The 288,358-nt window shown below is 44.3% G+C and overlaps 1 protein-coding gene across 1 annotated transcript; it reads left to right on the top strand.

Annotated features, from left to right (window-relative positions):
• Positions 1 to 70,436: 70,436 nt before the first annotated feature.
• On the top strand, positions 70,437 to 276,501 carry AGXT2 (alanine--glyoxylate aminotransferase 2). The gene is made up of 14 exons (XM_069220773.1): positions 70,437 to 70,698; positions 88,550 to 88,635; positions 102,688 to 102,872; positions 112,949 to 113,072; positions 166,515 to 166,609; positions 178,216 to 178,309; positions 179,689 to 179,782; positions 184,931 to 185,031; positions 194,444 to 194,536; positions 198,206 to 198,338; positions 206,431 to 206,519; positions 212,238 to 212,387; positions 222,699 to 222,797; positions 275,819 to 276,501. Exons 1-14 carry the CDS (start codon positions 70,455 to 70,457, stop codon positions 275,933 to 275,935), a joined length of 1,704 nt encoding a protein of 567 aa, XP_069076874.1. The 5' UTR covers positions 70,437 to 70,454; the 3' UTR covers positions 275,936 to 276,501.
• Positions 276,502 to 288,358: the final 11,857 nt, after the last annotated feature.

Below are 288,358 nucleotides of genomic sequence, written 5' to 3'. Positions count from 1 at the left end.
CAATAGCAGCAAGAATGTCTACCCATCTAGAATTTTTAAACTTTAGCTACCTACGATGATTAACATGAGTTTCTTGTAGAAAGGCAATGAAAACAATTTAAACTGGCTCAGTGAGAAGTTTCCTTTCAAACCCAAACACCCTATGATTTGCCACTGGATCTTATTGAGACAGTGCCCCTTCTGTAGACTTCTTGTGTGTCCTAAATAGTTAACAGATATGTTAGGCAGCCTTCTCATTGTTTCCTATACCTACAATACCCCATTAGAGGGCTGTAAGGAAATTCAAGAGGGCATCACAAGACAAAATGCAGCCAAGTTAATTCTCCGGTCTACAGGGAGGCTAGATGTTTCTGTACTCCATATGCGGTAGGGAGAGTGAAAAACCCAGTCTGACACTAGAGTCTTGTGGCATCTGTCTACCTTCTAGAATTTGGCTCCCAGGCAGCCTGAGGTAGCTTGGTTCTGAATGTTTAGTGTCAGTGGCAATCATTGTATTTCCCCTGGGACCAGCCAAACCAATGAGGCCCAAATCCCAGACCAACCAGTTAAGAGACATTCCGGGATCCCCGGCCCGAGAGCAGCTTTGTGCATAAGTCGCCTCTCTCCCACACCCTCAGGAAGGAAGCAGAAGTGCACCCTCCCAAGCAGAAATCATCTATGCTGCGGGACCCCCATTGACCTCCAGCCCAAGTACCCATTCCTCAGGCTCCTTTGCAGCGCCTCCAACAGGCCTCTGTCAAGCCCAGACCTTGTTGCATTCAGACATTTTACGGAGCCCGAAAGGTCTGAGGGCCAAATACAGCTGGGAGAGGCCACTGCTTCAAATATCCCCCAGGCTCCCCGGCTCACGTTCAACATACTGCAAAATCTGCCTCCAAAGCGCAGTCAAGGGGGGAGAGACAGGACTGCTTCCAGCTCGGCCTCAAGTTCCTAAGAGGCCACGAGTCATCTGGAATTCTGGAATCCCGGGCTCCCTCACCCTCCACTGGTATGAGTGCTTCTATATGTACCCGTCGGTCTGCAGCAAACAAGTCCTGGGTCGCAAGGTTTCACAGGGGGGGGTGTCTCACTCACGGCCTCCCACGCCTCCAGGGAGACATGGCTGCCTTCACTCCTTGGGAGCAGTGGCGGTGGCACCATCTTGATAGCCCGGGTCATGGCAGTGATACCCCTTCTTACTCCTCTTTCGCGTTGATTGGGGGGGGGGGGTTCTCTCTTCTGTGTCTCAGGCCAGAGGTCCCTCTCTCATGTGGAGACCCTCAGATCCAGCTCGGGGGAGGTGGTCATTTACCGGGATAGCATCCACTTGCAGCGATGCGGCATGCCGGAGCTCTACAACTATGCAACCACCACCATGCTCCACAGGCAATGCCCCCAACTCCCAGGTTTCTTGCATGTCATTGCAAGTGATCCAGTTTATGAAGCCAAGATAGTCGTAGGGTGATAATTATTCAATTTCCTATGGTTTCCGATGAGTTAAAATTCAGGTGGTAGATCAGTGTTCTTTCTCCACGGCACATACACAGTGGTCTAGGACAGATGTGAATAGGTCAGATTCTTTCAGATTCAGGATGCCATGGGCATGTCTGTACTGGTCTCATTGAAGGATCAGAAGAGTTCCAGTAGTTGGCTGAGGTGTGGAGAGATGATGAAATATTGTGGGCCTTCCTAGTCAGTACTGAAGGAGTTGAAGAGTACACAAGATGATGCTTCATCTGTTGGAGAGATAAGGAGAGATCCAATCTAGAATGGTTCCCTAAATACCAAGATCTTCTAGCCTTAGAACCCATGTGGGGCAATGACCTGAATTGAAGACAATGGATGGGTTAAGTAATTAAAAGACAGCCCATCCATTTCTGTTGACACTGTTCTTCTGGTCAATCCAGAAATATCTTTGTGATTGAAGGCAGGTTATTGTCCTAGTGTTCTGGCTTGGACAATACCCTACCCTCTATCACAAAGCAATAACAATGGCATCTTGGTTGCAGATTAGTTGCTAGGTAGCAGCATCTGGTAGGTTGAGGTTTTGATTGTTTGTGATCAGCTTCATGTAGGTGGCCATGAACCACTGTTGATGATGCCTGCTTTACAATATGATACAATGTTCTGCAGACTCTAATAAAATGTGCTTTTCTAGACAGTGAATGTATGTAGTACAGGCTCCAATATGTCTGTTTGAAGGACATGTTACCTCTGTTTAGGGAAGAACATTTTTGTGCTATTATTTCTAATACTTTTTTCCTACAATTATATAAGTATGTAATGTGCATATATCAGTCACGATTGGGTCTTGTGGGCAGTATGCCAGCATATTATTGTATGGAAGATATATATATCTTGCCAAAAACTGTACACACTTACATCATGCATACTGTTCATGCACTAGAGACTTTACTGCACACCGTGTATATCTGACTGTGTAGCCTGTACATATTGCATAGAATGATTTATTGGATCAGGTGTAGAAGTTGTTAGCTGGTATAGTATCTGATTCTTTTGATTTCAGGAGGCTGACCTTGTTACTACACCTTCCTTTGCGCCTCCTCTTGTGTTTATTCCTCCCTCTTCTGGTTTTCATGTGTTCAAACCCTGATTTTTTTTTTTTAATTCAGAGTGGTATCCTTCTGATACCTCTCCAGTTCTACTACAAAAAGAGGACCGGTTGTTCATGCCAACCGTAATTTCCCTTTCTATGTGTTGTAGTGAAGGTACTCTGACTCATGTCACTCCTATCACTAGCAACGCTTGAAATATCAAAATCCCTTGTGGGTGTTGCAGGTTTTGCTGAGCTGGTTGGTTCTTTAGCAATACTCTGGGTTTCCCATGATTACATTTCTGTACATAACTAAAAAGACTTCTTTAAGAATGTTATAGTTTTTGTCTTCAGCTTCCAGTATGTTAAGATCTTTTATTTCTTCTTCCAATTGTGCTATTTCTTGTAAATGTAGGTTCCTTCTCCCCTCTGCATGTTTTATAAGAATCATCATCATACCATAAAAGGAAGATGGTAAAAGGTGCTTCCACCCTTTAAATAGGTCTTCATCAAGGTCTTCAAACGAGAGAAGTATTACAACTTGAAGCCCTCTGGGGACTTGTTTCTTATTACTGTACAATTTTAAATTAGTGGAGTCCCACCACTGTGATACTACTTACTTTTTTAGATATTCCAATCTTATGAAACCCTCTTCACGTTTATCCTGTCTCTCACATTAGGTATTATGTAATGTTTGTCCTGTGAAAGTTTCTGTAACAATTTATCTCTTTCACCATCAAATGCAGCCATATCTATTCTGTCCCCACGATTAGTATGGACAACCCTAAGAATATGAAGTGCTGTTTACCTTAAATAAAGTCAATACAATAGTGGGTAGCTTTGGTTTAGCAACCACACATCCTAAACATGGTCAGGGTCTGGAAGCAAAAATTACTTACAGTAGATAATGGTGTGTTTGACCTGTCAGCTTTATGGTGGAATTCCCCAAACTTTTTGCCTTACTCCTGCATTTTTGTGACCTCATTTTTGTTGGTCTTAGGATGCTGAGCACTTTATCCCTGCAGTGGCTAGGGCTTTGATGGGGAATTTTCGTGTGGGGTTCCCCAAAGAGGTAGTGTTTGACAGAGGCACTGGCTTTATATCAGCATACGTGAAGTCCATGTGTGATGAGTGTGGAGTAGCTTATAGGTTTTCCACACCCTATCACCCCCAAACCAATTGTCTTGTAGAAAGTTTCAACAAGACCCTGAAGGGCATGATAATGGGCCTACCTTAGCCCATGAGGCGTAAGTGGGACACCCTCCTGCCATACCTTCTCTTTGCCTACAGAGAGGAGCCCCAGAAGGCGGTTTGGTTCAGCACTGTTAAACTCCTTTATGGCTAGCATGTGTTAGTGGACCTCCTAGCCTTGTAAAAGAGGGGTGGGAGCAAGCTCCCAGGAAATCCCCTCAGGAGGTGGTCAGCTACATGCTGGCCCTCCGCAACCACATGCACCACTTCTAGAAAAAGAGAAGTAGCAACCATAAGGCCAATCAAGAAGTTACGAAACTCTGATATGATTAGAAAGCCATTCTGGTAGAATTTCAACCTGGCCAGAAGATGTGTCTTATGTAGCCTGTGGAGCTCAGAGCCCTTCAGTATTTGCTGGATAGGCCCATAGGAGGTGAAGGAGCAGAAGGGGGAGGTCACTTACTTGGTGACCGTCAGACCCCTAGACACCTCAAAAGGGTGCTCCTTGTGAACCGCCTCAAACTACACTTTGAAAGGTCCGAAGTGAACATGCTCCTGATGACAGATGAAGTAGTAGAAAAAGAGAGCAAGACTCTCCCTGATCTCCTGTCTTCCCAGGAGCACAATAGGTCTGCAGAGCACATTCATCTCTTCCCTATACTGACCCCAGAGCAACAGAGTGACTGTAGCCAATTACTGGGGCAGTTTGTCTCTCTGTTCTCTATCGCACCTGGACAAACACACGTGTGCATCCATGACATAGACACTGAAGAAAGTTTGTCTGTTAAAAATAAGATTTACAGGCTGTCAGACAAGATGAGGGCCAGTATCAAGTGGGAGGGGTCTCCAAGATGCTGGTGTTAGGGGTTATTGCGCCCTCCAACAGTCCTTGGTCCAGCCCCATGCTGTTGCTACCCAAGGCTGCCCCACCAGGCACCACTCCAGAAATTGGGTTCTGTATGGACTATAGGAGTCTGGCAGATCACTCTGACTGAGGGGGCAAAGGAGAGGTCAGCACTATTAACCCCAGAGGGCCACTTTCAGTTTAGAGTGAGGCCCTTTGGTTTGAAGAATGCCCCTGCCCCCTTTCAGAGGTTGGTTAACAGGGTCCTAGCTGGGAAGGAGTTATTCTGTACCGCCTACCTGGACAACATAACTCTCTACAGCTTCTGCTTGGAGGAACACCTGTACCACCTCTAAGTGTTGCTTCAGGCCCTGCATCAGGCGGACCTAACTATCAAGGCCAGTAAGTGCCAGATAAGGCAGGGTATCTGGGCCACAATGTGGGTGAGGGTGCAACCCCTCCAGTCCATGATTAAAACTATCCTGGCCTGGCAATACTCTAAAACACAGACTGAGGTGATGGCCTTTCTCTGCCTCACAATATACTATAGGAGGTTTGTTAAGGGATATGACACCATTGTTACTCCCTTAACAGAGCTGACTTCAAAGAAGTAGCCCACACAGGTGATCTGGACATCGGCATGCGAAAAAGCCTTTGATATCCTCAAGGAGGCCATGTGTACAGCACCCGTACTCAAGGCTCCTGACTTCTCTAAGGAGTTCATAGTGCAGGCAGGTGCTTCAGAGCAAGGCCTAGTGGTCTTAGCACAGCCAAATGAGGAGGGTCATTAGCAGGAGGTTAATTCCATTCCCTGGGAGAAGTGGAGAGCAATTGAAAGGACACCTTTGCTGTGCTCTGGGCACTGGAGAAACTGAGACCATGCCTGTTTGGAACTCACTTTCGGGTTCAGACAGACCACAGACCCCTCAGATGGCTCATACAAGTGAGGCCTGACAATCCCAAAATGTTGAGGTGGTTCATCTCCCTACAGGGAATGGACTTTACGGTGGAATACTGTTCCGGGTCAGATCAGCCAATGCTGATAGTCAATCCAGGTTCTTCCACCTTATTGATGAGAAATCCCAAGGGGTTGGGTAGCTCTCCCCGTTTTCAGCTAGGAAGGGGATACATGTTAGACCCATTAGCCTTAGGGTGGTCTTCCCCCCAATTTGTTGCCTTTCTCCTCTATTTTTCTGACCTCGTTTTTGCTGTCCTTAGGACCCTGAGCACTTTTTTACTGCTAACCAGTGACAAAGTGCTCTGCTCTCTCCTCTAAACATGGTAACTTTCGTTTATACCCCATTGGCATATTTAACTTACTTGTGAGTCCCAAGTAAAGTGGCACTACATTTGCCCCCAACCTCTAAATTAAATGCTTCTCGTGGGCCTACAGCACTGATTATGCCACCCACTTAAGTAGTCCCATAAACATATCTCAGGCCTGCTATTGCAGAGCCTGTGTGTGCAGTGTGCAGTTTTAAACTACAATTTCGTACTGGCAAAATAAACCTCAGGCACCAACTCTTCAGTGCACTTCTGACCCTTTGGATACTCTGCCAAGAAGAAGGACTGCTGTGCTACTACAAGGGCTGCTATTCTGCTGGACTGCTGCTCTAAAGGAACTGCTGCCCTACTGTGCTGACCTGCTGCCTACTGCCCTCCAGAAAAACTGGACCTGCAAATTAATTTTGAACCCAGGGTGACTCAAAGAGCTAGTCTGCTGGTCTCCTGATCTGAGCCTCGAGGACATAAAATGCTCCTCAACCAGCTCCTGGGCCCAGATGCAGCGAGTTCAGGAATCAAGCTTTTGGGGCTCTTCATGATCGCAAACAGGCCCATTCGCACCAAGACCAGGCCTCTCATGCCAAAATCCAGTGCAAGCCACCACCGGCTTTTCCCATAGTAACTGTTAGAAATGGGGTCTCTGGTTGGTAGTCAGTTTGCACTCAGTCAGGCTTATCTCAAAGGCAATGTGTAAAGTATTTGTACCAACTCACACAGTAGTACAGTCAAAACACTACAAAATGAACACATATGTAAAATGTATCTAAATCCAACAAGACCAAAGTGACAAAAATCTAACATACACAAGTCAAAATATGAATTTTCAAAAGAATAAGTCTTACTCCATAGAAAACAATGGAAATGTTGATTTTACACAAAGTACCTGGTTTGCATCAACAGCGATGTGTCAGTTCCTTGCTCGCAAGTGAGGACGTGAGTTGTTCCTTTCCTGGCCAGGTCGGCGAAGCATAATTTTTCTCTCCCACAAGAGAGTGGTGCGTAGATTTCTGGACAGGTGCCTCAGATCTACGCAGGTTCACAATGACTTCAACGGGGCAGTGACAATGCGTGAGAAATTAGGTTGTGCGGTGTTGGAAAACTGCATTGTGTTGGGATTGCATCATTATCAACAATCGCAAACGGGTGTTGCCTTGTTTCTCCAGCTGTGATACATTGATCTTTCCGCCGCTATGCAGGTGGAGCATCGATTTTAGCCACGAAGCGGGTGGCGCGTGGTTTTACAGTAACGTTGCAGGTGGTACAAGTGGTGCAGGTGGTGCGTTTAAATTTTCCCCGTGTTCTGTGCATGCATTTCAGTCCTTGTTCTACCAACCTCACCTCTCATGGGCCCAAGGACTGGATAGGCCACCACTTGGCAGGGCAGGAGTCTCAGCAGAGAGTCCAGGTGCTGGTAGAGGAGGTCTTTGATGGCCCTGAGACTTCAAAACAGGGGGTAGGCTCAGTCCAAGTCCTTGGGGACTTGTCACAAGCAGGAATATACCACAAAGTCTAGTCTTAGTCCTCTCTCAGGCAGGAGCAGCAACTGCAGCTCAACCCAGCAAAGCACAGTCACAGGAAAAGGGGCAGTACTCCTCCTTCTTGGCAGAGGTACCTCTTGAACCCAGAAGCAATCTGAAAATCTGGGGTTTGGGTCTACTACTTATACCCCTTTTTGCTTTTGAAGTTGGCAAACTTCAAAGGAAAGTCTCTGTTGTTCACAAGATCTGGCCTTGCCCAGGCATGGCTTCCAACTCACACCAGGGGGTTGGAGACTGCATTGTGTGAGGGCAGGCACAGCCCATTCAGGTTGTAAGTGACTACTCCTCCCTCCACTCTAGCTCAGATGGCCCATCAGGATATGCAGGCTACACCCCAGCTCTCTTTGTATCACTGTCTAGAGGGGATTCACAAACAGCCCAACTGTCAGTCTGACCCAGACAGGGAATGTACAAGCAGGCAGAGTCATAGAATGGTTTAAGCAAGAAAATGCCCGCTTTCTAAAAGTGTCAGTTTCAAACTGGCAATTTAAAAAACAACTTTACCAAAAGATGTATTTTTAAATTGTGAGTTCAGAGACACCAAACTACAAATTTCTATCTGCTCTTAAAGGGAAACTGCCCTTATAAAGGCAGCCCCCATGTTAACCTATGAGAGAGATAGGCCTTGCAACAGTGAAAATTTAATTTGGCAGTATTTCACTGTTAGTGTACGTAAAACACATCAGTACATGTCTCACCTTTAACATACACTGCACTCTCCCCATGGGCTACCTAGGGCATACCTTAGGGGTGACTTACATGTATAAAAAGGAAAGGTTTGGGCCTGGCAAGTGAGTACAGTGCCAGGTCTTATTTGGCACTTTACAACTTCACACACATTGCACTGGCAGGTCTGAGCCATGTTTACAGGGCTACTCATGTGGATGGCACAACCAGTGCTGCAGGCCCACAGGTAGCATTTGATTTACAGGCCCTGGGCACCTCTAGTGCACTTTACTAGGGACTTATTAGTAAATCAAATGTGCCAATCATGGGAAAGCCAATTTCACCTACATTTTACACAGGGAACACTTGCACTTTAGCAGTGGTCAGCAGTGGTAAAGTGCCCAGAATACCAAAAACAGCAAAACCAGAGTCAAATAATGTGACAAATAATGTTCAATGACATGAATCTTTATGCAACACAACTTGATGGTACGCTGATGATAAATCCAATGTTGCAAATACATTTGCACCTTTAATCATTGTCAACATTTCTGTAATGTTCAGCAAAGGATGCCTATCAACCCATATTCTTTCATTCAAGTCTCTCAGGTCATTGCACATCCTCAACGCTTCATTGGATTTCCTTGCTAAAACTATAGGAGAAAGCTATTCGGAACACTCTACAGGTTCTATTACATCATGATCACATAACCTTTGCAATTCCCTTGCCAATTCTTCTCTCATGGCTAATAGCACATGTCTGGGTTTATGAACTACAGGTGCCACACCGTCCTTCAATTGTATCCGATGGCTAAACCCTTTTATTCTCCCCAAAGTGTTGTTCTGGGAATTTTTCAGTCCAACTACAACTTTTTGTCGACACTGAACTTACTACCTCTCTACGTAGCATTACTTGTTCAGAACTATTTGGACCTAGCACAATTTCTAGTTTCTTTTGGTCCAACCATCCTAACAAATTTCGACCCGTACTTGCCATGCACACTGTGTTTTGAGTTTGATTGCCTTTAAAACACAACTTTGCATCAAATTCACCTACCACCACAATAGGCTTCCCCCATAATCTACTTGCTTCACCTTAGATTTCTCTAAATTAACATTCTGTATCTTGTTACATTCATCAACATTAATTAAAGTAAACAACGAGCCAGAATCTGCCATCATCTTGTAACCGACCCAATTGATTTAAATTAAACACAAAGGTTTTTTCTCATAAACTTCAGTCACAACAGCTACATCTTCCTCCACTGAAAGCACTACATCTGAGTCACTTGGACTACTCTTTGCTGTATATGTTTCCAGTACATTGACTGATTTAACATTATTTGCTTATTTTACCCACTCTCCTTTACACACCTTCTTAAAATGACCTCTTTTCTTGCATTTGTTGCGCCATTTAACAACCGCTAGACACAACTGAGAATGTCCTAAATGCCTTCTACTACCGCAACAATAACATTCTAATGGCTTTCTCTTTCTCATCATTGAACGCTATAACATTCTTTTCCCTTTGTTTAGTACTCCGTTGCGATTGCACACTTTTGCACCTCAACCTTCATATTCATTTTCTCCATAAACTTTGTTGTAGATTCAATACTACTGGCAATTTCTATAGCTTTATCCAACATTAGATTCTCTACTTTCAATAGCTTATCTTGAATTTTCATATTATTAAATTTTTCTACCACTTAGTCACGAATCACCTCATCTTCAAATGCCTTAAAATCACACGTTGAAGCTAATATTCTAAGTTCTCATGTTGATGTAAGCCTCAGCAAGGCCTACTAGTGCAAGGGGTTCGCCCTTCTCTGCACAAAGTCCTCAGACCCTATAGGAAGAAGTTGGCACAGAAACTGAAATAAAAGACAAAGTTTATTAAACCTCATGAGGTGGTAGTACAGTTCAAACAGCACCCTTTGGTAATGTTTGAAGTAGCACACTGAACTAAGAGAGCATGGTCCTTTTATACCCACGCAGGGGCTAAAAGAAGTTGGTACAATTATAGAAGCAAGACCTACATACATATAAGGTCATATAGAAATGCACAGTCGACAGGTAGGAGGGGCTAACAGTTTTCAAGGACTAGTTGACACATTACTGTCTGTTACTGATTACTAACAGCTGCAGATCTTACTGGGCATGTGCGAAAGTGGGGGATGCTAAATATAACTTTTCACTAGACAGATTTTCAAGAGTAGTTAACAGAAAGGTAGGACAGAGCACATGGCGAGCACATGACAGCATGTGGCAGAGAAAATGGCTGCCATGAATACAAAATGGATTCCGCAAAATGTTCACAATAGTTGCTAAATACAAGATGTCTTCTGCTAATGCTTAATCTAATCGCTATTAAATTACAACACCCATACAAAATTTTCAATAGATTAATTTGGCATCTGCTGTCTCCTTTATAATTTATGGCGTTCAATTCTGACATTTCTTTTCCTTTTAAAATGAGCATCTAACGCCTTTATAGCCACCTCATATTCATCTATTACATCACCCTTTCCTACATCAGGTACACCCAGTAAATGTTTTAATATTTTCACACCCACCATACCTAAAGAATATTTCAATAAAGCAAATTTATTTTTTTGTGTGAACATTTCTCCTTCTACGGCATCCAAATATGTTTAAAATCCCTCTTTCCATTGTTCCCACTCAACAAGAGGTAACCCTGGAGATGATAAAAATGCAATTGGAGGTATGACTGCTTGCTGGATTTTTTTTCCTGAAGATTGAAGAAATTGAATATGTCCAGAACTCTTGCGAGTGTGCAAATCACTGTAGGAGATTCCTCAATTCTGAACACAAATGTATTTGAAATTTATGTCTGCAACGATGTGCACATGTAACTTGCGGCTTGAGATATACATACACGCGCTATCAAAAATTTAGGCTCTGAGCCTGCCGCTGCCGCACAAACGCGCGTCTTACATTGTTATGGAGATGACTTAAACAATGTAGACTGCCACTGCAGCACACACGCGTGTCTTATGTTGTTATGGAAATGACACACGTGCGAGTTGCACGTTGTCCTTAAAACTGCACTGGATGTGCGGTGCGTCACACTGCTGATGGACACCTGCGCGTCCCACGTTGTCCTGGAAACTGCCGATCCCGCACGTGTGATCCTGCCGCAGCTGAAAAGGCACACTCAATGCCTACAACACGCGCACAATGTGCGCACTGTCCGCTCCTCCCGAAAACAGCTTTTCCTCACCTCCCCTGTGGTTCCAGATGGCTCCCGCCACAGCAGTCCTCCTCTCAGTGCCGCTCCTCACTCCTTACCACCACAGGAAAAGAAATGACGCTGAATAACCGGACACTGGAAATCGTTGGATAGGGAACAAAGGTGCCCAAAAGGTCGCTACCCTGCTGGAAACAATGTGGTGTGTAGCTCGTCACCACCTGGTAACCCACTTACACCTTAATAGGCTGAGTACTGTCCCCACACAAAGGCTCATATGCATCACCACATTTAATGTGGCCTCTAATCTGGTACATAAGATTATCAATAAAATTTGGCACATTCTGAACAGCGGCCGCCTCGACCTTCAGAAACCCATGTTTTCCCATAGACGCAGCAAAAGCATAAGAGACACACTGGTGCACACCCGACCACGTCAACCCAAGAGAGGGCTAAACAATACCAACCTCCTACCACCACCCACAGGACATTATCCATGCAGTACCTGCAGTGTATGCCATTTGATACGTGCAACCAAGAAGATCACTTTCTACAACAACTCCACATGGGAAATCAGGGGTTTTACCAACTGTAACACCCAAGGAGAAGTATTCATATGATTACATGCCATGCAACGTATGCCACATTGGAATGACTACCCACAAAGCAAAGATCCACATAGGGGAACATAGCAGCAACTTAAGGTGTGGCCGTGCTATGACACAAATGTCCTCCTATTATATCGAGAACGCTCACACAGTAGATGACTACCAATGGGTCATCCTCGAACATCACAAGGAGGTTAAATCTGAGTCCTTTGTCCTTGAAAGGGAACAATGGTCTTCAAATTACGCACTCATCAAAATGGGCTCAACAAAAACATCCCATGGGGACAACTAATGCAACATTAATTATTGGTCACCCTCCTTGAGCAAGACACCTAGACGTCCACATGTGGACTTAACTTTTGTGGATTCCTCGTCTAGCCCCCACTTTTTTTCCAGCCATAATGAATGATGATTTTTTTTCTGTTACTTGAGTAAACCTCTATCTCTCTCCCTCTTTTCCTCCCTTTCCCCTCCCTGTCTTCCTCCTTTTTCCTTTACTCTCTCTCTCATTTGGATTGTTTAATGTTATGTATTTTTTATTTTCTCTCCTCAATCTCTATTTCCCCCCTCCCTCTGTCCTCCATCCTCTTTTTCTTCTTTTCTTCGTTTCTTCCTTTTTTACCCTTTTTAGTAATAATTTTTGTATTCCTTTATTCATTCATTATTATTTTTAAAAAAAAAATTCTACATTCAGTATTTAATTTCTACTTCATTTTTTTCTTTTCTTTCCTTTTAACACTAGAAACTTTCTTGTCTGTTTTCTTTTCCTTTTTCTATATCCCCCCTTTTCCCCTTTTCTTTCCTCTCGTTTTTTACCCTCCACTTCCCCCCAACCACTTTGTGCCCCCCCAACCCCCTCCTTGTCACATTTCCTTATTTTTTTTAGTTTTTAAAGATATAGACATCCTAAGGAGCATCCCCCATTCAGGACCCTTTTAGCCCTTCTCTGGGCCACCGACGACCCCCCTTTTGGAAGGGTGTCGCTCTAGTGCTCTCACGCGCCAACAAACCTGGACGCGTGAGTACTTCCCCATTACATAAACTGGATCCCTACGGGGATCGCGGTCTTATTTCAGGCCACGGCAAGGTGAGGAGTAGGTTTTATGGTGGGAGTGTCGCTTCGAAGACGTAAGTACTCTGCATGCCCTAGACCACCGGCACACCGGCATTGATTAGGACGTGCTTGTTGAGCTTGCCTTTCACTGTATTTTCATTTTTACATCATGTGACTACAAGCACCCCTTCCCTTGGAGGACCTATGATGCAATTAGCATAAACACTGAAAGTAGGTCATGCATGCACCATGTGTTTTTTCCTAGAGGTGAGGTGCCTCACGTGTATTAAGTGTTTTGTAGTGTTTCCTATATGTAGTTTGTCTTGTATTCGTTTTTAAGTATGAACTATTGATGCCATTTGGCTGAGTGATGGTGACAACTCCACCACACCCCTGAGAGATGCATTTACGTCTATTATTTTCTCTTTTCTTCCACAAATGTACCCAGCAGACACTGATGGGTATTATTTATTTAATTTAATTTAATTTGCATATATCACCTTACCACAGTAAATAGTTAAAGTACTTCTACTAGTGTGAGGCGCACGAGGAGTGACAATAGGGAGATCACTTTGGTGCTGAAGAGGAGTTTAGGGGTAAACTCCGAAACATGTAGACCACTAAGGAGGACAGGTACATAATATAACCACCCTCCTGACACCCCTTTTAATCATACCACCCCTGTGAGACATATTAAACTAGTAATATCATCCAGAGGGGGGTATTTTTAATTTACCATGACCCCACCACTCCTATCCTTTTCTAGCATCCGCATCACGGATACCAACAGTGCTCCCACATATTCCGTTGGTCTCAGCGCGCCTCGTTCTGCAGCAGAACGGGCAGAAACCCAATGATGAAGCATGCCACCAAAGGGTAACCCTGGTGGGTGAGGGTTTTTCTAACAAAAAAACTTTTTTTCTGTGGAAGTTTTCCCTTCTGGTTTGGGTCTCTAAATATGTTTATTAAATCTTTGAGGAGGATAAACCCCCCCGCACCCCTCCCTCCCCCCCCCCCCCTTTGTTTAGCAATTCAAAAATTAGACAAATTAAAAAATGAGTGCATATGTGAAAATGCTTTCACTGGAATGACTGATTATGAAAGATGTACTTAAAGGCAGTTGATGCTGGACTGCATAAGCCATCTGCATTAGTTTGATTTTTAGTTCCCCTAGCCCCAACTATGATTTGCACAAAGAAGTTGAAGGAGAGATAAATATTCATTTTTGCAGGTGGCGGTTTTGATACTATAAAGGGCCTTACTCTTTCTAAGATCGTGAATGAGATATTTTTGCAAAACAAATCCCTTTGGACATTTAGAGCAACAAGTTTAGGGAATGAGAACTGACTATTGACACTTTTAGCAAGATTTTGGGGAAGCTCAGTTTAACGTTATAGGTGATAGGTAAAGAAATGGGTTCTACCGTCAGAGGAATTTTGTGTAAGTAGTATTAAAGGGGATGGTGTAGTTGTTGTGATGTAATCTCTGCTGGATATGTCCACCATGAAACATTCATACTTGTTATCTTTGTTATCTTTGTATATTTTATGAACATTTGTAAACCATGTATAATTTTTATTTCTGAGAACATTTACACATTTCCCATCTATGACTCGGATTGGTACTTTCATAGAGATTTTGGAAGACAGATCTAAGCACCTATCCTGGCTCACCACTGGGCACTCAAGGTGGGTTCATAACATCTTACACTGCCAAATGTATAACATGCCTTGTATTTACCAAAGGTCCTTATGGACAATGGGATTATATTGTTTTTTTCCTAAGGAATGCAAGGCGAAAAGCGGTTACTCCATTGTAGGTAAGCCAAGGACTCATGCTGCTGCAACGAGAAGCGCGTTTTATGGATGGCGTACATTAGTAAATTGCCTTCCTGTATGCCTGTTCCTGGACCATCCTACAGTGAAACCTAATGCCAATAAGTGGGAAGTAATTGGGAAACGACTCTGTTGTACGCCCAAAAATGGGAAATAATGAAATTATACCTGCAGACAATTCACAATGGCGTGGAAAGCTTTGAAATCAACCCAGCAAAGTATTTAATCCATTTAAAAAGCTTTTCCAAATGTTGCTGATGTAGTACAGACTACCCTGATGCAAAAGAGTGAACAGTGAAATAGTTTCAGAGGAAGATTACAGTCACACACGTTGAGTATGACGATAAAAACATGAACTACTTATAAATATTGAGAAGATTAAATACGGAATTAAATTTAAAAACAACATTTCTACCTGCACCAGACCTAAACATGATTGCTGGGCACTTAGAAACAACATATGGCCTCACGGTAGAAAGGGGCTTCTGAAACACAGCTACGTTTCTGTTTCATTTAAAATGATTACCAAAGAATGCCTTGCACATCATTATGATATTGATATAATCTACGTTTTTAGAACCGGAGTTTATTCTATAGACTCAGTATCCATCCTTGAAAAAGATATTACACTCCTTCGATGGTTATGAATAACAGGAATAGCAGGAATAGCATTACTAGTAAATTGCTGCAGTTATTGAAGGGTACAACAGGGCCAGACCAGGAACTGAAAGCAGCCCTGGAAAATTTTGGACCTGGCTTGGCGTTCGGCAGACCGGTTACTCCGTCACAAACATGCCAGATTTTCCGTCCACACTATTAGGCTATGATGCACTTGTAATATGGCGGACGGGATATCTGTCCTGTTTGTGATATACTCTAAACTCTTAATCAGGCCATTTGTCTGGGCAGCCGCGTACGCCTTGGGAGTGAAGCAAGAGAGTTTGCAAGGAAGATTTCAGAGAAAACAGTTCTCCGAAGAACTTTTTTTTTAAAGAAAAAGGGAGAAAATGGTGGTTCATTTTACAACACATTTTATATTACATAATAGTTTCTATATCACTTTTATTCAAAGTGTTTGACTTCAAGGATTTCACATGCTACTGGGAGAGGCTTGTGGGGCTTTGTTGGGGCGGGCGGCGCAAGGGGTGCGGGGGCGAATGAATAAAAAACAAAAATTCTAAATCACTTACCTGCTTCTCTGCCGCTGCCCAAAGCAGTGTAAGGATTGGCTCGGAGCACCCAGCCAGGGCTCTCCCAGGCAGACTGGGAGCCTGTGCCTGCTCTCTTCAGCCATGCAACACAGTGTTGCTGGGCTAGAGAGAGCCTACTGCACATGGATGTTTGGCCGGCCCGAGACAGCTGGCCAAACATACATGCACACTGAGGGGAGTGCACAGTGAACTCCCCTCATCGTCGTCATCCCCTACGCCCCGCCCCATTACCAAATGAAATAATAATAATAAACACGGTTCATTATTGTTTCGTTTGTTAAAGGTGATTTTCAGTGGCTGCTGTTGGCAGGGTGAGATGCTCCTCCGCCCTAACAGAGGAGCTGCGTCTGCATGCTACAGCAGTTAACACTTAAAAGTTCAGCAGCACTTTGGACCTCATTTTACCTGTCCCTCCGTAATCCCAGGCAATTTATGTATGCTTAGAAATAACTATGGTATAACATAACTTTTCAACATTCAACAGAATGCCCTTTCTCCAGTTTTGTTTACACGCTACTACACTACCGAAATTGTCGCTCATTTTTTCACTATCGAAGAATGGTGAAATCAAGTGTTTTGGAGTATAAGCCCAATTAAATTAATGGAGAGTAAATATTGTTTGGAGATTAAATAATCTTTTCCGAGTGGGCAACGCCACAGAATTATATCAGAGGCATTTCACTTTTTAGGTCTGGCATTAAGAGAGACCTTATGATTTTAATAAAAATTATTGAAGTGATGCCCTTCACGCCGATATGGTTTAAAAAAGAAGTTTATTAAATAAGCAGTCAGATAACACAAGTCATACCAACAGAGGGACAGATATAACTGCCACCTGATTCATCAAATATCACTCCACCTCATTCCATTCTACTGATGCCATTATGTTCTAGACCTTCTATACATAATGACAATAGTAAGGCATCAACACAGTTCCTCCCTCTTTTGTCAAAGAAAGTGAAACATTTTAATAACATCAATACATTATTTTATAACATAAAACTCTTAACAGCTCTCCTCTATTCCCTTTCTCAAAATATAATGATAATAATAATAGTAATCATTAAAGAGGTCTACAATACATTAAAAAAACTATTTTTTATGATAAAATATAATCTTCATATTTTCTTGGTTTACAAATGATACATGTACATCTTTTATTTGTGTTGATATCGTGAAAGAGTTTACTTTCTTCACATTTATGTTTCATAATAGATCCATGTTCTCTATTTCTGGTGATCAAGTTATATGCCATGCTAGGATCCAGAACCACTCGAAATGTATTCCATCAACATCCATCTCTCAGCTTTATAGCATTTATTCAAACTTCACACACTTGCTCAGGTTGTCTGAAATTTGACAAACTTCTCTTGACCAAATTTAGAATATTTACTCATTCACAATCACCCACCTTCCACCTGCACACTTCTTTATTATTTCTAGCATCCATCCTCTTTTCTACTAGCCTCAATGGAACTAGTTTCAGCCATTTTGCACATCTCATTCATGTTACTTTCTTTATAATTTAATTTTACCATCCAATAGTAAATGGGCACAACTCCGTTAAAGCTTTTCCTCCTCTCATGTACTGCCATTTGATAAAGTTTGTTTTGACCAATGACTTTGTGTTTCACCACTGCGCATATTAGTTGCTCAATGTTCACCAGTAGCACATGGTATGTTTTGTTCAGTTGAGCCGCCTATGGGCTTTGACATTGCATTAGCCATTCATTGCATTTTGTATTCAGCTCAGCTGCCTATTGGCTTTGACATGATATTATACATTGTATTTTATATTCAGCTTAGCTGCCTATGGGCTTTGACATCATATAAGACATTGCATTTTGTATTCAGCTCAGCTGCCTATTGGCTTTGACATGACACTAGACATTGCATTTGATATTTAGGTTAGCTGCCTATTGCCTTTAACATGACATTGCATTTGATATTTAGGTTAGCTGCCTATTGCCTTTAACGTGGAGTTAGACATTGCAGTTGAGAATCCAAGCTGTATTTTTCCAAGCTGTGTTTTTGCACAAGAGAACCAAGATGTTTTTCTCACAGTAGACTAGACCTGATAAGAGAGAGTACATGGGTGTTGTTTTTCTTCGCTTGAGCTTGGGAACAGGAGTAGTCTTTGAGACCTGGCCAGTCTCCAAAAGGCTTGCTCAGTTTCCCAGGTCTGAGAGGAGGGGGGCACACCTTTGTAACGAATGACACAGGCTGCAGAGAGTCAGATTCGAATCTGCCGGACCTCGTGCTGGAGCTTGGCGCCAGCTGCCAGCAATCCAGTGTGGGTAGATGAATCTCTTTCTCGCGGCTGACAGGGGTCATCAGCTTGCAGACCTTAGAAAGATGAAGCTGTAGATAGTTTCCCACACGGTGAAGTATTTGTTTTGCTTTGCATTCAATATCTTATAAATATAACCTGCTGTGTATATTGCAAACTGATATATTTTGTTTGATTAACGCGGACTTGAAAGCTACTAATTCGTCATACATAAAAATTGGGGTTGGGGAAGAATTAACAACAATAAAAGTCTTCTTTGACCTCAGAAGTGCATTTCTGTTGTGTTATGTTAGTGCTTAGAAACTAGATAAGAGGAAAGCACTACATCTCATTAATTCAATTGGGGTTTTATATCGGTGGCAACCTTTGGTGTAGTGCAATATGACCATACTAAATGCTTAAGAGCTTGAATCACGCACACATTTATGCATGCAGCATGAATGCACCCCACCAACACTTTGTTAAAATGGTCTACTTTTCTATTGCTTTGTGGATGATACAAGGGAGCTCTGATAATGGTTAATTCCATGTCTATCTGAGAATTGAACCATTTCAGTAAAAATAAACTCCACCCATCATTTGTCTATGATTTCGCCTAGAAAATCCTCACAAATTAAGATCTTCTGCATGCAGTTAATCACATTTTTAGTAGTTGGAGCACTGAGAGGCTCAACTTCAACTCGCATAGAGAAATGGTCAATTACAACATAAAATATTTCATTGACTACAGTAAAATAGGATAGGGTACAAGAAATTAATCTCTACTGTTTGCCATGCTCTGCTTGGACAAGGCGCAAACAACTCCACAGTCCCTTCAGTGGAAAGCACTTTGTTACTCTTTATGCATTTTATACAGATCTTGAAGAACTCATCAATTTCTCCATCCATTCAAGACCATCAAAAATCATTCTGTACTCTTCTTTACTGTTTACCCTAAATTACATTAATAAGCTGTTGAAAATGATAATATGATGGAGACATTCTGGACGCACCAATTCATCACCTTTCACCAATTTGTTGCCTCCAATGGACAATTCAACCCACACTTTCCATAACATTTCCAAATCAGCTGACAGTTTTTTCTTATTGCCAACCTAACCTAACCAATCTCATTACTTCATTCACAACTACATCCTTGCTAACCTCCTTCACCCATTTATCCTCATCTGCACAAACACTTATATTCTTAATATAGGCCATAAACATTCCTCATTTTCAGTTTCCCAATCTTGTTCATCACCTTCATTTATAGGAAATAGTCCACTCTACAATTCTTCCCATCAGGAATATAATCGGTAGGAAATAAGAATTCTAAATGTTCAGCAAAAAGTACTGCAATCCTAGCTGTAGAATGCTTCAATTTCTTCACAATATATCCACTAAACGACTATGATTAGTCTTCAAAGTAAAAGTTCTTCCCCATAAGTACTGCTTACATTTTTCAACACTCCTTACGTATGCAAGAAGTTCCTTTTCTTTAGCAAGACGGTGCCCCAAGAAGCACCCCACGGTATGGCAGGTGTGGCGGATTACAGATAAATTGATTTGAAACCTGTTCGACCAATGTGTTCATTGATACATCATGAAATCAAGGTATTTACAGACTGAGGGTTGCAGAAGTCATAGGGGGATATTGATTATTATACGTAGCTCTACATCCTGCTTAATTGCTGGCTGGAGAGTTGGGAGTCATTTTCATGCAGACAGTTGTCATTTTCTTTGCATTTTTCTTTATCATTATTGTGAGAAAGTCATCCTACTAGCATGTTCACCCTAATGTTTCTGACTGATACTGGTGGTAACTGACCCTGCCCCTCACTGTGCCCTGAGCACTACTAAACAGGCCCAGGGCCAGTGCCCTGAATAAAAGGTATATGGTAAAGTGTTAGAATTAAAATTGGCAATGACAGACTCCTTTAAGTCCCTAGTAGATAATAGGGCAAAGGTGATTCAAACTACTTATGAGTCCCTAGTATATAATAGGGAAGTTTAAAGGCCCAGTAGATTTCTGGAGTGTTACATTTTTAAATGCAGCCCTGCCTTGCAGACTGTTCTTAAAAAGTAAAATGTGTGCAAGTTCGATTTTGAAATTAAATGTTTTTCTATAGTGATAATCTACCTTATTTTTTTTACAAATATCACCCCTGAGGTCTCCCCTAGGTACTACAGGGGGTAGGGTGCCATGTAACTATAAGCAGGACCATTATAAAAGATGTTTGTTTTATATGCCTGGGTGAGGGAAAAACTGCACCTTTCATTTTTCCTCATTGTGGATACTTAACACCATAGGATAACATGGGGATATTTCACATAAGTGTAAGTATTGCTAGGAAGGAGCTAAATGGGTCATGAAATGTACTCAAAGGAAGGATTGGTAATGATAAATCCAACAACTTGTCACTGTTGATTTGATCATAACTAATACAGAAAATAAATCATAGGACTTTTCTGTAAGGCAAAATCCAGCCTGCTAGTGGTCTCTCCTGGCTGGTCAGCCTTAACAAGATTTGCCAGGTTGCTTTGATGCAGTGATAAGTGGCCTGCACTAAGCAGAGCTTATCTAATAGGGTATCTGCAGCTGAAGAGCCAGGCCAGGAAGGGAGCTGGTTAAATGGTGCTGGACTTCAAATGAAGCAAGACAGAAAAGAATTCCCTCTCACCATATACCCCACAGATAGATATCAGGCCCAGGAAAGGAATTTGCAGATGTCTAGAGGGGGAGTGTTTAATGGAAATGAGCCACACCATTGGGTTGGTTTAACCAGGTCTTGCCCCTCTGGAGGAAAATCACCCATGTTGGATTTTAAAGTCCAGTGTTTTATGGAACAAGAAAATGCCACACTTTGGAGAAATCTGTCATGCTTTTGGGTGGCAGTCTGCAGCTCATTGAACAGAGGTGGACCCCTGCTTGTCCACCAAGATGATTGAATAAATGTGGCTGAGCTGCCCTGCAACTCTGTTCTGGTGCATGAAACCAAAAGAAGGACGACTGCCTTGCTGGAACCCTGGTATGCAACCCAAGAGACTGCACTCTGAAGCACTGCTCCCGTTGCACACTGGAACAACAGCACTAAGTAATTTGCCTTGATTCAAAGAAGACTCAGGAGTGGACTCCCTGAAAGCAGAAGGTTAACAGAGCTTGGCTGCACCAACTATCACAAACGTCCCTAGCCCGAAGTGTATCCAGTGTCCTTTTAAGGACTTGGCCAGGTGCATTGTGGGGATTGTGGTCCTAAACCTCCAAGGACTATCTCAGGCCTTCTTGACCCTTGGATCTGTGTTTTGGACACTGTGAACCCTCCAGGGCAACGTCAGGAAGTAGTTCCAGAAGTTTGAAGAAGTTTGGAACAACTTATAATAAAAGCTCCATAAGTGGTTCAACGGAGGGCTCTTTGGTTTGCCATTTCTCTCCCTGTTGGGCCATAAGACACGGAGGCCAACACCGCCCACCTCGCTCTGGACCTTGGACTCTGGACTTTTGTCTTCTGACTCCTGATTTTGGCCCTCTGACCATTGATTGCTGACACCCCAGTGGATGCTTTTTGGACTTCACCAGGCCCTGCACACTGCACCTCGAGTGACGACTCACCCCCCTCTTCCTTCTTTCTTCCTATTCTACATTGCCTGCTGATCCTTCTTCACCTGCCACACCGTGGATTGATACTCTCCCGAACCCTACTTCTACTAGGGAGCTTGAGATGCCTGGTGGTAGGATGGTGAACAGGCAACCGGGCAAGCCGTCCTGGCAAATACTCTTCTCGGGAGCATTGCGCCACCAGAGAGATCTGCCTGCAGAGGAGCATCCCCTCACTCCGCCAAGCAGTATGGTGGACACCACGAAGGGCGCGACCATGGATCGCATCTTGCAGGAGATATCGGCAGTGGGTCGCAAGCTCGAAGAATGGACAGTGCCATGGCTCCGTTGACGGCTGAGACGAAATCCATGCGCTTGGAAATCACAGGCTTTCAGACGCAAGTTACGGGTCTGGATTAGCGAGTAACATCGGTGGAAACACATATTTGCCTCCTGGGCAGACAGAGACCAAGAACTTTTGTACCTCCATAGCAAACTGATTGACTTGGAGGATAGGAGCCGCAGGAATAACGTTCGTTTCCACGGGTTCCAGGAAAACATCGAAGGCACGGACATACACTCTTATCTACGGGAGACCCTACCTAAGCTGACCGGCATTACTTTTGACCCTCTCCTGGAATTTCAAAGGGTGCACAGACTGGGCCCCAAGTTGCGGGATGTCGCCAACCATCCCCGCCCAATCATAGCCTGTCTGCTGCGTCATGTGCAGACCCTTTAACTACTACAAGCAGCCCAAGTGCACGGCCCGTTTCGGTCAGATGACCTGAAGGTTAGATTAACGGCCGAATTTTCCAGAGAGACCAACAACTGCAGGAGAGCATTCTTGGCCCTCGGACCCCGTCTCCGTCAGCTGGATGTGAAATATGGCTTGTTTGAGCCGGCAATAATGTGGATCACCAAAAATGGGGAATCACAAGACTTCTATGACCCAGCAAACATGCAAGTGTTTTTGGAGGGACTTCAGGATCACACCCAGCCCATAGACATGGAGACTTCGATCCGGATTCAGGACACACAGAGTCTGCTCCCGAGTGTCGCCCCTTTGGCCCCCGTTCTTGAAGCCGGAGGACGGGCCACTGTGGACTCCCACACGAGGGGGAGAGACTTGGAGAGACTCATGAAGAGCCACAACAACAGGGGTCAGGTATTGCAGGCGGTGGCAATGCATACGCAGATCACTGGCAGGGACAAGTCTCGCTCTCCTCTGAAAATAACCTTGACCACTACATGAGTACCAGAGAACAAGGTTACGTAGTATCCTGAAGACACCTCACCATAGGCGGGCACGGAGTTCTCTGAGAAGCTGCGGAGGCCTTACGGCGGGGACGCTGGCAAGTAGAGATGAGTACCTGCCTTTATCGCATCATTGACACTTTGTTTTTAGAGGGTCAGTTTTTTTCCAGGTCCTGAGGCAACCTTCCTTGGCTGCATAGCCCTAATTTAGCTTGTCCCAGGGTACATGGAAACTCTTAAGAGTCGTTCTTGATCCTGTTTATTACACATATGTCTTACGGTTGACTGTTTTTCAATGATAAATGTTTATTACTGTATACTCTCCCCACTGCTTGGCACAGCATGACAGAGGTCTTTCCCTCTCTCTCTCCCCTAGGCCCAGTCTCTCCTCTCCCTGTATCCCTCCCCCTTACCCCTACCCCTTTCCCTTATTTGTGATTAGACATTTCTCCCTTCCAGGTTGGAGTTCTTCCTACCCCCCTTGCCCATTCCTTGTGTTGCCATCCCTCCCTTCCCCCCTCTTGGTCTCAGTCTCTCTCTCCTTCACCTCCCCCTTCACCCTCTGTCCTTCCCACTAGGACACTATGATGGCAGGCTCCCACACACCCTCTTCGGAACCGTTACGGATTGTATCTTGGAATGTAAATGGTCTTACTCATTTTATAAAATGGAAAAAGGTTCTGTCCTATCTTAACTCCAAGCGTGCTGATATTGCTCTACTGCAGGAGATGCATTTAAACAGAGAGGATTCTAGCAAACTGCATAGAGACTGGGTGGGTACTGCGCTGTTCAGTTGCAGCCCTCCTCCGCCCGATAGGGATAGCGTCCCACGGAAATGCGGTGTTGCATTGTTGTTGCAAAAAATTCTCCCCCTTGTAGTAATTAAATCATGGACTGACCCAGAGGGACGCTATATGTTCGCCAAACTAAAGATCGGCGACTCCTCACTATGTGTGGGCTCTGTGTACGCGCCAATTGGCTCAAAGCGCCTGTTCTTCTTGAAAATCAACCGCCTTTTGACAGAGATGTCACGCTATGTGATGGGTAGTGATTGGAATCTAGCCAGAAACACAGTATTGTACAGGACGGGACCTTTGGATGTTAGTAATAATGCAGACAGAGCCCTACAGTCTGATATACTGTCGGACAATGGCCTGGTGGATCGTTGGAGGCTGACACATCCGGCTGACAGAGAGTACACCTTTCTGTCACCGGTGCACGGCACCCAATCCCGCCTCGATTACTTCCTTATGTCACATGACCTAGTGGCCCATGCCTACGACGCCTGCATACTTGAATGTGGCCTTTCGGACCACTCTCCAATCACTGTCGTGGTCCAGGTAGGCCAGGTCTCCCCGGGCCGTAAACCATGGAGATTTGCTACCTACCGGTACTGTTCCCCTCAGGGAAAGACCCGGCTGAGAGCTCATGCCTCCGCCTTTGCTCAAGGAAACCTGGGTACTGTTGAATACAGGCGTATTTTGTGGGCTGCATCCAAGGCAACGATCCAGGGGCAGCTTATGTGGGATGCGGCATTAGCAAATAAAGAAAGAAAAGAGCAGCAAGTGGCACTGGAACTTGACATCCGCCGTCTAACACACCAGTATACTGACCGTCCTTCTCTTGCAGGACGTCGGTGTCTGGAACGTGCCTGTATGGCTCTTAATGAGCTATACACCTCTCAGGCCGAGTACACACTACAGCGCTTACTGGGGAGGCACTACAAGAAAGACGAGAAGGCTGGCCGGCTACTTGTAGCCCAGCTTCGTCAGAGGATGGCAGCCCTCGCCATCCCGGCCATTTGTACCCACTCAGGAGAGGTGCTCACGCACCCACAGGCGATAGCCAACGAGTTTGCGGCCTTCTACCGGCAGCTTTATACACCGGAGACGACATTAAGTTCTACCCAGATTGTGGCCTTCCTTGCTGATCTTGATTTACCCTCTCTATCAGACGACGGGCACAGCCTCCTGGAAGGAGAGATTAGTAGGCTGGAAGTAGAGAGGGTTATCTCTGACCTCCCCTACCACAAATCACCTGGAGAGGATGGATTCCCCGCGGAACTTTACAAATGGATGGGGGAAGAGGCGATTGACATGTTGCATGAAGCTTTGAGCGAAGTATGCAGGACGAAGGCTTTGGGGGCCATCTCCAACACTGCCACGATAGCGATTATACCAAAACCTGGGAGAGACCCCCTGCTCTGTAGCATTTATTGGCCCGTCTCCCTTCTTAATGGCAACATCAAAATCTTAGCCAGTATCTTAGCAAACCAGCTTCGCAAAGTAATACCGTCCCTGATCCATCCTACCCAGGTGGGATTCATACCGGGCCGAACCTCCCGTAATCACCTGCGTACTCTATGCCACACCCTATGGGCCACCAGGGATCTGCTGGAGGCTGCGCTGACCTTGTCTTTGGATGCCGAGCAGGCGTTGGATCGCATAGAGTGGTCTTATTTGTTCGAGACGCTGACACAGTTTGGTTTGGGAGACCGATTTATATCCATGATTTGACTGCTGTACGATCAACCCATGGTACGAGTTAACTGGTGGTTTCTTCTCGGACCCCTTTCCCATTCGAAGAGGGACTCGGCAGGGATGCCCTCTCTCACCCCTTTTATTCCTATTGGTAATGGAACCCCTTGCCGCAGCTGTCCGTTCTTCCCCCTTAATAAAGGGCCTCACTTTGCCGGAAGGCATCTCTAAACTCTGTCTATACGCAGACGATGTTCTCCTGACTGTAACAGACCTCGAGCGCCCTTTGCCGGCCTTACTGGAGATCATCAATGGGTTTGTACCCCTTTCAGGCTATCGTATAAACTGGGACAAGAGTGAGGCACTCCCTCTTTCGTGGGTGACCACAAAAGATGCACTTGGCTTCCCATTCCAATGGAATCCGAGACGTCTCAAATATCTGGGGGTGTTGGTCAATCAAGGTCTGGTGCACATGGTGCCGGACAACTTAGACCCCCTTGTCGCGCAAATGAAACTCGACTGTGAAAAGTGGAATCATTTGGGCCTCTCTATGTGGTGCAAGGTACAGGCAGTCAGGATGGTCACAGTGCCTCGTTTCACATATGTCTTAGGGCTCTTACCCTTGCAAGTACCCCTCTCTACCCTGCAGAGCATTGACACTCTCATCAGAGCCTTTGTGTGGGGCGCCATACGGCGATGCTTGGCACCAGCTAAGCTGCTAGCACGTCGCTCCTTTGGGGGAATGGGACTCCCCTCAGTGGAACATTACGCACTCGCATTACACCTCTCACAACTGGCCCACACATTGCCTGGAGTGCCAGACCCGCCACAGTGGGTAGCCCTGGAAAGGGTGCTGCTTTCCACGGCGGGGGGTCTTGGAGGGCTCGATCGTGATGACCTCTCGGCCTCTGTCACAGCAAATCCAATTCTGAGGGCGACCCAGGCGGCCTGGTGTAGTGCCCACCGCTTGCTCAGGGTCCATCCTCTCTTTCACGTCCAGGCCCCCTTATGGAACAACAATGGCCTGCGGGTAGGCAGGGAGGTGCTAAACTGGACGCGATGGAGTAGGGTAGGTAGCCTAGACCTTCCTCAGGTTCTGGAGGGCGGCGCACTCAAACCCTTTGCCAAGCTACGAGAAAAATTCAATCTTCACCCGCGGCAGGAATGGAGATACCTACAACTCAAACACTGCCTGCACCAGAGTGTTGACACCATTCAATGGGGGCTCCAGACCTCACCTGTGGTGACCTACCTGGAGACGTGGGGACAGCATAGGGGTGTCATGGCAGGCCTTTACAAGGTCATCACCCGGCAGTTATACTCTCAGCCTCTTCTGGACAAGCTGCATTTGCAATGGCAGGACCACCTGCAGTGGACATTCGATATGGAGGACTGGGTAGTCATCTGGAGGCGTTGGACAGGGGCATCGGGGAGGCCAGATTAAAGTTCTGCCTCTTCAAGGTGCTGCATGATTGGTACTGGTCTCCAGCAAAGCTACACAGGACGGGACTACTTCCGCATGCAAAATGATGGCGCTGTGTGGAGGTGCACTGTGATCTGATACATATTTTGATTGACAGCAGACTGTCCGGCCCTTGTGGACATCTGTGGGTTCCACTCTGGCTGAGTCAGTACTACTGCCATCGCCACTCCCCCCTTCTCTTTTCATATTGCATGATATGACTTCTCTCCCCGTTCTGTCTCGACCGCAAAGACGACTGTTATACAGCATTAGCAACCACAAAAATGTGCATCCTTCGACACTGGCGATCGATGTCCGCCCCAACCCCGGAAGAGTGGATAGCAGCTATGACCCGTATAGCCGCACACGAGAGAGTCATCTACAACCTGCAGGATCAGGCTCAGATATTTAATCAGGTGTGGACCCCCTTTCTCACTGCAGGACTGACGTAGGCTAACCGATCCCGCCCTTACTTGCTGAGGACCGCCCCTCTTCTGCCATGTTTCTCACACACGTCCCTGACAGCTTCTCAGTTTCTTACTGAGGTTACACTTATACGTAGATCCAGACCTACGATTCCAGCTGCAGTCTTGGCTATTACACTTCTTTTTCTCTTGAGCCTTTTGATTGTGGCCCACACCTCTCCCTCCTGTACGACAGCTTTACCTTGACATGCTCATCTTCCACCCCCCCTCCTATCTGCCCCCTCCTCCTCCCCTTCCCCCTCTTGTATGTAGGCCTTCCACCCTCCCCTTCCTCCTTACCCTTACCCATCCCTTCCCTCCCCCTCCTTCTGCATTGAAGGTATCTATATGGGTCCACTTTTCTTCTATGGAACTTGCTGGTACCTGTGGCACATCCTCATCCAGTTCAACATCTTCTCCCACCTCCCTACTCTCCGCTGTCTTTCTGTCATCACTATCCTTTCCCCCCCTTCTCTCCCTCTCTTTCTCTTTTTCCTTTTCTTTTTCCCCTTTCGACAACTGATCTTAGTCCTCTACTCCCTCCTTTGCAAGACCCCCTCATAGTTGTGGTCTACCTATCGAGTCACAGTTGTTGCACACATCACCCATCACTGTCCACGTCGGGGGTATGTCTAGCCGCAAATGGTCCCAGCTGTTTTGTTACTTTGGAATTGTAATATCTTACCACTCTGATACCCTGATATCCTGCTCTCTGGCACGGAGGAACACAACCTGTACTGGAGTTCTATTGAAATTTGACGTTCCTATGTGATTCAGACATATGCCGCATTCCAGAGAGTAATGACGTCCCTGCCATTGTGCAATTAGGCTGCTCTGTGTCACTATTGTCCCATTACCCTGCCGCTCCACCCCCACCCTTTTCTTCTCTCCTCTTCCCCCTCCCGAGCTCCTTTTTTTTTCTTTCTCTCTCTTTCTCTATCTCTCCCTTTCTCTCTCTCTTAATTTTCTTAATTCTGGAATTTTGATTACTCTCTCTCTCTTATCGTTTTATTGTACTTGTTCATCTCTCATGAACCAGAAGTATGGTTGATTGTGCTTTATTGTTTTCTTTGTTTTCTTTTTCCCTCCATAATTCATTCCGTGCCATTTCTTGCTCATGCTGTTTCCCCTTTGGTTCTGTATCATTCTACAGTGTTAATAATGAATTTCAACACAAAAAAAGGAAATAACCACAAAGTTGTCTCAATTTTTTCTATGAGTCCCTATGTAAATAAATCTTCTAACCAAAATGACAATTCTTTCCAAACACTCAAATAAGCATTGCGTAATTTATGTTTGATAGGCACAGCACCTTGCTTAACTTTATAGTATGAGTAAAATCTGTAATTCTTCCTAACCTGTCATGAAAAACTATTTCAAATTCCACCTCCCAGCAACCCTGAACCAATTGGAATTCTTAAGTGAACTTGTTACTCTTGTCAATAAAAATAGTTTTGTTTAATCCAGGTTTAATAGTCAAATGGGGCTCTGCTTGGTGAAACAGTCCTAATGCATTAATACTCTTCTTTGCTGCATGCACCTTGCCTTGAATAACTTCACTCAAAACTTCAATGGAAGCCCAAAAAATATCCAAAAAGATCTATTTTACTGCTGTCAAAAGAGCTACCGTCAGCTCATCAGAGAGAAGTGATCTCTTGTTACTGTAAAAATGGTTGAATTTCCTTGTGAGACAATGGTGATGCAGGCACCTGTGTCCACTAACAGTTTGACTTCCACACCATGAATAAGTACTCCGATGTAAGGATCAGCAATACTTTTGTTCTTTTGTACATCAATGTCGTTTACCAACAATATAAGCAGTCTGTCACCTCCATGCTTTTCTTCATCACTCTGACAATCTTTATTCAGTACACACGAACACTGCTCCTTCTCCCTCCTCTGAAAAATGTCCCATTTCACCACAAACTCTGCATTGTTGCCCCCAAAGCAGGACAATTTCTAAATGAAGGTACATGCATAGAAGGTCCACATCTTTAACAAACAACCTTTTGGGTATGTTTAAATTGAACATTAGACTTGTGAAAACTTGCATACATTACTAGTAGAAGATTTATTAGTTACTAGTCCTGAAATTGTAAGGTTAGACAACAATACCTCAAGCTTTTTGGCATCCTCATAAGAACCCTATACTGTTTGCAATATTAATAACCTTACCATGCGAAGGATCTTTAAAAATCAAAAGTCTTTCTTGAATCTTTTTACAACAGCATCTAGCAACTAAATGGTCTTATCAACTGTGATGTAAAAAATGTAAATTCACACTAGGCAGCTAACACCTTCAAATATGTAATACATGTATCAAGGATTTCACTAGGTTTTTATGATCTAGCAAAAAATTATACCTATATACCATTATATGTTTTGTCTTCAAAAATACTTGTCCAGTTGTGCGAAGCTCTTCTCTAGTTGTGCGAAGTTGTCCTAAATTCATCTGGGTCTTCCCCATCTGGAAGTTAATTTGTCAATAAACGATCAAACATGTTTTTTCCTTCCACACCTATTTAGAAAGCTTTTTTCCTTTTAGGTCTATACCTTGAAGCATCAATGGCACTTGTAGGAAGCTGGCTCTGTATGTACGATTTCAAAGTAAGAAATAGCATGCACAGAGTCCAAGGGTTCCCCTTAGAGGTAAGATAGTGGCAAAAAGAGATCATTCTAATGCTCTATTTTGTGGTAGTGTGGTCGAGCAGTAGGCTTATCAGAGGGTAGTGTTAAGCATTTGTTGTACACACACAGGCAATAAATGAGGAACACACACTCAAAGACAATTCCAGGCCGATAGGTTTTTATATAGAAAAATATATTTTCTTAGTTTATTTTAAGAACCACAGGTTCAAGATTTACAAACAATACTTTAAATGAGAGGTATTTCACTCAGGTATGGTAGGAACTTTGAATCAACAAAATAGCATGTATAGTTTTGGCAAAAATGGTAATAAGCTATTTTAAAACTAGACAGTGCAAATTTCAACTGTTCCTGGGGGAGGTAAATATTGGTTAGTTTTGCAGGTAAGTAAACCACCTACAGGGTTCAAAGTTGGGTCCAAGGTAGCCCATCGTTGGGGGTTCAGAGCAACCCCAAAGTTACCACACCATCAGCTCAGGGCCGGTCAGGTGCAGAGGTCAAAGTGGTGCCCAAAACGCATAGGCTTCAATGGAGAAGGGGGTGCCCCGGTTCTAGTCTGCTAGCAGGTAGGTACCCGCAACTTCGGAGGGCAGACCAGGGGGGTTTTTTAGGTGTAGAGCAATACACGCTCTATTGGCCACAAAAATGCAAAAACCCAGCACTCTCAAAACAAAGTAATTAATGCATTGTGCTGATATGTTGTGGTTTAACCTTTTGCATTGCAGAGTTCAATCCTGAAAACTTATTTTTAATATGCTTACAAATACTGTTCCTTTGCATTGTATTGCTGCAGGTTTTCAGAGTGTGTTAGGGTGTGGCCCCTTTCCAGGGCCTTCCAGAGACTTTCCCTGCAACATGCCTGGCTGTGGTTCTGGGCTGGGCCAAGACTCTATAAAAGAGAGACAGCCCAACTCCCAGTGCTCACTATTCAGAGCAGCAGCTTCTTCCTGAGCTCCTCTACCGGCGGCCTACTTGGATCTTCCAGTCTTCTGCCCTAATCCTTCATTTGTGATCATTGTTCCAGGTGGTAAGACAGTGGTTGGACTGTCCCGACACTGTTATTTAGAATTTTCATATTCTTGGTTTAAATTCTTAAATGAGCTTAAATTGCGCGCTACCATTTCTTGACATTTATATGGTAGTTTACAAATAGGCAAGACGCGCGATTTATTTCATAAAGGTTTGACTTTGTTATTCATTGTGCGCTACCATTTCTTGACATTTACATGGTGGCTTAAGAATCGGCAAGACGCGCGATTCGTTTTATGGTGTTTAAACATTGTTGTCCATTGCGCGCTACTATTTCTTGACATTTACATGATGTTTTACGAATTGGCAAGATGCACAACTCATTTCATGAGCATTTAACTTTGTTGTTCATTGCGCGCTACCATTTCTTGTCATTTTACATGGTGGCTTAAGAATCGTCAAAAGAAGCGCGATTCATTTCATTGTACTTTGCTCTTGTTATTTATTGTGAGCTGTTATTCCTTGACACTTACATCGTGTTTTACGAATCGGCAAGACGTGCGATTCGATTAATGATGATTTGACTTTGATATTCACTGCGTGCTACCATTTCTTGGTATTTTACATGGTAACACTCGAATTGGCAAGACGTACGATTCTCTCCTCGAGTTTAATTCATGTTGTTTATTGTATGCTACTATTCTAAGATATTTATTATGTAATATTCGAGTTGGCAAGTTATGTGATTTGTTTCCTGTATCCATATTGTGTTATTCATGGTGCACAATCCTTTTATGGTGTTTACTATATATATATATATATATATATATATATATATATATATATATATATATATATATATATATATATTTATATATCTGCAATATGCGCAATTTGTGTTGAAACATTTTAAGAGTACACAGAAGGCCAGAGTTTCTAGATGCAATATTGTATGGTCCTAGTATACATTCTCAAAACAGGATTTATATGACTGGTTTAAAATTTAGTCAGAATGTTTTTTTCTGATTCTGATGTAAAGGAAAGTACTTGAATAAGAATGTTTTCATTTAATTCATCTTGATTCCCCTACAGGTATCCGGCCATCTTGAAACTTAGTCATTTTAAACATAACTCTTAGATTGTTTTCAGAGTGGTTAGGCTTAGAATCATAGTCTAGCATTGATTTCAGGAGATATAATTTTCATATTGTGTGTTCTAACCTTTTTCTTACTACAGGTCTCCTTCCCAGCTGTTCCCTTCTTAATACCCTCTTCCCCTCTTGGACTCTCTCAGTCTCTGTGATTTATCTATCAGAGTCTTGGAGCTGTTCAGTGGTGGGCGTGTTGGGAACGTGCACAGACCCCAAGGATCTGGTGACTCTGACAGTAGGGCACCGGGGGGGGGGGACACTAGTCAGCACAAAAAGTACACCCTCAGCGGGACAGGGGTGGCCGGGTACAGAGTGCAAACAGGCGTCGGGTTTGCAATTGGTTTCAATGGGAGACCCAGGGGTCTCTTCAGCGATGCAGGCAGGCAAGGGGGGGGCTCCTCGGGTTAGCCACCACCTGGGAAAGGGAGAGGGCCACCTGGGGGGTCGCTTCTCCACTGGAGGTCAGATCCTTAAGGTCCTGGGTGCAGTGTCTTTACCAGGCGTCGGGTTCTTTGTAGCAGGCAGTAGCGGGCAGGGGGAGCCTCTGGATTCCCTCTGCAGGTATCGCTGTGGGAGCTCAGGGGGGTCAACTCTGGCTACTCACGGGCTCGCAGTCACCGGGGAGTCCTCCCTGTAGTGTTGTTTCTCCACAGGTCGAGCCGGGGGCGTCGGGGGCAGAGTGGAAAGTCTCACGCTTCCGGCGGGAGACGTGGAGTCCTTTAAAAGTTGTTTCTTTGTTGCAACTTTTGGTTTCTTTGGAACAGGGCCGCTGTCCTCGGGAGCTCTTGGTCCTTTTAGATGCAGGGTAGTCCTCTGAGGTTTCATAGGTCACTGGACCCTGGGGAACGTGTCGCTGTTGCAGTTTTTCTTGAAGTGGGGAGACAGGCGGTAGGGCTGGGGCCAAAGCAGTTGGTGTCCCCGTCTTCTCTGCGGGGCTTCAGGTCAGCAGTCCTTCTTCATCCTAGGTTGCAGGAATCTATCTTCCTAGGTTCTGGGGGCCCCTAAATACTCAATTTAGGGGTGTGTTTAGGTCTGGGAGGTTAGTAGCCAATGGCTACTAGCCCTGAGGGTGGCCACACCCTCTTTGTGCCTCTTCCCTGAGGGGAGGGGGGCACATCCCTAATCCTATTGGGGGAATCCTCCATCTGTAAGATGGAGGATTTTTAAAAGTCAGAGTTACCTCAGCTCAGGACACCTTAGGGGTTGTCCTGACTGGCCAGTGACTCCTTGTTTTTCTCATTATCTCCTCCGGCCTTGCCGCCAAAAGTTGGGCCGTGTCCAGAGGGGGCGGGCATCTCCACTAGCTGGGAAGCCCTGTGGCACTGTAACAAAGGGGGTGAGCCTTTGTTACAGGTTACAGGTGTTACATTTCCTGCAGGGGGAGGTGAGAAGCACCTCCACCCAGTACAGGCTTTGTTCCTGGCCACAGAGTGACAAAGGCACTCTCCCCATGTGGCCAGCAACATGTCTGGTGTGTGGCAGGCTGGCAAAACTAGTCAGCCCACACTGGAAGTCGTGTATGTTTTCAGGGGGCATCTCTAAGATGCCCCTTGGGGTGCATTTCACAATAAAATGTACACTGGCATCAGTGTGCATTTATTGTGCTGAGAAGTTTGATACCAAACTTCCCAGTTTTCAGTGTAGCCATTATGGTGCTGTGGAGTTCGTGTATGACAGACTCCCAGACCATATACTCTTATGGCTACCCTGCACTTACAATGTCTAAGGTTTTGCTTAGACACTGTAGGGGCATAGTGCTCATGCACCTATGCCCTCACCTATGGTATAGTGCACCCTGCCTTTGGGCTGTAAGGCCTGCTAGAGGGGTCACTGATCTATGCCATGGGCAGTGTGAGGTTGGCATGGCACCCTGAGGGGAGTACCATGTCGACTTAGTCATTTTCTCCCCACCAGCACACACAAGTTGGCAAGCAGTGTGTCTGTGCTGAGTGAGGGGTCCCCAGGGTGGCATAAGACATGCTGCAGCCTTTAGAGACCTTCCCTGGCATCAGGGCCATTGGTACCAGGGGTACCAGTTACAAGGGACTTACCTGGATGCCAGGGAGTGCCAATTGTGGAGATAAAGGTACAGTTTTATGGAAAGAACACTGGTGCTGGGGCCTGGTTAGCAGGCCTCAGCACACTTTCAAATCAGAACTTGGCATCAGCCAAGGCAAAAAGTCAGTGGGTAACCATGCTAAGGAGGCATTTACTTACACAATCCCCCCCCCCAAACGAAAGAGGATGAGACTAACCTTTCCCAAGAGAGTCTTCATTTTCTAAGTGGAAGAACCTGGAAAGGCCATCTGCATTGGCATGGGCAGTCCCAGGTCTGTGTTCCACTATAAAGTCCATTCCCTGTAGGGAGATGGACCACCTCAACAATTTTGGATTTTCACCTTTCATTTGCATTAGCCATCTGAGAGGTCTGTGGTCAGTTTGAACTACAAAGTGAGTACCAAAGAGGTATGGTCTCAGCTTCTTCAGGGACCAAACCACAGCAAAGGCCTCCCTCTCAATGGCACTCCAACGGTGCTCCCTGGGGAGTAACCTCCTGCTAATGAAAGCAACAGGCTGGTCAAGGCCATCATCATTTGTTTGGGACAAAACTGTCCCTATCCCATGTTCAGAGGCATCAGTCTGCACAATGAACTGCTTGGAGTAATCTGGATCTTTTAGAACTGGTGCTGTGCACATAGCTTGTTTCAGGGTGTCAAAGGCCTGTTGGCATTCATTCTACAGTCCAGTTTACCTTCTTAGGCATTTTCTTGGAGGTAAGTTCTGTGAGGGGTGTCACTATTGATCCATATCCCTTCACACAACTCTTATAGTAGCCAGTCAAGCCAAGGAATGCCCTGACTTGAGTCTGGGTTTTTGGAGCTGCCCAGTCCAGAATAATCTGGATCTTGGGCTGGAGTGGCTGAACTTGGCCTCCACCTACAAGGTGTCCCAAGTAAACCACAGTTCCCTGCCCTATCTGACATTTGGATGCCTTGATAGAGAGGCCTGCTGCTTGCAGGGCCTTCAAAACCTTCTTCAGGTGGACCAGGTGACCCTCCCAGCTGGAGCTAAAGACAGCAATATCGTCAAGATAAGCTGCACTAAAGGACTCCAAGCCAGCAAGGACTTGATTCACCAACCTTTGGAAGGTGGCAGAGGCATTCTTTAAACCAAAGGGCATAACAGTAAACTGATAGTGCCCATCAGGTGTGGAGAATGCTGTCTTTTCTTTTGCCCCTGGTGCCATTTTGATTTGCCAGTACCCTGCTGTCAAAGGTAGTTAAGTATCTGGCAGCACTTAGTTTGTCAATCAATTCATCTGCCCTTGGAATGGGATGGGCATCTGTCTTGGTGACATAATTAAGTCCTCTGTAGTCCACACAAAACCTTATCTGTCTCTTTCCATCCTTGGTGTGAGGTTTGGGGACTAAGACCACTGGGCTAGCCCAGGGGCTGTCAGAGTGGTCAATGACCCACAATTCCAGCATCTTGTGGACTTCCACCTTGATGCTTTCCTTAATTTTGTCAGACTGTCTGAAAATTTTGTTTTGACAGGCATGCTGTCTCCTGTGTCCACATCATGGGTACACAGGTGTGTCTGACCAGGGGGCAGGGAAAAGAGCTCAGCAAACTGTTGTAAGACTTTCCTACAGTCAGATTGCTGTTGGCCAGAGAGGGTGTCTGAATAGATCACTCCATCTACTGAGCCATCTTTAGGGTCTGTGGAGAGGAGATCAGGGAGAGGTTCACTCTCAGCTTCCTGGTCCTCATCTGTTACCATCAACAGATTCACATTTGCCCTGTAATGAAAGAGCTTGAGGCGGTTCACATTGATCACCCTTTTGGGGGTCCTGCTAGTGCCTAGGTCTACCAAGTAGGTGACCTGACTCTCTCTCTATCACTGGGTAAGGGCCACTCCATTTGTCCTGAAGTGCCCTGGGAGCCACAGGCTCCAGAACCAGACTTTCTGCCCTGGCTGAAACTCAACCATAACAGCCTTTTGGTCATACCACATCTTCTGGAGTTGTTGGCTGGCCTCAAGGTTTTTGTTTGCCTTTTCCATGTACTCTGCCATCCTGGAACGTAGGCCTAGTACATAGTCCACTATATCTTGTTTAGGCTCATGAAGAGGTCTCTCCCAGCCTTCTTTTACAAGAGTTAGTGGTCCCCTGACAGGATGGCCAAACAGAAGTTCAAAGGAGGAAAACCCAACTCCCTTCTGAGGCACCTCTCTGTAGGCGAAAAGCAGACATGGCAAGAGGACATCCCATCTCCTTTTGAGCTTTTCAGGGAGCCCCATGATCATGCCTTTCAATGTCTTGTTAAATCTTTCTACAAGACCATTGGTTTGTGGATGGTATGGTGTGGTGAATTTGTAAGTCAACTCACACTCATTCCACATGTGTTTCAGGTATGCTGACATGAAATTGGTACCCGTGTCAGACACTACCTCCTTAGGAAATCACACTCAGGTAAAGATACCAATGAGTGCTTTAGCTACTGCAGGGGCAGTAGTGGACCTCATGGGAATTGCTTCAGGGTACCTAGTGGCATGATCCACTACCACTAGGATGTACTGGTTCCCTGAGGCTGTGGGAGGTTCAAGTGGACCCACTATGTCCACACCCACTCTTTTAAAGGGGACCCCCACCACTGAAGTGGAATGAGGGGGGCCTTTGGGTGTCCACCTGTCTTACCACTGGCTTGACAGGTGGCACAGGAGACACAAAACTCCTTTACTTTCTGGGACATGTTGGGCCAATAGAAATGGTTAACTAACTTTTCCCAAGTCTTGGTTTGTCCCAAATGCCCAGCAAGTGGAATATCATGAGCTAAGGTCAGAATGAACTTCCTAAACTCCTGAGGCACTACTACTCTCCTAGTGTCACCATGTTTGGGTTCTCTTGCCTCAGTGTAGAGGAGGCCATCTTCCCAATAGACTCTATGTGTTCCAGTGATTTTTCCTTTGGTCTCTTCAGCAGCTTGCTGCCTAAGGCCTTCAAGAGAGGGACATGTGTCTTGCCCCTTACACAACTGTTCCCTTGTGGGTCCCCCTGGGCCTAGGAGTTCAACCTGATAAGGTTCCAACTCCATGGGCTCAGTTCCCTCAGAGAGCAGAACTTCTTCCTGGGAAGAGAGGTTCTCTTTCTTTTCTTGTGTTGAAGCTGGTTCCCCAGTCTTCTTTCCTTTCCTCTTGGAAGGTTGGGCCATTTTTCCAGGCTCCAACACCACTTTTTCACCCTGAGCCTTGCACTGTACCCTTGTCTTGACACACACCAGTTCAGGGATACCCAGCATGGCTGCGTGGGTTTTGAGTTCTACCTCAGCTCATGCTGAGGACTCCAGGTCATTTCCAAGCAAACAGTCTACAGGGATATTTGAGGAGACCACTACCTGTTTCAGGCCATTGACCCCTCCCCACTCTAAAGTTACCATAGCCATGGGATGTACTTTAGTCTGATTGTCAGCGTTGGTGACTGGATAAGTTTGTCCAGCCAGGTATTGACCTTGGGAAACCAGTTTCTCTGTCACCATGGTGACACTGGCACCTGTATCCCTCAGGCCTTCTACACTAGTCCCATTAATTAAGAGTTGCTGCCTGTATTTTTGCATATTAGGTGGCCAGTCCGCCAGTGTGGCTATGTCCACCCCACCCTCAGAGACTAATGTAGCTTCAGTGTGAATCCTGATTTGCTCTGGGCACACTGTTGATCCCACCTGGAGACTGGCTATTCCAGTGCTAACTGGAGTAGAGATTGAAGTGGAACCTTTCTTGGGACAGGCCTTGTCTCCAGTTTGGTGTCCCTGCTGATTACAGCTACGACACCAGGCCTTTTTGGGATCAATGTTTTTACCCTTGTACCCAAAACTGGATTGTGAAGAGGCTTTGGACCCTCCCTCCTGAGCAGGTTTTTGGGGCCCTCTAGAAGACTCTTTTCATTTTTTCTTTGGATGTCCCAACACTCTTCCCCTGGGGAGTCTTTGTGACCCCTTTCTTTTGGTCACCCCCTGTGGAAGTCTTGGTCACCCTAGTCTTGACCCAATGGTCCGCCCAATGGTCCGCCTTCTTTCCCAATTCTTGGGGAGAAATTGGTCCTAGGTCTACCAGATGCTGATGCAGTTTATCATTGAAACAATTACTTGACAGGTGTTCTTTCATAAACATATTGTACAGCCCATCATAATCATTTACACCACTGCCATTAATCCAACCATCCAGTGTTTTGAGTGAGAAGTCAACAAAATCAACCCAGGTCTGGTTTGAGGATTTTTGAGCCCCCCTGAACGGAATCCTGTACTCCTCAGTTGAGAATCCAAAGCCCTCAATCAGGGTAGCCTTCGTGAGGTCATAGGATTCTGCATCTTTTCCAGAGAGTGTGAGTAGTCTATCCCTACACTTTCCAGTGAACATTTCCCAAAGGAGAGCACCCCAGTGAGATTTGTTTACTTTTCTGGTTGCACAAGCCTTCTCAAAAGCTGTGAACCATTTGGTGATGTCATCACCATCTTCATATTTAGTTACAATCCCTTTGGGGATTTTTTGCATGTCAGGAGAATCTCTGACCCTATTCCTAATGCTGCCACCATTGATGGGACCTAAGCCCATCTCTTGTCTTTTCCCTTTCTATGGCTAGGATCTGTCTTTCCAAAGCCAATCTTTTGGCCAACCTGGCTAGCAGGAGGTCATCTTCATTGAGGCTGTCCTCAATGCTTCCAGAGTTGCTGGACTCTCCTGTGAGAGAAGCAGCATCTCTGACTATCATATTTGGAGTCAGGGTTGGAGAAACCCTGGTCTCCCTATCTAGGGCTGGAGGTGGGAGTTCCTCCAACTCACTAGTGTCCCCCTCTCATCAGAGGGGTTGTGTTTAGCAAACTCTGCCAAAAGCTTCTGGAGCTGTACTTTGGTAGGGTTTGAACCAGTTTTTATCTTTTTGATTTTACAGAGATACCTTAACTCTGACATCCTGAGATGCAGGTAAGGGGTGAGGTTGAGTTCCATCACTAACTCTTCTGTAGTAGACATTTTGTTTCTAAAAGTTGGAATACTTTTTAAGAATCTAAAACTATCTCTAGAACTTAATTCAAACTTTTACAAAACTTTTAAACTCTAAAGGAAATGCTAACAGGGACTAACACAAGGCCCTAGCAGGACTTTTACAAATTTAGAGAAATAGCTCAAATTAAAAAAATCAGTTTCTAATGACAATTTTTGGAATTTAGTCATGTGATCAGGTGTTGGCTGAGTAGTCCAGCAAATGCAAAGTCTTGTACCCCACCGCTGATCCACCAGTGTAGGAAGTTGGCTCTGTAAGTACTATTTCAAAGTAAGAAATAGCATGCACAGAGTCCAAGGGTTCCCCTTAGAGGTAAGATAGTGGCAAAAAGAGATAATTCTAATGCTCTATTTTGCGGTAGTGTGGTTGAGCAGTAGGCTTATCAGAGGGTAGTGTTAAGCATTTGTTGTACACACACAGGCAATAAATGAGGAACACACACTCAAAAGACAATTCCAGGCCAATAGGTTTTTATATAGAAAAATATATTTTCTTAGTTTATTTTAAGAACCACAGGTTCAATATTTACAAACAATACTTTAAATGGAAGGTATTTCACTCAGGTATGCTAGAAACTTTGAATCAACAAAATAGCATGTACAGCTTTGGCTAAAATGGCAATAATCTATTTTAAAACTAGACACTGCATATTTCAACAGTTCCTGGGGGAGGTAAGTTTTGGTTACTTTTGCGAGTAAGTAAACCACCTACAGGGTTCAAAGTTGGGTCCAAGGTAGCCCACCGTTGGGGGTTCAGAGCAACCCCAAAGTTACCACACCAGCAGTTCAGGGCCTGTCAGGTGCAGAGGTCAAAGTGGTGCCCAAAACGCATAGGCTTCAATGGAGAAGGGGGTGCCCCATGTTCTAGTCTGCCAGCAGGTAGGTACCCGTGACTTCGGAGGGCAGACCCGGGGGGTTTTGTAGGGCACCGGGTGGGACACAAGTCAGCACAAAAAGTACACCCTCAGCGGCACAGGGGCGGCCGGGTGCAGAGTGCAAACAGGCGTCGGGTTTGCAATTGGTTTCAATGGGAGACCCAGGGGTCTCTTCAGCGAAGCAGGCAGGCAAGGGGGGGCTCCTCAGGGTAGCCATCACCTGGGCAAGGGAGAGGGCCACCTGGGGGTCACTTCTGCACTGGAGGTCAGATCCTTCAGGTCCTGGGGGCTGCGGGTGCAGTGTCTTTACCAGGCGTCGGGTTCTTTAAATCAGGCATTCGCGGTCACGGGGAGCCTCTGGATTCCCTCTGCAGGCGTTGCTGTGGGAGCTCAGGGGGGTCAACTCTGGCTACTCAAGGGCTCGCAGTCGCCGGGGAGTCCTCCCTGTAGTGTTGTTCCTCCACATGTCGAGCCAGGGGCGTCGGGTGCAGAGTGGAAAGTCTCACGCTTCTGGCGGGAGACGTGGAGTCCTTTAAAAGTTGTTTCTTTGTTGCAAGTTTTGGTTTCTTTGGAACAGAGCCACTGTCCTCAGGAGTTCTTGGTCCTTTTAGATGCAGGGTAGTCCTCTGAGGCTTCAGAGGTTACTGGACCGTGGGGAATGCGTCGCTGTTGCAGTTTTTCTTGAAGTGGGGAGACAGGCCGGTAGGGCTGGGGCCAAAGCAGTTGGTGTCTCCGTCTTCTCTGCAGGGCTTCAGGACAGCAGTCCTTCTTCATCTTAGGTTGCAGGAATCTATCTTCCAAGGTTCTGGAGGCCCCTAAATACTCAATTTAGGGGTGTGTTTAGGTCTGGGAGGTTAGTAGCCAATGGCTACTAGCCCTGAGGGTGGCTACACCCTCTTTGTGCCTCCTCCCTGAGGAGAGGGGGGCACATCCCTAATCCTATTGGGGGAATCCTCCATCTGCAAGATGGAGGATTTCTAAAAGTCAGAGTCACCTCAGCTCAGGACACCTTAGGGGTTGTCCTGACTGGCCAGTGACTCCTCCTTGTTTTTCTCATTATCTCCTCTGGCCTTGCCGCCAAAAGTGGGGCAGTGGCCGGAGGGTGCGGGCATCTCCACTAGCTGGGATTCCCTGTGGCGCTGTAATAAAGGGGGTGAGCCTTTGAGGCTCACCGCCAGGTGTTTCAGTTCCTGCAGGGGGAGGTGAGAAGCACCTCCACCCAGTACAGGCTTTGTTCCTGGCCACAGAGTGACAAAGGCACTCCCCCCATGTGGCCAGCAACATGTCTGGTGTGTGGCAGGCTGGCAAAACTAGTCAGCCCACACTGGAAGTCGGGTATGTTTTCAGGGGGCATCTCTAAGATGCCCTCTGGGGTGTATTTCACAATAAAATGTACACTGGCATCAGTGTGCATTTATTGTGCTGAGAAGTTTGATACCAAACTTCCCAGTTTTCAGTGTAGCCATTATGGTGCTGTGGATGACAGACTCCCAGACCATATACTCTTATGGCTACCCTGCACTTACAATGTATAAGGTTTGCTTAGACACTGTAGGGGCATAGTGCTCATGCACCTATGCCCTCACCTATGGTATAGTGCACCCTGCCTTAGGGCTGTAAGGCCTGCTAGAGGGGTGACTGATCTATCCCATGGGCAGTGTGAGGTTGGCATGGCACCCTGAGAGGAGTGCCATGTCGACTTAGTCATTTTCTCCCCACGAGCACACACAAGCCGGCAAGCAGTGTGTCTGTGCTGAGTGAGGGGTCCCTAGGGTGGGATAAGACATGCTGCAGCCTTTAGAGACCTTCCCTGGCATCAGGGCCCTTGGTACCAGTTACAAGGGACTTACCTGGATGCCAGGGTGTGCCAATTGTGGAGACAAAGGTACAGTTTTAGGGAAAGAAAACTGGTGCTGGGGCCTGGTTAGCAGGCCTCAACACACTTCCAAATCATAACTTGGCATCAGCAAAGGCAAAAAGTCAGGGGGTAACCATGCCAAGGAGGCATTTCCTTACAGCACCTAACTATGCCTTGAAAGATTTCAACCATAACTTCCATTCAAATGCTGGTTCAGCTGGTTCCTGAAGAAATGCTGCTGGTGGTGGTGATACACTTTGCATGGTGACAAAGTCGACACAGTAACCCCCAATACACCAAAACGTACTGACCACTTTGACAACAAAAATCACTTCAAGTGTAATCTGCACTTATTTTCAATAAACCATGGAAATCATTGTGAATAACTGTCTGCACTTGTTTTTAAAGCGTACAAATCACTGTGACTGTATTTATAATACAATAATTTGCAGCTATTTCTAAAGTGAGCTTCAGATGATTGATACATTGTGAAATTCTTTCTTTAGAAGCATACAAATCACTGAAAAATTATTTCCACAGCAACAGCAAAGTAAGTATTTTCAACTGAAAGGACTGGCTTTAGAACACTTTCTGTGGTAGACACGGTCTCCTATTTTGGTGTGAATGACTCTCATCAATACTCAGGTAAAGACAAGTGCAATTATAATTGGTGAAAAAGTAGGATCTTTCAAGAAGTGAATAAACCAAAATTATATCTCACATTAGGGACAATTGATGAGTCAGATGCATAATTAAAATTAAAGAGTCCACTCAGCTTCCAATTAATCAACAAACAATATAATAAAGAGGAGGGAACTTTTATCTGGGGTGCCTCTCTGCACATTCTTATTAATCTGTCGGGGTAGCGGGGAACCTAATTGGTTTATAAAATTAACCTCACCCACCAGTACAACTGGTGGCATGTGTCAGCCTTGGGTCCACACCCAATATCCCTAAAGAGTGTTTGGGTGGGCTCAACAATGTTGATTAGCATAGCTATTTTTTTATGAAGGGTGCAACAGAATCTGAGATTAAAATTAACTTAAGGTATACCCTATAAATATTGTGTGCTTCTTTATTTATGGGTACCTATGACAAGATTAAAACAAAAAGAGAATGTCCTAAGGGTATACAATGTACTCAGATGTTAACAGACATCTGAGTACATTGTATACCCTCAGGACATCCCCATTCCAAGTTCTACTCCCGAAAAGCTGAGCCAGGTGCAGATTTCCAGGTGTAGTACTGGGAATGTCATGTTACATGCCAAATACTTTTCCATTCCCAGTGTGAGTGTGTATCATTCTGCATAGCGGAGAGGACCACACAAGGGGAGTGGGGCCTCCTGTACAAATTCACATTTTTTCAACAATGAAACCAATTTCCCCCCATAAAGACAGTTTCTCCGTTACCCCCTTCAAATCTAGACCATTTCCAGGATTGGAAGAGGTAAGAGTGGAGTTTGGGAATACCCATATATGTACATACTTGTTGCCATTCTCAAACCTCAAAGGCAACAGGTGTTGGCAAGTTGCGATTCAGAGTGCCCTACTTTCACCCTTTAAGTAGGGATTACAACTGCAGATATCTCTTGCAGAAAAATCCACAGCTGTAAATGCATTTATGCCAGCCAGGGGCCCCTTGTGAATTCCTTGCATGTGTAAATGAGTTATTTTTGGTTGTAAAACTATTTTGATGACAAAAAAATACCTTTGTGAAAAAAAAACAATGTACTTTGTATCACTAAGGAAAGAAATGCACCACACTTAAAAAACTGAATGAACTGGAGGTGCTTACTATGTTGGTACCACATCGCTCAAGATTTGATTTCACTTAGATCTGTTCAGTGCAAGTACACAACTTAACACAGCTCATAGATCTTGATTTGCCTTGTTCGGTACTTATAACTATACACACTTCAGCCATATAATAATTCTTCAATACTGGTATTATTTACCAGGAGAAAAATGTCAGATTTTATCAACTTAAGAGTGTTTGAAAAATGAAATCACAACTTGAATGTTACAGGGCAATAGAAGCCCAGCTATCATCATTACATAAGGAGCAGTGGAAGAGTGGTAGCAGTACTATTGGTGCTCTGTGATCTACTTAACAGCTCCTTCAGGGTGTGCCAGGTTCCATAGCACTGGAAACATGCTAAGTGGTTCTACTCCTAAAAAAACCCTCTTAGATCCAATTAAGCCTGAAACTTATAAGCCGATATCACTGTTCCCTTTTTTCTCAAAGGGTGCAAAGAAATTTCTTAACCAGCAGCTTTCAACCTTCATTCAGGAGAAGGAGCTTCTTCACAGCACCCATTTTGGCTTTCTCCCCCTTTACAGCACTGAATCTGCACTATTACTTGCCTTTGAATCCATTCGCCAAATTGTTGACAGGAGTGACACTGCAGCATTGCTGATGTTAGAGCGTAGTGCTGCCTTCAACACTGTATCCCACAACCTCTTACTTGAACAGTTGTTGTTACAAGGCCTTGCAATGGTTTGCTTCTGTTTGCAGAACTGCACCTTGAAGGTATCACAAAAACCTTTTCAATCTCAGGTTTTTGCACTGAGCAGGGGGTGCCGCAGGGCTTCTCCTTGAGCCCTACTTTATTCAGTCTAGACATGTGCCCCCTTACTGATATCATCAAGTGCTACGGGTTTAACATCATGGGATGTAATCAGTGGTGCTGCTTTACTGAGGACCTGTCTGCCTTCCAATGGAACTTCTGCTCAACTTGTAATGCTGCACATATGCATTTTAATAATCTCACTGTTAAAGTGAGTACCTCGATCTGACTCTAGAGAGACAGGCATACCGTACCTGGTTATTAGCTCCCTTAAAAGTAACTTTGCTATTGTGAGACTATCATTTATCCTTCTTGGGTAAGTCTCCACCCATCTGGAAAAGATGCAGACACTCATCAAAATGTACCTTAATCCATTGCAAGGAGGCATCTCAATTAAATCTATCTGTATCCTGTTAGAAGGTCCTCCTGATCTTCCTACATGACTCAATTATGACATGCTCAGTGAATGGATCCCAGTTGTTTTAAATTAAATGCTGGCCAAACTTAGGTCCTCATTCTAGGTAAGCAGCCTGCGATCTGGTCCTCTGCTTGGTGGCTGGATTCTCTTGGACCTTTAGCCTTACTCAAAGACTAAGGTTAAGAACCTAGACATTTGGTTCAATGCAAAGCTTGCCTTTGATAGCCAGATTACGGCTTTGGCAGGCAAGAGTTTGGGGATTTTAAAAACCCTAAAAAAAGTCCTCAGCCTTCTCCCCGAATCTGCCAGGAAGACAGTAGTCCAGGCCCTGGTTATGTCGAGGTTAGACTATTGTAATGTCCTGTACTTGGGAGTCTCAAAGTCCTGGCTGATGAGACCTCAGCTTGTGCAGAACGCATTAGCCCGCTTGCTGCAGTATCTTCCTAGGCGAGCACTCTCAAAATTGCATTGGCTACTCCTGAAGAAGAGGCTCTCTTTTAGGGCCTATTGCTGCAGGATCCGTAAGAATAAGTGCCCTTACTATTTGCACCCCTTCTGTAAGCCCTATTCTCCTACAAGGAACCTCAGGTCTACAGGGGCCTTGCTGGCTTATATCCCTACTGAGCTCGTATTGGGGGTTGCTCCTTTACCTTCTTAGTAACTAAGTTGTGGAACTCCCTTCCTTTTTATTTAAGGCAGGCAAAAATGGAATTACTTTTCAGCAAACATTTAAAAACTTGGCTATTCAGGTTGCTCTAATTTGATTTGTTCATTAGCTCGCTGTATTGACCGATTTTGGGGAGCTGGATCTTAGCGCTGGGACACTTTGGTGAAGTAGCTATGCGCTGTAAAAATAACTTAATTATTATTATTAGCAGCAGTGTCACTGATGAATCTGCAGAGACATTTTCCCCTTCTGCTGACCTGAAAACAGCACTGGAAGCCCTTCTGGGGCAGCACCTCTAACATATGTGAGGTAATATTATCATTTCTCTCTCTGGTGCAAAGCACTATCCACTGTCGTGGTCAAATATTCTTTTCTCTGCTAGCACTTACCCTTTCTTCTCCTTGGCCCTATGTACATATATGGATCTTTAGTCCAGTGGCTGTTAGGTATATTATCAAGCTGCAATATAAATCTTATCAATCAGTATCAAGCTACATTAGAGTCAATAATGAGAGTTACGATAGCTTGAAATATTTATTTTATAGTTGAATAGTATTTTAATAATCAATAAAGCATACAGAACAATTCCATGAAGCATGTCCCGAACCTGCCCTTGCTCTATTCGTCTTGGTCTATTCAGCAGAAGCTCCTTCACAGAAATAGTGCTGTAACAATTTAGTCTCATTTTCTAAAGCAGTATGAGGACATTTAGATAAAAGTTAAAAATTATTCAATCTTCCAACACTAGAACTGTTTCCTATGGCTCTCAGTACAATGTACTCTCAGCTATCAGACTCCCCTCAACAGTCTATCCAGCTTCCTTCTCTCTGATAATCAGCAAGTCTACTCTGCAGCAGAGTAAATAGCAAATATATCTTGCCCCTAATGCCTGGGACTCATGCAGCTCTCCCTCACGACTACGCTATACTGCATCGAGGTTGGTCCATCTCATGACAGCGGGTTCTGCCTTCTCTTTTCCTCAGACACCTTTATGCATTATTCAATTGCAACAATATACACTGAGTGGAAGCGTTTTCTTCACATGTTGCAGATTCAAACAATAGATTAATTTACGAGCAGACGGGATCAGATACATTGGTCTGGTTTCTCATGCATAGTTCTGCTTCTGTAAGAAAAAAGTATGTACATGAATGTAATTTCCACTTCCTTTCCCACCATATTCATCCTGTTAAACCATTAATAAAAGAAGCAATTTTGTTATATATTTTATGTACATCAGTGCATTCCAAAGCACGTTAGCAAGCAAAAACGATATAGTTAATACTAGTTCCATTGTTCAAGACTATACGTTTGTAACATGCAGAGGCCACAGGGGTTACAAGTGAAACATTTATTTGAAAGAATTTGTTGACTTCAGCGAGTTTGCGAGTCAAGCTGCATAGGTTAAGCAAAGTTCAGGACATGTTTAAAACAGTGGAAGCAACTGCGGTTAAGCCTAGCTTCATTCTCTCATTTTAGTAATTATTATTTCTTTTTTAATTTCTATTTGACGCCTTAGCACATATGTTGCATCTCTTGAAATCAGGGTGCTTCACAGATGTGTTATCAGTAGAACTCGGGGAGCAGCAGTGCAAGCTTGCAGAACAGCTACAGCATGGAAGCAGTGAAACATGTTTTCTTCTGTCAGCACACAGCAAGCATCCCTCTGTAGAAGACTCAGACTCAGTACTGCAGCAGTAGTGAAAACTTCTATCTCAGAGAACGTGTATGGTAAAGGCATTAGTGGCATCTAGTTAGAACAGATCACTGGAGCAGGTGTCTAATCCATTGAGATGACCATGTAAGTGAATGTGTGAGTGCATATGTTAGTGTTTCCACTACTGTCATTCAGATAACATTCCATGTCAGCACAGTTGCTGTCAGTTTGATTCATACCTGATGTGTTCATTCGCTCATATTAACATTGACGTTTCTGTCACAAAAATAAAGTACTTTTGTTGTCACTCTATGTTCTGCCTCCATTGCTGCAATTCCTGTTGTCTTATCCCGCATTCTTGCTGCTGTCCCTTCCTGTAGATCCTAATATTGTTGTTCACATTCACAAATATCAATAAACTTTAGACCGGGGGACTTGCTACATCTAAACAGAGATCTTCTCATGTTATGTGTATTTGTCAAGTGCACTATCACCCTTTAGGGTAACCAGGCGCTGAGCAGGTATGTGTCACTAGTCCTGCCTATAGTAGTTTGGTTAATTGAAAAGCCAGGTTTCGAGGCTTTTGCAGAATTCATGAAGACAGGAGAAGACTCGGAGATGGAGTGGGAGACCGTTCCATGCTTTAGGAGCACTATAAGAGAAGGCTCGTCATCCTGATCTGATCCTCTGCATGTGTGGGATGTGTGAGTAGGAGTCCTGAGGAGGTGGTTGGTGGAAGGAGATGCACTGTTAACCTAGGTGAGGCTGAAGTTGTGTAGTGCTTTGACTTTGTGTGTGAGGAGTTTGAAATGAGCACATTTGTGTATTGGAGCCAGTGGAGCTCTCTGAGGTGTGGTCTGGTGTGTGTTCTATGTGAGAGGTTGATGATGGGACTAGCTGCAGAGTTCTGGATTGTTTGTAGTCTTTTAGTGAGCTGCTTGGTGATCGCGGCATAGATGATGTTGCAACAGTCCAACTTGCTGATGACTAGGGTGTACATTTTTCTAGTGCTGCTTGCCAGACATTTGAATATCTTCCTCAGCATCTTCCGGGTGTGGAAGCAGAATGCAGTGACAGCGTTAACATGTGCGGTAATGTCCTTTCTGCTGTTCTTGGTCTGAAAGGGGCAGGAGGAACAGGGTGGTGCCCAGTGGGACCATTCATTTTAAGACAACATGGTAAAAATGAACCTCTATTGCTCATATGTTCTCCTTGCTCCAGTAGCTTGTCTAATCTTATATTTACTCTCTTTTTCTCAGATACTCTTCCCCTCTCTAAATGTTATTTTATATTCCTTACCAGGCACAGCCTGCCTTATTTTGTCTCTCTTTCATTATCTCTTGCTCTTGTTAATCCTGTTTATTTTTAGCCCATTTTCCTCTTGTTTATCCTTTGCTTGTCTTTTTATGTCACATCCCTCACACACTTTCTTCACAACTGCCTAACTCTCTTATCTCCCACTATGCTTTCACACACTATCATCACCATTTTCTCATTTTGCTCTCTCTCATCTCCTGCGTTTCGCACCTACCTTTACTCTTATAGAAGCGGAAAAGGAAAGTAATTTTATACACTGCTATCAAGTCACCAAAGGAAGTTTCCCCAATATTCTTCTTCCTCACCGGAGACCAGAGACCCATGGAAAGCAGTGGTATGGCGGTAAACAGTGAGCCGAAAGAGGTGGGGGAATACCAACCAGTGCTTCCCATTTAAATTTATCTCTGTTTCACTCTTGTGTATTTGGGGCCACTTAGGACCCCTGACCCAGTTAAAAAACATTATTAACCACTGTTTTTCCATAATTCTACATACCTGACGTGGGATTCACTGTCTAGCCAGCTTGTTCCTCCCATTGTTGGAAAAATACAGCAAGTGTGACTTGGTGGATGTTTAGTGGACTAGTACTTAGTTTTAAAAGAACACCTGCGCATCCTGTGCTTGAAATTGTAGATGTAATTAGAGGACATCTGTAATTCCAAATAAATCCCGATCCCAAGCGGCATTGTTGCTGGAAAAATGAAGATCAAAGAACAGCTTTAGAGATGTTCACCAGTTTATCTGGTGAAAACTGAAATATTTCTCCTTAATTCACCTTCCTTCCCTGGTACTTCCCATCCACTTTCTATTGTCAGCTGAATAAGAGAAATTGATGGAAGACAGGTGATTGAGAAGAAAAGAGAATGATAAAGAGATAGAAATAAAGTACAAGAAAAAAGGATGTAGGCAGAGATGAGGGGGGAAATAGTTGAGCTAGAGGAATGTAAGGTAAAAAGAGAACAGCGAGGGACCCTAAAAGGAAAATACAGAGCTAGAAAGAGAGTTTGTAAAAGATGTTGGAAAATAGGTAAGGTGTTTAGAGTAAGATGGAAACTTAAAGGGACCTCATAATTAGAAGAATGAAGTACATCGTTGGTGAGGTATAGAGGTAATCTAGAAAGAGAGGTGAGGTAAAGAGCGGTAGAGAGAAGTAAAGGTAGACAGGTTAGGAAATGTGAGAAATATAGAGAGATGCAAGGTTGGAACAGGGCTGTTTGGTAGAGAGAGGGGTTCAATGAGAAGAGGTACAGAAAAACTGGTGAATAGAGTAGAGGGTGGAGTGAAAGGATGAGAGAGAGGAGTGGACAGTACAAATAGAGAAGACCGATTAAGTGGAGCGTAAGGTTGGAGAAAGAGCGATGAGGTAGAAAGAGTCATGTGAACTATAGAGAACTGAGGTAGTGAGAGGGGTGAAATAGAGGGCAGTGAGGTTAGGAGAGAAAAGAGGGGTGTAGTAAAAGAGAGAGATGAGGTTGCGAGAGGTGGACTGCTCATGCAGGGAGGTTGGATGGAAACAACCGTGAGGTGCAGGGAAAGACTGTGGTAGAGCAAGAGTTGCAGTAGAGAGGTAGTACAGGTTAAGTCTGGTAAAGAGACAAAGAGGTGAAGCTGTGAGAGAGTTGGGTGACAGAGAGTCCTATTTAGGGTAAGGTGACAGACATAGGCTAGTTAGTGAGAGATGAAACAGAAAGAGAGTGGGAGTGGATAGTTACATAGAGAGAGAATGAGGTTAAGGGAGAAGGGTGAGGTAGAAGAGGTGAGGTGAAGTAAGAAGAGAGAAATGAGACAGAAAGATTTGTTTTCCATTTAATTGCCTCCAACTGTGCAAGAGAGTGTAAAAGTTAAGGCTGGATATGCAGGTCTGTGAAGCACACGGCCAGCTGTTAAATTTTCAAACAAAATGTTTTTATGGACACGATTATTACTTTGGTACTTGTGATTGTCCCAAGCAATATATGTGTGGGGTCCTTGAAAGGCGGGGGCCCTAGGGAATTGCCCACTGTGCCCATGCCATAAAGTGGCTCTGACTCTCTCTGTCTACTCTCCAGGTGAACAAGGTCTAGTAAGAGCCAGTGGCTGGTTTCAGTAAATGCTTTTAACTGTGAACTTAGAAACTATTCTGGAGGTTGAAAATCTTCAACAGGGTAAGCGTGGAAGCAATAGCCAGAAAGTGTGGCTCCAACCGCTCACTAAAAATCTCTGAACTGCAAAAACAGCAAGGTTGTAGTAGTAGAGGTCATTGCGTTTTCAGATAGGGAAATAAAATGAACTTCTAAATAAACTGGTGTGATTATTGAAGTGTTATTAAGGTTATTTTGATTCTTAGTTGATGATTATGACGTATTACAATTGACATCCCCTCCATACAATGTTGGTCCGGTCCATCAGCATGATGCATGAAACCCACTATTTGTTCTGAGGTAATAGCTAGGGTTTCTCCGCGTTCACAATCTCCAACTTGGACTTTTTGTGACAACTGTTTTCTTTGCAGTGGAACAAAAACTTTGGGCCCCATTCACAAAGGGACTTATGTGTAGTAAAGTTACGAATGTGGACTTGTGGCGGAAACGCCACACTTGGGACTCAGGTGCTCATTATGACTTTGGTGGTCTTTTGCCAAGACCGCCGAGCAGAATGCCTCCACCATACGGCCAGTGCTGGCGGTACAGTGACCACCATATTTTGACACACCCACGGATTTCCGCCCATTCACAGGCTGAAATCCGACACCTTCAGGCTGACCGACGGCGGGTGAGAGGCTGTTCCACTGCTAGCATTACCACGCTGCAATGATACGTATTACGGCACGGCAAACCCTGAGGAATCTCCTGTCACCAGATGCATTACTGCCAAGGTTTTCATTGCGGGGCAACTGCTGTGAGAAGCCTGGCGGTTTGCTGGTTCATAATACGGACGGCAGTATTAGGCATGCCGCCGGTCCGGAGGAGCTCCCCGCCGGCCGTGCGACTCTGAACGCACCGGCCGAACAGGCGGCATTGTGGCGGTTTGGCTTTGGCCAAACCACCAAACTTGTAATGCAGCGGTCTTTACCATTGTGACCACAGCTGTAAGACCGCCACTGCGAGTGTGGCAGTCTTAATACCACGACACTCGTAATGAGGGCCGGAATCACCACACACCACACTGAGCCCTAAGGAGATTCCGCCACGAGTGCGGAGATTCTGCCACAAGTGCGGAGACTCAACCCTCCTAATTTCACTAGACAGTAAAGCATTTTGGAAATGCAAACATCTATTGTTTTAAACAAAGCAGATGTGGCTGTTGCTGTTTATCAGGCTTCAGCCACTGCAAAGGTCAAAGCAGATTTTCCAGATCATTAAAAAACGGCTGGAATATCAATGGGTGTAGTTGCACAAATTATTCTCAGACGAAAAGACAGTACAAACCGTGCAGATTAATGGGGATGTTTTCATTACGGCTGAGAACAAGTGCAGTTAATAGGGGTGCCCCGCTGGGTGTTACTCAGTTTATGAATCCAATGTTTGTATTAAATTACCAAGTTATTTGCTTTCAATTCATTAGTCGTACAATGGAAGCAGTGGCAGTGTGTTCAAAGCATATTTTCATAGCAGTAGTGGGAACTGGAAACATGCCTGTGCTTTAAAAAAAAAAAAAGGTGTTCAGCAGCGAAGCCTGTCTTCATTTCAATATTCATTCTTGGATCAACAAGAATGAATGTTTACATAAGGAATTGATACAGCTATGTTTTGGTCTTTTTTCCTTTCCTACTCCCCTGCAATTTTGTTAAGATATAGGGGGTCATTACAACATTGGTGGTAAACGCGCTTACCGCCGTGCAGAAGACCGCCAATACACCGCCGCGGCCGCGGAATTCCGCCACAGCTTTTATGACACACATCTCGGAATCCGCCGAAATTCAGACACCCACACAAGTCCTCCACACCAAAGGTCAGTGTTAAACTGGCGAAAACAAAACCTCCACCTCCACGCCAACAGAAACACGCCCATGCTATTACGACACAGGAATCCACGCGGCGGTCTTTCAACCGCGGTATTCCATTGGCGGTACACACCGCCGCGCTCAAAATACACACACATCTCCAAAACACCGCCACATTGGACAATTCAAAATACACATACCTGAGACACATACAAACAACACTCCCTCACACACAACACAATATAAAACACACACCCACATCACCCACAAACCCCTACGACCAAAAATTAGAGACGAAGGCCAGATAGACAGCACAGCATAGACAACCCCACCACACAGAGGCACACAACACCATCACCCACACAACATCCACGCACCAAACACCACACACCACTACACATCACCACCCTCATCACCACATACACCACCCCACACATCACCTACACCCCCCCATGTCACGCCAAAGACACCCCCGGTTTTCCGAGGAGGAGCTCAGGGTCATGGTGGAGGAAATCCTACGGGTAGAGCCACAGCTATTTGGCTCACAGGTGCAGTACACATCCATAGCCAGGAAGATGGAGCTATGGCGCAGAATAGTGGACAGGGTCAACGCTCTGGGACAGCATCCAAGAAATCGGGAGGACATCAGGAAGAGGTGGAACGACCTACGGGGAAAGGTGCGTTCAGCGGTCTCCAGGCACAACATCGCAGTTCAGCGGACTGGCGGCGGACCTTCACCTCCTCCCCCACAACTAACAACATGGGAGGAGCAAGTCTTGACCATCATGCATCCAGAGGGCCTCGGAGGAGTCGGTGGAGGAATTGACACTGGTAAGTCAAATCTTAACTATCATATCCCCCACCCTACCTGCATGCTATCACACACCCCCACCCTCACACCCTCCCCTATCACTCCAACTCCTCACTAATGTACCAATAACACAAACCACCCATCTCAACACCAAGCCCTCCATGACACAACTAAGCATGGTCACCCCTCACCAAAGCATGCTCACTGCACATACTCAGCACACCCCCAACCATCATCACACAAGCCCCCCCACAGGAATGCTTGCACTGGGGTACACGGTGAGCCACCCATTGCACACCATGACACACACACATGCAATAATCATGCACTTATGCTCCTGCAGGATCACGAAGGACCGTCACCACACCGGAGGGTCCAGACAACTCCACTCCACCTACAGAAGAGGCCCACAGTGACGATAGCAGCTCTGCCCTACTGGATCCTGATAACCAGCCCGAACCATCGTGGGCCTCGGGACAGTCGGTTCCACTTGCACAGGCAGAGCCCAACACTGACCTTCCACCCTCTGGTAACACCAGCACAGCACCCACCCAGCGGGCCCATACCGCTGTACCCAGGACGTGTCAATCAGCGGTGTGTCCACCACTACAGGGAACCCAGGATAACCCATCACCCCAACAACAACAGGGACCTGGGGGCAGTGGTAGTGGGCACACGGTCCAGGGGACGGAGGCACAGGAACACAGGGGATCTGGGAGGGCTGCTGTGCGACAGGGGGCGGACAGGCCAAGGGAACCCACTCTCCACGAGGCCATATCCTCCATCATGGGAGCATACCACCACTCCCAGGAGACGATGGCGACAGTCCTGGCCAAGTTTCAGGACACCCAGCGCCTGCAGGAGGAGCAGTATTTGGGGTTCAGGGAAGAGCTCAGGACCATCAGCTTTGCCCTGGGCACCATTGTAGGGGTGCTGAAGGACATACAGCAGACCTTGAGGGACACCGTGGCACTCCATGGGGCCCCTGACACTAACATGGACGATGAAATGCCCACCACCTCCGCCGGCGCTAGTGGACAGGTCGCCCCGCCACAAGACCACCACACCAGCACCCCACCCCCTGCAGACGGACAACCACCACGCAAGCGGTCCCTGAGATCCAGGAACAGGACAGAGCAAGATGGCAAGACCCCCGCCAGGAAATGAGACCACCCTGATTGTCCTCCCACTGTCCCACTTTGTTAGCCTGTCCATACATTAACTGCCCCAGCTCCACTTCCTTTGCCCATATGGCCAGTGCACCTGTGTGACCAATGTACTGGACTCTGCCATGGACATTCCTCCACCCTCCCCCGTCACCATATTACAACCCCCCTCCATTTTTGAGCACTTAAATAAACAACCTTGAACCACAAAACAATCTGGAGTCAGTCTGTGATTTGTTAAAATGTATTATCAATGACAGTGTCAAAATGCGTTTCTAGTTGTAAAGCCAACATACCTATGTCACACATCACAAGTCCTTGAAGGATGCAAGCAGATAACACACGTTGGTAACCACACCTGTGAAACCGTAATGGAAAGGTACAACTCAGTTACCAAATAATGCTATGAAATTACACACAGGATAGAGGAAGACGTGTGACAGTGAATGTAATGGTAAAAATGAAAATGTTCTCACCTGTGTGTCGCTGGAAATATTGCCGTATGACTGACTCCCTGTTGTCGATGTCTTCTTCCTCAGCTTCCTCCTCATCACTGTCCACAGGCTCCACAGCTGCAACAACATCGTCATCTGGACCATCCTCCTGCAGAAAAGGCACCTGGCGTCGCAAAGCAAGATTGTGAAGCATCGAGCAGGCGATGATGATCTGGCACACCTTCTTTGGTGAGTAGAATAGGGATCCACCTGTCATATGGAGGCACCTGAACCTGGCCTTCAGGAGGCCGAAGGTGCGTTCGATCACCCTCCTAGTCCATCCATGGGCCTCATTGTAGCGTTCCTCTGCCCTGGTCCTTGGATTCCTCACTGGGGTCAATAGACAGGTTGGGGTAACCAGAGTCCCCTAATAGCCACACACGGTGCCTCTGGAGTTGACCCATCATATAAGGGACACTGCTATTTCTCAGGATGTAGGCGTCATGCACTGAGCCAGGGAACATAGCATTTACCTGGGAGATGTACTGGTCGGCCAAACATACCATCTGTACATTCATGGAATGATAACTCTTCCGGTTCCTGTACACCTGTTCACTCCTGTGGGGGGGGGCCAGAGCTACATGGGTCCCATCAATTGCACCTATAATGTTGGGGATATGTCCAAGGGCATAGAAGTCACCTATGACTGTAGCCAAATCTTCCACCTCAGGGAAAATGATGTATCTCCTTACGTGTTTCAGCAGGGCAGCCAACACTCAGGAAATGGAGCACTGACAGCACCTGCACGTCAGGGGGGATTCCAGTGGGATGGCGGATTGGTGACATCAGGTCTGGCTCCAACTGGGTACATAGTTCCTGGATAGTGGCACGGTCAAACCTGTAGGTGACGAGTAAATGTCGCTCCTCCATTGTCAACAGGTCCACCAGCTGTCGGTACACCGGAGGATTCCGTCATCTTCTCAATTGGCCCAGCTGACGGTGCCTAGGAAGGACAACAGCGACCACAGAGTCAACAAATTTGCAGGTATGTACCCACAGATACACAGAACACGACACCAAACACAAAACCCTTCCTGTATGTGTGTTGAGTGTAGGCCTAGCTATGTGGGACGCAGAAGTATATGAAGCCATGTGGGCCCCTGAAATGGCGGCTGCCTGACCTCTAAACTGGGACAATGGTATTGTGAGGTAACTGCGCTGGCGTTGCACACCGTCGCGGTAGGCGGTCGTAGACCGCGGCGCAATGCTGCATTGGTTAACATTGGACCCTATGGGTCCCAGGAGCCAATGAACAAGTGCGCCGGCGTTGATGATACACACCGCCGTGGACGTCACCGCCGCGGACGTCACCGCCATTTTCTATCTGTTCAATCACTCTATACCTGATCTTCGACAGGAGAGGACCTACACTGCAAGTGCTGCTGTGACCTCGGTCTGGAAGAGACAATGGCTGCTGCGTCTGGGGAAAGGGCCCCTGCCTTCACTGCTCAGGAGTTGGAGAAACTAGTAGACGGGATCCTCCCCCAGTACACGCTACTCTACGGTCCTCCAGACCAACAGGTAAGTACACAGGGAGCACGTTGTATGGGCTAGGCCTGGGTAGAGAGGGCTGGTTGTAAGAGGGAAGGGGGCAGAGTTCAGGGAACATGAATGCATGTGAATGCATTTGCCACATGGCAAGGGTAGGGAGGGGGGACACTTACATCGACGGTGCAGTTGGTAATGACTTCTCTTCTTCCCTTGTGCATGTCATGTAGGTCAGCGCCCACCAGGAGAAGGACATTTGGCGTGCCATCGCCAAGGAATTCCGGACCCTGGGGCCCACCAGAGACGGGGCACCCACTGCCGGAAAAGATGGGAGGACATTCGCCGCTGTAGCAAGAAGATGGCGGAGGCTCAGCTGGGGATGGCCTCCCAACATGGGAGGGGTGCCCGTCGCACCATGACCCCCCTGATGTTCCGGATCCTGGCGGTGGCCTACCCTGAGTTGGATGGGCGCTTGAGGGCATCACAACAGACACAAGGGGGTGAGTACAACCTCATTCTGGGTACTTGGCGCGCAGTTGAGGGGCTGGCTGAGGGAGGAGGGCTGTGGGTGTACCTAGGCCAGGCAGAAATACATAGGCTAGGCCCCTCCGTAATGCAGGGCATGTGGCACTCCACCCCACCTCAGTAGTGGCCCAAGTACAGGTATAGATGCCCCTGTGGCATCCATGTGTGCAGATGTCCACCATAGGCATGTAGGCCAGATCGCAGGATTTGCTTCTGTAGAGGCCAAGAGCACGGCGTAGTGCAGGGGGCTGCTGTGTCTATATTGTCCGCCAACGGTAGCGGTAAGTGATGCACTCAACCTGTCTTTCTTCTGTCGTCCCCTCCACCTTTTTCTGCTCTCTCTGTTCTTTTGTGCATCAGCATCATCAGGCGGAGGTACAGTGGCACCGGGGCATGAGGGAGCTGCATCCCACATGGCCATGGAGGGCCACACCACGGACTCAGAATGCACCAGTGGGACGGAGGGCGAGGGGAGCTACACGTCGGTCAACAGATCACCAACCAGCGACACGGACTTGTCCGCCGATGGGAGCTCCCTTGTGGTGGCGGCACCATCTGTGCCCCCCACTTCTACAGGTACAGCCGCCACCTCCCCTACCAGCACCGCCCTCCCAGCAGCCCCTCAGCGTTCGCCCCGTGCCCGCTCACCCAGGAGGGTGGGCATCACCTTCACCCCAGGCACCTCAGGCCCTGCCCCTGTCACCCCTGCTGCCCTCAGTGAGGAGGCCATTGACCTCCTCAGGTCACTCACTGTTGGGCAGTCTACCATTGTGAATGCAATCCAGGGTGTAGAAAGGCAGTTGCAACACACTAATGCATTCCTGGAGGGCATTCATTCTGGTCAGGCTGCCTATCATCGAACCCTGCAATCTCTGGCCTCAGCACTGATGGCAGCCATTGTCCCTGTCTCCAGCCTCCCCCTTCCAACTTCCTCCACCCAGACCCAATCTCCTGTACCCCAGCCTGTCCCAAGCACACCATCAGACAAGCATGCATACACCTCAACACACAAAAGTAGCTCAGGCAAACATAGGCACCACACAACCCACAGGCACACACACAAGCATCACACACATGCACACACAGCAACATCCACTGCCTCCACTGTGTCCCCCTCCTCGTCGTCTGCCTCCTCCCTCCCAGTCTCGTCTACACTCTCACCTGCATGCACTACATCTACAGGCACCAGGACTTGCACCAGAACACCCAGCACCACACCCCGCTCACCTGCACTCACCCCCTCCACTCCCATTTACACGTCCCCTGTGTCCTCTCCCAGTGTGTATGTGACGCCCCCTCCCAAAGTACACAAACGCGGGCACCCACACACCCAACATCCATCCACCTCACGACAGCCTCCAGTACCTGCACCTGCACCCAAAACACCTAAAGTTACACCTCCTACAACCACCTCCTCTTCCTCCACTCCCAGACCCCCTCCAGCTACCCATCCCAGTGTTCGTCAGAAACTTTCCCTCTGCAAAGTTGACCTTTTTGCCCCCACCCCACCCCTCCAATTCATCAGTCCTGTCGTAGCGCCTCAGCCAAAAAGCCTCCAGTACCAGTGGTGCGTGTTCAAGGTGTGTGGAGTGCACCGGCCACCAGGGCAGGCAGTGTGACACGGAGCCAAGGCACTGCCAGTCCACCCCCTGTAAAGGCTATGACGTTGGAAAGTGGCCGACGGGACCGGGTGAAGACTCCTGGAGGCAAAACAACTCACAGGGGTCCCAGGGGGATTGCAGAGTCAGCTGTGACTCCTCCAGAGGTCGGGAAGGGGCAGAAGAAGTCTGCACAGCCTGGTGTGAGCATCACGGAGGAGAAGGGCGGCATCCTTCCCGGCGGCCGTGACGCCACCGCCAGCACCGTCCTCACTGGTCAGGAGACCACCGCCAGAGTCATTGCCCAGGAGGGCACAAGTATCGTCACTGGTCAGGAGACCACCGCCAGAGTCATTGCCCAGGAGGGCACAAGTATCGTCACTGGTCAGGAGACCACCGCCAGAGTCATTGCCCAGGAGGGCCCCGGCAGCCACAGCCCCGCTGGGCAATGAGGGACCGTCATGCCACACACCAATGCACAGTCCAGAGACCGCCATGGCAAAGCACCGCTGAACAGGGCAAGCACCGCTGAACAGTCCAGAGACCGCCATGGCAAAGCACCGCTGAACAGGGCAAGCACTGCTGAACAGTCCAGAGACCGCCATGGCAAAGCACCGCTGAACAGGGCATGCACCGCTGAACAAGGCAAGCACCGCTGAACAGTCCAGAGACCGCCATGGCAAAGCACCGCTGAACAGGGCATGCACCGCTGAACAGGGCATGCACCGCTGAACAGGGCAAGCACCGCTGAACAGTCCAGAGACCGCCATGGCAAAGCACTGCTGAACAGGGCAAGCACCGCTGAACAGTCCAGAGACCGCCATGGCAAAGCACTGCTGAACAGGGCATGCACCGCTGAAGAAGGAAAAGACCGCCACATCAAGCATCGTTATCCCATGTGCAGCTGCGACAGTGACGGGACTGGAACTGTCACGGGAGACTAATCCAGTCTGGGCACCATTCCCCCTCCAGAACCAGTGGAGAGATCCATCCACTACCTCTGTCCTTCACATGATGAAGCACTCTGGGCACCAGTCCCCCTCCAGAACCAGTGGAGAGATCCATCCACTACCTCTGTCCTTCACAGGATGAAGCACTCTGGGCACCAGTCCCCCTCCAGAACCAGTGGAGGCTGTTATCTACTTGAGAGACTGTGGCTTTGCACTCCCCAGGATTGAACAGTGGGCAACCCACCCACTGTAGAGACTTGTGAGACTGTGGCTTTGCATTCCCGAGGATACATCAATGGGCATGGAGCCCTGTCGTGGATGTGGCGTGGTGCTGTAATCCGGCTGAGGTGCCCCCCCTTCCCTTCCCTTCCCTTCCCCCTGAGGTGCCTGTTGTTTTTCTCTCTGATGCCCCGGCAGTGTTCTCTCCGTTTGTGGACAGGTATCTTGTGTGGGCCTCGCCCATGCATTTTTGGCCTAGTGGTGCACGGACATTGAGATGTGTATATATGCACTACTTCTCGTAATGTATATACCTTTTGTATGAGTTTATATATATCTGTATATTTTTGACACATGTATTTTGATACATTACAATGTTTGAACTGATTTCCTTTTGTCTTTGCATTCTTCCGGGGGGGTTGTGGGTTGTTACTGTGATGTTTGTAAATGCATTGGTGTGTGTGTTGTAATATGTGAGGGTGGGGGTGGGGGTGTTGCGTGTGTGTGTCCCTGACTTTTGCCTCCCCTATGTCGTAGGTGCAGTACTCACCGTTGTCTTCGCCGCCGCCGCTGGTCTTCGTAGATGAGTAGGAACAGAAGGGCAGGTAGGATTTGTAATGGTGTCCTCCTTCCTCGTGGGATGTGTTAAGGTGAGCGTTTTCCCATTGCAGAAACTGTTTCCGCCGTGTTTTTATCCACGGTGAATCCACCCCGGAAAAGGTGGCGGATTGGCGGGTTGTGATACTATGGGCGGTACATTGTCTCCCGCCTGTCTGTTGGAGGTGACCGCCTCACTGCTTGTATGTACCGCCGGGGCGGGCGGTGTGTTAAAGTGGCTGTCTTTGTTGGCGGTTTCTGCCACGGTCATGATTCCCTTTTTTTCGTCCGCCGGCCTGTTTGCGGTATTACCGCACCTTTAACACCGTCCGCCAGGGTTGTAATGACCCCCATAATGTTTGATGAACATAATGAACATTAACATTAATATTCATGTATATGGTACCCCAAAAGTGTCAGCGATGTTACTGTTCTTATAACTAACGTATTGGAGAACAATTGGTTAATGTAAGCACACACATCTAAAGGTTGGGGGAGTTCTAGTTATTACAATATTGAATTTCCATTTTCTTAGTTTTACTTAGCCATTTCAAATGCAGTTTTAGTCCATTGTTGTGTTCCTGACAATGTTTTAAATGGGTACTGAGTACCAGCACTTCTTATTTTTTCCCATTAAGTACTTGCACTTTTTCTTGGCCTAGGAGAGCACTGGTACTCAAACAGGCTCGGCATTATTGGCAGGTACAGGTATCACTAACAGTGAGGCAGTCAGAGTGCAGCATATATGTATGCCTCCCAGGCCTTCGGCGTGGAGCAGCTTATTTACATTCTTGTCCTGGTTTCTAGGGGCTGGTGTGGTCAGCTTCACACTGCACTGTAAACACAGGATACAATCAGAATGTATGCCTCCACCACCTCCCGCATTTAACAAAAACAAGCAATTGCAATGCAATAGGTCATGCATTTGTTTGAGTTAGAGTTGTTGGCATTGTAAATTCATAACTGGACTTTTCTTGCCAGATTAATTGGTCAACCCTGCCTCATAATTTCATCTTTTCCTGCCCTATAATTCCAGTGGCCCAGCATATAACTAAAGCACTTCCATTTACCTTCTTCCTCTAAAAGTTAAAATGTTGCTATTTAGCATCCTAATTTAAATCACCCATGCTAATTCCAAAAGAATACCACTTTCACCACCCCACCATCAGAGTTGCTGGCAGGCTAACGTGATTCCCCCCCAAAAAGACACAAGACAGCCACAGAGGAGAAATAAACGAAGTGGGTAACCTAAACATATCAAGAGTGTTCAAACAGTCATTCATAGTGTAATAAGGATGTTAAGTTGGCCTGCATTATGGCCATAATTGTAATAAGGAGACATTATTAAAACATATGCAATTATCATTTAAACCTTTATCAGAAATAACCTCTTGGCATTAGACGGTAATGCTCAAAACAGCCCCTAGAGAGCACCTTAACAAAAATATTATTTGTAAGAAACATGGTCATGTAACCATATTGTTAGCCCCTAGAAGGCATATTCCCATGAAAACAACAAGAGAAAACAATGCAGTGTAACTATATAGCTCTTAGAAGACGTTTTTAGGGCTAGCAGGCCTACTACAATGATATGACAAACAAAGCATTTAAAACACAACTTCTAGCTATCAAGCAAATGTTCTAGCCATGAGAAAGCTTAAAAGATGTTGAATGGTGGGAGGAGTTATTATTTTGGAGTCCGCACTAACAGTGTGGGGATCCAGAGATGATATAGACAGAAAGAGCACACTGTTGTCAATGTTTCAAAGGTGGTCCCATTGTCCTAGGATCACTAAAGTCTGAGTTATGAGCAACAATGTTTTGTAAAAGTAATGCCCTCCAAAGCATTATGGGGCATGTTTCCATGCCACAAATATTTTAATATGTTGATATGACTGTAATGCTTAGAACAGCCCCTAGAGGATACCACAATGAAAATAGCATTTGTAAGAAACACGGTTATATAACTATAAAGTTAGCCCTTAGAGAGCATAACCACTTAAAAAGAAAATGGAAATAAATAATACAATAAATAATACAAAATAACCATAAATGTAGCCCTTAGAGAGCATACTGCATTACATATTTTCAGGGGTAGCAAGGCTATAACAATAATATTACAAACAAGGCCCTTAAAAAAAGCTGTAAAACAACAGTTTCAACCATGTGAATGTTTAAAATGACACTGAATGGTGGGGAGTTATAATTTTGGGGTCCCCAATAACCCAGTGTGGTGACCCAAAGATTACAGAAGAAGCGTGGTGTGCTGAATGTTTTGGTGGTGCTCCCATTGTCCTAAGACCATCACAAGCAGAGTTATGGGCAAAAATGTTGTGGAAAAGAATGATTGCAAACCATTATGGGTCGAGTTTTCCAGAGTGCAGGGAATATTGTAGTATCGGCTCTGTCGCTGTGCCGAGAAAGTCACTTTCCCTTGGAGGATTTCTGCTTTCTCTAAAGAATTTAACAATTTCAAGTGTTTAAGGGGAGAGCCACAAGAAATTACTCTGATTAGGTAACTATGAACAACGTGAACAGCACTCCAATACCGCCGATCAAGTTCATGCTGCTGTGAGCATCATGGCTGCTATGCAGCATGAAGGGGAAAGACAAAAAAAAGTTTGCCCACACTGAGGTATATCAGCAATCGTGCAATAATCCATGTAATGAGGGCAGTCTACAAGGCGGAACAATACCGCCCCAAGGCAGGACAAACGTAAAGCAATTACCAATGACTTCAGAGGATTTTTGAAAGGCAAACCCACAAACAAGTGAAAGTGATGGCCCTGAGGTGGGCATGGTTAAAAGCCCACAATATTTACAACAGGTCAAAGCCCTTGCACGCTTGACCTAAAAAGAGATATGCCACCGGAGAGGTGGCTGCTTCATATTTTTTCCCTCACACTCTTCATTGTCCTGGTTCCCGCCCACACGCCCTCCCTCCTGCTTTACCTCCCACCAGCAATTTAAAAAAGCATTGTGACACTCCCAGCGTCATAGCACTTTTTTTTTTTAACTTGCAGCCATGATGTACTTTTATACATTATGCCTTAAAGACATTGAGAACATCAATTGCTGTTTCATAAGCAAGACCTACTGGCATTGCCAATGCTTATTTGTCTTTGTGTGTGTTTGTGTGTGTCCAAACTGTGTCTACGCTCTAGAAAATAATGCCAAAACACTTTCACGAAACCGTCTTGTAGCCTTCTTTAAACTGCATCAGCCAGGGCTCTTCCCTAGGCCCAGCATGTAACACACCCTTTTATATCAGAGTGTCTAAAAACTAGCTGTCACAGATCAATCAAGGATGATTGGCAGGGGTTTCCTTATGAACAACATTGGCAACTGAAAACTTCCACAATAACAACATTTTTGCAGTCTGGAAATCTCACCAATATGTGGTGGGCACTTGCTTCAACTTGAGTACATATGATTTAAATGTTCTCCTACTGGCCCTATAGAGCATTGCATCCATGTTTTTTGTAGAGTGCAGTCTAGCCTGAAATCTTAGTGCCAGATTTAGCAAACTTTCATGCAGTGCAATGCAACAAGACATCTTACTGAGCTGCGTAAAAGGGGGGAGGGCAGGATATGACTCATTCCTGTCCTCTGTCTGTGCTGCAGGCCCACTAGTAGCATTTGATTTACAGGCCCTGGGCACCTCTAGTGTACATTACTAGTGACTTACCAGCAAATCAAGTATGCCAATCATGGATGAACCAATCAACAGGACAATTTGTATAGGGAGCACTTGCACTTTAGCACTGATTAGCAAGGGTAAAGTGCGCAGAGACAATAAACCAGCATAACAGAGTCCAGTATACTATAAAAACAGGAGGTCATAAGGCAAAAAGCCTGGGGAGGCACGCCAAAAAGCTGCCAGGTCTAATAGGAGGGTTTTAATCTCATTGAGCTTCCTTAAAATATGCTTCATGAGCAATTTGCAAAAGCCTTGCAATTTAATTAATTGCTCTAAAGTGAGCAAAAACATTTACTAATCATGTGTCTAATAGTAAATTGACTATTTTGCAAAAATAATCATTCTAACTGCTCCATCCATAACAACATGATGTTGGACAGTCCAAGGCCCTAAAGGACCTTTTCTATGCATAGATCTCTCAGAATATGTTGTGATTCTTATGGGATGTGTTTTAAACATTTAGGGGGTCATTACATCCCTGGCGGTCGGTCTTAAAGCGGCGGTAAAACCGCCAACAGGCCGGCAGTAAAAATAAAATTATCACGACCGTGGCGGAAACCGCCAACATAGACAGCCACTTTAACACTCCGACCGCCACAGCGGTACAAACATGCACCATGGCTGTAACTGCCAACAGAGAGGCGGAAGACAATGTACCGCCCACAGTATTACAACAGTCCAATCCGCCACATTTTCCGGGGCGGATTCCCCGCGAACAAAAACACAGCGGAAACAGGACTTGGAAGGGAAAACGCTCACCTCTACACACCACACAAGGAACCAGGACTCCATGGAACCGGAACTCCAGATACTACCTGCCTTTGTCTTCCTGCTCCTCTACCAGGAGCACAAACGCCAGCGGTGAAGACCACGGTGAGTACTGCACCTACGACACAGGGGAGGGGGGAGGGAAAAAAAAGAGTGACACACACACGCAACACCCCCACTCCCACCCTCACCCACGACAACACACACGCTAATACATCATGATACATTACAGTCACTCCCCACAACCCCCCCGGAAGAATGCAAAGACAAAAGGAAATGATTTGAACGTTTATAATCTATTAAAATCCAGTACTCAAAAAAATATATATACACTATAAACAAATATATACACCAAGAATACAAGTCTAAGGTATTCCACCATTAAAGTCCGTGGACCGCTAGGGCCAAAAAGCATGGGCGAGGCCCACACAAGATACCTGATCAAAACGGAGAGAACACTGCTGGGGCATCAGATCGAAATACAACAGGCACCTCAGGGGGAAGGGAAGGGAGGTGGGACCTCAGCCAGATGAGTGCACGACGCCAGATCCACGAGGAGGCTCCATGCCCATTGATGTATCCTGGGGAGTGCAAAGCCACAGTCTCACAAGTCTCTCCAGTGGGTGGTTTGCCCACTGCTTTATCCTGGGGAGTGCAAAGCCACAGTCTCACAAGTCTCTCCAGTGGGTGGTTTGCCCACGGCTTTATCCTGGGGAGTGCAAAGCCACAGTCTCTCAAGTCTCTCAAGTGGGTGGTTTGCCCACTGCTTTATCCTGGGGAGTGCAAAGCAAAGTCTCTTAAGTGGATAACATTCTCCACTGGTTCTGGAGGGGGCTTAGTGCCCAGAGTGCTTAATCCTGCCTAGGACTGCGGCAGTGGATGTGATACTCCACTGGTTCTGGAGGGGGCTTGGTGCCCAGTGTGCTTCATTCTGCTCGTGGCGGCCCCAGTAGCATCAGAGATTTTGGCGCTCATTGGCCTGCAGTGCTGGTGGCGGCGGTGTCCTGTGAAGTGGTGCTAGTGGCGGCGGTGTCTTTGGCAGCAGTGCTGGTGGCGGCGCTGTCCTGTGAAGTGGTGCTTGTGGTGGAGGTGTCCTTGGCAGCGGTGCTGGTGGCGGCGGTGTCCTTGGCAGCGGTGCTGCTGGCGGCGGTGTCCTTGGCAGCGGTGCTTGTGGTGGTCTTGTCCGCCGTGCAGGTTCTCAGCGACTTGCCTGTCTTTCTGTGCCCCTTCCCCACCTTGGATGGTGGCGCAGCTGTCTTCCCACTCCAAACTGTACTCCTGGGAGAGGCTTTGGTGGTAGATGTTTTGCCTTTCTCCCGCCGAGCACTGGCCAACTTTTTATGCTTTTGAGGTGGGGGACTCTCCGTGGTCTGGCTCCTTGGCACACTGGCTGCCCTGCTGTTGCACAGCTGGGTTGGAGAAACTGCACAGACTACTGTGCAGTGTCTGAGCAGCAGATCAATCCGCTTAGACCAATCCTGGTGCTGCTCTCATGCTAGGTGTAGCATGAGAGCAGGGCCAGGATTGAGTGGGGGAGCCTGTGCTGGTATCCCAGGGACTGCTGGGACACGATCAGGAGAGGAGCGCGATGGAGCAGGCAGCATCAAGACAGGTAAGTATATTTTTTTAATGTATTTTTTTACTGGTTTTTCCCCTCTCCGCATTCCGTCCCCCCCATGAGATTTGTGGCAGCCACCACTGGCTGCAGGTTAGGGTGGAGTGGTGCAGGGTAGAGTGCAGAGGTGTAGAGTAGTGTAGATTGCAGTGGCATAGAGTGGAGTGAGGCCGAGTACAGTGGCGTAGGGAGCATTGACATAGAGTGGCGTAGAGCTGAGTGGTGCAGAGCACTGTCGTAGAGTGCAGTGGCATAGAGTGCATTGTTGTAGAGAACATTTGTGTAGAGAGGTGCAGTGGTGAAGAGTGCAGTGGTGCATAGTAGAGTAGATTACTGCACTGGCATAGAGTGGAGTGTGCAGAGTAGCGAGAGTGAAGTGGCATAGAGAGTAGTGTTGGAGTGCAGTGGTGCACAGTAAATTAGAGTGGCATAGAGTGGATGAGCATAGTGGCATAGAGGATAGTGGCATAGAGTGCACTGGTGTAGAATGCATTGCCACAGAGTGCAGTAGAGTAGCACAGAATAGAGTGGTGCAGAGTAGAGTACAGTGGCATAGAGTGCAGTGGCACAGAGTACAGTGGTGTATTATTCAGTGGCAGAGAGTGCAGCATTACAGAGTAGAATGACATAGGAGTGCAGTGGTATAGAGTAGAGTGGTGTAGAGTGCAGTGGCATAGAGTAGAGTGTTGCATAGTACAGAATAGTGGCATACAGTACAATGGTGCAGAGTATATTGCCACAGAGTGCAGTGGCATAGAGTGCAGTGGTGTCCAGTAGAGTGCAGTGGGGTAGAGTGGAGTAGTACATGGTAAATTGCAGTGGCGTAGAGAGGAATGGTGCAGAGTAGAATTGAGTGGAGTAGAGTAGATTGTTTCATTGTAGAATGAAGTGACGTAGAGTACAGTGGCATAAAATAGAGGGTTGTAGAATACAACGTCGTAGGGTGTATTGGAGCAGAGTAGTTTAGAATGGCTTAGAGTGGACTGGTGTAGACTGTAGAGGCAAAGAATGCAAAGTTGCATGGTGGAGTAGTGTGGGGTAGAGTGAATTAGCATAGAGTAGAGTGATGTAGAGTAGCGGGCGTCAAGTGAAGTGGCATGGAGTGATGCAGAGTAGAGTGCAGTGTTGTGGAGTGGGGTAAAGTGGAGTATGCATGGTGTGGTAGCACAATGCCATTACAGACAACATATTTTCAATTGAAATGATCATTACATTTGCAAAGAGATACAGTTTTGTTGAAAAAAGTATATAGTGCACAAACGGTAATGTGTGGAAATCTTATCACCTAGTGTATTGATTTGTTTTGATCGTACTAAAACATTTGTTTCCACCTCACTTCAGAATTACCAAAAAATGTCCTTTATTTGTGCTTTACTTATTCTGCAATATCTGCACGGTTCATTTACAGACATTTACATTTTGTTTTGTGCTAGAAGAAAAATAACATTGTACAACACACTACGGATAGCTAGCATGATTGCCACATAAATACTCTCACCTTGAAGTCAGAAAAAGAAAAGTAAGCACCAAGCTCAATGGAAGACAGAGGCCTCATCAGTGAAGTATAACTAGAGCCCGGCGGCGCAATAAGCAAAGAAGCCATGGGTGGGCATACCTGTCACACTCAGCACGTCACACTGAGGAAAACAAAAAAATGAAGGGTAGAATGCTTTAATTGATATCAGCCACGGGTGGTTACTATGGGTTGCATCCCAGTTCATTCTGGTGGACTGGGATGCAGTTCTGCATAATTACTAGTGGCCACAATGAATGTACACATTCCACCCATCACGTTTTTGTGTCCTGCTGAACCCATACTATCCCATCCTAGAGGCTAAGTTTGCCAAGCAGGTGGGAGACCTGAGATCTTCACTGTGAAGCAGAGGGCACCCTGGAGTAGTGCTCAAGATGCTTCAATGAAACCCATACAATGGTGGTATTGCTTTTCCCAGACGTTAGGGCCCACTACTGAGTGGCACAAATGTTGGCCATCAGTGACTGGTTGTTTGCACCGCAGGAACACTCCACATATGGGCTGGAGTGAGTGCAGTTTGTTAGCCGTTCATACCTGCATTACAGATAGGGAGGAAAGAGCATTAGACAGCTGTTGCCAGTGCCACAGGTGGCATTGGATGCCTGGAAGAAGGCAACTAGATGGATAGGGTGGGCAGACAAGGTAACCAGAGTAACGCCTGTTTGGTAAAGGAATGTGGATTTGGGAACTGGGAAAACTCAAGGGCTTTGGAGCATGGGATCTGCTGGGGATCACCCAGATAGAGGATCTCCTAGAAGATGGTAACCTGATGCCCTTTTCGTCCTTTCATAATGAGTACCAAATGAACCTGAATCAGTACTTAAAATATTCACAGCTGAGGCATGTTTGGCGAGCAGAGGGATTCGAAAAACCCAGATACATCAATATGCCATCCTGGATGGTAGGTTGATACTGGAAGAGCTTGAATCAAAGTGATCTCTCTCACTTACAAGACACTCAATAACAACATGCCAACTACACTGAGCAAGCTGAGAGACCTGTGGGTGAGGGTCATGGGAGAGATGAAGGACGCAGACTGGGAGGCGGCCCTAATGCACCCAAGATAGGTGGCCATAAAGTCCAGGCTGCGCCTGATACAACTCAAGATACTACACCAAGTCTACCATAGCTGTCACCACCTACATCACATGGGGAGAGCGGTGTTGACGGAATGTGTGATATAGGTGGTACATCCTTCTCCGTTCAAGCAGCCAAACTATGGAATTCATTACCCCCAACTATAAGAGCCACAGATAACTTACTTGTCTTCAGAAAACTACTCAAGAGTTGGCTCTTTCCTTCATAACCACCATATTCAAACAACTATGGACCGCATATGCCTATGTTGATAAATATTTTTTCTGATTATGTGTCTATTTCTAGTTATGTATAGTTCTTTAGAAAATATGTATTGCTACTATGTCATAACAATAAAATACACACACACTCTTTAAACCTGTTTGACTAAGTATATTTACCCATGGTTCTAATTATGTATTGTATGTATATATATATGTGCATATGTATGTGTGTGTGTGTATGTGTGTGTATATATATATATATATATATATATATATGTAAATGTATGTATGTGTGTATGTTGTTCTTTGCTTGGCAGGTTCGTGGGTCATTGCATGACTCCTGGGTGGGTTGTTTTACTAGATATCTATGAATCCCTGTTCTCATTTTATCACCCTTATCTACCCATCATCATATGTGATGTCTCTATCAATCTACCCTCCATTCCCACTCTGACTCATCCCAAATCCATTCTACTACTTTCATCTCCCAAATAAATCTGCCTAAGCTCTTCCCTCCGCATCCACATCTAACTCACCAAACCTCACTCTACTATCATGACCTCCCAAACAGCCCTACATAATTCTCCCTCATTTATCTCACCCTGCTACTATGATCTCCCTAACCCTTCCACAGCCTCTTCCCTTTGGGATGAGTAAATGAAGGATATACTCCCAATTAACACTTCTGGATTTATTTCCTTTTCCACCCCTCCATTACTCCAGTCAATCTACCTAACAAACTCTCATATCTGTGGCTCAAATTAACTCATAATAATACTAAAACTGTACTCGTATTTCCCGATACTAATCCATCACAAATTCTTGTTGGGTTCCGGAGTAGCGTGCTGCTCGCCGAAAAGCACTTCGACGCCTTGTCAGGGGTAATAAGCGCTATATAGATACTAATACAATACAATTAAAAAAACAGATTCCACAGTACCTACACTTCTTGTTTCCCCCATTAAATTAGCCATCGGAGACGAGGAGTTAACAGGATATGTAATGCTCATTTGAGAAGTTGACATCATTCCTGGGTTTAGGGTTACGGACTGTGTGCGCTGCATTTAGTACTCCTACACACCCACCCTTGAAATGCCGGGGAGGACTTCACTCAGCTCCCCCCGCTCCCGCCCTCTTCTCGGTGTCAAAGTGCGCTGCACCAGCAAACCCTCCCCCTGCGCAGCCCCTCATCCTCCCCTGTTAATTCGGAGCCAGTGCGCCTTGTTGGAGAAGATGCTGTCTGTCGGTGCGAAAACACTCTCCTACCCGGGCAGGGGTGGCCTCTGCCGGGCGTGGATCGCCGCCTCGGGGGTTGCCAACTTTCACGTGTTGAGGGGTACGTATTGGACCCAGAAGGAAACACCGAAATGTTTTGACTTTTCTGTCGTGAACCGCTGGACTTTCAGCTTCAAGAAAAGGACTGTGTTCGCACTCCTGGCTGAACTCTTTCTTATTTTATGCAACTTAAATGGCGTTTATCGTGCCCAATACACCTGTTGGTTAAGCCAGTCTGCACTATCTCTCACTCCTCGGTTAAGTATTGGAAGGAGGGGACCATGTGTGCAGCTGCACGTTCTCTGGAGACCCTGCCCCACCTCCAGCACAGTGTCGGAAGAGGTTCACACACTTACTCATTGCACCCCCGCTTGGGCTCCTTTTAGGTCGTCCGAACACGGAACCGAACAGAAGTTTGCATTCTAGACCTGACAGTCCATACTTTGCAGAGCTCTCACATTTCCCAGGGCCACGTATGAGTAGCACTTCGGCTTCAGGGTTTAGCCTTGCATTCTGGGACTCGCAGTGCTGCTTTTCAGTGGCCTCTATAAACCGATTTATAAGAGGAGAGACGGGACTGCACACATTGGGCCACAGATAAGATGAGGCCGCCTTAAATGTAAAGTGTGTGTGAAGATATATATATATATACATACATATTTGCTTATTGTTTAAGTCTGACGTTTGTGTGTGTGTGTGTGTATGTATATTCACATATACATACAAAACCATATTTAAATATTTTAAGCAAACAACTTTGTTTTTCAGTGAAAGGTAGTTGTGCAAAGGAATATGCGTGACAAGATACAGTATCTGTATCGTACCCTGGAACATTGAACTGCTGTGGTGATAGGACCCGAAAGAGGGGCAGAACAAGTAGAGCTGGGCACGGCTCTCTATCCATACCCTCACTAGACCAACCAGTGCTGATTTTATAATGTGGTGAATAAGAACTACAAGTCCCAGAATCCAAAGCAAAAATCTAGAACTGATGTGCTACTCACCCATGGACCTTGCGCTTATTAGAACTCTGGCTTTAAAGAGAAAAAATAAAACGAGACATCCCAGTGCACAAAGTGCAGTTGGCTATAAAACCAGGACTGCATTTTGTTATGCCTGACGTGGAGCACCCAGTTGCTAGACCTTCTCGAGTGCCCTAATTAGGCGAATTCGGAGGGAACACCAGAAATATTTCCTGCATATTTATGGCAATGGCAGAATGAGATTTGTGCAGCTAAACCCTTACATGAGGAATTAAAGTGGATGCAGAACAAAGTGGTATATACATATGTTTAGCTTAGACATGTTTTCACATACCTGTCAAGTAGACCTGTGACACGAGCTAGTAATGACATATTACCCAACAGTACATTGCATTTCTGGACTCATGGTTTTACTTCTAATACAGTAAGTCCAAGCTTGGAATCTCACCATACCAAAAACTGTTCTCTGAAAAGGCAGTAACGCTTTGTGGCTTGAGCATTTGACATATCAATCCACAAAGTGGATGTGTAAGAAATTAGGTTATTAGTTGAGGAGGTAAGTGCCTGCCTCAAACAATCTCAATTCTCGTCATGGTGAACCTTTAAAGTCACTAAATCAACCAGAACTCAGCCCACTGGTAACTATAGCACAGAGCAGACAGGCTAAACGTAGAGGCAATATGTAAGGTTGTTATGCAATACTCAACAGCAATTTAGTCCAAACACATCGTAAGACCATCCCCAAACCAATTTAGAAAAATAGATAATATTTTAGTGAATAACATGATACCCAAATAATACAAATCCAATAAGTAGAACTGGAATTATGAATTTTAAAGTTTGTATTTACAAATCATGCCACAAAGCACTGAATGCCAAACTGTGGGCACTGGTGGAGCAGGACAATGGTAAGATTTAAGACTGACTACAATGGAGTGCGGGTCAGTGACCAGGTTCATCATGATCACAAAGTTACCTTATCACTTAATCTACCTAGTGTTGGACCTGGCTTTTTGACATGGTCATCCCCAAGCTTTTTGCCTCCTTCCTCCTATTTTTTCTGACCTGTTCTTGTTGGCTTTTGAACTCTGGGCACTTTACCACTGCTAACCAGTGCTAAAGTGCATATGCTCTCTGTGTAAATTGTACTGTTGATTGGCTTACCCATGATTGGCTATTTGATTTACTTGTAAGACCCTAGTAGGGTGCACTATATGTGCCTAGGGCCTGTAGATTAAATGCTACTAGTGGGCCTGCAGCACTGGTTGTGCCACCCACTTCAGTAGCCCCTTAACCTTGTCTCAGGCTTGCCATTGCAAGGCCTGTGTGTGCAGTTTCACTGCCACTTCGACTTGGCATTTAAAAGTACTTGCCAAGCCTAAAACTCCCCTTTTTCTACATATAAGTCACCCCTAATGTGTGCCCTAAGTAACCCCTAGAGCAGGGTGCTGTGTGGGTAAAAGGCAGGACATGTACCGGTGTCGTTTATATATCCTGGTAGTGTAAAACTCCTAAATGTGTTTTTACACTACTGTGAGGCCTGCTCCGTTCATAGGCTAACATTGGGGCTGCCCTCATACATTGTTGAAGTGGCAGCTGCTGATCTGAAAGGAGCAGGAAGGTCATATTTAGTATGGCCAGAATGGTAATACAAAATCCTGCTGACTGGTGAAGTCGGATTTAATATTACTATTCTAGAAATGCCACTTTTAGAAAGTGAGCATTTCTTTGCACTTAAATCTTTCTGTGCCTTACAATCCACGTCTGGCTAGGTTTAGTTGACAGCTCCTTGTGCATTCACTCAGACACACCCCAAACACAGGGTACTCAGCCTCACTTGCATACATCTGCATTTTGAATGGGTCTTCCTGGGTTGGGAGGGTGGAGGGCCTGCCCTCACACAAAGGACTGCCACACCACCTACTGGGACCCTGGCAGACAGGATTGAACTGAAAGGGCACCTGGTACATTTCTTAGCCACTCTTTGAAGTCACCCCCACTTCAAAGGCACAAGTTAGTATAAAACAGGGCCTCTGCCCTACCTCATCAGACACTTGCTGGAGACGAAACCTGAACCAGAACCTGCATCCTGCCAAGAAGAACTGCCTGGCTGCTCAAAGGACTCACCTGTCTGCTTTCTACAAAGGACTGCTCCCTTGCTGTTGGCCTGCTGCCTTGCTGAACTCTTGTCTGGCTGCAAAAGTGCTCTCCAAGGGCTTGGATAGAGCTTGCCTCCTGTTCCCTGAAGTCTCAGGACCAAAAAGACTTCTCTTTTTCATTTGGACTCCTCGTGCGCCGAAAATTTCGACGCACAGCTTGCTCCGCGGTGAGAAAATCGCTGCACGCCGATCCAGAAAGACGCTGCGCGACGCCAGCGGTGCGACCGGAACTTCGACGCACGGCCTCGCATGGACAACGCCGCCCGCCTTCCCGAGAGGAAATCGACGCAACGCCTGCCGTGAGGAAGAAAATTCCACGCACAGCCCCCTGAAACGACGCGCAGCCGGATAACAAGCTGAGGAATCCACGCACAGACCCTGGGACATCTGGTAATCCCGCGATCCATAGAAGGAGACGGTCCGCGTGCCGGAAAACGACGCACGTCTTCCCCGAGTGAAAAATAACGACGCAAGTCCATGTGTGAAGGGGCGTAACCGACGCGCACACCATTTTTCTTCCCGCAGAACGACGCACATCTCCCCGCATGAAAAATAACGACGCAAGTCCGTGTGTAAAGGGGCGTAACCGACGCACACACCATTTTTCCACGCAGCTCCTCTTCTGCGGCCCTCTGCGGAGATTTTCCACTCCAAACCAGGTACTTTGTGCTTGAAAGAGACTTTGTTTACTTTTTAAAGACTTAAGACACTTCATATCACTTTTCAGTGATATCTTTACAAATTCATGTTGCATCTTTGATCGTTTTGACCTACAAATACCCAGATAAATATTATATATTTTTCTAAACACTGTGTGGTGTATTTTTGTGGTGCTATATTGTGTTATTGTATGATTTATTGCACAAACGCTTTACACATTGCCTTCTAAGTTAAGCCTGACTGCTTGTGCCAAGCTACCAGAGGGTGGGCACAGGATAATTTGGATTGTGTGTGACTTGCCCTGACTAGAGTGAGGGTTCTTGCTTGGACAGAGGGTAACCTGACTGCCAACCAAAAACCCCATTTCTAACACCTAGCAAAAGGGGAAAAGACTATTAACCCAGTGACCTGGGTAACTATAATGTCAGACACAGGTGGTCCCAAAGGGGAATTGTTGCCCTTGACTTCCACGGCACTGCGATTGTGTAGGAATGGAATAGTATTACAATAATATGACAAAATGACAAAAAGTAGCATAAAATACTGCAGCAGATTGACTATTTTTGTGACTGGAGATGAATTAAGAAGCAGAGCAAGAAAAAAGGTGAAATTACATTTCTGAAGGACTAAAACGAATCCTTTGGGCATCATCCACGCTCCTGTCCTAAAGGAGGCTGATAGACAAGCGTGATTAGAGTCAATAAGCAAATAATGCGTTTCCCGCGCCCATTTCTGCTCTCATGAGATGTTTGGTGCTAGAGCAGAGGGGAACTAACCCCAGAAGTAGAATCGTTTTGAGTGGAAAAGCAATCACAGTGAGAAATGAGGAATGTCATAGCACGAAGTTATGGTTAATGGAACCAAGTGCCTTTTCAGGATACACAGAAGTATGAAAACAAGTTTGAAACTACTCCAAAAGAAATCACCATCCAAGAACAGAATCAAAAAGATCGAATATATAACAACGAACTAGGAGATAAGAAAGTTAAATATTTTGGAAAAAAACGAAACCTTCATTTGAAAAAGTGCAGCGTCGGTAGGATAACTTGAACAGATATCAGACTGCCCTAGGGAAAATAAACAATGTGTGTGTAGAAATGAAGCACGCGGGGCATTGACATTCTGCTGTAATGCAGCAAACAGAGAAACAGGGTTCCGTGTGACATAGATAAATCTGACAGGCAGGATTGGAAAAGGGCGGGGCAAACGTCAAAGGTACTGCAGCACTGAAAAGAGAAAAACAGCAGCACTAAACAAATAGGTAAAAAATGGCTGAATTCCCCTTAAACCGCAGGCTGTGTCTGACTGAGAGAACAAACAGCTCCTCATGTCTCACATGTGCATTGCTAATGTCTTTTTCTTTCTGATCTCCGCTCTCCACCTCCCTCTCTTTCTCTTTAATGTCCGCTGTCATTAACCTCATGGGCTGAGGAAAGTCACAGCAGCGCCCCCGGGCTTTAAAACAGCCGACCATGGCTCCAGCACATCAGGAAATGACCAATGGATAACAAGCATTGGCAAAGCCAATAGGTCTCGCCTAAGCAAGGGCTATTGGCTGCGCCAATTTTTTTACCCATGTAGTACTCCAGCGTGGCTGCTTTTTTATCAGGGCTAAAGATTTGTGACGTAGAGGAGAGTCTCCTAGAGTGTCATAGAGTGTTGCAGAGTGGAGTGGCAGAAAGTGTTATGTATTGGAGTGGCACAGTTTGGAGTCGTGTAGTGTGGCATGCACTGGAGTGGCATTGAGTAGAGTGTTGCTGAGTATAGTGGCATTGAATTCAGCGGCGTGCAATGCAGTGTCATAGAATGCTGTGGCGTAGATTAGAGTGGTGCATAATAGAGTGCAGTTGGGCAGAGTAGAGTGGAATGGCGTAGAGGTGAATGATGCAGAGGGCAGTGACGCAGAGTAGAGTCAAGTGGCATAGAGTGCAGTGGCGTAGAGTGCAGAGTGGAGTCGAGTGGCATAGAGTGGTGTAGAGTAGCTTAGAGTGGTGTAGAGTATAGTGCCATAGAGTGGAGTAGCGTAGAGTTGAGTAGTGCAGAATAAAGTGGCGTAGAGTTCTCTGTGGTGAGTGCAGTGTGGCAGAGTAGAGTGTCAGAGTATAGTGGTGTGGACTGGTGTAGAGAGCTGTGGCATAGAACACAGAGATGTAGAGTGCAGTGACATAGAGCGCAGTTGTGTAGAGTGCAGTGGTCAAGAGTAGAGTGGCGTAGAGTGCAGTGGCATAGAGTGGAGTGCCAAAGAGGGACTAGAGTAGCGTAGAGTGCAGTAGTGTGGAGTAGATTGCTTCAGAGTAGAGTTAAGTGGCATAGAGTTGAGTGATGCAGGGTAGTGTGAAGTTGTGTAGAGTGGCATAGAGCGTAATGGCATAGAGTAAAGTAGTGTAGAGTGCAGTGCCACAGAGTGCAGTGGGGTCAGAGTAGATTAGAGTGGCGTACAGTGGATTGGCGTAGAGGGCAGGGGCACAGAGTTGAGTGTTACACATTAAAGTGCATTGGCATGGAATGTATTAATATAGAGTGCAGTGTTGCAGAGTGACGTAGCATACAGTGGCATAGAATGGAGTTGTGCAGAGTAGATTGGTGTGACCTTGACTAGAGTGGTGTAGAGTGCATTGGTGAAGAGTGCATTGGCATAGAGTAGAATAGTACAGAGTAGAGTAGAGAGGCGTAGCCTGAAGTGGCATAGAGTGGAGTGGTGCAAAGTGCTATGGTGTGGAGTGGTGTAAAGCAGAGTCGTGCAGAGTAGAGTGCAGTGGTGTGGAGTGGTGCAGAGTAGAGTGGGAGTGGAGTGGCGTAGAGCAGAGTAAGCATGATATAGTAGCCCACTGCCATTACAGACAACACATTTTCAATTTAAATGACCATTACATTTGCACAGACATACAGTTTTACTAATAGAACTATACAGTGCACAAACAAAAATGTGTGGAAATTGCATCACCTGGTGTAATGATTGTTTTGATCATATTGAAGTATTTGTTTCCAACATACTTCAGAAATAACAAAAATGTGCTCCATTTGTGTTCCTAATTCTGATATATTCTGAAATACTCAGCTCATTTAATTGTTATGTGCTAGAGAAAACCTCTTTTCTACCCTCAGTATCCATTAAGATTGTCACATAAATCCGCTCACTGTGAAGTCAAAGATAGAAAATTAAACATGCACCCTCAGAAGACTGCACCTGACATTTGACCTTGTTCTTTGAATGCACAGCAAATGTGACTAAATAAGAGCAAGATATGAAGGCCTATTTACAGAAAGCGAGTTTGTGGAAGATTACAGTAAACACAGCTTAGGCAACGGGAGGGGCGGACTGAACCTGGAGAGCCTAATGCAAATAAAGCCAACAAATAGAAAGCCACAAAATGTGAGCTACAAACCACAAAGTCAATGGTAATCAACGGGCAGAATGCATTCCTAGGTCAACTTTCTGAAAGTCCCCAAGCTGTCTGGTAGGCTGCGACCTAAAAAGGCCAGTCTGGCCTTGATTTCTGGTCAGGGCAGCATCCTCATATCAGTGCATCATTGGTTATTTCTAGCGGAGTCTTGCTGTCATGGAGTCCTGCTGTCATGGAGTGTTGCAGCAGTTATTATGCCTATATGCCTTTGCATGGGGGAGCTATATAAGTTATGCAAGATTTGTCTAACTGTGGCATCGGATGACTGCTCGCTCATGTTCCTAAAGGCTTTCTACCTCCTTCAGAGTGAGAAATACCATGGTACACTTTTTCCACACACATCATTCTGACAAGATAGAGCCCATTTGGATACCTGCAGGTTCCATTTTTCCCAGCTGTAGGCTCCTTGTTTGCTAAGATTTGGGCATGCTTATTGCCAGTTCATTTTGTGCCTTTGATTTAAATATCGTTGTCCATATACCTCTGTTGGAGGCTCTTGATTCTGCCTGCCCAGTGGTATTCTGTTTTATAATTAGTGCAGTCCTGATGATGACCTTTTAACTTAGCGACATGCTTGAAACTCCATAGACACTGCTACAACTCCCTTACATGAAATGAACATAATGCCGTGGGAACAGATTGAATAGGATACCCAGCCTATAAATATTTTAAAATTCTATTTGCTGTGTAGATACAGGAGCCCGACATTTCCTAATTCACAGTAATGTTGCATAAAGTTCTAGGATATTGCCTCATATCCTATAATCCCCTCAGGAGATCCTTCCAGCTTCATGTAAACAACGCCATCGTTGTATATGGTACTGATGTGGCTTTCCGGAACTGACACCAATCTGAGAACATTGTACCAACTTTCCATGAGAGAACTCTAGAGTCCCTGGTTCCAGAAAACTCTACTCTCCTGGTTAGACTTTGTGGATCTGGGTTGAGGGATCATGCAGATGAGAGTCCGGCTTCTGTTGGAAAAAAAAAATAGTGAGCGTTATTGAGCCATCCTCTCCGCCTCCCTGTTCCTCCCCTATTTGTGGTCTGAAACACCCACCCCTGATCCTACTTGCCTGGTGAAGAGAACCAATGAGCTACAGAGAGATGTTCTTACTGCCCCAGTGGTTCTCCTTTCTGATTTGCCAACAAGTGGATTTGCCACTCCTTTCTGATTCCTGCTCTAAAGTAATGACTTTTCTCCTTCTTAGCCCCTCCTTTTTTCCAGAAAGAACCAACTGCATGGGAGGAGGTTCAAACTTGCTCCAGGGAGCAATGTTCCCTTCAGAAACTAGCCCCCTATCTCTTTATGTTGGTGTCTTGCCGGTTTTCTGTCTGCCATTTCTCTGAGGTCTCTCACCAGCCCCTTTCTGGTTGGTACTGTCTGACATCTATCCACCAGAGCTATCTGTGGAAGAACAGTGAAGCATCTGAGAGCATTTCTGCTGCATCCATCACACCTACACTATAATTACTCACTCAGGTAATTAAAATTCGATACCTTGCCACATAAGACCCTGTAGGATGTGGTAATAGAAAATCTACATCCAAAGGAATGATATTGTTCTAAACAATATTAAGGATATGACATTTTTTTTCAAACAATATTTTCCTAATGATATGCTGAGAAATATACAGAAAAATATTTCTGCAAACGCATCATGCTGGGGTGTCGTGGCATCTGTGTGCCGCATAGGCAGAGATGGTGGCTATTATATACCATATCGACATGTATATAGTGGAAGCAAATGCTAACACGAACAACTAACAGACTCATCGAAGAATGGATAGTGGTACTAGTAGTTTGTCAAAGAATGTACATGGAATGTGAGTAAAGATGCCCTTGCATGAGATTAGCATCTCTTACAACATGCTGCCAGTGGTGGTAGAGGTGATATTTGCACATATCTGCATTTTATACTGGATGAATTGGGAGCAGTTTGCTACCATTTTGTTGCATACATTTGTGCTGTGTTTGGCTTTCAGTGGTGTGATTTGTTTTGATATTTAATTGTGTTCTTACAAAAGGGCAACCACTTTAACTGTTCAGAAATGTATGCTTGTGCATATGGTGGCATCTATGAGATTTATTATGCATGGGGAACTAACAGATGTTTGAATGCAACCCATTTCATCAAGTAAATAGATGCATTAAATTTATTAAGCATGTTTTATTGCATTACCTTTAATCTGCACGTTGTCTCAATAGGGAGCCATATCCGCAAACCACAGTAAGACTTTTAAAATCCACAATACTTTCTTCATGTGGTGAATATAAAAATCTCTTGCTATGTGCACTTTGCTCTCTCTTGCTGTTGTGTTGCGTTAGGGCCCAATTCCAATAGATTTCTGTGTCTATGGGTAAATGCCTTGATACATAGGTGCTATAGTCCTGATCGACTTGCGAATCAGACCCGAAGAGACTAACACCAAGGATATAAGCTTTGAAGAACTGTTTGAGATATATAAAGTGACTTGTTTGTAATACAAGCCTTAGAAAAAATTGATTTGGAATACAGTCAAGAATTAAAAATGAGAATTTGAAAAAAAAACTTTAAAAACATTTGCTAAATAGATTATTATGTAATGAAGTTATGAATAGATCAGATCCCCGTTATACAGGATGGTTTGGAAAACCAAAAACAAAAATAATTATTTTAGTTCAAATAATACATTTTTGTTAACTTTATCTACTTTAATTTATCCTTTGGGTATTACCTATGACTAATGTTTTTTATATATAATCATTCAATTTGTAAGGGGAGTCAAAGATTTATAAAATGAATGTATTTCGTATGGATTTGGGTAATTAATGAAGGATAGTATTTTTTCTATGTCTGTTATTGGCAGGGTTTATCTTTAAGGAAGGGGAGGGCTTCTGTAATGTTTGATGCTAATGAAGAAGACCGTAATGGTCGAAACGCGTTGCTGTTAAAGCAAGCTTTTGTCTGTGAACCTACTAATATTGATTTGAAAACCTATATTAAAGACTCTTGTTGTTGTGGAGTGCCAGCGGAATTTCTTTCCTCTTTGATAATTCAAATTACGGGTCCTGCGCCCATAGCAGTGTACCAACCTCATTGGGCCGTGTCAGGAAGAACAGCAGGATACATTTGTTTGAAGTGAATTCATTTCAATTTCCCTGAATCAGCCGCTCGCACCCTTGTATCTTTAAATGAAGGCAAATACCGGATTTGGACTTGAGAGACGCGAGCAGAGGTTCTGTTCCGGTTCTAGCGGATGGCGAACAACATATGGCTATTCGGTTGGTGGTTAACAGTGATTAAAAAGCTATCCCCTTCGTTGGTGAGAAAAAGGATTTTATAATTTACGGCAGGCAAGGTATCGTTAGCGTGGTTTCTTTAAGGCAAATGGACTGAGACACCGTAACTGGAACTAACGTGCAACATTGTTTCTTTGTTTACTGTGGAACATGAGATTATTGTGTTACAATCTTTCAGTGAGGAGGCGGTAATGACGAGGGAGAGTCTTTTGGTTTCTGTTGCTATAAAACGCCCCCTAGGAAAGCGATAACGTGGGTTTCACTTTCTCAGGAATTTCCACTAACATATCCATGTCGATGAGAATAGCGGCTTGGTTTTATCATTACAAACGGTGCAAAGTCAGGTTTTAGTAGAAATGTTATATCGGCTTTTCTGAAAATCTCAACTGAAACTTACAGTCTGGTGATTAACTCCAGGTGATTTTCTCTTAATTTTTTTTTGTCATCATGAATGAAGCCATACGTTCTAAACTAGAGATTGCTCATAATCTGTTTGATGAGAGTGCCCGAACACAGGGCTGGAGACAAATATCATGGGAGAAACTGCTACGGAGGGCAATTTGTCTTTGAAACAACAATTGTGGCATTTTGAAAAACTTTGCAAAAAGGAGATCAACAGGAGTTGGGAGGTGATTTAATTCAATAACTATTTAGAGGTGGGTAGGGTTCCACATGGACTAAGAATTTTGATAACCCCTACTTACGCAAACCCACATCCTAAACTCTTGGAGGAATGGTCAGCATTAATGACGTCTACGTGTAAGAGCATGCTGGAACTGCTTTCCAAATATGCAGCAATGGAATTGACCCAAATCAGTGAAGAAATCAGGACTGTCTGAGTATCGTTGGATAATAATACAGCGCAGGATGAAATAAAGAATTTCTTTAAGGATATGGAGGTACGACTCTTGAAGTATGAGGAGGATATTAAATCTAAAAAGAAAAGGAAATTCCTGAGAGATAAAATTGACTGTGCTACTGGCTGTATTCTTACCTTTGGCAAGAAATTAGACCAGGCGAGAAGAGACTTTCGACAAAGAGAGTCGTTGAGACAACAAGAAACACTCTCATCTGAGTCACGTGTTGAGAATATTTCAGATGTGGAGGAGCAATCAGCGACCAGTGGTACTGCGGGACAACCATTTACCACAATGGAGGAATACAGTTTTTTACAATTGAACCAATGACCGCAAAGGAAACCCACAAGAGGAAGGGGAGAAGGCGGAGACCCAAAAAAAGCAGGAGAGGGGGACTGGCAACAAGAGACCGAGAAGCCATTTGGAAAAAACATACGACAAAGCAGGAGGAAGAGATAACCTCTGACAATAAGCTTACTATAGTAAACATCTCCGCTCATGTTTTGACACAAGACAAACGTACAGTATTAGAATTGGGTTTGTCTTTTTGCCCAGTGGCTAACTTTGACTATACAAAAACTCGCATTGACTTGTTTAACTTTGTTAGAAAACTTAAACTATTGAAAATTTGTACATAGCAAAAAGATACATGTTCTCTGAGGCATATTGAGGTGAATACGGAGAACATGGATGTGTCCTCTGTATTAACCATAGGGGACATTGAGGGTTTGATGTCCCTTCGAGAATTGGAGACAGGGGGGAGACCCTGGGACACAGAAATGGATTTGTAGAAGGAAATGCAGTTAACAACTGGGGATACAAGTGGTAGTAAATTTAAACCAAAATCAAGATGTAATCCCACAACACCTCATGATAATATTGATGCCTTTCATGAGGCTGTGATTTTTGATTTAATGAAGATCTGGTAGGATATCAAAACAAGTTATGCGAGGAATTTAACATCAGGTCAGAGGGCAGCATTGATTTCATTGAGCAAGGCAACCTCTTTTGTGATTAAACCAGCCGATAAAGGTGGTAATGTAGTACTTTGGGATGTGACTAAATATCGAAAGTAAGCGAGAAGGCAACTATTATTTTCTGGTTGCTATGAAAAGTCAACTCTGTTGGCCTATCGGACCTCTTTAACATTGTTTCATGATTTGTTGATGGATAGCTACCACTCAGGTTTACTTACAGATGATGAGTTAAGATTTTTGAAAGTGAACAAGCCAATAGTACCTTGTTTTTACATGTTACCAAAGATACATAAGGATATGGCCAATCCTCCAGGTAGACCAATAGTATCAGCGAGGGGAAGTCTCTTGGAGAAGGCCTCTGTTTATCTTGATCATTTCCTACGTCCATATGTATTTAACTTGGCATCATATTGTAGAGACAGTAAGGATTTTATCACCAAGATACAGAATATACCATGGAAAGATAGTTATATTATGGTGACAATTGATGTAGTGTCCCTTTATACATGCATCCCACTTGATCAAGGCATTCAAGCTTGTGAACATTTTTTCAGGGATAAGCCCATTAGAGTATACGAACATTCTAAGTTACTTTTGAAGATGTTGAGGTTCTGTTTGGAGAACAATTTCTTCTTATTTGAAGATCAGTGGTATAGGCAGACCACCTGGACTGCGATGGGGAGTTCTTTTGCTCCAAGCTATGCCTGTTTGTTTATGGGATGGTGGGAGACAAGATATGTGATGGTGGATGAGAATGAAAAATGGTGCAAACATATAGCTTTTTGGACGAGGTACATTGACAACAATTTTATGATTTGGGATGGCCCAGAGGTAACTCTGACAGACTTTCTAACCTGGCTTCCTCACAATGAGTTTAATCTGAACTTTACACATAAAAGTCATAGACAAGTTATGGAGTTTTTAGATGTAGAAGTAGCAGTCAAAGGTGATATATTACAAACTAAATTGTTTAGAAAAAGTACTGCAGGTAACAGTATTCTGCATGCTCTCAGTCATCATCCCCCAAGTTTGAAATGGAGTATACCATATGGGGAGTTGTTGTGAGCTAAAAGGAATTGCAGCACACGAGAGCTTTCAGCGGAACAAGCAAATATGATCAGGAGATTTAAATTTAGAGGTTATCCAAATCAGGTAATTCAGAAGGCTTCTCAGAAGGTGCAAGTGCAGAGAGATGTTCTTCTAGCTGTCAAAAAAGAAAGGAAAGCACAGGACCACACCTTGAGATACATTACGACATATAATGCGTACTCACAAAAGGTCAGAAAGGTGTTGGTTAAATATTGGCGTCTCATAAAGGCAGACAGTGTAATTGGTCAAATGGTTACTTCTCTCCCACAAGTAACATACAGAAAGAATAGCTCCCTACAGGACATGTTGGTACACAGTTATCAGACTCAGAATAAGGAGACCTTTCTTGGAAAACAACAAGGTTTTCTTAGGTGTCTGAAGTGTAAGGCCTGCAGGCACATTAAAAACTGTAAGGAGTATACGCTACCAACTGGCTAAGTTGTTAGGATCAAGAACTTTCTTAACTGCAATACCGAGTTTGCCATTTATGTAATAGGTTGCCCATGTGGTCTGCAATATGTAGGTAGCACTACTTTTCCTCTGAAGAAAAGAATTTTGGAACATTGGTGAGCTATTAGGAATAATGATGTAACTTACCCAGTAGCACGCCACTGTAATTTGACACATGAAGGCAAAGTTGAAAGTATGTCGTTCTTTGGAATTAACAAAGTGTCACTAACTATGAGGGGAGGAGACATGGAACGGACTTTGAGAAAAATGGAATCTGAATATATCACCTGGTTAAATACCAGACACCCGTGGGGTCTGAACAAGGATGAGGAACTTCATGTACATTTAGGATAATTAAGGCATTGAACCAATAATACCACGCATAATGGATTGATCTCTGAGAACGGTTGGTACTGCTATGGAAGGGGATACTTTGGAGATCTCTGAAAGGAGTCTAACACCTTGCTTTATTTGTTTATTCATTTGTGGCCCCCCCTCAGGATCTTTTGATTTTTTGATTGTTGATTTCTTGATTTTTGGATTTTGAAGGGCCATTGGGCCGTATAAAGTGACTTGTTTGTAATAAAAGTCTTAGAAAAAATGGATTTGGAATACAGTCAAGAGTTAAAAATTAAAAATGAGAATTTGAAAAAAAACCATAGAAATTAGCAAAATAGATTATTATGTAATGAAGTTATGAATAGTTCAGATCCCCGTTATACAGGATGGTTTGGAATACCAAAACCAAAACTAATTATTTTAGTTCAAATAATACATTTTTGTTAACTTTCTTTATTTTAATTTATCCTTTGGGTATTACCAATGACTAATGTTTTTTTGATATATAATCATTCAATTTGTAAGGGGGAGTCAAAGATTTATAAAACAAATGTATTTAGTATGGATTTGGGTAATTAATGAAGGATAGTATTTTTTTTATGTCTGTTATTGGCAGGGTTTATATTTAAGGAAGGGGAGGGCCTCTGTAATGTTTGATGCTAATGAAGAAGACCGTAATGGTCAAAACGCATTGCTGTTAAAGCAAGCTTTTGTCTGTGAACCATCTAATATGATTTGAAAGCCTATATTAAAGACTCTTGTTGTTGTGGAGTGCCAGCGGAATTTCTTTCCTCTTTGATAATATATATATATTCCATCCATCCATTCATCGGGTCGTTATAGTTAACTAAGCATTTCCATAGGAAATGCCTTTTTTGTTTTGCTTATAACTTTGGCCCTGTTTGACATTTACAAATCTCTATGAAACTTTTCAAATGGGTGCTTCGTTTTGACCAGTTTGTGCATGGAAGGTTTTGGGTTGATCCATCAAGTGGGGACCAAGAAAAAAGGGAGTCTAAAATGCAAATTCCCCTTGCATTTTACATACACTTCTTTAAGAAGCGCTAGCGCAAAAACTGCTAGACGGAATCACACCAAATTTGGCAGAAGGCTAGTTCTGGGTCCACATATTGTTTGTTTTTGTGATTTGGTGTAAATCTGTTCAGTAGTTTTTGAAGAAATAATGTACACAATTATTTGTACATCTGGACGGTTGGGTCCATAAGAGTCTCTTGAGAGTATTGCAGGAGCGGCAATTCAAAAATAGAGCATTCTAATTGGCCCAGGAAGCTTTTTTTTGGCTTGAGCCATCTCGCTCTGGTGGAAGTCAGGCTCCTGCGGGAGTGAGTCCTCTGATTAGCTGCCAGCAGCATGCGAAAAATGTTGCCACCAGCCATTACAGGACTCTGGGACTCAGTCTGCTGTCCTGAATCTTAAAAAAAAAGATACAAGGGGGGGGGGTGTCTAGAGGGATCCCTCCACGACCAAAGTTAAAAATAAACCAAGTTTTTCTGCATTCCTGCAGGATCACAGAAAAAAAATGGCAACCAGAGGCCACATTTCTTAATTAAGAACAAAGTATTGCTCCCACCCAGAGGGAGCAGCACAAATAGCTGCTCCCTCCGATATGGAGCAATGCAGGCTCTTATACCATGCAGCGAGCTGGCTGGGGCCGCAGGGGCCCTGGGACTCACCCCACACCCCCCAACATGTAGTATGTGGGTGCACCAGGGCACCAATCTCTGGCCCTGGGTTATGGAGTCCTCAGAGCCTAATGAGGCTCAGGGAGCGAGTTTGCACTGCCCCCTCCTCTGTTAAACAAAAAATGTCCCCAGGAGCCTATGAAGGCTCAGAGAGTGGGGTCGCACAGCCCCCACTCTTTTTCATTAATTTGGCCCTGGGGACCCTGGGGCCTATTAGGGTTTGCGGAAGGAGGCTGCATGCCCCCCCCATTTTCAATTGTATTTGGCTCCAGAGGATGGGGTACCCAGGACCAATTAAGCGTCGGAGAGTGGGGATGCATGCCACCATCCCCTTAATGCTGAAGGTCATGCACAGTCAGGTCTCGAAAAATTATAAAAATGTTAATAGTCCTGCAGGTCGAGTAATTTGTGTAATCTACTCAACCTAGCTGTAATGTAATGTAATTGATTCATAAATGGGTCTCAAATTGTGTGAGCCTGGGTAAATATTTTAGTTTACAGAGTCACCTTTTTCTTCATTCTCACATATGGGTGCACCTTCAAATATGTGAGATTAGCATTTCTGCTGTACAAAAACTCTTTAGTTTGATTAAGTTGACTAAATGTTTGTTCTATGTATAAAAAGAATCTAGCCCACCTATAGGGGACATTGGTTTACTAATAGCATTGCCATCAGGGCAGGAGTGTTTCTCAGTTTATGTTTAAACACTTGGGTTTAATAAATAAATTACTAAAGCATGATGTGGCAGCACACTGTCATTTACAGACAGTAAATTTCCAAGAAATGTCCAAAAACCATTCCAATAACTTCTAGCTTTACTGATAAAACGATATAGTGTATTAACAATAATCTGTAAAAATTGGGTTTCTGAAGATATATTTATCATTTTCAAATCACCAAGCAAAGTGTTGTGATTTGTTTTCATCCTTTAAAATATTTTTTCATCACACAGAAGTACAAAAATTGGCTTTCACAACTACTGAAATATATTTTGAAATGTTTGCACACAACATTTAAATAACTCTTTGTACAGCAGGTCAGAGAGTTCACCTTACAAAATCCTGGAACTCTGCAGTCAGAAGAAAAATTAATTGTAAGGCAAACTGACTTTTGACCTCTGTCTCTGAACTCAGAGCTAATGTGACAAGATCACAAAATGTAAAGGCATCTTAATTGCTCCTTCACTTTCTTACTGAACAGAACACCTGTTCTTTGTCAACTGGCCAGAAGGGGTGAGTAGGTCCTAAAATTATCTCAACCTAATAAAATATGTCTTGCCATAGCAAGTAGGAAATAGAATTTTCAAGACCTGACAGTGTGGGGTTGCCACAGGGTCTGGCTGCAGGTAGAATGTGTGTGCTCCTAATGCATCGTAGGAGTCCTAAGGTATTGAACATGTTCTAAATCTTTGTATTGAAGAGTAACTCTGTGTGAAGGTGACAGCTGACGACTTGTGTTCAGTATGTCCCACACAAGTTTTTTGGTACTGCAGAAAGTTTCGAACAGGGCAAAGATTCTACGTGCTACCTACGAAGTATTGTAAGCAGCCTTGAGTTATTAGACAGAATCGTTTCAGCATGATTTTCTACATAACGTACAAAATTGTGTGCACCAGGTACTAACCTATTTACATGTGCTTGTTTTGCTTCAGAAGATGGGCTATACCCTGGATGTAATTTAAGATGTATCAGTGATGTTATAAATTATGTCATAGAACAAGTCATGAGTGTTGAAATATGTGCGGTCATAAGCAGTACTAGGTGGAGGCGCAAGTTATAGTTATCTCTGTTAACTATAACTGGTGAATTTTTGTGGTGTAGCATATTCACCTAACTATAACGGCACTTTTACCTTTGTATTTTTCAGTGAATATCCCTTCCCACATTGATGGGGTGGTTCATTAATGTGTGGATGTTCCTATCTTATTCCAGCTACTGTTTCCTGTTTATTACTTCATGCATGTATAGTGGTGTATACTTTAGTTAAAACCCTGATTATTATTTCTAGGGTCCCTGTTTCATTTTATAGAAGAAAAGCCTTTTCCTGATCGGCCTAAAATGCCACCTTGTGATTTTGCTCCGCTAACTTATGAGGTAAACTGATTACTCTAATTTATTTTCAGTATGTATGAACTTAAATTTATTGTATAAAGATTTAGATACTGATATGATAGACAAAATTGTATTCATGACTTTCTATGCCCTGAAATCAGTAGTTTCTTAGAGGCTATGGAAAGTGTGAGTTTGTTGAGAGAATAAGGCCCCTTCAGCAGTGTTGAAAAACAAGCAGGACAATCAACAAGATTTCACAGTTTCCTTATGGACACCTTGGGTACACTAATCTCATTATCTTCTCTATTTGAACCCCATAGCTCACTTGAGGCTCTTACAGAAACCCTCACAGTGACTAGAGGGATCAGACAAGGATTCCCTCTGTTGCCACTCCTTTTTATTATAGCCATGGACCCCCTGGTCCACCATCTCCAGGTGAAACACCTCCATAGTGACTTACAATTTAGCTCTGGACCCTTACTGATGCCCATGCATGTGGATGACATGCTGCTTTGTATACAGCACGATCCAGGTAACCTCACTCCCATTGTATAGGAAATTATTTGATTTAGTGGACTTTCAGGCCTCAATAGTAATTGGACCAAATCAGAGCTATTCCCTGTCACTGACATCACATCTCAAGTGACCATTGAATATCCCGTGGTATGAAGGATCCACCAAATACCCGGGAATCATGGTGCATCAGAAGAAGGAACAAGTATTCCACCTTAGCTATGGACTACCCATTGACCAGCTGTCCACACAGACTAAAACCTGGATCAGACTCCCCCTGTTCATGGCAGGAAGTATCACTAGCATCGAAATGGTTATCCTCCCTCATTTTTTTGTATCTATTCCTGAATATCCCAATCCCCTTAACCAACAACTTCTTTGCTACCCTAGGAAGCCTCCTCCTGAGACTTATTTGTGCAGTGCAAAGTCCTCAGAATAAATAGGACACCCTGGTGTTTCCTTACGAATGGGGAGGGTTTGGTGTACCTTAATTACAGCCGTACTATCTTGCAGCACAATGTTAATTTGCGTATCATTGGTATCATGCAGATGCCCGCCTCCCCTACGCAAATCTTGGAAGAGGTCAAGCGGGAAGCATTCCACTCCCTCCATACTACCTAATGGCATCCAGATGTGTCCCTATTATATGCAAACACTATTTGGGCAAGAAGGAAACTCAATTGACTCATTGGAAGGGGTATCTTCTATTCACCTGCCCTCCCAATAGCAAACAATTCCGGACTGCACCTGCCTCAGGAGAAGCTGATCCAGTGTACCCTATTTCGTCACAATGTACATACAATCAGGGACCTCTTCCCAGGCGGCTATGCCCTCTCGCACTGGGACACTGCCCACTTTGAAGGTGCTACGCACAATGGACCATTTTATACTCCAGCGCCTACACAACACGCTTCTCACTCAAATGCCCTCTTACCCACTAGTCCCAGATGATTTCCCTCCTTTGGCATTACTTATTACCAACACAGAAGGAAGGAAACTGGTCTCTAGTCTATACCATGCCTTCATTGCCATGAAACCGAAGCAAGACAGGAAGATCAGGGTGGCCTAGGAACTGAACCTGGGGTGTTCGTTACCTGATCAAATCTGGTACTACTGTTGCAAACAGACAAAACCTGTCTCCCCTAAACATAGACACAAGCTATTGCACTACAAATTCCTACACTGGGCCTATACCACACCACGTGACCAGGCTAGGATTGACCCCATGCGATCATCCCACTGTTCCAAATGCCGTGCAGACAAGGCAGATTTCACACATTTGACATTAATATGCTTGCATATAGGGGCATACTGACTGAAGATCTTTTCCCTGATATCCACAATGATAGAAGTTATGCTTACACCAAATTCCATCCTGGCACTTTTGGGATATGTTAGTGATGTTTCGAAAGGGGTGCGCAAATTTACCACAATTACATTCCTACTTGCAAAGCGAGAGCTGGCAGTGCACTGGGGCAGCAGGACTTTCCCTACCGATGCTACGTGGTTTAAAAGCATAGTCTACTGTGATACGATACAACCTCCCACCATAAGACATAATGCAATCATTCCAAGATTATCTATTGACACTGGACACTGATGTGCAAGATTGATCTGTTGAACTGTAATTGGTTCTTTAGCTGTGGTGCTCTGCACTCCCCCACCTTGTTCCTCCTCTCCCAGTGATCATCAGATTCGAAATCGTCATCTGTGTTCAATGCCCATTAGAAGCCTGAGACCAATTATAATGTTCAAATGTACGATTACCGACATCCCTCCAGGCACCAATACCTGCTGCATGAATCTGACTGTGTTCGTTATAGCCACACTTTTTTTTAACAAACTTTTTATTGGCATTTCAAAACCAACATTTGGACTTGTGCTGTATTCCCCCACCAAATACAAAATCTCACACTCAAATTCCTATGTTGACTGAGTAAGTATGGTACATGGTATTTACCCATGTATATACTCCATTATGCAGTAGTTTCCAGTTCCAATTACTTATCCCCTGCACGTTGCCTGGTACCCAGTGGAGCCTGGGGAGCCAACCAGGGCTTGTCTGGACAGAGATCCAAGTGCATACCTCTCGATAGTACCTACTCCTTCCATATTTTAGGTTGCTTCTGAGGGCACCCCCTCGCCCTATACACAAGTCCTTCCAGTCCCATACAAGGGTCCATATCCTTGGCCTATAGTCCCACCCAAGCGTCCACCTCGTCTTTCCAAGCCTTCGCAACATCATGCTTTGCAATTAGCAAGCCCAGCCACAGTAGCACTTTTTAATATCTGTTGCCCCCCAGGTCATTTGTAATGTGTAGTAGGATTAACTTAGAGTCACTGGGAATGGGCCAGCCCAACACTCCCTGCAGACTGCCAAGCACACCTCCCCCTCAAAAGTGAGATAGAGCGGGAAGTGCCAAAATGTATGAGTCAAATCTCCCTGTGTGTCTCCACACCTCAGGCAGTTCACCTGTGTCATCAGTCTCATACAATGTAAGTTTGCTGCGGCGAGTAAGTATGATGAGGCAATTTCAGTTGTAAGAGTTGAAATTGGGAGGCAATTACTGCATCTCTCGGTGCCGCCAGTGCCTCCTGCCAGTCCTCATCTTCCATGTGGCCCAGCTCCCCCTCCCACGCCTCTCTTAAAAGTCTTATAGGGTCGGGTAAATTACACGGTAGCAGTTTATATGTTTTGGACAATGTATGTGTCTTTATGTCCATAAGGAGAAGTTTAGCCTCCATGAGGAGAACATCAGGGATATCTTCCTCTCCCTGTACCCTGTAAGAGGGCGTGGCAGAGTTGTAAATAGTGGAAAAACTGGGTCCTGGGTAAATCAATTTCTTCTTGTAAGCTCTGAAAGGACTTCATCGTTCACCCTCCACGATATCTCCCAATGTAGAGATCCCAATAAGGTTTCCTGTAGCAGAGCCCCAAAGGGCACGCACCTAAGCTCACAGGATATGCCCTATGCAGTTCTTTATAGTAATCTGCAAAGGCTTGTGCAATGGGCACTATCCCTGTGATTTTGGTGCCATCTTCTGCCACCAGGGACAGGTCTTGCTGGCCTTATCCCCCCCACTGGTAGATTCGACTGCACATAGCCATCCACGCCTCTCTTGCCTCGCATGTGAGTTCTTGTCTAAGAAGTGTCTGTGTATGTAGCGAGTCGCAGAGTATAGATTCCTGCAGTGTTCACATATAGCAGCTTTCCAAGTCCAATATGTATTTCTCCAGGTCTGTCATCTTAAGATGGGTCTGTTCCCACAACCCCTGGAATGACTTATATTTCTCCCCATATGGTGGCCATCTGTGCCTCCCCTAGGGTATCCACAGATCTCACTGAGCCCCTATTCTCCCTGAAGAAGCGTTGACATGCCTGCTGGCACATCTCCCAGAAGTCCTCATTCTGGTGATACCAACGGTCCAGGCGCCAATTGGCTGTAGTCCTTTTGGGGACCCAGATTAAATTCACGAGAACCTGCCTTTCATTCCGGTGCATGAGGATATAATCAAGTCTGGAAAAGGTCTTATGGACAGGTGTATCCCTTTACTCCCAGATGGTGTCTCTGCCATACACCGACTAGGTCTAAGTTCTGGAGAAATGTACACATTAGTATTCAACTACAGAGAGAGTTTCCCGAGGGCTCTGAGTGGTCCAGACCAGTCCCACAGACCCCGTTAAAATCTACCCCCAAAATCCATGTAGACATCAGCAACTCCCTTATTAGATCTCCCAACTTCATCAGGAAAGCGGCTGTCAGAGGGCTGGGGGCTGCATATACACAAACCAATGATAGGGGATTCCCCAGTAACATAACTGCCACATACCTTCCGATCATATTGTGCCACACTAAAATGGCTGTGCCCTGGGAGCCCTTATGGAACCCTAATTTGAATATCTGGGCTAAGCCCCTATGGGCCAGAAACGGGCATTTGCTTCTCAATAGGTGTGTTTCTTTGAGCATGACTATGTCTGGCTCTGTCTGCGCTGCTGCCCTTAGCATCCCTCTCCCCTTGATTTGGTCCAACATCCTATTAACGTTCCAGGAGAGGACTTTTATTGTACATGGTTTGTATTGCCCTGGCAATGGGCCACATTATGCGGTGTATCAGCCATTACTCTTCTTCTTGTGCATGGTGTATGTGGAAAACCCAAGCCACCCACACATCAAAGTCAACTGTCCCTGCACTTTTAATAAAATACAACAGATCCTGAAAACTACCTCCCACCCTCAATGCCCCCATACCCCATACTCCATGAATCAGAGGTACCTTTCATTATAGCCAAACTTACCAGCTTTATTGAACTAAGAATTGAGAAATAACATTAAATACAGTGACATGCAGATCCAGCTTATTACCATATTGAGATACAGATATTAATTGTGATACATGCACCAATTCCTAGCAATTTTTATAAGTAACATTTAAGAAAGGTGGAAAAAAGGAGAGAGGGGTGAGAGAATAAGCTATAGAAGAATCTACAGGTTAATGGCAATTGACTCCTGTGTGACCATTGTATGAGCAATATTTTCTGTATATTTTTTATTGGCATACCAATAAACAATACAGAATGATTCAAGCAAAGAGTTATTCACACCATCCCCTCCACCCCCTTAGTTCTATTACAGCAGTTGCATATGATCAGTCAAGCAGTAGAAGCCAGGCGAAAGTAAAAGAAGTATTGAGAGACACATTACCAGGGCTCCAAAGCCAACTCGGGTATCACAGTCACACATGCACCCAAGGAGCCTACGCACTGGTGTCCAAACAAAAGGCCCCCTTGTCTCCTCCTACCCTCTTGTGGAAGCAGTGTTCAGAGTCATATCAACCAAACCACCCAATCTGTCCAAGGGGGCCTAGCATCAGGGGGCTTGAGTAGGTCTGCATGCATTGCGGCCCAAGCCTGTAATGTAGCCCTTTGAATGCTCTTTACTTGAGGGTGGCAGTTTGTTTGTTCCCTGCAACAGGATTAACTAGGAAGTCAAGCAACAAATCAATCATCAAAAATGTACAATGTAACCAATTTGGCCACACAATGAAAACCCAAATAGGAAATAAACTTTAATGGTTTTATTAAAAACGAACACTTGGGTAATGGAAACAAATCTCAAAAACATACTGCAGAGATACAGAACAACCATAGGGTAGCCAAATCTCCTGAAGAAATTTAAGCGAGTTACCATGAGACATACCTGAAACTCAGTAACAGTGATATAGAATATCAGCAACAAGATATGATGCTCAGAAAACAATTGTTGGTCTTCTCTCTTACACATGAGTGCAAGTCGAAAGGCATCTAACTAAATTAATATATAGGATGCTAATGAAAAATCTCAAAAGTCAAACAGCTATACTAAAAATAGAAATTCTAAGAAGGCATAGGGACAAAAATCTAAAGTAAAAGTGTCAGCATTTCAGCAGCTCGGTGCAGAGTCTTCTTAGAGAGATGCTAGTGTAAGCCTAAGCCACACTCATCAAAGCATAGAGAAAAAAGGGAAAAGCCAGAGGTTTGTACCTCTCAAAGTCCAAAGGAAACTATTCACTTCTGACCTACAGTCAATGAGTTAAGCCCTAATTATTTCCACAAATTAGGCTAGGTAACACTCTCAATCATGCCATCACATGCTCCATTGTATTCACCTGTCCCACGGTGTAGCTTGCAACATCATCGTTCTTTCACAGCGCAGTCCTGAGAACGCTGCTGTCCTTGGTCCTCTAGACATCATTTGCAACATGTATGAATAAGGGTGTCTTCGTGTTCTCCTTCAAGGTTTTCTTCTCAGAATCACTATGAGTAAAACAATAGCACATCTATTTCCAAATTAACATTTCATGTGAATGCACTTGCAATGAAATGACAAGTTAGCAAAAAATGTCACAGTTTCTCACGTTTAAAGAAATGCAGGCCAAGTCTTGTTAATTTAAAGCATAATTTATTAATGCACATTTAAATCATGTTAATTATTATTCACGTTAATTTCAACAATATAAAATCTGAATACATGATCTGAAATGATTTTCAGGTGACAGAATAAATGCAATAATGCTGATTACATAAACATAAATATGACTGTGAACTACAAATTTGATGTTAACTGTAACTATTAATAGACATGTCTACAGAAATTCTTCACGTTTTTAGAATAAGTACACTTCAATTATGTGAGGATGGTTTTCATAACATACATCTATGCTTACATTTTGTTTAATGAGATTAAGACACACCATGTATATGATTTCCTAACACTATGATTTCCTAATGCACTTCAGTACTGAATTCAAGTGCACCCCTTTACATTAGTAAAATATTGAAACATACAATATATGATATGTCATGAGTACATATAGGTCATGATTATAACATCGGGGTGGCAGCAAATCTCTACTGCGCCTCTGGCAAGTCATCAGCTAATTTATCTCTCTGACATTTACGCATGCGACTCTCTTCAGCCACTGCCCACTCAGTCATATCTTTCACCCATTCTCGCACTTCCAAAGGGGTAGGAGACAAATACAGAATAGCTACTCTGTGTTTGGCAAGGACCAACCCCAACGCCAGACATCTTGAACTTAGGCCCTTCTTTTTATGTGTCAGGATCAGACCCAACATGCATTGTCTGGGTTCCCGAGGGACCTCCCATGCCGTGGCCATCTTCAGCTATGGTCTGCAAGTATGTATCACGTTTGGGGCATCCCAACATCATGTGGAGGAAGTCTGCTCCCTCAACTAAATACCAGTAACAAGTAGACACCTTCCCCGGGTAAATGTCGTGCAGCATGACGGGAGTAAGGTATACTTGATGGATGACACTGTAATGAATTAATTTAAACCTCAAATTAGCAATGACTGTTTATACCCTGCGTGCATGCTCTCCCACTCCCTGTCTGTGATCTGTTCCTCTATCCCCTTCTGCCATCTGCCCTGTACCCGCAGCGTGCACTGTGGGACATCTTCTTGAAATGACCTATGTATAAAGGAGATCAATCTATGGCTCCTTGGCCATAGCGAACAAAGTTACTAATGTGTGAGACTCTTTGGGGACCTCCTGCAATGAGGGCCATATTTTGAGAGTTGTGGTTCCATCTTAGTGAACAGTAGGAATTGTCCTTGGCCCAGATTAAAGGTTTGTACCACATCAGGCAGGGTAATGAATCTATGATTTAGGTACAGGTCTCGTAGAGTGTTGCAACCCTTTGCCCACCAGTGATCTATCGCCATTGTGTGAGCTTTTTGAATGAAAGACCACAGGTACCATAAAGGCATGTCAGGTTCATATGAGGCATGCTGTAACACCTGAAGAAACACCCCCTCCCAAGCTCTACACACCTGCCTTACCACTTGGGGAACTGAGTTAGTGGCTCCTGCTCCCAGCATTAGCATTTTGGGTAGGAGTGCCCCATTGCACGTGCCTTGTAGTTATCGCTTCCCCCAGTTTCCCCAGTCATCCAAACTGTGGACTGCATGTTGGAGCTCTGCAGCAAGATAGTATAGCTTTAAGTTGAGTAGTTTCATCTGACCTCACCACGAGGCTGCCACAGAGTTGCCGATCTGACCCTCTAACGACCAGCTGCCCAGAGCACCTCAACAATGGCTCTATCTAGTTCATTCAAGTATTTTCTTGGAATATAAAACAATGTGCCTTGAAAAACATAAAGGCAACGGTGCAGAACAATCATTTTCATGAGTACCATCTTGCCATCAAAGATAGGTGAAGAGAGTTCCAGAACTTTTTCAAAAGCCGAAGGCCTTACAGGACCCTATCCAATGTTCCAAGATTCAAACATCCCCACCTCCCTTGTGATTTATATCCCAAGATATCTGACTCTGGTGGTCTCCCAGGGGAACATCAGCGGCAGGAGCTGGTGTTGTGAGGTCCCTCCCAAAGTGCCCAGTGGGAACAGTTTGGATTTGTTATGGTTGACATGTAGCCTAGAGAGCTCTCCACATTCTGCATGTATTGCCAGCAGAATAGGGACTAAAAACACCTGTTGTTGCAAATATCAGTGTGTCATCTGCTTATGGAGAGACCACATGTGTGGTCTCCCCTATTGTCACTCCCCATCCATGCAACACTGAGCACAGTCTACATGCCAGCAGCTCCATAGCCAGTGCGAATAACAGTGGCGAAAGCGGGCAGTCCTGTCTAGTTCTCCAATAAAGAATGACGCAACACTGTCCTGCCAACTCAGACCCTCACCATGGGGCCTGATATAGCAGCTGCACCCATTTGATAAATGTCTTTCTAATGGCCACATTTTGCAACACCTGCCACAAAAAGTCCCACTGTACAGAAACAAGTGCCTGCTCAATGTCAAGCAATGCAAGAGCCTATGAATCGTCTCTCAATTCTGGTGCTTTCATGACCAGATACAACCTCCTCAAATTACATAGAGTATATCTGCGAGGGATGGAACCACACTGGTCTTAATGGACCAGGGATGGCAGGTGGCCCAGCAACCTGTTAGCTAGGAGCTTGCTAAGTAGTTTAACGTCAACATTTACCATGGAGAAGGGGTAGTTAGAGGAGACCTCCTTAACATCCTTATTTGGTTTGATTATCATGACTGAGTGCCTCTTTCATAGAGTCTGGTACCTGTCTTCTCGCAAATTCCTCCTGATACACTACCAGTAAGCCATCCGCAAAGGAGTCTGCCCTCCTCGTTCTACCACATCCACCAGGCAGGTCACCCCCTCCCAGAGCTTTAGAAGTTTTAAATGCACAAATAGCTGCCACAATTTCCTCCTTAGTGAGGGGAACGTCAGTTTGTGCCTTGTCCTCCCTAATCAAACAGTCCGTCTCCAGATCAGTACTCTGTCCCTTCTGCTTGAGAGTCATTATCTGGCATTGCATAGACTCTCTGCAAATGTTCTGCAAAGATGCCCTGTTGAGAGCTTACCTCCCCACCCCGTGCATCTCACACTGCAACCACAGGTGTTGTCTGGGTGTCACTACGACCAATATCCTACCAGCCCTGTTACCCTGTGCATATAGATGTTGCCTATAAATAGTGTGTACAAGCTTATACAATCTATCCCAAGTCTTCAGCAATTCTTTTTTGGAGTCTTACCATTCCCCCAGTTTTTGTAGGTCTACAGCCGGACACTCTTCCAGCACACCCAGTAATTTTTCTAGCACATCCAACATGCGTGTGAGTTGCATTTTTACTCCGTACATTGTCTTCATACATTCCTGCTATAGGACCACTTTCATAACATCCCACTCGATGGCTCTAGTGTTAGTGCTCTCCCAATGTTCCTCAAAGTAAGGTTCTATGACCTCTGAAACACTATGGGTAAAGACAGGATACGCCAAGGCATCCACCCTCAGCCACTACATGTTTTGTAGAAGAACAGTAGATGGGGATGATCACATATATATTGTGCCAGATAGGAGACAGTAACAACATCCTGGATCAGGCTGACAGACATCAAGCTGTAATCATGATGGCTAAACGTCCCAGTCGCTGGGATGTAACACAAGTAGGTACAGCTCTGTGGATTATGCTCCCTCCAGACATCACGGAGACCAAGTCCACGCATGACCTCCCTGAGAGCCCAGTCATTACTGGCCTTGTATATCTACTGCCCAGTCATTACTGGATTTGTATATTTACTCTGGGGAGGGCAGCAATCCATCTCACCATCCAAAACACAGTTCAGGTGCCCTGCGATTTTCACTTCGGGCCAACCTGATCAGCAGCAGCCCTCATCAACTCCATAAAAATCTGCATCATCCACATTAGAGGCATAAACGTTTATCAGGCAGAGCGCCCTGGCATCCCTGTATAGGATACTATAACATACCTACCCTCCTGGTCTACTACCAACCCAGTAGCCAAAAAAGTGGTCCCAGGTGGCACCCAGATCAACACTCCCCTAGCGTAATTAGAGTAGGAGGTTGTATATATCTGTGTCCCCTCCATCTTCTGCACAGCTGCCCTATACACTACGTGGCAAGGTGTGTCCTAGAACGAGAAGGTGACCCCAGACACATCCATTCTACTGGATATGGTGTCCGTTCTGTGGGAGTGCTCTTCAGGTTCAAGCTGGTGAAGGGGACAGTGCCTTCCAAACCAGACATAGAATGGGTGGCAAACATGGCACTGAATATACTAACGATTGCTGCAATATGTCTATATTAATTGCCTTGTTATATTTTTAAGTTGGTGGATGTTTACAGACATTTATTATAATATATTGTTTATGTTGCATATAATTTGCATGAAAGAGCCTCTTATTTGTCGCACTGTGCTTCCTTTTTTTACTGTGAGAAGTATCTTTGAATGAAACTGTTTCTTTCAACAGCTTTACATCCACAAATTGCATGCACAAATTCTCAACCTGTTATAACCCTTAAAATCCTGCATGATATTCTGCTTCTTACTACCATCTGTCTCCCTTATCTGTATACAGGTTACTCTAAAAATCTCATGCCTATCTGCCTTAAGGCTCTTTGGAAACCATAACAATATTAATTCCAGCTAGTAATTGTGCCTCACGTGGCCCCCTCTAATAATCACATCTACGTCCACAATTACCAAAAAGAAACTGGATTGAATGCATTGAATGCGCATGCAAAACTAACCCCAATAACCAATTGACTGACCACTAACTAGACTCTGGGTACTGTGCTACTCACTTTGACGCCTTGTCAGGGGTAATAAGCGCTCTACAAATACAATTTATTTTGTTATAACAATCTCCCCAAGTGTATGATTCCTGATGGAATGCCACTGAGATCCCATATCTCCTCAAGTGTGTGTGTGTACACCCTCCTCCTCGTAACAGGGTGCCCGAGACATTCTAGATTAGGAATTTCCATGTCTGATCCATCTTAGGTAGCGAGTGTTGCATTCCACACACCCACATCCCCCTCTGTCTCCACATACACTACCTCCACTTCAGTCTGACATCGAGTAACATATCAATGCAGCTTAGAGCAAATCTTCGACCCCAGTACAACCAAGTAACAGAAAAACAAGAAATCATCCCCCCCCTCACCCAAAGGCAGTGTGTTCAAAAACTCAAGCCCATAACATCCGGACCAATGCTCAGAACCCACCATCCCACCCATCCCGCAGAGGCCAAGGCCTCAACTTCTGTGAATGCATCTTGCGGAGAGCCCAGCATCACGTGGATGCAGCAAGGCCGATGGCACTCAAGCTGCCTTGGTGGGACTGTAGCCCTTAGTCACTTCCGCTAGCCGATATGGCATTCACTATCAGCTTTATATCATCACAAAGGAAAATGAACTCCTCGTCGAACAACAAAGTGCGTAAAACAATGTGTCTCCCCCATCGGTGTAACATCATGTACAGTAACAGAAACCAGGAGTATTTATTACTTTCTGGATGACTGTATCCAGCCTCGGATCTGATCATGAGTCCCCAGCTGCATCGGATCAGCGAGTGCTGCAGGTCCCATGAACCCTTCCCCCGCGGTATCAGGGGAGATTGCTTAGTTTAGGACACCCTTCCTGCAACTAGGGCAGCAGAGTCACTCTGCATCTCTTATAGTCCAAAATCCGTGCTGTCACTGAAGCAGTCCCAGTCTCCCTGTGAGCATGGGCAATTTGTTGTTGTGTATTGTTAATGATTTATGATTACGCAAAAATGACAACGTTTTGAAAAAAATAAGTAAGCGGGCAGCGTCTCTCTCTCCCCTCTGCTGTAGTATGTTAAAAAGAATCTGTATATATGTTGGTGAATACATTTATTTCACTTAGAAGCACTTAAGTCTTTCCGAGAAGCACTTAAGTTCTTTTCGTGCAATCGTTTTGAAAGGTTTGTGATTTAAGTTTCTGTCATGCCAGATTCGCTACAATCTCAATCCAAAACTCAATGGCCTGGCTCTCCGAAACAACGGTCTCCTTGAGCATCCTTCAGATTGGTAGCAGGGGGAAGTTCTTCTGTAGAGACAACAGTGACGCAGCCCCTTCTTTACCGCTGATTGCTGGACTTGTTCTGTTGCCCACAGTGAGTTTTGGATTGCCTGTTCAATCTCTCACTCTTCAGATGATGGGGCTGGACTTTTTCCTCAGTTGCCGAAGTCTGTAAAGGCATTAATGTCGAGCAAGGGAATTCGACTTACTTTAGCTGTGTGTGTAACCTGTGCTCTTTCCCTGAAAAGAACCAAGTGATATCAAAACTTGAGTAAAGTGTATAAACATGGTAAACTCCTCATCTTGCTCAGCGAAGTGTGGTGCACTTCACCCATATTCTCAAAGGTATTTTGAGCTGTAAACCCACATTTATGACTGGAAATACATTATTTACACCACCTAGGAATTTACAGAGGGATTCCTGGCTGGTGTAAATGCATCTATTGCTGCATTTTCCTCCGCCACAAGCATGAAGATATTTGCAATAGTAAATTCCACTAAAGGGGTGGGAGTGGATAGGGTGACTTGGAAGTTCTCGAATGCCCACACGTGTGTTATTTATTGGCATTCTCAAACTCCAGTTCAAATCCTTAACATCCTGGAAATGGCTGGACTTTTACTCCAGAAAAGGGCTGGAGAAACTCCCCTTCCAGGATGATATGAGAACGGACATCACTATGTAGTGCTGCCTGTCTAAACCAACATGCTTTACAAACACTCGCTTTCGCTGATTTAACTATTCATGTTTTCGATGTGCTACTTTGAGTTGCATGAATTTTCTCTGTTAACATTCTGCTACCTCAATTATTTTCATGTCTTGTCTTTACATCTTCCAACAAATCTTAATTTTAGTGAAAGTTAATGACTTCATTGTTAGACATAGAAGCCTTTTTATTGGAAACATTTTTGTGTTTTGAAATCACCCTTCTTTCTCTTGTTAGGTGTGGCATTGGCCAAGACCTTTGTCTTTCCCATAAAAAAGTTAAAAAAAATAAATTTACATACATATAAATACATAAAAGGGCTTTCAGACAGCCCTCTTCATCTATGGGTCTGCAGTAGAATCATTAATAGTTTGTTTGCTTCCACCTCGGCATCCATTATAGGGTACCCAGATAGCAGTATGCTTCATTTACATAGTCCAACGCCTTATTTAAGTACACGTCTGTGACAAACTGGCAGACCTCTGTTCGTTTGGGCTGAGTTTTCAAGAGAATCTTCTTCGTTTTCTTTCCTAAAATCAATATTTACCTTTCTCAACCCACAAATACAGTCATCTACTTCAATGCCTGTCAATAGAAAGTTTATTTTGATCCCCACATTCATACCATTGTCTGTGTTTCCTACAGTGCATAATGGCAAAAAATGCTGCAAGTGTATTCTGCACGTCACATTACATATGATGCAGTATCGTGAAAAACACGGCTTACAAAATGTGACACACCCATCATTTCAAAGGTCTAATTTACAGTAGCAATATTACCCCAAAACAAAGCTTGGTACTGCCAAGTACTGGCAACTGGAGGCCGAGGTATGCACCCAGCTTCACCCAAGTCCTCTAAATCCACCCCATTCAGTACCTACCTGGTAGTGGTCACCCTCTTACAAACTATTGCTCATGTTTTGGCTTTTTTATGTTTTCATTTTATACTATGAGGCATCCCCTTCAATTGTTTTCTTTCTTTATTACAGTCTTATCCTTATGACAAAGTGCTGGAAATTCGCAAGGAGAATATCTCACCAGCAGTTGTCACCTACTACAAAAAGCCAGTCCTCATTCATCAAGGGCACATGCAGTGGCTGTTTGACTGGGAAGGGCGTCGCTACCTAGACCTCATTGCAGGGATTGTCACTGTCAGTGTCGGTCACTGCCACCCGTAAGTATCTGTGGAAAGACAGTTTGTTCTATGAAGCTAGTTGTAAGTAGGTGCACAACATTATTTCACCACCTTCATTTCCAAATACTGTACCAGGTGGAACCTGGCTACCATCAAGATGGCTGCTCCATGATCGCACTCTGAAGAGCTGCACTATTGGGAGCTCCTTCTCCCTTTTCGGGGAGCATTTTCCTGTACCAGATTCCATCCGTGCACTAAGTTAAACCTGAACAGAATGATACCACAGACTCCATGTTTTGTGCATCATGTGGGCCATAATTGATGCAACACCACCGAGCCTCCAGCCCAAAGGGCTCTCCAGAGGCACATGGTAGCACACAGGAGATTCAGTGGCCTGGATGTGGTGCAGGCCCCATGCCGGAGTACAAATATGACCCTGCTCAGTGAGTGACTAAAGGTTTTGCTGAATGTGAAACAAGAGAGGAGCAACAACCTTTGCCCACACCATGCTCCTGTGCCCTAAACTCCATTCCTTTGGGCACTAACTGCACTCCATTACCTGTGAGAATTACATCTGGTATGCCTTCTCTGCTAGAAAGTTCCTTGAGGAATTTTATTACTTGCCTGGTTTATATTCCTCTAGGGACAGAAATTTCTGGCCACCTAGAGTACATGTCAATAAGAACAATTACATATGATTCCTGACCTTTCCCATATATTGGCCCCAAGATATATAATGCAACCTCTTTCCACTGGTGGGTGGGACAGTCTCTGATCACCATTGGTTGCACTTTAGGTTAAACAGCTTTCTCACTCATGGCATTCTGAATGCACTGTTGTATCACCCTCTCAACATGATTGTCCATCCCTGGCCACCAGTAAGTCAAACTAAGCCTCTCTTTGGTCTTCTCATGGTGGCCGCCATGTGCCAGAGCTATAAGTTCACTTCTCAACGTGGTACGTGAACCTAATCTAGTGCCCCTGAAAAAAAGGCCATGCCTTTCTGATAGTTCATTCTTCACATGCCAAAGTTTTCCACTCTTGTTACTGCTTTTTGTCCTATCATGCCACCCATTTCTAATCAACCTCAGTACTTCTAATATACCCTGGTCAGAGTTAAGTTAATCACGCCACTTTGCTTCCGTGATGGTGCTACCTTCAGTCTCACACACCACTTCTTTATCGTCATCGTCTACATCAAGCTCTTCAACGTGCATCAACCTAGACAAAGTGTCTGTCACTTTGTTTCTACCCCAGATATGTACTTGACTTCAAAATCAAACTCTTGCAGCACCACCACCGACTTGGTAATTCTGCTGGACACTGAATCAATTACTTTATTTTTGAATAATTCACAAAGGGTTTTGTGATCTGTCCTTATGTCAAATTTACTACCCCACAAAAGGTTTCTCAATTTTCTGAAGTACCAGTGGACCGCCAAACCCTCCCTTTCGATGACCGAATAACAAAACTCAGCACCTTTGAGGACTTGTGAAAGGAACAGAACTGTCCTTTCAGAATCATTGCTAACTTGTTGTAACACTGCTCCTTTGCCTTTCATACTGGCATTGGTTGTCAATGTGGATTTGCATTTGAGGTCAAAATTTCTCAAGTTAGGAGCATTACTTAATTTTTCTTTTAACTCCTTGAATTCTGCTTCGCACGCATCATTCCACCCAAAATCAACTCCTTTGCGAAGTAAACTTTTCATGTTGACACACATTTTTGCAAATCTTTTAAAACAATTGTTGTAGTACTCCACCATTCCAATGAATCTCATTAATTTTTCTTTATTGGATGGGGACTTAAGCTTTTGTGTGGAACTCACAAGATCCTCTTTGAGCATAACTCCTTTTCCAGTGGTGGTATGTCCCAAATAATCAATAGAGTACCTCAGAAACATGAGTTTGTCCATTCTCACAGTTAGGTTAAACTTGCTTAACCTGTCCAAGACTTGCTTCACTCTCTCATCATGTTCACTGTTGTCTTTTCCAAACACTAATACATCATCTTTGTATATCCTTATGCCTTCAAGACCCTTCAGCACTCATTCCAGAGCCGTCTGGAACACCAAGGCTGCAGATATTAATCCATATGGCAACCTGGCATAGTGGAAAGACCCAAAAGGCACACCAGGGCTGCCGATATTAATTGAAATGGCAACCTGGCATAGCGGAAAGTCCCAAAAGGTCTGACGAATGCCTTGAGATCTCTAGATGCTTTATCAAGAATGATATGATAATATGCCGATGTTACACCAACAGTAGAGAAAACATTGGCTTCTTCTAACAGCAGCAGCATATCTGAGATTTTGGGTAAGGGATGCTTATCCACAATCACACATTTATTCAGTTCTCTAAAATCTATGCATAAATGCAAATTTCGATTAGCCTTCCTGGCTGCAACCACCGGAGCCAACCACTCTGTGCCTTCCACTCCCTCAATAATTTCATCTTTTTTCAACTTTTCTAGTTCTAACCCCGTTTCTTTTCGTACAGCCACAGTTACATTCCGAACTTTCCCACGGATGGGTTTAGCTCCTTCTACTAAACTTATATGATGTTTGTAATGGTGAAGACACCCTAGTTGCTCTTGAAACATTAGGGGAAAATATGATTTTAGCTCCTGCACAAATGTGTCATTGGAGTTGCTCTGCATGTCCTCCTCCCTCATCACGAAATCTTCTTTTATTCTAATAGGTGAACAACTGTTGGTATACAATATCACGCCTAGATCTTTCTGATGAAACTAACTTAAGATGCTGCTCCGTTTTGCAACACATACATTTTTGCATTCACATATCCCTGTTTTGTATTCGATTATACCCCAACAGTATCCATACATTTTATGTGTTCTCTCCATAAACATGCCACTTGATGTCTGGTTTATGCACTTTAACTTTATCCTTAAGGTAAAAATCTTTAGAGATAATTGTGATCTTAGCCCCTGAATCAAAAAGCAGATTTTTTTTTTCACCCTCTACTATTACCGCGTCTATATGGCTAGTACTTTGATTTCCAATTACTTGTAATACAGTGGGTCCACATTCAAAGTCTGTATTATCATCATGGATTTCAAAATCGTACTCCTCCTTAACTTCACACACTTTCCCTTTAAAACCTTTCCCTTTGCATGCACTAGCAAAGTGTGTTTTCTCTTTGCAGTAGTTACATGTTGCTTTACGTGCTGGATACCCATAATCATTGTCCTTGTGTCCACATTTTTCACAACGGAAACATTGTCTCTGAAAAATATTTCTTTTCATAACATTCATTTCAACCTCTGTTTTTCCTTCCTTGACAATTGGAAATATTTCTTACTAAATGAACAGTATCTCCCTCTCCCTCTTCTTTCATATTGACTTCTACACATTTTATGGAATGTTCTATCTTTTTAGCAATTATTAGTAGTTCATCCAAGGACGGTTCATCCTTTTGCCATAGTTCTTCTCTTGTTTTCTAGATATTGTAGCCTAACATTACCTGGTGTCTTATTCTTTCTTCCATTAAGGGACCAAACATAGAAGAGTCTAGTTTTCCTGTTTACAAATAGATATCATTCTAGGATGGTACTGAGTTTAGGTAAATAATGCCTGTCTAATTTTCCTATGCACATTTCATACTCATTAGGATCTTCACCAACAATATCAGGAAGATGACAATGTAAAAGTAAAGCTCTCTCAGAGACTAACGATGTCCCACAGACTTTGACAGATCTCGCAAACACAGTTCGCGACTTTTGTCTTTTGATCGGGGGCTCACCCGGCATCACTAGAAAAAAAGGTGGTGCAGTTACATTTTGAATACTGCCCCCCCACGAAATGTACTCAAATACAAATCATGAAACACTGAAATGTAACTGCCTCCAAATGCACTCTAATAGAAAGTATATAACTCTGAAATATCACAATCTAAACAAACAAACACACACCTCTGGCACCTGACCAATGCGCCCTAAAACCCTGAAAGGCAAAGGTTAGATAAAAGAAACAGCTTTCATAGAAATAAAATTTATATCCTAAAGCAAAGCAAGAAACAAATAAAATAAAAATCAACAGTACTGTTTATTTTTTTTCCAATCCAGTAATGTTTTGATTACTTTATCTGAGAAAACTTCACTTTTCCCAGGCACTGCACTTTATTGCAGTGATCGTATGGTGGAAATGTCTCCACAGAGTGTGTATCCTCCATGCGTTGTACGACGACTCCAACCCAAGGTCCAGTAGGTGGTATGAACACTAGACAGTTGACATCTAAGAAGAATACATTTCACCAGCATGCAAAACCACCGTAATAGCAAGGCACGCTGCGTTGTCATGAATGCGATTCCCAGCATTCACTCCGCGAATAGAAATGGAAACCAGCGAAGACACAGAACACCGCCAATTCTATATCTGTGGAGTCGGGAGCACAAGAAGCAGATGTAGGTAGGTTCCGGTGCGGGCAGCCAGAGTACCAAGGTTGAACTCCAAAGCATGAGGAAAGTAAGGAGTGTGCACACAATTAAAAGAAATGCGTGCCCGTCCCCTCACTGAATCACCCACTGCAACCACTCATGAGGCAGTCCATGGAAACTGGTTAAGTGCACATGCTAACATTATACCTTTAAAGCTGAACATCCCCATGTGAAAACCTACATAAACATTCAAGAGTGTCAATGATACTCTTTGTAGACACCTAAAAGGAGCAGTTGGTCTCTCGTCCTCTTGTCCACCACCACTTACCGGACGCTTTGCCCATACCACTCTCAACAGGACACCTGCTGTACCACTCTCAAATCCTCAAAGAAATGACAGATTCCTGCACATATCATGTAGTAAAGTGGAAAAAAACAACTTTATGGAGCGTTGGATGTTAAGACCTTCTGATTGTCCCCATGGGCTTACCATCCCATCCTCGCCACCAGTGTGACAGATGCCAATAAAACAAGTCCACACAGTGGGTGATTGAATGATAGTGTAGGTGTGTTCTTCATTGAAGGTCCCATCTGTCTTAATCAACTCATTCTACTGTCCTGTTTCTCCTCTTACATTCTATCTGACCTTATTATATTATATTGCTATTGCTACAGTAACATAACAACTTTAAACATACACATTGTGAGTCAGGATGCTACAGCTCTCTTAGTATCGAGGTTGTATGCAGTGTGTAAGGAAGCTGAAACTACAAGGAAAATCACAGTCTGATTTGAAATAAATCTCTTATATCGCTTAATTCTAAAGACAGGATAGACCAGCGGGAACACTCTTGCTATTGCCCTGTATCCCTGATAAATGTCAACATGAAAATTTTAGCCAAGATGCTGGGGAACAGATTGTACAAAGTTATACCATCACTTACCCATTAAGCATAGGTGGGATTCATCCTACTTCACTCCTCTTGGAACAATGTATGAATAGTGGAACTCATTTGTTAGGAGATAAAAGAGATGTGTGTGAGGGCTCTGTCTCTCACTAGATTTCACTAAATAAATAAAAATTGTGTCACAAAAACAAAGACTGTCTGACTAATAAAGTGAAATTCATGATCTTGTTAACAATGCTTTACATGCTGAGCATGTATAATTATAGACGTCTGGGTTGCTTGACAACCTGCTTAGAGTAACCCACAAAAATTCTCTTTTGATCCCTCATAATACCCTCTTTCCACTACTTCAAGTGTGTCTTCTCCTCATTTCCATTATTACAGTGCCAGGCCAGTTCCGACCAGAAGCCACACCCCACATGAATTTTCCTCAGTGCTAACATGAGGTTGTGAAATTTTATAGAGGCTGAGCAGCACATCACTCCCACATATGGAAGGGTGTACCTTCTCCGGTTGTGGATGTGTTTTGAATGAGCCACTGGGCTACATGCTTGCACCATGACTGGTCATTGGGAAAGTTTTTCTTTCTTGCTGAGATGTCATCAAGCAGAAAATTATTTTTATTGTTTACTGCGGTGATGCAACACGATTCAAAATCACAACAGTGATGTTTAAAGGCACAGGAAAATGTCAAGTATGACCTAATAAATAAAACAATACACCTCATACAGGTAAAACCACTGTTCTGTCTCTTCAATGGTGTAGCAAATGTGCCCTCTGCCTTAATGCAAGGAAGGAAAGTTGCCTCTCCCTATCTACAGGTTTGATAGTAAAACTAATAGCTGTAATTGAGGTACGATGGGCATCTTAAACTGCTGGGTACCAGTGTCACTGCACCTGCTGCAATATTGATAGCTATGCTTCTGATCCTCTCTTGATAAGTTTGTGACTGAACAGAGTTTAACGTGAAGCTAAAAGTTTGTACTTTTTCATAACTTCATAAAGCTGTCAGTAAAATGTAATTATGTTGGACCCTACACTAGCCATTTGTACTCTTGCATAAATCACAGTTTTAGTGATCGCTTATTGGCCCCTGCAAAACAAGCAAAGTAACATACATTGCATATATGTCAGTCCTGAAAACTGTGAAATACCTAGTGTGATGGGCCGACCATGGCGTCGGCTCCCCGGTACCCCAGGGGCACCAATGACTCCGACCTGATTCACCTGGAGGCGCTGTTGCATCCCTCCAATCAGGGACGACTTCCAGGGAACAGAGACATCCAAAAAGCTCTCAGGGAAGTGTCCTGGAACCCGGGAGCAGAAGACCAGGAAGAGAGCCCAGGATCACGACAGGATGAAGAGGATCGAGGGAATCACCGGGAGATGTCAAACGCCCAAGCCGATTGCAGCGAACAGCACAGCAGGCACCCGACTTGGCCAGCGGGACACAGCAACGGCAGTGGTTTCTCGAGCCCGGAAGCGGAGGACCAGGAGGCGGAGAAATCAACAATCCGGCCACGCTCTGGGGAGGCGTGGCCTTGGCAGGTATGGTCCCACAGTGGACAGCCCTACCTTTTGTACGGGATTAGTCAGGAGGTGGAATTACCGGTTGTTGGGAACCCCAGAGAAGCGACAGAAAGAGAGAGAGAAGGGGCTGCAGATAACAGTGTATACATATTGAAATAATACTCAAAGGTTCAAGCTACAAAATAAAAATAAAACGCAAGACCACAGAGTGTTCAATTGAGCATTTTTATTGGCACCTAAACTAGCGGGCAAAACAAAACCAAGTCGGTTGAAAGATTATTTTTTGTTGTTGTTTATTTCCCTATTGGTATATGTTTGTGTGCCCACATTGCAAGTAACATTAACTAAAAAGAAAAGGAACAGAGACAGGAAAAGAGAGGAGAATTCCTCAGAAGAGTCAAAAGAGAGCCAGGAAGAAAACAACAGAAGATAGATCTAGAAGGAAGAGCAAGGAGAGAAAAGTCTTATGACAGTAGAAGACAGCCGCAAACCAAAACTACCTCAGATGAGTTAGGACCCAGAGCAGGGGAACAGGAGACAAAGAACTTTAGACAAGAGAAGACAGAAGAATAGAGAAACTAGTATAGAAAAAAAAAATGAAAGAAAAAGAAAACCAGAGAATCTTACCATTCCACCAACAGTTGTGTTTCTCTTCTTTTCCCACATGCGCATCCTGAGAGTCCACCTGGAAAGAAGAAAAAGAGAAAGGAGGAGCACCTTGGGAATACCAAACAGCAGACCAAAGGAGCACATAAGATGATACTCTATGTTCCATTGATACCATCCAATAAACAGACATTTTCATAATATACCAATGCCTACGAGTCATCCTTACAGTATCCCCTGTTACACCTAGTTAAAGGCTAATACAGCATTAAGGTGTTGAGATTTTTCGGATGAAGCAGCTTTCGGACACCTTGAACACCTACATTGTCCAACGTGTTATCTACACAACCAGCCAATACCTCAAAATCAAATAACCCTTCTTTTTCCAGGGAGTTTTTCACTTCTCCAAATACCCTCTCACCATATACAGTCATGCATCTTTCGAAACCAGTGCGTACAGTCATAGCATGTTGTGTAGGATTTAGCATGTGAGGTTTGATTTGGTATGATTTAATGTATTCAATGTTCCTACCTCCATCATTCCAAATCCAGTTGTAAACCGATCTAGAAAAAACATAATTTTATTTCTGAATAGGTTTACAATAAAATGATTGATTACTTATATTCATAAATGTAAGGACTGTTGGAGTCTACAATCACCCTTAGGGCATGCAGCATATACACATTTGTGTTCTAATATTAGTGAAAAACTCAGTATTCTAGCAGGACTAGGTAGGTTGATGAAATGCAAGGAAAAAAAGGGGTGCTAAAATATGCTCTGCTTTAAACCACTTGTGGTTTTAACCTTGGAACACCACCATTGTTTGGTAGAAAGTTTGACCCTACCCCATGCTGAAGTATGTACTTTAAAAAGGTCAGTTTAACTCAGCAGTGCAATTTATTCACCCAATCAAACATTGAGGAGGGATCAATGTAAGAGGAATAATTGGTTTAGGATGTCCTAGCCTGACCTTGCTTGATGTGGATTCAATGAGTAAATGAGCAATAGTTGAACACCTCTTTCTAAAAACTAGTTTGAATTAAATGGATCATTTCCTTGCTAATTGCTAAGGATTCCAATTTATTTAGCAAATGTCTTGCAAAAACGTCTGATTACCATCTATGATAGATATAAAATTAAAACTCTTTGGTTTATCAGCTGTAAAATTAAGCTTCGCCAAGAGGAAGAAATAACACATTGTTTATCAATATTAACAAACAATGCCGTAGAGCTCTGCAAGACCAGTGGGGGCTTGTTTATAATTACCACCTAATGATATGGGTGCCAAATTAACCCACGCAGAGTCTGCAGCGTTTTCATCACACTTGCTGCAATACAAGTAAAAGATATAACATTGCTATATAAAAAAGCTGATGTGATAGTGTGTTACCACTTTATGAAAGGTAGTTCCATGCCCAAGCTAGTTCCATGTCCTATTTTCCAAAGGTGCTTTTGTCATTTATTTTCATGGCCCCAAACTGAATGGGACCTTTCTGTTCCAATTACTCTTTGCACCACAGAAACCTCTCACTTACTCTTTGATACATCACCGAATGCTCACCCTTGTTCTTTCAGTACTGGAAGTGTGAGTAAACCTCAAAGAAGACTTCCTAAATTTCCAAACGATAATTTCTTATGAATTGTGCTCGGAGTTTAACTATTGAATTTTGTTTACTTTGAGTCATGATTGTGTCAGTATGGGATGCAATGCATTTGACCAAAGTAAGTAGTCTGGCCTCAATTCGTAATGCTAGTTTTAGTCATAAGATTTTGTTGATCTCAGAGGCTGTGAAGTCCCTTGTACCAGGCAAGACCCACAGATTACCTAAACAATTAAACATATAATTGTTCCATCTGAGTACTGATTTATTCCTTAATTCGGGTTGAAGATAAAATAGTTCAGTAAAGTCAGTGCAGTTTACCCAGACCAATTAAGACTGAGGACTTGTGGATGATAATCACTGTCTTCTGATTGTATTAAGGAAGACTGAGACCTGAGGAAAATCAGAAGCTTGAAATAAGCTGTAATCAATAACAACATTTAGCCCATGAGAGTTGTGGTTATGTTGGGCAGTAAGGTCGCCTGATATGATACTCAAATGATTTTTAATGTATCAGATTTGAGATTCCATATGTTAACATAATAAGAGTACTTCTAGTTTGATCCAGATTTCGGTGCATTAAAGCATTGACTATAAGAATTTTCTTAATTAGTAAATCATCATAGTTTGAGAGAGTTTGATGGTTAAAATTGCTTTGTGAGTTGTACCAACAACTTTGCCATCCTTATTATCGTGTTCATTAATTTTCCTGTTTGAAATGGGATTGTGGTTCCATTTGGGCTTCTTGCTGGTAAAATGCACGAAATCAATTATTACCCAATTTTCTAAATCTAGTAAAAATGGGTGGACACCATGTTGTTTGAATGTGGCTACAAACCCACTAATGATAACGCACAAAATAATGAAACAATAATACAGTGTCACCATTTACTAACAACGTCTATAGAGCAAAGGGAATGATGGAACATGGCACAGCAATTTCCACACTTCTTGATACCAAAACGAAGTATGAGACAGTGTGCAACTAAAACTATCTCCGTCTTGGAAATTGCAATTATGTTTTTGCAGTTGCTTTTCAGCATGCATTTGCATTATATCAATTTTGTTATCTAGGAAAGTAACAGTAGCGGCACAGAAGCAACTTGCTCGTCTGTGGCACACAACCAACATTTATTTGCATCCGAAAATCCACGAATATGCTGAAAAGCTGACAGCGCTTCTCCCGGAACATCTTAAGGTATTTAGTACAACTTTTATAAGATTCCTGTAGATATTTGTAGGAAGTAAACCACAGATTAAATTTGATCATGTATTTTCATTTCTTTAAAAAACTGTATTTCTTATTTCCCTCTTTCTATTTCAAATACAATTAAAAACTTTCTATATTGACCTTTTAACCTAACAGAATTATATTTTAGGTCTCGGCTACGGCGAGCTTAAGCTGATGTTGGTAAAACCTATTGTTTCCAATACATAACATGCAATTAGAATGGACTTTGCAACAACAGCTTGCATATGATTTGATGGTTTTGATGTCTTTCACAGTTGTCCCTGATTCGATTCATGTGCTTGTCCCATCCATGAGCATTTCGGTCTCAAAGTATTCTGACTCAGTGAGTTGTATCCTTCCACTGAATACTTGAGCGGACCCTTTTAAGGTCTGACCTTTGAGCTAACTTTAGCTGCATTGTCAGGCCATTGTATGCATTACAAAAACTTTCATAAAGAATAGCGGTACATAGGGGGACTTTTGGTCAACGGATTTCACCTACTGGGCTGCTAAATTGTCATTCAGAATTTTCTTCTGCCAAGCGTAGAATAGAGCATAGAGCAGTAAATCAGCACACTTTACCAGCTGGCTTCATTCGTTCACTTTTAGTAACTGCACAACTTCTGTGCACTTTGTTCACATCCGCCTTAAATAGTTTCTTTCTCTTCGGGTTCAAATCTTGATAAAAGTGTGCCTTTTCATTCTGTTGATTAATTTATGATAATTTTAATTACCAGCAACCTATTTTGCCTGCACCTATTTGAAAAATGTGTTACAACGTGTTTAATTGACATTTCAGAAGTGTTGCTGTCTGCCATTTACGTGCCTAGTTAGTTGCCAATGTATTCATATGTCTGTCATATGTTTATAATAATAAGAAAATGCATGGCACAGGTAACAGCCTTTTTTCCAAATACTTCAGTAGTGAAACAGCTGCATCAATGAGTTTTGTTACAAACACAAGGTTGCAACATTAGATGATACCTTATTTTCTTTTTTCTTTTTGTGGCATATGCTTGCAAAAATACGAATGACTTAGCCATTGCACCTGCTTGGCAAATCTCTACTGGCTTTTCCAATGCTCATTTTTATGTGTTTTTTCTGCTTGCAACATTCAAATATGATCACTCCTGCTCTTCACCTTAATCCGCTCCCCACCCCAGCGGCTGGGTGACTAATGGAGCACTAAGGACAATATTGCTGGTTTTTAAACATTTCAGCATGCTTCCCCTATAATTAATTTTTTTTTTAAATATATTTATTTTATATGTATTTCATACCCGACTTTAAGATGTCAGTGCAGCACAACTCTCGGATTATTGTCAATATGGGTTTCTGGGCAATCAATCACAACCAGGAAGTAGTCCTAGAAAGATTGCTTGCTTCTCATCCCGGCCAAGTCAGCATGGGTGGAGGGCAAGAGACCAGAGAAGAGAAAGCAGGTTTCTGACTCTTCAAATGAGAAGTCTGCTCTGCAGGTTGCAGCAATATCAGATCTGCCTAATTCTCCACAACTAGATATCCTGCAGAACATAATTAATAAAGCTTTGGAGGCAGCTTTCAAAGGAGAGAGGGTTCTTCACTTTCAAAGAGAAAGCTTTCTCCTACTCCTCAAGACACAGATACTTCTAATGAGAAAGCAGAGAGGCCAGTTCATTCATTTCTGGCCTCGTCATCATTGGTAACATCTGCATCTCCAGCTGGCAATCCTTCTGGCTCTAGTGTTTCTACCTCCTCCTCTAAATTTCCCATCTTTGTCAGTGAAGGATAGCAACTGTCTAGCTCTAGCACCTTGGAGATTAAAAGAGAAAGACGGATGCCTCTAGGTTGCTCTCATGACATTACTCTCTCTCTATTCAAATTTTCAGCAGACCTGCACTCCTTGAAGTCTGTGATATACACTTGACTATTTTTTCCTCCTGGTGTCTGTCGAAGAATCTTGGGGCTTCTTCATTTGAGGGAAATTCAGTTCTAGAGTTTCTAAGGGATGCTGGGTTTGGCTGCCTCCACTCTATGAAGCAAGTGGTCAGCTATTAGGGCCACTAGGGGTTTGCAGTTGAGTCACGTAGACACTTTAGCTAAAAGGCTTTGAGGAGTGTTATCTTGAGAATACCAGTTGGCCACTCTCCAGTTCTGGACTGGGATCTCCCATTAGTCCTAAATTGTGTAAGAGAAAACCCCTTTGAGTATCTAGGCTCTGTCAATGTAAATTTTCTCACGTACAAAGTACTTTTTCTAGTGGCTATCACTTCAGGAAGAAGGTTGTGTGAGATCTGGGCTCTTCTTTCTCATGGCCCATTCACAAGGCCCCCTCTTTTGTTTCCAAAATCACTACAGTTTTTCATTCCTGTATTTTTCCCATCTGACACAGAAAGTGGTTGTGTTGGCCATATTGAGAGGGTAGAGGAGAATTTTTCATCGGCAATGGGGACATCTAGGAGCCAAGAGGGATCATTTACAAGGTTCACTGTGAAGAGGAAGACAATTACTTAGAGTAATGAAGCTTACTGTTAAATATTTCAAGCATTTCTCCATAGCTGACCTGTTTCTTGCTAATGTATTGAACAAGTCAGCATGTGGATGAACATGATTTTAAAATTAAGGTATGCATCAATTGTTTCTTATGGTATGGAAATTTTGAAAGTTTGGTAAATCTTGAGTCCAACATTAATTTTTCTGTATAACGTTTCTAAATAAATATTTTAGAAGAGGTTATAAAATGTTACCAAATTCCTATCAACCTTCTCATCAGCCTGTACATACCTGCTGTTGTAAACTAGCCTATCCGTTAATGAAAGTACTGAACAGCGGTAGTACTATGTCAAAGTACGTAATAGCAAAGGTTTGGCTGGATATCCTCACTATGTCCTACCTGATGAAGGATCATTAGTCTTGAATAGGCATCTGAATAATGTCTTATCCTTGGTGGTTATTTATTTATTTGCAGTTATATATAGTGCAAACTCAGCCCAAGGGCACATTTTCTTTTTTCTTTTTGTTGCATATACTTGCAATAACTCTTTACATGAGCATATTTAATTTTTGTGGGATATGCTTGTAATACAAATTACTTAACCTTCACACCAGCTTGGTGAAGCTAAATTACACAAGGTCAAGTTCATATTTTTTTAGGCACAGGGAAATTAAGTGAATTCCCCACAATCACAAGATGTTGAGCCGATGCTGGAACTCAAACCTGGTTCCCTAGTTCTAACATCGACTGCTCTAAACATAACACCACACCCTCTCAGCATCTTTGATGAGTACTGCCTTTGAAATGAAAGGGAGGAGAGAACAAAATAATGTCTTTCTAACAACCAAAGCCTATGTCATTTTGGAATTGGGGAGGTCTGTTAAATGTATTTTAGTTTAGGGAGAGCCTCACATTGGACCACGTCGAGCACAGATGCACCATTTCAAACACAGATTTTCGCAATGTAAAGCCTATCTAGGGCCCACTGACTTTGTAGCCAATCTTCATCTTGAATACTTTCCTGATTCCTGAAGTAAGAAGCAGTAGTCGTTTCCTCTTGTGCCAATATTGCTCTTAGACTGAAGTTAAGTGAAAGTAAAAATTGAACTTGAAAATGTAGTTTCAAGTTGATTTCCGGTTGCCTGCATTCAAAACACTGCTGCTCACATTTGCACTTGGAGTTTTGCCTTAACAAATTAAATTACTCGAATGGTCTGCTTTGAGTAAAAACAATCCAACTGAAATGTTCGTTGACTGCCCACATTAAGAGGTAGTGCCTCACACATTCATACCCTTACTGCCCCTCCTGTTCAAATTTGTATTTTTGTGCTCAGAAATTACCTGAACAGACACTCAGTAAAAAGAATTGACCTGAAATGCTGCTCGTGTTAAAAAATTACCTGTATGGTACATTTTGCATCAAAATTTCTCCCTGAAGCTATGCAATGCGGCAGAATGGCATAATCTCTGTAATTTTGCATACATTTTGTTGCACAAAATTACCAAAATGATGCCAAATATGCTGCTGTAATTCACATTTTGCCCAGGCCCACCATAAAAGTGGCACCCATAGGATCCCTCCTAAGAACGTGTTCTGGACCTGCCGAAGAAGAGAAATTAACTGAACCCTGCTTGCTGATCCCTAAGAGGAGCCCTGAAGGACTGGACCTGTCCCCTCTTGTACCCTGGGCAAAGAAGTGGACTCCAAGGTTCAGTGGGCTGACCTATACCCATTTGTCCGACAGCCAGATGGAGTAGTCACTGTCATAGCCAAACCTATGGTCCGCCCTCCATCTAATTGGGAGGGCGGCCCACTAGCTTGGTGGTTATGACAGAGTATGCTTACTGTCAAGATATAAATCAAGCCCTAAGTCAGAAGGCAAAATCTGTGAGTGAGACAAACCTACTTGCTGTATCCAACTTGCGCTCCAGGTTCAGTCGGTCAGGAATCGTGCTTATGACCCATTCTACCCCTCCCATAGACTATTATAGGCTCTATGTGCATTGTTGGTGCTGTTTTTACTTGAACTTTAAAATTAAAATTTCATGTCTTCTGTTCCCCTTATTGCTGTGCTGTTTTGGTACTTCATAAATATTTTTTAAATTGCCCTAAGTTAGGCCTATGTGCTTTGTGTCATAGTTACCAAGGGTTGATCCCAGGTTTATGTAGTGACTTTAGGTTTCACCCTGTCACGTTAGTGTAATTTTTCGTTGAGAATCACCCCCACTAAAAATCCACTTTCTTACAGGCACCCTATATATTACTAGGCTGCCTCTGATCATAAATCAGCCCACTACCTCATTAAGCCCATTTGAGCTGAGCGGAGTCAGTCAGATGTTAGCCATGTATGCGTTTGAATGGCTGGTAGGAGGGCTGAGCACAAAGATAAATTGTGCACCACCTCAGCAACACCACAAAGCATAAAGCGAGAGGGGATGCTCTCTCTGCAGTAGGGGTGGCATCTTACCACAGATGGGTAACCACATGTTAATGTAGGGCCTCTTCAGCAGAGCTGCAGAGTCAGAAAGTCTCTCAGGACAGTGCACCTCAGAGAGCCTCAGTTTACCATGGAATCCTTGTCCTTTGACCCTGCACTGCTTCAAGCCAGACTGTAATGCGAATATTTGGCCATTAAATGTACTTATCAGCAATGTCACAAAAAGGGGCTAGAGAAATGTGAAAAACCTCAAAGTGAAAGGTAAGACAAAGGGGAGCAGGAATGGCGACAAAAACCATGACCAGACAATGGTTGATTTTAGAAGGTAGCAATGAGGAAGGAGGGGAAGACAAACCACATGAAGGAGAAGATCTCAGAAACTGGGAAGGAGACTTAAAAATTAGATTAAGTGAGAGGAAGAAGAGAGCTATAAATCTTAAAGAAGGGACACCATAATAGGGAGGAATGAAAAGAATTGAAGAAAAGGGTAGAATGCAGAAGGGTGCATGAAAAAGAAAGGGGTTAGGAAGATGCGCAAAGGAGGGGGAGTTTGAGAATTGAACAAACGGTTGTGAAAAAAAAGAGGAAGTCTGAACAGTGGACTAAAAGGAGACAGGAAGCTAGGAAAGGAGACTGTAAGAGAGCAGAGAGAAATATGTGAAAATGGAAAGGAAATAAGTTAATCAAAAATAGAAGAGACGGGTGATAGTTTGATAGTGACGTTATAGAGAGAAAATGGGTAAGGTACTGCAAGGGTAGAGGAGATAGAGAGCTGAGCAGGGATAGAGGAACTGGAAGGAAAGTGATGCCCATGGTTGAAGTCGGCATCACTAGTGGTGGGTGCTGGGTGAAAGATTCCTTAGGAAGATTTTGGAAACTGTTTCCTATCACTCAACAAATTAGCCGTTTGTATTGACTGTGCAGTAGGAAACAGCTATGTGATTAGTTTTGTAGGTATATGAGTCTACACAGACCTCTTTCTTTGAGTTGGGGTGACCACCTGTCTAGAATTTTATAAGACAGCACATTATTTTAGGCTGAGAGCTGTTTTTGTTACCACTCCATTAACAAAGGCCATCAGTCCCATAGTTCTGGTAATGTAGACTCTTTTCAGAGGTGGTCTTAGTCAGACGGAACTCTGAATCTGTCCAAAAGCAACTTTAAGGGTGCCCTTGAGTGCATATCTCACCTGGGCAGTATAGCATGACAAGAGTGTGTGCAGCTCCTCTACCGCTGTCTCTGAAACTCTTGGGGCCTGTGAAGATTAAGACCCCACAACAACTTCATTGTCACCCTCCTGCACCAAAGTGCCTTCCAACTGGCTTACACCACAAACATTGGTGACCCTTTTCCACTGCTTGCAAACTTCCACAGTACATGGGGCAGATAATGAGCAGCTGATAAGAGCGCCCATACCTTACAGAGTAGTTGTGATTACAGGGTAAGCATGCCAGGAACAGCAATTGCTCCTTACAGCATTTGGTAGAGAAAGGGGATAGAGGGGAAGGCTCTAGAGCAGTTGGTGCTGCAGTGGTAGCTTAATCAACTGTAGTACCCCCAACTAGGCCATCACCTTGATGGCATTGAGAACATTTTTAGTACCCTTTTCTTTCTCCCACTCAAACTCTGTTACCAGCCTTAATTTCTGGACTTACATCTAAGCACCACTAACTTGAAAAGGTGAGCACCCAACATCTCTGAAATGGACATAGCAAGGAGACCTGGAATAGGACCTGGAGAGTGGTTGCAGTCAAAAGAGGATCAAACTGCAATACGTTCTGACTCCAGGACGTCGTAAGATGCTAGGATGAGATTCAGTGTGGCACTTTTATCATTCTTATTAAACATAAGGTGCAATCACAGGTAATGTTTTTAAACAGGAGAGGCTTATTTAGATATAATTTATGTAGGCCAGATAAATTATTGAACAACACAAAAAGAACAACCCAAGAACAGATGTTTCCAATCAGTCGATAGTGAGCTACCAGTCACCCCGGACACCTTTCAGAGTTTCTCACAACCTTGTGTTCATTTTTAAATAAGCATAGGGCCACATTTTACTTAAAAAGTTAAGGGAGGCTGTGTTTATCTTATGCTATTATCATCAACTGCAGATAACAGGACCTGGTAATGAGCAGTGCTCAGTCAGATTTATGACCGCGGCTGGGGCACAGAGGTGAAGAGCTGAAGCACTGAGATATATAACTCTTTAAAAAAAAGTCCTTGTCGACTCTATATTGGAGCATATGAACAAAAATATGTTGCTGAATACTATTAAATGAAAGAAAATGTAAATGAAAAGCTACCTTAATGATTAAGTTAACTTTTCATTTTAATTTTCTCCCATTTCAAAGTATTTCATTTACAAACAGCAGGCATCTTGATTACAGTGGCCAGTCGACACAGTGCCATATTTATGACAGAAAAATACAGTTATGTTTTTTAATGGGAGAAATTTAAATTGAAGGAAAACATTTCTGTGCAGCATTGATTCTTAGTGCTTTTCTCTACTTTCGATTAAGCCAATTACTTCTTAATGCTTTATGAAGCATGTTTATTCACTTTAAATTCCACCCATTTAGACACATTTCTCTGTTATAAACATGGCACCAAGTCTACAGACCAGTGGGAGCAAGTTGCTTGCTGTTTACAAAATGTGACTCTTGGAAATGGGACAAAACATGACGAGTTCAATGGATTACATAGAGAGTTATAAGTTAGCTATTTAGTTTTATTTTCTCCCATTCCAAAATGTCGCACTTACACACAGCAGGCGTCTTATTCCCAGTGGCAAGTAGACACGGTGCTATATTAATAACTGAAAAATACAGATTTTATTTTAGGTGGGAGAAATTTAAAGTGCAGAAAAATGTTGCATATTCTGAACATTTTTGCAGAAAATGTTTCTGCTCCTTAAATTTCTCCCATTTAAAAACACGGTTGCATGCTTGTCTTTTACATGTATTGGGCCACATATGGTTAAAGGTATGTTCTGTGGCACAAGTACATATGACACATGCTCTCAATCACCCGTACACATATATCCCATTTATATGCACACATGCTCATAGATTCCCAAAGACCACATTCTCACTGACACACATGGCAGCCCTGTCATAGTGCCCATAATAAAAATATTTTGTTGAAAACACAGGCTCTATGTACATTAGGATTAAGGTCAATGAGGCTGGGCATGGTGGTGCCTAGTAACAGTGTGTGAGTTGCTGATCCTGCAGTAGCTCACAATGATTTTCACTATTGAGAAGTAGCTCTCACTACAGAAAAGGATAGAGACTTCTACCCTAGAACTTTATGTAGTTAAGATATGACTCCACACTATTTAACAGTACTGTCATGCTAAGGCACTAGGATCAAAATAATATTGGCATGCATGGATTTGAATATCCTTTGGCCAGAGTCATCACCTATCTCTGGAGATGTCTAGGTCTCTGCTCTTTTTTATGGCCAGTGTTTCTCAATGCCACTAGGTGCCAGGGATGTCAGGCGTTTGTCAGTAGCACTTGCTGAGAAATTGTTACCAAATACAAAACTAAAAGTCAACATGACTTTACAAACCTCAAAATTAAACTTTTGTTAGCAGGGATAAAGATTCAAAGACACTGTTAAAGTGGCCAGATAAAGGGGCTACAGGAGATCTGGTGGACAGTAACAGGGGCACCAGAGACAGTTACTGGGAGACCATAAGTTAATAATGCTTGAAATGGATTTGGTTCTTGAAATTGGTTTATTACATAGAATAGGATTAGCTAGAGCTCCAAACTGAATCTTGTAAAAAGAGAGGAGTACCCCTACGTTCGGTGACTCTTCAGTTCCATTTTCACAACTAGTTCATGATAGTAAGCACTTATAAAAAGACCTTTCATTGCAATCCACCCTGGAGGGTGTTACTGATTACCATCCTGCACCTACCCAGCTCACTGAACTTTGTTACTTTGAATGGTTTGATATTTTACTCTCAACCAATGATTGCTTCTATTCAGGTATCGCCTCTCTCGGGCCTCCACTCCACAGTTTAGTGAGTTGTGCTGACATATCATAAAATGATAAACGGAGCCAGGCAATGTGCTCAAGCATGACATTTCTTTCTAACAATTATCACAAACTGTGCTAAGCGATGTCATGAGAGTTGCCATGAATTGTTTTTGCTTACACGAGCAGTCTAAATCTGGGGCACACTTGATGTGAATAGCAGAGTTTGCACATGTGCTAAGAGTGATTTTTTTTTTATTTCATTTTTTCATTAATTTATAAAACCTGTTGCTAGCAAGTGAGTTCGCAAACTGCAGGGAACTGCAGTGCTTGCTTCGAACAAAGGCTGTGACGAAACTTGTTGACTACTGAAATTCAGTAGGTCATACACTGCATGTGGTCTCTTCACCTAACAGTTACTTTGAGAGGTAATGTAGTTCCCTTTTCTTCATGTCAGGTGACCAGGGTCGGGCTGGCAGTGCCTTAGAGGGCCGGCTTTAGCGCTGGTGGTGCCTTGTGCATTAGTTTTTTGGCGGACCCCTCCACCCCACCGCATGACCAACTTCTCAGATTCCCTCAATACCAACCCCCAAATGTGCCCCTCATCTCTCCATAGCCCCCCTTTCACATACCTTCATTTGTTTTAAGGTGCTTGTAAAGGCTGGCTTTACAAATCCACTCAGCTATCCACTTAAATATAGTTCAGTTCTTTGAGGAGGCATATTAATCCTCTACGTTACTTTATGGCGAGTCAAAGCTGCCCCTATACAAAACTCCCATCTCTCTCCCTAGCAGGAACATTAATCACAAGAGGTATCTTGACATTTTAAGTGCTTGCTGCAGGCTGGATGCACAAGGACCTTTCTAGCAGGTGCTTTTAAATCACAAGTTTCATAAGTTATTGCTAAACACAGCGCCCCCCTGAGGTCAGAGCCCCCAATCCAGGTCAGCACCCTGTGTGGCCGCACCACACAAACCACCCTAAAAACGGCCCTGGTGCCTTATAGGCTGATCTGATAGATCTGTCTGTGGGCCAGTTTTTGGGTGTTTGTGGACTTGTTTTATGGGCTGTTCGGTTGGTATTTACTGTTAGTTTACTGATGTTAAAACATACGTTGTCTGCAGCAAGCTCAAAGCCATGCAGTTTTCCATTCCTTGCAAAACACTTATACAGAGTGTCTTTACAAGTTCAAACCTGCACTGATTTGCAAATGTCGTCCAGTTATTTAGCTTTCTAATTCTCTAAGGGCCAAATGTATGAACATTTTGTTTGCAATTTCCTAAGTACACATTTTTGTGATTTGCAATTAGGAAATTGCAAACTGCGATCTACAAATGTGTCCTAAACACGTTTAGCGATTCCCAGTGTGTTGCGAATTGACCTACCTCATTAATATTCATGCAGTAGGTCACAATTTGCCTGCTCTTAAAAAATATTTTTACATCCATTCACAAAGGGGAAGGGACCCCTTCCCATTTGCGAATGGGTTACTACCAATTTGAAATTGCTGGTAACCTGCGAAAGTTTGGTGACCGCATTTCGGTTGCAAAACATTCTTACATCCCACTGCGTGTCGCTATTAGGAAGGGGTGCCCTTAACATGCCCCTTCCTAACACTGAATTCGAGACCCTATTTGAGATCCGGTAGTAGGCTACTGAATTGCAAAAAGGGCCTTGGTACATACCAAAATTGTTTTTAGAGATCGCAAACTGCCGGATTCTGTGAATCGGACCGTTTGCAACCCCAAACACTTTCATACATCTGGTACAAAGTCTTTGGCTATTGTTTTGTGAGGGCTTTTTAGAATGAGTTGAATATCTTCTTTATATTGATGGATCTTCATGCTGCTCTCTGCAAGAAGGTATCTGAAGAGGTTATAAATGATGGGAGGGAGAATGGTGTCTTTGGGTGCTCTGCAGGAGACAGGACGTGTCTGTCATCTTGTGGAACCTATTTGCACTAGCTGGTGCCGGTTGGTGAGGTAGGATATGAACCACTTCCTAATAGTGCCTGAAGTTCCCAAATATGTTTTCAGGGTGTTAATTATAGCAGGATAGTTGATTGTGTCAAAGGCAGATGCGATGTCAAGCAGGGCCTTGAAACAGGGTTGTTTTTGTCATTGAGGAGGAGGGTGTCATTGTCTACTTGGAGTGTGGATGTCTCAGTACTGCAGTCAATCAATCAATCAAGGATTTATAAAGCGCACTACTCACCCGTTAGGGTCTCAAGGCACTGAGGGGGGGAGCTACTGATCGAAAAGCCATGTCTTGAGGCGTTTCCTGAATGTCAGGAGGTCCTGGGTCTGGCGAAGTGGAGCGGGAGGGAGTTCCAGGTTTTGGCGGCTAGGTGCAAGAAGGATCTTCCTCCGGCAGTGGTGCAGCAGATGCGGGGGACGGAGGCGAGGCTGACGGAGCGAAGATTGTGGGTGATGGTGTGGAAGGTGAGTCTGTCGTTGAGGTAGGCTGGACCTCTGTTGTGGAGGGCTTTGTGTGTGTGGATGAGGAGTTTGAAGGTGATCCTCTTTAGTACTGGAAGCCAGTGTAGGTCTCTGAGGTGAGGGGAGATGTGGTTGTGGCGTGGAACGTCAAGAATGAGGCGGGCAGATGCAGTCTGGATTCTTTGCAGCTTTGTTTGGAGTTTGGTTGTTGTTCCTGCATATAGGGCATTTCCATAGTCCAATCGGCTGCTGACCAAGGCGTGGTTGACAGTTTTCCTGATTTCGGCGGGAATCCATTTGAAGATTTTACGGAGCATGCAGAGAGTGTTGTAGCAGGAAGAGGAGATGGCGTTGACCTGCTGAGTCATGCTGAGTGTGGAGTCCAAGATGAATCCCAGGTTGCGTGCGTGGGTGGTGGGTGAGGGTGCGGATCCTAGGGAGGTGGCCACCAGGAGTCGTTCCATGCGGAGGGGTTGGTGCCAAAGATGAGAATTTCTGTCTTGTCTGTATTCAACTTGAGGCGGCTTGATTCCATCCAGCTGGCGATGTTGAGAAGTCCGTTGTGAGGTTGTTCTTTGCCGTTGTAGGGTCTTTCGTGAGGGATAGGATGAGCTGCTTATCATCTGCGTAGGAAACTATGTTGATGTGGTGGGTTTGTGCGATGTTGGCGAGTGGGGCCATGTAGACGTTGAAGAGTGTGGGGCTGAGCGATGATCCTTGGGGGACGCCGCAGATGAGTGTGGAGGCTTCTGACCGGAACGGTGGAAGGTGGACTCTCTGGGTTCTGCCTGCGAGAAATAACGAGATCCAATCGAGTGCCTTGCCGCGGATTCCAGTGTTGTGGAGGCGTGTGCGGAGAGTGTGATGACATACCGTGTCAAAGGCTGCGGAGAGGTCCAGGAGGATGAGTGCTGCTGTTTCTCCTTCGTCGAGCATGGTCCTGATGTCGTCTGTGACAGCAATGAGTGCGGTCTCAGTGCTGTGGTTTTTGCGGAATCCGGATTGGGAGGTGTCGAGTGCCTTGCTGTCTTCCAGGAACTGGGATAATTGGGTGTTTACGATTTTTTCGATGACCTTGCCTGGGAAAGGGAAGAGGGAGATCGGCCGGTAGTTCTTGGGGTCGTCTGGGTCAGCCTTAGGCTTTTTCAGCTGGGCGTTGACTTCTGCGTGCTTCCATCTTTCTGGGAAGGTGGCTGACTCGAAGGAGCTGTTGATGGTGTTGCAGAGGTGGGGGGCGATGTTGATGTTGGCTTTATTGAAGATATGGTGTGGGCAGGAGTCCAATGGTGATCCATAGTGGATGGAGGCCATGGTTTTGGGGGTGTCTTCTATGCTGAAGGGGGTCCAGGTGTGGAGGAGGTGGGTGTTGCAGGGGGCGTTGGGTTCGTGGGTGTTTGTAATCAGCTGGTGGGTCTGGGGGTTGAATCTGTAGTGGATTTCTTCTATCTTTTGATGAAAATGGGTTGCGAGTGAGTTGCAGAGTTCCTGCGATGGTGGGGGTTTGTTGGAGCAGGTCCTGGGAGTGGAGAGCTCTTTGGTGATGGCGAAGAGCTCTTAACTGTTGTGGGATTTGGTGTCAATGAGGTTTTTAAAGTGAGTCCTTTTGGTGGTGCGGATCAGTTGGTGATGTTTGCGTATATCATCCTTCAAAGCGATGTGGCTGGAGTTGGTAAGTTCGGTGTGCCAGTTTTTTTTCCAATCTGCGGCATAGTTGTTTGGATTCTTGTAGTTCAGGGGTGAACCAGCTGGCCTTGTTTCTGTGGGGGTGTGTTTTGTTTTTTTGTGAGCGGTGCAAGGGTGTTGGTGTAGTCTTCTATCCAGCGATGCAGGTTGGTGGCGGCTGTGTTGGGGTCCCAGTGGATGGGGCCCGGGCGGGGGTGGAAATCAGTTGATCCGTTGATATTTTGCTTCAGTTGCATGGGGGGGTTGTGTGCGGTGGTGGTGAGTGACGGGTTTCTGGTAGGAGAAGTAGATGCAGCGGTGGTCTGTCCAGCTGAGTTTGGTGGTGTGGCTGAAGGAGACGTGGTTGCTGGCTGAGAAGATGGGATCGAGTGTTTGGCCTGCAGAGTGGGTGGGTGAGGTGACCAGTTGCTTGAGGCCGAGGTTGGCGAGGTTGTCGGTTAGGTTGGTGGAGTTGATATTGTTGTTATTTTCAAGGTGGAAGTTTAGGTCGCCGAGGAGGATGTAGTCCGTTGAGGTGAGGGCTTGGGAGCTGATGGCATCGGCGATGTTGTCGCAGAACTGCGATCTGGGGCCTGGGGGTCTGTAGACCAGTATTCCTCAGAGGATGGTGTTGGCATTGATGTGGATTTTGAAATGGAGGTGCTCAGCTGATTTGATGGTGTCGTGGGAGTTAGTGGAGACTCTTAAGGTGTTTTTGTGGACTATGGCGATTCCTCCTCCTGGTCTGTTGGTGCAGTCTCTTCTGGTGATCTTGTAGTTTTCTGGTATAGTTATGGCTATGTCTGGTTCCGAGGCCGAATTCATCCAAGTTTCAGTGAGGAATGCGACGTCGGGCGAGTATGTAGTCAGTAGGTCCCAGAGTTCAACTGCATGTTTGTGGACGGAGCTGGTGTTGAGCAGGATGCATTGGAGTTTGAAGGTTAGGTTGCAGGTGAAATTGCAGGCTTTGCAGGAGAAGGGTCCTTTGGTGCACGTCGGTGTGGACTGGAAGCAGATAGAGGAGCATCCTGGGTTGAGGGCATGCAGTTTGTCGGCTGTGTAATGGAGAATGGTGGTGCGGGCGTGTTGGCCTGGGCGCGGTCTTGGCGCGGATGGGCACAGACTGGCTTGCCTTTGGCACGCCAGTGGCACATCTGCGCTGCGGCCAGCATAAGGGGGGGGGAGGGTGTGGCAGCTGGGAGGAGGGAGAAATTCTTCAATGGGAGTTCGGTAGGGCGGGGCAGCAGGTGAAGAGCGGGAAGGAACAAACAACGGAGGGAGGGGGTTGGGCCGCGGGGACAGAGAGGCGAAATCCGGGGGAGAGCAAGGAAGGATACCCAAGGAAAGATCCCCAAGTGGCTAGGTAGCTGGCACAGTGGCGAAGGAGGAAGCGACCTGCCTGCAGGAATGCAGGGTCAGAGGTTGCCTCTCACATGGTGTCTGAAGCATGATTAGTACTCCTGTAGAAGACTGTTCCTGATGTATTTGCCCTGATAAGTTATTGGCAACGTAGTGACTTCATAACTAATTTTCAATCAGAGAAGAAACTTAACATATGTGCATAGCTACAGCATTTCTATTACTATTACCACTTGCAGTTCTTTTTTGGGTGATCACATAAGCCCTTGCAGAGAGATGTGCTACCAGGCCAGGTCTAAAACAAATGAAATTCCAAAAACATGGTTTGTCAAAGGAGGTAAACAAAAGCCTTGCATACTAGGGTACTCTGTGGGACTCTGTTATAAAATACCTGTCTGCAGGTTTTGACATTGCAATAACAATCTACCCATAAAGGCCTTCAGCTTTTACATATTATTTTCACAATATATAATGTGGGTGTATTACCTATCATAATGCTTCATAATGAACAAATCAAACCTATGGGATTTTACAATACTGTTCATAATGGCACTTTCAGGCAAACAGTGTCTGAGAGAAATGGGAGGTGTTTTGCAGAAATGTAGCAATTTCCCCCTCCCCCCCCCCCCCCCAAAAAAAAATGCCAGATCTCTGCTTTAGGTTGAGTGGCAGTTTGTGTCTTTCGTTTGTACCTTTTGGAAAGCAAGATAATGCAACCTCTAAATGACAGTCCATAAAGTCTGTTTTATTTCTTATTTCATCCAGGGAACAAAACCTGTCCACTGTTAACCTGACATCCTGCGACTCGATTCTTTCTATGTTCCAATCCTGTAATTTTAGGACACTGGATTTACTCCATATCACCTAATGGCCAGAGAAAGTTCCACATTCTTAAATCATAGCAAGTATATAATTCTAGTATTGTCTGAATGGACACTATGCACATAAAATGACCTATTAGCCTTAGTTTTGTGTACTTTTAGTTTGATTTTCAAAACAGCTTTCATTAGCCAAGAAAATAAATCAGTTGCACTCTTCTCTATGTCTGAATAATGGTTTTCAGCATCACCCAAAGAGGGAGAGGTCACGGTCTCCATTGCATCTCCCTGGAAGGAAGCCTTGCTTTAGAATCAGACAGCTTGGTATTTACCCTCATTCTATTTATTTACCTACCAGATTTTCTATATGCTTACTTGGGACATTTCTATGTTTGCAATGTACATAAATGTGACATTCGCATGACAAGGTTATGGGAAGCCGTTCATGTCAATAATACAGCTCCCCATATAGGACTCCTCCTGAAATGCATAGTGTGCTGCAAAATGAATATGGCACACACCAGAATTTATGTAATATGTGTCAAAATACATATTATACCAGGCAGAGTGAATCTGACTTGAACCAAAACAAATATGAAACCTGGCAAAGTGAATATGCTACTTAGTGATTAATATGTATAACACACGCTCCGAATTGAGTACATATATTAAAATATATATCAATCATACTGAAATAAATATGGCTCTCACTGTAAACAATATAGAAATCACTGAAACTAATACAATATTAATTAAAAAGAATGAGGCATTTATTGAAATGAGTTGCAGATGCTAAGAGGAATTTGACATTTTGAAATGTATTTGACAGATTGAAATGAATAAAAGTTACTGAAATGAATATATCATATACTGAAATGAATATAATACACAGTGAAAATAATATAACATATCCTGAAATGAACAATACATGATACAATTAATATGTATTGCGTTGAAATTAATATTACCCAGATTTCAATTAATGTGCAATATACAGAAATTAATAGATTATTTTAAATGAATATAGCTTTTGCTGAAATTAATATAAGCCTTATAAAATTGAATTTGACATGCCTTAAAATGAGTATGACCAAAGCTGAAATTATCATGAGATTTGTCAAAATTAATATGGCATGTATTGAAATTAATATGATACCTATTCAAATGACTATGATATTTGTTAAAGTGGACAGGTTGCATCTTAAAATAACATAACAAGTGTTAATATGAATATGGCATTGTTAGACATGGCATCCTTTGGCCTGTTTCCCCTGTCTTTTTGCCTTCTGACCTCCTGTTTTTATGGTATAGTGGACTTTCTTTTGGCTTGTTTATTGTCTCTGCACACTTTACCACTGCTGATCAGTGCTAAAGTTCAAGTGCTCCCTGTGTAAATTGTATTGTTGATTGGTTTATCCATGGTTGGCATATTTGATTTACTGGTAAGTACCTAGTGCAGTGCACCAGAGGTGCCCAGGGCCTGTATATCAAATGCCACTAGTGGGTCTGCAGCACTGATTGTGCCAACCACATGAGTAGCCCTGTAACCATGTCTCAGACCTGCCACTGCAGTGTCTGTGTGTGTAGTTTGAAACTGCCAATTTTACCTGGCAGTCCAAACCTAATTTTGTACTACATGTAAGTCACCCCTAAGGTAGGCCCCAGGTAGCCCTATGGGGAGGGTGCAGTGTATTTAAAAGGTAGGACATGTTCTGGTGTGTTTTACATGTCTTGATAGTGAAAAACTGCCAACTCCGGTTTTCCCTTTTGTACGGCCTATCTCTTTCATAGATTAACATGGGACTGCTTTTAAATATCTTTTAAGTGCAGTTTCCCATTGGTAGAAATCTGGAGTTTAAAGTCTCTGAACTCACAATTTAAAAATACATCTTTAGGTAGACTTGTTTTTTTAGCTAGTCTGTTTGAAATTGCCACTTTTAGAAAGTGGGCATTTTCTTGCTTTACCATTCTGTGCCTCTGCCTGACTGTGGAATCCACATCTGGCTCAGATTGACAGTTGGGCTGTTTGTGAATTCCCTCAATACAGTAACACAAAGGGAGGTGAGGTGTGTCCTGTATATCCTGATGAGTCCTCCTGGGCTAGAGTGGGGAGGGAGGAGCTGACATCTACACCTGAAAGGGCTGTGTCTGTCCTCACACCAGGCAGTCTCCAACCCCCTCGTGTGTGTCTGGTGCCAGGCCTGGGAAAGGCAGGATCTTGTGAACAACAGAGATGTTCCTTTGAAGGTGCCTACTTCAAAAGCAGAAATGAGTATAAGTAGTGGACCCAAAACCCCAGACTGCCAAGGAGGAGTGCTGCCCCTTTGCTGTGTGTGTTTTGCTGGGTTGCAATGAAGTTGCTGCTTCGGCCTTAAAGAAGACAAAGGCTGGACTTTGCTGTGGATCGTGCTTCTGAAGTTTCTCTAAGGGCTTGAAGTAGAGCTTGCCTTCTGTTGGAACTTTCAGGGATATCAAAGACTTCATGTTCATCTGCCGTTCAGCACTGGGAACTGTGTGTTTTGTGCTGCAACAGAAGAAAAACTCCCACAATGCCTTCAACAATGCCGCTGCCTGTACCGTGACCTGACAACGACACACAGAGCCATGCCCCGCTTCACACCGCAACCCTAGTCTCACCAACGCCTCCATCTGGCACTGATTGCACCGTGACATGTGGGCCCCACACTCCGCATCACCTTGCTCACACCGCAGCCTTGGTATCTCAGATGGCGACGCTCTACGCTGACACCAAAGATACTGCCTGCATTTTGGCCTGAGAACACTGCTTGTGAGGTACACGAAGCACTGTCCTGTCAAGCACCGCAGCTCCGGTCCTTGGCACTAGCGCCATCAGCTCCAGTATCATCAACAGACGCCCCTGTCTGCAGTGCGACCCGTGGGTGCTGAACGGAGCCCACCCCTTGTCGTACCACCGATGACAGCTCCAGCAACGACAATGCTGCCTGCACCACAACCTGAAGACGCTGCACCGTCCCGCTTCCCACCACAGCCCTAGTCTCACTGACACCACAGGACGTCATCACCGAACCGCTGCTTGCACCGTGACCTGCAGGCGCCACACGTCGCATCTTCCTGCTTTGCACTGCAGCCCGGTTGCCATCAATGTCAGCCCTTCTGACTTCATCATCAGCCCGGAGTTTGACCTGCAACGAACTCCGGAACTGATGCCCACCAATGCTTGCCGACGTCAGCGATGCCGCACTCCAGATCTCATTGCGAGGACCCCAACACCCTACAGTTCCAACGCACTTCCCGACACCGTAGCTGGCCGGCGACCTCACAGTCAGCCTGAACTGTTGGATTTGTTGTTCACAATGCCATGATAGTCCCAGACGGAGCTATCAACTTTCAGGGACAGTATTTTTAAGTAGATTTTTGCAAATGTCATATATTTTTTACTGTATGTTGGATTTTTCTCGTTTTGATCTTGTTTTCCACTGATAAATACTGGCTAATTTTCTCACACTGGTGTGGTATCCTTTTATAGTGTTTTCACTGTATTACTGTGTTATGTGAAAAGGCTTTACACATTGCTTCTGAGATAAGTCTGACTGCTCGTGCCAAGCTACCAAGGGAGTGAGCAGGGGTTATCTGAGCTGGGTTATCACCCTCACCTTGACTAGAGTGAGGGTCCCTAATTGGGTAGGATGTAAACTGACTGCGAACTAGACACCCCATTTCTAACAGACATCCATTGAAATAAATATAACATTGATTTAAAGAAATATAACACATGTTAAAACGAATATGAGATGAGTTTAAATGAATATGAGTGTCACTGAAATCAGTTTGACATGTTTTAAATGAATACGAGTAACTTTTAAATGAACATGACATTTATCAAAATGAATACTGCTTGATTTGAAGTTATATCATACACATTGACATGATTGTGATACATGAGGTAGAGGACCTAGTACTCAGTTATTACTGAAAAATAGTCAAAGGCTTTATCTTCCCATACTTGTAATATAAATCTTAGATCACATGATTCTATAGTCAGATCTTATTAAAATGATCATATTTTATTAATTCATATCAGGAGTCCAAATGGACTTCTTCAGGTATAAAAACATAAACATATAAAATCATGAATTATTATAGAATAAAAATTATCCACATCCTGGTTATTAGACATATCGCTAGACATGTTAACATCACATGCGAACGTCGCCAAAACCATCAATATTGGAGCATTTATGCTAAATTAACAATAAATGAATCTATAAATATTTCCATTTAACTATTGTCACCCTCAGAATTTCATTAAAGTAGTACATATGTGACCCAGAGACAGATACAAAATGTTTTTTATATTTACAATTAACTGAAGTTATAAGAATGCCTTGCATTAGATCATGTTTGAAAAAAGATTTTTTATTGTAAAAACCAACATAATGACCCAGATATTATACTTTGTCACCATATCTTAATGGTTAAAAATACCCAATCTAATAAATTTGTGAAGTGAGTAATGACTTTGCATTTTTTGTGTATTTACCAATCTAATAACTATTTTGTTTTAATTTTACTTGTTTATAGTCTTCAAAACACTTCTTATTTCAACTCAAACATAAGTTCTGGCAAGCCATGGTTTAAATCCTTGCATATCGTCATTCTATTTTATTTTTACATGATTCTCTACATTGTAATTCAATATCCTATTAACCAACATTCCTTTCTTTCAATAACATCCCCCTAAACCATCATCACACAAGCCCCCACACAGGAATGCCAGCACTGGGGTACACGGTCACCCACCCATTGCACACCATGACACACACAGATGCAATAATCATGCTTTTACACCCCTGCAGGACCACTACCCAACGTCACCAGACAGGAGGGTCCAGACATCTCCACCCCACCCACAGAAGAGCCCCACAGTGATGACAGCAGCTCTGTACAACTGGATCTAGATGACCAGCCCGGACCATCGTGGGCCTCGGGACAGTCGGTTCCCCTCACACAGGCACAGGCCACCACAGACCTTCCCCCCTCTGGAAACACCAGTACATCACCCACCCAGCGGGCCCATACCTCCGTCCGCAGGACACGTCAATCAGCTGTGTGTCCACCACTACAGGGAACCCAGGATAACCCACCACCCCAACAACAACAGGGACCTGGGGGCAGTGGCAGTGGGCACACGGTCCAGGGGACGGAGGCCCAGGAACACAGGGGAACTGGGAGGGCTGCTGTGCGACGGGGCGGACAGGCCCAGGGAACCCACTCTCCACGAGGCCCTCTCCTCCATCATGGGAGCATACCACCACTCTCAGGAGACGATGGCAACGGTACTGTCCAAGTTTCAGGAGACCCAGCGCATGCAGGAGGAACAGTATTTGGGGTTCAGGGAGGAACTCGGGACCATCAGCTCCGCCCTGGGCACCATCGTAGGGGTGCTGAAGGAAATACTAAACACCAGGAGGGACACTGTGGCACTCCAAGGGGCCCCTGACACTAGCATGGATGATGAACTGCCCACCACCTCCGCCGGCGCTAGTTGACAGGAGGCACCGCCACAGGACCACCACACCAGCACCCCACCCCCTGCAGATGGAGAACCACCCCGCAAGTGGTCCCTGAGATCCAGGAACAAGACAGAGCACGATGCCAAGACCCCCGCCAAGAAATGAGACCACCCTGATTGTCAACCCTCTGTCCCACTTTGTCACCCTGTCCATATTGGAACTGCCACAGCTCCACTTCCTATGCCCATATGGCCAATGCACCTATGAGACAAATAGACTGGACTCTGCCATGGACACTCCTCCACCATCACCCCTCACCATTTAACTTCCCCCTCCAATATTTTGTATGTAAATAAACACACCTAAAACACCAAAAGATCTGGAGTCTGTCTGTGATTTTGAAATAGTGTATTTGCAATTACAGTGACAACATTTCCAGGAAATAGTAATGTCAACATACCTATGTCACACAGCTCTAGTCCATGAGGAATCTAAGCAGATGACACAAGTTGGGACCCACACCTGTGAAACCATAAGGGAAAGTGACAACTCAGTGACCATACACTGGGTGAAATCGACAGACAGGAGAGAGGTAGAAGAGTAAAAGTACTTGTAGTAGGCAGGAATGTATTCTCACCTGTGTTTCACTGGAAATATTGCTGGATGACTGAGTCCCTGTTGTCAAAGTCTTCTTCCTCTGCTTCCTCCTCATCACTGTCCACAGGCTGCACAGCTGCCACAACACCGCCATTTGGACCATCCTCCTGCAGAAAAGGCACCTGTCGTCGCAAAGCCAAGTTATGAAGCATACAGCAGGCCACGATGATCTGGCACACCTTCTTTGGTGAGTAGAATAGGGATCCACCTGTCATATGGAGGCACCTAAACCTCGCCTTCAGGAGGCCGAAGGTGCGTTCGATCACCCTCCTAGTCCGCCCATGTGCCTCAATGCAGCGTTCCTCTGCCCTGGTGCTAGGATTCCTCACTGGGGTCAGTAGCCATGACAGGTTGGGGTAACCAGAGTCACCTAATAGCCACACCCGGTGCCTCTGTAGTTGACCCATCACATAAGGGATGCTGCTATTCCGCATGATGTAGGCGTCATGCACTGTGCCAGGGAACATGGCATTCACATGGGAGATGTACTGATCTGCCAAACATACCATCTGTACATTCATCGAATGATAACTCTTCTAGTTCCTGTACACCTGTTCACTTCTGTTGGGGGGGGACCAAAGCCACATGGGTCCTATCAATGGCACCTATGATGTTGGGGATATGTCCAAGGGCATAGAAGTCACCTTTCACTGTAGGCAAGTCCTCCACCTGAGGGAAAACGATGTAGCTCCGCATGTGTTTCAGCAGGGCAGACAACACTCTGGACAATACATTGGAAAACATAGGCTGGGACATCCCTGATGCCATAGCCACAGTTGTTTGAAATGACCCACTTGCAAGGAAATGGAGCACTGATAGCACCTGCACTTGAGGGGGGATTCCTGTGGGATGGCGGATTGCTGACATCAGGTCTGGCTCCAACTGGGTACACAGTTCCTGAATTGTGGCACGGTCAAACCTGTAGGTGATGATCAAGTTTCTTTCCTCCATTGTCGACAGGTCCACCAGCGGTCGGTACACCGGAGGATTCCGCCATCTCCTCACATGTCCCAGCGGACGGTGCCTATGAAGGACAACAGCGACCACAGAGTCAAACAACTCAGAGGTACGTACCCACAGTCTAGACAGAACACGATTCGTACACAAAATCTGGCCTGTATGTGTGTTGAGAGTAGGCCTAGGTATGTGTGACGCAGTTGGTAATTAGGCCATGTGGGCCCCCGAAATGGCGGCTGCCTGACCTCTAAAGCGGGACAATGGGATGTGAGGTAACTGCGCTGGCGCTGTACACCGTCGCGGTAGGCGGTAGAAGACCGCGGCTGAATGCTGCATTGGTTAACATTGGACCCTATGGGTCCCAGGAGCCAATGACGATGTACCCCGGCGGTGATGGTATGCACTGCTGCGGACGCGACCGCTGCGGACGTGTACTGCCATTTTCTAGCTGTTGAATCACTCGATACCTGATCTTCGACAGGAGAGGACCTACACTGCAAGTGCTGCTGTGACCTCGGTCTGGAAGAGACAATTGCTTGTGCGTCTGGGGAAAGGACCCCTGCCTTCACATCGGAGGAGTTGGAGAAGCTCGTCGACGGGGTCCTCCCCCAGTACACGCTACTCTACGGTCCTCCAGACCAACAGGTAAGTAGACAGGGAGCATGCTGTATGGGCTATGCCTGTGTGGAGAGGGCTGGTTGTAAGAAGGAAGGGGGCAGAGTTCTGCGTGCATGAAAGACGGTGGGTGCATGTGCCACATGGCAAGGGTAGGGATGGGGGCCACTCACTTTGACGGTGCAGTTGGTAATGACTTCTCTTCTTCCCCTGTACATTTCATGTAGGTCAGCGCCCACCAGAAGAAGGATATTTGGCGTGCCATCGCCAAGGACGTCCGGACCCTGGGGGTCCACCACAGACGGAGCACCCACTGCCGGAAGAGATGGGAGGACATTCGCCGCTGGAGCATGAAGACGGCGGAGGCTCAGCTGAGGATGGCCTCCCAACGTGGGAGGGGTGCCCATTGAGCCATGACCCCCCTGATGTTCCGGATCCTGGCGGTGGCCTACCCTGAGTTGGAGTGCTTGAGGGCATCACAGCAGACACAAGGGGGTGAGTACACTCTCATTCTGCTGACTTTGCGCGCAGTGGAGTTGTCTGGGTGGGGGAGGAGAGCTGTGGGTTTCCCTAGGCCAGGGCGAGTTCCGTAGGCTAGGCCCCTTCGTAAGGCATGGCCCTGTGGCCCCCCACCCCACCTCTGTAGAGTGCCAAGTACAGGTATTCATGCACCTGTGTCATCTATGTGTGCAGATGTCGTCCATAGCCTTGTAGGCCATTTCCCAGGAATTGCAATGTAGAGCCCAACAGCGCGACGTAGTGCAGGGGGCTGCTGTGTCTGTCTTGTCCGCCAATGGTAGCGGTAAGCCATGCACTCAACATGTCTTTCTTCTGTTTCCCCCCCTTTTTTTGCGGTCTCCCTGTTCTTGTGTGCATTAGCATCATCAGGCGGAGGTGCAGTGGCACCGGAGCACGAGAGAGCTGCATCCCACATGGACATGGAGGCCCACACTACGGACTCTGAATACACCAGTGGGACGGAGGGCGAGGGGAGCACCACGATGGTCACAGGATCTGCAACCAGCGACATGGACTCGTCCTCCGATGGGAGCTCCCTTGTTGTGGCGGCAACATCTGTGCCCCCCACTTCAACAGGTACAGCCGCCACCCCCCCTACCAGCACCGCCCTCCCAGCAGCCCCTCAGCCTTCGCCCCGTGCCCGCTCACCCAGGAGGGTGGGCATCACCTTCGCCCCAGGCACCTCAGCCCCTGCCCCAGTCACCTCTGCTGCCCTCAGTGAGGAGGCCTTTGACCTCCTCAGGTCCCTCACTGTTGGGCAGTCTACCATTTTGAATGCCATCCAGGGTGTAGAAAGGGAGTTGCAACACGCAAATGCATTCCTGGAGGGCATTCATTCTGGTCAGGCTGCCCTTCATCGAACCGTTCAAACTCTGGCCTCAGCACTGATGGCAGCCATTGTCCCTGTCTCTAGCCTCCCCCCTCCAACTTCCTCCACCCAGACCGAATCCCCTGTACCTCTGCCTATCCCAAGCACACCATCAGACCATCCTGCACACACCTCAACACACAAGGGAAGCTCAGGCAAACATAAGCACACACATCCCACAGGCACTCACAAAACATCACACACATGCAGACACACCAACATCCACTGCCTCCACTGTGTCCCCCTCCTTCCTCCCATTCTCGTCTACACTCACACCTACATGCACTACCACTACAGCCACTACGTCCTGCACCAGCACACCCACCAGCACACCCCGCTCACGTGCAGTCACCACCATACACACGTCCCCTATGTCCTCTCCCAGTGTGTCTGTGACGCCCCCTCCCAAGATACACAAAGGCAGGCACACACCCACCCAACATACATCCACCTCACGACAGCCTCCAGCGCATGCACCTGCACCCAAAGCCACAAAAGTTACACCTCCTACAGCCACCTCCTCTTCCTCCACTCCTAAACCCCCTCCAGCTACCCGTCCCAGTGTCTCCAAACAACTTTTCCTGTCCATCCTTAACCTATTTCCCCCGCCCCCTGCCCAACTCATAGGTCCTGTACTAGCACCTCAGCCACAAAATCACCGGGACCAGTGATGCCTGTTGTCACAGGTATGTGGAGTGCACCGGCTACCAGTCCAGCCAGTATATCACGGAGCCAGAGCACAGCCAGTCCCCCCCCCTGTGAAGCACCAGAAGTTGGCCAGTGCCCGGCGGGAGAGGGGGAAGTCTCCAGCCACCCAAGCCGCTCACAGGGGTCCCTGGGGGAGTGTGGACTCAGCTGTGACTCCTCCCAAGGTGGGGAAGGGGTAGAAGAAACCCGCAAAGTCTGGGAGGAGCAGCACAGCGGAGAAGCCCGCCATCATCCCCGCTGGGCAGGAGGCCACCGCCAGCCCCATCGTCGCTGCCCAGGAGGGCCCCACCAGCCCCATCGTCGCTGCCCAGGAGGGCCTCGCCAGCCCCATCGTCGCTGCCCAGGAGGGCCCCGCCAGCCCCATTGTTGCTGCCGAGGAGGGCCCCGCCAGCCCCATTGTCGCTGCCCAGGAGGGCCCCGCCAGCCCCATTGTCGCTGCCCAGGAGGGCCCCGCCAGCCCCATTGTCGCTGCCCTGGAGGGCCCCGCCAGCCCCATTGTCGCTGCCCTGGAGGGCCCCGCCAGCCCCATTGTCGCTGCCCTGGAGGGCCCCGCCAGCCCCATTGTCGCTGCCCTGGAGGGCCCCGCCAGCCCCATTGTCGCTGCCCAGGAGAGCCCCGCCAGCCCCAGCCCAGCTGCCCAGGAGGGCCCCGCCAGCCACAGCCCAGCTGGGCAATGAAGGACCGCCAGCCCAGCTGGGCAATGAAGGACCGCCAACTCAAGCACCGCTGAACAGGGCAAGGACCACCAAGGCAAGCACCGCTGAACAGGGCAAGGACCGCCAACTCAAGCACCGCTGAACAGGGCAAGCACCGCTAAACAGGGCTAGGACCGCCATGGCAAGCACCGCTGAACAGGGCAAGGACCGCCAACTCAAGCACCGCTGAACAGGGCAAGACCCGCCAAGGCAAGCACCGCTGAACAGGGCAAGCACCGCCAAGTGAAGCACCGCTAGCCCATGAGCTGCAGGGGCAGTGATGCAACAGGGACCGTCACGGGGTGAGTTATGCACTCTGGGCACCAGTCCCCCTCCAGAACCAGTGGAGACCTGCATCCACTCCGTCTGTCTTTGGCAGGATGAAGCACTCTGGGCACCAGTCCCCCTGCAGAACCAGTGGAGACCTGCATCCACTCCGTCTGTCCTGCACAGGATGAAGCACTCTGGGCACCAGTCCCCCTCCAGAACCAGTGGAGACTTGCATCCACTCCGTCTGTCCTGCACAGGATGAAGCACTCTAGGCACCAGTCCACCTCCAGAACCAGTGGAGACCTGCATCCACTTTGTCTGTCCTGCACAGGATGAAGCACTCTGGGCACCAGTCCCCCTCCAGAACCAGTGGAGACTGTTATCCCCTTGACTTGAGCGACTGTGGCTTTGCACTCCCCAGGATACAGCAGTGGGCAAACCACCCACTGGAAAGACTTGAGAGACTGTGGCTTTGCACTCCCCAGGATACAGCAGTGAGCAAAACACCCACTGGAGAGACTTGAGAGACTGTGGCTTTGCACTCCCCAGGATACAGCAGTGGGCAAACCACCCACTTGAGAGACTTGAGGGACTGTGTCTTTGCACTCCCCAGGATAAAGCAGTGGGCAAACCACCCACTGGAGAGACTTGTGAGACTGTGGCTTTGCACTCCCCAGGATACAGCAGTGGGCAAACCACCCACTTGAGAGACTTGAGGGACTGTGTCTTTGCACTCCCCAGGATAAAGCAGTGGGCAAACCACCCACTGGAGAGACTTGTGAGACTGTGGCTTTGCACTCCCCAGGATAAAGCAGTGGGCAAACCACCCACTGGAGAGACTTGAGAGACTGTGGCTTTGCTCTCCCCAGGATACATCAATGGGCATGGAGCCCCCTCGTGGATCTGGCGTTGTGCACTCATCCGGCTGAGGTGCCCCCCCTTCCCTTCCCCTTGAGGTGCCTGTTGTATTTCTATCTGATGCCCCTGCAGTGTTCTCTCCGTCATGTTCGGGTATCTTGTGTGGGCCTCGCCCATGCATTTTGGGCCCAGTGGTCCACGGACTATGAATGGTGAAATACCTGGACTACTATTTGTGGTGTATATTTTGTTAATAGTGTATATATGTATATATTTGCTTACTCTATTTTGATATATTACAATGGTTGCACTCATTTCCTTTTGTCTTTGCATTCTTCCGGGGGGGTTGGGGGGTGTTACTGTAATGTTTGGATATGCATTGGTGTGTGTTGTAGTGGGTGAGGGTGGGGGTGGGGGTTGGGGTGTTGCGTGTGTGTGTCCCTGTTTTTTGCCTCCCCCCTCCCCTATGTCGTAGGTGCAGTACTCACCGTGGTCTTCACCGCCGGCATTACTGCTCCTGGTACAGGAGCAGGAAGACTAGTGCAGGAAGAATATGGAGTTCCGGCTCCATGGTGTTGTCGTTCCTCGTGGAGTGTGTAGAGGTGAGCGTTTTCCCTTCAAAATGCCTGTTTCCGCCGTGTTTTTATCCGCGGTGAATCCGCCCCGGAAAAGGTGGCGGATTGGCCTGTCATAATGATGTGGGCGGTACATTGTCCTCCGCCTGTCTGTTGGCGGTGACCGCCGCGCTGTTTGTTTGTACCACCGTGGCGGTCGGAGTGTTAAAGTGGCTGTCTTTGTTGGCAGTTTCCGCCACGGTCATAATTGCAAAATGTTTACCGCCGGCCTGTTGGCGGTCTTACCGCCGATTTAACACCGTCCGCCAGGGTTGTAATGACCACCTTAATCTTATAAGTAGCAACTGAATCCTAAATGCAGCAACAAGCAAATGAAAGATGACCAAATAACCTTTTTGAAGGGCCTTCCATTACTCAGGACCACGTTTTGCCATGTTTTTCATAAGTTTTTATGCATTTGAGCTAGAAACAACATTTGTTTTTGTTAAAACCTGCAGATTATGTAGCAGATAATGAATTATGGGCAAATGTGGTAAATCCATAACCATGCAAAAAATACAGCAGCTGCAAAACCACATCATTCCAGGGGTCCTGATTATACGATATGTTGTTCCTTGCGTGTACTATACTGTGATCTAGTGCTGTTAAGTGTATTGTGTGTTTTGCACTAATATAACATGAAAGCAATTTTTTTTTTTAAATGAACATTACAGAATGATTTAAATATCACAAATCTTGAGATGGGTAGAAATACCAGTGAGATAAATAACAATGTACTTGAAATAAATATGTGCACCACTGAAATTTGATATGAATCACGTTGAGGTACCCAAAATATTGATTGAACTGGATAAGGAGATGAATGAAATGGATATGGTAAATTGTGTGTGTATAACGCACACTGAAAAGCACATGACACTGACAGCTGGTCCCAGTGAAGTTCAATGCAAATTGCAGAGCCCACTTTGGAAGGTCAATAGGGGGCGCTCTGGTGGTTCAGCAAGAAGAAGAGTTGTGGGAAGGAGCACGTTGATGACACATGCAGGACCAGGCCACAGACAGTCCAGTTATACACCCTTCGCTGCTGTGGGGTTTGGGTCACAGGGCCTTTCCAGTAACACCACAGTAAGCCATCCCATACTCACAATCCCAGCAGCTCTGGATCTCCCTCTGTACAGACTTTTGAGGCTGGAGCGGGACTGGTAAAACCAGAAGTGTGCACCTGGAGTGCCCCGTCACAGCAAGTAAGGCTGCATCAATCCACCAGATGGCTGAGTGCAGGTTGAACTCCGGATTATGTACGCTGTCCTTTAAAAAATACATTTTTGTAAAATGCACATTCTGAGCTCAAGTGTTCAAAGGCACTTACATATGTAGTAGTAAGTGCATTATAAGCACATGAGAGTTCCTAAATTATTTTTTTGTACAGTGCACATTTTGAGACCACATTGCATGACTGACTCATTTTTCCCTTGTTTGTGCTTCATTTTTGCCCTTGTCTATGGACTGTTTTCTTTTGTTTAGAGCCTCTCTGTGCCAGTTTTCTTCTCCTTCCAACATTTGTTTATGCCTCTCTGCCCATTCGTTTTAGCCCTTCTGTGTGTTTTTGCCTTTTTTTGTACCCCATTTTCTCTGCTTTCTGACTCTCTTGTGCCCCATTTATTGCTTTTTTCTGGCTTGTCTGTACCTCTTTGTGCTTCGTTTTCTCTTTGTCTGGGCCTGTTTTTGACTTGTTTCTATCTTTGCTCCCCTTTGTGCTTCATTTTTGTCCTTATGTGTGCCATATTCTGCTCATTTCTGCCTGTTTGAGCCTCTTCATGCTTTGCTTTTGCTCTTATCAATGTCTCATTTCCTACTTGTTTTGCCTTGTTTTTTTACTCTTCTGTGCCATGTTTTCTGCTCCTTTTGCACTTGTTTTGTGCCTTTCTATGCCCATTTCTTCTAGTTTCAACCTGTCTGTGCCTTTGTATGCTTAATTTTAGTCCTGGTTTGTCTCTGTATGCTTTGTTTTTGTCCTTGTCTATGCCCCATTTTCTGCTCTTGTTTGTGGCTCTTTGTATTGTTTTTTTTACCCTTGTCTATGACCCATTGTCAGCTAGTTTTCCCCTGGTCTTGTGTGCCTCTCTGTGCCCGTTTGGCCCCTGCTTTTCACAATTTGCCACCATTTCCTCTCCCCAGTGCTCTTTACCTTGTTTTTGCTCTCCTGCATCCTGCCCCTCCTCAACACAGCCCCCTGCACTTTCCACCCTCCCAGCACCTGCTTGTTACTGCAGCACAGACGTGCAGCGGGTGCGCTGCTGATGGCAAGGCAAGCCTGTCAGCACCTGGACTGCACCCAGTGCAGGGAGCTCTGGTCCTCCCTTTACCAACCGCGTTCCTCTGCACTCTCAACCCCTACCGCCACATGCTGCACTGCTCCACACATCACAAAGGAAGTCTTCACTTGCCCCTCTCTCAAGCCCTCATGCACCCATCCACTGATCCATATGCAGAATCCTCTGCGCACACTAACCAACCACCACCGACACTGCAACTCACCCTCTCATGCATGGTCACTCAACCAGACACACCAAGGTGCATATTAATACTTGGCTTGCGCCATTTTAGCGGCAAAAATGTTGACGCTCAAACAGCGCATAGCTAACTCCATATTTATAGTTTGACTGTAGACCCGTCTAGCAGCAAAATATAGGAGTTAGCATCATATTGTGGATGCAGCAAACTACCTTGCGCTAATTAGATGCAAATTAGATTTGCTTCCACAACATGACGCTAATCCCCTAACACCTTATTTATACTCCGGCGTAAATACAATGCGCACAGAGTAGGCAGACCCAAATAATGGCGCTAAGTGAGCCTGTGAGCAACCCTTAGTGAGCCTTCATCCAGCTGGTTGACCACATCACACTTTACTGAACCCTGCTTTTGTGTCTGTATACTGAGGGGAAACTGATATTAGCTGCAGAGGTGCAGCTATTGTAGACAGGACTGGGACTGGCTAAGCGCTCCTGAAACTTTTCTTACAAGACTGGTCAGACTAGTATACGGCACATGCAAAACAATTGCTATTGACTTCAATAGAAATGTATTTGAAAGGTTAGTACTCAATGTCATTGACCCATATGGGCTATTTTGTTAATGAATCCTTTTTTGTACAGTGCACATCCTAAGCACACGTATTTCAAGGCACTCTCATATGTGTTAGTGATCTCACTAGCACATATGAAGCGCCTTGAAATACTTAAGCTCAACATATGTAATATATATCTATATGTATATAGATATATATATATTCCTTACCTCCCTTTATCTCTACCCCCTTCCTAATCCCTAAAATCGCCCTTACCTCCCTTTACCTGTACCCACCCCTAAACTCAAAAAATATCCTTACACCCCTTTATCTCTACCCACCTTTAAACCCTAAAATCATCCTTACCTCACTTTACCTCTAGGCGCACATAAAAAATTATGTTATTTACACAAATACTTACCGACGTGATAAAGTACTGTGTGACAAATGTAGAAATACTTACCTGATTGTAAATGGATACGTGTAATGGATGCATGGGAAAGACTGGTTCTTTATTTTATATTCTTATGTGATATTGATTTCAATATGTAATATCAATTTTAGAGCAAATCAACATATGTTCTATGCAAGCCATATTCATTTAAACATTGCTTGTGATCATTAGGCGCTTCATTCACTTCCAAGCATTTATCTTATATAGTTTCATATTCATTTAAAAAAGTGTCATATTCATGTTAATTAATTTCATACTAATTTTGATGTGGGCCATATTAATTTCACCAGCTGTCTTATTCATTTCAAAGTTGTTCATATTCATCTTAACATGTGTCATATTCCTTTCAATGCATGTCATATTCATTTCAGTGGATGTCATATTTACCTTAACAACTGCCATAGTAAATTTAACATGGGTCATATCCATTTCAACATAGGTCATATTGATTTCAATATATGCAATATTCATTTTGATGTGTATCATATTTATTTCAAGACATAACATATTCATCTTGACACGTTTCATTTTAAATTCCGCATTTCTCATATTCAGTTTAAGGCATGTTGAATTAGTTTCAATAGGGCTAATATTCATTTCATTGCATGCCATATTCATCTTAGCATGTGGCATATTCCTTTCAATGGATGTCTCTTTCATATTAACACATCATATTAATTCTAACATGAATCATATAAATTGCAACATGTATCAGAATCATGTCAATGTGTATCATATGGCTTTCAATGCAAGCCATATTCAGTTTAATAAATGTCATGTTCATTTTAACGTTGCTCATATTAGTTTTATAACATGGCAAATTCATTTCAATGAAGCTCATGCACATTTCAACTCGTGCCGCATTCATTTTAACATGTGTTATAGTCCTTTCAATCAATGTTATATTTACTTCAATGGATGTCATATTCATATTAACACGTGACATATTATTTTAAGATGCAACTTATCCACTTTAACAATTATCATGATCATTTGAATATGTATTATATTAATTTCAGTGCATGTTATATTCATTCTGACAAATGTCATAAGAATTTTAGCTTTGATCATACTCATTTGAAGGCATGTCAAATTCAATTCAATGGGGCTTATATTCATTTCAATACAAGCCATATTCATTTTAAAACATCTCCTTTTTATTTCTGTATATCTCATATTCATTGCAATCTGGGTAATATTCATTTCAGCACAGTTCATATTAATTGCAACATGTATAATGTTCATTTCAGGGCATGCTATTTTATTTTCAATGTGCATTATATTATTTTCAGAATATAGTATATCCATTTCCGTACCTTTTTTCAATTCAGTCTGTCATATTCATTTCAATGTATGTCATATTCCTCTTGGCATATGTCAGTCATTTCAAGAAATGTCCCATTCTTTTTGATGAATATTGTATTCGTTTCAGTGATTGCTTTATCATTTACGGTGAGGGCCATATTTATTTTAGTAGGATTGATATATATATTTCAGTATATCTCATTTTCAATTCGGATTGTGTGTTATTCACGCATTCACTAAGTAGTAGATTCACTGTGCCAAGTTTCATATTTGTTTTAGTTCAAGTCGGATTCACTCTGCCAGGTATATAATTTATTTTGACACATATTACTTTAATTCTGGTGTGTGCCATATTCATTTTGCAGTATGTTATGCATTTCAGAAGGTGTCTTATATAGGGGGATGTAATTTTGACATGAACAGCTTCCCATACCAGGTGACATTTGAAATATATTATTGTAAGCAGATGAACAAGAAAAGTGGTGCGGTGCATAGATCCCCAGTGTTATTGTAGTGCAAAAAGGTACCTGAAATATTAGAAATGTACAAAGTTGAATGACTCATAATTTTGCCTTTTTTACCTGGGCAAGCTTTGCAAAAAGCATTCTGCATGCCCAGAGGTCTGGTGTAAACTTAAAGTGCCAATTCAGTCCCTGGCAAATTTAGGCATTCATTAACCCACTATGCATGCACTCTGTGACTCATCAATGTACTCGTGTTCCATTCATTTATACTCTGACTCAACACTAAAGCTCAAACACAATTTTAACAAGCATATTCAAAATAATTAGAAAATAGAAAAAATAAAATAAGCCTCTGCCTAAATTGGAGAGGCTTATGCTTGCAATAAAAAGTAAAATTAAGCCTAGATTACTCGTCCCTGCAGTCTAGTGGTCGTGATGATCCTAATCTGCCAGGGCAGCACAGCAAGCAGCGCTGCCCTGGGGATTACGACCCCCTTCTCCGACAGCGGTTTCATAGCAGTAGTACCGCCATGAAAAGTCGGGCATAGACGGGGTGCATGGGAGCTCCTGCATTGTCCATGCACTTAGAACACTTGGGACTACGTGCACCCTTCGCACTACAGCATTGCCTCTGGCTCTATTACGAGCTGGAAACAATGCTGTAGGCTGTTTCCCACTGGGCCAGCAGGCAGAAACTGAGATTCCGCCCGCTGACCCAGCAGAAATCTCATAATGGGGAGGCAACCTCCCCATCAGAACGGGCTTTTTCGTCTGCCAAAGTCATAATGAGGCTCTTAATTTCCCCATGCCTAAAAATCGTGTGATATATATGGTGCTCCTAAAGTGCTCATGCCTGCAGGCTAGGTTTGCGCTATATGAATCTGGAAAAACATGAACTCTAATACAGTTTCTGCACTGTTGGGGGTGCAAAAGCCTGCTTATGAATCAAAAAGTAGCATGGTAATTTTCAGATGATTACACATTTGTTTTGCCTTATAACCTTCCAGAACCTTTGGCTGCAAATGGCAGTATTGCAATAGGGTGGTCATTTTCTAAACTGCGATATTGGCTCCTGCTTTCTTGAGTAGGGTGACAGTCATAGCTGTAACTGAGAAGGGTGCACTTCTTGTGTCAGTCACAAACTAGAAATGAGTAGAAGAGCTTGACTACTTACAAGGCTACATTTGTTGTAAATAGGCGCAGGAGGAGATACAAGCGGGAGACAGATTTAATTGCATTGATTGCACCTGATTTCTCTGCAGAAGATAAAAGGACAGAGAAGCATTCCTAGTGTTTTATTGTTAGCAGGAGGGTAAACTTCTTGCTTGTTCTCCTGCTTTCAATCAGTCAAGGATTTGAAAAGTGCAGCAAATCACACATGAGGGTCTCAGGGTGCTGAATTGTAGGCACAGGGACATTAAGTGATTTGCCCAGAATGAGAGGATGTTGAACCGATACAGAGACTCAAACCTGGTTCCCCAGCTCCAATGTCGGTAGCTCAGGCTGTTGCGCCTCTCCCTTGGTTTTAGCTCCTTGACTTTATTAGAGAAAAGGTGACTCAGTTGACCACACTTGCGAAGGCTCAATGAATGGGAGAATTTGGACAGCTAGATTGACTACTGTTGACAAACATTTTGCTGGATATTTCCAGAGATACCCATTTTATTAGAGAATCACACCTGTTTGGTGTGGAAAACTAGCTGCTAATAATTTCTCGTTCCTTCTTTATCTTTGTTTTTTGCCTCATTATTATGACTTAGGCCCTCATTACGACTTTGGTGGTCTTTTCAGCAGACTGCCGAAGCCAAGGGCGCCAGGAGACCGCGTTCTTCCGACCACCATATTACAAGTACTGAAGGATTTCCGCCACAATTTGGTCAGAAATCCTCCAGTAGTCGTGCTGGCGGTCGGAGGCGCATGGGTGGTTCCAGGCCCCGCCCGCCAAAAGGACTCCACCAGCCATATTACGACCTGTAATACGGCCTGCCAGTGTCCGGAGGCTGGGCGCTGCCGGCGGTGGAAGCGCCTATCCCGTTCCCTGCCAGACGACCTCCTCGCTGGACAAGGTAAGTCGATTGTCTGACAGGGGAGGGGGTGAAAGGGTGGGGGGTGTTGTGTGTGTGAGTACCTTTCTCCTGCCAATGCTGTTTAAATTTCATTTGTGTGGCCTTTGTTTATCTGTTGCTATTTCACTAGTCTGAAAAAGCTGCGGAAAACAGAACCTTTCGAAAGATAACAGTAATACAAACAACTGCTCACATGAACTCTGAATTATAACTTCATGTTTGCTCTATATTTGCAGTCCCTTTCATTCTTTCCTTTTTTTTATTCTTTCTCTTTCTTTCCTTCCTTTCCTCCTTCCTTCCTTCAAAGGCAAGAGGCTGGCAGGCAATGCTAGACTAATTAGCTTTTTTAGGTCTGTGTTACCTGAGACCTTTTGATTTTACTAAAATTGTTTCCTTCTGGGGTTTTCAGCCAGACTTCATCCATTAGTCTGTATGTCATTCACATTTTGCTTCCAACCACTCCAGAATGCATCTAGGGTCAATGCATCCGCCCACATCAGCCATTGGCTGACTTCATTATGAGTTACATTATGCTGTCCTTTCACAAGACTTTTTTGTTTCAATACAGTAGCTCCTATTCAAACAGGGCCTCATTACGAGTTTGGCGGTCTCAGGACCTCCATGTTGGCGGTGGCAATAGTACCACCAACAGGCTGGCGGAGAAGACCACCAAATTATGACCATGGCGGTATTCAGTACAGAACACAGTCAAAGCACCGCCAGCACCACTACTGCGGTTTGGCCTCCAAGGACGATGGTAGCCACCTGCAGGCTGGCGGAGACCATGTTTCCGCCAGACAGATTACGAGTTACACACGGTCAAGGTTTATGCCGCTGTCGCCACACCACGGAAACCGAGGTGGAAACCAACTGCATAAAAGGAGACATCCACCTTCAGGAAGTCGTACTCATCCAGAGCTGCCAGGGAACCTGAAGTAGATGTCTTCCCGCTGCCCCTGCTCGCCCAAAGACTTCAGAATCTACGACGACAACAGCAACCGTAAGTACACACACTTACCTGTTACTGTTGTAGATTGGCAATTTTTGTACACTCACACAACTTACTTTCGGGAAGGGGGTGTGAGGGCGACACTCATACGTAACAGCACACTAAAACGCACACTCACATACAGCCACACACACACTATCATATACACAACAACCACGCTACGGCCATCAAACACACACACACACACACGTCACAAACACATAAGGTACGCACGGATACGCTGCGCAGGCCCATACACACATAGTACCCCACAACACATCATAACTACAACACAACCACACCATCTCAAATCTCTTGGCAGGGACCCACAGGGGACACTACCCAGGGACACATCACACATACATTACAACGTAACACCAAAAGGCAAAAATACGCACAAATACACAACTTTACTACTTATCGATCGACTCACACAGAACATTGTATCTAACACACCATGCACAAAACACGCACACAGTCAAAGCACACAAAGCCACACAACAAACCAACAAATACATCTCAACAGAAACAACACTCAATACTAACACAACAAAAAATCATGAACACACAATTGTCCATCATAGAACACACACCCTACCACTTTCAGACAAAAGCACTGCACATAACCTCACATACTGGCTAAACAACACAGATAGCCCAAGCAGCACACACACACATACAGACACACAACTAATTTCTGCCAGGAACAACTCCATACTAGGGAAGAAATGCATTACAAAGATTTAAGCAGTAAACCAACAATAGGTTGGTTTAAATTATTATTATAATCCAAAATATTGGAAAAACAAAGGCCATAGGCCAGTCCTTAAATAACAGTCTTAATGCACACAGTGCTCATATGTGTGCCCCGAACTTGACTGTTGACTACCATGTAACCTCCACTGGTACGGGCATCTATGGGGCAGGCAGGCACCTCAAGGGTTAACTGGGGGAGGGTGGCGGAGTGGGGGGTTAGGTTTTGGAGGGGGCTTTGGGATCTGGTTTGGGAAAGTAGGGTTTTGGCTTTGTCTTAGGTGTAGGGGAGGGTTGGGTTATTTTAGGAGGGGTAGATATCTTGGCAGGGGAGAGGCATGGGTACTTGCAGGTGGGTATCATGGAGTGGGAGAGGAGTAGGGAAAAGGGCAAACTCCAAAAAGAAAGCTTTTTTAGACACACAGGACGGTCATAGCAAAAGGGTTTGGGTGTGGCGGGAGAGGGAGTGGTTGTCTGAGGTGTTGGTGTGGATGTCATGGGTGCATGTTTGTGCGAGGTATGTTTGTGGGTGGTGTGTGCCTGTTGGGTGGGTGACTGCAGGTATGGTGGATGTGCTGCATGTAGGCGTGTCAGTGGTTGTGGTGTCTGCAGGTGTAGTGACTGGGGTGGATGTCTGAGGTCTGCTGTGGTGCTGTTTGTGGGTAGGATTGGTGTGGTGGCTGGATCTGTGAATGTTGGTGTAGTGTCTGCAGGTGTGTCAAGTGTGCTGTCAGTGATGCTGGGGGTGGTGGCGGTGTCAGGGCAGGATGTGACTGTTGCTGTGTGTGCATCTGAATGTTGCTTGTGTGCATGCCGGTGGTATGTCTTGTGGTGCTTGTATTTGTCTGAGCTACCCTTGGATGTTGAGGTGGATGCATGCTTTTTTGTCTGTCTGCTTTGGCTGGGTCAGGGAAGAGGGGTTTGGAATTGGGAAGAGGAAGGTGGAGGGGGGACAGGAGACAAAGGGTGACTGGCTGCCGTCTGTGTAGAGGCCAGAGCCTGAAAGGATCTCCGTAGGCCAGCCAGTTCACCGTGAATGCACTCCAGGAACGCATTACTCTGTCGGTGGTAACATGACTTCGGGCCCTGAGGCCAGCAGCTTCCCCACTTGGATGTGCCCTGTCTCCTTCACCTGCCAATGCTGATGCAGAAAGACAGAGAGAGAGAGACGTAGGGTCATCACATTCTTTACATACCACTTACATTACACCATACACTACAGTAACATCACATTTATGTGTAAAACATCCCCAGGTAGAAACCATTTTGAGCCAACATCATGTTCCAACAACATACATTCCACAACCTCATATTGCAACAATGTCACACCCAACATAAGCCTACTATCTCACCTCTACATCACTATCAGTGCAGCTAAAACACAAACTATTCATGCACAAGATGATTTGTCAACATAAGTGTGTCCCTGTACAGAGCATCACTGTGAAACAACAATCCATCAATGACAATCTGTGTTAACATTGATTTCAAATTCATACCTACTCCAAATCTACACTTGCTCAGTCCATTGCCAGATGTCACATTCTATGTAAGTTACCTCATCACATTCCAATTACAACACAGCACGTTGCTTAGCTTTCACATCTCTAAAATGTAACTATGGCTATAACATTCACAATGGCAAAAAACAGATGCATCTACTCCATTTGGCATATCCAATTTTGAAGTATAATATACTCCTAATCCATTTCAGCAACACATGTATCAACTGTGTTTTTGCAAAGGATTGCACAGACATTCTGGACCTACTCATCTACAGCAATAGGGGTCTACTTAGCACACAGGATACACCAATAGACAACCACAGGGAGCATAACAACACCATCAAGGTGACAGCTGACCAAACCGACTCCAAAGCACTACACACTTCGGGCAGGTACACGTAGAAATGCTCTAATACACACACAATGTAGTGCTTTAAATGGGCCGGTACTATCCGGTACTGAGTACCGGCACTTTTCTATTTTGAGAGGGAGAGTACCTGCAATTCTCGACAAAAAACGTAATACTTTTAATTGGAGAGTACCGGCACTTCTCAGATTCAAGCAGTTACTCTGGTACAGTGGATTGTGCAGTTCTGAACCAAGTGCAGGTATCCTGATGAAGGTAGTCACTTTTGCTGTTTATATAGTATACAAGTTACTCTCACTATGTCTTCTGTAGTCGCTCTGATCTAAGTGTAAACTTATTGTGATGCAGATGGTCACCACTGCTGCATGTGGGGTAGATAAGCTGCTATCATTAGGTTTTTTGCTGTTGCTCTGATCTAAGTATGAAGGTATTGCAATATAAATGTTTACCATTGCTGCATCGTGGATATATAAGCCACTGCCAATAGGTCATGTGCAGTTGCTGTGATCTCACTGCGAATTTAATGCGAGGCAGGTGGTCACCACTTCTGTATCAATTACAGAGAAGCTGCTCTAACTAGGTCTTGTGCAGTTGCTCTTATCTAAGTATGAGAAGTAGTTTATCCATTGAGTTCTGCTGTTCAAAGGTGTTATACTACAGTTTGCTATTAATTACTCAGACTGATTGTACTTTTTGTAGTTGCTCCTATGAGGCTAGTATTGTAACTGGGATGTCAGATGTTTCTGACAGTATTTGATTTTTTTTCTGTTGTTCAGTAAGTTGACATCGATCATAGGTTATGAACACAACTGATCAATTTCCTTGGGTTTAACCAACTGTCCCTCTTGATCTCTCTCTCACTCTGTGTGTGTGTCTCTTTTTGTACCCCCTGTCTACCACTCTCTTTGCTTCCCTCTCTTCTGTCCACTCATCACGTGTTTTCTTAAGAATATTAGCACTATTCAATGGAAAAAGGCCATTCCATCTGGTTTTGATATAGCAAATTTCATACAGATCTGCCAAGGGAGAAAAAATGGCGGGATCAACATTTCCCATTTGAACCCCCATAGGAGTCTTTGCTCTCCAATACAGAAAAAAACACTGAGCGGAACTACATGAGACTTGGTATGAAAATCCAGCTTTATTCAGGGAAGTGGCTTAGTCCTTCAAGCAGTTTTCAAGAAATAAGGCTTTAAAAATGATTCGATGAGCTTGATAGGGCTACAATGTTAGCAATATCTGGTGCATTAGACCTTATTGGTTCTGGAACCTAGGTTCATGGACCATCCGTGGTCAACATTTGGAAAATAAACACATCGGACCGGGTGGTAGAGCTATTTTTTGCTGTCATCAATTTTGAGCCCCAGGCCCCAAAACCGGGTCCGCAGACGCAAAACTCTCCTATTAGATGGTTGTCACTTGAAACATTTTGTGGCTGCCATTACAGGACTAGAGCACTCAGTCCCAGACTCCTGAAAAATAAAAATGAAGGCGGCATGAGGGAGATGAGTCAGCACCATTCGACCCTCTGGTTCAGGTAGGGACCCCACAAGCGAAAAAACATTTAAAAAATATATATTTTCAGTGAGGGGTTTACAGATTCTAGGAATGCTTACACCCAGGTGTTGAATCCTTAGCAGGGGGTCTTGGATCAGACCCTTCTTGGTGCATCCACTGATTCATGGACCCAAAACTTGGTCGTCAAACCCCATGGAGGCCCAACAAGGGTCCATAAGTCTATAACAGATCACAAACCCTGTGTCAATGCCAGGCATGTGTAGCAAGGGACTGCCAGCCACAGCAGGTTGGACGCACGGCCTGACCAAAGGAAGGCCAGACACTTCAGCCAACCCCCACTCACACAACATTTGGCTGAGTGCAGTGAGGACTGGATGCTCAAGGAAAGCTGGGCGTAGGGCCTGCAACCAGTCCCTGCAGCACTCAGTGGAAGGTCATGAGCATTAGCACTTGGACGACTGGAGCAAGCCTGGCTGCAGGTCAGGCCCTGAGGCCAACCCCAAGCAGCTGTCACTCACTTTGTATGGCTGATGGCTATGTGTTGGCCGCACACACAGTATTGGACACAGGGCATGTGCATCAAGAGTTGGCCACCTGTGGTGGGGTGTGGCCTTGTGGCTATCCCTCAATGTCCAAGGCCAAAGGTATACCCTGCAACCCCCTAATGACACCCCACGGCTCATCCCTTCCCCTTCATCCACACATAACACTTTTACTTTCTATCTCTCAAAGAATAGATCTCCCCTAAAACCCGAGTGGCAAGGAAGGTGCAAGGGGCACGAGAGCCACACCTGGGGCAGGAGCTTCCTATCCCTAATCGAGGGTAATGTTTCTCATACGTTTCTTCTCTCTTTTTCTCACTCTTTCTCTTTCGCTCTCCCCTTTCCTTCATCTCTCAATTCATCCACAACCCATTCTTCACTCCTAAGCGTCTAATTCGACTGTCCAGCCGAAACAGCCCCTCCCCTCCTGATTCTGTCTCTGTGGACAAAGCAGTCTTTGTCCTGCCTCTTTCAGCATCGAGGCGTTTGCGCTTTCTAGAGAGAACAGTCTCAATGACCTCTCTTGGGCAGAATGGTCTCTTTGCACTGTCGGGAAATAGAGGTCTGTATGGGCATCGCAGTGACTGCTGTGTAGGAGTCTCATTGCGCTCGCTCTCACGCTTTCTCGCCCTGTCTCTTCTGTTTGTTTTCAGTTGCAGACAGAATGAGGCTACTCCTAAAGCAGAGGGTGTCAGAGGCTTTAAATAACCCAATTATGTCACCGCTGGAACTGAAACTGAGAAAGGGAGATAAATACCTGCGAGGACTCCAGGGGGGCAGGGGACAGGTGCACAGACACCAGGAGCAACACAAGCGCATACCCAGACATCCAGAGAAGCACAAACACACAGAGAGAGAGGCCAGGCAAACACAGACGCAGGCAGAGAGGCCAGGCAAACACAGACGCAAGCAGAGAGGCCAGGCAAACACAGACACAAGCAGAGAGGCCAGGCAAACACAGACACACAGACAGCAGGGGAACACAAGCGCATACCCAGACATCCAGAGAAGCACAAACACAGAGAGAGAGAGGCCAGGCAAACACAGACGCAGGCAGAGAGGCCAGGCAAACACAGACACAAGCAGAGAGGCCAGGCAAACACAGACACACAGACAGCAGGGGAACACAAGCGCATACCCAGACATCCAGAGAAACACAAACAGACAGAGAGAGAGAGGCCAGGCAAACACAGACACGGGCAGAGAGGCCAGGCAAACACAGACACACAGACAGCAGGAGGAACACACGCGCATACACAGACATCCAGAGAAACACAAACAGACAGAGAGAGGCCAGGCAAACACAGACGCAAGCAGAGAGGCCAGGCAAAGACAGACACAGGCAGAGAGCCCCGGCAAACACAGACAGCAGTAGGAACACAAGCGCATACCCAGACATCCAGAGAAAAAACAAACAGAGAGGGGCCAGGCAAACACAGACGCACGCAGAGAGGCCAGGCAAACAGACACACTGACAACAGGAGGAACACAAGCGCATACTCAGACATCTAGAGAAACACAAACATACATACAGAGAGAGAGGCCAGGCAAACACAGACACAGGCAGAGAGGCCAGGCAAACACAGACACAGGCAGAGAGGCCAGGCAAACACACAGACAACAGGAGGAACACAAGCGCATACTCAGACATCCAGAGAAAAAACAAACATACACCGGCACAGGCAGAGAGGGCAGGCACCCACAGACAGCATGAGGAGCACAAGTGCATACGCAGAAATCCAGAGAAACACAAGCAAGCACAGACAAAGAGAGAGGCCAGACAAACACAGACACACAGACAGAGAGGCCACGCAAACGCAGACACATAGATAACAGGCGGAGCAAAGGAAATATTTAGACATCCAGAGAAACGCAAACACACCGGCACAGAGACGGACAGAGAGAGACCAGACTAACACAGACACGCATACAGAGAGGCCAGACAAACACAGACAACAGGAGGAACACAAGACTATACTGAGACATCCAGAGAAACACAAACATACTCCGGCGCAAACACACACTGACAGAGAGAGGCCAGACGAACACAGACACGCGGGCAGAGAGGTCTGGCAAACATAGTTAGCAGGAAGAGCCGAAGCGCATCTCAGACATCCAGAGAAACAAAAACATACCACAGGCACAGAGAGAGGCCAGGCAGACACAGACGCAGGCAGAGAGACCAGGCAGACACAGGCAGAGAGGCCAGGCAAACACAGACGCAAGCAGAGAGGCCAGGCAAACACAGACGCAAGCAGAGAGGCCAGGCAAACACAGACACAGGCAGAGAGCCCAGGCAAACACAGACACGCAGACAGCAGGAGGAACACAAGCGCATACCCAGACATCCAGAGAAACACAAACAGACAGAGAGAGAGGCCAGGCAAACACAGACGCAGGCAGAGAGGCCAGGCAAACACAGACACAGGCAGAGAGGCCAGGCAAACACAGACACACAGACAGCAGGAGGAACACAAGCGCATACCCAGACATCCAGAGAAACACAAACAGAGAGGGGCCAGGCAAACACAGACGCAGGCAGAGAGGCCAGGCAAACAGACACACTGACAACAGGAGGAACACAAGCGCATACTCAGACATCTAGAGAAACACAAACATACAGAGAGAGAGGCCAGGCAAACACAGACACAGGCAGAGAGGCCAGGCAAACACAGACGCAGGCAGAGAGGCCAGGCAAACACAGACACGGGCAGAGAGGCCAGGCAAACACACAGACAACAGGAGGAACACAAGCGCATACTCAGACATCCAGAGAAAAAACAAACATACACCGGCACAGGCAGAGAGAGACCAGACACACACCGACACACAGGCAGAGAGGGCAGGCACCCACAGACAGCATGAGGAGCACAAGTGCATACGCAGACATACAGAGAAACACACGCAAGCACAGACAAAGAGAGAGGCCAGACAAACACAGACAGAGAGGCCACGCAAACGCAGATAACAATAAAATACATACACACTCTTTAAACCTGTTTGACTAAGTATGTTTACCCATGGTTCTAATTATGTTTTGTATGTGCATATGTGTGTGTATTCATGTGTGTGTGTATATATATATATATATGTATGTATGTGTATATGTTGTTTCTGTGCTTGGCATGTTTCGTGGATCATTGCATGGCTCCTGGGTGGGTTGTTATACTAGATATCTATGAATTCCTGCTCTCATCTTATCACACTTATCTACTCATCATCATATGTCATGTCTCTATCAAACTATCCTCCATTCTCACTCTGACTCATCCCAAATCCCTTCTACTACTTTAATCTCCTAAATAACTCTGCCTAAGCTCTTCCCTCCGCTTCCACATCTAACTCACCAAACCTCGCTCTACTACTGTGACCTCCCACACAACCCTACTAAATTCTCCCGCATTTATCTCGCCCTTCTACTATGCTCTCCCTAACCCTTCCACATACTCTTCCCTCCTCCACCCTCCTTTACTCATCCCAAGCCTTTGGGTTGAGTAAATGAAGGATATACTCCCAATTAACACTTCTGGATTTCTTTCCCCCTCCACCCCTCCATTACTCCAGTCAATCTAACTAACAAACTCTCATATCCGCGGCTCAAATTAACTCATAATAATACTAAAACTGTACTCATTATTTCCCGATGCTAATCCATCACTAATTCTTGTTGGGTCCCAGAGTAGCGTGCTACTCATCGAAAAGCGCTTCGACGCCTCGTCAGGGGTAGTAAGCGCTATATAAATACGATTACAATACAATACAATACAATACAATGGACACCTGTTGTGTGCATGAAGGCAACATACATTTCCACTTATCATGCTGAGTAGCAACCTCAATATAATAAGATCAAATGACCAACATCACTATCAACACTCCAAACATAAGTCACCTTACGTCTTTGGAGTACAGTTACACTGACATAAACGACTTCTAAAGTAACCATGATTGACACATACACCTAGAGTCCAGCAATTTGACTGACAACATATACCATTCTACCAACATAGAACTCACTCAACTACAACAACTGCAACACCATGAAGTCATGGTTAAATGAGCTTATCCATTCTAACATATTTCAAAACAGAATCAGAATAGCAAAAGTAGGTATGCCAAACCTTAATCTTAAAAGTAGCAGGAAGTACCAATGTACACACGATGTTGGCAAAAAACAGTGTGTGCTGTAGGAGATGTCTTGCCCTATGTAGCATGGGAAAAATACATTGACTAAGTGAGTAGCAGGCTAGCCACTTACCTTCTCAATAACATGTACATGGTACAGATAGTCTGACCTCACATGTCTATGATATGTCTTGCACTAGGAATGTATTATTACCACCATGCTTTTCACCATGTAGGATGTCCACCCTGATCAAACATCACATTTGCCAATCTACAGTCCACACTTAACAATGGGGACACCTCTTCACACCTCTGAGTAAGTGTAGCAAGTATGCAATGTGAAATTTCTGAATGAGAAACATCCTCACATGACGTTTACATCTATTTCACACCTCAGGAATATTTAGCCTGTTTCTCACCTGTGAGAGCCTATGTTGCACATAGACCTAGATCCAGTGGAATAGGAATGGACTGAAACCAAAGAGCTGGGCAGCTTACCAACAGGATATCTAGACTATGGATCAGTAGATGGGAAGGATGACATAGCAGGTTACACATATATATAGAACTGTAGAGGTACACATATGACACAGTCACGTGTACATCACCACATGCTGTTATACAATAGGCTTAACATAGGTGAGTTATATTTCCCTATACACAATACCATGTCAATACCTGTGTATCAATGGTAGCAATTGTACTACTATGTGGTCCTAGGAGACCATTTACCTTTAGCACTTACCACATTGTTACAGTTTAGATACTTACACATGAGACACTGAACTGGCAGAGGGATTTAAATGTGTGTAGTCAGTACTTATCCCCTTGTGGCTGCTGTGCTTCTCTCAAATGCTCATTCAACTCAGGGTAGACCACTGCCAAAATGTGGGACATTAAGGGGGTCAAGGTCTGATGGGCACCCCTCCCTCTGTGAGAGAACATCCCCAGATGGGCCTCTCCGGTCTTCTGGGCCCAGCATCTCAGGTCGTCCCACCACTTTCTACAGTGGGTGCTCTGCCGGCTGCGGACCCCCAGGGTCCTCACTTGCTTGGCGATGGCCTGCCAGACCCACTTTTTTTGATGGGCGTTGACCTGCATGGATGACACAGACAAAAGGAGAAACTCATGTCCACATGCACCATACCAACACAAGTGGTCAGGACACTTCAGTCACAGCAAGTAGGGAAACATTCCCATCCTCTAACCTCAAACTCCTTCCCATTTTAGCATCTGCAGGCAGCCCATGTGAGAAGTGGAGTGCCCCATACAACATGCATGATCAGTACCTGGTATTGACTACACACACGTGACCAGGCCACATGATTGTCCATAACATGGAGTGTCTACAATAACATTTCTTGCACCATCATTGTTGTCCATGCTGCAAACTGTGCTGTGTATGAAGGAAGTTAGTTTAAACACTAGCTAACATGTGACACTACTGTATGTCTGCCTATGCACATGTACACTTCACTAGTTCACATTTCATGTACGCCATCATAAACTCCACCTTTCACACATTGGTATACCAATGGTCTCACCTGCTCCTCTGGTGCTCCACATACCTGTCCATACAGGGGTAGGACCTCCTCCATGAGCTTTCCAGCTCTTCTGAGGTGAAGGCTGGGGCCTGCAGTATGGGACATGATAGCTCCCAGAGGCAGTACACAGCAGCTCAGGTAGTGGAGGTCTTGCTGGCAGCAGTGTCAGGAGTCAAGTGAGCAGAAGATGGTGGTCACTTACGCCACATACAGGACCGTCACTGCCCAAGTCCGCCAAAGGCAGCAATGTGTTCCAATGGCAATCTCTACTGCGGTTGTAACTGCCTTCTGCCATGACGACATCCGCCGGCGGAGTTAGGTCACTTCCTCATGTCCAGTACAGTAGGTCAGGCAGCTGCCATTTTGATGTAATTATATGTATGGAAAAGTATTGGAATCTGTGTCATTAACGATTCCCTATATTGTTTGAAATACTAGTAAGTGCTGCCTTCATGTTTAGTAGTCTAATTGTGCATGTGAGTAGTAAAAGCTGTGTAAGAGAGGGATTGGTGGTAATGGAAATGTACACCTATTCTCAACATCCTATGTGCATTGGTAATGTAGCATAGATGCAACAAATATGTTTCACTTCTCAACTAAGTTGGGCTATCACACACTAACAGTCACAGATAAAAATGCATGTATAGTACATTAGAGGATTCAGGGAATGTGAACCAAGGGGAGTGTCCTAGGATGCATAGCAAGATGCTGTACTTTAGATGTCATATGTTGTATCTGACAGCGACAGCAGTTATGTCTGACTTGTATGTGAACATATTCATTATGTGGACAATGTAAAAGTCACCTACAATCTATTTGTTTTTCCACATAGTTACCCTTGCATGAGGAAAGGAAAACAACCTCCAGTGTACTGCCCACTAGTAGACCTGCACACCATGGAGGACAGACATATAATACAGATCTATCGCCTGAATAGGCAGACAATCATGGATCTTTGTGATCAGTTGGAACCAGATCTGATGCCTGCCATTCACAATCCCAATAGCATACCTCCCATCGTTTAAGTTATGTCAGTGATACACTTCCTGGCCACTCGGTCCTTTCAGAATACAGTGGCCCTAAGTGCATGGATGGCTCAGCCTATGTTCAGTCTAATTTTGAAGGATGTACTGTGTGCATTGTTGAAACACCTGGACAGCTACATCAGGTTTCCACAATGTGCAGATTTGGCCTATGTGAAGGTAGAGTTTTATGCTATGGGACACATTCCACATGTGGTTGGAGCCATGGATGGCACCCATGTTGCCTTGGTTCCCCCCAGTGGAAATGAACAGGTAAACAGGAACAGGGAAAACTATCACTCCATCAACATCCAAGTGGTGTGTTTGGCAGACCAGTACATTTCAGAAGTCTGTGCGAAGTATTCAGGATCAGTCCATGATTCCTTCATCATGAGCAACAGCAATATCACACTGCTGATGACACAACTCTACACAGAGAGGGCCTGGCTGGTTGGTAGGTCACATTTGACATGTGTGTTTGCAAAGTTTATCTCTTGCTATCACAAATGTGAATGTCCTTACAGGAGACTGAGGCTATCTAAACAGTCCTTGGTTGTTGACACCAGTGAGGAACTCGAACATGCCAGGGGAAGTCGGCTACAATGAGGCCCACGGAAGGACAAGGGATGTTGTTGAGCATACCTGGAGGAGTCCTTGCTCTACTCACCCAACAAGATATGTCAAATAATTGTTGCCTGCTGTAAGCTCCACAACCTTGTCCTGTGGAGTCAGATACCATTCGTACCAGATGAGGGGAAGGCAGCAGAACCTTTGGGTGGAAATGCAGATTTGCCAAGTGATGATGAGCCAGATGAAGATGAATCTGGAGACTTCATGGCAGATCTCATCAATCAGTACTTCAACTGACTCAAGATATGTGATATCTTCTTAATGGTGTGATTTAATTTTGTAACCTAGAATTGATGGCTGGCATGTCACCTCCTATTTACCATGATCTGTGAGGTCTTAGGTAGCTCCAATGCCAAGGAGTCAGTTGTGCATGCAGTTTGTAATTTGGTATTGTGTACCGAACATAGAGGTATACAGTGCCCTGTTTCATTACTGCACATGCAAAGTCACACTTGTGAAAATGTCTTGTCAGAATTGATGTTCGTTTATATCTCTTATCTCATGTCAATCACAGATTTGCTGTGTTTGTTTGGCTCTTCATCATTGGCAAGTCACAGACAGTGTCAGAGGCAGATAGGAATTGCAGGCAGACATGAGGAGTGGACATTGATGAAACCAGGTCCTGATTGGCATGAGTATGTGAAGTGTAACTAATATGGCCAGACTGTCAGGACATTGGGGTGGAAGTGTGTTTTCCCACCAAGAAGACCTGTTTGGTACTGGAGGTGGTCATATGGTGTTGTGTGTGTCCATATGTGTCTGACACATGTGAAAATGTTGAACCAGAGCCTCTATCATCATAATGGTTTCTGTTGTATGTGACCTACCTGTAACATAGCTGCCATTGTGTTCCTACTTTGCAGACCAATTTTCATGTCTCTGTGGACTGACATAGGTGAGTGGCAAGCCTACAGATACGTGACCAATGTAAATGAAAGGTCCCTGGACTGGGGACATCAGTACTGATCTCTGTCTGTGTCATGGGGTATGATTATTAGGAAGCTAAGGTATGGGTATGTGATAAGGCTTTACATGGTGTTACGAAGGACCAATCTGTATACCTCCTGGCTTGTAGGAAGACTGACATGTCCCTAACTCCTCTATCCTGTGGGTTAGTAGTGTTTGACACTTAAGCTGACAAGCATAAGTCACTAGCAGCACTATGTTATCTGCTGTGTGCAAATCTAAAAATAAATGTGTGGGGATGTAGAATACAGCTGTTTTGGCTTCTATGTTACAATCCCAATGTGATGAGTTTCCTGGTGATAGAGTGCACATGTGATATCTGTAATAAAGGTTGTACAATACAGAAGGACATTTTGATACTAGAGTTGGCACACCCAGTGTCCTTGCACCACAGGAAAATGGAGTTAGGTTTCAGAACAGCCAACAGTGAGTATCTGTGGCACACAAGAGGAACCAGTCAGGAGAGGTTTACTTCCTGGTAATGGTTTTTTTCTTGCCATCTGCTCCTCCTGGATGTCTGGGTGGACGTCCAAGTTTGCGGTGGAGTTCCTCTGCTACAGAGGGTGGGGTGTCTGAGGCATGTCCTTCCCCTAACAGGGCCTCCATTCCACTAGCAGCCGTAGATGTTGAAGGGCCTGAAGAGTCATTACTAGTGGAAGAGGCCTGATGTTGTGTGCCAGACCTACTCAGGTTACTATAATTAATATCCCTCACCACCCCAGCAATGGAAGCCAGGATGGCAGTTTGTGCCTGCCGCTGCTGCATAACATCCTGGTGGTTGTCCCTCTCCATCTGTTGGATTTCCCCCATCCTGGTGACTACCTGGCCCATCATACCTTGGGAATTTGGTAGGCTCCCAAGACTTGGGAGATGGTTTCCTGTTCAGTATTGTCCCTTGGAGCCCCCAACTTCTGGCCCACACCATCCCTCCCACACACCCTCCTCCCACTTGCCTGTGCCCCTGGCACAGTGTGCCCACTTCCAGTGGTGGCAGGACCATCTTTGTCAGGGATGGCACAGTGCGAGTTGGGTACCTGTACTGGGGGGGCACAAATTGGATGAAACAGTCCTTCAAAAACAGGTTTGGGGATGAATGATTGCCTGTGATGTTGATGCAACAGGGCTGGGAGGAGTCTGTGGGCAGGGTGCGGTTGTCAGTTGTTGACTGACCAGGTGTCCCTGAAGGGTCAGCTTCATCCTCAGTGTCCACACATCCAGGGGTGTTGTCCTCAGTGGGGCCTTCATCCAGAGGGGTAATGGCAGTCTGGTATCCTTTCCATAGTGGTAATGGTAAGGTTACCTTTGGAGAAGTGGAACACAGAGTTGCTATAAGTGGTGCAACAAGTGATGTTTCATTTAGAGTATTAGTGATGTTGTGTGAGATGCAAACAGTGCCTTCACATGATCCCCAGAACTGCTGCTAAATTTTACTTAGTACAACATGAGACTGTTTAATTTCAATACCATACACCATGCTTAAAGATGTTAAACTATGTTGGTAGTCATTAGACTGCTGATACCATCTTATGTTGTCTGACTATTGACATGGGTGTTCACCTTTGTTGCCTTGTGAAGTGTCTGGCATGATACATGGCACAAAAAAGCTGGGCAATGCACAATAGTGACAGAGTAGGGACACAGTATGGGAGTAAGCAATAGACATTGACCTCTATCTGGATGTACTGCATGTACATACATATTGGCATCTAGATTTTCACTCCAGGTGAGTAAATTTCAATCTTAGGAATCTTTTTTCTAAGGGCAGTTTGATGGGGCACTCAGCTGTAGCTGTGTTTTGCTTGTAATGATAGTGGGAGTGGGCCTTTGCATTGCTGTCATTGCCATAAACGGTTTCACAGTTGGACATTCATGATGGGTTAGATTGGTAGTTATTTTCACATGCATGACATCTCACTTTTGGTGCACTGTTCTGGTTCTCATAATGGTGGGATATTGCCTTCTGGGAGTTATAGTGCTATCAGTTCCCATTACTTCACATGCCATTCCCAAGGGCTGTGGTGCCAGATGAGTTTAGCGGACATGTGGCATGCTAGAGAGTGGTATTAAGACAGCGGGGTGGTGGGTGGTTTGTTAATGAGATGGGGTAAGGTGGTGAGGGAACATGCAGGGCAAAACAATTGAGGGACATGAATGTTGTGGGGACTTATCAGACTCCACTCCCCCAGGTATTCCAGTCAGACCCTCAGAATGCAGTATGTCCAAGACCTTCTCCTCCCATGATGTGAAAGTAGGAGGAGGAGGTGAGAGCCAGTCTTCAATACCGACAGCTGGTGCTTTGATGCCATGAAATGCAGCTTCTCCCTGAGGTCATTCCACCTCTTCCTGATGACCTCCCTTGTGCATGGATAGGTGCTTACAACACTGACCGTGTCAACTATTCTTTGCCACATCTCCATTTTCCTGGCTGTTGATGTTTGCTGAACCTGTGCTCCAAACAGGTGTGGCTCTACCCTGACAATTTCGTCCACCATGATCCTCAACTCATCATCAGTAAAACGTGGGTGTTTTTGTGGGAACATGGTAGTGGTGGTAAAGGCCCTGAGGTAGTGTTGATAAAAAAAGGCTGAGAAAAACATAAGTGATGAGGTGTAGGTTCTGTGATGTGAGTGGGTGATGGCTGTTGTGTGTAAAAGTAAATTGTGTGTTGTGCAGGTGTGTGATGTATATGTGGTGAAATGTGTATAGGTGCTAGAAGTTGTTTTAGGAAATCGTTGGCTATTGCTCCTCTGTGGCTATGTGTGGAGTTTTGTTTGCAAAGGATTGTGGGGTGTGTAGGGTGTGTTATATAATAGAGTGTGTAGGTGTGTTGAGTGTGTGGGTGTGTGGCAGGTGTGAGATTTTCAAACTATCCAATGTGGTGTAGTGTTCAGTGTGATGTGAGTTGAGACCACCGCGGTTCTCACCGCCAATGGTTTTCCGCCATAGAAGAGCCGCTGTGGTGATTTGTGGATCGTAATCCGATGGGAGGATTCTTGTTGGGCTGGCAGTGCTGGTGGTGGAACCGCCTCTTTTCCATCCTCCAGTGTCCTGACGTTTTTTTTGGTGGACTTCACAGTGTGACTCTTAATACGGTGGTTGGATTACTGCCAACATGGTGGTCTTTTGGTGGCTGCCACCGCGGCGGTCTTCCCAAAACACTGCCAAACTCATAATGACCCCCATAATATCAACATTAGAGTTTCTCAACCAAATGGTTACTTATTTGTAACATTCAGAAAACGTTTTCTTAAAAACTTGGTCTGCAAATACAAGTTTCATAGTTTAAAAAGGCCAATTTCATAGTTATATTTCTGAGTCAGAACATTATTTAAATAACATTGTGTTTCTGTTTAATCATCCCCGTTTTTAATTTTTATTTCAGAAGTTTAGGATCTTCAAGATTTTGTTTAGATCACTTCCAGGTCCTGCTCCAGGTATTCTGTTTTGTCCCTAAATTATTTGAATCAGGAAATGACTCATCACTAAGTGCCCTCTCACCAGTTCCCCATTAACTCAGTGGGAAGATACTAGGGCCCAATTAACAATTCCCAGTATTTTACTGGAAGTTAAAGGAGATAATGAGAGCATGTCCCTGGCATGGGGAATAACTTGCTGGACCCTGAATTAACTTGTTCATTTATCAGGTTGGCCTCTATTATGGAGAGGTTAATGCAGATATTTATCACCTGCTCTGAACAGATGGTAAATATCTGAGAGTGCACCAGTGGACGTTGTGGGATTGAACGGGATGTAGCATCTAGGGAGAGGGGAGGTTGGGCCTTCTGTAGGGGGAACATTGTCTACCCCCCCTGTAGAGCCGGAGAGGTAGGCACGTTCCGGGCTGGAAACCCAGGTCTGGTGTTTCGGTTCTGGAAACACCAAAGCACTCTGACTTGGGCAGAGCAACATCCCTTCCAAAGATACAGTTCCAAGCAAATTGTAAATGAGGCATTCATTTCTCATTTTCTATCTGTGGCTTTATTATTTGCTTTCAAGGCAATTTCTTAGACAAAAATATAAAATAGTCACAAATAGTAAATGTTCTCATCTGTGCTTCAGCAGCCATGAGACACTAAGGATTGGAAAGCATCAAAGAAGTTGATTCAAGGGTTCATCGGTGGACAATCAATAGGGGCTGGGCATAAATGTTTTTGACTGGCCAAGTGCACTTTGACTTGCCCCTCCCCCATGGGGTGCCTCTGTGTTACCCACTTCCCAAAACCTGATGGCATTCCTTGTGCGTCACTCCCAAAAGCCCCGTCCACATTAGAAGCCTCTAGTTTAAATTTGAATGTTTATCTGGGTCACTGCCTTTTTGATTTTAGTATGCCATTAGTTGCATAGTGTGGCCGTAGCTTTGTGGGATAAATGTTTTAAATACAATTATTTTCAATTTTTTTTTCTGAAGGCAGGCATATCAAAAGGTTCTAGGGGGCAAACTATTTGGACTCCAACTCATAGCGAATAATACACCTATATGCTTTTTCTTTTTGCGATGCCCAGTGCCTGATTACCTGACTATAAAGCATTGTATTAACTTAATAAGTATGCTGACACTCTTATTCGATTTAAGATTATCGCGCCATTACTTTATTCCAGAAGTAACAGTTTATGCTGAAGACTGTCAATGGCTAGGTTTAACAGTATATTGACAAAAGATACTAATAATGTTTCATTTTCCTTTCTATCTGTAGGTGGTTTATCTGACCAATAGTGGCTCTGAAGCAAATGACCTGGCAATGCTTATGGCAAGACTTTACACCAAGAACTTTGATATGATTCACTTCAGGTAATCTAGACAGTGGTTACCTTGCTGCAGTTATCCTGTTTGCTACACCACAGCATCCTTACTTTCCAGGGTAGACGAAAGAGTAAGGTGCAGTACCGTGATTGTGGGTCTTGCTTAGTTTGTGCAAAAAACTGCAGTGCTAAGTCTGGAATGCAGGGAAAGAGCCACCACACACAGAATGTTCTAATAGACATAAACCTTACGGGTGCAGGAGGGACTTTGAAAAACATTAGACAGAATATGGATTACTATGGGAAAGCATTTGAAGCACGTTGATGTGCTGACTGGGGTCACGTGGAAAGCAGGTTTGGTTTGATTTTTGCATCACTGTGTGTCCTTTCTTGCCCTTTGGTTGTAACTGAAATAAGCAAGAAGTTATCAAAAGTCGAAAGTGTATTGGAAGCAAACACATACTTGCATTAATTCACTCTGGTTTACATGTTCTGCTTTCCCTGGCTTTAGCAAGAAGATGTACATTGTATAAATTCATCTTTGTTGAATTTCCAGTGATTGATTTTGAACATTAAACAGGTTCAATCACTCAATTACGTTAATTGTTTCAGCTTTCAGCCTTACAACAAACAGTTAATTGATACATCAGTACATAATGCATTGAGACATGAAACCTATGAAATACAATCGATGCATGGTTTGTCGACCTTAGCTCATAAGCAATTATGGGTGTATGATCAGCAGCTCCAAATCAACACTCTACAACTAGTATGCACATATAAAACATGGAGAGGGCACTCTCTACACTAGGTCCAATTAAACACAAACAGATAATATATTGATGCGCAATATATAAATGTATAAAACGTGTGAGATACGGGCGGGTAAATAGGTTGATGACATGTATCATGATAGCTGTGGTACCTGAAGGTATACTGCACAACAATGTCCTCGTAGAAGGCCATATACATAAAAACGTATGGAGGAGGCACACAGCAGTAAACCCTCCTTGTAGATATTCCAACTTGATCAGAATTAAGCTCCTATGGCAGATGGGAGTATCTGCAAGCATGGCCAGGCCATCCATAGGTACGAAGCCGTGGTGTTAAGAATATACTCCTCGTCCGTTCTACGACAAAATGGCAATGCCACCTTGATACTTTTGATCCTGTATAATCTGAAAAATGTCAAAAGCCATCTCCTACGTGGAAGATTGTGTTTTGTGCAAAACCGCAGAAAATGAAGAGATTATCCCCCATCCCCAACATTTAAATCACTATATTCAGTATCTGCCTTGAGTCTGTAGCATCTGACTAGGTGTTCCCTAGTCGGCAAGATGCCCAATCTAAACATACAATGTACGTTTGTGCTTGGCATAGATTGAGGCCAAGTAAAACTTGCAAGGTGGACCATAGCTCAAATAACTACACAATATTGTTCCGGGTCTTATCATAGGGAGCTTCCTCACCTGCTTATGCCAGCTATAGCGTTCTTTAATCCAGTCAGCAGTATCTTGCCTTACTCTCCCAGATCAGACCATAGAAACCCCAGCTGCAATTCATTAGCAGTGTTCTTTACGTAAGACAGCCAAGTACTCCTACTATAGCCACTTCCTTGTACTGCATCTTCCAAGTAGGTTGCATCTTCCAGGTAGGTTGCTGCCTTGGGATTCCTCACTAGCCTAACCCAATAAAGCACTGGCTTAAAGGCTGCTACCTCAGCTATAAGAGTAAAGCTAAGTTCTACATAGAGTGCAAGTGGGGGGTACCAGACCCAGCCTCAGCAAGGCTCTTAAGAAGTTGTTCTCAGCCACCTGCAACAGGTGAAGATTTCTACAATCCCAAAGCTCGACTCTATATAGTGCAGCTGCTACTTCCTTTTGTTTATAAATTTGCAGGATAATACTGATACACTTAGCACCTGCCTTGTGTCTAAACTTTAAAATTGCACCAGAAGACTGGCCCAGGACTACATTTGCCTTCTATATAAGGCTCTTCCATCGAAGTTTCCTAGTGAATTGTATGCCAAAATAATCAGACTGCTTGACAGTCTCTATGGGTACACCGTCTATCATTAGCTTCCACTTGAAGCTAGGAGATGAGGTCAAGACCATGCTCTTTGTTTTGGTGCAATTGATGGTCAGCGATTTCCTTTGACAATACTGTGCCAACTGCATTAATAACCTATGGATTGCGTTCTCTGTCTGCACCTTCAGTACTGCATCATCTGCAAATAGTAATACTGGGACCCTACTTCCACCTATAATGGGTATATCTAATGGTTCTCCCAGTAGATATTCCACTACATCATTTAAGAAGAGGCTAAAAAGTAAAGATGCTAACATACATCCTTTCTGTACACCCTTTCCCAAGGGAAAAGGCTACAGTGCACTTGTCACCTTGTATGTAGCTAACTCTCACGGTGTTGTCTGTGTGCAGCACCAATATTGCTCTCATCAGGGTAGCATCAGCCCCTTGGTCTATCAATAATCTCCACAACTTCTCGAGGTCAACTAGATAAGAAGCTGCCTTCAGGTCCATTAAAATTGAATACAGTGAAGATTTCCTTTTAACGATGTACTTTTACAAGATCATAAGTAATCATACTGCTTGGGCGATGGTACCCACCTGTGATCTGCACCCAGCTTGCACCTCAGTTAGGATATTCTGACTGTCCACCCAGCTGTGCAGCCTGCTTAATAGGACTTTCCAGAGAATTTTTCTCTGCTCCTTCCAGGAGGGAAATTGGGCGGTAGTTAGAGGGACTGCCACAATCGCCTTCTTAAATATAGGTACAAGGATAGCTGAGCACGAGGAGGGTGGAATATTGTTAAATCGTAAGGACAAATTAAATATTTTGGCAAGAACTCTAGCCCACAGGAAGGGCTCCTCCAGAAAGATGTTGGTAGGCACTAAGACAGGCCCTGGTGCTTTGTGCTTCTTCATGCCTCTAAATACTCTTTCTAATTCTGGTACAAGAATGTTAATTTCAGGGCGATCCTTACACGGGTCCTCCCCCTCTAACTGTGGATCAGAGGGGCTGTTGGACACAAAGTTATATAGTACACTAAAATACTTTACCTAGACTACAGGGTCAGATGGAATGGCCCTTACCCTATCCTTGAAAAGACAAGAGAGGTCACTGACTTGGTAGACCTGGGCACTAGCAAGACACCCAAGAGGGTGATCCATGTGAACTGCCTCAAACCTTTCTGTGACTGGGCTGATTTAACAATGCTGATGGTAACCAATGAGGATCACGAAGCAGAGAGGGAACCTCTCCCTGATCTTCTCTCTTGCAGTCCTAAAGATGGGTCAGTTGATGGAGTTGTCTACTCAGGCACCCTCACTACCCAACAGCAGGATGACTGGGGGCAATTCCTGCAGTAGTATTTAGAGCTCTTCTCTTTAACCCCTGGACAGACACACGGGTGTACCCATACAGTGGACACTGGAGACAGCTTACCTTTCAAATTCAGGATCTATCTGCAGTCTGACCAAATTAAGGAGAGCATCAATTCTGTGGTCATCAAGATGCTGGACTTGGGGTTTATGGAACCCTCTGACAGTCCCTGGGCTAGTCCTGTGGTCCTAGTCCCCAAGCCTCATCCTCAGGATGGAAAGAAGGACATGAGTTTGTGTGGACTACAAAGGTAGCAACTCTGTCACTAAGACAGTTGCATACCCCATACTCAGAGCCAATGAGATGATAGACAAATTAGGTGCAACAAAGCTTCTCGGTACTTTTGATTTAACTGCAGGGTACCTGCTAATTCGCATGGCATCAGGAGCAAAAGAAAAGACATTTCCTACACCTGATGGGCATTATCAGTTCACTGTTATGCCCTTTGGTTTAAAGAATGTGCCTGCCACCTTCCAAAGGTTGGTGAATCAAGTTCTTGCTCGATTAGAGGCCTTGAGTGCAGCATATCAGGATGATATTGCTGTCTTTAGCTCCGCCTGGAAGGATCACATGGTCCACCTGGGGAAGGTTTTGCAGTCCCTGAAATCTGCAGGCCTCACCATCAAGGCATCAAAAATATCAGATAGGGCAGGGTATAGTTGTATACTTTGGCCACCTTGTAGGTGGAGGTCAGGTTCAACCATTACAGCCCAAGATCCAGACAGTTCTGGACTGGGAAGCTCCTACCACCCAGACTCAGGTCAGGGCATTCCTTGGCTTGACAGGATGTGCACATGAGGTTTGTGAAGAGATGTGGGCCCATTGTGACCCCCCCCCCACAGACCTCACCTCCAAGAAGGTGCTCAGAAAAGTAAACTGGACGGTTAGTTGTCAAAAGGCCTTTGACACCCTGAAGGAGACAACGTTTTTAGCACCAGTTCTCAAAGTTCCAAACTACTCATTGTGCAGGCCGATGCCTCTGAACATGGGATAAGAGCAGTCCTGTCCCAAACCACTGATGATGTCCATGACCAGCCTATTGCTTTTATTAGCAGAAGGTTACTCCCCAGGGAACAGCGTTAGAGTGCCATTGAGAGGGAGGCCTTTTCTGTTGTTTGGTCCCTGAAGAAGTTGAGACCATACTTGTTTGGTACATACTTCATTGTTCAAACTGACCACAGACCTCTCAGATGGCTTATGCAGATGAAAAGGGAGATGAAATTGTGAGGTGGTCAATCTCCCTGTAGGGAATGGACTTTATGGTGGACACAGAGCTGAGACTACCCATGCCACTTTCCAGGTTAACCCACTTAGACAATTAAGACTCTCTTGGGAAAGGTTAGTCTCATCCTCTTTTCTTTGGGAGGGGGTTGTGTAGGAAAGTGCCCCTTTTGACATGGTCACCCCCCTCACACACTTTTTGCCTGATATCTGATGCTAACTTGACTGAGTGTGTGCTGGGACCCTGCTAACCAGGCCCCAGCACCTGTGTTCTTTCCCTAAACTGTACCCTAAATTGTGTCCACAATTGGCACACCTCTGGCACACAGCTATGTCCCTTGTTAAAGGTACCAGTGGTACCTAGGGTCCTGTGGCCAGAGAGGGTCCCTAAGGGCTGCAGCATGTATTATGCCACCATAAAGGACCCCTCACCAAACACACTGCCAATGCAGATTGTGTGTGTTGGTGGAGAAAAAAGGTAAAGTCGAATTGACATCCCTCCCCGGGTGCTATGCCCACAAACCACAGCCTGTGGCATAGGTAAGTCACGCCTCCAGCAGGCCTTACAGCCCTAAGGTAGGGTGCACTGCCCCACAGGTGAGGGCATAGCTGCATGAGAAATATGCCCCTACATTGTCTAAGTTCATTCTTAGACATTGTAAGTTCAGTGTAGCCATATTTAGTACCTGGGCTAAGAGCTTGTCATTACGAACTCCAAGCTCCATGATGGTTTCACTAAAGACTGGAGAGTATAAAACTTCTCAGCTCAATGAACCCACATTGATACCAGTGTTGGATTTATTGTAAAATGCACACAGAGGGCATCTTAGAGATGCCCCCTGAAATTCACCCAGCTCTCTAGTGTGTGGCTGACCAGTCTATGCCAGCCTGCCACCACCAGACACGTTTCTCACCCCATGGGGTGAGAGCCTTTATGCTCTCAGGAGTCATGGACAAAGCCTGCACTGGGTGGAGGTGTTTCACACCTTCCCCTGCAGGAACAGCAACACTTGGTGGTGAGCCTCAAAGGCTCTTGCCTTTTGTTATGCTATCTGAAGACACTCCAACCAGGGGGGATGCCGGGATGCCCGCCCCCCCGGACCTGGCCCCACATTTTGGCAGCAGGTCTGGCAGGAAAGTTAGCAAACACCAGGAGTGTCCACCACAGCTGGGACCACCCTTAAGGTGCCCAGAGCAGAGGTGAACCCCTCCTGGCAGAAGCCTCCATCTTCTTTTGGAGACAGCCAATAGGGTTAGGTATGTGCCTCCCCTCCCCAAAGGGAGTGGGCAGCGGAAGGGTGTAGCCACTTGCTACTGCCCTCTGACCCCCTGTAGCACCCCTAAATCTAGTATTTAGAGGCACCCCTGAACCTTGCTCTTCAGATTCCTGGTGACCTAGAGAAGAAGGACTGAAGAACCGCACCAGTAGTGAAAACTCCAGCTGACAACTGACTTGGCCCCAGCCCTACCAGTCTGTCTGGAGCTGCAAGACTCCTGCTACAAGAAGGCGACTCATCCTGCAGCACCAGCGACCTCTACAAACCTTCAGAGGACTTCCTGCCTTCCCTAGAGATTGGATCTCCTGAGGATAGTGGCTCTGTCCACAAAGAAACCTTCAACAAGGACTCCAGAGCCCTCTGGAGTCCTGACCACTCTGCATCTGACGCCACGGCCTGAGTCCAGGTGGCCCACCTGACCAGAGAGAGTCCTCAGGCGACTCCGACCTCTAATCCACCCTGGGATAACCCCTCCTGTCCACCATGATGACGCCTGCAGCCTGAATACAGAGGACCCCCCTGACCGCAACCGGATCTGGTGAAGATACCCTACTCTTAAAGGTACCCCTGCACCCGTAGCCCTTTTGCCTTGGGGAGCCCAGCCGACAGTCTGTTGACATCCAGAGGAGCCTCAACTTACCTGTCCAGCCATTGGTTTTCTTCAGCCGACTCCCTGGACTAAGCCAGCAGCCTCTTTGTGGACCCAGAGTTCCTCATTGAAAAGCATTAGGCGCCCAACGCTGTGTTTGCACCCTGCATCCAGCCGCCCATGTGCTGCTGATTGTGTTTTGTGCTGACCTGTGGCCCCCACCAGTGCTGATCTAAACCACCTCAGGGCCGTGGCCCGACTCCGTGGGTACTTACCTGCAAAACGTTCACTTCCGTGTGCCCCCAGTCTCAATAGTATTCCATTGGAGGCCCAACACCAACTTTGACCTCTGCACCCATCCAACCCCATGTTGCTAGTGGTGCACCCTTGGTGTTTTCCTAAACTTTTCCCTGTGGGCACCTTAACCCCCGAAGACTGGGACCGTAAGTCTAGTACTTACCTGTAAACTGTTTATGTACTTTTCCCCCCCCCGGGCCTGCATTGCCTTCAGTGAAAATTGCAGTGTCTACTTTTGATATAGAAAAATATTACTTACCTGAAAACTGTTTATCTGTGAATTACAAACAAAGTGCATTAGATACTTGAAAGTGATACATTTTTGAAACTGTACTTACCTGCAAAAAAGATCTTTTTGGTTCTAGAAATAAAGTAATTAAAATATATTTTTGTTAACATAAAACATTGGACTGGAGTTAGTCATTGAGTGTGTGCCTGAATTGTTGACTGTGTGTGTACAATAAATGCTTGACACTACCCTCTGATAAGCCTAACTGCTCGACCACACTACCACAAAAGATACAATAGTATTATCTACTTTGGTCTCTGTAAAGCCTTTGAGGAACCTATGGACTCTGCACACTGTAACTCACTTTGGTATAGTATATACAGAGACAGCTTCCTACAGATCTCGCTCCCTTAACTGCAACACTGTATGCCTTTTATGCCCTTTTTAGTTGACTACTGTATGGGGCTTGTACAAGGTCGGCCACTTCTTGGAGCTTCTGGCCTTGTGTGAGCACAGTGCTCTCCCTGCTGATGAGTTCCTCGCATATGGCAGGATCCAAATGGCAACTCTTCAGTTGAGGCACAACCCTCGAAGTAAACCCCCAATGCATACTGCACTGATGTCATTATATACTATTGGCCACAGGGTACGTAGAGTCACTTACGGAAGCCTTTGGGCCCACACTGGGGTGTCTCTACAGGCTATTCGAAGCAGTTGGAAGGACAAATTGAATCTAGTGTTCTATGATGAAGTCTGGCATGCAGTCCTACAATAACCATCCCTAATCTTGCGTAATGCATGATTCCGTTTCATTTACTTCATACTCCAAAGAGCATACCTTAACCCACAAAGGCTGCACTCTATATTTCCCGGGGCATCCCTGAACTGTCCATATTGTCATTCAACCCTAGCATGCCTGACACAAAGGTTGAGGAGATACATGCAGTTTCACTCTTCTTGGTGCTTGCAAGGCTCACGGATAGGCTACTTGACCACTCGTCTGGGGTGATACTTGTGAGTTACGTTCAGCCTGAAACCGCCAAGCTTACAACCGGATTCCTGGATCCATGCTGATCTCTAGCACCCAGGGCCAGGTAGAAGGTACTGCCTTAAGACGGGAAGAATAATGTGGCCTGAGAGATGCCCAGTAGCCCATCTCTGGGATAACCTAGTGCACAATCCTAAATTAGTGGTTAATGATGAACCTCCCACTCTGAACATAAATAGAGCAGATAGCATATGCTACAGCCATATTGACGTCCTGGTGCCTCTGTCCCCCTGCACCCACCCCTTTTCTTCTTCAGATTCACACAAGAATACACTAACCTGCCGGCCTCTTCATCCCTGTTCTCTATATTGGAGGGAACCACCATGCTATCCTCATCCACACTAAGCAGTTCTGTGTATGTTATTTGTTGTTTTTCTAGGGAGCTTTGTTTATGCTGAGAGTCAATGCTTTAACTATGTCCTCTGTACATGGGAGACTATGCGTATTGATTAGCTAATCTGATGTTACCTAAAATATAATGTGCTTCAAATTCTATACCTTAAATTATAAAATCAATAAAGTTGTTTTGAAAATAAAAAGCACTAATAGGGAAGTTATACTGGAAGATCCAAGATAGCTGACATCTTCCTAGATGTGCAAGAGTCCATGGCCCACTGGGAAATGAAGTTCACTGCTGAAACTCTACCATGTGGTGCATTCCCTCCTCACTCTGTACTGACTGCAAACCTCTTCTTTAGTGCTAGGCCCTCAGCCATATGGTTGAAATTGGCACTTCTAGAGTTGCAGCCTGACAAGTTATTTTTTTATACTTTTACAATAAAAATGTTGTTTTTATTCATTCGTAAAAAGTGGCAAGAATGTCACATTTATTATTTAAATGCTAAATACTAGTTAATTTTACATTCATTTGATCCCTGGAGATTTGCCCAGTGTGGAATGACTGCTTTTTTTTTAGGTCTCACATGTCAGTGGCAAAAAAATTGCTGCAGGCCACATGAGGTATTTCACTTTTACTCTCTGCACAATATATGTGCAAATATAGCTGACTTAGACAAAGTCATTTCGGATCATTTAGATGGCCAAAACAGTTGCCATGTTTAAGAAAGACATATGCAGCTGAAGGGATGTTATTCAGCCTTCCACTGATCCAGAGGTTCAAAACACAAGTAATACCAGTACATAAGAATGCACATGGATCAAATGCACAAAAAGGCAGATTTGTTATGGCTTTACACTAAATTGAAATTGCTTTCAGAAGTTTATTAATTAGGTTGAACGCGCAAGCGTTTTGACCTGTTGTAAGTATTGTGGTATTTTAACCACGTCCATGTCACACCCATCACTTTCACTCGTTCGTGGACTTGCCTTTCAAAAATCACTTAATGTAATTGGTAAATACTTTACGTTTGTCCTGCCGTAAGGCTGTTTGTGTCACCCCTTGCTTACTGCCCCTGTTACATGGATTATTGCACAATTGCTGCTACACTTCAGCATGGGTGGACACATTTTTTTGTCTCTCCCCTTCATGCTCCATGGCACTCACAGCGCGAACAGGCACAACAGCGTGAACTCGATTGGCGGTATTGGAGTGCTGGTCACATTGTTCACAGTTACCTAATCCGAGTAATTTCTTGTGGCTCTCTTCTTAAAACACTTGAGATTAGTAAATGTTTTAACTAAAACAGAAATGCTTAAAGCAAAAGCGGCTGCCCGGCACAGCGGGAGAGGCAATAAGACAATATTCACTGCACTTGGGAAACTCGCCCCATAATGCTTTACAGGGCATTAGTTTTACAAACCATTTTTGCTCATAACTTAGTCTGTGGTGGTCCTAGGACAATGGACCACCTACTAAACATTCTACATGCTCTTTCTGTCTAGGTCATCTCTGGGTCCCCATACTAGGTTAGCAGGGACCCCAAAATAATAATCCCTCCCACGATTCAGTGTCTTTTTAAGCGCTCTCATGGATGGAACTTTTGTTTTACAGCTGGCAATAGTTTGTGGGCTTGTTTATAATATCATTGCTATAGGCCTGCTATTCCTGAAAATATGTAATGCACTATGCCTTTTAGGGGCTAAATATATAGCTACTTCGAATTATTTATTGCCATTTTCCTTTTGTGTGATTATGCTCTCTAGCGGCTAACTATATAGTTACATGACCATGTTTCTTACAGATGCCATTTTCATTGTGGTGTCCTCTAGGGCCTGTTCTAAGCATCACAATCATATCAACATATTAAAATATTTATGGCACGGAAACTTGCCCCATAATGCTTTGAAGGGCATTACTTTTACAAACCACTTTTGCTCATAATTCAGCCTGTGGTGGTCCTAGGACATTGGAACCACCTTCAAAACATTGTGCACAATGTGCTCTTTCTGTCTACATCATCTCTTGGTCCCCACACTTGGTTAGTGGGGACCCGAAAATAACCCCTCCCACCATTCAGTGTCTTTTAAGCTTTTTCATGGCCAGAACATTTGTTTTACAGCTGGGACAACTTTTGTTTTAAAGGTCTTATTTGTATTATTATTGTAGCAGGCCTGCTAGCCCTATAAACGCTCTCTAGGGGCTACGTATATGGTCACACTGCATTACTTTCTTATTTTCTTTTTCATGGGTTTATGCCCTCTAGAGGCTAACAATATGGTTACATGACCATGTTTCTTATGAATGATAGTTTTGTTATGATGCTCTCTATGGGCTGTTTTGAGCCAAAAGTTTATTTCTGATAAAGGTTTATATGATAGGTGTATATGTTTTATTAATCTCTCCTTATTACAATTATGATCATAATTCAGCCCAACTTAATATCCTTATTACTTATTACTACACTATGACTGTTTGAACACTCTTGATGTGTTTGGGTGACTCTTCTAGTTTATTTCTCCTCTGTGGCTGTCTTGTGTTTTTTTTAAGGGGAATTATTTTAGCCAGCCAGCAACTCCAATGGTAGGATGGAGAAAGTGATATTCTATTAGAATTAGCATGGCAGATTTAAATCGGGATACTAAATGGCATCTTTTTCATATCTTGCTGCAGATAGAGGACAACAATAAATAGAACTGCTCTAGTTATATACAGGGCCTCTGGAATTATAGGACAAGAAAAGATGAAATTATGAGACAGGGTTGACCAATTTATGTGGCAAGAAAAGTCCAGTTATGAATTTACAATGCCAATATCTCTAACTCCAGCAAATGTGAGACCTATTGCATTGCAAATGTTTTTTTTTGTATGCTGTGAAAAGAAAGAACAAAAATTAAGAATCTGATTTTTATATTGTACTTTTGAAAGCTTTCACTGAACATGCGGTACGGTTCAGTGGGCAGAAAGCATAAAATTACTGGTGTTACAGGTGCTCTATTATAAAAGTGAAAAAGAGAAAGTGCTATATTGCTCAGAAATTTGCAGAAACGTAGGACATTAAGGGCAGGTAATGTGGGATCAGAGTCCTATGGGTTGAAGAATACCCTCCTTAAACATAAACAAGAAAAAAAACACAAAGCCCTACAAAAATCAGGAGTTTAGTTTTACCTATTTTTAGTTGAGTTGAAAATGATGAATTTCTTTATGTTATAATTCTACATTTTCATGTCTAACCATTTCTTCAATTCATGCAGAGGTGGGTACCATGGTGGGAGTCCTTATGCACTGGGTTTAACAGCTGTTGGATTCTACAAGCAGGGTCTTGCCAATGGCTTTGGCTGCCATACAGTAAGTTTTTGCATAATTTGTCAAAACAAAATTGATATGTCTACTGTGTCCAGAGGTACTTAAAACAAATGTTTTACATTGTTACACCTCCTTTTTTTAAACTTAGTGATTGCATCAGTGAAGACGTGTTTTATGTTTTTGGTTCAGAATGAATAGAAAAGCAATTTTAGATACTTTTGGCTTTCATTCAGCTGAAACCACAAATCTAAAACTACCTCATAAATAGATTATTCTTATTATTATCATTGTCATTATTAGTACTGTTGTTGTTCTTTTGCTTTGGCATTATTAGCATTATTGTTATTAGAATTAATTATTGTTATTTGTGTTGTTGATGTTGTTATTATTAACACTAGTATTCATAGCACTGTTGTTAATCATAATTTATATCACACACCACAAAATAAATGTATTGATGTTCTTAGATAAGAGGTGTTATTACCAGATCTAAAAAGTTCTTGTTTTACCAAATGATGAAAGGATGAATTAAATTTGAGAAGTTTGCTGCTTGCCAGTCTCAGGCAGGGCATAGCTCACTCACCACAATGAGCTAGACCCTAGATGTTGTTCAACTGCAACTTAGTTGTACAAAAAGTCATTCGCAGGTACTGATTCCCAGATCCTGATTTACAGAATTCTCATTTCTATGGATATCTACACCAACAATTAGTGCGATGGAAAATCCAATCCAAGGTGTCACCTGTAGGGCGAAGGGAAGGTAAAAGGTTGTATTGAGGATAGCTATACAAACTAAATGGAACACCCACACATCTTTTCTTGGGTATTCCTAACCCCAATGTCAGGCATTTGTAGAAACAGAAACTACTCATAAAAAAGGAATTAAGTGTATTTCTAAGATAGGAAAGAGAAAGGAACGCCACTTAATGTTAATGTGTTTTTTAAAATTTACTTGTAAGTGTTGGAGGAGAACATGATAGATGTGCCAATCTTCTTCACTTACCAATGCCAATTGTATACCACGCTGTGTGGAAATTATAATGGATGGATGGGCAGAAGTGATGCATGAAAACCTATGGCTTGCATCAATTTCTATGGGGTTTCCTAAGAATATTTGTGAATATACCAAATGGAAATATATTTATCCATACGAGGAATTTAGCATGTCTTCAAAATTATTTGTCGGTCAAGCCATAAATGTATAGTTTTAATGACATTAATTTCAATGTGTGATATAGTGGGGTGGAAAACACCAGCAATCCTTAATTTCCCTAAGGTGTGTTGCAGATTTATCTAAATATTTTCACTTTTTCCGCAATATAATAAGAAGGTTCGTTGCCTGCTAAACCTGGCCTTTTTTAGAAATAACTATCCAATACATTATTTGTCTTGGTAATCAGATCTTACTTCGTTCCTCATAGACCATGTGCCCAGATGTTTTTCGTGGTCCCTGGGGAGGCAGTCACTGCAGAGATTCTCCAGTGCAGACGACCAGGCATTGCAGCTGTGCTCCAGGTTGGTGATATGCAAAACCCTTGTCTTCCTTGTTAAAAGTGGCTAGGATCACTTTGAACAAGACTGATTAGAACATATCTAGTCGTTCTCAAGCCTGTGTCACTAAATGTATGATCATTCTCATTTGGATGCTTTATACAGGGATGTATTACAATGTGTCATTTATCAAATAAGTATGCTGCGCCATACGCCAAATGGATACAATAAGTGACTGAGAAGTTATTTTACTACATTGAGAAACCATAGCTTTATCCAATCATTGACCTACAAGCTTACTAGCAATATCCTTCTGGGTTATGGAATTGGACATTTTATTGCTTAAAAAGCCCATCATCACACTCTCTTGGAGTGCTTCTTGGTGCGAATGTGGCTGAGTGTAGAAAATTAAGGTCTAGCCAGGCTTAACAGAAAGCAAATATCCAAAGCCAGTGTTGGAATTAGTACATCTGTGTGCATTGTTTACATATAAATAATTTTAGTTTATAAAGATATAAATCATGTATAAGGCTTGTTTACCCAAACAAATCTTCAAAGGTACTTTGGTCAAATACAATGCACATAAATCTGGATAGTTTAAAGATACCTCAAATAAATGTTATTTCTAGGAACTGGCATCAGAGCACTAGACAGCATGTAAGATTGTGCTCCTTTGTCTGCATACATTGCCAAAATGAAGAAAGGGGCTGAAGGAGCTAGAAGAGGAGAGGGTGCTATTGTTCTGCAACATTTATCAAGACAGTGTGCTGATGTGTACCTTTCGGAGAGTGTGGTATGTATTCTGTAGTATAGATTGGCTTGAAAACTTGGGAGTGTTTCAGGTTAATTACTTGTGCCATTGATCCAATCTGGGTCGAAGGAATCTTCATTGTTGAAGGTGTCATGTGGCGTACCACAAGGGACAACCATTTCATGCCTGCTCTTCAATGTTTACATATGCTTATTGGAGCAGCTCCTTCAGTAGTACCAGGTAAACTTCCAACTTTATGCTGATGTTATGTTCTTGCTCAGAACTGCACAAAGAGTTTACCTGAGACTATGTAGAGTCAGAAAGGCAAGAAGCTTCTTGTCAGTGTGATGGTGCAAGTACAGGCTTGTTTTACTTCTCCAGCATGACCGCACCTGCAGAACCCAACGGGGTTACTCTGGGTTTGCGAGTAGCATGCAATGCAGGCAGCAACAGTGGCATTCCAGAGTCCCATATGGTGCAGAGACTGTCTGACTCTGGCTTCTTCTTCAAGGTACAGTTGTTGCCATGAGTTCCCAAACAAGGGCGGAGCTTGCCCACATAAAATGCCCTTTCCAATGTGGTGGGTCAGTCTATGGGGAGATGTTGGAATCTGTCAGTAGCAGATATTGTGGATTGTGTTGTCTGTTCCTGTTTCAAGCTTATAAAAGGCAGTGCCTGGATAGGCCTGATGCGTCATAATGAATCTCTCTCTCTGATATTCGTTCATGTTCAAGGCCATGCTTTGTCCTTGATTTTTTCCTTTACTGTGGATTGTTCCATTGTGAAATATCTATTTTTCTGTTGTTTTCTGCTAGGCTTTTCAGCCCTCATGTTATCAGCTTTTTCTGAAACAGTTCGTTTTGAATTCTGTGTGGATATTTTGTATTTGGATATGTTAGTCTCCCATGCCTTTTTCTTCTTTCTGCTGTCAGAAGGACGTTTGTGCCCTGCTGTTAATGTCAACGCTATGTTCAGTCAGTAATGACAAGATTGCTAAAGAAGGTTTTTCCATTTTGTAGGGTGTTCTCCTAGTCTCCTAGCTGTGACTCCAAATGTAGATACTTGTCACATCTATTATTCTGTGCACAGTGGCACTGTGGCTAGTGGGAGGATTTGCCCCTTTCTGTGGGCAATGATGGCAGGCTCTAGACAGGGCATCTTCACCACCAGTATCTGACCGCTGATGTTGCTCAAATAATCTTCCAGCTAGAAAACAGCCTAGCTAATCAACTCACCATCTCCACCAGTCTTCTCCATTTATTTTTCCGATGAAAGAGACTTTCCAGTCCCTGAAATGAGCCAAAATAAATATCTGAATTGTAGTACGACTGGCATTTGCCTGGTTTGCCCACTGTAAGTTAGGAATCTCTAAGTAATATTCAATTCATGTCTTATTTTAAAGGCTCGCCGGGATCGCGTGCATCATTTTACTGCCCTCCTTATCCAGCACTTGGAGTTAACAAGAGCCCAACTGAGAACCACTTGGAGCTGACAAGAGCCCATTTGATGGCCTGCTTAGTCTATTGTTATTTTCTTAACACCACACTCCCAAAGAGGCTTATCAGCAGACTTGAAGTGGTCCAGAAACAAGCAGTACGTTGTGCCTGAACCTGCCGTTTCACAATCAAATACAACTGACTCCTAGTGGGTGAACAAATTATTTTTATCCTGCATTATCATGCACAAGGCTTACATGGATAATGGCTCAGGATAAGTGCTGAGGCAGACTGCACACTGAGTGCCCATCCAAAACCTGTATTCTGCCGTGACAAGCTTTTCTTCTCAACAAACCTTCAGATGGTATAAACATGGAGGGGGATTCCTGGGAGTCTAGGCACCCAAATCTAGAATTCACTGGACCCAAGTCGCAGGTAATCAACCGATCTACACGTTTTTCAGGAAGTGCTTGAAACTGAACACATAGTGCATTCAACTTAGCACAACATCTATGAGGGTACGGATTCAAAAATATTAAACAGACCCCTTGCTTCAAGGACTGGACCCTAATTTCCCTTTTCTATAATTCGCTTACCCCTCAGATGTAATCAAAAATAGATGCGCAGTGCCCTATAAAAACTATTTTTTTTCAGAATTGTTTTTGAAGAGAAACCTTTAACCAAACGACAGATAAAAAAAATAATTAATATATTTACATGCTAAAGGTTGGTGTCTCACTGAAAGGTGTAGAGTGTTGAAGCAATTGTGAGACCATATTTTCCTGAATTCCTACAGCAGTGGACCAATAAAACACAGTATATTTTCATAAAGTATCGTCTTATCAGGCAAATAATATACTGTCACAGAATATTTCAATAATATTAATCTGAAAAAAAGTTAGCCTTCCTTTGTGTATTTCATTATTTGCAATCATTACACATAGTACATCAACAATACATTATTATTTTTTTAATAGCAAAAAGAAAAAGTTATAATTTTTTACAATATCATGTAAGGTGCCCTCTATATGTATGTTTCAATAAGGCCACCACCACTCTCATGTTGAGACTTTTGATCCCAAACTGTAATCTTATCTTTCCTGAAAGACGCTTCTATTAGGCCATAACGTATAAAACATGTAGAATTACATTCCCAGGTTCTAGGCATCAATCAATCAATCAAGAATTTGTAAAGCGCACTACTCACCCGTGAGGGTCTCAAGGCACTGAGGAGGGGAGGGATGAACGGGAGGTGCTGCTACTGCTCGAGCAGCCAGTCTTGTAAAGTTTCCTGAAGGTCTGGTGCAGGTGGGTGGAAAGAGTCTTCCACGTTTTGGCAGCGAGGTGCGAGAATAATCTACCGCCAGTTGTAGTTCTGTGGATGCATGGGACGGTTGCAAGGGCGATGTCAGCGGAGCGGAGATGCCAGGTTGGGGTGTAGAAGGAGAGTCGTCTGTTGAGGTATTCTGGTCCGGTGTTGTGCAGTGCTTTGTGAGCGTGGGTGAGGAGTTTGAAGCACCAGGGGCTTTATAACAGAAAGTGCCCTGTGGGGCAGTGGGTGTGCTCATGGTTTATGTGCAGTGGGGCACTGGTTGTATGATGGAGCCACGCAGGCGTTTAGCACTCTTGCCTTTACATGGCGGGTAAGAAAATGAACGTGTCTTTACCACATGTTCCTTTACTGTTCACTGGACTTTGGAATAGTTTAAAGCCTGATGCCATCAATAGCTAAGAGACAAAAGAGACATGATGCAGAGGAAGAGACCAGGGTGACTGATGGGGAAGTATGTTAAAATGGGTCAACCAAGCCCAAAATCATTCCAGTGGAGATGTTTGTCTGAGGCAAGGGGGAAAGACACAGTTATATTGATATAATAATGTAGAATTAAGTAGTGAAATATAATTACACTTCATTTTCAAGCATTTGTTAATCTAATTTACAACCCGATTGTGTTGAACTGAACTCCAATGTCCTTTACAGACCCTGTTACTTGATTGTTGTCTGCAGCACTCCACATTTCGAATATAGGAGAACGGCGAGTGTTTTTATATAATGTTTAATGTTTTTATGCTTTGAAAACTTAATAGAATGCATTACAAGCATTGGCATTGGCTGCCTACCTTTACCTTTGCTAGTGATACTGTTGTTTGTGAATGCTTTTTTGTAAAATTGTACGAGGACTACTTGTGTGTAAATGCACACTGTGCAGGAATGGAATGCGGACACTCACAGGGAGGTAATCAAATCGCTCAAGTGGGGTGACCCACTGCCCCATGCTGTATGTTATTGGGCGAATTAAAATGGGGATGACACCAAAACTGACCAATGCATGAAGAAGGCTGGCTGAAAGCCCCTACAAGTACATTTATTATGCATGTAATTTTAGGGATTCGAAAAGGTCTTGGTTACCACTTGACCAAAAGAGAGTACTCTGATTCTGCCGGTTTCTTTTTTTTAAAACAGAATTCATGAAATAGACAACGGTTGCTCCAAATCAACTTAGTAAAATATTTCAATCAAAGCAGTGCATCGCCCACCATTTCTTGATAAAGGAGAAACAATAGTATTTAATATATTTAATAGAGTTTTCTTCAGTGCAGAGATTTGTTTAGACAAAAGCAATATCATTTTATTACTTTTGCATTAAAGATCCAGAAACACTTTCTTTAAGGCTGTCCGTTCTCCTGTATCTGGTTGATGTACGGCTTTCCTCCTTGCTGTGTCTTTAGTAAGAGGGAAGTCTCATTCTAATTCTGTAAACATGAGTTATTTACCCATAAAATGCACTAGGTACATTTAAGGTCGACATCCTCGTACAACATAATTGATTACTAATATGTTAATATAAAATGCTGATATCCATTACATCAGGACGTGATTACAAAAAAGACTTTGCCCATAAAAATGAAAAAATGCTGTGTATGTTGAATATAAGTCAGCTGTGAGCAAGAGATGTTTATTGTGTGTCTGCTTTCTCATCGCAGGTAGTTGTCAAGCAAATGACAAGTATGTTGACCAGTTAAAGGAGACCTTAAATACGTGTGTGCCTAAAGGGATAGCTGGATTTATTGCTGAGCCAATTCAGGTGAGCAACTTAACTAGCAAAATCAGGGCCGGCTTTAGGACTGGTGGCACCCTGTGCGACAGTTTATTGTGCCCCCCCCGCATCCCATGACCTCCTCCTCGGTTTCACTCACTACCACCTGACAAATGTGCCCCTCATCTCTCCTTCACTCTCCTTTTACATACATTCATGTGTTTTAAAGCACTTGTAAAGGCTGGCTTTACTAATGCACTCAGCTAGCCACATAAAATATAGGGGCATATTTAAGAGCCCCTAGCGCCATTCTAACGCCACATTAGCGTAATTTTGTCTATGCTAATGTGGCGTTATAAGGCCAAAAGCGCAGTGCCATATTTACAAAGTAGCACAGTCCATGCATTGCACCACTTTGTATACCTTTGCGAAGGTGGTATTCCCCCATTAGGGGGGCCAAAAAATGGCGCAAAAAAATCTGACATATTTCTTCCTGTCAATTTTAACGCCTGCTCAGAGCTGGTGTTAAAAGGAGGATTCTGTTGATTACAATAGGCTTTGGGTGCTTTGCAGGATTAGCATCAACATTATTTACGCTAATCCTGCAAAGCACCAGACTAGCTTAAAACATACTGACACTAGTCACCTAACTACCGCCATGTTGTGCCGTATTTTAAATACAGTGCCCACATGGTGGTGTTAGGGGAGCGCTAAGGGGCGCAAGAAAAATGGTGCAGCACTGTGTCCAGCGCCACTTTTTTCAAATATGCCCCATATTTAAGAGCCCCTAGCGCTATTCTAACACAACATTAGAGTCAATTTTTTTACGCTAATGTGGCATTAGAAGGCAAAAAACGCCACGCCATATTTACAAAGTGGCACTTTGTATCATTTTGGGCTACATTCTGCCTGCACCAGTCATCATGTATGCAAAGATGGCATTCCCCCGTTACGGAGATCCCAAAAAATGATGCAAAGAAATCTGATAGATTTCTTTGCATCATTTATTTCCCAGCACTTTTAACACCTGCTCAGAGCAGGCGTTAAAAGGAGGCGTCTGTTGGTTGCAATGGGCCTCTGTGTGCTTTGCAGGATTAGCATTAAAAAAAATTACGCTAACCCTGCAAAGCGCCGGACTAGCGTAAAAAATGTTGACGGTGGTCCCCTAACTACCTCCATGGTGCACCGTATTTTAAATATGACGCACACATGGTGGCGTTAGGGGGGCGCTAAGGGGTGCAAGAAAAGTGGTGCTGCACTGTGTGCCCATACTGGTTGGTAGCCACCACCCCTCTATTTTTTATTTTTTTTAATTCCCTGGCATCTAGTAGGTTTTCTGCCCGCCCCCCCAGGTAGTGGATCGGGGGTAATTGCCCCATTGGCCCCATTTATTTGGGGTGGGGGTATGGTCATACCCCCACCCTCTTCTTTTTTTAAACAAAAAATCTTCCCTGGTCTCTGGTGGGCTTATTGCCCCCCTTGGGGGCAGATGGGCCTTCCAAAAATAGGCTGATCTGCCCGGGCAGATATGGCAAACTGTAATGTGCCCCTGTGGGGAGTGACCCTTGCCCAGGGGGCTGCCCCCCCCCCAAAAAAAAAAAAAAACACACACCAATCCCTGGTGCTTAAGTGGTTTCTGCCCCGCCGGGGGCAGAAATGGCCTAAAATAAATTTGCCACCCAGGGGAGTGACCCTTGCCTAAGGGGTCGTTACCCTTGCGTGAAATGGTCGCAAAAAAATAAATCTGTGGTGTCTAGTGGTTTCTGCCCCCCTTGGGGGCAGATTGGCCTAAGAAAAATAGGCCGATAACCAGCCTAAAATAAAATTGTTCCCTAGGGGAGCGACCCTTGCCTAAGGGAACAGGCAGCACGACTTTCCTTGCACCCTTTAGCGCCCCCCTACCACCACCATGTGTGCACTGTAGTTAGAATATGGCGCACCATGTCACAGGGTAGGGGGCCATAGCGTAATTTTTTTTACGCTATTGATGTGCTCTGCAGGAGGAGTCCCAACATTGTGGCGCTACTCCTATAGAATACATAGGGGCCTATTTTATTCAATGGTATGGCCTCTTTTAACTCCTGCTCTGAGCCTCAGCATATTTGGGGACATTCCCTTTGGGTATTTTAGGATCAAATGTTTCCCCTCTCCCTATTTACCATATTGCTGCCATCACTCCTAGGTGCTTGACCCATCTCAGCCCTTTCTCTTTCTATGGCTAGGATTATGGCCTCAAGGGCTACTCTTTTGGCTAGTCTCTCCAGCTCTAGATTTGGATCTCCTAGTTCCTATATGGGCCTGGAGGGGGCTGGCCATCCTCCAGGTACAATTTTAGGGAAGTGGTTCCTATTATTGTCCTCTTCCCCTGGGGGATTGAAAGGGATGCTTTCCCTATTAGGATGTTGTCCGTCTCATCTTCACTTACTGGGTAATCTTCATTATTGTCAATGTTTTTCTCTCTTGCCTGGGCATTATCAAACTCAGCAAGCAACTCCTGGAGTTGTGCTGTGGTTGATGTATTCTCTGTTTTAATATTTTAAGCCTTCCAGAGGCCCTTTAATTGCTCCAAACTAAGTTGCAATTAAGGGGTCAGGTTGAGTTCCTCAACTCTCTCCTCTGGGGCGGACATGTTTACTGTAGTAGGAACCTTTTAAGGAATTTACAAAAAGATTCTAAGACAAGTTTTTTAAGATCTAACTAACTAGAACAACTTTTTAAATGTCCAATACCGAGGAATGGGGGACTTAAAACAAGACCCTAACAGTTTGAATTAGAAAATTTGGAAAAAATAAAGAAAATGTGAAAATAATTTTGAGCTAGTGTCAATAGTGGATTTATTATTTGTATCACCTATTGACCAGCTGGTATTAGCAAATGCAAAGTCTTGTATCCCACCTTGTATCCACCAAATGTAGGAAGTTGGCTATTTATGTGTTGTACCAATGTAGTCCAGACAACCCATATCTGGTTTACAGGCCTTACTTTAATTAATCCCAAGTGCTCCATTTGCAGGAGTGTGGTCAAGCAGTTTAGGCCTATCAGAGGGGAGTGTTCAGCATTTGTTGGACACACAGAGTCAATAAATGATACACAGACACTCATTAAGAAACACAAGACCAATTCAGAAAAATATCACAGATTTGTATATATGATTTGAGACCAGAATCAACATTAACAGGTAAGTAGTTTAAGCGTTATTACATTTTCACAAGTAAAACGTTAGAAATAGCAAGCTGTCGAAATTGTCAAATTTGAGGCATGAGCCTGCATGTGGTAATGTTATCCTATGACTGTTCTTCTGGACTTAAGGTAAGCTGAGGCCAAGGTCCAAGTAAGCACCAACAGTTTGGGTTTACCTGCTTGATTTGTCTGGGTGCAGAGGTGCCTTCAGCGGCAGTAGCCTCAAGTGCTACATGCTATTGCCAATGGGGAAAAGTACATGTAAGAAAAGTCTGTGGGGTCCAGGGACCAGTCAGACAGAGCTCAAGGTGCCGCTCAGCTCTTGAGGGTCTCAGGTCCACGGAGACCTTTGTTTCCAATGAACTCAAGTTGTGGGTCTTGTATGCATAGGTGTTTTGTCTAGCGGGTCGACAAGTTTGAGGCTCTCATGGTATCTCGGTGCACCTGCAGAAGAGGGAAAAGAAATAAAGCAAGACGGCTTCTGGCGTCGGGCTAACCGCTCTCAAAGTCCCTCAATGTGCAGGTGAGTTGAGATGGAGGTGGTGTTTGGATTAAACACAAACAAAGCTTGGTGTTTGAAATAGGTTCCGGTACCCTGGGTATTAGTTCAGGGAGCCTCTGGGGTGGATCAGCCTCTCAATGACTGGTTGGATCAATAGGGCTGACCTCCTGGAAACTCGGCGACCTCCTCCTAGGCTGCTACTGCTTTGTTGGACCCAGTGGTCAGAAGATCGTTAGACTGGACTATGTGGTTGGTGCCTACATGCTGTAATTTAGTGGCTCCTCCACTCTAGTGGAGATGGTGGCTGGTTGACAAAGTGCTGGTGGCTCTCCGGGTCTTTGGGAGGATACACAGCTGCAGGACAAGACGGGTCTTTGCAATTGTCAGGACAGGAGCTGGCAGGGGTTGGCACCACGTTCACAGCTATTCCACATTTCTTGCATCTTTGACTATTCTTTGTCCTTCTTCTTCCTGTAGTCAGGCAAATCTGAGAGTTCCTGGTGTCAGAGGGCCACCACAATAACATATTTAGGGGCGTTAAGGGGAGTGGAGGGTATTAGCCAATGGGATACTTATCCCTAGGTTGACTACACCCTCTAGATAACCATTTCCTGGGGAGAGTGGGCATTTTTCTTACCCAGAGTTCCTACTTTCACCAAAATCAAGATGGCAAAACCCTTCCTTCGTGGAGCACATAAGGTAGCCCACCTTAGAGGTGAGACCATCTGGAGGTGCAACACACTTACTGAATAGCTAATTCCACACCTATCCTGCTGCAGGATAGGCTTCATGGCAGGAGGTGGCATGCTCCAGGTCTGGCGGCCTCGGGGTTGCATATCAAAGGCAGCAGAGACTTAAAAGCCTCGGACCTTGGTATGCAGATTTACCAGCCATCTTGCTGGAAGAGGTGATAACACCTTCTCTGGGGCAGGCATTATTTCCTGACCTCAGAGAGCACTCACTCTCATCTACAATGGGTCAGAAACTCATCTGTGGGTGCAGGGTGGTCGTGACCAGTCAGCCAGTACACTAGAAGACGGGTAGGGTTTCAGGGGGCACCTCTAAGGTGCCCACTGGGTGCATGTCATAATAAATCCAATACTGGCATCGGTATGGGGTTATTAAGAAACAGTGTTTGATACTAAACACCAAAGGTTTCAGTGAAGCCATCATGTAGCTGGGGGACTCGTAATGACCAGTGCTCAGTACATATACTTAAGAGGGCTTCATTGTTCACTTGTACCATCCAGTAATTGAACGGTACAGAACAAGGGCATATCTGCTCATACAGCTATGCCCTTACATGTAATATAACGTACCTTACTCTAGGGCTATAAGGCCTGCTGCAAAGGTGACTTACATGTATTATATACAGTGACTTCAGCATGGCACACAGTAGTGTGCCATGTCGTTTTTTCACACACGGTTTGCACTGTGTCACGCAGTCTGCGATGGCAGTCTGCATGCAATTTGTATGGGGTCCCATAGGGTGGCATAATACATGCTGCAGCCCTTAGGGACCCTCTTTAGTACCCATGCCCTAGGTACCGGGGTACCATTTACTAGGGACTTACAGGTGTGCTAAATTGTACCAATTGTACACAATTTGACCACTTTACCTTGTTTTAGAGAAATAGCACTGGCACTTGGCACCTGGTTTGCAGGGACACAGTGCACATCAGTTGAAAAACATCAGTACCAGTGACAAGAAGTGAGGGGTGACCATGTCAAAAAGGAACACTTTCCTACACACCCTTACCTCACTTTACCTCTACGCATCCCTGAAACCTAAAATCAGCCTTACGTCCTTTTACCTCTACCCACATCAAAACCCTTATATCACCTTTACCTCTATTTACCCAGATCCCTTAAATCACCCTTACCTCCCTTTACCTCTGCTCACCTAAAAATCACAATTACCTCACTTTATCGCTATCTACTCCTGAACCCTAGAATCACTTTTTTGAAACAACTTAAAAAATATGTTATTTATTAAAAGAAAAATTCTTCCCTGAATGGTAAAGTACTGTGCGGGGCACTTACTTGTGTGGTAAAAGCTAAGTGGATAAGACTGTTTCCACTCAGGAAAGATACATTCCAGCCCCCACCTTAAACACTCTCCTGCTATCACCATGGCACCCCTAAAATGTTTTGGGGGAACTGTTTATTGTTTTATGACCTTCAGGATGTCTGGTAGGCACGTTCACCTCTTTGACACTTTGCACCCTCCACCACCTTCCCCGTGTCCTATACTTTGTGTCTCGCCTGAGACCGCACATGCGCTGTCACTTGCAAGACATTTTATTTACTTGCACAGGGCTCAGAGCCAGCCCGTTGCTTAACATTTGTTGGCTTCATTGTCACTCTGATTTTGTGAGTATAGCCCAAGTGCTGTTTCCCTCGCACATTGTCCTTCCACTGCTCGCTGCTTTCAGATGTAATTTATTTCTTTTTACTTGCATCCCCTTCCAACCTCCCGATTGTTGCTTGCCATTTTTCTCCCACACCCGCCCCTCCTGCGTTGTTTTTGTCTGATCTGCCTCTGCCCACCTCCTCTATTGTTGCCTGCCGTGTCCATCCCCCCACTGCTTTTTCTCTTTCCCTTCGTTGCTTGCCCACTATGGTACTGCCAGACCAAAACTGCTCAAAAGTCATTCCAGCAGTATTGAAGATGCTACAAAAAACACAGAAAGCGCTGTGCTCCCTGCTCTACCAGGCCTTTTTGACGCTATCTTCATGCAGGGCTAATACCGTGAACTTCAGTGGAAGGTAAGATAATTAAACAAGAAGTATTTTTTTCCTTGAGTGCCTTTCAGTGTTTGAATTTCATACATTGCAGCCATTCCATGATTCTTCTCACTTTTGAAAACTTTTGACTGCTGTGTAGCCCCTCTATCTGTTCATGGATGACGGTTATCGTTTATTTTTATTACTGTTTAATTTGTGTTTTGCTGAGCACCCCCAGCCTTTGGTTCACATTTCCTGTGTGTTTTAATTTCTTGTTGATTTATGTATGCGTACAAGGTGTTATTGTTTCTGAAAATGTTTTTTTTGTTGAGTGTGAAGGCTGAGAATAATCCAACACTAAGAAAATAGGGCACTTCCTCTCATGGTGAGCGCTGACCATGTCATATTGCTTCTTTTCCTAACTTTCAACTTGTTAGAACTATTGGCTTTAACAATGGTTTTAAAAAAAGTGAGTTTCTCTTGGAAATACAGCATGGGCATATGTAAGGCATCTCAGATTCCCAGAAGAGGTCCTTACCAGAGTGTTCCATGGGTGGGAATCTTTATTGTTGACTTAAATGATTCATCCCACAGAGGCAATCAGCTGGACTGCAGAACTTTACCTTTAAAAACACTAGAAGCCTAAGATTACCAGACATGAGCAGAACAACAGAGAGGCGGAGGAATGGTTTACTGTCTTTTTAAACGGAGCTTCCTAATGTGAACATTGTTGCAGCCCTTTGGTATCCTCCAAAGCATCAAGTAGTAGAGAATGGAAAAAATATTTTTTTTCCAAAATGAAGACCTGCTCAGGAGTTCTTGGTGACAAAACAAAGAAATAGTTGATATACAGTTTCAGAGGCAATGCTACCCAGTTGTTCCATTCCATGACTGGCATGATTTTTGCCTATTCACCTTTGGGCTTGCTCCCTCCAAGCATCCATCCTTCCTTCCTTCATTCTCTCTTTTGATCACAGCCATCATAGAAGGGAGTGGGACAGTATAATATGTTTTCTAAACTCTAGTACTGAGATGTGTAACTAAATCAAATAACAAAGTGGGTTGAGCTGAGAAATAGCCCTGTGCTCTCACCCACAAAAGTCAGTTTATCCCCCTGACTAAATATTACCACATTGCCACAAAGTTGTAGGGAGAAAAATCTGAGTACAAGAGCATTGCACAAAGAGCAAAATACACCACAGAAAATAAATCATTGAGAAAAAGTTGTTATATTGTTTTATTGATACAAATCATACCATCATATGATGAGAAAATACAAATCATTATATATGCCATCTGATCATAAAATACATTTCTCATAAATCAAATTAAGCAGTAAAGTAGACCAATAATTTTCATAACATGATCATCATCTATTGAAGTTGCTGAAATTGCCCATCCACTGAAGTTGCTGAGATTGCCAACATTGACTGATGTCCTACTCTCATCCACCTTCACTGCTGCCTGAGTTCACCTCAGGAGATACACTTAGGCCTAGCTCAGGGTCAAAAAAGCCTAATATGAAGCTTGAATTAATTTCAGCCACTGTTAATTATTCGGACCCACATCCCTTTCCATCGTTATTCTGCATACCATGTCACCACCGGTTGGATGCAGCCATATGCAACCAGTCTCAACCCCACCCCAATAGGAACAATCCAGTCAGAACTGCCAAGGCAAGACTTCTCTGAATAGGAACACAACACCTCAATGCCCTCCCTCCCTTTTTAGGAACCAAACACATACATCAGTGTCTTGCTTGATATTCGTATAGCCCACCTCATGATATACAAGCATTCCATAGTGTTAAATATTACTCTAGTGGAGCCCCCGCCATTATTAATATTCATACAGCAAGGTTCATCTGTATATGTGCTCTTTTGCAAAAGGTTGCCTCCTATCATATATCAGGCCCTTGTCAGCACAAGGAGCAGTGGTGATCTGTTGAAGGAAAGAAGAGGCCTGGTACTCGTATTTTCTCAGGTTATAGTTGCCTTATTCAGGTTATATTTGGCTTACTTTACCTTTCAAAAAATACTTACCTGAATGGTAAACTACTGTGTGGCAAAGGTACAAATACGTACCTGCATGGTACTTACTTGTGTGTTAAAGGCTACATTGATGGACATCGTTAATTATAGGCCCCAGTCAGGTTTCATCAAAGTAGAAAAATAGTAAAAACTGAACTAAAATATCAATGTAGTGAATTTTAAATGCTAGTGTCCCAATTGTGACAAAAGGTTTTGCACACCTAGTATCAACTCGGTGCTCCAAGAGTTTCCAACTGCGGACACTAATGGCACATTTTGATTATAATAGTTATGCTCTATTGACAATTACACTCGAAATTGTAGCTTAAATGATAGGATAGGTGTGGGAACATGGGTGGTGTGTCCTCGGGAAAGTGTGGTGGCCACTTGCAAGCTGGTAAGCTCCCTCAAAGTCTAAGCATTTTGGATATTCAAAAAACATCCAAATGGTTTTATGGATCCAACTTGTGCACATAATATTATTGCAAAAAAAAACTGAAATTTGAAAACAGGGTGTAAAAATATTCAAAAACCAATTGGAAGGAATGTTCAAGGCGATATAAAAATAAAAGTAAAAATGCATTTTCACCTCTATCCCAAATATCCCTATTTGCCTGTGGAAAGGCTTAGGGGTATGGACAAAAATCTACAGTTTTTATAGGTTTATGTTCTTACAGCTAAGGAATTTGTTTAAGCCTCTAAAAAAAGAGCAGCAATCATAGGCATCAACCTATGACTCAAAAAGACAACTTTTTTGTGACTGCCTAAAGGAAAACCGTCTAAAAATATACACATTTCAAGTTCCAGAATGCAAGAATACATCTATCCTGTGACATACATTATGATCCATATGGATGTCGGGACAGTGGTATTTTCTTGTACTTTGGTTGTAGTATTGATTTAAGCGTGGAAGTAAAAGTAAGTCACAAGATGGAACATTATTGTTCTAGTGTTAAAACCCCCTCAGAAGGAAAGTGGATAATCCCTGCAGATTGGCTACTAAATTGGTTTTATTTTTTAGGGTTCTGGTGGATCAGTTCAGTATCCCAAAGGATTTTTAAAGGAGGCTTACAAACTGATAAGAGAGAGGGGAGGAGTCTGCATTGCTGATGAGGTGAGTTTTTCTCTTTAGGATTATAAGATTAGTACTTTATGAACTGCACTATTTGAAACCTCAACATTGCTAACCATTTTTGGCTGGTTGGCATGAGGACCTAATTGTTGTTTATGTTAATGGAAGAACACTAGCCCCACCACATTGTTGTTTACTTTGGGTCAGAATCACAGACCTGTTTGCACACATGATTGAAGATAACTGTGAAAAAAATGGCAACTGTTCCTTCATTAGTGTTCATATCTAGCTGTAGCACTTTTTGTCTTCCTTCTAAATCTTATTATTTATTTTCTGTGTGTGACCACTGCTTTGTCTACCAGATGGGTTCCTGAACAAGGAGACCTTTTTTAACAGCAGCATCTGTCATATCAAGAGGCAAGCAATGCATTCCCGTTTGAGAATACAAAGGCAGAAGCAGAATCTGTCAGAACCTCAGAGATAAGCTGCGGAGTTCCACAGGGCTCCCCCCTGAGCCCCACACTCTTCAACATCTACATGGTCCCACTTGCATCCACTGTCAGGAACCACAGTCTGAACATCATCTCTGACGATACCCAGCTGATCATCTCACTGACCCATAACCCCACAACTGCCAAGAAGAATTTCCACAACGGGATGGAAGCCTTCGCTGCCTGGATGAAGGACAGCTGCCTCAAGCACAAGTCTGACAAGACCGAGATCCTCATCCTGGGACCCTCCACATCAGCCTGGGATGACTCCTGGAGACCATACACCCTCTGCACCCCCTCCAACCCCAGCAATCCACGCACGCAAACTCAGCTTCATCCTGGACCCATTGCTCACCATGACCCGACAAGCATCCTCCTGTTTCCACACACTCTGACTTCTCCGGAAGATCTACAAACGGATCCCAAAGGACTACCGCAGGACCGTAACTCATGCCCTGGTTACCAGCAGACTCGACTATGGCAACGCCCTCTATGCCGGCACCACCCAGAAGAAGCTGAAGAAACTACAGCACATCCAAAATGCCTCAGCCAGACTCATCTTGGACAAACACATCTCGAGTCACCTAAGAGACCTCCACTGGCTTCCTATCGAGAAAAGAAAATAACTTCAAACTCCTTGCCCACGCATGCAAGGCCCTCTACGAGCTAGTACCTGCCTACCTCAACCACCGCATCACCTTCTACTCCCCCACCAGACCTCTCTGCTCCATTCAACAAGGTTCAACAAGCACTAGCCACTGTCCCCCGCATACGGAAGACCTCGGCTGGTGGAAGATCCTTCACCTACCTCACGGCAAAGAGCTGGAACACCCTGCCCCAACACCTCAGGCAGTCACCAACACTACCTCAATTCAGGACGGACCTTAAAACTTGGCTCTTCAGCTGAAGCTCAGAGGACAAACCCCCTCAGCGCCTAAAGACCCTGACGGGTGAGTAATTGCTCTCTATAAATCCTGATTTTATTTTGATTTTGAAGCAGAGGTGTGCTGCCCCTTCTCGGGTCCACATCCATACATTTATATAATGGGTCAGAAATAGTGACGTGCCTAATTCATTTTCACTAGGTAGATACTTTTGTGGCCCTCTGTGAATGAACAATTTGCAATGTGACCGCTTTGTACACAGGTTACATAGCACTTTGCAGCCCCGTTTGCAAGCCAGTTTGTGTGCAATTTGCACATCCTGGATTGTGAACTCGGATTAATACAGCAGTCCTCGTGCTCAGTATTCTTCATAACCACACCTTTCAAGTCAATCTCTAGTGAAGGCAAGTCTGGAAAATTCACATTTCAGAAAGCCACTGGACGTCATGTGATTGGCTTCAGCATTAAGGCTGGAGTTAAGGGCATCCCAGATTCTCTGACCTTGCGCATGCCGAAATCTGCCCGAGTGTTTCACCGTCTTGAAGAGTCACTGATTGATCTTGTAGAGATTTCAAACAAAGGTCTCTGGTTGAGATGGAGTGCGGTGTCTCTTTTTTTCAGTTTTGCCCTGGTATGCTTTGTTGAAGGAGCACAGAACCTTCAACTTTATCCAAGTGGTGGAAAGCTTCGAGAATGGGTCCCCTTACATATGTTTTAGCATAGCCTTGCTTCCTGGTGCTGAAGTAAAGAGCAAGTGCTCATACACTTGTTTATCTACCTCTCTCTGTTACTGCACCAGGATAGCATTTGAATAAATACACTACAAAAATATAGTCTCCCATCATTTTAAAAAAAATCTCCCTTCTAAAATGTCTTGTTTTAATTCCTTAAATCAGTCACACTCACTTCTCACTCTTTGAAAGACTTGGTTAATTTACCACTTTAACCCAGGTTTTTTGCATATTTGGGGGTAGGGGCTTGATGATGGATTCATGTGCATGCCACGATTTTCATTAAGAAGTATTTATGTATGGTAGATATGTTTTCAGTGTTTTGAAGTTATGTTTTCACACTCAGCTTTCCTCAGTCTATTTTCACCTGTTAAGCAGCAGCGGTCCCAAACCCGAGAAGATTGCCTGTCCAAGGTGACATGACAAGTGAATGGATTTGTTTTTTAAATCACCAGATGACTTTAAAAGAAAGGAAGTCTCTGTGAATATTCCAGTTGCAAATAGAAAATAATACTGTAAGATATTTTTACCACAGTGAATGCAGTAATTTATTGAACATGCAAGGGTAAGGTGTGCATTTTGTATCTTTTATGCTATTTACTTATATTTTATTTAGGTACGAGTGACCATTTAATTTTGATATGTGCAGAAACTACTGTTACCACAAATTTTTTAATTATTGTGTTTGCGGGTAACGCCACACTCCCTTAATAACCTAGGCAAATTTAAGCAAGTCAAGCAGACTCAAATTTACTGGGTGTAAAATGTCCGGTAGTTACCGGAACATGCAGAGTTTTTATGTTATCCAATAAATTCTAACCCCCGTTGTGCTGGATTTTGTCAGAATCAGTAAGAATAGCGCTAAAGACCAGCCAACTGAGAACATTTTGAATTTATTTCTGAGAGCACTGTTTCAAGAGAAAAGTTAAACTTTTCTGTGAATGGTTCCCCTTCCTACACACAAACTAGGTGTTTGCAAATACCCATCAAGTTGTTATATTACGGGTTTATTTAAAAATGTATATTTAATTTACCTGGCTCGTTCTCTGGCACTACCTATGGGCCCGTACTCTTGGAATCCCAACAGGATCTTACATTTGATTAATGTAAACATGCATTGCATGAAGCAGGGAATCATAGTTATGTACATACTACACGTCTATGTGCATTGACTGTGATCTGAGCACTGAACATTACAATTTTCCACTCACACGGCTGACATAGGACTCTAATCTGTAAAATCATGTTTGATGCAATGCTACCAACAGTAGTTAAGTAGTAACAGACGTGTCCCAGTGTCTATTCATGGAATACCAAGAAGGAGCAACAATACACCCAAATTACCTTTTCAAGTTCAAAAACAGAAACAGCAGCTTCTAAAAATGTTTTTTTTTTTTTACAAATGTGCAAAGTAAAAATGTCAGTAAAGGTGGTAAAACAACTCACTCTGTTCATATACCTATTATAGTGGGAATGTTGGAAACTTTGCAAAACACCTACAACTAGTGGAAAAAATGCATTGAGTATTTTATGGCTAGAGCTGACATTGTATGACAAATGAAATCTCGTTTGGCTTAATCAATGGACTTGTTTTTACTTCAAAAGGTTCAGACGGGGTTTGGTCGAACAGGCAGCCATTTTTGGGGATTTCAAGGCCATGGCGTAGTCCCTGATATCGTTACAATGGCAAAAGGAATTGGCAATGGATTTCCAATGGGAGCTGTTGTTACAACAACGGGTAAGAAACAGTGTCTTAAGCTAGTCAAAGCTGCAACAGAAAGTCTGCAAATAATCAGTACTGCTTTATTGCTGATATAATAATTATTTAGATGAATTTACAGAATGCAGTTAATGTTGGTCATTTTGCCAATGAAATACTGTCCCCATTTTTAACTGCCAATGTTCTGCAAAAGTCTTTGAAAGTAAGACCATGTGTTGTAGCATCCTGGTTCTGTAACAAACCACCAAAAGTGATGTGTTATGGACAGGAAAACCTAATGTACTTTGCCTCACGGCTGTTTATTGTAAACCTGAGTGCACTGAATCCTATTTTACAAAGCTTGGATTGTCTATTTGTGTGTGTGCATGTATGACACTTCAAACATACATAATAATGAGAAGCCTCACTCAAACACTCATTAGTAGAATTCATTTTTTTCCTTCCACAATTCCATTACCTTGCTCAGAAAATGCAGCTTACTGGTTCTACTTAACGTCTGCCTCCATTACGGAGAGAGGTGGTCCTGTAATTCAAAAGTGTGCACTACAGCTGTGGAAATAGTGCCGTAAGGACTGTTGATTTCATAGCAGACAACTGTGCCTGTTTGTTAGAATTATGACTTGTTTTTTGGAACCATAATGCCCCATAGTGGTGGATCTTCACAGGCTTTCATGATATAAAATGAGAATCATAAATGCTAATAAGTTCTATTGTGTTAAAAAAATGAGTAGTTTTGTGGCACTTTTGTTTGCTTAATTCCACCAGGCTGTAGTGACGGACTGTGTTAGAAGTTGTTAGCAGGGAGGTTTGGTAGGAATGAGCACAAATACATCTTGAATCCATTTTTCATAGTGTTTAAAGGCAAGTAAATAATCAGCTCTGAGGAGTTGCAATAGTTGATGCACCAGAGGAGTTGTGCTTTTTTAAATACCCTCTGGCACATGTTAGTTCTGTGGTAAATCAAAGATCATTTAGATGAAGGAAACTATGGGTAGTCTTCTTAAGTGGATTCATGGTGTCAGGAGAAGACACAGACAATACTGAGTTTGCACAAACTTTAGCAATTAAGGAAAGATTGCCTCTATCTGAAGCAATAGTAAACGTAGTACTATTAGATTCCTAGTTGAAGATAGAAGATGGCGCAATCAGCTTTCATTAACTTCCAGCCAGTCCTCATCCTGGAAAGGTAAATTGGATACTTGTTGTTAAATCTGTAGGCAAGTAGATCATCTTCATGGCTCAGAGAATCTTTCTGACCCATGCACACCTCTGATGGATGTTGTGAAACCGACTAGATCTTATTTAAAATACCAGCATCCATAAAACATTACTTCCTTATTGAGAATAATTGTTAATTGTGCACAATTTTGATCTAATACGTTGCACTGTAATTCTGTTTGAGAAGCCACACCTGGTAGTGATGTAAGCATGTCTCTAAAAGTAAATTAATATCACTTAGAATCAAAATATTGGTCTTCCTGTTGATGGCTGCTTTTCAAAGCAGTATATTGTGATATCGTTACCCAGATGAGAACACTTATGTAGAGATATACAGAGTTCTCCATGAGCTTAAAGACCATGGTGCATAGTCATTAAGCTTCCATGCAGCACAGCAAGCCACCTTGCTGTGGTGCATGAAAGGGAAAGGGCAGGAACGCACCATATTTAATAACTACATGGAACATTCCTGTCTTTCCTTGCTCTAGTGCCCTTTTGGCTGCTTAAAGCCAAAGCAGGCACCCTTGCTCCGTGGTGCAAGGGTGCTTGTTTTACTGGCAGGGTTGTTTTTGTGCAAGAAGGTACGTTTTTCTGCACAAAAACCATCCGCGGAAGCATTTTCCTCTTTCTACATGTGCTGCAAAGTGCAACAAACATAGAAAGTGGAAAAATGAGGAGAAATAAAGATATTTCTCCTCGTGATGCTTCAACTGGTGAGACGTAGCATTTTGATGCAGTCCCAGGTATACCAGTAATGGTAAATCTGGGAACACGCCAAACGCCATGGTTGGATGCGTGGGAACACTCATGCTCCACCCATGTAACACCTTCATGGGGCAGAGTAATGCAATGCAGTGATTTGACTGTTTTGCATTACTCTGGATTGATCAAGTCACTCAGGGCCATGCAAGATGGCCTTGCGTGGCTTGATAATTTTGGTTTAGTAGTTGTGTTGCCTTGGTGCCCCTTTGCATTGTGCAAGGGCAATGCAATTCATTGATAAATATACCCCCATATCTCTGTGGGCTGTAGCTTTCTCACTCAGTTAATCAGAAGGGTTGGAATTCAAGGCAATTAAAAACAGCTCTTAAAACTGTTCAGCACAACCTGGGCAAGTTATAATTCAGACTTTATGTGAAGTTCCTCAAAGCCTCCAAGCAGATTATTTAGAAAAGGATATTACTGGAATTGGGATCATGGCCCCATAAAAATTGAATTTGTCATCATTTGGCTTGTATATTTATAACGAAAAGGTAATTCCAGATTGTTCTTGCTTGCCTTGTCTAAAGTAACTCATCAGTAATTGCTCTCTATTACTATTCTCTAGTGGTCTTTGCTGCCTTACTTCCTGGCAGGCAAATGTACTTATTCTACTGGATTCTGGAATGCCTAGGGAGTTTGGGACATCACCTCTTCACAAACACTTTAGCATTCTCACTGCACGTCCTGTTGAAGAGCATCTGTACGATACTTCTGTTCGTATAGATATTTCTCAGGAGATCAGGTTCTGTCTTTTATTTCAGCCTCAATTACTTTCCAAAGTGAGTCTTGTGTGAGTGGAACTCAAATAGGTATGTTTTTCACTTATGAGACCTTGATTCCTATGCACTCTTCAGTTGCTTAAGGATGAGCGTTAAGCATGAGATAATGTACTTTGTTCTTTTCTTTGTAATTTCTTCTCATAACACCAACTCTTGCTTGTTTAGTAGTAAGCATAGATGAGTTTACAAACTTCAATCTTTATACAGAGTGAGCCTCATTGCACACCTCAATTTCCAGGCACATACCTTTGATTTCCAATATTATGCAATACACCTTGTCAGGCATATAACACCAGTGGTTTTCTATACACTGAAGGCTGTCCTGTGCCACTAAACCTCAAAAGGTGTGGCATTTCCATTCACCCCAAATCCAAAATGGCCTCTCTGACTTTCTGTGGAGTTTACGCATTCACACAAAAGTAACAGCTTTTTCGAAATATGTTTTCAAATATCCGGGGCAAATTTTGCTTTCAACAATAGGCTAGTTGAAGGTCTGCTCAGAGAGTATAGGAAATAACTAGATTATGGGCACAGCAGTATTGTAGTTACCAGGTGAACTCCGATGCCTTATAGCTCTCCCAGTGCAAATCAGTTTACATTTCATTTCCAACTGATTTCTTCGCAGCAGTTTGTTTTACTCAGTTAGTGTTCTCCCTCAGACATAGTATATAAGAGGAAGGTGTGAAATAGAATCCATTATATATCAGGACAAGGAGGGGTGTGGCCAGGGCAATGAAGATGGCGGCCATAGATTAGTATAGTTCCAGCCTCCAGGCCCTAGAATAGCACAATAGCTGATGCTTAGAGGTTCCACCCCTAGTGATCAAGATAGTGGTATTTATTGGGTTCTACAGCCAGCTGAGTGGTTTACTACCAAGATGGGCACCTTGTGCAACCCCTCAGGTTTGTCAAAAGATTCAACTTTCTGTGGCTGGAGGAAGCCCAGAGTTTGAGTTGAGGATGTTTTGGTTTTCGTTTGTTTGACTAGAGGGAACACATGAAGATATTGTTATCACACGCAAGTTACATTACCCAAGTACACTGACCCACATATGTCTCGAAAGTCCAATGTAGCCATTAAATATGATAACGGCACATGCCCGAACTATGTATTTCTCTCTTTACCAATGCATGCACAAATGGGAAACACTATCAGATACTTAACTATCAAACAGAATATTAGAAGCCTCATAAATTCCTTGAAGAGACATCAAATGTACGCTTCTCTGAAAAGGCGGAGCGCACATTTTGCGATCTTACAGGAGACTCGTCTTGCTTAGTCAAAAGGAGACAGCTGAGACATAGGTGGCGGGTTCAGCTACTGAGCACCTCCTTTTGGCATACAGCACAGGCGTACTTGTGTGGGTGCTGCCATGGGTGCCTTTCACAGTTAAGGCGCAGGCGTTGACCCAGAGGGAGGGTACATCTATGTGGGAGCAAATTGGATGAAAGGGTGCTTCATTTACGGGAGGTGTGCCTTACTAATTTTGAGCAGGTTGTGTTTTTGATGGCCTTGCCATGGTGATGGTCAGGATCCCCTAAGAGTCGCTTATAGTAGCAGGACACTTTAACTGCGTTGTGAATGTGGGCAAAGATAGGTCTCACCCCCACTGCCCAGAACACCAGCATGTAAATACAGAGAGATTGTTGTATGGGATTGAACTGGGGCATCACAAAGATGTGGAGATAAATGTGGAGGGCTATAAATCCAGAGAGGAGGACATATTCTCTCTATTCTGTCCTTGACTCCCTACACAATAGACTAGACATGATCTTCGCAACTGTGAACCTCCTTGGACTGGCACAGGGGGCAGGGTAGCTAGACCCTTTTCAGACCATAACCCCTTGCTCTTGACGATACACTAGGGTGACATACGCATTGAAATCTCAACATGACAGCCAACAACGCTGGCATACAGGGTCAGCATAGCAGAAGATTTGAAGCAGCTTTTTTAGATAAATGCCGGATCCACCGCTGACTTTTATAGTATCAAAACACACTACTCAGTAAGACTGAGAGTGGCATCTGCATCGCATTGACACAGCCTCATGGCTCGCAAGCAGATAATACAGACTTGATACAAAAGAGACAGCTCCATGCTGAATTGCACCAGGGCAATTATAGGGAATACATGACATTGAAGTAATCAGAGGGAGACACGCAGTTTATTGGTGAGGCTGATTCAAGCGGAGACTACACATACCATGATTACAACTATCCGGCACTCGGAAGGTGATTTCCTTCACTTGCAATCAGGCATAAATGATGTATTCAGTCATTATTATAGACTTTTCTATGAGACTGGGGCAGGCACTGACCCATCTGTGTAAAGAGCATGCATTCAAGTGTCAGGAGCACACTAGAGGCCCTATTTTGTTGTCAGCTGACAAATGCTTGAAGAACCCAGGTAATGACTGACTTCCAATTGAAATTTTACAAACTTTTAAAGACTGACTGTCTCATCGACTCTTAAACATGTACCAAACATTCAGAGAGAGAGAGTTATATTGCTACCCGCGGCCCGAGAGGCAAATATTTTACATGCTGCCAAAACCTGGCTTATTAATAGACTGTTCCTCCTACTACCCTCTTTCTATCCTTATTTTAGACTGTAAAATATTAGCCAAGGTGCTCTCAGATAGGATTTGATGGTTATTCCTTACTTCATACATCCGGACTATTGCATATTTGTTCTAGGGAGCAGCACACTGCCCAACACTCGCAGACTGTTTCATGTCCTAGATGCAATTCCCACAGAAGGCAGACAGGCAACTGCAGACTCCATCAACATGGAAAAGCTGTTTGGTATCTAAAGTTAAGCTACATTTTGTATGTGCTTGAAGCTATGAGATGTGATAAGGAGATGTTGTTATGTATCTGTTTGCTTTATGTAGGCCCTACAGTGATGGTTAAGACTGGGAGTGTAGCGTCCACCCACATCCCAACTAGTATAAGTATGCATCAGGGATGCACCCTGTCTCTGTTCCTATATAAATTAGCAATGGATCCATTTGTCAGATATCCATGCAGACTGGGGAAGGAACATCGGATAGGGGTGTACTGAGGACCATACACATGCAGTGTCATCATGTGTAGATGACTATATGCCTGTAACAACCATGTTAGCTTACCTGTGTTTTTATTAAATCATGAAGAGTATGTCATGGCCCGCAGGCTCTAGCTAATCTTATCTATATCCTGTATCTTCCTGTTGACCCAGGAAGGAACTCAATGTATCTGTCCTCCTGACACATCTAGGTAAGTGCTGCTCTGTTAGTTCAAATATCTAGAGGTGCATGCTTATAGATGAGAAGATGATGTTAAGGCAGGAAACTTAACTAGAGCCCTTGCAGCTGCGAGGTGATCTCTGAGTTTCTGGGGGAAACTTCCTCTTACTCTGATCAGTAGAGTAGCCATTGCGAAAGGTATCCTTCTACAACTACTATACCTGCTCTTCTCCTTTCTAGACACCATCACTGGCTGCCTGTTCAAAGAACTAAATATGAGGAAAAGGAGCTTGTTGCACCTGCTTTCAAAACATACCACCTGGCAGCCTGTCCCATGCTTTGCCTCAGAGGCTTCCAGGAGGCTCCACTGGTGCAGGGGCACTGGAAGATAAACCTATAGCTGGGGTGTTCTTTAGCATGCATCAACCCTCCTGCCCTGCTACTCTCTTCCCTGAAACTACTAGATGTTTCTAGCATAGATGGTTTCAGAGAGCTAGACAACACATGGCATATGCACCAGGGATCCCTTTTATGGCCCAGCTACCCCTTAAAAAGTTGAAGCAGACATTTATCATGTGCACGAGCCTTGCAGGTGGGAAATTTGCATGAGTAATGCATCTTTAGGATGTTTGAGAAAAAAAGAAATGAATTTGGACTCCATGCTCCCACAGAAACGTTGTTGACACATGCAGCTACTGTCAAGGCCATTGTTGAGAAAAGAGAACAGGCACGTACCTAGCAAGGGACAGAACAAATGTTACAAATCTTATTAACATGGAATGGGGGAGACACACAGTCAATATTGTGTGCGAGGTTCTCAGAGAAAGCGATCTGAGGGTACTCAGGGCTAGTTGGGAGGAGGAACTGGATGATGATCTCAAAGACATAGAATAGGTGGCCTCTCCACTATGCATTCAAAAGGTTTCTAGTTATTCCTGGCTCAAATTACTTCAATTTAATTGCATACATTGAACCTACCTGACCCTAGCCAGACTCATACCATATTCCTAGTTGTAGTAGACAAGTACCGCATGTGCACAGGAGGGTGCACCATTCTGTCATATGCTATGGTCCTGCTGCAAATTACAGCCATGTTTAGGAAAGGTGGTGGAGTTATTGATGCAATGGGCAGGCAGACAGCCTACCCATAAACTAAGAACATGTCTTTTAGATTTCATGACTCGAACTATGATGGTACAAGCCCCCTGTCGATTTATTGATCTAGCACTAGCAATGGTCAAGAGAGTCATTGCTGGTGACGTGATCTTAGTACGTGGGTGGAGGCTGAGGAATCTGATGCGCTGCCTAAGTTATAGGAACGGGCAGGCAATAAAGGTGTCTTGGTGGGATGCTAGACTCCTGAGAGTAACCGAGAAGTCCAAAGATAAACCACAGTGAAAGCCTTCAAACATTGAGTGACTAATTAACATAAGAATTATTAGATGTTTGATAGTAAAATAGGATCTGACTTTCTTCTGCAGTGTGACTCATGCTCTGCATTCACATCAGCCGGGCTCCCCAGTGGTGTCGGTTGAAACATGAAATGTGTTTTTTGTAATCTGTTGGATGCAATGAAATTCATTAGAATCCATTATTAAATAATTGAAACGTTTTATTAAAAATGAAAAACAATAAGATATTCCAAAAAACAAGGATAGTGGGGGACCAATAAGCAAACGTTGATGAAAATGTGTTTATCTGGAAAGAGGATAACCATATGCAATTTTGACAAAAATATTGAAAGGATATAAAGATGGTATACAGTAGGAATGAGACTGCAATTTCTCAAAGTATACCAAATTATGCAAAATTTAACAAAACCTTCATACTGGAATATTGTGGGAAACTTGTATTGGTTGTAGAAAGGTTTGAGGAGAAAAGTTTTCTTGGTTATATTTTCATATTCCAGTGAGACAATTTCTGCTTGAACCTGTCTCCCACAGTTGAAATTTTACATCCATAAAATCTTGTTAAATTCACATAATCCAATTTTTTATTTATTTTATGAGCTTTTATTTGCCTGTAAATTGCTTCGGTTATGTGTTGGTGACTAACTCACAGTATGCTTGGAAGGTCTCCAAATGCTTCAGGATGTTAATGTGTGTCTTATTTTATTCTTTCAGAAATTGCAAGGTCTATGTCTCAAGCTCTGCACTTCAACACCTTTGGGGGAAATCCTGTAGCTTGTGCTGTTGGATCTGCTGTCCTTGATGTAAGATTGTAATCACTCATAAGGTTGACACAATTTAGGGCTCCATAAAGTTGTATGGCCATTTGAATACTTTTTGTTAAATAGTGAACACCACATCGGCTAAACACTGGTTTCAGGTTTAGCCTGAATGCTCAGTGTTTAATATGTCTAAGGGATGCTCAGACACTCACCACAACATCTACCACTATACAGCACACAGCACAGTATCTACTGTGTGTCTGGGCATCTAAGGGGATGCTCAGGCACACACCGGACATCTTCAAAGAACCTGTCAAGGCATGTGTCATAACTCCGAGAGTAGGCAAACGCAAAGCATTTCCATCTGACCTCACAAATATTAACGGCCAGCTGCCTCCTGACTCCCTGGAAAGAAAAAGAACAGCAAGAAAAGAACAAACTCACAAACATCTGGTGAGGGGCTACCACCAGACAAGGAAAGCAGGGAAGAGGGTGACTGCCCAGTCTGCCAACTAATGGAGAATTGTTAACTTCTTTGGCCTTCTCTGCCATTACGATAGAGCTCACGGTGATGCGATGGAGGGGCTCCTCTAACATCTTCCAAATGAATACAAAAAGAGAGCGTACAAGATCGCCTTGAGGGCAAGTTAATTGCCAACACCTCAATCCACTGCGTCTTAGATGCAATTGACACAGCAGCAAGAAGAATTAATTCCAGTGTGCTACTCGGTGATAATGCCTGCCTCAGGGTCCTTGGCTTCAAGCCAGAAGTACAGCAAAGCATACTGGCACTTCCCTCTGATGGTGAAAATGTGTTCACCCCTCAGTTGGTCACCCTGCTTGAAAAAATACAAAACAAAATGGCAATGAAATGGCTAAAGCCACAGGAGCGTTACAAATATCACCTCAAAGAGGCTCCTTTTGGTGTTCTCCCTACCTCAGTGGTTACAATAGAGGCTCCTACAAGGGCAATAATTCTAAGGACAGAGGGAAATCAGACTTCACAAAGAACCTCTGCCATCACAACAAAACCTTGACATGCCCGCCATTCCCCTCAACCACCCTACGCCTGTTGGGGAACGATTACAGGGGTTTCCCCCACCTGATGGAATATCACCACCGACCAGTGGGTGTTGAATATTATCCAACATGGTTATTGTCTTGAGCTCACAGGGGCCTATTCACTCTACTTCCTTATTCTCAATAAAGGACAGGTCCCTGAGACCAATCTTGGACCTCAAACCCCTAAACCAGTACATCCTCTCAGAGGATTTTTACCTGATCACTCTTCAAGATATCATCCTACTACTCCAACAAGGCAACCTCATGGCAGCACTCGACATGAAAATACGCCTATTTCCACATCCCCATTTACCCGGCGCACTGCTGATACCTCAGGTTTGTAATAAACACCGAACATTTCCAAATCAAGGTGTTACCTTTCAGGGTCACAACCACCCCCAGGGTCTTCAGAAAATGTCTTGCAGTGGTAGCAGCCCACCTGCGCAGGAAACGTTTTCCCATACTAAGACGACTGGCTTATCAAAAGCGTTACTTGGCAACAGTGTTTCCAACACACTCAAGCCACCATAAATGTACTTCATCAACTGGGATTCACCATCAATGCAGTCAAATCTTATCTCTAGCTTCTCCAGATACAACCCTACCTAGGAGCCATCCTCGATTCACCATGAGGTACACCTTACCCAAATGCCACCAGGATTCAATCCTTCCAAATGCTTATTCCAATGTTTTAGCTTCTTCAGCAGATAACCGTGAGGACAGTCATCCATCTCCTCTTTATGATGGCTTCATGGGTAGCCATAGTACCTCATGCCAGACTCAACATGCATCTGTTGCAAGAGTGCTTAGCGCACCAATGGTGCCAAGCGGAGGGTCAATTGGAAGATCTAGTGTTGATCAGCCGTCAAGCTTGCCAGTCTCTGCAATGGTGGAACACAAACAATCTCCTAAAAGGACATGCTTTCCTGGACCCCTTTCCTTAGAGAACCATAATAATGGACACCTCCATCACAGCCTAGAGAGTCAATTCACAAGATTTCACTATCTAGGGACACTGGACGATCAGTCAGAAACATCTCCATATCAATCACCTGGAGTTGCCAGCTGTTCATCTAGTGCTAAAAGCCTTCCTCCTTCACCTGATTAGCAAGGTAGTCCTCCTCAAAACAGACAGTATGACTGCCATGTACTACCTCCAAAAGCAAGGTGGCACCATCAGTTCTCTCACCTAGCCCATACCATTTGGACATGGGCTGTCAAATCAAACATTCACTTGTTAGTGTAGCACCTTCTAGGAAAGGACAATGAATGTTCAGATCTCCTCAGCAGGAGGTGTCAACAAGTCCATGAATGGGAGCTCCACCTGCAAGTCTTCCTCCCATACTTCCAGCTTTGGGGTCACCCAGAAATAGACCTTTTTGCCACAGTAGAAATTGCAAAATGCCACAACTTCATCTCCATATTTCCATCAGTCCAAGTGCAACACACTATGGATTGGTTGGTCAGGGATGTTTGCTTGCACATTTCCACCTCTCTCACTACTTCTATTTGTGGTTTGCAAACTTTTGCAGACATATCTTACCCTCATCCAAGTAGCTTCCAAATGGGCATGGCAGCCATGGGTCACCACACTGTTAAAACTCTCAGTAGTTACCCACAAAGTACTGCCTAACAGACAGGACCTTCTCACGCAAAATCATGGAGGAATCAGACCCCAAATCCCTTAACCTTGTTTTCTGGCTCCTGAAGTCCTAGAGTTTGGTTATTTGAACCTACCACAACCCTGTATGGACATTCTAAAGAAAGCAAGCAGACCAACTAGCCATGCTTGTTATGCTGCAAAGTGGAAAAGATTTGTCCACTACTGTCATTTCAAACAATTCAACTCTTTAATCCTCAATGTTCAAGACATTATCTATTATCTATTCCATTTTCATACTACTGGTCTAGATCTTACATCCATAAGGCTGCTTATCTACAAAATATCTATTCATGATTCCTATCATTAAAGTCTCCCTAAAAACCTTGAAAGAGTTATTCCTTCTAGTGTACTTCCTGCCCCTACATGTAATCTTAATTTGTGCTAACAAGATAAATGGGCCCTCCACTCCTGTCCCCTCCAGCTTTTATCATGGAAAGCATAATTTCTAAATGCTATCACTTCACTCAGATGTGTCAGTGAGCTTAAGGCATTTACCTTAGAAAACCCCTTTTTCCAGCTAATAGAGATAGGGTGGTTCTACATACCAATCCTGCAGTTCTTGCAAAGATGGTGTCTCAGTTCCAGCTTTGTCAATCTATTGAATTGCCAGTATTTTTTCCCCCATCCTGAATCTGTTGCGGAAAAGGATCTACATACTTTAGACGTGAAAAGTGCCTTTATGAATTATATTGATAGAACCAAGGGCCAGATGTACGACCCAAAGTTTTTTGCGACTCGCAGTACCTCACACTGTTTGCGATTCCCAATGGAGTCGCAAATGACCTACCTCATTAATATTCATGAGGTAGGTCATAATTTGCGACCCCATTGGGAATGACTGCACTCACAGGGATGGTGGCTTGCTGGGGACAGGAGACCACCATGTCTGTGACTAAAAGCAGTTTTTTTTTTAAAATGCAGCCCGTTTTCCTTAAAGGAAAACAGGCTGCATTTCAAAAATAAAAATGAAAAGTTTTCTTTTCATTTTATCAGCGCAGGCAGTGGTCCCTGGGAACACTCCCTGCTCTGAAAAAATATTTTCACTACCATTCACAAAGGGGAAGGGGTCCCATGGCGACCTCTTGCCGTTTGTGAATGGGTTACCACCAATTTGAAATTGGTGCTAACTGCGGTTGTTTTGTGACCACGTTCACGGTCACAAAACAATCATACATTGCACTGCGACTTGCAATCAGGAAGGGAACGCCCCTTCATAATTGCGACTAGCAAACCCTATTTGCAATTCAGTAAAGAGATTACAGAATCACAAAATTGGGTTTGTTCATCGCCAAATGCTTTCTTCTTGTTGCAAATGCCTTATTCTGCGAATCAGGCCATTTGCAACAAGAAAAAAGCTTTGTACATGTGGCCCCAAGTCATTTAGGAAACCACAACAACTCTTTGTTGCCTTTTCGAAACCAGGCAAAGGAAAGACATTTCTAAAGCAGGCGTTGCACATTGGAGTGTCAAAGGCATTCAAACATGTTATGCTAAAATTAAAATAACTTTACCTATCCCTCCAAGAGCTCACTCCACTAGTAAAAAAGGAACTTCAATGGCCTTTCTAGGAAATATACCTATAGTTGACATATGTAAGGCAGCTACATGGTCTGCACCACGTACATTTACTAAACATTATTGTGTAGATGTGATGGCCAGTCAACAAGCTAATGTTGGGCAAAGAGTCTATGTACAATATTTCAAACAACTGTAACCCCCACAGGTTAGCCACAGCTTTTTGAGGAGGACTGTTTTTAGTCAATGGTGAGCATGTGTATCTACAGCTACACATGCCTCAAATGGAAAAAAGTTACTTACCCAGTAAGCATCTGCTCGTGGCTTGTGGTGCTATAGATTTTCATGCAACCACCCTCCTCTCTGGACACCTCTGTGTGTTACAGTTATTTTTATAAGGTATCACACACTAATTTAGCATGGACATCTTACTATACTATGCTTCCACTCCATCCTCACCTACCTTCTGGGGAAAACAATCTAACAATGGAGTTGATGCCCATGCACATTGCCAGAAAGAGGAGGAGTTACTCTATCTCATGACTTGAACATTTTCTTCGAAGAGAAACAACTTGCACACTTCCGATCCCAACACTAGATGGCTGAATTATACTAAGCATGTGAATCTACAGCACCAGATGCCACGAACAGATGCTTACTTTTGGTACAATTTTATAGACAGCTAAATGATCACAATGAATGCAAGCTAGTAAATTAAATAACTGAATGTGAGATATGCATGATAGTGTATGCATGGACAAACAAATCACAGAACCATATCTTTAGACGAATAACTAATTATATTCCTTTATGGCATCCTGCCAGGGACTGCATTGAATGCACTAAAAGTGACTTCACATAATGTTAACACATAGATTACTGAAAATTAAAAAACATGGCACCTAAGTGGATTATATCTTTTGGGTGGCTGTGCACAGACAAAATGAGGTCATTCTAAGGGAAGACACAATGGGTAAAGGGGGCTGATCCATTTCTGTTATGTTGTATGCTGTGGTGGGTGGAAGCAAGAAACGAATGACACCAGAACAAGGCAATGGATGAGGGTTGACGGAAAGGTCCTCTATACATGTGTGTACATACATATTTAGGACTTTTGTGAAAACAAAGGTCTTGGCCAATACCAAACTTAAAAAAGATGTTTCTCCAAATAGACATCCTGAGGTCTACAATGTTTCATTTCTAAACGTCACAAGTAACTATAAAAGTACGCACTGAAACTGTCACTCTACAATTAAACATTAAGGGCCTCATTACCAGCCTGGCGGTTTCATGACAACCAGGTATGCGGATGGCAGTCCGACCGGCGCCAATGCGACGGTCCGAGCGCCATATTACAGACACGGCGGTGGGTGCCTGTCTTGCAGTCGCGGCGATCATAACCCTCCAGGGTAGTGCTGCAAGCAGTGCTGCCCTTGTGTTTACGATCTTGTTCTCCGCCAGTGGTTTCATATCATCTAAATCAGGCCGTTTCTCTCTTGTCTGTCGTTCCATCTCACCAGGCCATCGAGGAGGACGGCTTACAGAAGAACAGCGAAGTGGTTGGAACCTACCTCTTGTTGGAGTTGGCCAAGCTGCGTGACGAGTTTGAAATTGTTGGTGATGTCCGAGGAAAGGGCCTAATGGTGGGAGTCGAAATGGTGACAGATCAGGTCAGTCACTAAGCATCAGTTTGTAGTGTTTCACTGGTGAGCACAGCAAAGAGAAAAGCTTCATAGGGCATAGGAAACACTAATATGTATATTATTACACGAGTAAAATAATGATTCACCATGCACACTACCCCATGAGGTCATCACAATGGTGAGGCTTCATTAGTGTAAATCTGTTGTGCTACTTTGTTCCCGACAAGATAATGTTTTTACTGCCATGAGAAATCCATTAAAGGGGTGAAACGTGTTACTGTTTATAGTGTACTAGTCCGAATTACTTTTGTTTAAACAAGAAATAAAATGTTTTTTTATTCTTGAATTATTCACATATGCAGGGCCGGACTCCGAACCGAAAGAAGCCCTGGCAATTTTGTCAGACCAGCCCCCACAAAAACAGCAGTTGAGTGTCAGTGTGAAGCACCGGCCAACACCCGGAGGCTGGAAACAATGAGTGAATTATGCTGGCTTGCTGCTTTTGTTGCTGGGGGCTGATTTTGCAGCACCGTTGCAAAACTGGCCCCCAGTAACAAAACCTGACAACCGTGATGGAGCGCGGGCCCACTAGAGGGACCCAGTTAGCCTGCTGAATAAAGTACTTTAGTTTCTAATTTCAGAGCATTGCGAGGTTCTGCCAATGATGTGTCATGCAGCTGATGGAAAGCAGTGATTCCGAGGTGTCTGTGGAGCTGCGATGCCAGAACCTACATTATCATTGAGGCTGCCATCAATTAAAGATGCAAGGGCCAGTGTTCGGAAAGCTTCACACAGGTGTTGGTTCTGATGTGGGGTGTGAGGTCGATGCAGTGTCCTTTGCGTCAGGAGAACACTCTCAGCAGAGGAGATGCACCAGTTCTTCTGAGTTCACAGATGGGCTGGCAGAGCAAATTCAGGCCCCCTTTCAAGGGTCCAGTACTGAGATGGCACCATTTGGCAGAGTCTAGGTGCTGGGTTCAAGGTTTTTGGAGCCCTCTTTGCCTAAGGCCCTAGTCAGGAGGCCATCAACTAGACCTTGTAGTCACTTAGGCGTCCTGGGTTCCACAGATGCAGGCCCAGTCCTTCTGGGCCAGGCAAGAAAGCAGCAGGTCAGCACAGCAGGACAACAGTGGTTCTCCAGAGCAGCAGTCTAGCAGAGTGGGAGTGCTTTCCGCAGCACAACAGTCCTTCTTCCTGATAGAGTATCCACTGGTCCAGAAATGTACTGAAGCTGTCTGAGGTCCAATATTTATACCAGGTGCCCTTCTTCTGGAAGGTGAAAGACGCTTCTAGAAATTCTCTTTTTCCTGCCTTCCCTGCCCTGGCTCCAGACCAACTACAGGGGGCATGCAGCCCTTTATGTGGCAGCAGGACACAGTCTATTCAACTCTGACTAAGGCTGTTCGCAGCTACACCCTCCCATCCTGCCATGAATGTCCCACCCAGGCACACCTAAGCGCTCTATTTTGTGTGGCTGTCTAGAAAGAATGCACAAAGCCGAAATGTCAGCTACACCCAGTCATGTGACCCAGAAACATGCTACAGGCACTAAATGTCTAAGACAGGAAAAATCCAACTTTCTAAATGTGCCATTTTCAAAACTAATTTAAAATCTGACGTTACCATAAGAGAGGATTTTTCATTACAATTCCAAAGGCACCAAACATGAACTGGGTCTCCTGCTCCCATTTGGAAATTACAGCTTTTTTAAATGGAATAAGATAACTCCAATGTTAGCTTATGGGAGGGGTCGCCCTTGCAGTAGTGAAAAAGGAATTTAAGGGTTTTTCACTACCAGGACATGTCAAACTTAAATGTACATGTCTTATGGTTTAAATACACTGCAAAATAACAGTTTAAGACTGCACACACATGCTACAATGGCAGATCTGAGACATGTTAAAAGGGGTACTTAAGTTGGTGGCAGAATCAGTGCTGCAGACCCACAAGTAGCCATTTAATTTACAGGCCCTGGGTGTATGTAGTACCACTTTAGTACAGACTTAAATGCAAATTAAATAGGCCAAATGGGAATAAGCCAGTGTTACCATGTTTTAAGGAGGGAGCATGTGCACTATAACACTGGTTAGCAGTGGTAAAGTGTGCAGAGTCCTGAGGCTAGTAAAAACAAATTCAGCAAAAATAGGAGGGTAAAGGCAAAAAAGATTGGGATGGCTCTGCAGAGAGGGCCTGGTCCAAACTAAGATATTTAGATACCACATACCAGACCGGGGGGTTTCTGCACATGTTCACCCTGAAAGGAGCAAGCAAGGCCTAGACAGGCAGGTGAAATGAGAAAATGAACCCTGCAAGATTCAGGGTGCATGCTACTACTGGAAGAGAAATTGTATGAGTTCTAGTCGGAGTCCTGAGGTGAGTTGACATCACATTGGCTGAGGCATTTGCGATATGGATTCAATGCTAATTAGATCTAAATTGTTTGATGAATAAATGTATGATTGGTTTATAAACTCAGATGGTACACCAAGGTGTGGTTGAATCCAACATGACGTAGCATGGAGAATGATCCCCTCGAATGACGTGTTGTAAGAATAAGTGAGTCAATCGTCCCTGAGAAAGTGAGGAAGGGAGGGAGCATGGCCGGCTTTTAGCGTGGGTAAGCTGGGTCCACGTCCAGCACACTGACCTTTAGAGAGACACAAAGAACTGTCTGCAAACAGATCATTCCGCTCTCTCCCTCTGACTTGTCTACAGCGTTAAGCCCATACTGCCATTAATCATACCTTTTTCCTTCACACCTGTGCCTTCTTGGCCCTGACCTACAATTTGGCGTCTTCATTAATTAGCCGGGACGTGGATGATTCAAATGAGGACGGATGGAGGGGTGGGAAAGTGTTTGTAATCAGACAAGGCCTAGTCAATGACCACAAACCACCTCCGCCTAAACCCCACCAGCAACCCCCCACCATGCCTGCTGCCATATTTTACTCGGGAGCAGAGAGGAAGACTTGGTCGGACAGGCCAGCAGGGAGCCAGTCGAGAACACCTGAACACCTAATTATTGTTTTATAAAAGAGAAAGTTTTCCGTCTCTCTGAGTAAATAATGTTTGTGAGTACAACATTAGTGTTCAATGTTTAGTAGTATTTTATGACGTTCTTCTGTATCTCTTTGCAGCCTACTTCTTGTAGTTGTGTGTGTGTCCTCACTATAAATGCAGGTCTACAAGTATCAGGATGCAAATAAACAGTATTTAAAAGTCAATGCAGGTACTAGTTTGCACTTGGTATATCTTCACATATGAAGTTGTAGGCTACAGGTAGGAAGACATTTGGGCAGAGAAGGGCGTGCAAATGTGATTCCTGCTCTAGGCCGCATAGGAGCAAATGCCAGTCCTGGTGGGAAGTTTCAGAGATCCTTATTCTTTTCCAGACGAAGTACCGGATTAAACTCACAAAGGCTCTGTGTTTTGTGCTTTATACTTGTGACTCGATTCCGGTTGTCATGGCCACAGGACTTTTCTTTTTGTCTGCCTCTTCTTAACACTTGCTTTCTTGGAGCCTCTCTGTAGGAGAGTAGCGGTGACCTTGCAGCTCGAGCATCCGACCTTGTTACTGGGAAACCAGGATCGAATCGCTCCTGAGGTCAACATCCCATGGGTCTGGGAAAATCACCTAATAGGAAACCAAATGTGTAACTTATTCTGAACGCGCTCCCACTGTGAAGTACTCTGAGGTTGTCTGCATGCTTTTAATTTTGCAGGAGTGTTTGCGTTTATTTGACCGGAGAATGTACAAGTCACAACTGTGTTTGGTTAGGTTAATGAATGTGTCATGTGAACTTTGATAAATTGTCCAGATGGAGCGCTTTGCTCCACGCAAATTCTGGAGCAAAATCAGTGCCAAAAAAATCAAGTTTTTCATTTTCAACTGAGGCTAAACATCAGATGTCACTGCATTTCAATAATGTGAAGCACATTAGGTTCCACGAGGTAGACAGAGAATGGTCACGTTTCAAACTATAAAGGTTTATTAAAAGATTAGCACAGTTACAAATTTTGCAAATTCAGATCAGCTAATGGTTATAAATCAATACATGAATCCATTAGTTAATGTATAGTTCAAAGCAATTCAAAAGTCATGAACAAAGGCAAAGTGTTTTAAAGTTGTCTCAAAAAGAAATGTTAGGCAAAATCAGCTCTCTCAAAAAGAGGGCACACTTCTCTGCTAACTCAGGTAAAGGTTCTGATAGAAAGCCTGGAAAGAGGGGTTCTGAATTCTCATCTTCATTGCATTAGTTTAAAATGACACAGTTCGAAGAATTGATACACATACACTTGGTACCCATAAAGAACCATTCAGGTTGAGGCACACACAAATAACAAAGTCCTTATTCTCTCAAACACCTGCACAATGAGATTTCTTTAAATGACCTTCAAACATAGAGTTATCAGCAACATAATGAGATAGATAGAATCAGAGACTTTTCGTGCCTTCGACCAGTCAAGATTCCTACGTTTGGACTTAGTTTTCAGAGCTCAGAACCCTAATAGGACAGGTTACAGTCTGTTTCAGATTATTAAGTCCAAAAGGCCAGATACCTTCCTGCTTAGGGCCTGCTGAAATGAAGAAACCTGTTTTTAGCCGAGCGAAGTTGCACCTTGAGCGTATTCGTTTTGGTGGTTGGTCTCAGTCCTCCGGAGTTTTGGAAATCCAGAAACTAAATCCTACCTTCAGTAAATGTAGATTGCAAAAGTTTTTTTATTTGCGTTATGATTGATGTTTGTCAATTGATAAAATCAAACATAATAAGTTACATTCCACTTGTGGGATGCAGCAGAATAATGTAACTAGCAACCAGCAGCCAGTATTGAGATGGCACACTGTGGTAGTGTAATTTTGCCTCCTATAAGATGGAGGATTTGTGTAGTGAACAAGTGCCCTATCGTTTATGTTGATATGCAGTATGTAAAAGAATGTTATGAGACTCACAGTACTATAAAGTCATAGAACTGTGATTATTTTGAGACTTTTTTGTTGAAATTATTAGGATTAATTGCTTCTTAACATTGTAGAAACCCCTTTGAATATATGTAAACACCTTTGACTTTAACTGTGTGTCCTATGTCTTTGTTTAGAAATGTGAATGTAATGGTGTACTTAAAAATAGATTATTCACAACGTTGTTTGTTCTGAACAAGGCTCGGACAAACGTTTTGATCGCATTTTCTGCTAAATAAATCTTCCTGAATCAGCTGTCGGCGTGCTGATCTGTTTTCTGAGAAAGGAAAGAGGTTGAAAGTAAACTTTTTAAGTTTCAACTTTTCAGTGTTGTTCAGAGACACCCATGTAGACACCGCCAAGGGGCCCAGGGCCTCAGTGACAACACTTGGGTGTCAAGACTGTCTCATGCAGAGACCACCAGCAGGGTCCAATCCAGGTCCTGTTGCTCCTCTTCAACTGGCCACTTCAGGGAAAAGGCCTCTTGTAGCTTATTGTGTCCCTGTAGCTACTCACAAGGTCAGTTAGCTGACTCTTGGAGTCTGCTTCTTTGTCCTGGATACAAGTGGGAGCAGATCAAGTTCTTTAGGTCTCCTCACAGATCTAAAACGGCACAGAAGTCCGGCAAATGTTCTTAGGAGAGTGCCTTGTAGTGCCACATTTATGGTTGGCCATAGGTTGTTGTTGGTGATGACTCCTAACCTCTCCTTAACCAAAGGGGGTAAAAGGTTCAGCTTTTCAGCCATTCCTGTTTTCTCTACTGCAAACAATCTCACAGTGACCCTTTGCCCTAAATCCAAGCTGGGGAGAACCTTTCTCCCTTGTGCAGAGCCTATGTGCCCATCCCAAGGTGGGTCCTGAGAACTGAGTGGTCACCTCATCTGTGGTCACTCAAAAACAGTTCTGGCAGTAGCACCTCTCCCACTGAGGTTGGTGCCAATCTGGCTGGGGGAACAATGAGTTGCATTCTCCAAATCTTGCCATACGTTTACTTGTGAAAGGGAAGGCTCATTTACAAGTTACTGCCACTCCTGGGTCCCACCCTAATTGCAATGGGAAGAAAAGTACCCCCCAGGGAATACTCCTTTTATTCCCTAGTGCATAACTTGCATGTTCATCTTTATAAATGTATGGGGTACCTTGATGTGCCCACATTGGTGCTCCACACAAAATATCTGGGAAAAACCCTCTCTGAACATAAACCTTTAATAATCCAATTTAGGGGCAAAGTGTTCATACCAATATCAACATGGCAACTTTAAAGTGCTGTCGTAGAGGATCCAGCATTCCAACGTTCACTTGAGAAGGCAATAAGGAATGATTTTATAGAGAATCAGGGGACATGCTGTGATTGATTTGTGCATTCCAGACAGTAAAAGACAGCATAAAGTGAATGATGTCAAGAACACTGCTTGACAAGGATGTAAACTACATAAACTCAAATTAGAAGAAATGTATGCAATTTAGAAAAACAGGAGTTGTTTGACCTGAGGAAGAGAAGCACACTTTAATTGGAGAAACTCAGATGCCTTGAATATATGGGTACTTGGCCCAAGCGCATGCAGAGGCTGAGTGGCCTGGATTCTTACTGGCATAGGTGATCAGACTGACTAATACAGGTACACTCATTGCTCAGCTATGTCTTCCCGTGGGACAGATGATGCAAGACCAGACTGGAATTAATGCAGCCTTTTGTGAATATTAATGGGGTCAATTAATGGCAAACAAAGAAATTCATAATACAGAGATACTGGCTTACTTGAAAACAGGGAGAATGATTTTGCCTTCCTACTAAGTCCATCATGTAATCGGAAAGGGCTAACCCCTCTCCCCATGCTCTCTGCCTTAGCAGCAGAGCCCTTTCCAGAGTTGAAAAAAAGATAGCTGAATACTACTAAAAGATGGGATGCATGTGATCTTCCTTAACACAGATGATATGCTACTGTTCTTGGTAGAGATGAAGGGCTATGGCCTACGAGTAGATGTCTGTAAGAATTTGGCAGGCTTTTAGGCCTCCACACCAATTGATCTAAAACCTGTGCATACCGTATTGACCAATCTATGCATGAGGATCCTGGAACGTTGACAACTTGTAGATACTTGTGGGTAATTATATATCACACAACCCAGGCTCTCATAGTTGGTAATTTAGGTGAGGCACTGAGGAATCAGAAGGGCATCATGGACTTTTGGCAGTCTTTGGAACCATCAGTAATGGACAAGGTATCATTGATTTAAAATGGTTTTGCTCCCAAGATTTCATTATTACCTTGCCAACCTCCCCATGTGAATTACAGCAAGCTGGTTTAGAGATCAAATTTCATACTGATTAATTAAACAGTGGCAAAGTTATTAGTGAATACAATATTTTTTGCCCCACTTATCTTCCCTCACCTTGATGAATCTGCTCAGAACGTCACTTACCAACATAAAGCTAAAACTGCTAATTGTATGTCAAACTTTATGAGGATTCATCACAAACTACCCAGTGTATCAGTAAATAAATGCTTTTTTGCCCCCTCCCCACTTTGATAGACAAGTGTAAATTTTAAAATACCAAGACTAAGCTAAACATGGTAAGTCTCTGCCAACTTTTGTGGAAACCCATCAAATAACACCAAGTCATTAGCTTATAAAAATATTTTGGCTTTTACTTTAAAGTCCTCCCTTCCCCCCCCCCTACACACACACTCCTAAACCCAACCCCCTTTATTGGATATGCATGCAACCCGAAACATCTGTGGTGGGTGTAAATTTGTAACTGGATGGAACATTTCATGCAGTTTCGCCTAACAGCATCAATGTTATTAGCAAGTGAATATGTTGTTGCACTCACATCACTCCTTTGATGGAGAGGTGATTTGTTTTGCTCTGCCTCCAACCTTTATTACCTGTTTCTTTTGTGAAAAGTGCAGAGTTTACATTTTACTGCCAGCCTGTTGTACATGTGATTTGTAATTCAAGCAAGTGGGTCAACCATACAAAGAACTCTCCAGTTAACCACTTCAGTCATCAACGTACACTGCAAGGGGTGGCGGGGACAGGAGATAAAAAAACATTTACCCAAAAAAAAAAAAATCTTACCTGGTTAGCCGTGGGACTCTTTCTCTCTGTCCTCGTCCCGAGCAGCCTCGTCCTCTTCCCACACTCGCCTCAGCCAATCACAACACCGTTGTCACCAGCATGACAGCAGCCTCGTGATTGGTGTGAGCGGCCTTGGTCTGCGCTCACACAGGCAGTGGGACCATGTGCACTTTGTCCTCCCGGCTGTGCAATACCAGCCAGGTAGAGAAATTCTAAGTGCGCATCTCTGTTTGACCACCCCCACATGGCCGGCCAAGGAGATATGCGCAGTTATGGTGCACATACCACTCCTCTTCCAGCCCGCCCCCTAACCAAGCTCCAGATAAAAATAAAATGATAATAACATTCTGTTAATATCATTTCATTTTTTTCTTTTCCATTCAAGCCATGGGGCTTTGCTCTTCCCTCTTAGGGGAGGAGCCGCCACTGCTGCAAGCACTACCAAATTCTCTCTTATGCTTCAGAGAAAATGTACAACTTTCCCTTGTGACACAAGCAGAACTTATGTTTGCTAGTTGAGACTTCACCAACTATGTTTTCCCATCTGCTGTGCATTTCTTACTAATGTGCTAGGATATTGGGGTTCCAGCTTTGCTGTGTTCTGAAACTTAAACTTCGTGTTTTTTATTTTATTTATGTTTTATTTTTATTTATATCTTTATTGTCTTGGTGTCAGTATACCCAGATATGTCATGTTATAATAGTTCAAAACTTTAATTAAAGAAATTAAACAAAAAATTGAGAAAGTGCAGCAATGACATCGCTGATGGCCTAAATGATGATATCAATGGTATCATATCTGATATTGTGCATTATTACCCATTCATTGTGTATGGGGGCTAAGTCTATATGTATGCGCTACTAGATGCAATAGTAAACTTAATTCCCTTTTATACTGTTCTTCTGACACATTCATTTAAAGGATGGTGAAGACATTAGAGAGCATATAGGGTCAAAGATACAAGTGGTTAGATTCTTATTATGTGATGTGCTAAATAAATCATGCCGTTAGGATGTGTCTTTGAAGGGAGAAGTGAATATGGTTAGAATGAATGTAGTGGCTGGAACAAAAGGGGGCTCTTGAGAAAGTAATCTTAGCAAATTATATAGAGCTTTTACCAGTCCAAAGGACAAAGAGGCAAATTCTAATCAAGACAATAGGTCAAAAATTATAAGTTTGTTAGATTGCAACATGGAAGTGATAGTGACAGTTTAATGTCTAGCTTTGTCTTAAACCTTACATTATAGTGACTCTTACAAACTGATTTTGATTTATTTGTTGGTTTCAGTTGGCAAAATGAAGCTCATGTTAAATAAGTTTTGTCCATTGTATCAAACGATTTGTGGCTTAACAGCTGCTGTTATTGAATCTGGATTTAATTAATGTTTCCAACCAGTTCGAATATACAAGGCCGGCTATGTGCTGTTTACATTACTGATGAGATTCAGATCCAATCATTGAAACTGTGGCATTCCCATTTATGGATATCCATAGTGCATGGTTTTTACCAGCTTTTCAAATGTTCACAAAGTGTGCTATAATGTTTAGTGGATCATGTTGAGTTTGTTAGAGTGGGAGCACTACAGAAATAAGTAGGACCCCTGTCCACTTAAACCCATGGCTTTCCACCTCATTTGAAGTGGAGGAATCCACAATGTTTATGAATGTGAAACCTCAGGTTCTACCGCAGTTGGGAACTTTACAGCCAGCAGTCCACCTACCACAGAGCTGCTGGGTCAATGCCCCTTGAATGCCTGCCATTTTACGGCATGGTGGACAACGGCAGGAAAGGTATTCAGTGGCCCACATGAACAGGCATGTCATGGACATTGATTTTTTTTTTTCAACAGAAACAGTGCTTCTCAAATCAAAAAAATAATGCTGACCATTTATCATGACAGGGCAATCAGCTGGTGTCTCAGGTCTGACAAAAGTGTGCCCACTGTGTAGGCAGGAAAGTTGCAAACCAATCCTTGTGAATATGGCTGGGATATCTAATTATGTGGGGCAGTTCTCTGCCAAGACAGCAGTGGCAGGTCCTCCACCACACCGCAGGTGACCTGCTAAGTCTAAATGACAATGCCAGTCTTCTCAGTTTTATCAATGGATTACATTTTAGGAAGAAAGACTCTTAAATAGAAGGTTAGATCAATATATCTTTTTTTGCTCCTTTCCACAGGAAGGCATGCCTAGCACTGTAAGATACTAAGGATAATGGAATATTGTATTTAAAAATATTTATGTACCACACCATCTCATTTACATTAAACTACAATGTCCTATTTGGTAACAGGAGAGTCGCCAACCTCTTCCACCTGAAGAAGTGAGCCAAATCTGGGAAGACTGCAAGGACATGGGAGTAATGATTGGCAAGGGCGGAGTTTATGGTCAGGTACAGCAATTGTTAATATTTATAAATACGTCATTATATGTGTGTAATGTTTCATTGCTGACGCTTGCTAGCAAAAATATTTTCTCATATCAGAAATCATTCCCAATCCATTACGGTCTGAATAAAAAACTCATCGGCTTTGGGCTGAAAGTCAAAAATATACTCACATGGGCTTAGGCCTGAGTTATTAGTAAATTTTCTGACTTTACTGAAATTCTTAACAAATGTTCTTACTTTGTAAATTAAATGTACAGTTTGTAAATTAAATGTACAGGATCTAGAACGTGTAATTTGTCTGACTCCCCTTAAACCTCAATTACCTGAAGCAGATGTTTCTTAGGGTAAATCACAAAAACAGTCCAAAAGGTCAATGACCATGGTTTAGGTGCCACACATGCCTTTATCAGTCTGGTCCTTTATGTTTTTAAAGGGCACAGAACATGGGAAAGGCCATACAAGCAGTGTATGATTCCGCCTGATTTCCATATCATTAGATCAACAGACACTCTGGGCCTGTTTCACAAAGGTAACACTTTTGAGTAAGTTTATACTTTTGAGTAATTTTACTACTTCTTGGTAGTTACAAACTGTACTTTTTTAGTAACTTACACCTTTGTATTAATGTACACTTTCGTAGTAAATCCAACACTACACATGGCCAACCACTGGTACTGCAGCTCCCTCCAATAGAAAATAATGGAGGTAGCGACCTACTACAAAAGTGACTAGCCCTTTGTAGTAAGTTTTGTAGTGCTACTTTAGCACTACAAAATGTGCTACATAGTGCAGCTTGGGAAACTGACCCTAGATATTTATATGACTAGTTAGTCTAAGCGGCTGGAATGACAATCGATTTCACTACATCAGTACAATGATAGCCTACACATGTTTTTACCAATCAGTATGCATCACAGAACGACCATTTTGTGCCCAACATTTTCAACAGAGATAGCATAGTAACCTTCAGTTCCATACAACATTTGATGGCTCTGAGATCAAATGACATTGGAATACTGGTGGAAGCAGAAATAGAAAGACTAATATTACCCTTGACAGACGATGCAGATCTTGCTGTGTGAGCCGTTTGGGCAAGCCAGCACAAACTAAACTTTCATTGATAACTGATCAAAGGACATGCAACAAAGAGTATTTCAGGGAGGCTGTAGGCAATAGAAGCTGATGACTATCCTATTGATTTGATTGATTACTTGTAAAATGCTACATGTATCCCCCAGTTTCTTCTTGACACTGAGGCACAAACAAAACCTTGGGTACTCCTACCAGGGAAGGGAATGAACAAAACAAGCTTTACAAACTGTGAACTGGATAGAAAGGAAAGGTCTTGAGGCCCTTTGCTGAAGGCTGAGTTAGTCTCAAAGCCACACAAACCGATTGTTCCACAGTTTGTAGCCGAGGAACCAAAAAGGTTACCCTACAAATTGCCTCTTACTCTGAAGGATATGCAAGAAAACATAATCTTTGAGGTGAAAGCCGGGGTACAGATCGTTTGCCAGACCAGAGGACTTGGGCCCATAAAAAGATTTGTAGTCTGGGAATAGATTTTAAAATGTACCATCTGCCCAATTACAGGCCACTAGAGGCCTCTGCTAGTCATATTTCTACAGTCACACTGCATAATGTAAGATATGATGAAGTTCACATAATGTATTCGTTTGAATTCCAAGGTAAATGTCCTTGTAGTCTCCAGTACACAGTAGGTCACTACAGCAGCATTAGATCCCTCTGGATGGTGAGATAAGATCATTTTTAGTTTCACCTAGAATGCAAAACACACAATTCCTCCCTCCATATCACATTTTTGCATCACTTGACTAGTTAGATGGTTGCATTTGAGTAACATCCAAACAATCAGCTATACACTCACCAGTTCAGAAAACATGTTTGTCTGCCATTGTAGTTATAACATTTCTAAACTAAATACCCGGCTTAGACTAATAGAATTAGACTGTGATGATCAAAATATTTTTGAGTCAAGTCCCTACACAGCAATTTCTTAGTAAACAAGTGCTGTATTTAGTGTGCTGATTTTAATTTTGATTCCTTTCAAATCAGCAGCAAAAGTGTTGATACTTCATAACTTTGAAGTCTTTTAATGTGTTCCAACAAGTTAACATTTAAAAAATACCTTTACAGTAGTTCTCATGCAAATCTCTACATTCTATACGTTGTCTCCTGACTTCTTTTTGGTTTTGTTTGGGGTGTGGCTTTCATCTTCATCCTCATCCATGTGATATGAAAATATATATCTTAGGGGACTTCCTTACATGTACATTGGTGTATGTTTGGCTACTGGATCATATGTTTGTAGGACTGCAGCAAAAATATATTCCTCCCAGAAAGCCAGGACGTGCTGCAGGAATCCTGCATGTGCTAAGCCTGGATTGAGTGGTAGAGGCTGTGTTGAACCGATTGGGTCAGCACTTGTATTGGTGCGGTTGTCCCTGTGTAAAGAGGGATTGTTCAACTATTTTTCAGTAAGATTTTGCCAGTCTAGTCAATGTTCCAACCAGTGCCAATCTCGGAGTAGCACTGAGGGCAGCAGACCTGCCACCATATAGGGCCTGATTGCTTGGAATGGATTCTTCTGGAAGAAGCAAGATCCTAGATGATTCAAGGGAGATACTGGTGGGTAGATTTCGCAGAGCTCTCCTGGCCTTGTACCACTTCTTCAGTCTGAGATGCTGCTGTACTTTGAAATATGTTGATTAGATCCCAGGTTTTTCTGATTCCTCCAGTACAGTAATTGAGCACGGCACAGTGGTACTCAAAACCCAACACATGAGCTAGGGTATGGATGAGTGCTAAGAATGTTTCTATCTTCTACATTGACACACAACCAGGCATCACACTATCTATGAGCAGGATGGAAGCCAGAACATGCTCAAATGGTGGTTAGATGCATGTGGGTACAAAACTGAAATTCTCTTAAACCAGCTCACTCTGATCCTGTCATGCCTTCCTCACATTACAAGCTGTGCCTCTATCAAAGGTCAAGTGAGACCACTTAGACGGGTCTCTTTGTGAAGCTGGAAGTACTCCAAATGTAACTTCAGAACTGGCACACAGAGTTTCTATCTCCTTGTAATTGAGACAAAGCTTCTAGGACCAAGAGTTGTGAGGTAGATGATAATAATGAAGGAACATCTCTCCAGCCATTCGGTCTGCATTAAGTGCAATTGTCCTGGTGTAATTAATAAAAATGTGTGTTTTGAATGTTGCTTTCAAACAAGGTAGAAGTAGTTAATAACACAAATAGACCTTGAGTTCCACTTAGCAAAAACACAAAAATATCTACCCCGTAGTGGCTGTTGGAAATGGCCTATCTGCAGGGTCACCCCCAAATGTTTTGCCTTCCTCCTTCTCTTTTTCTGACCTCATTTTTGCTGGCTTTAGGACTCTGCACACTTTACCACGGCTGATCAGTGCTAAAGTGCATATGCTCTCTCCTTAAAACATGGTAACATTTGTTCATACCCAATTGGCATATTTGATCTACTTGTAAGTCCCTAGTAGAGTGCACTACATGTGCCCAGGGCCTTTAGATTGAATGCTACTAGTGGGCCTGCAGCACTGGTTGTGCCACCCACATAAGTAGCCCCTTAGCCATGTCTTAGGCCTGCCATTGCAAGGCCTGTGTGTTCAGTTTCACTGCCACTTCGACTTGGCATTTAAAAGTACTTGCCAAGCCTTAAACTCCCCTTTTTCTACATATAGGTCACCCCTAAGGCAGGCCCTAGGTAACCCATAGGGCAGGGTGCTGTGTAGGTAAAAGGCAGGACATATACCTATGTGTTTTATATGTCCTGATAGTGGAAAACTCCTAAATTGGTTTTCCACTGCTGTGAGGCATGCTTCTTTCATGGGCTGGGCGTGCTGGACGAAGTCACAGGTGCTGCGTCGATCTGGTGGGCAATGCGTCAGAGTTTCTGTTGCACGGCAGGTGCTGCGTCGATTCCTCACGCAGGAAGTCGGGCAGCATCGTTCTGGCTCGGCGATGCGTCGATCCGGTGGGCTCTGTGACGAAGTTCCATTCGTAATGCTGGCACTGCATCGATCTCCACTCGGGGAGTCAGGCTGCGTCGTTCTAGAGCGGTGATGGGGGGATTCTTTCACCGCTAGGCAGGCTGTGCATCGATTCTGGCAGGCTGTGCATCGATTTTCACCGCACAAGGAGTTCCTTTGAAGAGAAGAAGTCTTTTGACCCTGAGAGTTCAGGAAACAGGAGACAAGCTCAATCCAAGCCCTTGGTTTTCAGTACATGTCTGTCTACCGGGATCCCATCAGGGGTTGTGGCAGTCCTTTGTGTGAGGGCAGGCCACTACCCTTTGAAATGTAAGTGTCAAGCCCCTCCACCCTTCCAGCCCAGGAAGACCCATGGGGTAGACAGAAACTCTGACGCATTGCCCACCAGATCGACGCAACACCTGTGACTTCGTCCAGCACGCCCAGGATTTCCACGCATTGTCCCTGGGCGTTAAAAGACCCCGCATCGCAAAGAGGATTCAAGCCTGCGCGCCGTAATTCGACACAAAGCCCTTGCAGAGTGAAAAAGAATCGACACCCGAAAATCCGGCACACACCTTCTTTTTTCCACGCATCTCCTCCTCTGCGGTCTCTGTTTGTGTAATTTTGACGCATATGAGGTACTTTGTGCACACAAGAGACATTTGTTGATTTTTAAAGACTTAAGACTCTTCTTGTCATTGCAAAAGTGATATTTCAACTTGTACTTATCAAATCTTGATTGTTTTGACCTTAATATACTCAGATAAATATCTTATATTTTTCTAAACCTGTGTGATGTATTTTTGCGGTGTTTTCGCTGTGTTATTGCATGATTAATTGCACAAATACTTTACACATTGTCTTCTAAATTAAGCTTGACTGCTCAGTGCCAAGCTACCAGAGGGTGGGGACAGGATAATTTGAATTGTATGTGACTTACCCTGACTAGGATTGTGGTCCCTACTTGGACAAGGGTGTATAACTCTGCCAACTAGAGACCCCATTTCTAACAGTGGCAGTGCAGTAAACATTTGCTGGATGATCTTAGTGTTCTTGCAGTAGCTTGCTACAATAGCTTGTCTGCTAGTTAAGTGGGGATGTAGCAGGCCATGATACAACTTGAATACCTTAGATAGGACTTCAAAATAATGCTTTTTTCCATGTTGATTCAAATTCTCTTCTTGGTAATCCTTCTGCAAGCCTAAACTCTGCTATCTGAATGGACAATATATACAATGGATTTAGAGATGCATAGATACAGAAAGTTAGTGTAGTCTAATCTAGAGCTAAGTGTGGTGCTGGCCATTCATGGAATCAAATACTCTGGGAGCTGATGTACCCTATGTTGATAGCAGAGGTAGAACTAATGCTTTTAAGAAACTGATTTAGTCTAGGGTTTTGTAGACGGAGGTTCATAAATGAAAGCCAACAGTCTAGAACTAGGTTTAATATGTTGAACAGCTGTCATGTCATATACTTTACTTGCTAATTTCCTTTCAGGAACAAACAATATATGATTACCTCTGTTTTACCCTAATTACTTTGGAGGCAGTTGTCTTTCATCCAAACCTTAATGTTGCTGAGACAGATGGTAGTGTGTTTGATTGATTCAGCTCGCATTTAAGAAAAACATTATATGGGTGTCATCTACAAATGAGTAGTATGCCAATCCATGTCCTTGAATCAGCAACAACACTGGACACATAAAAACTGGACAATCATGACCATAAAGGTGAGCCATAGGAGACCCCATATGTTATCTTGGTGGTAGGAAACTGATACATTTCCAATGTGATGGTAATGTTGCGACTCCTGATTAAACCATGTGAGGGAAACCCCACACACTACTTCCACGTCCTTTACCATTTCTTTGAAGGAATGCAACCCCATATATACTGCTATTACTAGTGGACATTAATTTCCAACTGAAAGCTAGTGAAACAACCAGAGATCTACCACTTTTGTGTGCTGATTCCTAGTAATCCTGTTAAGCAAATACCAGAGTATTAAACTCAGCCAGCAGTGTGTGTATGGTTACAGTTTAAAGTAGGTTCCTGGGTCATGAGGAGGCATAGATGTATCTTTATCAATGGTACTGCGAAACAAAAAGGCTGAAGGTGGAGCCACAAATATTCGGGGCCGAGGTGCAGCACACACCCATTGCAAGGAAGATGGAGCTGTGGCAAACCATTGTGAACAGGGTCAATGCAGTGGGACACCATCCATGCACCAGGGACAACATCTGGAAGAGATGGAACGACCTGCGGGGGAAGGTCAGGGGCATGGCATCAAGGCACCACATCGCAGTGCAGAAGACTGGGGGAGGACTGCCACCAACACCACCAGAATACACAGACTGGGAGGAAAAGGGATTGGCCATCCTTCACCCTGAGGGACTCACTGGACTCACGGGAGGAATGAACTCAGGTAAGTCATCAACAGATACCCCATATACAACATACCTGTAATGCATGCTCCACCCCACCCACACCCACCAGGACCAACACCCCACCCAGGTATCAGCCACTACATCCACCCCCCTTGCATGACCACAAACCCACTAACAGGCCCACATCACTCCCGCTGTGCACAGTCACCTACCCCTGCACGTACCCACAGTGGAACGACACCCCCAACCACAATACAACCCCACACTGGCGCTAAATGCAATGTCAACCTCACAAAGGCACGCTGGAAGGCCACTGAAAGTAACACCAGCACAAAATCGCCCAGTGCTGTTCACCTCAAATGTTCATGCAGCTGTAACAGACATGTCTATGTCCCACCACCCATGCAACCCTAATGGAGTGGACAAGGAGTGTCAGTGCCCCCCAGGGAGACAGAGGCACCTCACAGGTGAAGGATCCCTGGACACTGATGAGCAGGCAGGCCCCTCACACAGTCCTGGACTCTCACCATGCTGCAGCTCCATACAGGAAACCACTGTCACCACTACCACCCAGTCAAGACCAGCAGCCCAGGGCAGGCGTCCCCACACCAGTGTATCCAGGCCACAGACTGGTGGAACACAGGTACAGAGGCCACAGTCTCCCACTCCCAACATGCAGGCAGGCGAGGGCCCCAGTACAAGTGGTACTGCCAGACCTGTGCAGGGGACACAGGCACAGGGGGCTAGGGCAAGTGCAAGGGTGGCAGTGGGCCAGGGGGGAGGTCACATGATGGATGCAACAGCCCACAACATGATATAAGAGGTATTGGGGGCCTACCAGCATACCCATGACAGGTTGGCACAGATTGTGTCCACCCTGGAGCACAGTCAGAGGATGCAGCAGGAACACCACCAACAGGCATGGAGCAGTGGAAAGAGCACAACACCACAATGGCCACCATAGCAGGAGCACTGCTGCAGCTGGTCAAAAACCAGTCTGACACCCACACAGGACAAGAGGCCCCCACAACAGCACCGGACAACCAGAATCAGATTACCCCATCCGCAGAAACATCCCAGGAACTACCCTCACAGGAAACCCAAGGGCCTACCATGTCATCCCCTGAAGATCAACAGCAGGTGCCCAAATGGACTCTCAAGCCAAGATATGGCACTGGAACCCAAGCTAAGAACAAGGCCTCCTTCAATAAGTAACTCAACAACAATATGCACAGCAACTATCCCACCCAATCACCCACCACACATTGCTAAGAGGCAATATGAACTACTGTAAGACAAGATGGACCCATCAATACTACCAACAAGGCTGCCACCATGTTGGTCTTGAGGACACCCCCCCTTACGGCTTGCCATCACTGTAAATAGCACTATTCACTCACTTCAACCAATAAAACACATATCACACCTGTAACACTGTCCCCTATGTTAAATTGTGAACAAAGTGAAGTATGGATGCAACTGGCAGAGAACTACTTTATTGTCAAATCTGTGCATGAAGGGAGTCCTGTGTGCCTAAATGGTGGCAATGAGGAAATGCATATAATTTCAGTCTGTACCATGCAGAAGTGGGCCATGTTGCGCCTATCATTACCAACCCCCCCATATGACTGAGCACACTGACAGTATTTGTCACAAACCCCAATGTCAGGCCCAAGTCCCACACATTTACTGACAGTAGAGTTGTATCAGTTGGTTCTTGGAATTGACATCTTCCCCTTCCTCATCATCACTCTCCTCACCTCTCTGAGGTAGCTGATCAGGACCTACAGCACCCTCCACCTCTAAGAGGGTGATAGAATGTTTCACTGCCATGTTGTGCAGCATGCAGCAGGCCACCACTATTCTACACCCCTTATCAGGCCAATAGGCCAGGGAACCCCCAGAGATATGTAGACAACAAAATCTAGCCTTCAGGAGACCTATAGTTCGCTCTATCACCCTCTTAGTACGTCCATGGGCCTCATTGTAATTTCTCTCTGCATCCGTCCTGGGATTCCTCACTGGTGTCAGGAGCCAACGCAAGTTTGGATAGCCAGAATCACCTAGAAAATGGTGCAATACAGAGTCGTCATTGTTATGCCCCTTAGTCAGACAGGCTGGTTCTCTGCAATGTGTCAGTTAGTGACAGGCACACTTACCTATGATCCACCCTCTGTCCTCTTGGAGTTGTTCCATCTTCTGTGGCGCACTACTGTTCCTCAACACAAAGGAATCATGGACTGAACCTGGGAACATGGCATTCACATGTGAGATGTACTGGTCTGCAGTACATACCATTGGATGTTCATGGAGTGAAAGTTCTTTCTATTTCTGTACACCTGTTCACTCACTCTTGGGGGTATGATCGGTATGTGGGTGCCTTCGATGGCACCTATAACATGGGGTATGTTGTCAAAGGCATAGAATTCAGACTTGATGGCAGGGATGTCAGTACTTTGGGGAAACCTCACATAGGACTGCAGATGTCGTACAAATGCATTCAGAAATCTTTTCAGTACCATGTTGAACATTGGCTGTGAAAATCCAGCACCCATGCCCACTGTCACTTGAAATGAGCCTGTGGCTAGGAAATGGAGTGCGGAGAGCACCTGCACTTCAGTTGGGATGGCATGCTGATTACGATTTCCCAGAGTTAGTGCAGGATCCAGTAATGCACAAAGTTCCTGAATTGTTGCACATGTGAGTCTGTAAGTGATTATGATATGATGCTCCACCATGGTCCTCATATCCACAAGTGGTCTGTACACCGACGGTGCCCTTCCTCGCCACAAGGGTCGGTACCTACGAGGGGTTTCAAAAAGGTGTGATGAAGACATATACATAGGCACACTTGTCATCATTTGTGCACTGCATTGTTCATTGTAGTGTCTCTACAATAACTGCTACCTGACAGATATATATGTACATCAGAAGGAGGGGACAGAGTATTTCAAGTGTGCTACAATACTGAATGGACAGAGGCCTAGGTGCTTCATGTGGATAGTAGGACCTGCATTGTGAGAAGTAATTTATTTTAGATGCGTAGGTCATGGCAAAATGTCTGCCCACTGTAATTCTGCCCTTTCGTTGTGGAAGTAACCTCATACCTCTAGCGGTTGACGTCACAGCGTAAGGCGGTGTTTACCCCTGTTCGCACCCTCATTGGTTAACATGGATGCCAATGGGGAATCCTGGTGTATCATGATCGCCGCTGCCGGTGACTGTGCACACCGCTGCGGAACGTACGCGCGTTTGTCATCGTTTAATCACTTGACTCCCTGATCTCGCGCAGACAGGCACTCCACTTTGTGTACTGCTGTGGCCTGCCTCTGGCTATAGATGTGCCTCGTGTTGCAGGGGAAAGGGCCCCGGCCTTCACCCAGGAGGAACTGGAGAAGCTAGTGGACGGGATCCTGCCTCTGTACGCTAAACTGTACGAACTGCCAGAGGTATAGGTGAGTCTGGGTTTGGGGGCACTGTGTGTGTGTAATGGATGGTGTAAATTTGACATATGTATGCACCTCTGAGCCTGCATGGGCCATGGTGCATGGCATGCTGCGTGCGTATGTCCTGTATGTCTGACAGTACTGTCCGTCCCATAGTGGACGATTAGCCAGCTGTTCCTATCGTGCAAGTGCCTGACCTCTGTGTTCCATTTCTGTGTCGCCCTTAAAGGTCAGCGCCCACCAGAAGAGGGCACATTGGCATGCCATTGCCAAGGAGGTGCGGACATTGGTGGTCTACAACCGGCGGAGCACCCACTGTTGAAAGAGGTGGGAGGACCTGCGGCGCTGGGCGCATAAGATCAGTGAAGCCCAGCTGGGAATGTCCTCCCAACGTGGAAGGGGTGCCCGTCGGGCACTGACCCCCCTCATGCAACAGATCCTGGCGGTGGCATACCCAGACCTAGATGGGCACTTGAAGGCTGCACAGCAGTCACAAGGGGGTGAGTACTCATTTCACATACTTCAGTCTGGAAGGATGTCTGGGTGTAGATTAGGGTTCATGCTGCTTAGAGGCAGGGACTTTGACTGGTGTCCATCTACTTTATGGTCCCCAAAGGGTGTAGGCGTGTCTTTGTGAGGTCTCCCATATGTCTCCTCCTTCGGTATTACAAGTGATGAGCGTAGAGCAGTACTCTGATCAGTAGTCAGGGGCATGACCATGGGCATAGTGAACGGTGCCTCCTGTTGGGTGAGTCTTCTGGGTGGGTGTATGTCTGGCCATTATGTACCTCTATTCAGCTGTTTACAAGTGTCTCTCCTGTTTTGTCTCCCCATCCCTGTTGTCTTGTGTTGGTTTAGTACAACATCAACATCTGGTGAGGGAGCTGAGGCACGGCAAGTGGGGAGGCAGCGGCCCACGGATCCTCGGAGGCAGAGACAACCGACGCCCAGGGGACCAGTGGGTGGGAGGGCGAGGGGAGTTCCACAGGGAAGGCAACTACCACAGGAGGTAGTGACTCCGAGACCTCCTCCGATGGGGGCTCCCCAGCGGTGGCGGACCCTAGTGGCCACACCACTACTATGACATCTTCCACCACCCCCCATTCCATCACCGCCCTCCCTTCTGTTCCCCACCGAGTTGCCTATGCCCGCCCACCCAGAAAGGTGGACATCTCCTTCACCCCAGGCACCTCCTCCCCTGCCCCAGTCAGCCCTGCTGCCCTCACAGAGGAGGCTATTGACCTCCTGAGAACCATCTCTGTAGGGCAGACAACCATCGTCAATGCCATCCGGGGGCTAGCATCAGAGGTGCAGCAGACAAATGCCTATTTGGATGGCATTCACAGTGCTGTGTCTGCCCTATAGAGATCTTTTCAGGCTCTGGCCTCCTCTTGGACGGCAGCCAGTTTCCCTGGCCATTCCGTCCCCCCTCCAACCTCCTCTACCCCTTCCATCACCCCACTCCCTTCACCTGTCCAAGGCACACATTCAGACACGCAGTCAAGCACATCAACACTCAAGAAACACTCTTCTAAACACAAGCACCACACCTCCCACCACAAGCATTCACACAGCCAACAGACACATGCACACACAACATCCACTTCCCCCCAGTGTGCCCACCTCTTCCACCTCCCTGTCTGCCCCCTCTACATCCACCTTCAGTCACTGTTGCTGCTCCTCTTCCTGCACTCACCACAATAGCAGACATCCATACATGCACCCCATACACCACACCTGCACTCACCACAACTACTGTAGTTGACACATGCAGCACACTCACCAGACTTGCAGACACCCACACAACATACATCCACACTAGCTGTCTGTCTTCTCCCACTGTGTCCACCCCCCTCTTCCTAAAACACACAAACGCACCAAGACACCCACCCATCAGACATCCACCACAGCATACTGTCCAGTCACCTGCACCCACTCTTGCACCCCTACACCACATACATCCACACCCTCTGCCTCAACTCCCACGCCTTCATCCAGGACCACCCCAATTGCTCCGAAGAAACTTTTCCTCTCCCGTGCTGACCTCTTCCAACCCACTGGCCCACCCCGTCTTGTTCCCAAACGTGCTGACCTCCTTGCCCTTTCCACTCCTTCCACATCACAGCCCACCCCTGTCCGCCCTTCACATTCCTGTGCCCCTTCCCCTGATAAAAAAAGTCCATCTAGCTCCACCCGATCTAAACAGCCCCCACCCCCTTCAAAGGGCAAACCCACCCCCCTCCACCTTCCAAATGAAAGTCCAAGGCCCACCCCGTCGCAAATCCCCACCACCCGCTGCCCCGGTTCCGTGAGGTGCCTGGATGCCCATATTTTGCCCTATTAGGTGGAGTACCAGGCACTTGTGGGAGTCAGGTTGGGTCCATTGTGGCCCATGGCAATTGTAGCCCTACGGACTGGCCATTGGTCCTGTTTAGACTGTTTGGGTCTGTGAGCTTCACATTAAAGTTTCTGTGTTGCCTGTGTTTCGGTGGCAGGCCGTTGAACCCTGGTCTTTTGTTTAATTGTTAATGGGTGTGGGGCATTTGTATGTACTATGGTCAAGTTGGAATAGCCTTGTGTCAGGTAAGTACCTCTTGCTGTGGGGTGTATGACGTGCTGCTGTGAAGGGTTGTGGGGGCGTAGCAGGGTGGGGTGGGTATGCAACTGTGCCCTTTCTTCCCTTGTTCAGTAGGTTGCGGTACTTACCATCATCGTCTTCGTCGGTGGTCTCGGTGTGGAGGTATATGGCAAGGAGCAGGGCTGGCATGCTCTACCGCTCTCTATCCATGTCTGCTTCGGCGCGTTGTGTGGGCCTCCGGTGAGTGTTTCCTTATATTTGGTTCATTTCCGCCTGGCTTTGCATGGTGGCGGTTCCCGCCCCGGAACTGGCAGCGGACTGGTGGTTCATTATTTGATGGGCTGTTTGGGCCTTTCCGTCGACCTGTGGGCGGACTCTGCCGTCGTCGTCGGCACTCCTCCACTGGCGGTGGGTGGTTTGCAGGATGCCTGTCTTTCGTTTGGTTCATTATTTGGTGGTCCGGCCCGCTCCTCTGTTGGCGGTTTCTACCGCCACCACCGGCAGTGCGGAACGGACTGCCATGTTCATTATGAGGGCCTATGTCTGCGGCTTGGAGCCTACAGTGTGGACACTGTATAATTTGTCTATTTCCTATAGCACATTTTGTAAGCTTTCCAGGGGTATAATAGACCACGCAGTTTTAAACCGCTCAGCTTCAACCTGGCTGAAGTCAAAATACAGACGAGTTAGAACGTGACTGCATGAGCATATGAACATCAACAATCATGCCTTGCTTCCTAGCCCATTTATCAGCCAGTTTAATCATATAATTGAAGGTCTAAAAATATACGACTCACACATAAGCAAAAAACTTTTAAGCTCCCTGCAATTACACATTTTGAATGTGTAATCGTTAAAAATAGAGGGAAAAATAAAGTTATTGGGTTCATACATATAAGCGTCAATACCCGTAATACTATATTTTCTACACCATGTAAGTCAGATGCACAATGCATCATGAATCGCCTTAAATCTGCCTGGGGTTATTTCATACACATATTACATTCTCATCAGATTTCTCTTTCACAAGACACCAAATACATTCACTAAAAGCTGCTAAAAAGTTTTTTTTTACATCTGATGGAGCCCATCCGCCCTCTTCTTGAGGCAGTTTTGAACGTTCTATTGCTCGCCTTGCGCGCTGATGGCCCCAATGAAAACTACTAGTAGCAGGATCAAGGTGCTGGAAAAAAGAAATGGGAACCAATAGCGGCATAGATAAGACCACCTTCAGAAACTTCAGGATTACATTCATTTAAATAATATTTTGTCTCCCAGGGGTGTGGCCAAGCTCCAGATAGTGTAGGATGCTTGCTCTAGAGTCAGCCAGCCATGCCCGCTCCAGGAATTAATTCTGTCTGAATCAAGAATCCCCCCCACCCTAACCCCCAAAGGGATCGACTGCTGGGGAAGGCCTCTGGAGACCCCCCTGCACCAGGCAGTAGAAATTCTTGCATGATATTAGGCCAGGATACAAGGAGGTGATCACGACCGGGCCTGGGGATGGGTGAGCGGCATCACCATTCAAAGTGCAATCACTGGAATCTGAGCCCCGGGGAGACACTGAAACACCCCAGGGGGTCCTCTGCAGACACCACCAACTTATCTGAACCGCCAAAAGAACCGCCTTCAAAGAATGCATCGACAACAATGCACACAGCTACAAGGAGCCCTTCAACATCGTGAAGGAGCTCTCCAACCCCGGCTCCAACATCAATGACATCTCACCATCACAATACCTCTGTGACTCCCTAGCCACCTTATTTTACTGCAAAATCGCAAACATCCATGACAGCTTCAATACTCAGACCCCTCCCCGCGTCAACCACCGACACCACAGACTCACCGCCCACCAGCCTCCTGCTCTCCTGGACGCACGTCAATGACAATGACACCATCGAAATCATGAACACCATCCACTCCGGCTCACTATCCAATCCCTGGCCTCACCACAGCAAGCTCCGTCATCGCACCCCAACTCTGGAAAATCACCAACAGTTCCTTCGAGACCGCCACCTTCGCGGAGAGCTGGAATCACGCTGAGATCAACGCCCTCCTCAAGAAACCCAAGGCGGACCCAACGGACCTCAAGAACTTCCGGCCGATCTCCCTGCTCCCCTTCCCGGCAAAAGTCATAGAGAAAATTGTCAACAAACAACTGACCCGTTTTCTCAAAGAAAACAAAACTCTGGACCCGTCCCAATCCGGATTCTGCAGCAACCACAGCACCAAAACCGCCTTCATCGCCGCCACCGACGATATCAGGACCATATTTGACAACCGCGAAACCGCAGCCCTCATCCTCCTGGACCTCTCAGCCACATTCAACACCATCTGCCACCACACCCTACGCACACGCCTCAACGACGCAGGGATCTGCGACAGAGCCCTGGGATGGATCACCTCCTTCCTCGCCGGCATAACTCATAGAGTCCGCCTCCCTCCATTCTGCTCTGAAGCCACCAAAATCATCTGCGGCCTACCCAAGGCATCATCCCTCAGCCTGACCCTCTTTAGCGTCTACATGGCTCAGCTCGCAAACATCGCCAAATGTCACAACCTCAACATCGTCTCATACGCGGATGACACCCAGCTGATAATATCCCTCACCAAGGACCCTGCCATCGCCAAAACCAACCTCTACAAAGGAATGAAAGCCATCGCCGAATGGATGAAGAACAGCTGCCTGAAACTGAATTTTGACAAAACTGGGGTCCTCCTCCTTGGCTCCACCCCCTCCACATGGGACGACTCCTGGTGGCCTGCCACACTGGGAACCGCACCAACATCCACCGACCACGCACGCAACCTGGGATTCATCCTGACTCATCACTATCAATGACCCAGCAAGTCAATGCCAACTCTTCCTCCTGCTTCAACACCCTCCACATGCTTCAGAAGATCTACAAATGGATCCCCACTGAAACCAGAAGGACGGTCAACCAAGCCCTCGTAAGCAGCAAACAGAACTACGGCAATGCCCTGTACGCAGTAACCTCAGTCAAGCTCCAGAGGAGACTGCAATGCATACAGAACGCCTCTGCACGCCTCATCCTGGACATCCCCGCCACTGCCACATCACAGCCCACCTGAGAGACCTACACTGGCTCCCTGTCAACAAGAGAATCACGTTCAAACTCCTCACTCACGCTCACAAGGCACTGCACAACACCGAACCAGAATACCTCGACAGCTCTCCTTCTACACCCCGACCCGACAGGTTCGCTCCGCCGACCTTGCCCTCACCACCGTCCCACGCGTCCACAGAATTACCGCCGGTGGCAGATCGTTCTCCCACCTCGCCGCCAAGATATGGAACACTCTTCCCACCCACCAGCGACAGACATAGGACCTACTTACCTTCAGGAGACACCTCAAGACATGGCTGTTCGAGCAGTAGCAGCCCCCCTCCTCCCATCAGAACTTTGAGACCCTCATGGGCGAGTAGTGTGCTTTACAAATGCTCTGATTGATTGATTGACCTCCTGCATCTCACAGGATTAGATGGCAACAGAGTGACCAGTGGAGTGTGGCTGGGCCTGGAGACCGGGAGGCTAACAGGCCCCTACCCAAGATGGTGTAGGCCCGCTAGGATGCACAGGGCTGGCTGGAGCCAGCCAACGCACATCATCGCATGCAGGAGGAATCCAGGTGGCAGTGGGTGCGGTCACTCCACCAAGAGGTGAAGGTGAGACAGGCCAGCTGCACACAATGGAATTACATTAGGTCGCATCTGAAAACTTGGTTGCAACAGGGGGCCGTAGAGTTGCCTGGTCCCCCCCTAGGGTCCCACATTGGCTACTGGAAGACACCAGTGGCCCTGAAGGTTGGTAGCAGAGAAGAGAGAGAGAGAGAGAGAGACTGGGCCCCCTATAGTAGAGCCACAGGCCTAGAGGTGGAGATAAGAGCCTATGGCCGAGTGGAGAGAGGGACAAGGAGACTTGCTGGAGCCGCTACGGGAGTCCCAAAGTCCTAGAGGCTCCAAAGACAGAAACAAAAGCCTGCTGAACAATTTAACTGTACCTGAGATGTATTGACCCCTGGGGGATAATGTTGTGCAGTAGTCAAACCAAAACAAGACAGGCAGGCGCTGACTGAAGGGGTGAAGGCTGTAGTGCTGCCCCGGGCAGGGGAGGACAACCCCCATCTCCCATCTCACTGAGATTTATGGGGATACCTAGGCAAATCAAACGTACCAACTGTGGAAGATCCTGGGTGCAATAGTAGACTTCAAAAGCTCTCAAGAGACAAAGATCGATGGTGTAGTATTTGACCTTGGGCTCCTACGAGGGGACCAGAGGAAACTAGCAGCCAGAGTTACTGAGATGAAGGGCACTGTGGGGCATCTGATGCCAGACCTGGGGGAAATGCAGCTTAAGCTCCAAGACCTAGCTGCTATGGTGAAAAGACTTCAGGAATAGCGAACAATGTGGAGGGTTGCTCTTGCCACAACAATGTTCAGATAAAAGGGCCCCCTGAGAAAATCAAAGGTCAATCAGCGGAACTCTTCCTGGAGCATTGGCTCCAGGAAGAGTGGCTACCATCTAAAATGGTAGCCCCTCAACGCTCTTTTCCGTGGAAAAGGCACATCAGGTGCCCAGTCGCTGCCTGGGGCCCCTCCGCACCTGATGGTTGCCAGACTGCTGCACTTCAGGGATTTTGCAGCCCACCAGAGCCCACGGGCACTGGACTGAGGCAGTAATGTGGTCCACTTTTATCCTGACTTCACACTGCAGGTCCAGCAGCAAAGGAGTTCCTTCCTGGAGATCAAGGCAAAATTGAGACAGTTGCATCTGCAATATGCACTCCTCTACCCAGCAAAGCTCCAGGTCATCAAAGATAACACAGCACATTTCTTCCTGACACCAGGAGAGGCCTGCACAGGGTGGAGCAAGAAGTAATTGCCATAGGAGGAGAAGGCACCTGGCAACAAGATGCCAGGAGAAGATAGACGAGACATAGACGATTGGCCTCACAAGAGGCCAGCTGCCCTTCATTGTCTCAAGCATGACCAGATAGGGCAAGGTTGGTAGCGGAAATGGGACTCTTCTGGATTTCCAGAATTTGGCAGTGAAGGCCAGCTCAGAGGTCTTTCGGACTACCTCTGTGTTGGAGCCAGACTCGGAGGTTAACCCCCTTTGCCCAGGACCAGTGGGTGACCCCCATGACTGTGGATGGGCTGATATGATCAGTCTATAACACTTGTCTACTGTGGGGCCTGCAAGAGACCCCACAGGCCAGTGCATCAGGACAATGGTTAGGACAATGAACAAGGGGAGAGCTGCGACCAACACTCTCATAAGTGGACTGGAGTGGGCACAGAGCTGTGCTTGGGCCCGCTGGTAGGTCTACCTGCTCCACTCTTCTCCTCTCTGACTGGATTAGCAGGATAGCACTGTCTGCTTGGCTGACTATCGTGGACTAGAACACCATATTTTATAGTGGTTCATTTTCTTGTTTGAATTGGGGGGTGACATACCTTTTGTGTTAGGCACAAGCATGTTATTGCTTATTAGTAGGAAATATGGGGTGGGGAAACATAAAGGGAAGTTGGGTATTGTTTAGTTTTTCGAGCTGGCACATGAATGCTGGAGTGGACACAGGGCCTATGGGACGGTGCCTGTAGGTGGGTCAGATGCAGATGTCATGCTATGGCAGTAGATGGTGATACAAGAGACCTCCTCAAACTCTTATTCTGAAATGCAAATGGCTTTGGCAGTAGGATTGAACGAGGGATGTTTTCCTAGTATATCCATTGCATCACTCCGGAGGTCGTCTTCCTACAGAGACCCATTTCTTGCAACAAACTGTAGATTCCTGAGGAGAGCCAGGTACAAATCGCTGGGCCACACTGGGTTCTCCAAGGACTTCAGGACAGTAGCAATATTGACCAAGAAGAACCCCCAGGACTTAATTTGTAAATAAAAATGTGCCAGTGCTCAAAGCTCTCCTCTGAAAACATGCAGCTGCTGCACTTAAATGTGTGAGTATTTTGAAATACTTGGGCAGCATAATCCTGATGCCATCTCAGGCCTCTTTAATCTATTTACAGCCACTCCCTGCCCCTTCAGCAGGAAAGTCCAGGACAAGCCCTGTCAAAAGGATTCTAATTCTTGAGTTGCCCCTATCTTCCTTCAGGACAGAAGGAATGCAGTTGCGCTTTATCGGGAGCTTGAGCCCCAGGTCCAGCCGTAAGGGGAGCAGTGAAGCGCTGATTGGAAGTCCTAGCATATGGCACATAAAGCGGTCCTCAATTCTACTCAAAGCTGGTGGCTCCCTATACCCCCATAATTCGGCTCCATACAGAGAAGCCCCAAACATCTGATGGCTATGGACCTGTAGAACTGAGCACGCCGGTCGACATTGTGATGCTATTTGCATTTTCAGCAATCCCCACAACATTTTGATCAAGCTTGAGGCCACACCTTGCGACATGGGGTTGCCATTTAAGATGTTGAGTTAAGATAATACCCAAGTATTCAAGTACTCTCTCCAGGAGGCTTCATCTCAGAGTTGGGTTTGGTCTGGTAGAATTGCCATTATTAAGGACCATATATTTAGTCTTGGCAATGTTATTATAAAGACCACGTTCCTTACAAAAGTGGTCACACCTATTGAGGACTTTTTGAAGGCCCATAGGCATTTTAAATATAAGCAAAGTATTGTCTGCAAACAGGGCAGGAACCCTGGTGTTGTCTAGGGAGGGTGCATCAGACTTGCAGTGGTCTACCTCCTTAACCAAATAATTTACAAACAATGAGAATGGCATGGGTGCCAAAACACACCCATGCCTCACTCCCTTCATCACCGGGAACCGGTCTGTCAGCTCCCCCAGCTGCTACATCAAACTTGTGAGTAGTTGTACACGTGTAACCTGATTATCACGTTCAGAAGACAAAGTGGTATCCCCATGTCTGCCAGGGTCTGCCACAGCTTGGAGCAGGGAACTACATCAATCGCAGATCGAAGGTCAACAAATACTACATATAATCATCCACACCCAAGCTGTACAAACTTCCAGTACAATAGGAAAAGACGAAAGACCTGATCCAAGGTACTGGTACGCTCTCTAAAACCTGCCTTAAGTGGGGCCAATATTTCAAAGTCAGTCATGTAATCTTGGAGCCTTTTCAAGATGACCCTGGTGAACAGTTTTTGGGCACTGTCAATTAGGTTAATTGGCCTATAGTTTGATGGAACATCCCTAGAACTCATCTTATGGATGGATACAATCTCAGGACCAGACCAGGTTGGTGGAATAGGGACCCCATTCAATATGGCGTTAAATAAAACAGTCAAGTAGGGCACCCATACATCAACCTGATTCAGAAAAAGGTCTCCAGGGATTTTCTTGGGCCAGGGGATTTGTGGTGTATGACCTTGATGATAGCCTGGCCTATTTCATCAACACTAAAGTTTGTATTCTCTTGTGTTCATCCTTAGAGTACAGACCAGAAAAGTGAGAAACCCAATCTGCCATTGCAATATGATTTGTCACCGGGGTGAACCAATCTTGGGAGCCAGTAGTTATGATATTCCAAATGCAGGAGGAATCATTTCTATGGACTGCAGCAAAAAGGTTTCCCCCTTTCTGTATATCCCATTCCCTCTTGTCTGTCCGTATAATTCCCTTATATATCCCTTTTCCTTTTTGAATTAGGGGCATGTCGTGATTTAATTGCACCCTTTAGATTCTTCCGGGCGGCACTACATGTGCCAGGTTGGAACACGTCACCTACTAGTGGTACCATTAACCTCTACAAGAAAGTGACTTCTCAGGCTTGCAAATGCTTGAGCATGTATGGTGCTGAACCTGCATAAGTTTGAGCTTTGCTCCATAGGCGTGTCAAGCAGAGGTAGTATTTCTGACATTGCCTCCAAAGCCACATTATAAACCTTGCCAACTGATTCCCTAGATGATGACAGTGCGGTCCACCTAACCCTTCGTCTGTTGGAGGCCACCACTAGTCACAATCAAAAGGTTCATTACCATCGGTCTATAGAGCCAATAATAGGGTTCTAAGCTCTAAAGCCAACATGTTATGATCATTATCTAAGCGAGGTAAAACTATCATATCAACAAATTTAGGCCAAAGACAAACATCAAGCAGAAAATATTCAATCAAATTCATACGCTGTAATCTATTATAGGTATGATGGCCACCTCTCTCTGACCTAGACCTGCCATTGTATGCTCTAAGCCCTACATTCAAAACTAAAGAATTAAGTTGCAGAGCTAGAGGGGATGATTTCTTTACAGGGGGAGTAGACAATGCCGGGATATCCCATTGTTGAACTCCCTCCTGCATGTGAAATGCCACGTGTGCGTCTAGAGGTTCAAACTGGCAATTAAAATTACCATCCACAATTTTAACAACCTCCCCCGGGAGCTCAGACATATGGGCAGACAGCATTTGCAGCACACTGGATTCTTTTTTGTTTGGTGTAGGCCTACAGTGAATGTTATAAATACAGCAAGTAGTCAACCCCTGCGAGGTTAGTAGGATGCACATCAAGTCGGGGGAATCAAAATAATTCCCTTAATGCTACACCTCAGTGTTGCTTTAACCCAGATTGTAATGCCCCCTGCTGGCCAACTCCTGCACTGTAATGTGGCTCCCTTGCTAAATGCCACAAAACCAGGTCAATACATAGGGGCGATTGCCCATGTTTCCTGAAACATGCAAATGTTGTACGCGTTGACAAATGCACACCAATCTGGGTGGGCCAACTTTGACAATAACTGTCAACACCAGAGCAGTACGTGCTCTATTGGCGACAAAAATGCTAAAACCCAGCACTCTCAAAACAAAGTAATTTATGCATTGTGCTGATATGTTGTGGTTTAACCTTTTGCATTGCAGAGTTCAATCCTAAAAACTTATTTTTAATATGCTTACAAATACTGTTCCTTTGCAATGTATTGCTGCAGGTTTTCAGAGTGTGTTAGGGTGTGGCCCCTTTCCAGGCCCTTCCAAATACTTTCCCTGCAACATGCCTGGGCGTGGTTCTGGGCTGGGCCAAGACTCTATAAAAGAGAGCCAGCCCAACTCCCAGTGCTCACTATTCACAGGTCCCGGTGCAGAACAGCAGCTTCTTCAAGAGCTCCTGTCCCGGCGGCCTATTTGGACCTTCCAGTCTTCTGCCCTTCATCCTTCATTGGTGATCATTGTTCCAGGCGGTAAGACGGTGGTTGGACTGTCCTGACACCGTTATTGAGAATTGTCATATTCTTGATTTAATTCTTAAATGAGTAACAGATTACTTGGGCGCTACCATTTATTGACATTTATATGGTAGTTTACAAATAGGCAAGACGCGCGATTTGTTTCATAAATGTTTGACTTTGTTATTCATTGCGTGCTACCATTTCTTGACATTGGCATGGTGGCTTAAGAATCGGCAAGACGCGCGATTCGTTTTATGGTGTTTAAACATTGTTGGTCATTGCGCGCTACTATTTCTTGACATTTACATGATGTTTTACGAATTGGTAAGACGCGCAACTCGTTTCATGAGGATTTAACTTTGTTGTTCATTGCGCGCTACCATTTCTTGACATTTACATTGTGGCTTAAGAATCGGCAAAAAAAGCGCAATTCGTTTCATTGTACTTTGATCTTGTTATTTATTGTGAGCTGTTATTTCTTGATATTTACATTGTGTTTTACTAATCAGCAACACGCGCGATTCGATTAATGATGATTTGACTTTGATATTGATTGCGTGCTACCATTTCTTGGTATTTTACATGGTAACACTCGAATCGGCAAGACGCACGATTCTCTCCTCGAGTTTATTTCATGTTGTTTATTGTATGCCACTATTCTAAGATATTTATTATGTAATATTCGAGTTGACAAGTTATGCGATTTGTTTCCTGAATCCATATTGTCTTATTCATGCTGCACAATCCTTTTATGGTGTTTACTATATATATATATATATATATATCTGCAATATGCGCAATTTGTGTTGAAACATTTTAAGAGTACACAGAAGGCCAGAGTTTCTAGATGCAATATTGTATGGTCCTAGTTTACATTCTCAAAACAGGATTTATATGACTGGTTTAAAATTTAGTCAGAATGTTTTTCTGATTCTCATGTAAAGGCAAGTACTTAAATAAGAAAGTTTTCATTTAATTCATCTTGATTCCCCTACAGGTATTTGGCTATCTTAAAACTTAGTAATTTTAAACTTAACTCTTAGATTGTTCATGTTTTCAGAGTGACTAGGCTTAGAATCATAGTCTAGTATTGATTTCAGGAGATATAATTTTCATATTGTGTGTTCTAACCTTTTTCTTACTACAGGTCTCCTTCCCAGCTGTTCCCTTCCTAATCCCCTCTTCCCCTCTTGAACTCTCTCAGTCTCTATGATTTATCTATCAGAGTCTTGGAGCTGTTCAGTGGTGGACATGTTGGGAACGTGCACAGACCCCGAGGATCTGGTGACTCTGACAATAACCCAGCTACGTTGCAGGAAAGCAACCTAGTTGTCATGCTACAAGAAGCCCCCCACCACATCTATGCCCGCACCCACAACAGCAGTAGAGATTGGAAGGCTATCTCAATTCCCATCCTCTGACACACTAACCTTATTGGTACTTTGGATAAGTAAGGCCCCATGCCCAACAGGGACAGGACCAGTTCTTTCGGAGGCACAGAACTCAATAAGTTCATCCCCCTCCAAACCTTCTGCTTGTGGCTCATCTAAGTCGCCTTGTCTCTCACTTCCTTCTAAATCACACTCACCCTCGAGCAGCACTTCATTGGTCATTATGGAGGTGTTGAGTTTGGAAACTGGGACCAGACACCCTCGGGGTAACGGGTGCAGGAGGGCTGACAACCCCGCAAATTATCTTGCGGGCTCACAAATGTTGGTTGCCCTGACAGGTAGTGCACCTACGTGACCACCCTCCTGCTCAGCATGTCAATCAAAATCCTCCAGACCTCAGACCTGAAAAGGCCTGCAGCCTATTTTGTAGGGGAAGACTAAACTAGACTGGTCACCTAACCGGGAGCAGATCTGCCAACTGACCCTTACTACTCCTGGTTCATGACTGGGTAGAATTCGTATAGAAGAAAGCAAGTAGCAGGATTCTAATCAAGCTCATTTTGATCAAGCCAGCTCTAGCCAAAGCCAGCACCTCACATGCTACCTCAGGGTTACGAACATTGATGACAAACAATGTCTCCTGAGTACTACTTCCCCAGATGCCCTATGCCTCCCACCCTTCCGGCAAGGTTAATCTCATTAAAAAAAGTTCCATTTGTTTTCCACATTATTGTTTAGCCAGTGGGTGACATTATTTTTAAGGGACCATGTGGATTCAATCCACTTATTCAGAAGACTGGGCACAATGGCAAGTACAATCACATACGGGCAGGATGGCGGGGGAGGTCAATTACAGGAAGGGAGACTACATTAGGGTGTTGAGCATCAGGCTGCCTGGCCGCAAGATACCAACTCCCCACAACCTAGGTTGTAATACTCAAATCAGCCCTTGGCGCCACAGCCAGATTTGGTGCTTGAGTTACTCCCCTTCCCTGCCTCAGTGCCCTTGAGTTCAATAAAGGGTAAGCAGTAGCAGATGGAGTGGCCAATGTCGAATTGGTAATGGCTGGTTATGCATTAGCAGATGATAGTTCTGCATTGGGAGGCAGTAAATTAGCTATGTGCACTTCCAAGTATTTTGCGCAGAGTTGATGCCAGCATCCCTAGGCTCAGTAGACTCTGACTGGTCATAGAGCAGTTGCAACTTTGTGTCTAGTAGTTTGCTAAGGCTATTGCTATCCCAAATATTGGTACTTGGAACTCACAAGGCAGCTATATGATCAGGCTCTATTGCCACCAGGTCCTGCTTGGGTTTGGTTCATCTTGACTTCTACATTTTTTTCCTCGGGCTCAGAGGCAGAAAAACAGTCAACATCAGGGGCACCATTGCCAATGTCATTGGCAGGAGTGGATCCCTCCCCTGAACAGATCCCTACAGGTCCCATAGTAGCCGTCCCTCAGTATAATTGATAGCACTGGGCTGAGGGTTCAAACAAGTTGTCAGAGCTCAGAATAGACAAGTTGATTGGCACCGGAAAGTCTGAAGCTTCTGACACAAGTGAAAGACGACGCTCCACCAGTTGTAGTTCGTGAGAAACAAGATCGACAGCCTGTACCAAAAAATTATCTATGGTCGAGCAGGTGCGGACTTGCAAGCCCACATTGACTCCTAAGTCAGCCTTCCTTTTCCCCATGTTTTTCCCAATGCTCAGGTATATAAAGCATCAAATAAGCGGCACAAGACCTAATAGTTCCCAGCTGGATAGATTGCATATAATCAAGATCATCCAAAGCACCTCCTGCCAAGAGAAAGGGCCCAGCCCAGCCTCTGTCCAGCTATAATGAGCTAAGACAGGCCCATTGTGGCACAGCCTGGGTACGTCCTGCACAGTCCCACCCCAGCGTGTTTGATGGTTGAAGCAATGCGGGCAGGTAAGTTAGTAAGTGACTGCCAATGAATGTTCCCCGTGCAGCAGGAAGCTGGAGGCCACGTTATACAGCCCGAGGCCCCTCCAGAATGCAGTGCATGCTGGGGGATGAAGTCCCACCCCTGCGCATTCGATGGTTAAAGAATTGCAGGCAAGTTAGTAAGTGACTACCAATGAAGGTTCCCCAAACAGCGGGAAGCTGGAGGCCAAGTTATGGAACTCTGAGGCTCCTTCTGAATGCCGTGCACACCGGAGGAGGAAGTCCCACCCCAGTGAGTGCAATGCTTGATGCTATATTGCAGGTAAGTAAGTTAGTAAGTTACTGCCAATGAAGGTGTGAATAATATAAAGAAGCAAGAAATGCCGGGAAAATCGTCGGAAGGATTCAACAAAGAGGTATGGTGCTACAACTGTGGGTTGAAGGGACATTTTGCAACCAGTCCTGATTGTCCTGCAGTGGGACAGATATGTTGAAAATGTAGGTCACATGGACATTTTGTACAGTGTGCAGGAGCAAAATTGGGGGGTTCGCTGATAAAGTGAAAAATATGGTTGCTTCCATAAGCAGAGATGAGAATGCAGTGCCAGAAGAGTTCTTATTGCAAGTTAGCGAAGTGGGAGCAGTAGGCCAGTTGGATAATCCTTTTTGCTTAATGACTATTGACAGTGTAGAAGTGCAAATGTTGGTGGATTATGGGGCACGTCACACCCTAATTGGAGAACAACACGTGTCCAAATTTCCAGGAAAAGAGGTGATATCACCAGGCGTCAGGTTGGTGGCTTATGGTAATAAGCCAATTGACCTGGTGGGGTACTCTGAGGTGTATCTTGGAGTTCCATGGTGTGTCGATGGTATCAAAGATGTACATCGCAAAGGATGGATCTTCCTTGTTTCGGTCGTTGTGACAAAGAGAATTGCAAATGAAACTGAATCCCAATCACCCGGATCAAGTTAGGGGTGGACTCCAGTGTCGGGTCCAGTATCAATGGAGTATTGCAATCCAAGTGGAAGAAGCTCCCAGCAGTCCTCAGTGATAAATTGGGTTTATTGAAAGGATTCACGCACAAAATAAGACTGAAGGAGAGTGCCACCCCCGAAATACACAAAGTGTGTTTATTACCGCTCGTTATGAGAGAACCCTTGAGGAAGGAGTTGTGCAGGTTGTGTGTGGAGAACATCATCGAGGATAGAGGCATCGGAATGGCTACCCCAGTTATGCTAGCAAAGGAGGCTAATCGAGATCTAAGAATTTGTGTGGATCTCTAGAATCTCAGTGCGGAGATATGAGTAGAAAAACATCCTTTACCCAACATAGGTGATATGTTGATGTTGGTAAAGGGAGCTAGAGTGTTTTCTACCTTAGGCTTATCATCAGATCTTATTGTATCCTGACTGAAGACCTTTGACCTCATTCATTACACCAGATGGGGCATACAGATTTGTGTGCATGCCCTTCGGATTAGTGTCTGCATCAGAGGTCTCCCAAAGGGCAATGCACCATCTGTTCCAGGGTATGCCGAATGTAACTTATTTGAAGGAAGAAATCCTAGTATTTGGCAAGGACAAGGAGACACATGACAAAGTTTTGGATGATGTTTTGTCAACATTACAGGAGAGTGGATTGACTATCAAGTTGGAAAAGTGTAACAATGGAATGAATGGAGTGGAATAATTGGGGCACTGGCTGGATGAGCATGGTGTGTCGCCCAAGGTGAAATTAGTGAAAGCTATAGAAGATGCCCCTAAGGACAAAGACCAACTGAATTCATTCTTAGGGTTAGCCGAATATTACTCAAGGTTTATATCTAAGTTTGAAGACAAGACGGTGAATTTGAGGAAGTTAATGACAATAAATGCCAAGTCTGTGTGGTGTATGAAGTGTGAACATGAATTTGTACAATTGAAATAGAACTTGGCATCTGCTCTCCCACTTAAACCTTTCAACACACGTGACTAAAGTATAATTTGTACTAATGCTAGCAATGCAGGTTTGGGTTTGGGTTATTGCAGTGTCGTGAAGGCAGAGAAGTGTGGGTAGCTCATGCATCTAGACCATTATGGGAGGCAGAATTAACATATCCCATGATTGAGTGTGAAGCTCTAGCAAGTTGGTGGGGTAATTGTCATTTTAAAAAGTTTGTGTGGGGAACTGAGTTCGTTTTACGAACGGATCATCACCTGTTGGTGGATGTTTGTACCACTAAGAGGGCACGGAGAGCTTCTGCCAGGATTGCAAGGTGGATGGTGATGATGATGGAGCACACCTATGTTGTGGAATATTTGCCAGGAAACAAATGTGGTGGCTGACTGTTTGTTGAGGTTGCCAATTAATTGTTTAGAGGAGCCAGATTTGATGAAAAGGATAAGATGGTAGCTGGAGTCAATACTGTGGAAGGGGGATGTATTTCCCCTGATGAATGGGCACAAGCTTTGTAACAGGATGAAGTGTTACAGGAAGTGAGAAAGTATATGGAGAATGGGTTGCCAAAGAGAGGGGAGGGTTCTATCCAGGCTAATGAATACTGGCAAGTGGGGGGTGAGCTATGGATGATTGAATGGGTGCTGTGGCTGAATGAAGTGTTGGTGGTGTCTGAGGTCTGGAGGAGTCCTACTTTGAGTCTGGCACATGAGTCATTCAGGAATGAGTGCAACACAGCAAAGGTTGATATCTTCGTAGTGGTGGCCAGCATGGATTATGATGTGGAGCACAGTATTCATAATTGTTTGGCATGTGCATGGACCGATAAGTCGCAAATGACAGTTACATATCCGTTGCTGATAACGGATAAGATGGATGCCACATGAAAAAAAATGGGTTTGGACATTTCTGGACCCTGTGGAGTTCTAGGTGCCAGATCTGTGTATGCTCTGGTGGCTGGGGGTTACCATTCCAGGTGGACAGAAGTGAAGTTCAAACATCAAGTTAATACACAGAAGGTAATTGTTTTTGGAGGAGCTCTGGAACAGAGAATGGGTTCCTGAAGTTATAGTGACGGATAATGGAGAGCAGTTTGTGTCATGTGAAATTGATTATTTCTTGGGGAAGTGGGGAGTATAACATGTCCTTTCCTCAGCTGATTATCTTTAAGGGGATGGACTGATGGAGCAGTGAAATAGAACGCTCAAAGAAGGTTTACAACTGGTTCTAGGTCATGGTGGCACATGGAAGGAGGCTGTGTGAAAGTTGAGGAGAACACATCGCAGTACATCCAATTGTGCTACTGGTAAGTCACCATTTGGGTCGATGAAGGGTAGAAAGCCGAGTATGTTATTGTCTGTTGGAGTGCTGAAGCAAAATGTGGAAAATAATGTTGCCCGAGAGTACGGTAAGGGAAGCATGAATGCCTGAGGTATTGAAGTGGGTGATTGGGCATGTGTGTCTTGTGGTTGTAAAGGGAGAAGAGAAAGGGAATGTCCAAATTCTCAGTTCCGTTACAGGTGAAAAAAGTGAATGCTTATACAGTTCAAATGTGTGGAATGTGAAACATGTTGTTAAGTTGGCAGATTGCATTACTGATGAGTCTGCAAAAACAGAGATGCATTTTCGAAAGTATGTGTCTTCTGGCAAAACCAATCAAAGCAGGTGCCAGAGAGCACCTGAATGGGTTAAAGACCATGGCTTTCATTACGACCCTGGCGGGCGGACTGCCGCAAATGTTACAACTGTGCTGGAGGTGCCGCTTTTGGACTGCCAGTACTGCCAGTTTTCCTCCACAGGACAGTGTGGCGGTGCTGGCGATCCTAATCTGCCAGGGCAGTGCTGCAAGCAGAGCCGTCCTGGGGATTATGACCCCCCCTTTCTGCCATGTAAAGGCTGGCTGAGATGGGGTGAAGGGTGCCCCAGGGGGCCTCAGCACTGCCCATGCACCTGGCATGGGCAGTGCAGGGGTCCCCTGGCCAGCCCCGCCGCAAAGGGACAGTGAAGATTGCGACAGGTGCTGGTGCACCCTACACACTACAGCTTTATTATGAGCCAGCGACATTGCTATAGTCTGTTTCCAGCTGGGCCAGCGGGAAACTCGTAATGTGGCCGGCGGGGAGGCGGCCGCACTGGCGGCAACCTTCCCGTCGGGACTTCAGCGGATGGGCTTTTCCGTCCACTGAAGTCATAATGACTTCCTATGTATTGTACTGAAGCTTGATCAAGGCAATCCTTGCATGCATTCATGGTTTAGCTTGCTCAATGTATGGTGATGTCAGCAGAGGTTTTTCACATTAGTTTTATTCAGTGTTCCAGATGGATATTAATTATGTTATAATGCAGTGAGGCATGTTGCTCCTTATGTTGTGTATTATTATTATTTTTTACGTGTTTATTTATTTAATTTTGTTGCTGATTATATTGTTATTTTTGTTTTGTGTGTGAGGAGGGAGATGTGTGGCATTCGGAACTTGTGGAATGTCACGAGCTGTGAGACCACAGAATGTTGGGGAGTCTATTAAAAGGAGGCCAGGAGTTGGTTAGCACAGCAACAGCTTTCTCTTGATAATAAAATAAAACCTACTTAACTTTACAATGTTAAAGCGTACTTTGTGGACATTATAGATCCCTTCTGCAGCAGACTACTTGTGTCATCTTATGCACGCAGCCCGCACAAGGTGGGCACTGGTGGTTAACTCACTCAGTTCATTTGTATAGAATTTACAGTGGGCGAGTATCTCTCACAGTGAAAATTCAAAAGTTGGGTTTTCAAAAAGCAAAAAATCCAGGGGGACTAAATGGGTGGATCCCATTTCCTAAACAAGTTTCTGTCATGTGAAACTACTCTTTCTAGTCAACAGCAACAAGTGGCAACGGGTTTTTTCCGGACCAGGCTTCTCTAACGAGTAGCTTGTGAGCTACTGGTAGCAGTCCAGCTACCTAGAAATAGCTCTCCTGTGTCAAGTCCAGCCTACTAAATTAGATGCTTTTGCTTGACTAATTTAATATATGTGCACCAAAATTGAAAACAGTGTTCTTAAAACGAGAATGTGTGTAAATTCCCAAATCTGATAAGCTGATGGTTGAATTTCCAAAATATATGTAAAGTTGATATTTGATTGATAAATCATGTGTTGTTAGGGAGGTTTATTACTAATAATGTTACCTTTATGTGGGACATTTAAGCTATGGCTGTTCTGTATTAACCATGCAAAGGCATTCCAAAATGTCAAAGCATTTTGTTTCACATTACTGCAGGCTAACTTGCCTGATGCAGAGGTGATCACTGTGGGTAATTTTACATAGGGAGGGCAACTAACATAATCTTGTCTGATGTAATCACTATTACAACACTAATAATATTAGTAGTTTGGGATGGATTTTTAATAATCATAAGTAGCCCTCATAACAGAAAAGGTTGGAGACCCCTGGTCCAGACACACCATTCACCATAGCCAATACAGATTTCCTAAACTTACCTGAATTACAAAAGTCTACACACCTTATTCAGCCATTAGGGCATCTTTCCCTAGGGGGCACCTTGACAGCACTAAGAACCTTCCTGGTTCTCTGTTGAATGCTTCCAGAAAACTAAGTGACTGCATAGCCTGATCAGGACTAGGCCCATCCTTGCCTGGGTAACACAACCCTGTTCCCACTACACTCTTCCTGGCAAGAGTTGAGTGCCTAAGCACCAAACTTGTCAAGCTCGACAGGTGACAAACCTGGCTGTCAGTTCAATTGCTGTTCTCCATTTGGAAAATCCATAACCCCAATACCCTCACTCATCCAGTACATGAGACCATCCTAGGGACAAAAGTATTGAACTTAAATATATGGAAGGCCCCTTAAGTACAATGGAGAAGTGAGCAAATCCCAAAGAGCAGGCAAAAGGTAGACTCCATTTCTAATATAAGACCATAAATCTACGTACTTGTACCAAGGAGGTATAAGTTAATCAAATTGCTTCAATATAAATCAACCCACAAGAGTTATATATGAAGTCCCCGTGTATAACCAGTACAATATAGTCTTCACAAATTAATCCTGCATTATTAATTCATGCAGGCTGTGTTCTGATCCCTGGTCTGTCACAGCCCAGGTCAAACAGGATTACTTTAAAAGCCATTCCAGAGTCATTGGATGATCATCCAACTACTGTAGAAGTCATTTTCACATCATCAAGCTCTTGAAGTCATCAGCAGAGTTTGAAAACATGAGCCTGATGATTTGTGGATGACTTGAAAATGAGTATCTGATGACTTCACAAGGTGTAACTTTGCTTGATGACTTCAGGATGATTTAAGAATGCATATCTGATGACTCCACAAGATGTAATTGTTCCTGATGATAAGAGGATGAGCACTTGATTACTTCTCAAGATGAGTTGTTTCTGATGATTTGAAGATGAGTTAAAGATAACTATCTGATTACTTCATAGGCACTAACAGGATTAAACTGGCCCTAGTGATTTGAGGAGGACTTACTCATTATTTCAATAGCCTTTCTCTGTTTTGGTTTTATATTTGTTAGAAGCATTACACTTTACTCTTAATTTCACAACTAGTTGTTGATTAGTGAACAATGAACACCATTTAGCAATGTCATAACTTTTCCTTTACATGCAAATAAGCATACAATGTTCTTGGAGAACCTAAGAAAGGCCAGTCACAAGTTAACATTTTTATTGACTTCTTTTCTACTTTTAAATTGATTCTATAATGGATAAAAGTAAGTACCCTGTGTTAAATTACCAAGATATATTAACAATAAAGATGCACATTGAGAATTATATGGAGGGTCATTAGATTTAGGTGGTATATAGTATGAAAAGGCATATAAAGTTTGTGCTATGTAGTAACCTTCACCTATTGGCTGTCAATGTCACTTCTTATTTTAAAGTTTAAAACTGGTAACTGCAATGTCCTTTTGAGGAATAAAAAAAAAAAGATTTCTTTTATGAGCTTCACTGGTGAACTCAGCTTCTGGGCCAGCTTCCCCCAGTTAGTGAGCCTACCACTTGCATGTCCTCTTTTTTGTTTGTAAACAGATTTTATTAGTATTTTCAGTATATCAACATACATACATATATAGAGTGCTTCTAAGCAGCTTGTACCAAATCCCCTGTCACCTTCCCCTCCAACCCTGTGCAGCCGCCCCTTATCTGACCTGTATCTTTGTCGAGTGCGATCAGTAAGTGTGTGTGTGTATTTATCTTCAGGTGTTCTAGGCGAGTACTAGGTCGGCAGACTTACTGATTTAGCTTTTCTAGCAAGCTATTTATTTCTTGCTTCGGGGGGGTCTACCCCTGGCTGGCACCAACTGGCAGGGTCCCTGTGGGGTCATTTAGGGTCAACTGATCCTTATCCCTTATGTCCTCCACCAAGCGCTCCAAAGCTTGGTCGGCACTTAGCGTCTACTACTTGAAAGTGTTCACGGAGCCGCCTAGGGGTGAGGTAGGCCCTATGTAGTATGTAGAAGTGTATTAGTTTAAATCAGGTGTTTCTAGATAACTTTGGCGCTCTCTCTAATATCTGTCCCCAGGACTTCTCTGGTATTAGGATCCCCAACTCCATCTCCCACTTTGTTCACAGAGCCTCCAGGGAGCTCAATGCTCCCACTTGGATAGCCCTGAATAGACAGGTTACTGCCCTGAAGGTACCTTCTGACGTTACTATGTAGTTACTGATGCTATGAGGCTGCGGTTCCATTTGCCCCATGTGCCAATGCTTTTGGATGGTGAGGGTAATAGAATGATGTAGCAGGATGTAGCCTTGTGGGAGGTCATAATCCTGCTGGAACACCTCAAAGGGGGAGAAGCTCGCCATCTCTGTACAAGTCCCCCAGCCGTGTAGCCCCTGTGTCTACCCAGGATGTGACCCCCCCAATATAAACAGTAGGGCACCCGTAGCAGCCAAGCTATTGGCATGTCAGGAGAGTAATTGATGAAGATGTGGGACCGTTGAAGCCAAATTACTATTCAAAAGTCTGCACCCCGCTATCTATTGGGTCAGCCATTGTAGCTGAGCCGCAAAATAGTACGCCTCATAGTCTGGGACTGCCAGTTCCCTCTCTGTCTTTGGTCTTTTCATGGTGGCGAGGGCCACTCGGCGCCTCCCAGGTCCCCGAATGAACGCAGTGATCAGGAAGTCTAGCTCCCTGAAACCGCAGTAGGTATCCAAAGAGGCAGGACCGCAAAGTAGTATAGGAGTCTCGGCAGGGCCACCATCTTGAGGAGTGCTATTCTCTCTGCCACCATCAAAGGAAGTGTCTTCCAAAAGTCCAGACTAGTTTTCAGCGCTCTAGTTACTTTTCCTATATTACCATCTAGAAGATCAGCTCTATTGTGATAGATTTTGACTCCCAGGTAGGTCATGCACCTAGGTTCCCAGGGAAAATGTCCTATGTCCTCCGGTGGGTCATGGTTTGCTGACAGTGGGTATAGTTGTGATTTTTGCCAATTCACCTGTAGTCCTGATAGCAAGCCAAATTGCCGGAATACCCTCTGCCCTGTTACGGTATTCATTTCCATAATGGGCGTCCCCCTCTTCAAAGGATTAGCCAGCTAAGCCAGAAGTGTGCCCGTTTTGACCCCTTCAGCATGCACTCTTGTCAGATAGTTTTCTGCTACTCTCTGCCTAGCCCCACTCACCTCCCTTTGCAGCTCAGGGTGACCCGGCTGCCATTTTTTAAGTGTTCGTAACTCACTCTCCGGAGCCATGACTTCCCCTAGTAGGGTCCTCCGGATCCCTACCGATTCTGCTATACAACTTCCTTGTATCACTACTTTAAATGCATCCCATGGGATATGGGGAGAAGACGCAGTGGCCTCATTCTCTGCAAAGTATTGTCTAATGTGACCCCCCTATCTGTTCCCAGAAGACTGGGTCTTCTAGTGATGTTGGCTTGAGCCACCAAGTCTGTATACGTGGCTTGGTTCTCACCCAGGTCAGCTGAAGAAGGACAGGTTTGTGGTCAGATATCATCCTCCATAGGTAGTCCACTTCCCGAATCTGGCCATTTGTCTCTGGGGTACAGAGAAATGTGTCTAATCGGATATGTAAGTCATGCATGTTTGAAAAGAAGGAATAGTCTCTGGTGTGCGGGTAGAGGCAAAGCCACAAGTCCACCAAGCCCCACTCGGCTTGCCATGCTCGAAACGCATCATCAATTCTACAGACCTGTGAACTCCCAAGCGGGGGATGTGATCTGTCTATGTCAGGATTGGCTACACAGTTAAACTCCCCTCCCATCAATACTGCGTTTTGATTATGTTGGTTAGAAAAATAAAAGTTCTGCTTACTTATTTTAGAAATGCCTGGAGATACTTTTCAAATAAGATAATTTTGATACCGCAGCAGGAGCATAGCTTCCATTGGTGCAATGGGTGCAGCAGCACCGAACCCAGAGGGGCCCACAGAACACTCATTATTGCTGTACTTTGCAGTTTAAACAGGGTCTGGAGGCATTTCCATCCTCGCACCCGAGCCAATGACACACTGGCTATGCCACAATATCAGAGCTGTTTTAAAATTGTGCAGAATAAAATGTGCTGTTGAAATCTATGCGATCTCACAGTTTACAATTACAAGTTCTGATCATGTGATTTAGCACAATTGGAATAAATTCCTCTCAACAAATAGCTTAGTGGTTGAGTGGCTACTGTATTCATCTGTGCATACCCTGCATTCACATGCTTCAGTTGCACAAAGGTTGATTACATATGCTGTAGATATCTGTTTTAACCTACATGCCGCCCTCAAACCTAAGCAAGAGATATAAATGGATTGAGGGTTGCCTTTAGAAATGTGTTATCTGCAAATGTGAGTTACCAATCACCATCTATGGGTCAGTAAAGTCACTGCAGAGATATATTTGCATGTTATAGGCACAATCTAACCCTGTTACAATACCTATGTGGATTGAGTGTCTGGAGCAAAAACCACCGGGTATCTTGCAGCCCACATATTCCTTTTCCTATCCAATGTAGAAACACAAGTCTTTTGGTGCATTTCAACTAAGCATGTAATGTGGTACCTTTCTCATAGTATGACATTGTTATGGCACTATAAGTCACAGTTGTGACTAGTACACAAATCAAAGAATGTTATTTATCGACCCAAGAAGGATAAAGTACAGAGCCAGTTTATTCCAGAATTCAAACCCACAGTCTGCATGTTGAATGCATTTTTCTGCATTAGGCACATTAACCCAATTGACTATCCTACCTATATGCATGGCTACTTAAATTATGTGACAGGGTAGCACCAAAACATTTGGTGGGGTTGACTAAGTTATGCATCAATAAAAGGTAAATTATGCAACTCAATGAGGTTCATTTTTGTATAGTATTACTTTATTAATTTGTAATTTGTACACAACGCTATACTGTTGGGGCAAATATCTCACTACATTAATACCAATTTAAACCAAATACAAACCTAAGCACCTCATGCATGACCAGTTAACCCTAGCAAAGAGCTTTGCACAATGCACGACTCATTTTTTATCTGTTTTAGCTAAAAACAACATATTTTTGTTTAAATCTGTAGATTATGCAACAGATGATGGATTACTTGGCAAGTGCGGAAAATCCATAATTAGGCGCAAAAATGCAGTAGCTGCAGAATTGCATATTTTTTTGGGAGTTTGACATAGCAGGACTCAAAGGTATTGGAGTGCTTTACATGAGCACCAGTTACAATACACATGCGTTTTTTGTGTACGTACAGGAAGATTAAGTGATTTGCTAAGAATCACATTATGATGAGCCAATATGAGACTCGAATCTCATTCCCCAGCTCCAAAGTCGGCAGCTGAGGGAGTTATGCCACATCCTCTCGTAATTCCAGTGGTACTGCCTATATGTATATTTATATTCACATACCTGTGGCACCTCTAATACGATAACATAACAATGCACCGAAAGTCGCAAAGCTTTTGAAAAGCAAAATGTGTCATTTAATGTGATACTTTTACTTTTGTATTTTAAAAATGCATGTAACATTCTTTTATGGTTGGGTTCTCACACAGAGTCATAATCTCTGTTCTTAGGCAGCTGTGCAACAGTTTTAATGTTTGGTGTCTTTTCTATTTCTACCCATCAGCATTTAGTTAGGGGTATTCTAGTTGTTAACATTTTTGCAATTAAATGTAATTGGTTATGTATTATTTTGAATTATTTTAATTTTGCCTTCCCTTTTTTGGAAGCATTTCAGCACATTAATTATATTTTTGTAAAACATGTTGTTGATATTTTGGCTTTTCTAATTCACTGGACGTTTACTCACTATGTTTCAATTCTATATATTTATTTATGTAGTCGGTGTTTTTCCAACTATTTTTGCATCACAATGTTTTGTTGGTGACGTTGTGACATACACCCTTGCGCAGACAGTGTTTGTGAAGAGTTTGCTCCATGTGGGATAGGAATTTCATGCACCTTGCTGCTCAGAAAGAGTTAATTGACAGCATGGTGTGCACGTGGCATGGGTATAACCATGCTAGATACACAGTGGACTTCGAGCCAGTCTCTTTCAACTTGCTGAATTCCAGAAACAATCATCCTCTAATAACAGCTGTCCCACAGCAGCCCCACTGCCCTTATGATCATCTGTTCATGGTGCCTCTCAAAGCGCTATGACAGAGCAGCAGGACCAGAGCCACATATTCCTCGAGTGGGAAGAGAATGAAAACACTACTGAACACCATAAAAAAGCCAATTAAGTGGGGGACAGAATCAGATGAAGTCATAGTTGGAGCAAGAGAGAAGCTTAGAAAATCATTAAAATAATTTTAAGAGTCCACGTAGAAAGAATCTGAAAATAAAGTGGGAAAGAGAATGTAGAACACCCTGCAAACAGAATTGAGAAGTCTTGCTGCAGAGCTTGCAATGCAGTTTTCCCTGATCCCCCAGGGGAGACACTATGCATTTGTTGGACATTAGCTAAAGCTTACACTTAAGAAGGAGAGATGCCTAGGACATTCCTATGACCAAATCAGCAGGAGAGCTCATCAGATTTTTTAATGTGATGGTGACCCTGTTGGCTGAGTATATATTCCTAGACTTGTTGAGTCCAAAACTGAGTACTATGTCATTGTTGCTCACTTCATCTCAATAAACTAGGTCCAGAGTACAAGTTGAAAAGGCTAGGCATCATCTGCCCGACTCCAAGGCTCAAGCCACTGCCATTGCTCAGACTAAACCACAAGAGAAACAAACATGTTCAACCTCAGAGTAGCTGTAGGGCTGGAGATCTTCCACTTTACCCGAGTGTTAGACCTGACAGCCTTAGGGTGGTCACCCCTAACTTTTTGCCTGCCTCTCCCCACTTGTTGGACACTGTTTTTGCTGGTTTTTAGATACTGCGCACTTTACCACTGCTAGCCAGTGCTAAAGTGCATATGCTCTCTCCCTTTAAACATGGTAACCTTGGATCACACCAAGTTGGACTATTTGATTTACTTATAAGTCCCTAGTAGAGTGCACTATATGTGCCCAGGGCCTGTAGATTAAATGCTACTAGTGGGCCTGCAGCCCACTAGTAGCCCACTTGTGCCACCCACTTTAGTAGCCCCTTTACCTTGTCTCAGGCCTGCCATTGCAAAGCCTGTGTGTGCAGTTTCACTGTCACTTCGACTTGGCATTTAAAAGTACTTGCCAAGCCTAAAACTCCCCTTTTTCTACATATAAGTCACCCCTAATGTGTGCCCTAGGTAACCCCTAGAGCAGGGTGCGGTGTGGGTAAAAGGCAGGACATGTACCTGTGTAGTTTACATGTCCTGGTAGTGTAAAACTCCTAAATTCGTTTTTACACTACTGTGAGGCCTGCTCCCTTCATAGGCAAGCATTGGGGCTGCCCTCATACATTGCTGAAGTGGTAGCTGATGGTCTGAAAGGAGTAGGAAAGTCATATTTAGTATGGCCAGAATGGTAATACGAAATCCTGCTGACTGGTGAAGGTGGATTTAATATTACTATTTTAGAAATGCCACTTTTAGAAAGTGAGCATTTCTCTGCACTTAAATCTTTCTGTGCCTTACAATCCACGTCTGGCTGGGTTTAGTTGACAGCTCCTTGTGCATTCACTCAGACACACCCCAAACACAAGGTACTCAGCCTCACTTGCATACATCTGCATTTTGAATGGGTCTTCCTGGGTTGGGAGGATGGAGGGCCTGTTCTGACACAAAGGACTGCCACACCCCCTACTGGAACCCTGGCAGACAGGATTGAACTGAAAGGGGACCTGATGCACTTCTAAGCCCCTCTTTGAAGTCTCCCCCACTTCAAAGGCACATTTGGGTATTAAACAGGGCCTCTGCCCTACCACGTCAGACACTTCCTGGAGAAGAAACCTGAACCAGAACCTGCACCCTGACAAGAAGAAGTGCCTGGCTGCCTAAAGGACTCACCCGACTGCTTTCTACATAGGACTGCTGCCTTGCTGTTGCCCTGCTGTCTTGATGCTCTCTTGCTTTGCTGCAGAAGTGCTCTCCAAGGGCTTGGATAGAGCTTGCCTCCTATTCCCTGAAGTCTTAGGACCAAAAAGACTTCTCTCTTGCAACTGGACTCCTTGTGCGGTGAAAAATTCAGCGCACCGCTTGTTCCGCAGTGAAAAATTCACTGCACGCCGAACCAGGATGCCGCCGCTCGACTTCGCATGGAAAAGATCGACGCGGCACCTGCGGTGCGACCAGAACTTTTATGCACGGCCCACTTGGGACAACGCCCCCCGACTTCCAGAGGGGAAATCGATGCAGCGCCTGCCGTGAGGGAGAAATTTCCCCGCATCACCCACCGGAACGACTCAGAGCTGGACAACAAGCCCAGGATTCCATGCACAGACCCCGGGGCGTCTGAAAACCCCGCAACCCGAAGAGGAGACCCGTCCGTGCGCCGGAAATCGACGCAACGTCTTCCCAGCGTGGAAAATAACGACGCAAGTCTGTGTGTGAAGGGGCGAAACCAACGCACACACCATTTTCCACGCATCTCCTCCTCTGCGGCCCTTTGCAGAGATTTTTCACTCAAACCAAGTACTTTGTGCTTGAAAGAGACTTTGTTTGCTTTTAAAAGACTTAAGATACTTTATATCACTTTCCAGTGATATCTTTGCATTTTCTTATTGCAACTTTTATTGTTTTGACCTGCAAATATCCAGATAAATATTATATATTTTTCTAAACACTGTGTGGTGTATTTTTGGGGTGCTATATTGTGTTATTGTACGATTTATTGCACAAATGCTTTACACATTGCCTTCTAAGTTAAGCTGACTGCTCAGTGCTAAGCTACCAGAGGGTGGGCACAGGATAATTTGGATTGTGTGTGACTTACCCTGACTAGAGTGAGGGTCCTTGCTTGGACAGGGGGTAACCTGACTGCCAACCAAAGACCCCATTTCTATCACCGAGGACTTCAGTCTGAACATCAGCCAATCTAGGGACTAAATGTGCCTTCCTTACCTGAGCCCACCCAGGAACTCTTGTTTCTTCATGGAGAGCCATGTGCTCGAATTGCTGGTCACTAACGTTTGACACGTAAATCCTCTTCAGAACACAGAGGTCACTATCAGAAGAATGTCCTACTTAGTCCCAAGAGGGGTCCTGAGTGTGGAGATGGGGTAAAATCACACTACAGCCTGGAGGACAGTATAACTGAGGCTATATTGTAGTAATGTAATTAGTGCTAACTTGCAAGGCATTCATTGTCCATATTTGCCTCCCGTGAGCCAGCTAGAGATAGACCCTAACTGTAACATGATTCCTAGTTGTTGTATGTAATATAGACTGACATATGATAAACAGTGCATGAGTCTTTCAGTTGTTTTAATTTAAGGTCTATGGCTGGGTAAACCACATGGATGAATATACGTATAGTTATAAGTCATGCAGCCGTCTGCCAAAATTTGTGTGGCTACACTAAAAAATCATGGAAGCTGTGACTGCTCTCGTAAACTGTGACAGTCTGGGTATTAACCGCATAGGATGGATAAATGACAGCTGAAGATGCTTCACATACTCATTGAATATGCACAGGGAGGTAAGATCTCTGAAGAGCCACACTGAAGGTCAAGAGGTAAAGGAACACAGTCTAACTTGAACTTGTTTTTACCAGTATGAGGTAAATCATCCAACATGGCTCCTGAAGATCATGTAATACCTGGGAGAAGGTGTACCAGGAGAAATTTTGTTCATTATTTGAAAGGCCATCAAGAGATTAAACAAAGTTAGCAGTTCAAGATGTCATTTATCTATGACTCTCTGTAGGTTGTCATAGATATCAATCAGCTTCATCCTACCAGAGAAAAGAAAGCTGGGTTTGTTGTATTTCAGAATTTCACAAAGGTCCAAATAGATTTTGCTGTCTAAGGAGAGCCTTGCAGAGGCCCTGTAATTTCCTACATCAAACGAGTCAAGGTTATTTTTTATTATTTTTTGTAAAATTAAAGATGAAACTACTGCCCTTCTCAATGTTCTTGGACTCCTCTGATAACAGCAAGATGAAGATTTTAGTGACTGATGTTGTGCAAAAGTTGGTGTATTGAATTAACACTCATTTTGCCTCTAGGATCTGACGTTCCTAGCTTTGCATCCATGTGGCAACCTGTTCCTCACTTTGTACTTATGGCTGATCCAATATGTTTTCTTGTGCAGGAGCTCCGTGTCATTTGCCAAGTGGTCTACATGATTTTTGGGATCATTTAGTGTTCTCCTACATTAACTGTAAGTGTTCCCAATTCAAGAAACAGATGGTATCCACAGTTAGTTTATGGGTAAGGAACGTGCTGATTATTTGCCTGTGGAGTGTATGCTGCTGCACAAACACTTGCAGCGGCTCATCCATCACAGGACTGCCACCTTTAATGTAACAATGTTTAGAGTGGACTGCCCAATGGAGATTTTCAATTGGAGTTCACTACGTGTGTCATGGCAGACCCGGGCTATCATAAGAAAAATTAACAACAGCTATCACACACTGAGAGAAAACAGTGATCTTTTTGTTTTTCTGGAAAACAAAGTAAAATGCAGAGCGGGCCTGCACCAAAATAGTGAAAGTACTTCTTTTGCATACTTTGTTTCAGTATAATGATCCCTGTGTAAATGGGGAGATCTAATTTGGGTGGCCAGTCCTCTACTAGGCAAGTCGAAGGCAATGGCATCTGCCACACTGGTGGCCTGCCGGTTCACCCATATGTCAATAAGCCATTTTCTTGGTTGTTCATCATCTAAGACCTAAACTTTGTTGAGGGATGGGGTACACCCAAAATACTACTCTTAGTACCTTGTCATAGTTCTACTCGTGGTACATGGTAACTAATTAATAATAGTGGAGTATAGGACTTTTTCCTGCATGTCAGTGGGTAGACCTTTCTTCTGCTTTTCTTTGTAAACATGTTGTGACTGCAACCACTGATTCCCCCAGTTGTGTGTGGTCTACATGGGAGTGCTTGGGCACACAAGAGGTGAAGTTTCCCTGCGTTTGGATCACACCTGGTTCTGTGTAGCCCTTAAGGTTGTAGAGTTCTTCATGGCATTAAGTGGTAATCAGAACTGCAGTGTCTCCTTCTCTCTGCTTGCCCCTTGTACTGCTACCTCCAGTTTCCCTTTCTTTCAATTATAAATCCAAGTAAATCTGTCTAGGTTTTGAATTTGCCTCTATTGAATGGAGTAGAAAGGATCTGATTGTGCTCACTGGAACCGAACAAGCCAGTTCCAACAGGTTAGCTAAAGTCTGAGAAAAACACCTAAAGAACAATAATTACACTGCTAAGACATGGTCAGAACTGCACACATTAAACAAAAATCTGATCCAATCCCCAGTATCCTGTGTCCTGTTCTGGTGGAAAGGAAAGATCTCAGCAACATCATCTGACTGGCCAAGGATGTCTGCACTCCATTGCTCATCTGAGAGTGACCCTTCCTTTGTAGCCTAGTCGATAACGAACTGTGGCACACCTAAAATGAAAATGCTCTTAGAGATAGTAGTAGTCATATTTATGGTCAGCGTATAGACAAAAGCGGTACGATATAAAAATAATAAAATTCACATTCTAATACAATAATACAATCAAAGTGAATGGGAGCAATAAATAAATTCCACTCACTAATAAAAAAAACAATGACAGCAAAAGAGTTTTCAGGTATAATACAAGCTCATCTGGAAGGCCTTGTTAACTTTCCTCACTTCAATTCCACAAGACAATTAGTAAAATTACTAGTTTTAAAATAGAACAGCTCTGTAGCCAAATGCAATGAACAGAATAGCATTGGCTTCTACTGAAGTGCTTTGTGCAAAACATTTCTGGCTGATTTAAATTGACCTTCTACTTGTAGATTGACACAGATAAAAAAAATAGCGAAACAACATTAAAATAATGGTAAATAAAACATCTCTGAAACTCTTGGACTGGTATTCTGTTATCTAGATAAGGGCAGCATCACTTTCCATGCTGCGTAAACCTAAACGGCCAATGGCTTAACAGAACTAGTATCAGTCCTTAGACAAAATTTCAGGGCTCCAACACAGTGTCCAATATCATACTTTTTAAAAAGGGGTCTGTGAGAAGTTGGGGTGTTGGTTGACTGGGGTGTGAGTCCAGGTCAAGTAACAGCCAAGATCCCTTGAAGGGTGAACCACACAAAGTCACAAATTTAACCTGTCCTTCACCCTTTGTAGCTTGACACAAAAAGCAGTCAGACTAAACTTAAAGGCAATGTGTTAAGTATTTATGCAGTACACAAGCAGCAACACACCGAAAACACAACATAATAAACACCCTAAACCAATTTAGAAAATTAAGTAACATTTAATAAATTATTTGACACCAAAACCATCAAAATCCAATTAATAGAACCAGAGTTATGAATTTTTAAAGTTGAAGGTTCAAAATAGCAAGGCCTCAGTTTTAGAAAATGGGCACCTAGGCACTGCTAGCACCACAACCAAGGGTCCAGGAATGGATGAAGACCACTTGGAAGTTCAAGACTCACTCACGCTGGATCCAGTTGAAGGTTTAGGATGGTGGGAGCCTGCTAGGCCCCTGTGGCTCAGAACAAGAGACCAGATAAAATAGTTTGAGGAGTCACTTCTGAAGTCCTGGGTGCAGGTGGTGATACAGGGCTTTACAGCAGGGCTGGTCTCTGAAAGTTCCGAGCAGGCTCCAGGCAGCAAAGCAGTCCTTCTATGTACAGCAGCAGTTTGGAAGAGAGCACATCGGGTCACAGCAGCAGGCAGACCTCTGAGAGTCCTTCCGCGGGTCCAGTAGTGAACTGAGGAGTAAGGTTTGAGAGCCATATTTGTATACCCTGGAGTCCTGCTCCTAAAAATTGGGTGAAGTTTCCAGAGAGTCTCTTTGAAGTTCCAGGCATGTCCTGCCTCCCCTGGTTCCTAGCTGGCTGCACTTACAATACAGGGTCAATAAGCCTATTCAGTTCCAGGTGGGGGCTGTGCTTAGTTCTGCCCACCCCTTCCCCCATCAAGTCAATTAATGATCCATTCAACTCTGCTAATCACCCTATTGTGTGACTGGCTGGGGTGAATACACAAAGTCTTAACTGTCAGTTACACCCAGTCATGTGACCTAAGGCAGGTTAAAGGCACAGAGAGCTAAGGGCAGGAAAATGCCAACTTGCTAAAAGGGGAATGTTCAAACTTGTAATGATAAATCTGACTTTACCATAAAAGAAAGTATATCTTTACAAGGTCATAGATACCACACATTACATATCTACCTCCTCAAGTTTGGGAATTACAACGTATTCATTTTAATAAGGAATCCCTAATGTTACCTTATGGGAGGGATAGGTTTCTTGGTAGTGAGAGAATTTTTTTTAGGAGTTTTTCACTACTAGGACATGTAAAACTAAAATGTACATGCCCTACCTTTTAATGACACAGCACTCTGCCCTAAGGGCTACCTAGGGCTAAGGGTGACATGTAATAAAAGGGGAGTTTAAGGCATGGCAAGGGGTTTCAAATGCCAAGTTGACATGGCAGTGGGACACTGCCTTCAGGCTGCAATGGCAGTCCTGGGGCAAGTTTTAAGGTGCTACTTAAGTGGGTGGCACAATAAGTGCTACAGGCCCACTGGTAGCAATTCATTTTACAGGCCTTGGGTATATGATATACCACTCAACAAGGGACTCACATGTAAATCAAATATGCCATTCAGGTAAATGCCAATCAAACCATGTTTTAGGAGAGAGCACAAGCACTTTAGCACTGGTTAGTATTGGTAAAGTGCACAGAGTCCTAAGGTTAACAATCAACATCCAGCAAAAATTAGGAGGAGGAAAGCAAAAAGTTTGGGGGGGACCCTGTAGAGAGGGTCATTTCCAGCAGGGGCAAAGAAACTGCCTCCTCGCTGGCAAAGAAAAGGAGCAATGTAATTTAAAATGAATGAGGGTCGCATCCCTGCCCTGCGAGCAAAGGCAAGAGCAGTCACCCCTAGACTTTGACCAGCTCTTTGTGAAGATCTTTACATGGAGGCCCCCCAGGCTAAATTTTATGAAAAGTGCACACATAATTTGTGGAAATAATAGGTTTATATATCCAAAAATGGGTTTAATTATCCACAATGTAATTAGCGGTTTACCATGAAGCTGGTTTGTTGACCATATCCAATATTTTTCTTTGATTATGTCCGAGATTCATGGCCCTATAGGAGCCAGGTTAGTCCATTAGTCCTGACAACTGATGGTGGCAAGGGTATTTGCAGTGTTGTGATCCATGGTAGCTTATGGCTACTTTCTCAAAGTTCACGAATTGGCATGAGGTAAATTCAGTTTGGACCATATGTGATGCAAAAAAAAGAGTGGTTCGAGTGCTGCAACAGCTTCAATGCTATGTAAGCCCAACTCATGTCTGAGTGCTGCTATCGGGATCCCTGCAGCAAGTTGTAAAAAGCACTACAAGTGCCGGGAAACCTGTGTGGGTAGCTGAGCACCATACAAGATTTTCTAATAATAATTATTTTCATATCAGTGACCATTCTCACATGTACGATATTTTCATTAACTTCATATATTTGGTTGCACAGAAGTTGGTTGAAACCCAATTTGCCATACCCCCTCTTGGCCTACTTTTATGGTGTTTGCTTACATACCCATCAAGGTCCAGGTTCCCGACTGACCAGGTTTCCTGCAAGCAGCAAACGCTATTTGTTTTGATGAAGGCAACCCAATAAAAGTCATACATTTTTGGCATTATTCCAATAATGCTAACTAAATATGTGGCCCTGCCCGCTCACCTTCCAAGTGTTAACTCCTATGCTCTCTGTAGCAGTGGCTCAGATTTAGAGTACTGATTTGATGTAGCTTTGGGTCTTATATCTTTAGTTACAGATATGGTAGGTGCCAGCTGATATGTTCTGATAGACTGTTGGTTAATACCTGTTATATCAGGCTGATGCAACCCAAAATGATCCTCTACCTCTATGGCAAAAACAGTTACTCTTAAATTTTCACTTATTTTATCTGAAGAAAGAGTGCTGGCGAGGATGCTAATGGGGGTCCTAGTTGATCTCAGAAGCTGTCTGAGGCTTGCTTTATTCTTTGACTGATTTGAATGGTGTGTGATGAAAGATGTTTCAAATACAGAGGGGTAGTGTTCCCTGGTTAATTCTGCTACGAAGATGCCCCAAAGTTCCAAGGTAAAATAATGCTACAGTACCACCTCTGCCAAAGAAGACTCAGACCACCATGTAATTGTTGCCTCTCTATTTCCTGCTTGAGGGCTGGGAACAAAATCAACCCTGTAGAGATCATACTAGTTTATTTTTTGAAGTCCTGGAAGTGAATTAGGTAATATTATTATATTTGCTCTTTTCAGGACATTATGAAGATTCCTCAGGCGATAAGTAGGAGTGGATAGACTGACCTTTTTGTGACTTGAATTGAATGTTTCTGCCTTATTCAAGGAGAAGACTTGACCATGACTGCTACTAGGTCATTGCTGCTCTAAGGCTGCACCTTCTTGCTTTTTGACATTTTGGACTTGAGCGCAAATGGCAGTCCAGTTCCAGTCCCTTGCTATGCCTTGTGGGCAGTTGTGGTGCAATAAAAAAGGATTCTTGCTTGCCATATTGACTAGATTGGGCTTAATATAAGGACCATAAATTAAATTATGAGTGTTAGTACTTGGGTTAAGTAAGCTACCATGATTATAGCTCTATCAGCCTCCTGCAACGGGTTCAAACAAACTACTGTTCATTCAGCATTCATAACTTGAGATGAAGAAACATGTATTAGTGTAAGTGATACAGATATCTGTTTAAAAGAGTCTGATGAACATTTGTGGAAAGTCTCTACACCCCCATGCTATGTTGAATAAGGGATCTGGGAGGAGATAGCTGGTACGTCAGCATTATTGCTAGTGGTTGCTCCCTCAAATTGGCTGGAAGTTGCCTGTTTGGGGGGTACTCTTTGCTCGTTATTGCGCTCTGCTAGGTGGGGAATGTTGTTAGTGGAGATGAGCTTCGGACTACACTGGACTGTCTGTGGAGGATCTGCAAAAGAGTAAATTCCAGCTCTTGGCCACATGGGAATTCTCTCCATATGAGTGCATATTTTACAAGAAGTATCACATTGTATCTGAGGTCCAGACAAAGTTGGTAAAATAGTGTTTGCTATAAGGTGGACTCCAGGAAGCTCACTTGACATTGTGGCTCTGACTTGGATCTCCTGCAGCTGATTCCCCAGCAGCCCTAAGAGGTGCAGTACATTCATGCTTCGTATACAAGCTGTTCTTAGCATTATCCGAGGCCAAGAGGTTTCTTCGCTTTTTACTGGAATGTTTTTTAAACTTTTTATACACTCAGGCTTTCGGCCCTTTCTTCCTCAACGTGGCCTTCTTTTCACAGTCTTCCTCGGGCTTATACTTGTACTGGGTGAAGTTGCCTCCTTACAATATACATGTAATGGAGTTGAAGTGTTTGAGTGTGGGGTGGCAGGCTGCAGATAAACTACTGTGGGCCCTACTTTCTGGGAGGGTTTCCTCTATATTTGAAACATCATTAGAGGTATCTTCCACCACAAATTCCTTTTTTCAGTCTACTAGAATGGATTTTATAACTTCCATAACCTCACTAAATTTTGATAGAATAGTAGAAAAATTACAGGGATCTCCTTCTTTAGGACCACTGCTTCCTCCATTGAACCCATTCTATTATTGATTGATGCAAGGTCCGAAACTCCTTGCTTGCCATCGCTTGGAGAGCTGCCATGGTAGAGAGTGAGTTAAGGTGTGAACTCTTCGTCTAATAATCATTAATTTCAGGTGTGTTTGCCTATTTCGTACAATGGAGGCAAAATAAGACTACAAAATTCAGTTTGCACTAGGATATCACACAAAAGATCAAGAGTGGCAAAAGTGTCATTGATGACATGGTGGTAGGTGGTCACCCTATTTGGTCTGTCTGAATATGATCTGGTGAGCTTCACTTGGTGTTCTGTTTGAAGTAGTAGACTTTTGTGGAGAGGTGGCATTAGGCAAATGCATCCATTTCATTTAAAGCAGTATTTATTCAGGGGATGTATAAATAGTCAAAAGTGTAGGACTTCTGTGTCATATTTGCCTTTCTATATTGTCTGTTAACAGTGTGTTGCGAGACCCCTCCCACAATATTCATGATTTCTCTGCCACAATCCGCAGATTCTGCTGTTCAGCCAGCCCTGCTATGCACTGTTTCTTCTCACTCCTTAAGTGTGTCTCCTTTATGCTCTGCCTTGTCTTGAGTTTGGCCCCACTGTGATATGTTCCTTCTGGCAGTCTGGCGTGACCCAACAATACTCCGACCCTGGTGTTGCTTCCTAATTACTTTTTCATTCATGTCCTCTAAATTCTGGTACAAACAAATGTACATGCCATACATCGTTACATTTAAATGCCCTCCTTCTGATGTCCATCTTGTTGCTTACTCCCTGCTGTCCTTCTGTCATTATCCATGTTGCCCTCGCCCCCACCCACCATAACAAAAAAAAACACTATGACAGCCAACTGTGATGCGGCCAGCACTGGTTTTATTTGTTTATTTTTTGATAAGATAACTTGCTTTGAGATTTGAGAACTGATTGACTGAATTTCGATACTTTCTCATCATGGCCTTCTGGTACAGTTATTAATTTACTTTGTGAGGTTGTACTTGTGCCTCCTGTAGTTTGGTTGAATTACTTGTAGAAGTGAGCCATATGGCCGTCAGAAAACCACAGTCCGTGGTGATGGAAGTGGTTTCTTTTAACTACAGAAGCTCTCTTGCATTCTGACGAGTGGTTGTCATTTTCTCCAATGTGATCAAGTGGTAGATGAGGCAGCAATAGCATAAAACGCAGCACTAGTACTGAGGCTGTAATCTGTGATGGTTACCATCTCAGCCTTCAGCAAACTCAGGCTCCCACTACTACACGATCCACAAGTAAGAGTAAATGAGAAGTAGCTGTGATGATGAAAGAAGTAGCTGGGGTAAGAGCGCTCCTTCACAAAAAAGGTGCGTACCCCAATAGTCCTCAATTCCTCTCCTTCTTTCCTAAATTGTGGATTATTGTTTCTTCTTTTTATCCTTTATATTATGTATTGTAGATTGTAACACACATGCAAAGAGGTACAAAGAAGGAGAAACTGAAACACTCCTTGTTTATTCTTTGTTGATAGGGATTTGTGTCATAAGCAATGGGTGGATGCATTGGAAAGCCTGTGCACTGACCATGGAATACCCCCTTGACACAAAGTATTGCTATGCAATGCATTGCGCAAATTTGTGCTACTTTTAGTTACAATGCAATTATGATTTGCGCTTGATTGAAAATCCCACCACAACACTTTGCATTGGGTTTGTCATGCAAACCGTACACAACGCTTTTTGAAAATCTGGGCCTATATTTATTTATAAACATGACTTTTCCCACCACAGTCCATCAACAACATACTAGAGTAAGCTGTTGGACTTGGCCCTGTCTTCAGGGTCACCCCTACTTTTTTTGCCTTCAGCAAAACTTGGTAAAATTGGCCTACTTCTGATTAGAACATTGACTTTACAGATAAGTCCCTAGTATAAAGTTTTGTAAGGGCCTGCAAATTAGTGGGCCTGCTGCGCTCATTGTTCCACCCACTACAGTAGCCCTATAAAACTTGCCTCAGGCCTGTCACTGAAGCCTGTACTGCAGTTGTAAGTTGTCATTTTGACCTGGTGAAATAAACTTTTTGCCAGCCATAAACATTCCTTTTAGTTCATTTATCACTCCTGAGGTAGGCTCTAAAGGCACATAGTACAGGGTGCATTGTATTTAAAAAGTTGGATATGGAGGTTTGTTTTACATGTCTTAGTAGTGAAAAACTCCTAAATGCATTTTACACTACTCTAAGGCCTATCTCTCCCATGAGTTAACAACAGATTATCTTATTACATTTAATAAAGTGATAACTTTTGATTGCGAGGGTAGAATTGTCATGTTTAGACTCAAGTAAATTGTCATTTAAAATTTTCTTTAATGGTAAATCGGATTTTAAGTCACAATTCTGAAAATGCAATCTCCTAGAAAGTTGGCATTTTTCTGCCCTAACTATTTTAGTGCCTCTGCCAGAGAATGGCAGAGTGTGAATGGCTCAGCTGTTGGGCTTTTTATAGTCTTTCTAGACAATGACACAAAAGGCATTAGGTGTCGATAGGATGGGCCACCCTGCCAGAATGGCTGGGGGGGCAAAGCTGTTCCATGGCTCACTTACATTTCAAAGGAGCTTGCCTCCAGCACACACAAAGGAACCTGATACTAGTCTTCTGTCACCCCAGATGGCTTGGAACCTTCACAGGGGAAGGAAAGAACTTTCCAGAACCAGATGTGGGGGTAGCCCAGGATGAACCCCTCCCCCACTTCTAAGACTGGCACCAAGTATGAATATTTGACCCCCGGAACACCTCTTAAGAAGACTGCCCGACCTGTGAAAGACTTGAGAATGCCCCCAGAGGACTGCCCTGCTGCTTGCAGCCCTGCCTTGATGCTTTAAGGAGAACCTGACCATGTCCTTGAACCCATGACCCCCTGAAGTGACTCCAAGGGCTAGTTGGCTGTCCTGTGTGTGCTGCAGTGACATAATGGGCTTCTGTGGCCTTGGACCATGCACCTGGCCTCTGCTGGAGTGAGATTTAACCCCCCTTCCCACAAGTGGTGCCTCCAGGTCCTGGAAACGTGGTTGCGGTGTTGGTGGTACTTCTCCAAGTACTTAGGGTTTTGAAACTGATAGAAGACCAGGGCCTACCTGACAACCAATCCGCCAAAATAGCATCGCCAGTTTGCCTAACTTCGTAGCCGCTTTCCATTAAATTCTTCTCTGCAGCAGGAAATCGGGCAGTAGAAATGCTTGCAGACATGAAAGGAAAATAACAGCCTTTCTCTTCCTTTCATGCCTCTGCCTGCCCCCTCCTCCCGAGCGGAAGAGAAATGTTGAGCATTTGTCTTCCGCATCACGCTGGAAGCATGCTTCCAGCGTGATGGGATGTGACCTCTGATGAGGTTAGCACGCAATTGCGTGCTGATGTCATCAGACGTCACGGGGGTGGAAGAGAAAGCGATTTCCCTTCCATCCTTGATGGAGGGGGTGTGGGTGGGAGGCCCACTGGGGAATGCTAGCGTTCCCCCCCATGGGCCCAGGGCAGGACGAGGTGGTCTCGTCCCATGCACACGGTAACCGTGTGCGAGGACAAGATTACCCCGTCCCAGGCACCGAAGAAGTTAAAAATCCATAACTTTGGTTCCACTTGTTGAATTTAATGTGTTTTGGTGTAATTTTATTCATTAAAATGTACTTTGTTTTTTACATTTGTTTGGGATTTTGATTGTGTTGTGTTTTCACATTTGTTTGGGATTTTTATTGTGTTGTGTTTTCACTTCATAAGCGTTTGTGTGCTGCATAATTACTTTACACATTTCTTGTAAGTTTAGGCTGACCTCTTTTGTTCCAAGCTACAAAAGGGTTAGCACAAGTTAATTTAATGAGTTTGTGGTTCACCCTGACAAGGATTGTGGTTATTGCGTGAGTGGGGCTTCCACCGCCCTTAACCAATAAGCCAATCTCTCTCATGCGTTTATACTGTTTGACCTCCCCTAAGGCTAAACAGTAGGCAGTTCGGTCTTCTTGTAGTAGTATCTTGTTAGTGTGTATCCAAGGCCCGGGCCATACTTTGCATGTCACAAGAAGTCTATATATTTTGTAGAAATGGCTTGACAGAGAGACAGCATTTATATCTTAATATTATGTGTTTTGTCTGTTGACAGAAGGAATATGATCTCTAACCGCAGCAAGCTCTCAGAACAACACTGAGCACCTGTTTCCCCGGGTGGAGCACTTGCTCTGTTTGGACTATGCTTGCACCTCGATGCTTGCTTAGACTACACTCTAGCTGTTCCCTGATGCAGTCCTTCCAATCCTTACTAATGCTTCCCATTCGGTCTCCTGACATTTCATCAATATGTAGGGCTTCACCGAGAGACGGTAGTAGTTGTAAGTCGCAACAGATGTTGCCTCCTCATTAATTGTATCATAGCAGTTATTCCGTCTTTGCTTTAGATATAGACTAGCGCATCCACTTGAATAAAAGCAGCTCTTAAATAGTGGCTTGTTGTTTTACAACTCTTCGGCCTTCTCCCTTTAACCCGTTTAGTTCTGAACTCTTTAGTCGCCCTACGAGCTCTACTCCTGTAAACTCCCATCCTGTATTTCCAGTGTTTCAAAGTTTCGGTCTTTGAAACCCACATCTGGCAGTGGCTGTGCTGCTAACTTCAACTAAATCCTGGTGCGTATTCCAAGCCTAAGGATCTAGCTACAATATTTAGTCCGAAAAATGAGACTTGCAGTTTATTTTATTTGGCTTTTTCCTGTGGATATCACAATATGGCGAACGGTCGTCCTTACGTCAAAAAAAGAGTAAGTATCAGCATCTTTGTCCATCCCTTATTACAAATATTTAATACACTTGGCAGTGAGTGGCCCTATCGTTAGAGAATGAAAGACAAAGTCAAGGATGGCTGCACAATCTACTTATTGATATAGTTATCTTTATCTCAGCGGGTTGCCAAAGTTGTCAAAAAAGTCAATTCCGGAAAATGGGGTTTGGTGGTTGATGGGCTGTTCCAAGAGAAAGATGACATTGGTTATGAGCTTAAATTCTACATGTAATGTTACGGTCCAGTATTTGTATACCAGGCTTGCATCTTTTTCATGCTTGGGTGGGGGAGTCTGAAATTGCTCCATGCCACCCCTGGCTATCTCCACTTCTTAAGACTTAGCCCAGTCTGTGCACTGATCTGTGGCTTGTTTACTTTTGTTCACTATAGCTTCTTTTCTTGGCTTGTATTCAAGGTCCGCCTCATTTAGTCTCCAGTAACTGAACCTGAGCTTGTTCTTGCAGTCCCAGCGTATTTTTCTATAATTAACTACAGCGTGCTCAGTTGTCCATTGCTTCCTAGCTAGGCTCACTGTGCATAAATACCACTGCATACTTACGGAAATATTGTAGCCCTGTGTTCAGGTACAGCCACCTAAAAGTTATAAGCAAATAGCAAAATGTTCTCTCTGAGCCCCTCAACATTGAGAGTGCTTGCAATTTCTGTAATGTGCTATTGCTTTCACACCTACCCTGAGATGTAGAAAGTGCATTATTGAACAGTTGCGCAATTGACTTTAATACTTTTTCATTTTCAAATTGGCTAATTATTTTTTACCTGGTAAAAAATGAATGCATCCAGTGTTTAAGACAGAGAAAATGTGTTCAGCCTAGTACTCACACAGTTGACCATGTATTGCTTAATAAAGTTACTCTTGTGGAAACTACGATTTTATGGGGGGATTCAAAAACGCATTTGAGTATAAGTAGCACCACAGAAGTATTGGTTTGTACTAATTTTATACGAAAGTGACCAGAATATTAACAATGTATCCCTATTTTAGATGTTTTGTGGCCGATTCTGAAAGGCATGTAAGAGTATGTAACAGCGCCTCGAAACCCTAACGGGTACATAGCGCGCTTTATAAATACTATGATTGATTGATTGATTGATTGAGTATGTAAAAGAATACTACCAGAACACTATTTTATGTACTCTTACACATCTTTGTGCCTCAGCCCAATATACCTACTTTGTGCATTGACCTTTTTTCCCCTCAATCCTCATTTTCAGGTATTCCGCATCAAACCACCAATGTGTATCACAACTGAAGATGTGGACTTCGGTGTGGCAGTGCTCCGAGAAGCCTTAGGCCGCCACATGGAGAGGAGGAGATCAAATTTGAGATAGCTTCTCATGAACAAGTCCTGTACTATCCGAAAATGAAAATCTATATTATGCCAGGATTGAAACAAAATAGATGGCATTCATGCTAAGTACCCTTCGTCTGTTGGTTTATCCCACAAAAGAATGCATATGAGAACTAAAACTGAGTAGAAGTTTGAATATACTCCAGTCTGTGTATGTGAACATCCTTATGCCTCAAATGATTTGTTGTTGGCTTTTATATGGCTTATCCGATGAGTACATTGCAAACATGTATGTCAAGTTACAATCTCTCATATAGTATTGATTATGGCTTGCTTTCTAAAACATATATGCCTACAGTGATCATTTAATCAATATAAAGAATACATAACACAAAATTTTGCTATTTTCGATATGCACATGATCTTCTACGTTCAGGAGATATTTCATAAAGTCAGAGACACTGGACCAAGCTTATGTAACTATTACATCTTGATACATTTTTAATTGTTCAACACATGTTCAGACATGATGCTATGCCTCATGAGTAGTGTGCATACTACTTCACCAAACAACAGCTAACATAATAAAGACTTTTCATGAAGGCCTCTTGAGCTACCAATATCAAAACTCTATGAAATCTTCAAAATTACTAAAAAACATGAACCTCTCAACAGTCTTTTTACAATACTAGGGAAAGTTCATTTATGTGCTATGTTCCACATAGGGTTTATGGATTTCTTTCAAATGCATACCGTCAAAGGTGATAAAGCAGACAACAAGATAATTCAGACACACTGGGTTGAGGCCACTAAGATATTGAGATGAGTGGGAGAGAAATGCAAAAAAAGAAAGCAGTCTGAGGATGTGTATCTAAGGGGAACAGAGATGTTGTCATCAGGATACAGGGAGGTGGAGAAGACATTTGTGAGCAGAATATAGTGTAGGGATTTCCATACGCCTATGGTAATGCCCTCAACCTTTTGGCCTTTTTCTTGTGCCTTAATGTTCCTCATTCTAGGACCAAAGCAAATCTATCATGTCTCGCTTGCACTGAAATCCGAAATAACAAGCGTATTTTTTAAGACTCCATGCCTTGTGCACAAGTTATTACATCGTTGAAACCCTTGTTATCTGTGTAAGATCTTCCAGCCATTCCAATCATCTAGACACAGCCTTTCTCCTGGCTGTTCTTCCTACCTGATACAAATAGTTCTGCAGGAAATGTGTACACAAAAGTTCTTCACTACGTACTTCACCCCTCCAATCATCTTAGATTGCAGGCAAAAATCAATGTCTTTAGCATGAGCTGAAAACTCACCTCCTCCATTCTGCATTTCTTTAGGAATTTTGTTGTACCTAGTTAAATGACTTTTAGGTGCAGTCTTATGTTTTCCTTAATTTTCTTCAAATGCCCATATATCAAAGACTTTGGCTGTCCCCGATCTAAAGTGATAGACGTTGATAAATCTCAGTCCCACACTAAGTCATTCCTTATACTAAGGTTTTTATGATCAACCTACGAATATAGTCATTTAATGACTTCTTCACCATGCCTTTTTCCTAATTCTTGACCCCCAATCTAAAAAACATATAACTCTCACATTGCCACAAAAAGACATTGACAAGTACATCAAAAATGTAACCTAAGGCATTCCGGTGAGGCTCACTTGTGTTTTGGTTAGGTCACTAGAAAGAATCTGCTTTATAAGACAAGGAAAACATAAATTGAAAAGAACAAACATTGGCAAAGCCATTGGGTCTGGCTTGCTTTAGGTGCATCTGTTCTTTGTTGTATGACCATATGTTGTGTGTATGTTTGGATGCACAAACGGTAAATACATACATGGACACTTATCCTCACAAACTACAACCAGATAGAAATGTGCATGCATAGTCTAGAGACATTCAGATACTTATACAGTAAGGCAAAACATAAGTACATGCAAACATCTGCCTGTTGAATAGCTGCATGGCTGGATGGATTTATGGTTGTGTGGTTATATACAAGGATGACTAGACCGCTGGCTGTCAGTGGGTGTATGTAATGTAATGGTGGGTTGGCAGATGGATTGGTGAATGCACGTGTGACTAATTGGTTGTGGGCTGATGGATGAACGCCTGCTTGGACAGATATGTGCTGACTAAGGGCATATAATGGACGCATGAGGCTGGATTGATGGATGCATAGGTGAGGGTGTGTTTGTCTGAAGGAGTGGATAAATGTATGTGAACAGAAGAATAAGTAGTAGTGTGTGGAAAGTGTGAGTCGAACAGTGAATAAACTGGTGACAGGGTAGATAAAAGGTGAGGGTTAAAGGATGCAGTAATGTTGCATCAAATACATTAAATAATTTCCAATTATAACAGTCTGCTAGTAAATAATACGTTTTTTATGAACAAAGATTTCAAACATGCTCTTACATTGTATTTGACAAACATGAGCTTTCCACATGATTACCGAGCTTCGCCTTGACAGCTTTCCAAGCCTTATTAACTATAGATTAATTGTTCGAACTGCTAGCAATGCCCCGAGCAGTGTGAGCCTATGCTGCTCACACTGTAGAGACACTCAAAAAACTGCTGCAAGGTACACAATGAGCTAACGAGATTCCATCTTTTTATGAAGGATGATTGCTGTGGATTTATTTTCCCGAGATGGTGGAATTTGATCCGATGAGAAATTTGTTGAAATAGAGTTAGCACTGGCTTTCTTTAATATATTTGAGGTAATGAGCAGAAGGCCTTCAAGATTAACCAGGGAGTTTTCTTTGTTAAATCTGTATCTGACATGGGTGCGAGTTTGAGTATGCCCTTATTTATTCTCATGTTTTTGTTGGAGAAGTGGGAGATTAGGTTGTTAAATTTGGATAGCGAGGATTCTAGGCTATGTCAGTTGTGTAGTCTGTTTTTTGCTCTCGTGGTCCAATTGATGTTATAGATTTGGGACCGAGGATTTTGCATTTTATATAGTTTGCTTGTATGGCAGTTTTGATTGTAAGAAGGTCACAGGTGTGGGAAATGTTTCCAACACATTTTAGAGCTCTGTATTGATGTTTACATCTTTTTCACATTGTTTCAATTTACGGTGTTAGTGGATATTTTGAAATTGGAGATTTGGCCTACTTAGTCCGTGAGGCTAGATCGCTCATCATTATAATGCAAAAATTGAGTAGATCAAAACTTCAAGGGTCTTTTTGTTGATTGATTGTTGTTTGAGGTAGTATTTTACAATGTCCTGTTCTATGTGTCATTAATGCAGAATCATCAAGGTCCCTGTCTTGAGGGCAGATTTAGAAGTTGCATTACAGATTGCAGACCTACAGTTCAGCAGGGCAGTTTTACTGTGATATGTAAGAGATGGGTCACTGAGTCGAGAAGGTGATTCTTATTAGTTTACTTTGGCACATCGATCTTTGACTTTAGAATGTCTAAATCTGGAGATTGTGGTAAAGGATTTATCGTGGTGTAAGAAATGGCCCCAATAATCTGGGGCCAGGCATAAATGTGCCTCCTCACCCCTGCGCCCTCTTCAGAACACTGAGGACTTGAACTGCTGTCTGTTACCTGAGAGAACCCTTAAATGACTGGGACTTTCTTGGAAGTTCCCAGTTGTTCAGTGGCAAGTAGACCTGAGATTGGACTGGACCCTGCTATTTGCCTCTGCTTGACACCCTATGAGTCTCTAAGTGCCTCTCATAAGGTCCTCGGGCCTTAGAAGTATACTTCTTGGTTGGATTGGGATTAAAGGACTAAATCACAAGGTAAACATTTTGAACAGGACAAACCTGGGTGGTGCACCCAAGCTGTACTTCATCATGGTCAGCATTAAATTGCGCCTAGATCCTGGTCTAGAACAACCAGTGACTATAATTTGCTTTGTTCTTTTTGGCACTATTTCTACTTACAGTTCATATCACATGTTCCCATTATTATAATTTTTGTCATTTTGTTTAATGAAGTTCACTCTATTTTTTTAATTCAGTTTGGGAATTATTGTTTTGCATTTTGGCTGTATTACTGTTTCGATACTGCATAAATACTGGACACATTGTTGTGAGTTAAGTCATCTACACTGTGCCCTAACTCCCAGAGGGTTGAACGCAGGTTAATTTAGTGACTTTGAAGGTTCACCCAGACAAGGGTTATGATTGTGTCTAGAGGTGGCTAATCACCCACCCAAAATATTAATCCAATTACTGACATGTGGGGCTTTCAAATCACAGACTATTTGGGAATGTGGCTTGTGTTAAATGTAATGTGCTTAGTTGAATCTCTCAGGTTTTGGGCTCAATGTTTGTGTTTAAGGCATAGGTGTAACAAGTACAATGTGCTAGAAGAAGGGTCAGGACAGTAGTCCCTAAAAGCAGAGTGCTTGTGGAAATCTGGTTTGCAGACTGGGCCATATTTAGAGGTTGGCATGTGGGATACTCTGTCATAAACACAGCGTAAGTCTTGTCCACTGCACTGCAAGTGCATTAAGCCCTAAATTACTTGTAATTCGGTGGACATGATACAGTCACACTTTGACAGAGTCTTCTGTCGCCAAACTTTAAATAAAGCCTTTGGCAGGTATTCTTCCTGGAGAGCCAGCTTCAGTTTGATGTCAAGCAGTTTTTTTGTGGAAAGTGGATAAAAAATGTGTGCTCTGGTCAGCAGAGAGTGACCATGATGAAGCACAAAGTGAACAGGAATACCTTTCATGTGAATCGTTCGCATAGGTGTTTAGGTTCTTCTGAGCAAAGTAAGTTTCATTGGTGTTATTTTTATGTATGTGGGCTGGATTGGGTGATTGGTTGACAGAGGAAGACTGTATCAAGGGGGCAGAGTTAGTTTCTTTTGTGATGTCCCTGCTGGGACTTTCCTTGCATTATTTATGGGCTGCAGTCCATTGTAAGTGAGGGGTATGCTAGTGATTGCTTATCTTGCACATTTCAAAGGTTCTATTTTGTGTTGTGTTGAGGTATGTTTTTGTGTTTTTAATTTACGTTTTTTGCACTTTACCTTTTCCTGCTCTTCAGACCACACTGCAGAAAGAGCAGGGGTGGCCATTTTTCCTTCTTCTTAAGGCCCCAAGTCAGAGGCACCATTTCAGCAAGGGTTAGTTCTATGGCCAGATGTATGAAAGCATTTTGCATTCGCAAAATGCCATTTCAGAATGTATGAAATACATTCTGAACGCAATTTTAAGGAATCGCTAAAATAGCGACTCTCTAAATTAGAAATCGCAAATAAGGATTCCTTATTTGCGATTCCTTAGCACATGTATGAAGCAATTCCTAAATGCGATTTTGGCATTTAGGAATCGCTAATTACCACCAAGTTGAACTTGGTGGTAACCATGTGCAAAATTTAAAAATGCATTTAAAATGCATTTTTAAATTGTGCATGTAAATCACACATGCCCTTTTGGCATGTGTGCACCTTACATGTCCCCAACAACAACCTTAGGCCCCCAGCACCCTAGGGTTTTGCATTTACAAAATTGCGATTTCTGATTCAGAAATTGCAATTTTGGAAATGCAAGAAATTTGCAGAAATGGGCCAACAGCCCCATAGGTGCGAATGGGGCCGGTATCGCAATTTGCGATTCGGTAATAGCATTTGCGATTTTTAAGAAATCGCTATTAACCATTCGCAAATGTGATTCATGGCACTTTGTGAGTCGGAAATAGCAATAGCTTAAAAATCGCTATTTCCGGATCGCAAAAGGCCTTGATGATACATCTGTCCCCTAGTTCTTTGTGATGGCCATGGTGGGACCATTGTTGTCCTAGCTAAATCCTACAGCAGCACAGACACACCCAATGTAAGTCAGGTCCCGCTAGTGGTTGCTTAGTTTACACATTATAAAACGTCTGTAGTGGTGTGTTTATTAGCTTTGATTTTTGCACTTTACCTATTTCCTGATCCTTTTCTGCACTGACACTTTTTCTTTCTCTTAAGGCCCCAAGTTTGAGGCGCCATTTGGCAAGGGTGCACTCCATTCTTTGTGACACACTAAAGTATACCGAAAATTGACAAATGGAATGCTTCATCAGCCACTGGTAGTTAGTCAGGGACGCATCCCAATTCATTGTTATTTTGCACATCATGCCACCTCAGTATGTACCCAGCCATATGCAAATCAGTCTGACCCTGCTCCAAAAGGAACAGGCCAGGCCGAGCTGCCAGGCCAGGTCTTCTCTCAAATGGAACACAAGCAAACCAGGACCGGATTTGCCCTAGTTAGGGCTTATCAGCCAGGTACAGCTTGCTTTGAGGGACACATGTGTACAAGACCCACATCTAGGCTTACCTATCCCATTTAGGGCAACACACTAGCTATAGACAAATAACCTAATGGATGAAATGCTTGAATTAATCTCAGCCACTGGTAATTACTTGTGCCTTATCCTAATCCATCATTATTTTGCACACCATTCCACCTCAGTTTGGACTCCACAGTATACAAATCAGTATTGAGCCTGCTCCATCCTGAACAGTCCAGGGGAAACTGCCAGGCCAGGTCCTCTCACTCCATTTAGTTTCAGTGATGCTTTAGCTAGTCTTTGTGATGGCCATGATTTGACTGTCCCGCCCTACTTAAATACAGCAGCACGGATGCACACCCGAGGTAAGTGAGGACATCTAAGGGCTGATATTGCACATTCTATTGCAAATTCTAATGAGTGTTAGTTCCTCACCCTATTTAAATGATTCAGCAGTGCGGATATCCCAAAGGGAAGCCCAGGTGCTCCCATCCGAGTACAGCAGCCGTCCAGCACCAGCCGTGCTGCAGATTTCAGTTGAACAGGATCAAGTATAGTAAACAATATATTGTCCTTAGGAAGGAAGGTATGTGCCCTTATAGGTTAAATATAGGTACTTTTCTTGCACCTGTCTCATGTTTTATCTGCCAATGGGTGATAGACATATTATCTATTAATGAATCCTGCCCTTTATTTAAATCAGGGAAAACCATTAACAATTCTATAATTAGCAGCTACCTTCCTGGTATTTTATCAGATTGCCTCACGTAGGCTAGTTCTTCACCTAAACATGCATTAGACATCTATAATTTAGTGGCCTCTTATACGTGGCATTTAGTTTTCCTATCAGAAACCTAGATTAATGATGCATTATTTCCAGACATAGCTTTAGCCACTCTGTATTCTGTTTTATGGAGTAAAATCAATGAAAAAAATCTCTCATAGAAGTTGCATCTTTTCAGCCATTATTAGAAGAAGCAATGGGAGAAGATGTCAATCTAACTATTTATTGGCTCATGACTACTATCAATGAAATTGCTCCCTGGAAAATTAAACTGTCTCTATGCCAAACGCAAACAGCTCCTTGGTTTTCACTTGAGTTTATGGCTGAAAAGCATAAATATAAAAAACGAGTGAAAATGGAGAAGGAATTTACTTAGTTCTGATAAATCAAGATATGCTTAAGTTCTAGGAAAAGCTCAGGACGACTTTTTCCCTCAGGAAATTGCTACAGCAGCCAACGCCACTAAAGAAGTCTTTAAATTTGTCCAATTTTTTTTGCTCCCCAAGCTTGCAGTCACGTTAATATCCTTCCGAACTTTGTGAAAATGTGTCCTTGTTTTTCAAGAGGAACTATTAAAATGTATCAAGAATTTCATGATTCCTCAGATCTTGATTCGATAGTTCTCTCTTCTCACTCTGTCCTTTTTACTGGTTCTTCGTTAGCTTAGTCTTAGTCTAATTGCATTTCATTAGAAGATTCTGCTCAATCTATGCTCAGTTGTAGGTCAGGCTCACCGACTGATCTGTCCCAACCTCTTATTATGGTCATGGCACTGCCATTTGTTAACCTAATACTAAATCAATTATTTGATCAGCCTTTTTACACAGCCACTGTTCCGAACTGTTGGATGTATGCTCATGTGGTCTCTTTGTTGAAAAAGTCCACAGCTGACCCTACTAAAATGGCCAATTTCAGGCATATACCGTTATCTGCTGCCTCTAAAATATTGAAAGAAATAGTAAACTGTCAGCAATCTCAATATTTCAAGGCCCACGATCTCCTTCATGTTACTCAATCTAATTTGAAACCGAACTTTAGCACTGAATCAGCACTTCTCGGCAGGCGCGGCCTATCTGCTATGGCGGAGGTGCGCCACCCCACTGCAGAAACGCAGAAAAAGCAAAAAATATAATTATAATAAAAGTATTTCATAATTTTTTTATTTTTCTGCTTAGCCACCAGTCGGTCGATTAGTGTAGGGCAGGGCGGGGCCATCCACTGCGTCAGCAGGGGGAAGAGGAGTGCTAGGTGCACTCTAAGCGTGTGTGCCGGTAAAAAATTGATGCTAATCCTGCACAGCACATTGAGGCCCATTATAAATGAACGTGTGCCTCCTTCTAACGCCTGCTCAGTACAGACATTGAAAGTGCCGCAAAAAAGTGCTGTAAAAAATGGGCCAAAAAAATCTTTTGGATTTCTTTGGGCTATTTCTTTGGCCCCCCTAATGAGGTAATGCCCCCCTTGCATACACTATGGCTTGTGCAGGCATAATGTGGCGCAAGGGGTTACAATGCATCGCGCATCTTTGTAAATCTGGCACAGAGATTTTGGCCTTGTTGGGCCACATTAGCGTAAAAAACAAAAATTACGCTAATGTGGCGCAAGGAGGCACTAGGCCCTCTTAAATCTGGGCCTTAGAACTCTCCACCGAGCTGTATTTCACAGCTGGGTCGAGACCAAGCGCAGGCTCCCACTCCCTCTCTGAATGGCGTTTCAGTCCAGGCCAATCCCGGCGCTTCTCTCATGGTGAGTAAAAGCATGAAAGAAGCGTCTGAATTGGGTGGGGAGGGGAACAAAAAGAGAAGAACCTGTGGCAGGAGCAGGGGAAAACGGAGGGCCAGCAGTGGCAGGTAAGTCTTTTTTTAAAATTATTATCCCCCCTGTTCCATGCGCTGCCCCTCTCGCTCCACGCACTGCCCCTCCAACTATTCCTGGCAGCAGCTGCCACTGCTTCTCAGGGTTTCAGAGTACATCAAAACTATTTTAGACCAGGGTCAATAGCTACCTTGGTGTTGCTTGATCTGTTGGCAGCGTTTGACACTGTCAGATTCCATTCTATTGGAATGTCTGGAAGACACAGGTGTATGTGCTTTAACATTGAGATTACTTAAGTCTGGTTTTTATCAGCTAAATGCCAAGCTGTTTCTCTTCCAGCATTCTCCTCATAGATAAAATCACTTTAAACACAGGGTCCTGCAGGGTTCTTCATTAAGATCTTCACTATTCAATTACTATAACTCTCCCCTTGCAGCAACCATTCAGCCGTTCAGCATGTTTGGTTTCCTACCCCTATGACACTCAATTAATGTTCTCTCTTGAAAAACCTTCTAAATTGATGCAAGAAGCTGTTAAAACCTGCCTTAATACGGTTGCTGATCGCATGAAAAGGATCTGCTTTCAGCTTAATTCGGACAAACACAAAATAATAATTTTTGGAGGATCGTAATCTAGCTAGTCTAGTATCACGTGGCCTTGAAACGTGGCTGAACTGCCAGTTCCCTCCAACTTCGTAAGAAATGTAGGAGTTAGATTTGACGCTGATCTCTCCTTTTGCTCTCACATTATATTTCAGTGGCAGCAACATGCTTTTTACTTTTATGCTCCTTAAACAGTTCTTAACATCCTTCCGGCCAGTACACATAAAACCATTCTCCATGCTTTTACCACTCCCAGACTAGATTACGCAGCCACCCTTTATTTTAGGTTGCCCCAATACCTAACCTGTCGGCTTCAGGTTGTACAAAATGCCAACAGTCAGTTTATTCATTAAAATTGCACACCAGCAAGCAATTACACTATATCATAAATTATGCGGCGGGCTCCCAGTACAGAAAATCATTTATTTTTAAAGTCTGATGAGGACACATATAGCATTCTATAAGGAAGGTCGAAAATATTTGATTCAATAGGTCCCTCACATTGCTCCAGAGTTTCTGAGAACACTTAAGATGTAGTCTACATAAATACCACAACGATATCCAAGATGACACCAAACATATAATTTACAAAATGATGGAAAGCAGGAGGAGTGTCGCAGAGGCTGAAGCGTTTTACTAAATAGGGCCTTTTTTTATTTCTCTACGGAAGTGGATTCCGCTTCACACAGAGTCCTCCTTGGCAACAGTACAAACAAAACCTTCATGTCTCCTGTGCTCATTACTCCCGTGTTAAAAGGTGTCTTAGATCTCTTATTTGTATAGGTTCTACAATTCTAGTGTCCATCCTCTTTACCCTCCTACCCCCACCCGAAGGGTCAGGTGGTAGCCTCTTGGAACACCCCAAAGTTTCTCTACCCTTGTATTATGAAGCTGAGCCTCAATACATACATTTTCTTGAGACCCATAATTATGGCTGGTCTATTAATCACCATGGCCAGGGCATTACTGAGATCATCTTGTAGCCCATGATAAAATCCTGCAACATCAGCTTCATCAGTCCAGGCAACTTATGCATTCATTTGCTGAAAGTTACTAATGTAGGTTACCAAGACTCAGGATCTTTGCTTTAATATCACTCCCCTCCTAGGGCCTACATAATTGCACAGCATGGATGTGCAGTAGACGCACACCAGTGACACACCAAAGGCAAGCCCTTCTGGTCCTGGACTGTACCCAGCACCAGAAACTCTGACCTTTCTGCCACTACCACACTGCAACCCTTCGGTGCCCTCATCCCCAGCCGCCACTCCAAGCTCTGCTGCCTCAACACACAACACTGAGAAAGCATTCTTCTGAACCTCCTGCAAGTTTTCATGCACTTACCCATACCCAATACTCAATGCATCAACAGCACCCAATGCCCTACTTTCCCACACTCATAGTCCTGCATACACCCACACAGCACTTCACACTTGCATGCTCCTCATCACCAGCTTACTCACCAAACACACCACAGAGATCTAGAAACCGCTGCACAACAATGCCTCTGGACCTACTTTTGCTCACGGAAACCTGGCTGAAGCCTGCATCGACAGCTGACATCACCACAGCCATAGCCCCCTGTTAGGGTTTATGATTGTCAGGGTATGCACCCTGTACAAGCAGGAACCACCACTTCTAGTCAGGGTATGGTACATACACACTTAGAGATAACCTGTGCTCAACTTCTGGTAGCTTGGCACAGAGCAGGTATGCTTATCTAATGAGGCAATGTGTAAAGAATGTGTGCAACACACGCAGTAACACAATGAAAACATCACAAAAAAGACTACACACAGGTTTAGAAAAATAGAGAATATTTAACTGAGTAAAACAAGACCAAAACGACAAAACTCCAGTCAGTTGAAGTCAAGATATGATTTTTTTCAAAGAATAAACTAAAAATAGTGCTTAGAAGTCACTAGCGGTCAAAAGGTTACTTGTGGTCACAAGGGACTAGTGTGAATCCAAAGTTCAGGTCGATCGCGATGGAGGTTAGGCTGGCTACAGAACCCATGCTGATAAAGTACCTTAGATGGAGCAAAGCGTTGACTTTGAGGGCACAATGAGCCAATCTTTTCCACGCAGTTGGGTCACTTTATCGTTGTTGGGCTCTATTGAAGTACAAGTGCTGCGTCATCATTGAGCATCACAGTGCATCAGCGTTAGGCTGCGAAGGCTGTGGATCCGCTGTTGTCGAACAGCCTCTGTGTTGGCATCGAAGGGCGGGAGTCCGTTACCACCTTCGCAGTGGTGACAATGCATCTGTACTCACAGATGGCAGAGTCCAGCAGTACCAGGAGAGTTGCAAGAAGTCTTTTGTGTCCCTGAGACTTCAGAAAATAGGAGGTATGCAAGCAAGCCCTTGGAGTCACTCTGCGTTTACATGATATGAGTCCAATCCTTTTCCTCAGTAGGGCAAGGATCAGCAGGCAGAAGGGCCGCTCAGCAAAGCAGAGAAGCAGTTCCTCAGAACAGTCAGTCCAGGCAAAGTGGCAATCCTTACAGCACAGCAATCATTATTCCAGCAGAGTTCTTTCCAGGTCCAGTAGTGTAGTGATTTGGTAGGGTCAGAGACCCAGTTCTTATACCCAAATGTGCCTTTGAAGTGGGGCTGACGTCAAAGAAGGGTATTTGAAGTGCACAGAGGTCCTTTCTTCCTAGCCCTGGCTCCAGACTACAAGTAGGGGGTAAACAGCCCTTTGTGTGGGGACCGTCACTTCCCCATTCAAGTGTGTCAGCTCTCCTCACCCTTCCTGCCCAAGAAGGCCCATCAAAATGCAGGTGAATGCAGATGGGTGCTCAGGCACAACTAACCTTCCTATGGTTGTGGCTCTCTAGAGGGAATCTATAAAAAGTAGCTGTCGCTCTCCCCAGACGTGTATTGGAGACAGGCTGCAAGGCACGAAGAGCAGAGAAATGGCCACTTTCTAAAAGTGGCATTTCTAAAATAGTAATGGTATTTCAGACATCACCAGTATAAGAGGATTTGTCAATACCATTCCGATGAAAT

The sequence above is a fragment of the Pleurodeles waltl genome, chromosome 1_1 (assembly GCF_031143425.1).
Source record: "Pleurodeles waltl isolate 20211129_DDA chromosome 1_1, aPleWal1.hap1.20221129, whole genome shotgun sequence".
In the NCBI taxonomy this organism is placed as follows: Eukaryota; Metazoa; Chordata; class Amphibia; order Caudata; family Salamandridae; genus Pleurodeles; species Pleurodeles waltl.
This window is presented reverse-complemented; position numbering and strand designations above follow the sequence as displayed.

Bases quoted from the DNA above. Each gene is read 5' to 3' on its own strand.
- AGXT2 (XM_069220773.1), top strand. From the start codon at position 70,455: ATGCCGGGGAGGACTTCACTCAGCTCCCCCCGCTCCCGCCCTCTTCTC. The intron at 88,636-102,687 runs GTAAACTGATTA...TCTTTATTACAG, and splicing joins TTGCTCCGCTAACTTATGAG to TCTTATCCTTATGACAAAGT. The intron at 194,537-198,205 runs GTGAGTTTTTCT...TTACTTCAAAAG, and splicing joins GAGTCTGCATTGCTGATGAG to GTTCAGACGGGGTTTGGTCG.